At 44.6% G+C, this 288,358-nt stretch overlaps 3 protein-coding genes across 21 annotated transcripts in view; 2 read left to right on the top strand and 1 right to left on the bottom strand.

Moving 5' to 3' along the window:
* Positions 1 to 3,031, top strand: part of LOC127002512 (demethylmenaquinone methyltransferase-like) — a 75,316-nt gene extending 72,285 nt beyond the window's left edge. For 2 of the 4 annotated variants that reach the window (XM_050868568.1, XM_050868567.1), the window contains exon 6: positions 2,399 to 2,852. In XM_050868568.1, coding sequence (XP_050724525.1) covers positions 2,399 to 2,628 — 230 coding nt within the window. In that variant the 3' untranslated portion in view covers positions 2,629 to 2,852. The other 2 variants (XM_050868570.1, XM_050868569.1) reach the window with 2 other exon arrangements.
* Positions 3,032 to 45,147: 42,116 nt separating this feature from the next.
* LOC127002513 (uncharacterized) lies at positions 45,148 to 171,415 on the top strand. Of its 15 annotated transcripts, none has more exons than XM_050868575.1 (5): positions 45,148 to 45,351; positions 45,952 to 45,993; positions 134,521 to 134,571; positions 138,038 to 138,150; positions 170,325 to 171,415. In XM_050868575.1, exons 1-5 carry the CDS (start codon positions 45,270 to 45,272, stop codon positions 170,403 to 170,405), a joined length of 369 nt encoding a protein of 122 aa, XP_050724532.1. In that variant the 5' UTR covers positions 45,148 to 45,269; the 3' UTR covers positions 170,406 to 171,415. The 15 variants fall into 15 exon arrangements, 12 of the variants coding, with proteins under 12 accessions (XP_050724532.1, XP_050724535.1, XP_050724533.1 ...); XM_050868578.1 differs by lacking the exon at positions 134,521 to 134,571 and adding an exon at positions 111,461 to 111,511; XM_050868576.1 differs by lacking the exons at positions 134,521 to 134,571; positions 138,038 to 138,150 and adding exons at positions 111,461 to 111,511; positions 114,952 to 115,064.
* A 20,025-nt stretch (positions 171,416 to 191,440) lies between these two features.
* LOC127002511 (uncharacterized) overlaps positions 191,441 to 288,358 on the bottom strand; it is a 102,376-nt gene continuing 5,458 nt past the window's right edge. The window contains exons 1-7 of one of the 2 annotated variants that reach the window (XM_050868565.1): positions 230,747 to 230,900; positions 207,915 to 208,044; positions 207,547 to 207,698; positions 204,573 to 204,685; positions 203,851 to 203,943; positions 192,124 to 192,236; positions 191,441 to 191,911 (exon numbers count right to left, since the gene is read on the bottom strand). In XM_050868565.1, the coding sequence (XP_050724522.1) occupies positions 191,831 to 191,911; positions 192,124 to 192,236; positions 203,851 to 203,943; positions 204,573 to 204,685; positions 207,547 to 207,698; positions 207,915 to 208,040 (678 nt within the window). In that variant the 5' untranslated portion in view covers positions 208,041 to 208,044; positions 230,747 to 230,900 and the 3' untranslated portion in view covers positions 191,441 to 191,830. Of the gene's footprint in view, positions 191,912 to 192,123; positions 192,237 to 203,850; positions 203,944 to 204,572; positions 204,686 to 207,546; positions 207,699 to 207,914; positions 208,045 to 230,746; positions 230,901 to 288,358 lie in introns of those variants that run through there. The other variant, XM_050868566.1, reaches the window with a different exon arrangement.

Below are 288,358 nucleotides of genomic sequence, written 5' to 3'. Positions count from 1 at the left end.
GTGTTTGGAAGATTGTGTCGAGTTGATAGGTGGAGAAATTGAGATTTTGAGGCATTGAAGGACACAAGGTTTCTTTTACCACAATCGGAAATGATAGACTCCAGTCTGGAGTCGTGTACTTCCTGTTGGGATGGCCTTCTATTGAAAGAAGTTGAATAATGCAGAGTGGAGTCGTCGGCGTATGAGTGGACAGGAAAGTTTGTTATTGAAAGAAGATCATTGATGAATAACAAGAAGAGAGGGTGATAGGACAGAGCCCTGTGGAACGCCACTGTTGATAGGTTTAGGGGAAGAACAGTGACCGTCTACCACCGCAGAGATACAACTGCCGGAAAGGAAACTGAAAATAAAGGAACAGAGAGAGGGATATAATCCAAAAGAGGGTAGTTTAGTAAGCAAAGTCATGTGCCAGAGACTCTATCGTAGGCTTTCGATATGGCTAAGAGAGGATGACCAAGAGTTAGTTAAGAGAGCAAGAAGATCGCCTGTAGAACGCCCATTGTGGAACCCATACTGGCGATCAGATAGAAGGTTAGAAGTGGAAAGGTGCTTTTGAATCATCCGGTTAATGATTGATTCAAAAGCTTTAGATAGACAGGAAAGTAAAGCTATAGGGCGGTAGTTTTAGGGATTGGAACGGTCACCCTTCTTAGGCACAGGCTGTACAAAGGCATACTTCCAGCAGGAAGGGAAGGCAGATGTTGATAGGCAAAGACGAAAGAGTTTGACCAGGCAGGGTGTCAGCACGGAAGCATAGATTTTAAGGACAATAGGAGGCACTCCATCAGGTCCATAAGCCTTATGAGAGTTGATGCCAGAGAGGGCATAGAAAACATCATTTGGAAGAATCTTAATAACGGGCATAAAGGAGTCAGAGGGGGGATGAGTAGGAGGAATATGCCCAAAATCGTCCAGGGTTGAGTTTTTACAGAAAGTTTGAACGAAGAGTTCAGCCTTAGAGACAGATGAGACGGCAGTGCTGCCGTCAGGGTTAAGGAGAGAAGGGAAAGAGGAATAAGTGAAATTGAAGGAGATATTTTTGGCTAGATGCCAGAAGTCACGGGAAGAATTAGAAGAAGCAAGGTGTTGACATTTTCTATTGATAAAAGAAGTTTTGGTAAGTCGGATAATATATATGGCACGATTCCGGGCTGACATGTAAAGGTCATAGTTAGCGTTGTGAGATGCCTCTCTATCTTTAACAGCACGAGAACAAGCATGATTCAACCAAGGCTTTTTAGCATGAGGAGTAGAGAAAGAACGTGGAATGTGTGCCTCCATTCCAGAGACAATCACCTCTGAGATGCACTGGGCACACACAGAGGGGTCTCTCTCCTGGAAGCAGTAATCATTCCACGGGAATCGGAAAGTACATCCTCAGATCGTCCCACCGAGCTGAAGCAAATGGCAGAAGCATCGCCTCTTCGGTGGGTCCAGAGGATGTACAGGAACGATAGGACAGGAAACAGAAATAAGGTTATGATCGGAGGAGCCCAACGGAGAGAACAGTTTGACAGAGTAAGTAAAATGATTAGAGGTAAGGAAGAGGTCTAGAATGTTGGGCCTCTTTCCAAGACGGTCGGGAATACGTGTAGGGTGCTGAACCAACTGCTCTAGGTCGTTGAGGAGAGCAAAGTTGTAGGCTTGTTCACCAGGCTGGTGTGTGAAAGAGGATGAAAGCCAAAGCTGGTGGTGAACATTGAAATCTCCCATGATGGAGATTTCAGCGAAGGGAGAGTGAGTCAAGATGTGCTCCACTTTAGAATTCAAATATTCAAAGAATTTTACATATTTATAGAGGTAGGTGATAGATAAACAGCACATATATATTTAGTAATAGAATGAAAATGAAGTCTTAGCCAGATGGTGGAAAATTCAGAAGAGTCAAGGTCGTGGGCACGAGAGCAAGTGATGTCGTTGCGCACGTAGGCGCAGCATCCACCTTTGGATTGAAATTTAGGATAGAGATAGTAGGAGGGAACAAAGTAGAGGTTGCTGTCAGCAGCCTCAGAAACCTGTGTTTCGGTGAGGAAGAGAAGGTGAGGTTTAGAGGAGGAGAGATGGTGTTCCACAGAATGAAAATTAAAACGAAGACCGCGAATGTTGCAGACATTGATAAGGAGGAGGTTCGAAGAGTTATCAGGACACCTCTCAAGTCGGCAGCCAGAATGGGAGTCCTCCCTGGGGGAAATTATGGTACCCCCCCTCCCCCCAGGCGGGGACTCCGAGGCATTGTTATTTTTCGCCATTTATAATTTAGGATGGGAAAGAGCCTACATAGAGACTTCAGATTTGCATGGAATAAACCTTGAGGCGGTCTTCCTAAGGTGGGCAAGACGACGCGCCCCCTAGCGTATGCCCCAATGATTAACTTATTTCCTCCTCTCCGGTACTCCAGGAGGCTTCGTGATCATCGTGATGCGCCATGAGCACCTACAGACCGTGCCTTCCTACAAGGACAAGCTGGAGCCTTACATGGACCAGCTGGAGGCGGACGGGAAGTGGAAGAAGGTAGGGAGCACCGTTGCCAGATTATCGTACTCAGAGCATAGTATTTACCGTTTTTTGACACCTAACTATTGCCAAGAAACATCAGGAATTAACTATTTTAACGACAGATATAAATGAATTTAGTTATTGAGCCCCAGGAGACGGTTTTGGGGTCGGAAGTTGGTAAATATAAGAGACTGAGTACAACTATCTGGCAACGTTGGTACAAGAAAACATTTACTCTAATCAAGGTTTCTGTCTGGCGGGGCTGTTCACTGTATGGGCGCCTGTCACGACACTGGTATAAGGAGATGGTCAGGAGCTGGCCAGCGGGAGAAGGTCATGTATTTGAAATGATGGTCATAATTCCTTCAGGTGGAGCGGCGCACCGTCCCAAACTATTTCTGTGACAAGGAGGGTCTCGTCTTCGTCTTCCGCATCACTAAGCCTGAGTGAGGAGGAAGAGGAGGGAAGGGAAAGGAGAGAGATGAGGAGGAAGAGTTATAGTTGTGCTGTGCCAAGGCCGTCTCTGTGTTGCAGCCTTGGCTTCCGTCGCGGCACCCGAGACTGAGGTATGAATTATCGAGGTCTGGCAACCTGGTGTCATGGCGTCTACGATGTTATATGATAGTCTACGCATAGGACACATTTGTCAGTATTAATCATATTATTGAAATTGTCGTAAAAATCTCTTTTAGTTTATAAGACTGAGGCTGCAGAATGCTTAACCTCAGACCTTGCTATCATATCCAATTGGGATAAAAGGAATGTCTGGTCTGGGTCTTGGGGTCTTGATGATGTACAGACATGTATATATATAATAAACGGGTGTTTAATTCCCCTTAGGATCATGTTAATCTTTGTTTGTTTCTCAAGTTAATTTAAGTGATTACTCTTCCTAATTTTAAATGTGTCTGCTGTTCCTAATTTATAATGTGTCAGCTGTTCCTAATGTATAATGCGTCTGCTGTTCCTAATCTTAAAAGCGATTGCTGTTCCTAATTTTAAAAGCGTCTGCTGTTCCTAATTTTAAAAGCGTCTGCTGTAGCCCTACGTGGCGCAATGCAGAGGAAGTTAACTTATTTAATCTGAAAGTAAAGTGAAATGATCATAAAGTAAAGTTAAGTAACAGAGTAGTGAAGTATATGTGGCAGGTAGCATGTGGAAGGATGAGATGGAACGAGAGAATAAGATTAACGAAAAGAATAAAAACTCTCGCCCCCATCCCTCCCTCCTCCATACTTCCTTCCTCGAACAGAGTCGTCCGCCACTGGAACAGCCTCCCCGCAGAAGTAGTCAGTGCGGAAACGATCAACTCCATTTCCACTGACAGTAACTTTACTGCGTCGGGAGTGAACTGAACGTATCCAAGGTCACTTAATGTTCTTAGTTCTGTTATTTTCTTCTTCTATTATGATATATCATCATCATCAGCATAATTTCGTTTAACGTCCGTTTTCACTCTTCCTGAGCGGTTGGACGCTTTATTGGTCTCCTCTATTCTGCTCTGTCTTCTGCCTGATGCTCATCCAATCCCATCACTGCCAAGTCTTCCTGTATACACCTTCTCCACCTTTTCCTAGGTCTACCAACTGGTCTCCTTCCTTTTACTTTCAATCTCTTCAAAACTCCCAGCACTGTATCCTCCCCTGCTTTTCACATGTCCGAACTATAGGAGTCTCCCTTCTGAGCACTGTTTCCAGGTTCTCTACTCCACATCTTTTAGCCACATCTAGCTGCACTAGATACCCTGTCTTGCTAATCTCTCCACAACTCCCAGCACTGTATCCTCCCCTGCTCTCTTCAGATGTCCAAACCATCGGAGTCTTTCCCATCGGAAGGAGTTTCTTTTCAAACCGAGTCATCCGTCACTGGAACAATCTTCCTTCAGAAGTAGTAAATGCGAATACTATCAACTCCTTCAAATATAGAATCGACCTTCACTTCGCTGCGTCGGGAGTAAACTGAATATTGAGGTGCTTTCATCTGCTCCTCAATATCGAGGTGCTTTCATCTGCTCCTCAATATCGAGGTGCTTTCATCTGCTCCCCAGGCCCCAAGTGGCTGTCGAGCAGATTAAATCACCAAAGCCGGCAACCTCGTAATGAGCCAATAGGCTTTATGTTGCCTGCATTTCCATGTTTCCATGTTTCTGAGGTGGTGGCGGAGTGGCTAGTGCCGGCCCCTGCATTCGGAGGTTTGATGATGATGAGGGTTAGAATCCGCCGCTAACCACCTGGGATTCTTCAGTCACCGCCGAGGGGCCTAAGACTACTCACATGCTGTCCTGAAGACTACCCACCAACCCGGACTCTAGAAGATGCTATGCAAGTGAAGTCAAGAAAGATCTCCGGGGGACAGCATGAGCCAATAATAATTGCGCCACTATAAACAATTGTCTGCGCCATAACGGGCTCGGGCCCACCATTAGACCCCGAATAAAAAAAAGCCTGCCGGCGCTTTAGGTCATATATAAAAAAGGAAAAAAGAAACTGTTTCCAGGTCCTCTACGCCACATCTGTTAGCTACATCTGCACTGGATCGACACCCTTCTATTATGAGATTTTGAACAAAGAATAAAGAAGAGAATAAATTGCTTTCGCCCTCCTCCCTCCCTCCCTCCTTCCTTCCTTCCTCGAATTGAGTCGTCCGCCACTGTAACAGCCTTCCTGCAAGAGTGGTTAGCGCATACTGTGTGATTTTCAGTTAATACAATAAACATGTGTGCAATATTCATGCAGTGGAGAAAATGATAAGACTCGTAATATGATAATAGAAAACAGTAAAGGAAGGAATATTAATTAAGTGCATGAAACCAATTATAATCCTTTTCCACAGATAGAGGTCGTTTTTTTCTTGTTCTTGTTTTAATAGTTTTTTTCTTCTTCTTCTTCTCCTATAGTAATAATAATAATAATAATAATAATAATAATAATAATAATAATAATAATAATAATAATAACAATAATAATAATAACAATAATAATAATAATAATTAAAGTAACAGTAATATGAGAAGTGTGATAAAGGAGAATTACAGAAGAACAAAGAAGAGGAAAGAAGGAATGGAGGAAACAGAAGGAAGGGGAATATAAATAATGGAAATATATAACAATAGAACGGGTCAAAGTGGGACGGGGGGCGGTACTGGCTCACCTCTAAACAAAACAACGTGACTGAGAAAAGTAAGGGAGGAGAGGAGAGAATGTAAGGGATTAGGGAGGTGGGAACTGGGAAGGAGGAGATGAGGAAAAGGAAAGAGAGGTAGAGAAAGAGTAAGGGAGGAGAGAAGATGGAAGAGAAGAGAAGGGAGGAGAGGGAGAGAAAGGAGGGATGGAGTGAAAGGAGGAGAGAGAGAATAAAGGAGGAAAGGAGGGATGGAGGGGGTAAGGAGTAAGGGAGGTGATATGAGGGAGAGAGGTGTAAGTAAAGGAAGGTGAGGAGAGAAAAATAAGGGAGGAAAGGAGGGGATGGAGGAAAAGGAAGGAGGTGAGGGAAATGAGTAAGGCGAGGTTCCCACTATTCCGTTTTGACGGATCCGTCGACGTTAATAATGACCTCAAAATGACGTCAGCGAAATAGCGGCCGCTCGGCACGGATGATCCACTCCGTCAGTCCATCGTCCATCATTTGTTGACAAACATATGGACAGCATTAACCACAACGACCTCTTGTATATGTTATTTTGTAGCTAAGTACTTATATTTCATATTCATGATATGTAGGATACTAATTTTCATTCTGTGGAGCACCATCTCTCCTCCTCTAAACCTCACCTTCTCTTCCTCACCGAAACACAGGTTTCTGAGGCTGCTGACAGCAACCTCTACTTTGTTCCCTCCTACTATCTCTATCCTAAATTTCAATCCAAAGGTGGATGCTGCGCCTACGTGCGCAACGACATAACTTGCTCTCGTGCCTACGACCTTGACTCTTCTGAATTTTCCACCATCTGGCTAAGACTTCATTGTCATACTATTACTAACTACATCTGTGCTGTTTATCTCTCACCCAACTCTGCTATCTATGTAAAATTCTTTGACTACTTGAACTCTAAAGTGGAGCACATCTTGACCCACTCTCCCTTCACTGATTCAATGTTCACCACCAGCTTTGGCTTTCATCCTCTTTCACTGACCAGCCTGGTGAATAAGTCTACAACTTTGCCCTCCTCAACGACCTAGAGCAGTTGGTTCAGCACCCTACACGTATTTCTGACCGTCTTGGAGACACGCCCAACATACTAAACCTCTTCCTTACCTCTAACCCTTCTGCTTACTCTGTCAAACTGTTCTCTCCGTTGGGCTCCTCCGATCACGACCTTATTTATGTATCCTGTCCTGTCGCTCCTGTTCATCCTCTGGACCCACCAAAGAGGCGATGCTTCTGGCATTTTGCCTCAGCTCGGTGGGACGTCCTGAGGATGTACTTTTCCGATTTCCCGTGGAATTATTACTGCTTCCAGGAGAGAGACCCCTCTGTGTGTTCCCAGCGCATCACAGAGGTGATTGTCTCTGGAATTGAGGCATACATCCTACGTTCTTTCTCTACTCCTCATGCTAAAAAGTCTTGGTTTAACCATGCTTGTTCTCGTGCCATTAAAGATAGACAGGCAGCTCACAAAAGGTTCCAGAGCCTTCGCACTCCTACTAATCACAAACTTTACATTGCAGCCCGGAATCGTGCCAAATCTATTCTCCAACTTACCAAAACCTCTTTCATCAACAGAAAATGTCAACACCTTGATTTATCTATTTCTTCCCTTGCTTCTGGCACCTAGCCAAAAATATATCCACCAATTTCACTTCTTCCTCTTTCCCTCCTCTCCTTAACCCTTACACGAGCACTTCTGTCTCATCTATCTCTAAGGCTGAACTCTTCGCTCAAACATTCTGTAACAACTCCACCCTGGACGATTCTGGGCATATTCCTCCTACTCATACCCCCTCTGACTCCTTTATGCCTGTTATTAAGTTTCTTCATAATGATGTTTTATATGCCCTCTCTAGCCTCAACTCTCAGAAGACTTATGGACCTGATGGAGTGCCTCCTATTGTCCTTAAAAACTGTGCTTCCGTGCTGTCACCCTTCCTGGTCAAAGTCTTTCGTCTCTGCCTATCAACATCTACCTTCCCTTCCTGCTGGAAGTATACCTTTGTACAGCCTGTGCCTAAGAAGGCACACCGCTCCAATCCCTAAAACTACCGCCCTATAGCTTTACTTTCATGTCTATCTAAAGCTTTTGAATCAATCCTTAACCGGAATATTCAAAAGCACCTTTACACTTCCAACCTTCTATCTGATCGCCAGTATGGGTTCCGCAAGGGTATTCTACTGCCGATCTTCTTGCTCTCTTAACTGACTCTTGGTCATCCTCTCTTAGCCGTTTCGGTGAAACTTTCTCGGTTGCGCCAGACATATCGAAAGCCTTCGATAGAGTCTGGCACAGGTCTATGCTTTCTAAACTACCCTCTTTCGGATTCTATCATGCTCTCTGTTCCTTTATCTCCAGTTTCCTTTCCGCCCGTTCTATCTCTGCTGTGGTAGACGGTCACTGTTCTTCCCCTAAACCTATCAACAGTGGTGTTCCACAAGTCTCTGTCCTATCACTCACTCTCTTCCTGTTATTCATCAATGATCTTCTTTCCATAACAAACTGTCCTGCCCACTCATACGCCGACGACTCCACTTTGCATTATTCAACTTCTTTCATTAGAAGGCCATCCCAACAGGAAGTACACGACTCCAGACTGGAGGCTGCAGAACGCTTAACCTCAGACTTTGCTATCATTTTCGATTGGGATAGAAGGAACCTTGTGTCCTTCAATGCCTCAAAACTCAATTTTCCACCTATCAGCTCGACACAATCTTTCAGACACCAATCCCCTATTCATCAACAACACTCAGCCGTCACCTTCTTCAACACTAGATATTCTCGGTCTATCCTTAACTCTAAATCTCAACTGGAAACTTCGTATCTCCTCTCTCGCTAAATCAGCTTCCTCGAGGTTGGGCGTTCTGTTCTTCTCCCCCGCACAGTTGCCATCCATATACAGGGGCCTTGTCCGCCCTCGTATGGAGTGTGCATCTCACGTGTGTGTGTGTGTGTGGGCTCCACTCACACAGCTCTTCTGGACAGAGTGGAGTCTAAGGCTCTTCGTCTCATCAGCTCTCCTCCTCCTACTGATAGTTTTCTACTTCATAAATTCCGTCGTGATGTTGCCTCTCTTTCTATCTTCTATCGATATTTTCACGCTGAATGCTCTTCTGAACTTGCTAACTGCATGCCTCCCCCCCTTCCGCGGCCCCGCTGCACACGACTTTCTACTCATGCTTTCCCTATGCAAGAGTTAACCAACCTCTTCACTCTTTCATCCCTCACGCTGGTAAACTTTGGAACAGCCTTCCTTCACCTGTATTTTCTCCTGCCTACGACTTGAACTCTTTCAAGAGGAGGGTATCAGGACACCTCTTCTCCCGAAATTGACCACTCTTTCGGCCACCTCTTTTGATTCTTTTTTTAGGAGCAGCGAGTAGCGTTTTTTTTTATTATTGTTTCCTTTTTTTGTGTCATTGAGCTGTCTCCTTTGTTGTAAAAAAAAGTGTTTTACGTTGTTCTGAAGGATGTTGTGTACCAACTTACAGGCGGAGAATCCTATTGGCTGTTGTGAGCCATCTGGAGTGGTTTAAATTTCCTGGATTTCTCCTTGACAGTGTGTCAGGAACAGTCCCATTAGAGATTGCTTTTCCCAATTGGTCCTGCGAAGCCATGTGGCCCACTTGTTTTACCATCGAGTTTTTCAAAAAGGTGACGTAGTGACAGCTCATTGCCATGGACCTGACAGATGAACCAATGAACTGAGTGGGCAAGGCTTTTCTCGACTTGACAAATCACCCCAGATTTATTCCCAGTATTTACAGTAGTCCATCACATCCAATCGCCAGTACGTTTTCCGTGGAAATTCTTTTCTATTACTCTTTGCAGAACCAGTGGCAGGTTAATAATGGCCTAGATATTCTGAACCTGGTTCAGCCGCTATAGCAATATGCTCTTCAATTACCTTTCTCCTATAGTCTCTATTTCCAATCTTCTCCGTAGTAAGAGTTTCTTTCCTTCCATCAAAGTAGATGCCTGCAACTTATACTTTCCCATGTGCATCCTTTGTCAAATGTTGTCCGTTTGATTGCCTCGATCTCCGTACTTTGTTCCTATCTATGACTTTGGAAGGATCCTCTTTTGTAATAACCCCTAAATCTTCAAGGATTGCACTAGATAGTAATGCAGCACCACGGTCAGACAGTCCAACCCAGTCACAAACCTCATGGAAAGAAGAGAACATACGTTTTTGTTCTCTATTTTTTTTCTTTTTCATCTCTTCATTGTTGTCCCACAGCTCCACCTTCTTTTGGTTTTCTATGATGGAGCTGGTACTTGGAAGGGGTGTATTCATCTTCCGAGTCAGTCAAATTTGAGGACGAGGTATCACTTTGAACAAGACATCCTGATGCTTGCAACTGGCTGATGGTCTTGCAGCATATTGATTTCTTCTTTCTTCTCTTTTCCTAATGGCTTCAGTTGTTCGTTTGTTCACTCCTCCAATGAACATTTTACGTTCATTTATTTGGTCCTCTACAAATTCTTGTTCTATTTTGGGGACTTTCTTCTGTCGAGGACAGGCACAGTACTGGAATTCAGGGCACCTGCAAGCTGTTACTTCAAATAATCTAGCAGCATGACTACTGTAATAGTTGTGATGACTACCCTCATAGCTGTGATGACTACTGTAATAGCTGCGAGCACTACATCAAGTCCTAGCCATCCTAGCTCCCAAAAACGTGGAATTGGGCAATATAAAGTCGACTCACGTCCGTCTGTATGTCCTTTATAGACGACCAAACGGTGATAGCTACAGATATAGGCTTTATATGTTTTTGAAGCGTACTATGCTCCCGAGTAATCATGGCACATAATATGAGGACATTAATATACAATTTTTTGAAGTTATTTAATAAAACTATCAAAAATGGTCCAAACGTTGGGTCCATCGGCGTTTTCTGCTGATGCCGGAGCGGCGGAGGTTGCGGACAAAGAGGGACTCAGCCGAGTTATGTTCAGTGCAAAAGAAAAAACAATCCCCAAAACGACGTTTTCCAAAATTTCCGTTTCAAACGGCTTAACTCTTCCTTTTCACGTTGATTTCTTTGTTTTAAGAGTTATTTTCCGTTTCATTTTAACCCTTCATTTTCACATCGAATATTTAAATCCCTTTTCACAGTCATTTACGAATCCTCAGCTTCATCAAACCTCCAGCTACACCTAATGGTAAGGTCACATTTTATTTTGTTATTTTGGTTTAAATTACTACTTTAAGTATTTTATGTCAATTTAGTAATTTGCCAAAAGTTGTTGTTTTTTTGCCACACAATAGTATCAAATTTTGTTTAATTTCATTTTTTTTATATTTTCACCTATTTTATTATTAAAAATGGCAAAAGTAGTACCTATTATTTTTATTTTTTTTCCTTTTGCATGTAGATTCATCCTTACCTCCACAATGCCTCCAGAACGTCCCTCCATTGGCAAATTAACTTCTCAGGCTCGCAGTAAGCGGCAAAGACGGGATGGAGAAACTGAGGCAGACCGTGCTCATCGTTTGGAGGCTCTCAGACTCTACAATTCTGAAGCAAGGGCATCACTGTCTGACCAGCAGAGACAAAACCGCCAAGAAGCGGATAGGTTGCACCACCAAAGAACCAGAGCAAGGGCAACAGATGAACAACGTGCAGACACAAGGCTGGAGAATGCAGATGCACATCGTCAAAGGAGAGCAGAAGAAACCTTGGAACAGCAAAGGTTACGCCTGGAAGCTGAACGTCAAAAGAGAGCAAATACAAAGGGCATCACCTGATTCAAATGGGCCTTCTCCTATGCCATCAAGAAGGACTACAACAGCAGCCCAAAGGTCTGCATTGGCAAGATGGACACAGTTTGCTCCCAATGCAGAGCTAAGAAGTGGCCAAGAGAAGCTCCAGTCATGTGCTGCACTGGAGGAAAAGTCAAGTTGGAGGCCCTTGAGGCACCGCCAGTGATCCTGCAGAAGCTGCTGACAGAGAACAGCCCACAAGCCAAAAACTTTAGAAGAAAGATCTGGAAGTACAATGCTGCCTTAATGATGACTTCCTTTGGTGCCACCAAGAAGCTCACTGCATGGGTTCGTTACAACCAACAGACGCTGTACACTTAACCAGTCGGTCCAATACGTCATCATCGAGGCTTGAGTGTCAACATTGCCTCCAGAGGGAAAGCGTCCAGAATATGTGCCGCCGCACTACAGTGGAACAGACAGCGGAAGTGCCATGGGAAGACTTGGGAAAACTGCAGCAGGAGGACCGAGATCTGAGACCAATTATGGATTGGCTGAGTCAATCGTCAACGCGACCTGGGTGGGAAGTAATCTCGAGAGAAAGCCCTACCACCAAGAATTAATGGACTCAGTGTGACACTCTTCGGATGGGCAACGGGGTGTTGCAGCGACGCTGGGTCTCTCATGATGGTCTTGACCACTACTGGTCCACGGTGCTACCTATGAAGTCCCGGGAAGGAGTCTTGAAAGAAATGTACGACAGCATCACCAGCGGACACCTTGGGGTAAAGAAGACACTGAGTCGCCTGCGCCAAAGGTTCTACTGGGTTGGCATGAGGAAGGACGTGGAAGAATGGTGTCACGCGTGTAAGGTGTGCTGTGCAAAGAAGGGCCCCAGAAGCGTCACCGTGCCCCATTGCAACTATACCAGGTTGGAGCCCCAATGAACGGGTGGCAGTGGATATAGCAGGACCCTTGCCTCTGACGACGAACGGAAATAGGTACATCTGCGTCACAATGGATTACTTCACCAAGTGGCCGGAAGCCAACGCCATCCCTGACCAGGAAGGCACTACCATCGCTAAGATATTGGTGGAGGAGTTCTTCTGTCGCTTCGGTGTGCCTAACGAGCTCCATTCCGATCAGGGAAGGAATTTTGAGTCAACAGTCCTTGCTGAGTGTTGCAAGCTCCTGGGTATCAAGAAGACCCGGACCACCCTCTGCACTCCCAGTCAGATGGAATGGTGGAGAGGTTTAATTGGACGTTGGGCCAGGAGTTGGCCAAGCAGTGCAACAGTGATCAGTCTTCATGGGATCAGAAGCTGCCTGCGCTCCACATGGCCTACAGGTCTGCCGTCCACGAGACTACGGGGTATTCACCGGCAAAGCTGATGTTTGACGTGAGCTGCGATTGCCGGTGGACCTACTGACAGGAAGGCCTCCTGGGGAAAGTCTTCCAAGGGACGCCTCCAGTTTTGCCCGTCAACTAGAGGAACGGCTGGAAGAGGTGCACCATCAAGTCCGTGGTGCCTTGAAGTTCTCCGGGGAGGCCATGAAGTGCGGTTACAATATGAGGGCAAGCCACGTTGACTTCAAGGAAGGAGACCAAGTCTGGTTTTACAACCCGCAGAGGAAGAAAGGACAGTCTCCGAAGTTACAGAACCCCTGGGAAGGCCCTTATACTGTGCTAGAACGCCTCTCCGACGTGACTTACCGAATCCGGAGAACGGAAAGGACCAAGCCGAAAGTTGTCCACGTCAGCCGCCTATGGAGGTACCGCGGTCCGGGAAACTACACCTGGAACAACTACAGACACCCAGCAGCCGGCGAAAACGTAAGGGACGTCCAGGACCAAGAGGAGGTCGACGACGACATAAGCCTTCTGGACCTTTCAGCCGAGGGAGATAACCTCCCGGCTTCGGCAGATGTTCCAGGGACACCCCAAGAAGCGGACGACGACGAGGCGCACCAGGAGACAGACGCGCAGGAGGCAGCGAACAGAAGACAGAGACAACGCAGGCGTCCACAGCGATACGACGATTATTATGTTTTTGATTAATTATCTTATGTTTGTATATAGTTAAGTGCGTGATCGGGACGATCACAATTAAGAGGGGGGGATAGTGTTGTGCTGGAAGCTTCCCCCGGCGTCCATGGGCCTCTAGAAGGCTACGGGAGGAGCGAGCAGGGGGGCGGGGAGCAAGGCGAGCCGTCCGCGCCCCGCGGGGCGCGGCCAGACGCCAGGTGGGAAGTGTTGCCAACTCGCATATATTTTTGCTACATGTTCTTGTATGATCTAAAATATACTGTAACATTCTAGACTGTACTGTTCTGGATATATATATAGGAGAAGAGGGCGAGAGAGTCAAGTCCGAGTCATAGTAAGCTAGTGGCCAGTGAAGAGTCGAGTGAAGTGTACTACTAAGGAAGAATATTAAACTACAGAAGTTGTGCGAAGTGTTTACATATCTCCCTCCCACGGAGTCTTGTGACGGCGACACGGAACCCAAGTAATACGTCCGGCATAACATCATCATCATGTAGAAGACATTCATTATCGCATTTCTAAATTGATTTCATGTAATATGGTATATTTCTAACTACATTATATTATAATATAATATAATATTATACAATATTATAATTTCACGGTCACACACACACTGTACACACTGATGCGCGTCACTAACATCACCAGTGAATGCGCCACCGTGGTATAGTTGCCAGATACCGCCACCAGGCTAAACATTCTGAAAACCGTGACACTACTCTCTGTCGTCGACTGTACATGGATGTTGTTTGTGTACACGGTGTTCCTCAGACAGTTGTTACAGATCAAGGTTCAGAGTTCGTTAATTCCGTGATGCAGGAGATAAATTAGAAGATACCTATGCGACACGCGAAAATAACGGCTTACCATACAAGTGGAAATGGAATAATAAAGCGCGCAAATTATACCGTTGTTAACATTTTGAGGACAATGGTTCTAGGAAATGTGTCCGTTTGGGAGATAATGTTACTTACTTGCAGTCACCCTGGCCTATAATGCTGCGTATCATCGCACCATAAAGGAGTCCCCTTTTTATCGAGAGAGACAGAGAGAGGATTTTTAGAGATCCTCGTATGCCCTACACTATGTTAGAAAAAAATATAAACCTCAGCAGCCCTGGTATGATATTGACTCCTATAAAGAGGAAATGGCTGCAATTGCAAGGAGGGTTTATGATATTGACTCTATAAAGGAAATGGCTGCACTTGCAAGGAGAGTTTATGATATTTACTCCTATAAAGAGGAAATGGCTGTAATTGCAAGGAACGTTTATGATAATACTCCTATAAAGAAGAAATGGCTGTAATTGCAAGGAAAGTTTACGATATTGACTCCTATGAAAAGGAAATGGCTGCAATTGCAAAGAAAGTTTATGATAGATGCCAGGTTTACACTGAAGAAGGTAGAGAAGAAATGGAAAAGTACTACAAAGCTACAAAAATCAAAACTATCAGCGTTGGCGACAGAGTGTTCCTCAAACATACACCAAAAATAAAATAAAATAAAAAGTTGCAACCTATTTTGATGGACCCTACAGGCTAATAGAGAAGATCAGTGATATAGTGGTAAAATTAGGAACCTCAGGACTAGTAAGGTTTCAACGGTCCACACAGATAGAGTGAAAGTCCTTCATGAAGACTGCATCGATGTGCAGCAATGTCCAACGGTTAGGCGAGCATACCCTTAAATCCAGAGACAGACACTGATCTATTCTTTGCATTGCTCAACCCTGAAATCGCTGAAAAAAATTCTACCGAAAATGAAAACTCGTAGCGGAGAGGTGACTACTACTGATGACACATTAAATAATGTTCGTTCTACAACAGCAATAAACAGCTGATGCACAGGCCCTACCTTCTCAGGTTACTCCCAAACTTTCAGAGCCACCTCAGCATAGATAAAGCCTTTGCTCTTCCTCTACGGTACAAGAGTTGCCTAATGTAATGTCAAAACCAATACGATATAAAACAGGAATAATGTATAAAGATGAAAATGCAATGATTAAGCGGAAGAGTCCCCAACACGTGCTGGCCAAAGTTTCACACCAACATACTATCTATATTATAGTCCTCACAGACAGAGACTATAGTACCGCTTAGCCTCACAGAAGATGTTATAGCTGCATTATATAAAGCACGGAATTTAACTGCTTCTTTAGCTTGAAATGTTATTCAAATGTCACCTGAGTATCCAGCTGTAAAAGCAATAAAATACACACTCCTTAATTTTGAACATGAATTCAGTTCATTGTTGCATCATCTAAGAAACGTTTTAGGCTATGTGATGACTATTAATCCAAACAAGCTGCATGCTTCTATGAATTATACAAAAAAAAAAAAAAAAAACGTGAAATAATTATTTTTTTAAGGATCCTTGTCTAATATCTTATTTGGTACCGCGACCCAGGCTCAAGTTGATGCTATTCATGGAAAAATAGAGTACTAGAGTCATTAACTGAGAAAAATTTATATAGTTAAATGTTTATTATGGAAAACTCAACATCGTTAAGTAATATGCATGCCATGCAATCTGCCTTTAATAGGCTATATTCAGCTGTAGATGTATTGAACCAAGTCGTGCGCCAATTTTCTATAGACTTTGGCTTTAGGAAGAGAAAAAAGCTCCTACAAGCATTGTTGTATTTTGACTTAGCATTATGCTGACCAGGTATACAAGATTTAAAGTTGAGTCTGCAGGCTCCCCTGCAAACATACATAACTCCAACCATTATGTGAGACAAACAGTTGTTCAGTACATTAAAGGAAGCCTAGGTTCGGCCTCCAGGTCTTTTGTGCCTTGCAGTTCTTGATTTTTTAGCTTTATATAGGGATGTAATAACTGTCCTCCAGGACAACGGCTTTGCACGATTCTCGTAATTTCTGTCTCACCAAACCTTTACGAGGAGATCCACCTGACACCTTTGATGTCTTTCGAATCGACTCCCTTCCATTTTATGTGCAGAATAGGAAAATATATTTTCTGCTTTCTAGTATAGAACACAGTAACAAGAATAACCATATGTTAGTTTGTCCTCCCACACGCCCCGTCTATGAGGCTAGTGACGCAGCCTCTTGTGAATCGGCTGCTTTCTTCAATCATGAGTCAGTGATCAACCTCTGCCACACAATAGTCTTGAAAACATTTACCCCTATGTTTATAAAAGGTCCTGGCCACTGGACCTATTCACTTGCCTCCCCCATCACTCTGACACTCACATGCCCTACCAGTCCTGTAAACAAACATACTGTCAGCTTGGCGGGTAATGGAATATTGACGCTTAGGCAAGGTTCTCTTCGTAGTGCTGAGTCCATCTCCCTACAGGAGCTAACAGATGGCTTGCAGCCCCTTAATTCTGTGGTCGAGCCGGATCAGCCCTTTCAACCAGCAATCCCTTGGTGGATTGTCTTCGCCATTGTCGTGATCCGGGTTCTTCTGCTGGTGACGTCTGCCGTGGGGTATTCCTATGTCCTGCGCTACGCAGAACACCGCCTACTTCCAGAATAGAGCCAATTGCAGACATTGAAAGGCGTATCTTCTCTCTCAACCAACACCTGTGAGATATCAGGGGCGAGATCTTCCTGAAGGGGAAGTATGTCGGGACCCAGAAAACGAACAAACAACGAGGGTAATGGAAAACAGATACCCAGAGAGGAATGACAGATATACAACTGTGTAAACATCTGACAGGACAAACACTAACAAGAAGGGTGACATATATAATAGTGTAAACATCTCATAGTACAAACGATAACAAAAAGGGGAAACAACGACGGATACCCAGACTCAGATACAGAAAACAGATACCCAGTAGGCGTGGTCAGAAAATGTGAACAGCCATTGAAAAATACTCTGAACCTGTGACGTCATTCGTGGCGACATGTTATAAACCATTAGCTTAAAAGAAAAATCACTGTCTTAAGAGTGAATCACGAATAAGCAGGAGAAGTAAAACAATACAACATAATGAGCGAGCCAATGGGTGTGACAGGAAGTATTGGCCACTGGTTATGTGGAAAATTAAGGCGTGTCAAGGATGTAAGTCCGCCTCAAGCAAAGAAAAATGTGAACTAGAAATCAGTGGTATGGGCAGACCGAGCTTGGTTCTCGCCTCAAGCAGACCTGCTACTCACTCAGCTGAGAATGGCTGTTGTGATCTTAATCGTGAGAAGAAATTCGAGAATCTAAGGGAAACCGACTGTATTGTCCTGGAGATTATAATGTAGGAGATGTGTAGTAGGATTGTGAGTGGAACAGGATCGTGATTATTTTATCGCGATATAAAGCAAAGGTAAAACCACTGGGTGTGGTATAATTTGGTGTTTCCGTGACTTGTAGTAGATTATACTATAGGAATGTGTTATTAGGATTTTGTGAAGAGAGTACATAATGATTGTGATGTAAGCAGAGAAGCAGAGAGTTAAGTGGAACGACGAGTGTTATAATTATTGGCAACAATTGAGCACATATTGTAGTATTATGTTTAAGACATGTCGTTTGTCATATGTTGCATCCATTGCTGAATATGCCAGTGTTATGATCGTCTGAGCATAGAATATTGCGTAAGGGAATTACTTTCATTTAATTTTAAATAAATTTATATCTTCTTTTTCCCTTGTTTATCCCCGAACACCAGTCTCCAATAACAACTTAAGCCGGATCACGCTACCAGGGATACGAGACGGTCATATATGGAGTAATTAATGAGTGATAAAATAATTGTTTTAATACAAGTTAATACAAGTTAATACAAGTTAATACAAGTTAATACAAATGTCAGATACCTCTGTAATACAAGTAACTAGGAGCTCCGAGCCAACAAATATATTCAGTCCTCAGTCACACACACACACACACACACACACACACACACACACACACACACACACACACACACACACACACACACACACACGTACAGTGTAATTCAAGCAAACATATCAAAATTGAAAATGCTCGTATCTCGCTTATTTCCAGAAAAAAGTTTTTTGTTAACAATCAGCAGCGGACGGGAAAAAAAAATGGATAACCCGACGGGCCTGACGTGTGGGCTGGGCAGTGGAGAGAGAGAGAGAGAGAGAGAGAGAGAGAGAGAGAGAGAGAGAGAGAGAGAGAGATAGCAAATCATCCGTCTACTGACCTGTATGTCCTCACTAAACTGAGGGAAATCACGAACGGTAGGTATAATAATTTATGAAGAGTAACGAGCCTCCATTATGGGAGGTAAGGGTTGCATATGACACTGCTACACTGTCGTGTCATCCTGACAAGATGTTGCATCACTTCCACTGTACCCCTCCACTAGTGGTGGCCGCGCTCCACACGTAGGCACGAAGCAAGCACTTAACGAGCATAAGCAAATCTTGTGTTTACACTTGTAATATTTGCTTTGTTTTGTGTATGCAGCTCAGCGTTTTAAGGAAGTAATTGTTTTGAATCTTCGTAAACTTCAATTTCAAGAAAATAAAAATGTATAAGAAATGCATTGTAATTCTCAGACAACGACGTTGTTTGTTAACGCTCATCGGATCCGGGGACGAGTAGGTTTCATTGCTTGTTTCTCCAACAGAAGTTCAGTCATCTATAGGCGATGGAAAGTTTTCAGATTCCGCCATAATCAACTTTACTTTTTAACTCTTAGCGGGTGATATTTTCTCAAATAGTCTCCAGAGCAAATACCCTTCACTCATCGTTAATCAAGTCATACTGAGTATACTATTCTGAGGAGACCTCGGGTAACCTTGTCCCAGGGAATCTACCCCAACGGCCGGTGGCAACACTGCAGGGTGGCGCACGGCTGCCTGAGGTGACGGAGCTCACATATGAGGAGTCCGGTGGTAGTGGCGCGTGCCCTGCCATAAGTGTAACCATCACGTACCCTTTGAGGCTCCTAAATACTCTTCCGAACGCATGTGACCAGTTGTTGTGTCGCGTGTAACCCAGATTGACGCAGCGACGGAGGGGCAGCCTGAGGGACTGAACACCTATTCCGGGGAAGTACTTCCGTGGGTTGCCTCGTAGCAGCACAAGAGGTTTGTACTGATGTTTCAGGAATAAGAAAGTGAAAGGATTGCATCACCTACAAGAGTACTTCCTTCCGTGTATAGTTATGTGAGCTCGTAAATTCCACCGTCGGTTACAACAGAAACGGCAAATCGTGTATACTGCCCCTTTTCTCTCCCCACCCCCTTTTCGCTGCTTTTTTTACGTTGCTCAAATGGCAATTAGCACTACCCCAACTACCATCCCCTCCCTGTCTTTGGCTTCACAGTGCCTAAAGTCAGAGAACTCCATGACCAATAACCCAGGAAAACTACTGTTGTACAATCGTGGTACACAAGTGTTGACACACTGTCCACTCGGTTTCGTTCACCGGCCCCGACTTTAAAATATATACACCGCATGGAAAGAGGCTAATGTTCAGATATGTCACTACATATACACTCTCCATAAGTTATTAGATATGAATCTGTCAGTTGTGCACACTGATAACAAGTTTGTAATTTGTGGACGAAAATGTCTCTTTTACATTTCGTTCAAATTTAGTCAAGGACAGCTAAAGTTGTACTCATTTCTGCAACGTCGTCCCTAAGAAAATACGAAGAAAACATTGATAACGTGCACAAATATTATGATATAATATAAAAAATATATAATGATGTCACCATTTAACTCTCGCTAGACAATGTTATGCAATTACGTCGCCATCGACCATGCCAGCCGGCGCATTTAGGAAACTAGTAGGCTATTATGAATTGAATATAATTACAAAGCTATTATTTTGCATTTAAGAATACTAAGCGATTTGTTTGCATTTATGAAACTATACTATTACTTTGCATTTACGAATACTAAGCTATTATTATGCATTTAAGAAAACTAGGCTATTATTTTGCAGTAACTTTTTTTTCTTAACATAAATTAATCTCTCTCTCTCTCTCTCTCTCTCTCTCTCTCTCTCTCACACACACACACACACACACACACACACACACACCATAATGAACACTGACGACCAAAGCCAAGCAAGTATTTAGCTTATGGAATGCAGAAAATCTTATTACAGAGCGTGCACTGGTGGAAACAAGAGGATTCATAACATTTCTTTTAAAAAAAAAACATAATCGTCGTGCAGTTGACGCTCACAGTTTCGTAACAAAAATCCTTAAATAATATCTCTTTCACACCCACACACTCTTTGACCCTTACACACACACGCACACACACACACACACATACGTCACATATAACTCAAATGTAGCTCTGCTGGATAGTTGCCGTCTTTCGCTGGCGGCGTCCGAAACATTTTGAAAACTGTGTCAACACTTGCGTCCCACGACTGTACCTTCAAAGTATGTATAAAACACTTTGATGACGTGACGAAAGCTATCATAATTATTACCGTGGAGAAAATGTCTCTTTTCGGGTACGGCGGCTGCGCGGGGGTGGTGAAGGTGAGCTCCTAACAAGGCAGATCAATATTGTTTAATTTATTAGACACATAATTATATAACGCAGGGTTGTTTGATTTAAATCAAGTTGATTTAAATCACTGATTTAAATTTAAGGATTTTTTTTAATCATTGATGTAAATCGACTTTAATTATGATACTCTTTTCAAATGTCATTGATTTAAATCTTGACCGTATTACCAGGGCAACAATATACTACGGAAAAACTAAATAAGAAAACACTAACTTTGATATCAATATTTTCCCTATCAATAACTTCACTGATTTCCATGAGCTTGTTAGTTCATTTTATATATATATATATATATATATATATATATATATATATATATATATATATATATATATATATATATATATATATATATATATTCAATCAGCTACATATAAGAACATAAGAACACAATAACGTAGGAGTCTGCAAGAGGCCTGTAGGCCTGTACATTGTACAAGGCAGCTCTATTGAACCTAAGCTCCTGTGTATCTAACCCCACCTAATTTCGCTGTCCATGAATTTATTTAATCTATTTTTGAATGTGACAGTTGTATTGGCAGTCACCACATGACTGCTAAGCCTATTCCACTCATCCACCACTCTGTTAGTAAACCAATTTTTACCTATGTCCCTGTTGAATCTGAATGTATCCAGTTTAAGCCCATTACTTCGTGTCCTACCCGGTTCTCTTACCAACAACACCTTATGAATATCCCCCTTATTAAAGCCCTTCATCCATTTATAAACCTCGATCAAGTCTCCACGCACCCTTCGCCTTTCTAGAGAATGCAAGTTTAACTGTTTGAGTCTTTCCTCGTATGGCAAGTTTCTCAACCCCTGAATCATCTTAGTCATCCTCCTCTGCACCGATTCTAACATTTTGATATCCATTCTATAGTAAGGTGATCAGAACTGAACCGCATAGTCAAGATAAGGTCTAACTAATGATAAATATAGTTTGAGGAAGACTTCGGCGCTTCTGTTGCTTACGCTTCTTGAAATAAATCCCAGTACCCTATTTGCTCGATTTCTAGCTTGAATGCATTGTGTCCTTGGAAGGGGATCAGAGCTCACTAAGACCCCTAAATCCCTCTCGCACCCAGACCTGCTTGTGGGAGCGTCATTTAAGCAATAGTTATGTGAGGGGTTGTTGAACTCCATTTGCCATTTATCCGCCCTGTCATACAATGTTTAGTTCATCCTGGAGAATACTAGCGTCCTGATCCGACTCAATTACTCTACCGAACTTGGTATCATCATATGGCCGGAGTACGTAGGAAGACACCTACCGAACGGGCGCAAGCCACTCCCGATGAGGTATATATGGGAGGTGAGAAGGGAGCTGAAGCCCTACAAAGACCCTTCCATGTCCTCACTAACCGTTTCCCTATTGTCTAAACAACACCGGAGAGTAGTTCAGCTTGCTCTCTAAAGACAGATCCTCTCTCTATCCACACCACACTACATTGACACAACATATACACCTTTTCCCAAAATTCAAATTTCAAAATGGCGCACCTACATCAAGCCTCGGAGTCCCCGCCTTGGGGAGGGGGGGCACAAATGCCCCCAGGGAGGACTCCCCTTCTGGCTGCCGACCCGAGAGGTGTCTTGATGACTCCTCGAACCTCTTTCTTCTCAATTTCTGCAACATTCGCGGTCTCCGTTCTAATTTTTATTCTGTGGAACATCATCTTTCCTCCTCTAAACCTCACCTTCTCTTCCTTACCGAAACACAGGTTTCTGAGGCTACTGACAGCAATCTCTACTCTGTTCCCTCCTACTATCTCTATCCTAAATTTAAATCCAAAGCTGGATGTTGCGCCTACGTGCGCAACGACATCACTTGCTCTCGTGCCCACAACCTTGACTCTTCTGAATTTTCTACCATCTGGCTAAGACTTCATTGTCATTCTATTACTAAATACATATGTGCTGTTTATCTCTCACCTAACTCTACTAACAATGTAAAATTCTTTGACTATTTGAATTCAAAAGTGGAGCACATCTTGACCCACTCTCCCTTCGCTGAAATCTCCATCCTAGGATATTTCAATGTTCACCACCAGCTTTGGCTTTCATCCTCTTTCACTGACCAGCCTGGTGAACAAGCCTACAACTTTGCTATCCTCAACGACCTAGAGCAGCTGGTCCAGCACCCTACACGTATTCCCGACCGTCCTGGAGACCGGCCCAACATTCTAGACCTCTTCCTTACCTCAAACCCTTTTGGTTATTCTGACAAACTGTTCTCTCCGTTGGGCTCCTCCGATCCCAATCTTATTTCTGCATCCTGTCCTATCGCTCCTGTACACCTTCTGGACCCACCGAAGAGGCGATGCTTCTGGCATTTTGCTTCATCTCGGTGGGACGACCTGAGGATGTACTTTCCCGATTTCCCATGGAATGATTATTGCTTCCAGGATAGAGACCCCTCTGTGTGTGCTCTGCGCATCACAGAAGTGATTGTTTCTGGAATGGAGGCATACATTCCTCGTTCTTTCTCTACTCCTCACGCTAAAAAGCCTTGGTTTATTCACGCTTGTTCTCGTGCGGTCAATGATAGAGAGGCAGCTCACAAAAGGTACCAGAGCCTTCAAACTAATGCTAATTATGAACTACACATTTCTGGCCGGAATCGTGCCAAATCTATTCTCCGACTAACCAAAAACTCTTTCATTAATAGAAAATGCCAAAACCTTGCTTTCTCTAACTCTTCCCGTGACTTCTGGCATCTAGCCAAAAACATCTCCTCCAACTTCACTTCTTCATCTTTCCCTCCACTCCTCAGTCCTGACGGCAACACTGCCGTCTCATCTATCTCTAAGGCTGAACTCTTCTCTCAAACTTTTTCTAAAAACTCCACTCTGGACGATTCTGGGCATATTCCTCCTACTCATCCACCCTCTGACACCTTTGTGCCTGTTATAAAGATTCTTCAAAATGATGTTTTCTATGCCCTCTCTGGCCTCAATCCTCAGAAGGCTTATGGAGCTGATGGAGTGCCTCCTATTGTCCTTAAAAACTGTGCCTCTGCGCTGTCACCCTGCCTGGTCAAACTCTTTCGCCTTTGCCTGTCAACATCTACCTTTCCTTCCTGCTGGAAGTATGCCTTCATACAGCCTGTGCCTAAGAAGGGTGACGGTTCCAATCCTTCAAACTACCGTCCTATAGCTTTACTTTCTTGTTTATTTAAAGCTTTTGAATCAATCCTTAACCGGAAGATTCAAAAGCACCTTTCCACTTCTGACCTTCTATCTGATCTCCAGTATGGGTTCCGCAAGGGGCATTCTACTGCCGATCTTCTTGCTCTCTTAACTGACTCTTGGTCATCCTCTCTTAGCCGTTTCGGTGAAACTTTCTCGGTTGCGCTAGACATATCGAAACCCTTCGATAGAGTCTGGCACAGGTCTTTGCTTTCTAAACTACCCTCTTTCGGATTATATCCCTCTCTCTGTTCCTTTATCTCCAGTTTCCTTTCCGGCCGTTCTATCTCTGCTGTGGTAGACGGTCACTGTTCTTCCCCTAAATCTATTAACAGTGGTGTCCCACGGGGTTCTGTCCTATGTCCCACTCTCTTTCTGTTGTTCATTGATGATCTTCTTTCCAAAACGAACTGTCCTGTCCATTCCTACACCGATGATTCCACTCTGCATTACTCAACTTCTTTTAATAGAATACCCACCCTACAAGAACTTAACGACTCAAGGCTGGAGGCTGCAGAACGCTCAGCCTCAGACCTTACTATAATTTCCGATTGGGGCAAGAGGAACCTGTTGTCCTTCAACGCCTCAAAAACACATTTTCTCCACCTATCCACTCGATACAATCTTCCAAACAACTATCCCCTATTCTTTGACAACACCCAGCTATCACCTTCCTCAACACTAAACATCCTCGGTCTATCCTTAACTCAAAATCTCAACTGGAAACTTCATATCTCATCTCTTACTAAATCAGCTTCCTCGAGGCTGGGCGTTCTGTACCGTCTCCGCCAGTTCTTCTCCCCCGCACAGTTGCTGTCCATATACAGGGGCCTTGTCCGCCCTCGTATGGAATATGCATCTCATGTGTGGGGGGGCTCCACTCATACAGCTCTTCTGGACAGAGTGGAGGCTAAGACTCTTCGTCTCATCAGCTCTCCTCCTCATACTTATAGTCTTCTACCTCTTAAATTCCGCCGCGATGTTGCCTCTCTTTCTATCTGCTATCGATATTTCCACTCTGACTGCTCTTCTGAAATTGCTAACTGCATGCCTCCCTCCCTCCCGCGGCCTCGCTGCACACGACTTTCTACTCATGCTCATCCCTATACTGTCCAAACCCCTTATGCAAGAGTTAACCAGCATCTTCACTCTTTCATCCCTCAAGCTGGTAAACTCTGGAACAATCTTCCTTCATATGTATTTCCTCCTGCTTACGACTTGAACTCTTTCAAGAGGAGGGTATCAGGACATCTCTCCTCCCGAATTTGACCTTGGTTTTGGACACCTCTTTTATATATTTCTTAGGAGCAGCGAGTAGCGGACTTTTTTTATTATTGTTTTCTTTTTTTGTGTGCCCTTTGTTGTAAAAAAAAAAAAAAAAAAACTTACTGACATCACTACTAATTCCTGTATCTAAGTCACTGATATAAATAATAAACAAAAGTAGACCTAATACCGAACCTTGTGGGACCCCACCCGTAACACATCCCCAGTGAGATCTTTTACCATTGATTTGCACTCTTTGCTTCCTATTGCTAAGCCACGCCTTGACCCAGTTCAAACATGGTTCGTCTAGTGTCCTGGAGCAGAACAAGACATTGACCGTCTCTCTCCATATCTTGCTGAGGCATGGTGATGGTTTCAAACGTATTTTATAACATGAACCACATTTTCTTTTATGTTACCAATTGTTTGATCATGAGCCAGAACATCTAAAGTGTGTGCAGTGCAACCAAGCGTTAGCAACTTCAGTTTATTTCCTTTTAATTGTTTTCTCATCTTGTTGACAATGGCTGCATTAGATGCTTGAGTCTCTCCACATATAGCAAGTTTCTCACCCCTTGAATCTTTTTTTATGCCTCCATGGTCTAGTGGTTAGCTACGAATCCGCGGGCCCGGGTTCGAATCCCGGCTTGGGCAGTCAGTGTGCTCACCCAGCTATTCATCCTTCTTTCTTTTCGGGCTGGTCGATAAATGGGTAGCCTGCCTGAGGAAGCTCTCTCTCTCTCTCTCTCTCTCTCTCTCTCTCTCTCTCTCTCTCTCTCTCTCTCTCTCTCTCTCTCTCTCTCTCTCTCTCTCTCCATGACAAATAAGTAGTTAAGGAAAACCTTCATCTGTATTACCCGTACAGTGTTGCTTTATAGGAGTGAAACAGGTCATGTGGGGTTGGATTTTGGCCAAATAATATTATTGTCTTATAAAATTGAAAAAAAATAGCTGATTTGAACGATATAAATGCGATATATGTGTGTTCCCTGTAAGCTGTCGTTTTCTGTGAGTCCTTTCACGCGTGGCACCAATACTCCAGTGGTGGTGCGTAAGACGAAACATGTAGAACAGTACTATGTAACTTCCGCTTCTTATTTATTATTTCCGACACACTGTGAATGCTTCTTCCATGACTATATATTGTTTAGTTTGAGTTTCTTGTAAAATATATCTGAGGATTGTTTGTCTAGCCTTTCTATAGTCATATCATAGTACCAAATTTATCACGCTCGTACATACTATATTTTCTCTATGTGTATATAAGTAGCACAATATTATCCCTTCATTGCACAAGCATAACATGTTTTGTAACACCAACAACAAAAAAATTACACACAGCTGCCCAAATAACCCATTATACGAATTTTATGTTTTTTTATGTTGGTACTCCTGCATACCACAGCCCGCCCGCCCTCGCCCGCCAGCTGATCACATACCCCAAACATTTTCCCATTTACTACGTAGCTTCCGCGTTTTTGCATTTGCTGCCGACCAATTTGGTATTGCTCTGCTACTGTACAATTTACATAACATCCCAATTTTACAAGTATATCTAAGAGGTAATTGTGTATTACCTCTGGACTGTAGCATATCCCATGAAAATCTGTATGGCTGGGAAACTGATGACTCAGGTTCCGAGCCAGGAATGAATACAAAGGAGAAACAGACAGCAACAACCCTGTTGGGCCCAACGAGGCTGCCTGTATAGCTAACACTACACTAACTACAACTACAGTTCTATACTTCTATCTATCTACTGTGGGCCAAAGTAAGTAAGATGAGGAATGAATGATATGAAAGCACATGTGCATAACAGACAGCAGAAATAATGTGGCAATTGATGCTTACATAGGGAAAAGTGTATTGGCTAATGTACCTACAACTAACTGTTGACACGCAAATACGCATCTCATGGCCATAGGGAAAAAAAATCTTGTGCCTGTAAACTTCAGGTTTCCGTATTATAAACGGCCATAGGGAAAAAAAAACTTGTGCCTGTAAACTTTCAGGTTTCCGTATTATAAACGGCCATAGGGAAAAAAAAACTTGTGCCTGTAAACTTTCAGGTTTCCGTATTATAAACGGCCATGGGGAAAAAAAAAACTTGTGCCTGTAAACTTTCAGGTTTCCGTATTATAAACGGCCATAGGGAAAAAAAAAACTTGTGCCTGTAAACTTTCAGGTTTCCGTATTATAAACGGCCATGGGGAAAAAAATCCTGTACCTGTAAACTTTCAGGTTTCCGTATTATAAACTTCTGTCTTTCATTAGCAGCAAATGAAACATATTTTCCTATGCTCTATAGTATATACATTATTTACAATTATCTGTACCACTCTAGTATATCTTGAGAGTGTGATATACCTCAAAACACGGGTCCAGACAAAGAGCCGTGTCGCAGGGCACACACATGAACCTCGTATCTTTGCGTTGCTTTGGCCGGAGTGTGGTGGTGCGGCAGACGTGGCAAGGCTTTTGGGCGTTTTTCTTGGCAGCTGTAGGTGGGATATATTTGGGAAAATGACGACCTGTGAGACGTGTAGGATCGTCACCATGAGATGCTCGTCGTCGTCCTGCTGTAGGAAGAGGCTCCGAATACTGCTCAAGAAGCTGTCTTATTACCTCCCTTGTGAAGTCATGGAGTGTCGGCTTCTCGCCAGTTTTGACCTGGTATAGAATATGGGCGTTGAGGACAGCACAGTCAATCAGATGAAAAAACATCTTTTTGTACCATTTCATTGTTTTCCTTGAACATTCCACAGATGACATCATGCTGTCACTTTTATCTACAAGGCGCATGTTTTGGTTGTAGACAATAACACATTCAGGTTTGTCGATGAAGGTTTTTGTGGAATGGTCAATGTTCTCACTCCTTTGCAACTTTGGTTCGTGGACACTGGTGAGGAGATGAACGTCTCTCTTGTCCTTCCATTTCACTGCAAGAATGTTGTTTGCCTGCTTGTGAACAACATCGCCCTTCTGCAGTCCGATGGGGAATTTGGTCATAAACTTGCGATTTGGCTTTACCGTACCACAGGCCCCAGTCATTCTCTCATGCAGATAGTGGAACAGTGTAGGACTGGTGTACCAGTTGTCAACAAAAAGTATATGTCCTTGACCAAGGTAAGACTCAAGCATGGTACTGACAACGCTTCCTGATATGCCCAACTTCTTATTCTCTTTGATGTTTGTTCTTGCCCCAGTGTACAAAATCATGTCCAAAATGAAGCCAGTTTCACAGTCACAAAGAACAAATAGTTTTAGGCCAAATCGGTGGCGCTTGGATGGGATGTACTGGCGAAAGTGTAAATTACCACGCCACAGAACCAAACTTTCATCAATAACTGAATTTTGAAATGGTTTGAATGATGACTTGAAACTATGGCAAATGTAGTCAAAGATGGGCCTTATTTTTCTCATTTTGTCATCATCAGTTGGCTGAGTGTTATCTTGGAAGTGTAAGGCTTGTAGCAAAGCAATGAACCTGTTTACTGACATGATTTTACTGAAAATAGGCTGGCGAAGAAGTGGATCTGTCGACCAGTATTCCTTATAATTTTCCCTTGGAGTGAGCCCCATCAGCATAACTAAAGCCAAAAATGAGTACATTTCTTTTACATCTGTGTCCTGCCATTGCAAGAAACGAGAGTGTGGATGGAGTATTTTACCTGCTATCATAAAGCCATGAAACTTGTTGCTTTCTTTGACTATATGAGCCATTATGTCTTCCGTGAAAAACAACCTAAAATATTCACTCTCTGTGCTGCCATCATGAACGAGTCCATGTGGTATACCACGACCATGAAGATCAAACTGAAAATCAGTGGGCAAAAAGTCATGACCATCTCTCCATTCCCATTGTACATCAGCATCAGCATTTATTGTTTGGTGTTGAGCTTGGGATGTAGATGGTGTGTGCGCTTGACTAGCGAGGTCATGCAGTGGCTGAGAAGCTGATAGTGAGGAAGCACCTACTACAAGCCCAGACTCCCCACCATCCCTTTTCCGCTTCTTGCTGGAATGAGCAGGAGCAGATTCACTTTCATTTTCATCATCACTCCCCCTGTCTGATTGTATGTAATCAGAGTCATCTTCATCGTCCTCCTCAGAGAGATCACTGTCCCCCAACTCTGTGACATTATCGTCATAGAGAATATTCTCTATTTGCGCCGATGTCAAGCCCCGCGGCATGGTGCACAGGACAACACGTGCTAACAGCGAGGGTGTAGCAGCGTGTCTGGCTATCATGACTCATTGCTGGGCCAACCCGCCAACCCGGCGCCTTACGCCCCAGGGCTGCCAACACAACCGACGATGACTGTACGCATGAACACAAAATATATTGAAATTGCTATTCAAGTTGGAATGATATAAAAATAGCTGATCTACTGAACAGTATTTTGAGTATATTGATAAGTAATTATGACACCACTGACATATTTTTATAAATATACCTATTTTTTCAATAAATCATTCGTGGTCATGGATACATTCTATGTAATAGACCACAGCAATACAATAAAAATGAGAGTGAGCTTTCAAAATCATATTTAGGCATAGAAAAGACATCTTGAACCATTTCTACAGGTTTAGGTGCCATGAAGTAAAAGAAAACGATGATCGTTACGTACTAAACACTTTCCCTCCCGAACGTATATATACGTACTAAACACTTTACGGGTTAACACTGGTTATGTAGAAAATTAAGGCGTGTCAAGGATGTAAGTCCGCCTCAAGCAAAGAAAAATGTGAACTAGAAATCATTGGTATGGGCAGACCGAGCTTGGTTCTCGCCTCAAGCAGACCTGCTACTCACTCAGCTGAGAATGGCTGTTGTGATCTTAATCGTGAGAAGAAATTCGAGAATCTAAGGGAAACCGACTGTATTGTCCTGGAGATTATAATGTAGGAGATGTGTAGTAGGATTGTGAGTGGAACAGGATCGTGATTATTTTATCGCGATATAAAGCAAAGGTAAAACCACTGGGTGTGGTATAATTTGGTGTTTCCGTGACTTGTAGTAGATTATACTATAGGAATGTGTTATTAGGATTTTGTGAAGAGAGTACATAATGATTGTGATGTAAGCAGAGAAGCAGAGAGATAAGTGGAACGACGAGTGTTATAATTATTGGCAACAATTGAGCACATATTGTAGTATTATGTTTAAGACATGTCGTTTGTCATATGTTGCATCCATTGCTGAATATGCCAGTGTTATGATCGTCTGAGCATAGAATATTGCGTAAGGGAATTACTTTCATTTAATTTTAAATAAATTTATATTTTCTTTTTCCCTTGTTTATCCCCGAACACCAGTCTCCAATAACAACTTAAGCCAGATTACGCTACCAGGGATACGAGACGGTCATATATGGAGTAATTAATGAGTGATAAAATAATTGTTTTAATACAAGTTAATACAAATGAAATAAAATATAAAGATTAAATACAAGAAAAGAAGGGTCCAAAAGTGTGGCTGTGTCAGATACCTCTGTAATACAAGTAACTAGGAGCTCCGAGCCAACAAATATATTCAGTCCTCAGTCACACACACACACACACACACACACACACACACACACACACACACACACACACACACGTACAGTGTAATTCAAGCAAACATATCAAAATTGAAAATGCTCGTATCTCGCTTATTTCCAGAGTAAAGTTTTTTATTAACAATCAGCAGCGGACGGGAAAAAAAATGGATAACCCGACGGGCCTGACGTGTGGGCTGGGCAGTGGAGAGAGAGAGAGAGAGAGAGAGAGAGAGAGAGAGAGAGAGAGAGAGAGAAAGAGAGAGAGAGATAGCAAATCATCCGTCTACTGACCTGTATGTCCTCACTAAACTGAGGGAAATCACGAACGGTAGGTATAATAATTTATGAAGAGTAACGAGCCTCCATTATGGGAGGTAAGGGTTGCATATGACACTGCTACACTGTCGTGTCATCCTGACAAGATGTTGCATCACTTCCACTGTACCCCTCCACTAGTGGTGGCAGCGCTCCACACGTAGGCACGAAGCAAGCAATTAACGAGCATAAGCAAATCTTGTGTTTACACTTGTAATATTTGCTTTGTTTTGTGTATGCAGCTCAGCGTTTTAAGGAAGTAATTGTTTTGAATCTTCGTAAACTTCAATTTCAAGAAAATAAAAATGTATAAGAAATGCATTGTAATTATCAGACAACGACGTTGTTTGTTAACGCGCATCGGATCCGGGGACGAGTAGGTTTCATTGCTTGTTTCTCCAACAGAAGTTCAGTCATCTATAGGCGATGGAAAGTTTTCAGATTCCGCCATAATCAACTTTACTTTTTAACTCTTAGCGGGTGATATTTTCTCAAATAGTCTCCAGAGCAAATACCCTTCACTCATCGTTAATCAAGTCATACTGAGTATACTATTCTGAGGAGACCTCGGGTAACCTTGTCCCAGGGAATCTACCATAACGGCCGGTGGCAACACTGCAGGGTGGCGCACGGCTGCCTGAGGTGACGGAGCTCACATATGAGGAGTCCGGTGGTAGTGGCGCGTGCCCTGCCATAAGTGTAACCATCACGTACCCTTTGAGGCTCCTAAATACTCTTCCGAACGCATGTGACCAGTTGTTGTGTCGCGTGTAACCCAGATTGAAGCAGCGACGGAGGGGCAGCCTGAGGGACCGAACACCTATTCCTGGGAAGTACTTCCGTGGGTTGCCTCGTAGCAGCACAAGAGGTTTGTACTGATGTTTCAGGAATAAGAAAGTGAAAGGATTGCATCACCTACAAGAGTACTTCCTTCCGTGTATAGTTATGTGAGCTCGTAAATTCCACCGTCGGTTACAACAGAAACGGCAAATCGTGTATACTGCCCCTTTTCTCTCCCCACCCCCTTTTCGCTGCTTTTTTTACGTTGCTCAAATGGCAATTAGCACTACCCCAACTACCATCCCCTCCCTGTCTTTGGCTTTACAGTGCCTAAAGTCAGAGAACTCCACGACCAATAACCCAGGAAAACTACTGTTGTACAATCGTGGTACACAAGTGTTGACACACTGTCCACTCGGTTTCGTTCACCGGCCCTGACTTTAAAATATATACATCGCATGGAAAGAGGCTAATGTTCAGATATGTCACTACATATACACTCTCCATAAGTTATTAGATATGAATCTGTCAGTTGTGCACACTGATAACAAGTTTGTAATTTGTGGACGAAAATGTCTCTTTTACATTTCGTTCAAATTTAGTCAAGGACAGTTCAAGTTGTTTACATCGCTATTACGCATCTGAATGTATGTTGTACTCATTTCTGCAACGTCGTCCCTAAGAAAATACGAAGAAAACATTGATAACGTGCACAAATATTATGATATAATATAAAAAATATATAATGATGTCACCATTTAACTCTCGCTAGACAATGTTATGCAATTACGTCGCCATCGACCATGCCAGCCGGCGCATTTAGGAAACTAGTAGGCTATTATGAATTGAATAGAATTACAAAGCTATTATTTTGCATTTAAGAATACTAAGCGATTCGTTTGCATTTATGAAACTATACTATTACTTTGCATTTACGAATACTAAGCTATTATTATGCATTTAAGAAAACTAGGCTATTATTTTGCAGTAACTTTTTTTTCTTAACATAAATTAATCTCTCTCTCTCTCTCTCTCTCTCTCTCTCTCTCTCTCTCTCACACACACACACACACACACACACACACACACACACACACACCAGAATGAACACTGACGACCAAAGCCAAGCAAGTATTTAGCTTATGGAATGCAGAAAATCTTATTACAGAGCGTGCACTGGTGGAAACAAGAGGATTCATAACATTTCTTTTTAAAAAAAACATAATCGTCGTGCAGTTGACGCTCACAGTTTCGTAACAAAAATCCTTAAATAATATCTCTTTCACACCCACACACACTCTTTGACCCTTACACACACACACACACACACACACACACACACACACACACATACGCCACATATAACTCAAATGTAGCTCTGCTGGATAGTTGCCGTCTTTCGCTGGTGGCGTCCGAAACATTTTGGAAACTGTGTCAACACTTGCGTCCCACGACTTTACCTTCAAAGTATGTATAAAACACTTCGATGACGTGACGAAAGCTATCATAATTATTACCGTGGAGAAAATGTCTCTTTTCGGGCACGGCGGCTGCGCGGGGGTGGTGAAGGTGAGCTCCTAACAAGGCAGATCAATATTGTTTAATTTATTAGACACATAATTATATAACGCAGGGTTGTTTGATTTAAATCAAGTTGATTTAAATCACTGATTTAAATTTAAGGATTTTTTTTAATCATTGATGTAAATCGACTTTAATTATGATACTCTTTTCAAATGTCATTGATTTAAATCTTGACTGTATTACCAGGGCAACAATATACTACGGAAAAACTAAATAAGAAAACACTAACTTTGATATCAATATTTTCCCTATCATTAACTTCACTGATTTCCATGAGCTTGTTAGTTCATTATATATATATATATATATATATATATATATATATATATATATATATATATATATATATATATATATATATATATATATATATATATATATATATATATATATATTCAATCAGCTACATATAAGAACATAAGAACACAAGAACGTAGGAGTCTGCAAGAGGCCTGTAGGCCTGTACAAGGCAGCTCTATTGAACCTAAGCTCCTGTGTATCTAACCCCACCTAATTTCGCTGTCCATGAATTTATTTAATCTATTTTGAATGTGACAGTTGTATTGGCAGTCACCACATGACTGCTAAGCCTATTCCACTCATCCACCACTCTGTTAGTAAACCAATTTTTGCCTATGTCCCTGTTGAATCTGAATGTATCCAGTTTAAGCCCATTACTTCGTGTCCTACCCGGTTCTCTTACCAACAACACCTTATGAATATCCCCTTATTAAAGTCCTTCATCCATTTATAAACCTCGATCAAGTCTCCACGCACCCTTCGCCTTTCTAGAGAATGCAAGTTTAACTGTTTGAGTCTTTCCTCGTATGGCAAGTTTCTCAACCCCTGAATCATCTTAGTCATCCTCCTCTGCACCGATTCTAACATTTTGATATCCATTCTATAGTAAGGTGACCAGAACTGAACCGCATAGTCAAGATGAGGTCTAACTAATGCTAAATATAGTTTGAGGAAGACTTCGGCGCCTCTTTTGCTTACGCTTCTTGAAATAAATCCCAGTACCCTATTTGCTCGATTTCTAGCTTGAATGCATTGTGTCCTTGGACGGGATCAGAGCTCACTAAGACCCCTAAATCCCTCTCGCACCCAGACCTGCTTGTGGGAGCGTCATTTAAGCAATAGTTATGTGAGGGGTTGTTGAACTCCATTTGCCATTTATCCGCCCTGTCATACAATGTTTAGTTCATCCTGGAGAATACTAGCGTCCTGATCCGACTCAATTACTCTACCGAACTTGGTATCATCATATGGCCGGAGTACGGAAGACACCTACCGAACGGGCGCAAGCCACTCCCTGATGAGGTATATATGGGAGGTGAGAAGGGAGCTGAAGCCCTACAAAGACCCTTCCATGTCCTCACTAACCGTTTCCCTATTGTCTAAACAACATCGGAGAGTAGTTCAGCTTGCTCTCTAAAGACAGATCCTCTCTATCCACACCACACTACATTGACACAACATATACACCTTTTCCCAAAATTCAAATTTCAAAATGGCGCACCTACATCAAGCCTCGGAGTCCCCGCCTTGGGGGGCACAATGCCCCAGGAGGACTCCCTTCTGGCTGCTGACCCGAGAGGTGTCTTGATGACTCCTCGAACCTCTTTCTTCTCAATTTCTGCAACATTCGCGGTCTCCGTTCTAATTTTTATTCTGTGGAACATCATCTTTCCTCCTCTAAACCTCACCTTCTCTTCCTTACCGAAACACAGGTTTCTGAGGCTACTGACAGCAATCTCTACTCTGTTCCCTCCTACTATCTCTATCCTAAATTTCAATCCAAAGCTGGATGTTGCGCCTACGTGCGCAACGACATCACTTGCTCTCGTGCCCACAACCTTGACTCTTCTGAATTTTCTACCATCTGGCTAAGACTTCATTGTCATTCTATTACTAAATACATATGTGCTGTTTATCTCTCACCTAACTCTACTAACTATGTAAAATTATTTGACTATTTGAATTCTAAAGTGGAGCACATCTTGACCCACTCTCCCTTCGCTGAAATCTCCATCCTAGGAGATTTCAATGTTCACCACCAGCTTTGGCTTTCATCCTCTTTCACTGACCAGCCTGGTGAACAAGCCTACAACTTTGCTATCCTCAACGACCTAGAGCAGCTGGTCCAGCACCCTACACGTATTCCCGACCGTCCTGGAGACCGGCCCAACATTCTAGACCTCTTCCTTACCTCAAACCCTTTTGGTTATTCTGACAAACTGTTCTCTCCGTTGGGCTCCTCCGATCACAATCTTATTTCTGCATCCTGTCCTATCGCTCCTGTACACCCTCTGGACCCACCGAAGAGGCGATGCTTCTGGCATTTTGCTTCATCTCGGTGGGACGACCTGAGGATGTACTTTTCCGATTTCCCATGGAATGATTATTGCTTCCAGGATAGAGACCCCTCTGTGTGTGCTCTGCGCATCACAGAAGTGATTGTCTCTGGAATGGAGGCATACATTCCTCGTTCTTTCTCTACTCCTCACGCTAAAAAGCCTTGGTTTATTCACGCTTGTTCTCGTGCGGTCAATGATAGAGAGGCAGCTCACAAAAGGTACCAGAGCCTTCAAACTAATGCTAATTATGAACTTCACATTTCTGGCCTGAATCGTGCCAAATCTATTCTCCGACTAACCAAAAACTCTTTCATTAATAGAAAATGCCAAAACCTTGCTTTCTCTAACTCTTCCCGTGACTTCTGGCATCTAGCCAAAAACATTTCCTCCAACTTCACTTCTTCATCTTTCCCTCCACTCCTCAGTCCTGACGGCAACACTGCCGTCTCATCTATCTCTAAGGCTGAACTCTTCTCTCAAACTTTTTCTAAAAACTCCACTCTGGACGATTCTGGGCATATTCCTCCTACTCATCCACCCTCTGACACCTTTGTGCCTGTTATAAAGATTCTTCAAAATGATGTTTTCTATGCCCTCTCTGGCCTCAATCCTCAGAAGGCTTATGGAGCTAATGGAGTGCCTCCTATTGTCCTTAAAAACTGTGCCTCTGCGCTGTCACCCTGCCTGGTCAAACTCTTTCGCCTTTGCCTGTCAACATCTACCTTTCCTTCCTGCTGGAAGTATGCCTTCATACAGCCTGTGCCTAAGAAGGGTGACGGTTCCAATCCTTCAAACTACCGTCCTATAGCTTTACTTTCTTGTTTATTTAAAGCTTTTGAATCAATCCTTAACCGGAAGATTCAAAAGCACCTTTCCACTTCTGACCTTCTATCTGATCTCCAGTATGGGTTCCGCAAGGGGCATTCTACTGCCGATCTTCTTGCTCTCTTAACTGACTCTTGGTCATCCTCTCTTAGCCGTTTCGGTGAAACTTTCTCGGTTGCGCTAGACATATCGAAACCCTTCGATAGAGTCTGGCACAGGTCTTTGCTTTCCCTTTTTCGGATTCTATCCCTCTCTCTGTTCCTTTATCTCCAGTTTCCTTTCCGGCCGTTCTATCTCTGCTGTGGTAGACGGTCACTGTTCTTCCCCTAAATCTATTAACAGTGGTGTCCCACGGGGTTCTGTCCTATGTCCCACTCTCTTTCTGTTGTTCATTGATGATCTTCTTTCCAAAACGAACTGTCCTGTCCATTCCTATACCGATGATTCCACTCTGCATTACTCAACTTCTTTTAATAGAATACCCACCCTACAAGAACTTAACGACTCAAGGCTGGAGGCTGCAGAACGCTCAGCCTCAGACCTTACTATAATTTCCGATTGGGGCAAGAGGAACCTGTTGTCCTTCAACGTCTCAAAAACACATTTTCTCCACCTATCCACTCGATACAATCTTCCAAACAACTATCCCCTATTCTTTGACAACACCCAGCTATCACCTTCCTCAACACTAAACATCCTCGGTCTATCCTTAACTCAAAATCTCAACTGGAAACTTCATATCTCATCTCTTACTAAATCAGCTTCCTCGAGGCTGGGCGTTCTGTACCGTCTCCGCCAGTTCTTCTCCCCCGCACAGTTGCTGTCCATATACAGGGGCCTTGTCCGCCCTCGTATGGAATATGCATCTCATGTGTGGGGGGGGCTCCACTCATACAGCTCTTCTGGACAGAGTGGAGGCTAAGGCTCTTCGTCTCATCAGCTCTCCTCCTCATACTTATAGTCTTCTACCTCTTAGATTCCGCCGCGATGTTGCCTCTCTTTCTATCTGCTATCGATATTTCCACTCTGACTGCTCTTCTGAAATTGCTAACTGCATGCCTCCCTCCCTCCCACGGCCTCGCTGCACACGACTTTCTACTCATGCTCATCCCTATACTGTCCAAACCCCTCATGCAAGAGTTAACCAGCATCTTCACTCTTTCATCCCTCAAGCTGGTAAACTCTGGAACAATCTTCCTTCATATGTATTTCCTCCTGCTTACGACTTGAACTCTTTCAAGAGGAGGGTATCAGGACATCTCTCCTCCCGAATTTGACCTTGGTTTTGGACACCTCTTTTATATATTTCTTAGGAGCAGCGAGTAGCGGACTTTTTTTTATTATTGTTTTCTTTTTTTGTGTGCCCTTGAGCTGCCTCCTTTGTTGTAAAAAAAAAACAAAAAAAACTTACTGACATCACTACTAATTCCTGTATCTAAGTCACTGATATAAATAATAAACAAAAGTAGACCTAATACCGAACCTTGTGGGACCCCACCCGTAACACATCCCCAGTGAGATCTTTTACCATTGATTTGCACTCTTTGCTTCCTATTGCTAAGCCACGCCTTGACCCAGTTCAAACATGGTTCGTCTAGTGTCCTGGAGCAGAACAAGACATTGACCGTGTCTCTCCATATCTTGCTGAGGCAGGGTGATGGTTTCAAACGTATTTTATAACATGAACCACATTTTCTTTTATGTTACCAATTGTCCGATCATGAGCCAGAACATCTAAAGTGTGTGCAGTGCAACCAAGCGTTAGCAACTTCAGTTTATTTCCTTTTAATTGTTTTCTCATCTTGTTGACAATGGCTGCATTAGATGCTTGAGTCTCTCCACATATAGCAAGTTTCTCACCCCTTGAATCTTTTTTTATGCCTCCATGGTCTAGTGGTTAGCTACGAATCCGCGGGCCCGGGTTCGAATCCCGGCTTGGGCAGTCAGTGGCCTCACCCAGCTATTCATCCTTCTTTCTTTTCGGGCTGGTCGATAAATGGGTAGCCTGCCTGAGGAAGCTCTCTCTCTCTCTCTCTCTCTCTCTCTCTATGACAAATAAGTATATAAGGAAAACCTTCATCTGTATTAAGCAACACTAAGATGTGATAGTGGCTGTGAGTGAAAATAGTTATACATCATTCATTATACAAATATCTCCAAGTCCGGCCTTCAAGAAAAAGACGAAAACAAGTAATCCGGCAACCTGGCTCTTCCTCGCACGCTCTCCCGCTCGGAAACGAACTTCCATTAAGGCTGCCGGTAATGTGTCTTGGAGGCTGAGCCTCTTTCACACTGGATGACTTATTTGTAATGATTTGGCGGCGCCCAAGGCGGTTTGCGAGGCTATTTTGAGTCCGTCGTGATTAATGCGGTAACGTGTGTGTTCCCGGGTTAGTGTTAGGTCCCGTATTTTACCTGTCCGCGAAGAAAGTCAAGTGTCCGCCATTATTTGCGATATCCCGAGCCTAATGACGTACGTACATTATTCAGAAGTCTCGACACACCTGAATGACGATTACAGATGTTATCGAGTGCTTGATTAATTACATAGGTATTAGTAATTTTAACGGATAGTATTTATAGAAGAGAAGTAAGATTGGTACAAAATGTCATTGAAAGATTACTAGGTAACTACAGATGACTGAATGAATCAGCAAGTTTGGAGGGTCGTATTTATTATATCATAATTTCAAGACCCTCCTTTTTAAGGGTAACGAACGCGGGCGGCAAAGTTTGTGGATCCTTCTTTTCTTGTATTTAATTCTTACATTTTATTTTATTTGCATCAGCTTGTATTAAAACAACTCTTTCATCACTCATTAATTACTCCATAAATGATATCACCGTCTCGTATCCCTGGGAGAGTGATCTGGCTGAAGTTGTTATTAGAGACTGGTGTTCCGAGATAATCAAGGGCAAAAGAAAATATACATTTATTTAAAATTAAATGAAAGTAATTGCCTTACGCAATATTATATGCTCAGACGATCATAACACTGGCATATTCAGCAATGGATACAACATATGACAAACGACATGTCTAAAACATAATACTACAATATGTGCTCAGGTGTTGCCAATAATAATAACACTCGTCATTCCACAAGCAGTGGTTTGTTTCTCTCTGGTTACATCACAATAATTATGTACTCTCCTCAAATCCTAATAACACATTCTTATAGTATTATCTACTACAATTTCACGGAAGCACCAAGTTATACCACACCCAGCGGTTTCTACCTTTGCTTTACATCGCAATAAAATAATCACAATCCTGTCCCACTCACAATCCTACTACACATCTCCTACATTATAATCTCCAGGACAATACAGTCGGTTTTCCTTAGATTCTCGAATTTCTACTCACGATTAAGATCACAACAGCCATTCTCAGCTGAGTGAGTAGCAGGTCTGCTTGAGGCGAGAACCAAGCTCGGTCTGGTCTTACTACTGATTTCTAGGTCACATTTTTTCTTTGCTTGAGGCGGAACTACATTCTTGACACGCTTTAATTTTCTACATAACCAGTCGCCAATACTTCCTGTCAACAAACATTGGCTCGCTCATTATATTGTAATGTTTACTTATCCTGCTATTCGTGATTCACTCTTATGACGCTCCCACAGTGACTTATCTGTTTAGTTATTCGCTTATAGCATGTCGTCACGACTGAGGTCACGTGTTTAAAGTCTTTTGAATGGTTTTCCACACTTTCTGACCACGCCTACTGGGTACCGTATCTGTTTTATTTATGTGGGTCTTGGTATTTTCCGTAACCTCCCTTGTTAGTGTTAGTGCTTATCAGATGTTTACGACTTTGCATATCTGACTAATTGCTTTCCTTCCTGTCTCGGTTTAGATTCGCGACAAGTTATTTTTATAGTATTTGCTATAGGGAAGCTGTTGACGCGTTTTCCTAGTTCGTCACGTGACCTAGGCGCGGGGCGGGTCACGATGACTCAGCCTGTTCGTTGCCTAGGCGACGAGCGTAGTGATGCCAAGGCGTGCATTTTCGTGCGGGTCGCCCGCTGTGTTTTACCTGCGTTTACGCACTTTCAGGAGTCACCACTCCACTCTCTGCAGGTGCATAGTAGTGTGTGCATTACTGCAGCTTGTACGCCTCTGCTGTGAGGATGTTGGGCTATTGTCTTTGTGCTTCCCGCCATGGGGGCTGTTGCCGCCCGCGGCCTGGCTGGGCGGCCTGTGTTGCTAGCTCACGATTGTTGCTTTCCTCTTCGTGTCTGTACGTAGCTTGCTCCGCTGTTTATATTGCGGTGCCATGCACTTGCAAGTTATAGCTGCGCGTCAGAGAAGTGTAACGATATCTGCCTATGGCAGTATTGCTCAGAGTGCTGTCAGCACCCTCTGTTGTATTTTTCCTCGCCAGCAGCGTTTTGCATCTCGGCCGGGCGAGTTGGGGCCCGTCAGGTCACTCGCCGCGGCTCGGGGCTGACTTCTCCCCCTGACCGCCGTCTGGTGAGGTCACGGGGCGACGTTCCTCTACTCTCGCCTACCTCTTGGCACCACGCGGTTTTCCTCCTGCTGGAGTGTGGGGATCCTGGGCTTCGCCACTTCGGGATACAGCCCACACCGGGTCTCAGTTTGGGTGTGTCGAGTCCGCGGCGGCCTCTTTCTGAAAGCCGCATCTACCGCCGACATCACGCGCCTGATGAGAGGACCCACGGCAGGAAGGACAAGCTGCAGCCACCTCGAGCAAGGCTGTGCAACGAGCCTCTACTCTTCTCCCTCCGCACTAAGTTAAGTAGCTAGTTGTTAGTGTAGCCAGGGCACGTTAGTCTTGTGCGAGCACGAGAAACGCTAGGCTCAGCTGGGTTTGTATGTGAGATTTGTCCGTGTCTTGTTCCTTTATGTAATAAAGTCTGTGCATAGTTGTACACGAGCTTTATCAGTAACCCTTTTGCCTGTGCGTATGTGCCTTCCAGCCCCATAAGGAGAGTAAATAAGAACCCCACGGGATATTTGAGCAGGTAAGTCGTGTTAGTACTCCCTAGTCAGGGTGTGTACACCGTCGTGTCTCCTGGCGTGCCGCGGGAATCAACCCTTGTCGGCTAGCTACCTCCTTGTGAGCACACCCTGTTATTAATCTTATTTTACCCCGTGACACTTCCTCTCCTATCATATTTACAATACTTGTCTCCATATCTCCCTCCGGTATTTGCCTCTGATTGGGGTCACTATTAATTAATTGTGCTGTTATGGTCTTCTGGGTCCCGACAAGTGACTTGAATGGTACGTGTCGGGCCTAATAGGTTGAAGGATTTTAACATATTTCTTTTAAATGGAATTTTCATAAAAGTAAGACATTTTAGAGCTTACAACTATTTTTATGTCGGATTAAAAGAAAAATGGTTAACATGGCGACTATTTTTTTTTTTACGTCGCGGGCTATTGCGCCGGTAGGCTTCTTCCCGGTGGGGCCTGATGGTCTGCCCAAGGCTTCTTCCCGGTGGGGCCTGATGGTCGGCCCAGCCCGTTCTCGCGCAGGCGAGTGTTTATAGTGGCGCCATCTTGCATTGGCTCATGCTGCCCTCCCGAAGCTCATAATCGCCAGCAGCAGGTACCCTCCCGACATGAGCAAGTGCTCTTTATCGTCGATCTCTGGGTACTGCCAGGACTTCACACACCACACACCCCATCCCCTTTGCTCAAGGGGGGATAGTAACCACTCCTAGTCAACGGAAAGAATTCGCCCTGAGCGGGCTCGAACTGCCGCCCTGTCAGACCGTGAAGCCTGGCAGAGTGTGTGTGTGTGTGTGTGTGTGTGTGTGTGTGTGTGTGTGTGTGTGTGTGTGTGTAATTCATTCATCACAGCCTGATCACGAGTCTCTCTCTCTCTCTCTCTCTCTCTCTCTCTCTCTCTCTCACACACACACACACACACACACACAGAGAGAGAGAGAGAGAGAGAGAGAGAGAGAGAGAGAGAGAGAGAGAGAGAGAGAGAGAGCAACTTCAGCTGGCCGTGCAATAAGCTGGGGAGCCTTACTGCACCCACACCTCACTATCACCTGTCATCCTCGTCCATGTAGCTATCCAGTCTACTCTTAAACCAAGCTATCGTCCCTGCACTAACTATGTAATTGCTTCGTCTATTTCATTCCAGAAAGAGAGAGAGAGAGAGAGAGAGAGAGAGAGAGAGAGAGAGAGAGAGAGAGAGAGAGAGAGAGAGAGGCGGGCCACACTTGCCATGGAGGTGGGCGGAGCTTGAGAGCCAGCCGGCGAGTCAGCGAGGAGTGCGGCGCGGGCTAGAAAACCGTACCTACCTTTGTAAATATATAAAGGCTGTATAAAGGAATTGTACTGTACTGTAGTCATGCCCTGCCTGTAATTCTCCCGTCTCTTCCCTGCTGCAGGATAATGTCTGAGGGCGGCAGTCAGGGCGACGTGGCAATGAGGGTGGACGCGAACGTCCACAGGCCGGGGATCACGCCGGAGGAGATGGCGGCCGGCTACGACGAGTGGTCCGAGAACTACGAGGAGAGAGAGAGAGAGAGAGAGAGAGAGAGAGAGAGAGAGAGAGAGAGAGAGAGAGAGAGAGAGAGAGAGAGAGAGAGATGCCTTCGGTACCAAGTGCCTATGCAGAATCATGGGGTATCGCTGGAATGATTTTGCGTTAAACCGGCGACTACTCCGTGAGGTCCGGGAGTGAAGTGATGCGGCCCCTGGGGTACGCACCTGTAATCATCTGCTTCCCCGTCTCCTTAGATGATCTGGAAAGGCGGGTACCGTGGCCCCGCCATCACGTTGGAGGAGGCGCTGCGTTGGGTACCCCTGGAGCGGCGAGCCAAGGCCAGGGTGCTGGACGTGGCCGCCGGGACGGGGTGTGTGGGCCGTGAACTCCACCGGGAAGGCTTCAGGTGGGTGCCGCAGGGCCGCAGACAGGGGGATGTCCGGTCACCATACTTAAATATCCTCCAGTCCACTGCCTCCTGCCCGCCAGTGCCTCAGCCTCAACACGACTCCAACCCCAAGAGATGAAGATGATGTGTTGGAAATTACAGCAGCTTGTGTAGAGGCAGGGCCGCTGGGTGGGAACTGGGAGCGGGCAGGAGCGGCATTACTATACTCCATCAACTCTAACTTAAAATTGAGCCCTGTGGCTTAGCCCGGGGAAACCCCATTTGTTTACAGATCTAGCGATGACCTGCGCATGGCATTATGTCTCACTGTTAGTCTGTACGTTATCTATTTTTGGAATATATATACATTTATATATATAATTATATATATATATATATATATATATTTATATATATATATTTATATATATATATTTTTTTTTTTTTTTTTTTTTTCATAATACGACTGCGTGGTGTTATGAATGGCTTGGGATTAGAGGGAAAGACAACGACTCAGTAAACCTTCCATATCACTTGGCAACGTGGCTCATGCAACGTTGCCGCCTGACGGACCTTGGCAACAGGCGCCAGGCCGCACCATTCAGCGTTACGCCACAATGGACAAATCAAGTAGATCTCACTCTCGCGCCCTGCGCAGCCATGCAAAGAGAGAGAGAGAGAGAGAGAGAGAGAGAGAGAGAGAGAGAGAGAGAGAGAGAGAGAGAGAGAGAGAGAGGTAGCCACCCTCTCTGAGGAGAGTAATGGAGTGATGTGGCACCAGCGCGGTCTCGTGGGGAATCCTTGTGTCACGCCCAAGGGCTCAAGTTAAAATCGATAGACTATACTATGTTAGGAATTAGGCCAGTTAACCGTGGGACTAGACAAATTAACTATTTCCCTTATGGAACTAGTCTCGGGCCGAGAGCTCAAGCCAACTATGAGTATCGCCTGAGCTCAACTAAGCCTTGGATGGTACTTAAATACTTCGGTCATCGGCTCCCAAACCGAGACAGAATCAACTTATTCACTGCCTGAAGACTAACCACATTTACCATGAAAGGAAAAACAAATTGTCCTTGCTGAATTATAATTAAAGAGCAAGGATAATTTAACCGATGGAAACAGAGAGAAAAGCCACGCCATCTGGCGAGAGAAATTCAAAACATCGCTTCAGACCCACGTGGTTGGTTTTCGCTCACTCCACCACCGGCCTTCACAAAGTAAAGACCAAGGCACTGCAGCCCACCCATTAAATCGGACGCAGTGTGCCTTCTATTACCTGACTGAGGGATACTACACCCGGCAACGAGACTTCAGAGACAACAATATCTTTTGAAACCCGCTTCTCAGCTAAGTGCCCCCAGTAGTTATTTGAGACAGATAGATTTTACTACACGGATCCGGTAGGATTATTATTTGTTCGGCTGTCTGGAGTTGCTTGTTGGATACCTTAACCACCTAAAAGCTGGTAAGCACTTGTTTCTTTGGGATTGTCTGACGGGTGTGTTATTCACTTTGCGAGTGACCTAACTGTTGGGTAGGGTAAATTTACTGATTCCCAACAACTACTACTACTGCTATAACTTCTACTACTACTACTGCTACTACTACAGCCACTCCCACAGGCACATAGACGCTGTGGATCCGTCGGAGGGCATGATGAAGCAGCGGGAGACTGGCATCTATACCAACGACTTCCTAGAGTTTATCGGCAGCGGACACTCCACCGTGCCCAAAGGTATTTGTAATTTTTTTTTTACATCAAAGGACACGGCTCAAGGGCAACAAAAAGAGTACAAAAAAAAAGCCCGCTACCCACCGCTCCCATGAAAGATAAAAGTAAAGAGTAGCCAAAATAGAGGTCAATTTCGAGTGGAGAGGTGTCTTGATACACTCTTCTTGAAATAAATCAAGTCATAGGCAGGAGGAAATACAGACGAAGGAAGGTTGTTCCAGAGTTTACCTCTTGCATAAGGGATTTGGATAGTATAGGGATGAGCATGAGTAGAAAGTCGTGTGCAGCGGGGCCGCGGGGGGGAGGGAGGAATGCAGTTAGGAAGTTCAGAACAGCAATCATTATGAAGATATCGATAGAAGATAGAAAAAGAGGCAACATAGCGGCGGACTTTAAGAGGTAGAAGGTTGTCAGTAAGAGGAGGAGAACTGATGAGACGAGGAGACTTAGACTCCACTCTGTCCAGGAGAGGTGTGTGAGTGGAATTATTGTTATTGTTGTTGTTTCATATGTAAAGATTAATATACGTATTTTTCTTCTACATCTCTCTCTCTCTCTCTCTCTCTCTCTCTCTCTCTCTCTCTCTCTCTCTCTCTCTCTCAGACACATACGACCTGGTGGTCATCTCGGGCGGTATGGGCGAAGGTCACATCCCAGTCAGTGGCCTCGACGACCTGGTGCGCGTCGCAAAGAATGGTGAGTGAGTGAGTGAGTGTTTTTACAACAAAGGAGACAGCTCAAGGGCACAAAGAAAGAAAACTAATATAAAAAAAAGACCGCTACTTGCTGCTCCTACAAAAAAAAATCAAAAGAGGTGGCCGAAAGAGGGGTCAATTTCGGGAGGAGAGGTGTCTTGATGCTCTCCTCTCCTGATACTCTCCTCTTGAAAGAGTTCAAGTCGTAGGCAGGAGGAAATACAGATGAAGGAAGATTTTTGCAGAGTTTACCAGCGTGAGGGATGAAAGAGTGACGATGTTGGTTAACTCTTGCTTACGGGGTTTGGACAGTATAGGGATGAGCATGCGTAGAAAGTCGTGTGCAGCGGGGTCGCGGGAAGGGGGGAGGCATGCAGTTAACAAGTTCAGAAGAGCAGTCAGCGTGAAAATAGCGATATAAAATTGAAAGAGGCAACATCGCGACGGAATTTAAGAGGTAGAAGACTATCAGTTGGAGGAGGAGAGCTGATGTGACGAAGAGCCTTAGACTCCACTCTGTCCAGAAGAGCTGTGTGAGTGGAGCCCCCCCACACGTGAGATGCATATTCCATACGAGGGCGGACAAGGCCCCAGTACATGGATAGCAACAGTGCGGGGGAGAAGAATTGGAGGAGACGATACAGAACGCCAAACCTCGATGAAGCTGATTTAGCGAGAGAGGAGATATGAAGTTTCCAGTTGAGATTTTGAGTTAAGAATAGACCGAGAATATTTAGTGTTGAAGAAGGTGACAGCTGATTGTTGTCGAAGAATAGGGGATAAGCGTTTGGAAGATTGTGTCGAGTTGATAGGTGGATAAATTGAGTTTTTAGGCATTGAAGGACACAAGGTTCCTTCTACCCCAATCGGAAATGATAGCAAGGTCTGAGGTTAAGCGTTCTGCAGACTCCAGTCTGGAGTCGTGTACCTCCTGTTGGGATGGCCTTCTATTGGAAAAAGTTGAATAATGCAGAGTGGAGACGTCGGCGTATGAGTGGACAGGACAGTTTGGTATGGAAAGATCATTGATGAATAGAAAGAAGAGAGTGGGTGATAGGACAGACCCATGTGGAACACCACTGTTGTTAGGTTTAGGGGAAGAGTAGTGACCGTCTACCACCGCAGAGAGAGAACGGCCGGAAAGGAAACTGGAGATAAGGGAACAGAGAGAGGGATATAATCCAAAAGAGGGCAGTTTAGAAAGCAAAGACTTGTACCAGACTCTATCGAAGGCTTTCGATATGTCTAGCGCAACTGAGAAAGTTTCACCGAAACGGCTAACAGAGGATGACCAAGAGTCAGTTACGAGAGCAAGAAGATCGCCAGAGGAACGCCCCTTGCGGAATCCATACTGGCGATCAGATAGTAGGTTATAAGTGGAAAGGTGCTTTTCAATATTTCGGTTAAGGATTGATTCAAAAGCTTTAGATAGACAGGAAAGTAAAACTACAGGGCTATAGTTTGAGGGATTGGAACGAGCATACTGCCAGTAGATGTAGATGATGATAGGTAGAGACGAAAGAGTTTTACCAGGCAGGGTGTCAGCATGGAAGCACAGTTTTTAAGGACAATAGGAGGCACTCCATCAGGTCCATATGCCTTCTGAGAGTTGAGGCCAGAGAGGGCATAGAAGACATAATTATGTATAATCTTAATAACAGACAAAAAGGAGTCAGAGGGGGTATGAGTAGGAGGAATATGCCCAGAATCGTCCAGGGTGGAGTTCTTACAGAAAGTCTGAGCGAAGAGTTCAGCCTTAGAGATAGATGAGACGGCAGTGCTCCCGTAAGGGTTAAGGAGAGAAGGGAAAGAGGAAGAAGTGAAAGTGGTGGAGATCTTATTGGCTAAGTGCCAGAAGACACGGGAAGAATTAGAAAAAAAGCAAGGTGTTTACATTTTCTATTGATGAAAAGAGGTTTTGGTAAGTCGGAGAATAGATTTGGCACGATTCCGGGCTGAAATGTAAAGTTCATGGTTAGTAGGAGTGCGAAGGCTCTGGTGAGTGTGTGTGTGTGTGTGTGTGTGTGTGTGTGTGTGTGTGTGTGTGTGTGTGTGTGTGTGTGTGTGTGTGTGTGTGTGTGTGTGTTTTGCAAGGTCCGCTGAGTGGGTGAAGGCGCTGGAAGCTGGACCCTCAGTTTAGATACTCGTGCGAGGACCCGTAGGTTAGCATTGTTACTGGGCATGCCGATCTTCCGCCACGACTATTTCCCAAGGCCACTGAGAAGATTCACTGGGTTTTCATGGGTGGTTTTCCCGTTGAAGATCGTGACAGACGTGTATAATCATCACTATAGGATCACAAAACAGTTCATGGTAATCCCAGCAACTTTTACGAGAGGCTTTTCAAACAGGCGAACTTAGGCGCCGTTTAGGATGGGAAAGAGCCTACATAGAGACTTCAGATTTGCCTGGAGTAAACCTTGAGGTGGTCTTCCTAGGGTGGGCTAGATGACGCGCCCCCTAGTGTATGCCCCAATGATTAAATGTTTTCGTCCTCTCCGGCACTCCAGGAGGCTTCGTGATCATCGTGATGCGCCATGAGTACCTACAGACCGTGCCTTCCTACAAGGACAAGCTGGAGCCTTACACGGACCAGCTGGAGGCGGACGGGAAGTGGAAGAAGGTAGGGAGCACCGTTGCTAGATTATCGTACTCAGAGCATAGTATTTACCGTTTTTTGACACCTAACTATTGCCAAGAAACATCAGGAATTCACTATTTAAACGATAGATATAAATTAATCTAATTATTGAGCCCCAGGAGAACTATCTGGCAACGTTGGTACAAGAAAACATTTACTCTAATCAAGGTTTCTGTCTGGCGGGGCTGTTCACTGTATGGGCGCCTGTCACGACACTCTGGTATAAGGAGATGGTCAGGATCTGGCCAGGAGGAGAAGGTCACGTATTTGAAATGATGGTCATAATTCCTTCAGGTGGAGCGGCCCACCGTCCCAAACTATTTATGTGACAAGGAGGGTCTCGTCATCGTCTTCCGCATCACTAAGCCTGAGTGAGGAGGAAGAGGAGGGAAGGGAAAGGAGAGAGATGAGGAGGAGGAGTTATAGTTGTGCTGTGCCAAGGCCGTCTCTGTGTAACAGCCTTGGCTTTCATCGCGGCACCCGAGACTGAGGTGTGAATTATCGTGCGTCTACGATGTTATATGATAGTCTACGCATAGGACACATTTGTCAGTATTAATCATATTATTGAAATTGTTGCAAAAATCTGTTTTGGTTTATAAGGCTGAGGCTGCAGAATGCTTAACCTCAGACCTTGCTATCATCTCCGATTGGGATAAAAGGAACCTTGTGTCCTTCAATGCCTCAAAAACCCAATTTCTCCACCTATCAACTCGACACAATCTTCCAAACACCTATCCCCTATTCTTCAACTACACTCAGATGTCACCTTATAATTCTTCAAAACTAAATATCCTCGGTCTGTCCTTAACTCAAAATCTTAACTGGAAACTTCTCATCTCTTCTCTCACTAAATCAGCTTCCTCGAGGTTGGGCGTTCTGTATCGTATCCTCCAGTTCTTCTCCCCCGCACAGCTGTTATCCATATACAGAGGCCTTGTCCGCCCTCGTATGGAGTATGCATCGCACGTGTGGGGGGCTCCACCCACACAGCTCTTCTCTATCTTTCGGCCACTCCTCTGTTGTAAAAAAAAAAAATAAGATCGCTGATTATGTAGCTGTATGTGTGTGTGCATGTGTAATGGCAAGTTGCCAGAGCACGATAACGAAGACCTCAGACTCGTGTGCTGCGACTATAGTATACGTTTAGGAATGCTTGGTCTGGGTCTGGGGTCTTGATGATGTACAGACATGTATATATATAATAAACGGGTGCCTACTTCCCCTCAGAATCATGTTAATCTTTGTTTGTTTCTCAAGTTAATTTAAGTGATTACTCTTCCTAATTTTAAATGTGTCAGCTGTTCCTAATTTATAATGTGTCTACTGTTCCTAATTTATAATGTGTCTGCTGTTCCTAATTTATAATGTGTCTGCTGTTCCTAATTTATAATGCGTCTGCTGTTCCTAATTTATAATGTGTCTGCTGTTCCTAATTTATAATGTGTCTGCTGTTCCTAATTTATAATGCGTCTGCTGTTCCTAATTTATAATGTGTCTGCTGTTCCTAATTTATAATGTGTCTGCTGTTCCTAATTTATAATGTGTCTGCTGTTCCTAATTTTAAAAGCTTCTGCTGTTCCTAATTTTAAAGCGTCTGCTGTTCCTAATTTATAATGTGTCTGCTGTTCCTAATTTATAATGTGTCTGCTGTTCCTAATTTTAAAAGCGTCTGCTGTTCCTAATTTTAAAAGCGTCTGCTGTAGCCCTACGTGGCGCAATGCAGAGGAAGTTAACTTATTTAATCTGAAAGTAAAGTGAAATTATCAGAAAGTAAAGTTAAGTAACAGAGCAGTGAAGTATATGTGGCAGTGAGCATGTGGAAGGATGAGATGGAACGAGAGAACAAAGATTAAGGAAAAGATTAAAAACTCTCGCTCCCATCTCTCCCTCCTCCATACTTCCTTCCTCGAACAGAGTCGTCCGCCACTGGAACAGCCTCCCCGCAGAAGTAGTCAGTGCGGAAACGATCAACTCCATTTCCACTGACAGTAACTTTACTGCGTCGGGAGTGAACTGAACGTATCCGAGAGTAGCAGAAGTGCTTTAATCCTTTCCACAGGTCACTTAATGTTCTTAGTTCTTTTCTTTTCTTCTTCTATTATTAGATATCATCATCATCATCATAATTTCGTTTAACGTCCGTTTTCACTCTTCCTGAGAGGTTGGACGCTTTATGGGTCTCCTCTATTCTGCTCTGTCTTCTGCCTGATGCTCATCCAATCCCATCACTGCCAAGTCTTCCTGTATACACCTTCTCCACGTTTTCCTAGGTCTACCAACTGGTCTCCTTCCTTTTACTTTCAATCTCTCCAAAACTCCCAGCACTGTATCCTCCCCTGCTTTTCACTTGTCCAAACTATAGGATTCTCCCTTCTGAGCACTGTTTCCAGGTTCTCTAATCCACATCTGTTAGCCACATCTTGCTGCACTGGACACCCTGTCTTGCCAATCTCTTCACAACTCCCAGCACTGTATCCTCCCCTGCTCCCTTCACATGTCCAAACCATCGGAGTATTTCCCTTCTGAGCACTGTTTCCAGGTCCTCTACTCCACACCTGTTAGTTACATCTGCACTGGGCATCCTGTCTTGCCAATCTCTCCAAACCTCCCAGCACTATATCCTCCCCTGCTCTCATCACATGTCCAAACCATCGGAGTCTTTCCCATCGGAAGGAGTTTCTTTTCAAACCGAGTCATCCGTCACTGGAACAATCTTCCTTCAGAAGTAGTAAATGCGAAAACTATCAACTCCTTCAAATAAAGAACCGACCGTTACTTCGCTGCGTCGGGAGTAAACTGAATATTGAGGTGCTTTCATCTTCTCCTCAATGTCGAGGGGCTTTCATCTGCTCCCCAGGCCCCAAGTGGCTGTCGAGCAGATTAAATCACCAAAGCGGGCAACCTCGTAATGACCCAATAGGCTTTCTGTTTCCTGCATTTCCATGTAACCATGTTTCTGAGGTGGTGGCGGAGTGGTTAGCGTGCCGGCCCCGCATTCGCAGCTTTGATGATGATGAGGGTTCGAATCCGTCGCTAAGCACCTGGGAGTTTTCAGTCACCGCCGAGGGGCCCAAGACTACCTACATGCTGTCCTGAAGACTACCCACCAACCCGGACTCAAGAAGATGCTATGCAAGTGAAATCAAGAATGATCTCCGGGGGTCAGCATGAACCAATAATAATTGCGCCACTATAAACAATTGTCTGCGCCATAACGGGCTCGGGCCCACCATCAGGCCCCTAATAAAATAAAAGCCTACCGGCGCTTTAGGTCACATGTAAAAAAAGAAATAAAAACTGTTTCCAGGTCCTCTACTCCACATCTGTAAGCTACATCTGCACCGGACACCCTATCTTACCATTCTCTCCACAACTCCCAGCACTGTATCCTCCCCTGCTCTCTTTACATGTCCAAACCATCGGAGTCTGTCCCTTCTGAGCACTGTTTCCATGCAGGTCCTCTACTCCACATCTGTTAGCTACATCTGCACTGGATCGACACCCTTCTATTATGAGATTTGGAACAAAGAATAAAGAAGAAAATAATTTGCTCTCCCGCCCCCTCTTTCCCTCCCTCCTTCCTTCCTTCCTCGAATTGAGTCGTCCACCACTGTAACAGCCTTCCTGCAAGAGTGGTTAGCGCATGTTGTGTGATTTTCAGTTAATACAAGAAACATGTATGCAATATTCATGAAGTGGAGGAAATGATAAGACTCGTAATATGATAAAAGAAAATAGTAAAGGAAGGAACATTAATTAAGTGCATGAAACCAATTATAATCATTTTCCACAGATAGAGGTCGTTGTTTTCTTGTTCTTGTTTTATAAGTTTTTTCTTCTTCTTCTTCTATATAAGAGTGAGATAATAATGACGATGATACTACTACTACTACTACTACTACTACTACTACTACTACTACTACTACTACTAATAATAATAATAATAATAACTATAATAACAGTAATATAAGAAGTGTGATAAAGGAGAAGAGAGGAAGAAGAGAAAAGAAACAGACGGAGAAAGTAGAGAATTACAGATGAATAAAGAAGAGGAAAGAAGGAATGGAGGAAACAGAAGGAAGGGAGATAGAAATAATGGAGATAATATATAACAATGGAGCGGGTCAAAGTGGGACGGGGGGAGGGGGGGGGCGGTACTCGGCTCACCTCAAAACAAAACAACGTGACTGAGAAAGAGTAAGGGAGGAGAGGGAGAGAATGTAAGGGAGGAGGGAGGTGGGAACTGGGAAGGGAGGAGATGAGGAAAAGAAAGGAGAGGGAGAGAAAGAGTAAGGGAGGAGAGAAGATGGAAGAGAAGAGAAGGGAGGGGAGAGGGAGAGAAAGAAGGGGATGGAGTGAAAGGGAGGAGAGAGAGAATAAGGGAGGAAAGGAGGGGAGGGAGGGAGGTAAGGAGTAAGGATGGGTATAAGAGGGAGAGAGGGGTGTAAGTAAAGGAAGTTGAGGGAGAGAAAAAATAAGGGAGGAAAGGAGGGGATGGAGGAAAAGGAAGGAGGTGAGGGAAATGACTAAGGCGAGGTTCCCACTATTCTGTTTTGACGGATCCGTCGACGTTAATAATGACCTCAAAATGACGTCAGCGAAATAGCGGCCGCTCGGCACGGATGATCCACTCCGTCAGTCCATCGTCCATCATTTGTTGACAAACATATGGACAGCATTAACCACAATGACATCTTGTATATGTTATTTTGTAGCTAAGTACTTATATTTCATATTCATGATATGTAGGATACTAATTTTCATTCTGTGGAGCACCATCTCTCCTCCTCTAAACCTCACCTTCTCTTCCTCACCGAAACACAGGTCTCTCAGGATACTGAGAGCAATCTCTACTCTGTTCCCTCCTACTATCTCTATCCTAAATTTCAATCCAAAGCTGGATGTTGCGTCTACGTGCGCAACGACATCACTCGCTCTCGTGCCAACGACCTTAACTCTTCTGAATTTTTCATCATCTGGCTAAGACTTCATTGTCATACTATTATTAAATACATCTGTGCTGTTTATCTCTCACCCAAATCTACTATCTATGTAAAATTATTTGACTACTTGAACTCTAAAGTGGAGCACATCTTGACCCACTCTCCCTTCTCTGAAATCTCCATCTTGGGAGATTTCAATGTTCACCACCAGCTTTGTCTTTCATCCACTTTCACTGACCAGCCTGGTGTACAAGCCTACAAATTTGCCCTCCTCAACGACCTAGAGCAGTTGGTTCAGCACCCTACACGTGTAGGCGGTAGCGAGTGTTCTAAGTGCTAATTGGTTCATGGATAGAGCAAGTCAATATCCGTCAGGCTTTTTTATTGACAAAAATCGTACAGGTGATAAGAACAAACAAAATAAATAGAAAAGGTGTTTGTGTGTGTATGCGTGTGTATGGTGTAGATGACATATAAATGTTAGTGTGTGTAGTAAACAATATGTATGAGTTAACAATAGGAGGACGAGGACAGACAGTGGAAGATAAACGAGGAACAAGAAAGACAAACTGAGACAGGCTGGATTAGGTAGGAGGCCACCTGCCGAACGGGCGCAAGTCACTCCCGGTGAGATATATATGGGAGGTGAGAAGGGAGTTGAAGCCCTCCAAAAACCCTTCCCATGTCCTCACTAACCGCTTCCCTATTGTCTCACCAACACCAGCGAGTAGTTCAGCATGCTCTCTAAAGACATCTCCTCTCTCTATCCACACCACATTACATTCACACAACATATCCACCTTTTCCCAAAATTCAAATTTCAAAATGGCGCACCTCCACCTTGCCTCCGAGTCCCCGCCTGTGGGGGGGACCACAAATTCCCCCAGGGAGGACTCCCCTTCTGGCTGCCTACCCGAGAGGTGTCTTGATAACTCCTCAAACCTCTTTCTTCTCAATTTCTGCAACATTCGCGGTCTTCCTTCTAATTTTCATTCAGTGGAACACCATCTCTCTTCCTCTAAACCTCACCTTCTCTTCCTCACCGAAACACAGGTTTCTGAGGCTACTGACAGCAATCGCTACTCTGTTCCCTCCTAATATCTCTATCCTTAATTTGAATCCAAAGTTGGATGTTGCGCCTACGTGAGCAACGACATCACTTGCTGTCGTGCCCACAACATTGATTCTTCAGAATTTTCCACCATCTGGCTATGACTTCATTGTTATTCTATTATAAAATACTTCTGTGCTGTTTATCTCTCACCTAACTCTACTGACTATGTAAAATTATTTGACTACTTGAACCCTAAAGCGGACCACATTTTGACCCACTCTCCCTTCACTGAAATGTCCATCCTAGAATATTTCAATGTTCACCACCAGCTTTGGCTTTCATCCTCTTTCACTGACCAGCCTGGTGAACAAGCCTTCAACTTTGCTATCCTCAACGATCTAGAGCAGTTGGTCCAGCACCCTACACGTATTCCCGACCGTCTTGTAGACAGGCCCAACATTATAGACCTCTTCCTTACCTCTAACCCTTCTGCTTATTCTGTCAAACTGTTCTCTCCGTTGGGCTCCTCCGATCACAATCTTAGTTCTATATCCTGTGTTATCGCTCCTGTACACCCTCTGGACCCACCGAAGAGGCGATGCTTCTGGCATTTTGCTTCAGCTCGGTGGGACGACCTGAGGATGTACTTTTCCGATTTCCCGTGGAATGATTATTGCTTCCAGGATAGAGACCCGTCTGTGTGTGCTCAGCGCATCACAGAGGTGATTGTCTCTGGAATGGAGGCATACATTCCACGTACTTTCTCTACTCCTCACGCTAAAAAGCCTTGGTTTAATCACGCTTGTTCTCGTGCTGTCAATGATAGAGAGGCAGCTCACAAAAGGTACCAGAGCCTTCGAACTAATGCTAACCATGAACTTTACACTTCTGCCCGGAATCGTGCCAAATCTATTCTCCGACTAACCAAAAACTCTTTCAATAATAGAAAATGCCAAAACCTTGCTTTCTCTAACTCTTCCCGTGACTTCTGGCATCTAGCCAGAAACATTTTCAACTTCACTTCTTCATCTTTCCCTCCACTCCTCAGTCCTGACGGCAACACTACAGTCTCATCTATCTCTAAGGCTGAACTCTTCTTTCAAACTTTTTCTAAAAACGCCACTCTGGACGATTCTGGGCATATTCCTCCTACTCATCTCCCCTCTGACTCTTTTATGCCTGTTATAAAGATTCTTCAAAATTATGTTTTCTATGCCCTCTCTGGCCTCAATCCTCAGAAGGCTTATGGACCTGATGGAGTGCCTCCTATTGTCCTTAAAAATTGTGCCTCCGAGCTGTCACCCTGCCTGGTCAAACTCTTTCGCCTCTGCCTGTCAACATCTACCTTTCCTTCCTGCTGGAAGTATGCCTTCATACAGCCTGTGCCTAAGAAGGGTGACCGTTCCAATCGATCAAACTACCGTCCTATAGCTTTGCTTTCTTATCTATCTAAAGCTTTTGAATCAATCCTTAACCGGAAGATTCAAAAGCACCTTTCCATTTCTGACCTTCTATCTGATCGCCAGTATGGGTTTCGCAAGGGGAGTTCTACTGGTGATCTCCTAGCCTTCTTAACTGACTCTTGGTCATCCTCTCTTAGCCGTTTCGGTGAAACTTTTGCTATTGCGCTGGACATATCAAAAGCTTTTGATAGGGTCTGGCACAAATCTTTGCTTTCCAAACTACCCTCCTACGGTTTATATCCTTCTCTCTGTACCTTTATCTCCAGTTTCCTTTCTGACCGTTCTATTTCTGCCGTGGTAGACGGTCACTGTTCTTCCCCTAAATCTATTAACAGTGGTGTCCCACAGGGTTCTGTCCTATCTCCCACTCTTTTTCTGTTGTTCATTGATGATCTTCTTTCCAAAACGAATTGTCCTATCCATTCCTACGCCGATGATTCCACTCTGCATTACTCAACTTCTTTCAATAGAAGACCCACCCTACAGGAACTTAACGACTCAAGGCTGGAGGCTGCAGAACGCTTAGCCTCAGACCTTACTATTATTCCCGATTGGGGCAAGAAGAACCTGGTGTCCTTCAACGCCTCAAAAACACAGTTTCTCCACCTATCCACTCGACACAATCTTCCAAACAACTATCCCCTATTCTTTGACAACACCCAGCTATCACCTTCCTCAACACTAAACAGCCTCGGTCTATCCTTAACTCAAAATCTCAACTGGAAACTTCATATCTCATCTCTTACTAAATCAGCTTCCTCGAGGCTGGGCGTTCTGTACCGTCTCCGCCAGTTCTTCTCTCCCGCACAGTTGTTATCCATTTACAGGGGCCTTGTCCGCCCTAGAATGGAATATGCATCTCATGCGTGTGGGGGGGGGGGGTCCGCTCACACAGCTCTCCTTGACAGAGTGGAGTCAAAGGCTCTTCGTCTCATCAGCTCTCCTCCTCATACTGATAGTCTTCTACCTCTCAAATTCCGCCGCAGTGTTGCCTCTCTTTCTATCTTCTATCGATATTTTCACGCTGACTGCTCTTCTGAACTTGCTAACTGCATGCCTCCTCCCCCTCCCACGGCCCCGCTGTACACGACTTTCCACTCATGCTCATCCCTATACTGTCCAAACCCCTTATGCAAGAGTCAACCAGCGTTGGTGGTCTAGGGATGACAAAAAAGGTTCTATTAAACATACACATCCGTCCAAATTTAATATATCGTAGGTACTTACAAACCCAGCCAGATATTTGTTGTCTGACTATGGTGATCACTTTGTTGGTAATTGGTCATACTTTAGGAGTGTTTGGATAAATCAGGCTTGTCTTTTCAAAGTAATTTATATGGCGAACTGTCGAGAAATGTGAAAGGGACATACTCATTCATATGTTTTGTAACCCAAAGTATGTAGTGCAGGTTTGTCTTATGAATTTTAATCTTGTTTTTTTCTGCAATTTAATTTCGAGACATGTATCCAGAAATTTCTAAGGATTTCACATGAAGTTAATCAACAACTGATGACTCTACAAAAAATACGTAAAGTGACCAGACATGGATTCGGATACTCTGAAATGCTTTTGAACACGCAGAAAGGAGCCTTTTTAGCTGCTTTGGATATCGTAACCTATCAGGTGAAGTTTGAAATCCTTTCACGGAAATCAACGGTAAGCGACTTAACAGAAAGCCTGGAATTTACCCAAGCTGAAGTTCTGGACCTAAAAGTAGAAATTAAAACAACAAAAAAATGAAAAAGACAACATAAGCTAAATTGATGCTTACAGATCTCGAGTTGCCAATATGAAACGAGTCAACTATCAAGAAGACTACAGTGGGCGCCATAATTAAAGCTTTTTTTGACTTCAGAAAACCCCTACATAGAAGCAAACGGCAAATTATAACAAACTTCAGCCTTCCTCTGCCAAACCTTAACTTGCCCATCCTGTTGGACCAATTGAAGCTTCTCGAGCAATCGTGGCAATGTTCGAGAAGTTCAGTGATCGTGAAGCAGTCGTCAGTACCTCCAGAAAGTTAAAAGGATGTGGAATATTCATCAGTGAAGACCTGTGTCCAGCATCGCTAGTAATGAACTGGTCAACTACCTCAGCTCAACAAGCAAGATTGGAAGGAAAAATCGCATTTTTGAAGTACACAAAATTCACCATAAGAGTGGTGCTCAAGAACCCAACAACCGTAGCTCAGCGACTCCCTGTGGTGGCACTTGTGGTGCTGGTTCACTTGGGGCTGCTAGACATGTGACTTCCTGTGATGTGCAGGCCGGCAGTGTTGGTGCTCGCTCCTTCTCCGTAGTCAAAACAATCGAAAGCAAGGGTGCTGTGGACCAGTGTTAAAATAAATGGGAGGTCACCTCAGGCGCAGATTAGGTGACGTCAGGTGGTCAGTGGGAGGAGCCTCCTCTCGCTCTCTCTCTCCCCCTCCACAAGTATAAAGGACCTAAGCTAGCTGGCAACCCCCTTAGTCCCTCTCTCTCTCGCTCGCTCTGGTAAATTCATTCTCTCTCTCTCTCTCTCTCTCTCTCTCTCTCTCTCTCTCTCTCTCTCTCTGTGTAATAATATAGATAAAAGGAAGAGGAATCCTTAACAATATTTTGCATATGTGTTGTGCTACTTTGTAGTTTCATATATTATGCATGTAGCATATAAAAGGCATAAATATGCTTTGGAAGTATTTTATTTGTTCTTGTACTTTTCTTCAGTATGTACAAGCATTACACAAGCTATTACATAATATATAGGCTACCTAAATTTCTATCTCTCTATCCATCTATATGTATTTATTCATTTATCCATCTATCTATCTGTCTATATGGAGCAAGGCCCTACCACACTTACCCCATCCACCTGAGGGATGATCTTTAGCCAAGGTCAGCATCCACCCACCTGGACAGATAACCACTCCTAGCTAATTAAGTCACAACCCAGTGCAAATGTGGACTAAGTTACTCACTAATAGGCTCCTAAAGTGAGGTAGGAGACCTGCCCACCCGCCCACCAGACCACCCTCTCCGCCGCACACACATACACAGGTATACACACACATACATACATACAAGTATACACACAAAGTATACCAATACACACACACACACACACACACACACACACACACAGAAACACACACACACACACACACACACACACACACACACACACACACACACACACACAAGTATGCCGGGGCACAGAGAGAGAGAGAGAGAGAGAGAGAGAGAGAGAGAGAGAGAGAGAGAGAGAGAGAGAGAGAGAGAGAGAGAGAGAGAGAGAGGTATACACACACATGTAGCAAGGCAATACACCATTATTAGGTGCGAGCGAAGAGCAAGGTCAGGCCAGGTCCCTTCACTTGTTGCGGTGTGAATGTGACTGGAGGGGTTGCCTGCTCGGTCAACTTTTTTTTATACCCTGTGCTACGTCACTTGGTCAGAGGGAGGAGCCTCGGGAGGATGCGCGGAATGGGACGAGTTTTGAGCCGACCGTGAGTTGACCTCCCTTTCTTTAGATCTTGACCCCAGGTACCTATTTATCGACTATCCGGAAAGGAAGGATGAGCAGCTGGGTGGGCTGCACGCCGACTGCCCAGGCCAGAATTCGAACCCAGGCCCGCAGATTCGTAATCAGGGACGCTAACCACTGAATCGTGGAGGCGAATAAAAGGAATGCAAAACAAATAAAAAATGATAGCGGAATAAAGTCCCTTCAGTGGTTTCTGTTAACTGAGGATTGTGAGGGTAGGTAGTTAGCGTACTTTACAGTTATTAAACACATCAGTAGCGAATACTATTGTCTTGAAACAGTGGAATGGAGCTGAGGGTGCTTGTATCGTCTGCGGGGATCAGCTGTTATGCAAAGGCACTTAAGTCAACGTCCTGCCTCCTTTCCGCTGGCTGCCTGTCCCGAGACCCCTTTGTCACCGTTCTGAACCTACCTGTGCCCAAATATACACCTGCCAACATGTAGCTACCTAAAAGTAGCTATCAGTTTACACTGTATAACGAATCCTGTTCTTATTATCACTCATTACGAATTGCTACTAAGCGTTTCAGAGGTCGCGATGCATCGTTTTTCGCAAATATCTTCTGAACAAATTATTGGAACAATATGGTATTTTGGCACAGCATTTTTGACACCCTGCCCTAATGTTAATTAAGGCGCTGACTCTTGACTCTAATGGCGAAGCCAGGCATGGCCATCTGGACATACGAGCAAGGGAAGCATGACGTTGCAGTGACGGGTATACGCACCCGCTACCTCCTCCAGGCACCCCTCCCTCATCCGTCTTCCCTGATCTCCCCTTCACCTCTCTCTCTCTCTCTCTCTCTCTCTCTCTCTCTCCCAAACTGTGCTCAGACACACTTGCTCTAAGCAGTGTCGCCCTTCAGGCTAGGTACTCAAAGTTAGGTTCCCTGTGTCCCTTGGTTCTTTAGCTCGCCTGTTGTCACTTCCTGTCCCCGATAGGGTCACGGTAGTTATCCGTGACCATGTTATAGTAGGATATCAATGTATTATTTTTATTTAATATCACCACGAATTAGGCATACAATTGTCAATGGAAAAAACCCACGACAGATAGATCACGCCACCTTATAGGAATGTCGTCCGTCAGTGTTTACCGTCTCAGTTTTGTATACTTCGCACTCCGATGGTGCGTGGAGGTCACCTTGACGTACAGTCATCAAAACATTTTTCGTTACCTTTTTGGTGTGATACAATTTGACACAGCGCACGATGATTTCTGGTATAAGCACTGGGGTATGGTGCAAAGTTGGTTGCCTTGCTGTGCTGCGTTGCCAGTTACTGGGGGCCCCCACTTAGCCTATGCGTATGTCGCAATACCAATTTATGTATTCCCCTCCTGATTCTGTGTTATACACTAGGCTATACGTAACTGCAGGGGAAAAAAAAAAGTTTACCTACGCAATAACCTGCAAAGAGAGGAATGGGGAGGAAGAGAGAGAGGAGGCAGGAGGCGTACCAACTTCCACACGCTTTCACGGCTGCCGTGCAAGTATTCGTTGCGGCCTATATCGGAGCCTTGGGTAACGAAACTTTTTTTTTGGTACCCATCAAAACATTGTTCGTTACCTTTAGGACGTGATACAATATTACACAGCACACAACGATTTCTGACATCACACCTGTGGTATGTTGCGGGGTTGGTTACCTTGCAGTGCGGTTGCCAGCTACCGCGGGCGTAGAGAATGCGCTCCATGAACCAGAATATGCTCTACAGAAGGAACTCAAACAACTACCCGTGTTAACACTAACACGATTATTTAGACTCCCAACAGACGACATTAGTTAGGTAAACAACCTGCAGGCAAGATCAGTATAGCTCTCTATCTCTCTCTCTCTCTCTCTCTCTCTCTCTCTCTCTCTCTCTCTCAACCTAACGTCTTAAATATAATTTATTGTGCCAGGAGCTAGTAGTAGTATTCTGAAGTAAAAGTAGTAGTAGTAGTAGTAGTGGTGGTGGTAGTACGATCATATGTCTTTCTTACGGTTAATTTGTATGGCAGGAAAAGAAAACATTGTTCTCCAAGATGTTAAACATTACTTTTATTCAGTAGGGAGTGTAGCTACCCCCTGCTGCTAGGACACAGTTCAACCTTCGTGGCATGGATTCACACACTGTTTGAATCAATGCCTGACCAAAAGGACCTCTCATATCTTCCCATGCTGTCCTGGTATGAGCAATTACCCCTGCTCTGCTCCGGTCAGGGATGTCATGGAGGTGACGTCTCTTGCCAAGCTCTGCCCACACGTTTTCGATTGGGTTTAGGTCTGGTGATTTCGGAGGGTGTGGGACGAGGGTAATGAATGGATGGTCATGAAACCACTCCTTTACCACATTGCTGGTGTGAATGGGAGAGTTGTCCTGGAGCAGGTGGAATGGCATGTTGTCAGGGTAGAGTAAGGCTTGCACAGATGGAAGCAGGACCTCCTCTAGTATTTCCACATATCTACGCCCAGTGAAGCGGCCTGGACCAACATCTGCCAGCTCACCGACACCACCTGAGTGTATCCATCCAAATACCCCGGCAGTAACTCGGCCACTTCTTCGGGTTCCAACAACATGCCTGCTGTCGTACCTGGAAAAGCACAGTGAGCATTGAGAGTCAACATGACTTAACTTAATAGTAACGTGATTTTTGTTTCTATTTTTGTTGGAATAGAGAGAGAGAGAGAGAGAGAGAGAGAGAGAGAGAGAGAGAGAGAGAGAGAGAGAGAGAGAGAGAGAGAGAAAGCTACACCATAGGTGCTGTGTCAGTAAAGGGCATTGTTATATGGCAACCACCCTACAAACCATTTCTCCCTGTAATTACACACACACACACACACACACACACACACACACACACACACACACACACACACACACACATAAACTTACCGTTCGTTCTTGTGGCGCCATACTCTTGTCGTCGTTCTCTCATCAGTGGAAAAGGTCTTCTCGTCACAGAAGACAACGTTGTCCCAAAACGGGGCAGGCTTCTCTGCATATTCCAGTGCATACTCCATCCGGCGTTCTATGTCCAGGTCGGTCAGCTTCGGCTTCTTTGCTGGCACACGAGCGTGGAGATCCCGTTCGTGGTGGCGGTTTCTAATTGTCTCCGATGAGCAGGGCAATCCAGTTTGGTGACGGATAGCTGGGGCCGTAGTAAAAGGGGCATTATCTATGATGTTTGCGATCGCTGCGTCTTGAGCAGGCGTTGTGCAACGAGGCCTGCCTGCTCCAAGCTTATGCTTGGTATCTCCTGTTTCTATGTAGCGCTGTATCCAACGAACTACAGTTGGCTTGGACACGCCTAGTTCCCTGGCAATGTAGCCATTGCTGAAGCCCACTTCGTGGAGCGCGATGATCGATGAACGTGTCTTCTGTGAGGTCGCCATCTTCTGATGCAGATGTGTTTCGACAAAAAAACATAACGGTTCCCATTGTTAGTTTCGAAGCTTCATTCCATGCAGGCTTCATCTGTTTCGCTCCCAAGTATCATACTCATTTTTTGTGCCAGCGAAACTTCCGGTGTATGTCTGTGGTGGCACTGATGTGTTATTTCAATACCAATCACCCCCCCTTCCCCCGTGGATTTACGGACCTTATGCATTGCATTTACTAACCTTTTGTTATATCTCATGTTGAAACGCATTCCGTGTTTGCTATTCACCTCATGCGTCCTGTTGCATCACTCTTACAATAAAGCGTTCGCATCAGTGCATGTGATCTTATATTACATATTGCCAATCATTGATATTTTGTTGCGAGTTACGTCTGCTGTTTCATATCCTAATGTAAAACATCCCGACATGGCACCCCCATTTCTTGGTTGGTTGCCTGGTCAAAGTTATATAGTCTTGCGTTGGATTACGAGTATTATCGGTATATTACACGGGTAGTCATAAGCTTTTTAAGTATATCGTACTATCAATTTATGTATCCCCAGTGCTGTGTTACATACTACGCTACACGTGACTGCAGAACACACACACACACACACACACACACACACACACACCTGTAAAGAGGGGGGAGGGAGAGGAGGGGTGGGTAGAGAAGGAGACGGGAAGGAGTACCAACCTCCACGCGTCATCCCGGCGGATGTGATAGTGTTCGATGCGAATATTTTCGGAGCCTAGGGTAACGATAAATTTTTTGATGGCTGTACGTGACCAATTGTAACAATTATTTTCCAACCTGTAACTCGCCACTCCTTCACGAGAGTCCGACTGACACACAACGACAGTCGCTCTCGCTCCATCGCTTCTTGTACATAAAGGCTACGAATATAATTCGCCTTAAGGAAGCTGAAGTCTTAATCAACACCCGTTAAACGCCCCCCGACAAGCCCGTTCCATTTGGTGGCAGCGGTGGGATATCAATGTATTATTATTATTTAATATCCTACTATAACAACCACTAGTCGGTCCGCCCTCTCTCGTCACCCTCGGGGAGCCCGCACGGGGATCTCGAACACCAACCGGTCCCCCTGGAGTGGCGTTAAAGGGTAGACCGAATCTTAGCTCACCCTCCATAATTCATCCCACTTGTGTCCCGCTCCCCTCCTAGGAGGAGTGTGTACCCCCATGGCAGAGTCCCCCCCCCCCGCCAGAGTGGGGGGGAACCCCACCTGACCGAACTAATGGACGACCGACGACGCGACGCCCCCTGGACCCTACTTATGCCTCATTTGTGACGCTGCACTCCCTCGACCCTGACCGGAGACTAGCACGCGTCATCATTATTAAAAAAAGGTCATTGATTACAATGTAGATGGAGAAGTCAAAGATGTCAAGAGGCTTGCCAGCGGAGATTTAAGAGTAGAGAAATTCACCTGCATTTAAGTCAAATCACTGTTGAAACTTAAAACTTTCCACGACATCCCAATCGAGGCTTCGATACCTGTATCGTTGAACTCGTGCAAGGGTGTGCTGTACGATCCTTGTGTCCTCTTCGACCCTGGTGAGGAAATCCTGGATGGTTTAGCCAGGTTCCATGTTGTCGACATTAGTCATTTCACTAAAGTGGTCAATGGCGAGAAAACGAAAACTGGAGCTTTAGTTGCAACATTCGGCGTTTCAGTTTTTCCAGCTGATGTCAAATATGGATATGAACATATCAAGGTCAGACCCTACGTTCCGAACCCTCTGCGCTGTTTCAAATGCCAACATTTTGGGCACCATGGCAACACTTGTCGGGCTTTTAGCAGGTACTGCAGTAAGTGTGCGGCGGAGGGCCACGATACTGAGTCATGCATGTCACTGGTTCAGAAGTGCCGAAACTGTGAGGATGCTCACCCCTCCCTCTCACGGGACTGCCCCGTGTGGAAACAGGAAAAAAAGAGGTCTGCACCGTCACGGCAAATAAGGGAATCACTTACTTTTAGGCGAAGAAGCTGGTGAAGGAGCAATAGGCTGAACTTGTTACTCCCGCCCTAAGCACTTCCTGCGCCGCAATGGTGAACCCGAAGCTGAAGACAGCTACGATTGCAGTACAGACTGACCCCTTGCCTGTCACGCCTAGTGCTCAACTTGCCTCACCTGTTCCTCAAAGCTCTGCTTCTACCACTACATCCTCTACATCTACTACTGCTACTACTTATGTTGCTACTGCTGCTGCTGCTAATAACACTACTCTCGCTACTCCTACTCCACCCAACTTTTCTACTGCTGTTATTAACCCGCCTCGTGAAGAAACCTGACAAGGATGCATTGAACCTAACGGAGGCAGCCTCTAAACCTTCCTCTTCCTCTTCCCTTAAACAGTGCCCCCTTTCTGCCGGACACTATAACGTGATATCGGCCCCTCCCTTCGCTAGAGCTTCTTCCGAGTTGGGTTGGTAGTTTCTGTAAGCATCTCTACACGGAAATATTGATATTTGAAGCATTTTACATATATTAGTGTAATCATATATGTTTTTCAATGTATAATTACGAACAAAATGGTTGAATGAAAGGCAAATATAGGTATAATTGGGAAAATAGCGTGAGTGATAGGGTTGGCATCCCTGCCCGGCCCGTGTTTCCACCTCTCCACGCACTCGGCCAGGGAGTCCACACGTGCCTGCTGCTATCACTCCTCTGCCCCTCGCTACCATCCCGTCAAGCAAGGAGCCGTTAGAAAAGTGATCGAGCCCCATCGGAGCTGTAGCAAAAGACTACCTGCTTGAGTTAATCAAGGAGGCGTGTTGACCCGGCAAGGGTTAAATATCATGATACAACCCTAAAGTCTTAATCAACATTTTAAATAATTTATTTAAAAAAGTTTTGCCGACTCATATTAGATCAAATACGTTTTATTATAATTCCTGGATCCTTAACTACTATATTAATGAACGAAATGCAGAATTGACGCATAAAATATGCGAAGGGGCTGACGAAGATGTGCCTGTCTCGAAATAATTTCGCCCTTCAACACCTTCCATTCCGCTCCGGAGGAAACCCTTTCAGTTTTATGGAAGGAGAAAATGGCCGAAAAGGTTCTACAGTCGAAGAGGTTGCCTTATGGTACGGCCGTAACCTCCCTCCCTAAGTGCTCTCTCGGCAACGCCACCCTCGCCTCGTCGCGGGAGGGCGGCCGTGCACCCTCTCCCTCGACGGATTCGAGGGAGTCATTGGAGATCTCCTCTGCCAAGCACCGGGAGAGGTCCCCCGGTAACTCTTCTGACGATGACTCGTCGGCCAAGAAGAAAAATAAATATAAGAACAACGGCCGCCCCCGTAACTCTTAAACCATCATGTTCAATACTATTCAGTGGAATTGTATAAGTCTTGGTAATAAAGAACACTTTTTATCGTTGTTGATAAACTCACACAGGCCGTTAGTCGTTTGTCTATAGGAGACGAGGCTTGAGGATCAGCCAGATTATCGTGCCCTAAAACTCTACCACTCGTACAGAAAATACGCAGGTCACGGCGTAGCCGTCTACACACACAAAACACTTGCACATACGAAAGTGACTCTGAATACAACTCTTGAAGCTGTCGCGTGCAGAGTTAAATTCAACGGCACTTACCTGTAAATTTCCTCCCTCTACTTTCCGCCCCGCGTTCCCCTTGGTGATGACACAATGCTATCACCTTATTCTCAGCTCCCTGGGAATAAAGTGGTGCTGGGTGATGACTTCAACGCCCATCATCATCAGTGGGGTAGCATGAGGTGCGATGCTCGTGGAGAGCAAATAACAAACCTTTTGATGCAGACAAACCTCTGTCTTCTGAACGACGGTAGTGCGACTCGCGTAGACGATCGAACCGGTAGCGCATCAGCTATTGTCCTGTCTATCTCATCCGCAAATATCTCACCAGACTTCTCTTAGGAAGCCATCGATGATTCGTATGGCAGCGACCATTTACCTATCTCCATTTCTTATGCACGCGACCTCATGCACACGGGCCCCTGCTTGCCCTAGATTTAGTTTCAAAAAAGCAGACTGGAGTTCCTTCAGAAGGATCATCGACTTGGACATATCTGGGAAAGATATAGACACTAAGGTTGATAACATGCAACGCTCCATATTACACGCCGCCGAGGTCTCCATTCCCAAGACTTCTTCAATTGCCACAAAGCATAGAGTTCCATGGTGGACAACAGATTGCCGACAGGCAAAATAGACGATACAGGCATTTTAGCAAGCAGCCCAGTCCGATAAAGTACATCGCATATAAAAAGGCAAGGGTTCAGGCAAGGAAAGTCATCAAAACCGCCAAGCGCAATAATTGCCGAGAATTTACCTCTCTAGTCAACCGCACCACACCCCTCATTCAGGTGTGGAACACAATAAACATATTAAACAATAAGGGGACCTACAACCCAATCACAATACTTAACGTAGGCAATACCACAATATATGTCATCAGTAAATTTCGATATCGTGGATTTCAGTCCTGATTCTAGGTCAATAATATATATGATAAGGATAATGGGTTCAAGCACTGACCCTTAAGGCACTCCACTAATGACTGGAAGCCAATCGGAAGGCTGTCCGTTGATTAGCACTCGTTGTTTTCTGTCGGTGAGCCAATCTCTTATCCACGTGATCGGATTGGCTCCAATGCCCGCCGTGTGCAGTCTCTTAAGGAGTCGCGCGTGCGGTACCATTTCGAAGGCTTTCTAAAAGTCCAGGTATAAAACATCACTGGGGGTGTGGGCATCCCAGTTCTTATATATACCTTGGAAGAACTCTAATAAATTCGTTATGCAGGAGCGCTTGTTTCTGAAGCCATGCTGGGTGTCGGAGATTATATTATTGTCTTATATAAACTTGACAAGTTTGTCTCTAATAATCTTTTCGAGTATTTTCCTCCCATTGATGTCAAACTGTAGTTTAATGCAACGCTTCTATCTCCAATTGGTCCTGCGAAGCCATGTGGCCCACTTGTTTTACCATCGAGTTTTTCAAAAAGGTGACGTAGTGACAGCTGATTGCCATGGACCTGACAGATGAACCAATGACCTGGGTGGGCAAGGCTTTTCTCGATTTGACAAATCACCCCAGATTTATTCCCGGTATTTACAGTAGTCCATCACATCCAATCGCCAGTACGTTTTCCATGGAAATTCCTTTCTTCCAATGAACATTTTACGTTCATTTATTTGGTCCTCTACAAATTCTTGTTCTATTTTGGGGACTTTTTTTCTGTCGAGGACAGGCACAGTACTGGAATTCAGGGCACCTGCAAGCTGTTGCTTCAAATAATCTAGCAGCATCTCTGATGAACTCTTTAACTTTGTTATCATAAGTTGGGCATTTTTTTTTTTTTACGGTCTTTAAAAGGTTTCAGCGAGTTCCTGTATTTGTTGTGATAGGCTACTAATTTGTCAACAATGCATTTCTGACTGATTATGGGGATGTTTTCCTGGCTGTAAATGTGAACTATCTTTTCTGCAACACACTTAGATATCATGTGAACTGAAGGACTCTTTTTTTGATGATTCAAGCAGTTTATATTTATGCCACAGAAGTTGGTTTTCCGGGAGATCATCCACTTGCTTAAAGATAGGACACATGTCTGCCTTGTCTAAACGAACACAGTGTCGTTTTTGTGTTTGACCTTGGCTGTTATGGGACATCATGATTTGTGGTACGTCAGTAGAGGCCGAGGAGCAATACATCCATCCTATACGTCTGCCAAAGAGAAGATGAGCTATCACCATACTTCAGGTGCCCCAGCAGCTTCTAAAAAGTGTTATATGCTCTTTTGAACTTGCTAACTGCATAGCTCTCCCCCTCCCGCGGCCCCGCTGCACACGAGTTTTTAATCAAGCTTATCCCTATACTGTCCAAATCCCTTATGCACGAGTTAACCAGCATCTCTACTCCTCCGTTCCTTACACTGGCAAACTCTGCAACAATCTTTCTTCATCTGTATTTCCTCCTGCTAACGAGTTGAGCTCTTTCAGGAGGAGAGTATCGGGATGCCTCTCCTTCCGAAATTGACTTCTTTTTTGGCCACTCTTCTAACTCTTTTTTTAGTTTTTAACTCATTGAATGCGGCGCCATATGACCCTGGCTGTTGCGGCGCCTAATTTAAATCAATCAATCAATCGATCCACTGCATGAATATTGCACACATGTGTCTTGTATTAACTGAAAATCACACAGTATGCGCTAACCACTCTTGCAGGAAGGCTGTTACAGTTGCGGATGACTCATTTCGAGGAATGAAGGAAGGAGGGAGGGAGGGAGGGGGCGGGAAAGCAATTAATTATCTTCTTTATTCTTTGTTCCATATCACATAATAGAAGGGTGTCGATCCAGTGCAGATGTAGCTAACAGATGTGGAGTAGAGGACCTGCATGGAAACAGTGCTCAGAAGGGACAGACTCCGATGGTTTGGACATGTAAAGAGAGCAGGGGAGGACACAGTGCTGGGAGTTGTGGAGAGAATGGTAAGATAGGGTGTCCGGTGCAGATGTAGCTTACAGATGTGGAGAAGAGGACCTGGAAACAGTTTTTTTTTCTTTTTTTACATGTGACCTAAAGCGCCGGTAGGCTTTTTTTAATAGGGTCCTGATGGTGGGCCCGAGCCCGTTATGACGCAGACTAATGTTTATTGTGGGGCAATTATTATTGGCTCATGCTGCCCCCCGGAGATCACTCTTGATTTCACTTGCATAGCTTCTTCTAGAGTCCGGGTTGGTGGATAGTCTTCAGGACAGCATGTGGGTAGTCTTAGGCCCCTCGGCGGTGTATGAAAAATCCCAGGTGGTTAGCGGCGGATTCGAACCCTCATCATCATCAACGCTGCGAAGGCGGGGCCGGCACGCTAACCACTCCACCACCACCTCAGAAGGGAAAGACTCCGATGATTTGGACATGTGAAGAGAGCAGGGGAGGATACAGTGCTGGGAAGTTTGGAGAGATTGGCAAGACAGGGTACCCAGTTCAGATGTAACTAACAGATGTGGAGTAGAGGACCTGGAAACAGTGATCAAAAGGGAAATACTCCGATGGTTTGGACATGTGAAGGGAGCAGGGGAGGATACAGTGCTGGGAGTTGTGGAGAGATTGGCAAGACAGGGTGTCCAGTGCAGCTAGATGTGGCTAACAGATGTGGAGTAGAGAAACTGGAAACAGTGCTCAGAAGGGAGACTCCTAAAGTTTGGACATGTGAAGAGCAGGGTAAAAGGAAGGAGACCAGTTGGTAGACCTAGGAAAACGTGGAGAAGGTGTATACAGGAAGACCTGGCAGTGATGGGATTGGATGAGCATCAGGCAGAAGACAGAGCAGAATAGAGGAGACCCATAAAGCGTCCTACCGCTCAGGAAGAGTGAAAACGGACGTTAAACGAAATTATGATGATGATGATGATATCTAATAATAGAAGAAGAGAAGAAAAGAACTAAGAACATTAAGTGACCTGTGGAAAGGAATAAAGCACTTCTGCTACTCTCGGATACGTTCAGTTCACTCCCGACGCAGTAAAGTGACTGTCAGTGGAAATGGAGTTGTTCGTTTCCGCACTGACTACTTCTGCGGGGAGGCTGTTCCAGTGGCGGACGACTCTGTTCGAGGAAGGAAGTATGGAGGAGGGAGGGATGGGAGCGAGAGGTTTTATTCTTTTCGTTAATCTTTGTTCTCTCGTTCCATCTCATCCTTCCACATGCTCACTGCCACATATACTTCACTGCTCTGTTACTTAACTATACTTTCAGATCATTTCACTTTACTTTCAGATTAAATACGTTAACTTCCTCTGCATTACGCCACGTAGGGCTACAGCAGACGCTTTTAAAATTAGGAACAGCAGACACATTTAAAATTAGGAAGAGTAATCACTTAAATTAACCTGAGAAACAAACAAAGATTAACATGATTCTGAGGAGAAGTAGGCACCCGTTTATTATATATATACATGTCTGTACATCATCAAGACCCCAAGACCCAGACCAAGCATTCCTAAACGTATACTATAGTCGCAGCACATGAGTCTGAGGTCTTCGTTATCGTGCTCTGGCAACTTGCTATTACACATGCACACACACATACAGTTACATAATCAGCGATCTTATTTATTTTTTACAACAGAGGAGTGGCCGAAAGGTAGAGAAGAGCTGTGTGGGTGGAGCCCCCCACACGTGCGATGCATACTCCATACGAGGGCGGACAAGGCCCTTGTATATGGATAGCAGCGGTGCGGGGGTGAAGAACTGGAGGAGACGATACAGAACGCCCAACCTCGAGGAAGCTGATTTAGTGAGAGAAGAGATGAGAAGTTTCCAGTTAAGATTTTGAGTTAAGGACAGACCGAGGATATTTAGTTTTGAAGAATTATAAGGTGACGTCTGAGTGTAGTTGAAGAATAGGGGATAGGTGTTTGGAAGATTGTGTCGAGATGATAGGTGGATAAATTAGGGTTTTGAGGTATTGAAAGACAGAAGGTTCCTTTTATCCCAATCGGAGATGATAACAAGGTCTGAGGTTAAGGATTCTGCAGCCTCAGCCTTATAACCTAAAGCAGATTTTTGCGACAATTTCAATAATATGATTAATACTGACAAATGTGCCCTATGCGTAGACTATCATATAACATCGTAGACGTCATGATACCACGATAATTCACACCTCAGTCTCGGGTGCCGCGACGAAAGCCAAGGCTGTTACATAGAGACGGCCTTGGCACAGCACAACTATAACTCCTCCTCCTCATCTCTCTCCTTTCCCTTCCCTCCTCTTCCTCCTCACTCAGGCTTAGTGATGCGGAAGACGAAGACGAGACCCTCCTTGTCACAGAAATAGTTTGGGACGGTGCGCCGCTCCACCTGAAGGAATTATGACCATCATTTCAAATACGTGACCTTCTCCCCCTGGCCAGCTCCTGACCATCTCCTTATACCAGTGTGTCGTGACAGGCGCCCATACAGTGAACAGCCCCGCCAGACAGAAAACTTGATTAGAGTAAATGTTTTATTGTACCAACGTTGCCAGATAGTTGTACTCAGCCTCTTATATTTACCAACTTTCGACTTCAAATATGTCTCCTGGGGCTCAATAACTAGATTCATTTATATCTATCGTTGAAATAGTTAATTCCTGATGTTTCTTGGCAATAGTTAGGTGTCAAAAAACGGTAAATACTATGCTCTGAGTATGATAATCTGGCAACGGTGCTCCCTACCTTCTTCCACTTCCCGTCCGCCTCCAGCTGGTCCATGTAAGGCTCCAGCTTGTCCTTGTAGGAAGGCACGGTCTGTAGGTGCTCATGGCGCATCACGATGATCACGACGCCTCCTGGAGTGCCGGAGAGGAGGAAATCAGTTAATCATTGGGACATACGCTAGGGGGCGCGTCGTCTAGCCCACCCTAGGAAGACCACCTCAAGGTTTACTCCAGGCAAATCTGAAGTCTCTATGTAGGCTCTTTCCCATCCTAAACGGCGCCTAAGTTCGCCTGTTTGAAAAGCCTCTCGTAAAAGTTGCTGGGATTACCATGAACTGTTTTGCGATCCTATAGTGATGGTTCTACACGTCTGTCACGATCTTCAACGGGAAAACCCGGTGAATCTTCTCAGTGGCCTTGGGAAATAGTCGTGGCGGAAGATCGGCACGCCCAGGAACAATGCTAACCTACGGGTCCTCGCACGAGTATCTAAACTGAGGGTCCAGCTTCCAGCGCCTTCACCCACTCAGCGGACCTTGCAAAACACACACACACACACTCTCTCTCTCTCTCTCTCTCACACACACGCACTCACACACGCACTCACCAGAGCCTTCGCACTCCTATTAACCATGAACTTTACATTTCAGCCCGGAATCGTGCCAAATGTATTCTCCGAATTACCAAAACCTCTTTCATCAATAGAAACTGTCAATAACTTGCTTTTTTTCTAATTCTTCCCGTGACTTCTGGCACTTAGCCAATAAGATCTCCACCACTTTCACTTCTTCCTCTTTCCCTCCTCTCCATAACACTTACGGGAGCACTGCCGTCTCATCTATCTCTAAGGCTGAAGTCTTTGCTCAAACTTTCTGTAAGAACTCCACCCTGGACGATTCTGGGCATATTCCTCCTACTCATACCCCCTCTGACTCCTTTATGCCTGTTATTAAGATTCTACATAATGATGTCTTCTATGCCCTCAACTCTCAGAAGGTTTATGTACCTGATGGAGTGCCTCCTATTGTCCTTAAAAACTATGCTTCCATGCTGACACCCTGCCTGGTCAAACTCTTTCGTCTCTACCTATCAACATCTACTTTTTCTTCCTACTGGAAGTATGCTCGTTCCAATCCCTCAAACTATAGCCCTGTAGTTTTACTTCCCTGTCTATCTAAAGCTTTTGAATTAATCCTTAACCAGAAGATTCAAAAGCACCTTTCCACTTATAACCTTCTATCTGATCGCCAGTATGGGTTCCGCAAGGGGCGTTCCACTGGCGATCTTCTTGCTCTCTTAACTGACTCTTGGTCATCCTCTCTTAGCCGATTCGGTGAAACTTTCTCAGTTGCGCTAGACATATCGAAAGCCTTCCATAGAGTCTGGTACAATTCTTTGCTTTCTAAACTGCCCTCTTTTGGATTATATTCCTCTCTCTGTTCCCTTATCTCCAGTTTCCTTTCCGGCCGTTCTATCTCTGCGGTGGTAGACGGTCACTGATCTTCCCCTAAACCTATCAACAGAGGTGTTCCACATGGCTCTCTTCTTGTTATTCATCAATGATCTTTCCATAACAAACTGTCCTGTCCACTCATACGCCGACGTCTTCACTCCGCATGATGCAACTTCTTTTATTAGAAGGCCATCCCAACAGGAAGTACACGACTCCAGACTGGAGGCTGCAGAACGCTAAATCTCAGACCTTGCTATCATTTCCGATTGGGGTAGAAGGAACCTTGTGTCCTACAATGCCTCAAAAACTCAATTTCTCCACCTATCAACTCGACACAATCTTCCAAACACCAATTCCCTATTCTTCGACAACATTTAGCTGTCACCTTCTTCAACACTAAATACTCTCGGTCTATTTATAACTCAAAATCTCGAACTGGAAACTTCATATCTCCTCTCTCGCTAAATCAGCTTCATCGAGGTTGGGCGTTCTGTATCGTCTCCTCCAGTTCTTCTCCCCCGCACTGTTGCTATCCATGCACTGGGGCCTTGTCCGCCCTCGTATGGAGTATGCATCTCACGTGTAGGGGGGCTCCACTCACAGTTTTTCTGGACAGAGTGGAGTTTAAGGCTCTTCGTCTCATCAGCTCTCCTCCTCCAACTGATAGTCTTCTACCTCTTAAATTCCGTCGCGATGTTGCCTCTCATTAAATTTTCTATCGCTATTTTCACGCTGACTGCTCTTCTGAACTTGCTAACTGCATGCCTCCCCCTCTCCCGAGGCCCTGTTGCAGACGACTTTCTACTCATGCTCATCCCTATACTGTCCAAACCCTTTATGCAAGAGTTAACCAGCATCTTCACTCTTTCATCCCTCACGCTGGTAAACTCTGGAACAATCTTCCTTCATCTGTATTTCCTCCTGCCTACGACTTGAACTCTTTCAAGAGGAGAGTATCGGGAGAGGAGAGTATCAGGACACCTCTCCTCCCGAAACTGACCCCTCTTTCGGCCACCTCTTTTTATTTTTATTATTTTTTTATAGGAGCAGCAAGTAGCGGGGTTTTTTTTGTGTGTTTATTAATTTCCTTTCTTTTTGCCCTTGAGCTGTCTCCTGTGTTGTAAAAACACTCACTCACTCACTCACTCAATCACTCACTCACCGTTCTTTGCGACGCGCACCAGGTCGTCGAGGCCACTGAGTGGGATGTGACCTTCGCCCATACCGCCCGAAATGACCACCAGGTCGTATGTGTCTGAGAGAGAGAGAGAGAGAGAGAGAGAGAGAGAGAGAGAGAGAGAGAGAGAGAGAGAGAGAGAGAGATGTAGAAGAAAAATACGTATATTAATCTTTACATATGTAACAACAACAATAACAATAATTCCACTCACACAGCTCTCCTGGACAGAGTGGAGTCTTAGGCTCTTCCTCTCATAAGCTCTCCTCCTCTTACTGACAACCTTCTACCTCTTAAATTCCGCCGCTATGTTGCCTCTTTTTCTACCTTCTATCGATAACTTCATGATGACTGGTTTTCTGAACTTGCTAACTGCATTCCTCCTTCCCTCCCGCGGCCCCGCTGCACACGACTTTCTACTCATGCTCATCCCTATACTATCCAAAACCCTTATGCAAGAGGTAAACTCTGCAACAACCTTCCTTCGTCTGTATTTCCTCCTGTCTATGACTTGACTTATTTCAAGAAGAGTGTATCAAGACACCTCTCCTCTCGAAATTGACCTCCCTTTTGGCTACTCTTTACTTTTATCTTTTATGGGAGCGGCGAGTAGCGGGCTTTTTTTTTGTACTCTTGTTGCTCTTGAGCCGTGTCCTTTGATGTAAAAAACAAATTACTATAACCTTTGGGTACGGTGGAGTGTCCGCTGCCGATAAACTCCAGGAAGTCATTGGTATAGATGCCAGTCTCCCGCTGCTTCATCATGCCCTCCGACGGGTCCACAGCGTCTATGTGCCTGTGGGAGTGGCTGTAGTAATAGCAGTAGTAGTAGTAGAAGTTATAGCAGTAGAAGTTGTTGGGAATCAGTAAATTTACCCTACCCAACAGTTAGGTCACTCGCAAAGTGAATAACACACCCGTCAGACAATCCCAAAGAAACAAGTGCTTACCAGCTATTAGGTGGTGAAGGTATCCAACAAGCACCTCCAGACAGCCGAACAAATAATAATCCTACCGGATCCGTGTAGTAAAATCTATCTGTCTCAAATAACTGCTGGGGGCACTTAGCTGAGAAGCGGGTTTCAAAAGATATTGTTGTCACTGAAGTCTCGTTGCCGGGTGTAGTATCCCTCAGTCAGGTAATAGAAGGCACACTGTGTCCGAGTTAATGGGTGGGCTGCAGTGCCTTGGTCTTTCCGTTGTGAAGGCCAGTGGTGGAGTGAGAGAAAACCAAACACGTGGGTCTGAAGCGATATTTGGATTTCTCTCGCCAGATGGCGTGGCTTTCCGCTCTTTTTCCATCGGTTAAATTATCCCTGCTCTTTAATTATAATTCAGCAAGGACAATTAGTTATTATTTCGTGAAAGGAAACAATTCACTATTGTTATTCCTTTCATGGTAAATATGGTTAGTCTCCAGCCAGTGAATAAGTTGATTCTGTCTCGGTTTGGGAGCCGATGACCGAAGAATTTAAGTACCATCCAAGGCTTATTTGAGCTCAGACGATACTCATAGTTGGTTTGAACTCTCGGCCCGAGACTAGTTCCATAAGGAAATAGTTAATTTGTCTAGTCCCCCGGTTAACTGGCCTAATTCCTAACATAGTATAGTCTATCGATTTTAACTTGACCCCTTGGGCGCGACACAAGGATTCCCCACGAGGCCGCGCTGGTGCCACATCACTCCATTACTCTCCTCAGAGAGGGTGGCTATCTCTCTCTCTCTCTCTGCATGGCTGCGCAGGGCGCGAGTGTGATAACTATTTCATTTGTCCATTGTGGCGTAACGCTGAATGGTGCGGCCTGGCGCCTGTTGCCAAGGTCCGTCAGGCGGCAACGTTGCATGAGCCACGTTGCCAAGTGATATGGAAGGTTTACTGAGTCGTTGTCTTTCCCTCTAATCCCAAGCCATTCATAACACCACGCAGTCGTATTATGAATGTATATATATTCCATAAATAGATAACGTACAGACTAACAGTGAGACAGAACGCCATGCGCAGGTCATCGCTAGATCTGTAAACAATGGGGGTTTCCCCGGGCCAAGCCACAGGGCTCCATTTTAAGTTAGAGTCGATGGACTATAGTAATGCCGCTCCTGCCCGCTCTCAGTTCCCACCCAGCGGCCCTGCCTCTACACAAGCTGCTGTAATTTCCAACACATCATCTTCATTTCTTGGCGTTGGACTCGTGTTGAGGCTGAGGCACTGGCAGGCAGGAGGCAGTGGACTGGAGGATATTTAAGTATGGAGACTGGACATCCCCCTGTCTGCGGCCCTGCGGCACCCACCTGAAGCCTTCCCGGTGGAGTTCGCGGCCCACGCAGCCCGTCCCGGCGGCCACGTCCAGCACCCTGGCCTTGGCTCGCCGCTCCAGGGGTACCCAACGCAGCGCCTCCTCCAGCGTGATGGTGTGGCCACGGTACCCGCCTTTCCAGATCATCTAAGGGGACGGGGAAGAGGGTGATTACAGGTGCGTACCCCAGGGGCCGCATCACTTCACTCCCGTACCTCACGGAATAATCGCTTTAACGCAATATCATTCCAGCGATACGCCATGATTCTGCGTAGGCACTTGGTACTGAAGGCATCTCTCTCTCTCTCTCTCTCTCTCTCCCCAACTCCGCGTAGGTCTCGGACCCATCGTCGTAGCCTGCCTCCCTCTCCTCCGGCGTGATCCCCGGCCTGTGGACGTTCTCGTTCGCCCTCATTGCCACGTCGCCCCGACTGCCGCCCAAAGACAAGACGGGAGAATCACAGGCAGGGCATGACTACAGTACAGTACAATTCCTTTATACATCCTTTATATATTTACGAAGGTAGGTACGGTTTTCTAGCCCCGCGCCGCACTCCTCGCTGATTTGCCGGCTGGCTCTCAAGTTCCGCCCACCTCCATGACAGGTGTGGCCCGCCTCTCTCTCTCTCTCTCTGGAATGAAGTAGACGAAGCAATCACATAGTTAGTGCAGCGACGATAGCTTGGCTTAAGAATAGACTGGATAGCTACATGGACGAGGATGACAAGTGATAGTGAGGTGTGGGTGCAGTAAGGCTCCCAGCTTATTGCACGGCCAGCTGAAGTTGCTCTCTCTCTCTCTCTCTCTCTCTCTCTCTGGGTGTGTGTGTGTGTGTGTGTGAGAGAGAGAGAGAGAGAGAGAGAGAGAGAGAGAGAGAGAGAGAGAGAGAGAGAGAGAGAGAGAGAGACTCGTGATCAGGCTGTGATGAATGAACTACACACACACACACACACACACACACACACACACACACTGCCAGGCTTCACGGTCTGACAGGGCGGCAGCTCGAGCCCGCTCAGGCCGGATTCTTTCCGTTGACTAGGAGTGGTTACTATCCCCCCTTGAGCAAAGAGGATGGGGTGTGTGGTGTGTGAGGTCCTGGCAGTACCCATAGATCGACGATAAAGAGCACTTGCTCATGTGGGGAGGGTACCTGTTGCTGGCGAATACGAGTCCAACACGTGATCATGTCATTTTTGGTCATTTTCCCCCTCTGAGGGTGGGATTACAGGTGACAGAGGCGATGGATTTACCATCCCCTGTATGCGTCGGCCTTGATACACGATCGCGTTGCTTTCAGGGTTTATGGTTATGTGCAGGTCTTTCATGGCGTTTAATCCTAAGATCCCATCCACAGGTAAGGCAAACCTGCTAGAGACATAAAAGAAATCTCGAAAGGGACATACTTTTTCATGTAAGCTGACTGTTAGTGGTACTCGCCCAAGGATTCCCAAAGTTCTCTTGGAGCGGCCAATTTTCCCCACTCGCCTGTCGTGTCAGTGACCTGTAAGCGGAGTCGGAGATGACATTGACTGTGGCACCTGTGTCTACCGCTAAGGTGAGTGAAATTTTGCCCACCTTGCAAGGGAGGGCAATTATGCTTGTCCGTCCCAGGGCGGCAATGACGGAGTCAAGTTGCTCCCAATTAGTATTTTCCTTAAGGGACACTTGGATGTACGCCTCGGGGCTGTCACGAAGTCATGTCTTTTTATTCTGAGAAGAGGAGTGTGGTTTACTGTCCGCTGAGGACTTGTACTTCTGTTCCTCCCTTTTCTTTTTTTTTTTTTCTTTTTTTTTTTTTACGTTGTTGCCTATTGCGCCGGTAGGCATCTTCCCGGAGGGGCCTGATGGTCGGCCCAAGGCTTCTTCCAGGTGGGGCCTGATGGTCGGCCCAGCCCGTTCTGGCGCAGGCGAGTGTTTATAGTGGCGCCATCTTGCACTGGCTCATGCTGCCCCCCGGAACTCGTACTTGATTCGCTTGGACGGCTTCCTCTAGAGTAAGGGTTGATGGGTGGTCTTCAGGACAGCATGTGGGTAGTTTTAAGCCACTCGGCGGTGACCGAAAAATCCGAGTGGTAGCGTGAGGATTCGAACCCGCGTCGTCCATCACGCGGCGAATGTGGATCCAGTACGCTATCACTTCGGCCACCGCCACCTGGCCTTTTGTATTGCATAACAACTGTCTGAATCATGAAAACAATTCCCGTGGATATGGCAAAAGGCAGCCTTCCGCTGATGGTTTGGCCTAGGATTCCTGTGTGATGAATGATGCCCGCCCCTGTAACCTCCTGACCTCCTATCTGAGCCCTGTCTTGAATGTGTTGATTCCCTACGTTTCGCGAAACAAGAATGTTCAGAATGTCCTGATTGTTTGCAAAAACCACAGGTGAGAGATGCCTTACTTGTGCTTGCAGTGCTGCGGCCGTTGCGAGGGGTTGATGGTGAGGGTGTTCCTGAACCTTGACTTCTAACTCTGAGACGAGGTCAACCAACTTCCCGCTCGGTTTGAAGGCCAAAGGAAGGGCAGAACGGCGGTTCTTCTCTGAAATATGAAATAAGTAAAAAAACAACTCGAAAGCTGTCTTCACCTGGTGCTTTTGCATACAGCCCCCTGGAAGCCAGAGCGCGTCTTCTAGGCTCTTGACACAGTCAACCGCCAGCTGATTTGCCTCAATCATGGCGTCCCAAATCGGCTTTGTTGAGGAATTTTTGAGGACTCAACCGTGTGCCATCTTTCTAACGATGCTTTGTTTACTCCAGCCCCCGAAGATTTTTATTAAATTCCCTTTAAAAACCTCATAGTTTATACCAATGTCCCCCGAAGCGAACGCTGAGGACTGCATCAAATTCAGTGCCCGAGAGCCTGGAAGTAACCGTGACCGAATGAAAGCGATTTTATCATGATCTTCCGTAATGGAGGAATTTACAATGGCATGTTCACACAAATCTAAAAACTGTCGCGCCGAAAAGTCGGTCTCGCCTCCCGAGAATCGTCGAATATTGGCGTGAGTTGGAATGAGCCGAATCGGGGGCGGGGGGACGTGGTGTGGGGCCCCGGGAGGAGGGGGGGAGGTGGATCGACAGGCATTGTGATCGGCTGAGTGGGGGTTAAGTATTCAGACGAACCCGAAGGTGAAGGGGCGCTATCCCTTGGGAGGGAAGAGTACGTAGCCCCCGATCGCAAATTCACCACATATAAATCACCGGTGTTTGCACCTTGCTCCAATTCCTCCTCACTTGAAGGACGAGCCAACTGTTTAAAGGTGTCGCCGAGTTTAGCGAGAGTGTCTTTGTTCATACTATGGTGTAAATCATTTACAAAATAGGAGCATATGTTGATAGCTGTAAATATGAACCAATAAACGGAACGTGTATGAATGAATAGTTTGCGTTGAAACCCTAAAAAGGCAAGCAAGAATGGCTAGCAAGGTGCCTGTTTAGACGTAATAGAAGTTAAGGTTATAATGGAATGCCCTAATGATATGGGTATATTGAAAGAATAACTATATAAACAAAGTGGTATGTTAAGTGAGTATACCATTGAAGCTCACGTTTTCTCTCGAGCGGTGAAAAGAAAACGGAGGCAGGGCACATTGAAGAAGATTAACTTTGATCAGGAAACTCACACTATACTCAATATACTCGCTAGCAAACAATAAGAAAGAATCAATATCGTATGCGAATGAACGTTACTCTCACAATTATGACTGATTAACAGCGTTAGGAACACAGAAATAAAAAAATCGTGCCTCTGCACGGATAATAATGAAAATAAGTCGAGTCGGCATATTTGGACAAGAAAGGAATATCCACAAATACCAAGATTAATCAGCTGATGTAGTGGAGAGGGCGACGGCTTGTGACGCCCTGGGGTACGTGCAGTCGTAGGCGCGTCAGGGAACCTCGGCCGCGGCCACAGCGGCGGTGAGAGGTGAGGGATGGGCTGACATCGGAGGACTCGCAATGGAGGTTGAAAAACTGCTGACCCAGCAATTTGAGCGGCCGCGATGGGAGCCGGTACACTGCCGCCAGACGTATGATGGCCGCGTCGTCCTTGTTATAGTAAGAGATGGGCGGCGGTGGCAGATATGACGACTTGGGTGTGTAACCTCTTGAGAAGACCCCTTGCAAGAAACGGTTGTGGGAACAGCTTGCAGTCACCGGAAGATGGCCGCGGGTACCCTTGCTGACTGTTTGCCGGAAGAGGTTTGGGCCGATGCTCCCGGCAGCGGCGGTGTTGCCGCCAGCTGTGGAGCGAGGGGCATGTGGGGTGTCCCAAGGTCAGCGGAGCGTGCCTCCTTGTTGCTGGTGTGAATACTTCTGCCGTATCGCGGAGTGGCTTGCAGCGTTCGTAGCAGTGCTGGCTTGAAGCGGGGGAGCGGCTTGTAGATTGTGGCCCTCGCTTTCGGCTGCCTAGGCCTGTGGGTGTGCTCGGGGCTTGTAGGCTTGACGCCTGTAGAGTTGCTTGAAGCTGGCGTGCTCGAGGCTTGTAGGCTGGACGCCTGTAGAGTTGCTTGTAGCTGATGTGCTCGAGGCTTGTAGGCTGGACGCCTGTAGAGTTGCTTGAAGCCGGCGCCTGGTGACTTGCTTGTAGCCGACGCCTTGTGAGGTGCTTGTAGCTGGTGTGCTCGAGGCTTGTAGGCTGGACGCCTGTAGAGTTGCTTGTACCTGGTGTGCTCGAGGCTTGTAGGCTGGACGCCTGTAGAGTTGCTTGTAGCTGATGTGCTCGAGGCTTGTAGGCTGGACGCCTGTGAGATGCCGCGGACGGCTGGTGCGTTGCCGCGGACGGCAGGTGCGTTGCCGCGGACGGCAGGTGCGTTGACTCCTTCTTCCCTTGTACGCCTGTCCCCGGAGTTTGTTGGTGAGTTCTCGTGGCTTGGAGGAGAACGAAGTAGCGAAGGCACAGGCGCGGGCTGACCGCTGCCAACCAAATGTAACGGGCTTGTCGGGGGGCGTTTAAAGGGTGTTGATTAAGACTTCAGCTTCCTTAAGGCGAATTATATTCGTAGCCTTTATGTACAAGAAGCGTCGGAGCGAGAGCGACTGTCGTTGTCGGTCAGTAGGACTCTCGTGAAGGAGTCGCGGGTTACCGGTAGGAAAATAATTGTTACCATTGGTCACGTACGTCAAGGACCTCCGCGCACCATCGGAGTGCGAAGTATACAAAACTGAGACGGTAAACACTGACGGACGACATTCCTATAAGGTGGCGTGATCTATCTGTCGTGGGTTTTTCCATTGACAATTGTATGCCTAATTCGTGGTGATATTAAAAAATAATAATACATTGATATCCTACTATAACAATCAGGTCGTGGTGAATTACACACACACACACACACACACACACACACACACACACACACACACACTTTACACGTGGTAATTCCTGGCCGGCAATACAGCCGCGACGACCTAGCGGCTAGACCGGCTGGGTGCTCTCGGGAGAAAGTAACTTCACACGTGGGAGGAGCCGCCGGGAGCATCAAGACGTAAACTGCTAGTAAACGCAAGGGCATGAATTCACCCCAGACACCCCAAAAGGCTACTACCATATCTTAAAACCTCAATGAGTTTGGTCCATCAGCCTAATATTGTAGAAATACTTTAAGTAAACGAGTTTTATCATAAGTAGTATTGATTGATTGATTGATTGTTTATTGTTGCATTTAACAACAAAGGAGAAGGGAGGAACATGCCATCCCAACCCCCAGGCATTACATAGTGTGATTATATAATACACGAAAATAACCGTTCCTTATACCTCCTTCGATATCTCGCAAAGAGATAAACATTTCCCGCAATGTTGCTGCCACTCTCTCAAAAGTTGTTTTGCGCAGGCTCTGCTTCTTGTAGAGCTTATCTTGTGGGTCCCACAAGTGTCGATGCTGTCTCACTTCCTCTAGCAATGCCACCTCGGCCTCCCGGCTCCAAATCTTGTTATCTGCATCTGTCATTTCTTGTTTTATTGGCAACGACATCTTGTTTACCCAGACGCCAGTTGGCAATACAAGACGGACACGCTCAGCTGCAGAGAACTTGCCGCGAGAAGAGCTCCCAGACCCAGACCCAGACCAAAAATGCTGCCGCGCCTGTATTGCCAGCCGCGAATTGCCAGGTGTAAAGCCGCCTTTAGAGGTGAGGTTCGTGATTTAAATGAGAAGAGATCGCAAGAAGAGAAGAGGGAGTTTTTTTTGGAGAGTAATGGATATGAAAGTGAGAAAATACTTCATAGGGTCGAGAGGAAGAAGGGAATAAAACTAACAGAAAAGGAGAAAGGGTGGAAAGTGACATATACGAATATTAATGGAATAGTTTCATCGTAGATAGAATTAACGACTATTTGAGAGACAAAGAACCTGATATTGTGGGGCTGACGGAAACTAAGTTGTGACTCAATTGAGGTGGTGGGGATTGGAGAAGGTGCAAACAACATATGGAGGAGAGACAGAAAGATAAAACAGGGAGGAGGTGTGATGTTAATGGTTAAAAAAGGCATTAGGGTGGAGGAGGTAATTGAGGGTGAAGGCTTGACAGAGGTGTTGAAAGTGAAAATTGTGGGTGCTGAAGGAAGAAGGAGGCATTATGTAGTAGGGTATGTGCCCCAATGAACAAGCGTATGGGGTTGCGGGAATATAAATAAATGATGCAAGAGACGGTGAGTTGCAAGGATGAAATGTTGAGGGCGTGTGAGAGAATACTTATAATGGGTGATTTCAACTGCATGGAGGTGGAATGGGAGGATTGGGAGACGCAGGGAGCAGACGAGTCGTGGGGAGGAAGACAACTGCAACTGGCAGTGGAACATGTGCTGACTCAGTGGATCAAGGAACATACCAGATTCGGGAAAGAAGGCGAGGCATCAAGACTAGACCTGGTATATATTTAGTAAGGCGTTGGAAATAATATAAAATCTTAACGTAGATTGTCCAATAGCGAAGAGTGACCATGAGGTTGTGGAATTTGAAGTATCAGAAAATAAAACGATTGACCGGAAAAAAAAATCACAAAATTGGGAGAAGCAACTACTGTGACTTTTTTAGCATGATAACCTTTTTTGAAAATGCAAATTGGAGTGGGCTGTTCAAAGCCAAGAGTACACAGGATAAGTGGGAGGCGTTTTTAAAGCTATACAAGGACACCGAAAATAGATATGTCCCCTAGGTAACCAAAAAGGATGTTGGTAAAAAGGAGTGGTTTAACAAGAGATCCGAGATAATTAGAAAGAGAAAAGAGGAAGCTTGGAAGGGATGGAGGAGACGAAGAAGAATTAACTCGTGGAACGATTTCAAACAAGCAAGGAATGAATATACAAAGATTAGAAGAGAAGAAAAAAGGAAATATGAAAAAGATATAATCGACAAGTGAAAAGACCTACCCAAACTATTTTATAGACGTGTGAACGGCAAATTAAAGAATAGAGAAAAAATCGATAAACTTAAAATGGATGAAACCACATATGAGGACCCAGCAAAGATGGCAGAGGTGATGAATAACAGCTTCCATAGAATTTTACAAAAGAAGAATTTGTACAACCCCCGGGCCAAGAAAAAGAAAGGTTATGCAAGAGATTCAGTTAACGGTGCAGGAGGTCAAAGAAAGTTTGAACAAATTGGATGTAAGAAAGGCGACGGGGCCGGATGGAGTATCAGGGTGGATCTTGAAAGAATGTAGTGATCAACTTGCAGAGAAACTGCACTCCATGATGAGTGCCTCTCTGAGTGAAGAAAAGGTACCACAAGATTGGAAGAGAGCAAACATAGTACGGTACCGATTTTTAAGGGAGGCAAGAGAGCGGACCCATTAAATTACAGACCGGTATCACTCACTAGTGTGGTTGCGAAGGTATGTGAGAGACTGGTTAAAAACAGGTGGCCGGATTTCTTAGAAAGTGAGAAAATTATATCGGATTTCCATCGAGAGAGAGAGAGAGAGAGAGAGAGAGAGAGAGAGAGAGAGAGAGAGAGAGAGAGAGAGAGAGAGAGAGAGTGTGCACACGTTCACACGTGAATGCTGATGAAGGAGCGGAACATCAAAGTCTCGACTCTAGATAATACGCCTCGTCTTCTCTCTGGTGTTATTATTTTGTAGTGATATCTTGGTTTAACATGTGTTACATACACATGCTACATTTATTTTCACCTCTTAATTATGGATAAAGCCTCCCTTACACTTCCTGAATAGCAGTGAACCTCTCCGCCACTCACAGCCGAACACGACGAACATCGTTTATTCACAACAACACTTGAGTAGCACTACTGCGACGTTGCCGGTTGGAGGGAAGGCTTACCACAGTGGGTACAGGAACTCATTTCCGCAAATGTACCAGGAACATCAACAGCTCTCTCCTCCTGAATTTTGCAAAATCCAGAAAGTTGAGAATTGCGGGTTCCTGGTACCAGAGACCAGAGCTGCACCGCTGGACTTGATATAGCGATGCCGGAGGTGTAGCTAAGGAGATCGACCACATGCTCGTAAATACTCGTTGGAGGATCCTTCAGAACTGCAGGGTTTACCGGAGTGCTGCGTTCTTTGCAACTGACCATAGGCTTGTTGTTGCAACACTCAAGCTTGATGTTAGGTCAAAAAGAATCTCGAGATGCAACACTACTGTGTTCCATCTCGAGAGGCTGAAGGACCTGGCATGTGCTCAGGAGTATGCAGTGACGGTCTCAAATCGGTTCGATGTGCTCAGCACCCTGGAAGACCCTGTAGAACTGTGGAATACCTTCAAACGTAAGACTCTGCAAGATGCCGAGGAGTGCACTGAGAGCGCCTGAGATCTAGGAGTGCCTTTGCCTCGGTGGAGACGTTGGATAATATTGAGGAGAGTCCCGCTGCCAGACTTGCTGGGAAGGGACCAATACAGGGCTCTGTCGCGTAGGGACTAGAGCTCTCCTGAGGAGAGACAAGGAGAGGTGTCAGGAGTCTCGCTGAGGAAGTCGAGGGCCATTTAAATGCGAATGACCCCCGACCTGCTTATCGAGCCGTGAAGATGCTCCGCTCCAAGTCTCCCTCTTATTAGGTGAGCACTATCCGAACAGCTGACGGCTGCCTCGTGTCTTACATGAATGGGCAGAGGGCACGTTGGGCTGAGAACTTGAGCAGCTGTACATGGTGGACTCTCCACGTCGGCAGCTTCCAGTTGCTGGGTTACAAGTGGTGGATGCTGACCCACCCATTGACGAAAGTTCATCCTCTCTGGTTGAGGTCAAAGAGGCTGTGGCTAAGTTGAGGGGTGGGAAGGCACTTGGCATGCTGTCCGGATCTTCAATCAACCTTAACTTCAGCAACTTCGGTCAAGAGGAGCACCGGGAGGCAGCATGGGCCAAGCAAGTCATACATCACGCCAGCCACCATAAATAAAATTAGCTTGCGCCACTAACAGGCTGGGGCCGTCTATAACGCCCCTCAAAAAACCCTACCGGCGCTACAGACAGCACAAACAAGTGTAGCAAATCTGAGGCATTCCAGTGGAAAACAAGTTCGCGGTCCTCGGCCTGTGTTTCTGGAATGACGGGAGGAAATGTTGTGGGCAGCCCGGCGTGGCGATAAATCTCATCAATGTATTTTAGTCTATCCGATCCTGATCTGCGCATGCGCAGAACCCAATGTTTACTATCACAGAGTGTTGATATTAGTTTGTCCAGGCAAGATGGCGGCAATACAGCATGCTAGTTTTTTATGAGAGAATGGCCAAATTCCAGGATGACATTCAAGGGTTATCACATTTATCACATTTACCGACATACAAGGGGTATAGGTTATTACATTTATTACATTTACCGACATACAAGGGGTATAGGTTATCACATTTATCACATTTACCGACGTACAGGGGGTGCAGGTTATCTCACCAATCACATGTACCGACGTACAAGGGGTGCAGGTTATCTCACTTATCACATTTACCGACACAGGGGAAGGTGGGGCAAAACGGCACCCTTAAGGTTTCACTCCAGATTTTGCATCAATTTTGTAGTATATTCAGAGATAGCTGGTGTTTTTGCAATCTTTATTCATCATTAAACAAAAACAACTCTCTTTGGAAGAACTACTTTGGATCCTTTACTCATGAATTAAAAAAATATAATAGCCACAAGTGGACCATTTTGTACAACGGTCGGGGCAAAACGGACCTCACGTATGGGGCAAAATGGCCCTCATATGGAAATGCTTGGTAACATGCCAAACATACGTTTTGACAGATAATCACATTAGAAAGATTACTTAACAAAACTAAAATAATCTAGTTCTTATTCCATTAGAAAACAATTGCTCTTAGGCTCAGTTGCATGAACATCAATGAATTCCAAATGAAAAGTGATATTACCTTCCTGAACATCAAGTTCTTATTCCATTACAAAAATAAATGATCTGTGTCTCAATAGCATGAACACCAATGAACTCTCATGAAACTACTCACAAGTGAAAGTGAAATTACCTTTCTGAACATAAAAGTTCTTAATGCATTACAAAAATAATTGTTATTTTGCTCAATAGCATGAACAACATGAACTCACAAACGAAAAGTGACATTACCTTCCTGAACATAAAATTAATATTCATATAAAAGAAACAGAGAACACTTTGTCCTTATCTTTGTTCAGTGAAGTTGTGAGTTAGTTAGCAGCAAAAAATAATTATTATTGTTAAGTGGGCCGTTTTGCCCCAAGGGCAATGAAAATGTTAACAACAATCTCAGCTGAACAATGGCGGTGCAGAAAAATGTTTCAGTAGTCAGACTCATGCACAGAGTAATACCAAAGAATCATGCAATAACACATGAAATTATGAGTCACAGTACTCCTATAAACACGATTTTATCAGACTCTTACCAATAGATCAGCTGGTGATAAAATATTCTGGGATTTTTCACACACAAACAAACGACGGCGTCCAAACTTGCCCCGATGTTGCAGCTGACTAATGAGCCGAGGAGTAAGTCCATATCATTATCAATAGCTGGTAGAAGCTAAAAACACAGAAAACGGGGTGGTCCATATTACCCACCTATGCCATTTTGCCCCACCTCCCCCTACAAGTGGTGCAGGTTATCTTATTTATCACATTTACCGACATAAAAGGGGTGCAGCTTATCTCATTTATCACATTTGCTGACATACAAGAGGTGCAGGAATCAACTTTCATATTTCACGCATTTTCCAAATTCAAAACATACGTCATCATTTACTTTCATAAAAACACAAATATAAACTCGGGTGGGACAGATCACAATAAGTAAGCGAGAAAAGACATGGTACCGTGCCGAAAATAATCCGCCCTGTGTATGTAAACAATGTCCGCGCATGCGCAGATCAGGATGGGATGTTCACCCATAGCGGATCGTTGGCAACACTGCTTACATCACAATGGCCGCTTCCCCGCTCCAACCAAAACAAATGTAAGCTATGCCTTTTCACTGGTGTTCTAATGCGATTCTGTTGATTTATCGACCTCATTTGAAATGCATATTAGTCGATTTCATGCTCCCCCACCCAAAAACCTGTGTTCCCACAGGTCCCCAAGATCGTTTAGGAAGGGATAGGCATAACTTGAAAAGAGGCATAACTCGAAAAGTAGACATTTGCGACGGAAATGAGGAACAAAATCACGGAATTCTCTACATCTATCAGCAGAAAAACATGAACCACGTGAGAAAATCGTTGGTTGGGTGAAACCGTAAATTGACCAAAAAAAGTTACTGCAAAATAATAGCAGTTTTCTTAAATGCATAATAATTACTTAGTATTCGTAAATGCAAAGTAATGGCTTAGTTTCATAAATGCAAACGAATCGCTTAGTATTCTTAAATGCAAAATAATAGCTTTGTAATTCAATTCAATTCACAATAGCCTACTAGTTTCCTAAATGCGCCGGCTGGCATGGTCGATGACGTCATTACATAACATTGTCAAGCGAGAGTTAAATGGTTTCATCATTATATATTTTTTGATCATATCAGAATATTTGTGCAAGTTATCAATGTTTTCTTCGTATTTTCTTAGGGAGGACGTTGCAGGAATGAATACAACATTTATTCAAATGCATAATAGCCTTGTAAACAACTTTAGCTGTCCTTGACTAAATTTGAACGAAATGTAAAAAGATATATTTTCCTCCACAAATTACAAACTTGTTATCAATGTGCACAACTGACAAATTCATATATAATAAATTATGGAGAGTGTATATGTAGTGACATATCTGAACATTAGCCTCTTTCCATGCGGTGTATATATTTTAAAGTCAGGGCCGGTGAACGAAACTCGTGGACAGTGTGTCATCACTTGTGTCCCACGATTGTACAACAGTAGTTTTCCTGGGTTATTGGTCATGGAGATCCCTGACTTTAGGCACTGTAAAGGCAAAGGCAGGGAGGGGATGGTAGGTGGGGTAGTGCTAATTGCCATTTGAGCTATGTAAAAAAGCAACGAAAAGGGGGGGGGGGGGTGTGAAAAGGGGCAGTATACACGATTTGCCGTTTCTGTTGTAACCGACGGTGGAATTTACGAGCTCACATAACTATACACGGAAGGAAGTACTCTTGTAGATGATACAATCCTTTCACTTTCTTATTCCAGAAACATCAGTACAAACCTCTTGTGCTGCTACGAGGCAACCCACGGAAGTACTTACCAGGAATCGGTGTTCGGTCCCTCAGGCTGCCCCTCCGTCGCTGCGTCAATCTGGGTTACACGCGACACAACAACTGGTCACATGCGTTCGGAAGAGTATTTAGGAGCCTCAAAGGGTACGTGATGGTTACACTTATAACAGGGCATGCGCCACTACCGCCGGACTCCTCATATGTAATAATGTGAGCTCCGTCACCTCAGGCAGCCGTGCGCCACCCTGCAGTGTTGCCACCGGCCGTTGGGGTAGATTCCCTGGGACAAGGTTACCCGAGGTCTACTCAGAATAGTATACTCAGTATGACTTGATTAACGATGAGTGAAGGGTATTTGCTTTGGAGACTATTTGAGAAAATATCACCCGCTAAGAGTTAAAAGTAAAGTTGATTATGGCGGAATTTGAAAACTTTCTATCGCCTATAGATGACTGAACTTCTGTTGGAGAAACAAGCAATGAAACCTACTCGTCCCCGGATCCGATGCGCGTTAACAAACAACGTCGTTGTCTGAGAATTACAATGCATTTCTTATACATTTTTATTTTCTTGAAAATGAAGATTACGAGGATTCAAAACAATTACTTCCTTAAACGCTGAGCTGCATACACAAAACAAAGCAAATATTACAAGTGTAAACACAAGATTTACTCATGCCCGTTAAGTGCTTGCTTCGTGCCTACGTGTGGAGCGCTGCCACCACTAGTGGAGGGGTACAGTGGAAGTGATGCAACATCTTGTCAGGATGACACGACAGTGTAGCGCAAGTCATATGCAACCCTTACCTCCCATAATGGAGGCTCGTTACTCTTCATAAATTATTATACCTACCCTTCGTGATTTCCCTCAGTTTAGTGAGGACATACAGGTCAGTAGACGGATGATTTTCTCTCTCTCTCTCTCTCTCTCTCTCTCTCTCTCTCTCTCTCTCTCCACTGCCCACCCCACACGTCAGGCCCGTCGGGTTATCAATTTTTTTTTTCTGTCCGCTGCCGATTGTTAATAAAAAAACTTGACTTTGGAAATAAGCGAGATACGGTCATTTTCAATTTAGATATGTTTGCTTGAATTACCCTGTACGTGTGTGTGTGTGTGTGTGTGTGTGTGTGTGTGTGTGTGTGTGACTGAGGACTGAATATATTTTTTGGCTCGGAGCTCTAGTTAGGGTAAAGTGGGGTAAGATGAACCACTTTTTAGATTTTTCGACCTGGGGTCTTCCCTGGTAACGTGACCCTGTCTCTGTCAGTGTTCATTTGAGCAGCTGTCATTTACCTTTAACCATAAACAAAATTGATATTCTCCTGATAAGGCTTTCACCTTTTTAAAGCCTTTAAAAAAGAGGATATTACACATTTTTTTATGTATCAATAGTACATATACATCCTTTTGAAAATTTAGCAAAATGCACTTATGTCCATCAACAGGCCTACGAGAGATTGAATCTTCCCAAGTCACATGGGAACACAAACTGGTTCGACTTTCGCAGACTACCAGACAAGTTTTTCGGAGCTGGTAGTGTCACCGAAATATCTTTTTTATCGAATGATGCTTCATCATTGTGGTCGATTATGAAGGCCTATTTGCTTTCAATGGGCCTGTGTCCCGGGATTCTCTTCATGAAAACTCCCTCGATTTCATCACCGTCGATTACGTCGACTCTTGCGACATATCTTTGTGTGGTTCCCTTCATGCTATGAATGTTCACTACCACGAAACCGCCTTCCATTAACTCGTCATCCGATATATCGTCATCAGAGTCTTGTGTAAGTGAATCCATGGTCTCGCATGCATCGTCCTCACTATCATCATCCGAAGTGGCATTATAGATGCTGACTTCTGTCTCTTACCAAACAAATTCTTCACAATTTCTTTATTCGCCTTGGCGGCCTATTTTTCTTCTCTCTCTGCTGCTACTTCATCCCGGGCTGGCGTATCAATCAGTATTTTTGTGGCCCTTTTCTTTTCTTTCTTTTTTTTTCCATCGTCGAATGCAGCGGAGGCCCTTTTCATCACATCGAGGGGTACAGGGGCCCGGCCCGTTTTTCTGATGTACTTTCGCGGCATCTGATATCAAATAGATTACAATGAGGATTAAAAATAATCATTCACACATGATGGGTAAGATGAACTGATGGTTCATCTGTCCCCAAACTTAAAGGTTCATCTTACCCCTCCGCGGCCATTTTGAATGAATCGTTTGTAAATATGTTAATACAAACCGTTACCATCGAAAACATGAACAGAAGAATTATCAAATACTAAACTAATCACCAGCAATTTGTAACAAAAGTAAGACTAATACATACCAGAGTAATTGACGATATTCTCGGCTTCCAATATTTGACTTTTCAATGGAAGAAACATTTTTTGCTGTAAAAACTGACAGACTCTCCACAGGAACGTCTCGCTGCTACCAGAGACACGTGGTGACTACTGGTTTGGTTGTGCAGCATTAGAGCTTGATGCAATCTGTGATCACGTGATCGCAAGGGGTGGTTCATCTTACCCTACGGTTCATCTTACCCCACTTTCCCATACTCGTATTACAGAGGTATCTGACACATGCAGCAGATTGCTGTAAAAATCGTTCAGATGGTGAAACAAGCATGAAATTTGGCACAAACATTCCTAAGACTACGCTCTCTTAGAAAAGGGCGCTGGCCACCTGAAAATCCAAGATGGCGGCTATTTTTCAAAATGGCCGCCATCTATGTTGAGATTCACCGGTTTGGGAGCATCTATTGGATGGAATATGACATTTTTTTTTTTAAACCTCGACTTTTAGGTTATAAAAATGTTCCATACCACACATTTTATTGAAAACCCTTACTAAATGAATTGTAACCAAGATGGCGTACAAAATGGTTGCCATGAAAGAGTTTGTTTTTCTACTGCTCAATATTGGATTGGCATCAAATTCTGCCATGATTTCACTTTTGATTAAGGCCGAGGGGTTATCCTTTTACCACCTTAAACAAAGCACACATTCCTGTATGGGATTCAACTAGGTTCGGTCTCCCTACACCTAGCCCGATCATTCATCTCGTAGGCCTGTTGAAGGACATAAGTGCATTTTGCTAAATTTTCAAAAGGATGTATATGTACTATTGATACATAAAAAAAATGTGTAATATCCTCTTTTTTAAAGGCTTTAAAAAGGTGAAAGCCTTATCAGGAGAATATCAATTTTGTTTATGGTTAAAGGTAAATGACAGCTGCTCAAATGAACACTGACAGAGACAGGGTCACGTTACCAGGGAAGACCCCAGGTCGAAAAATCTAAAAAGTGGTTCATCTTACCCCACTTCCCCCTAACTAGGAGCTCCGAGCCAAAAAATATATTCAGTCCTCAGTCACACACACACACACACACACACACACACACACACACACACACACACACACACACACACGTACAGGGTAATTCAAGCAAACATATCTAAATTGAAAATGACCGTATCTCGCTTATTTCCAAAGTCAAGTTTTTTATTAACAATCGGCAGCGGACGGGAAAAAAAATTGATAACCCGACGGGCCTGACGTGTGGGGTGGGCAGTGGAGAGAGAGAGAGAGAGAGAGAGAGAGAGAGAGAGAGAGAGAGAGAGAGAGAGAGAGAGAGAGAGAGCAAATCATCCGTCTACTGACCTGTATGTCCTCACTAAACTGAGGGAAATCACGAACGGTAGGTATAATAATTTATGAAGAGTAACGAGCCTCCATAATGGGAGGTAAGGGTTGCATATGACTTGCGCTACACTGTCGTGCCATCCTGACAATATGTTGCATCACTTCCACTGTACCCCTCCAATAGTGGTGGCAGCGCTCCACACGTAGGCACGAAGCAAGCACTTAACGGGCATGAGTAAATCTTGTGTTTACACTTGTAATATTTGCTTTGTTTTGTGTATGCAGCTCAGCGTTTAAGGAAGTAATTGTTTTGAATCCTCGTAATCTTCATTTTCAAGAAAATAAAAATGTATAAGAAATGCATTGTAATTCTCAGACAACGACGTTGTTTGTTAACGCGCATCGGATCCGGGAACGAGTAGGTTTCATTGCTTGTTTCTCCAACAGAAGTTCAGTCATCTATAGGCGATGGAAAGTTTTCAGATTCCGCCATAATCAACTTTACTTTTTAACTCTTAGCGGGTGATATTTTCTCAAATAGTCTCCAAAGCAAATACCCTTCACTCATCGTTAATCAAGTCATACTGAGTATACTATTCTGAGTAGACCTCGGGTAACCTTGTCCCAGGGAATCTACCCCAACGGCCGGTGGCAACACTGCAGGGTGGCGCACGGCTGCCTGAGGTGACGGAGCTCACATATGAGGAGTCCGGCGGTAGTGGCGCATGCCCTGTTATAAGTGTAACCATCACGTACCCTTTGAGGCTCCTAAATACTCTTCCGAACGCATGTGACCAGTTGTTGTGTCGCGTGTAACCTAGACTGACGCAGCGACGGAGGGGCATCCTGAGGACCGAACACCGATTCCTGGTAAGTACTTCCGTGGTTGCCTCAGCAGCACAAGAGGTTTGTACTGATGTTTCTGGAATAAGAAAGTGAAAGGATTGTATCACCTACAAGAGTACTTCCTTCCGTGTATAGTTATGTGAGCTCGTAAATTCCACCGTCGGTTACGACAGAAACGGCAAATCGTGTATACTGCCCTTTCCCCCCTTTTCGTTGCTTTTTTACATAGCTCAAATGGCAATTAGCACTACCCCAACTACCATCCCCTCCCTGTCTTTGGCTTTACAGTGCCTAAAGTCAGGGACCTCCATGACCAATAACCCAGGAAAACTACTGTTGTACAATCGTGGTACACAAGTGTTGACACACTGTCCACTGAGTTTCGTTCACCGGCCCCGACTTTAAAATATATACACCGCATGGAAAGAGGCTAATGTTCAGATATGTCACCACATATACACTCTCCATAATGTATTATATATGAATTTGTCAGTTGTGCACACTGATAACAAGTTTGTAATTTGTGGAGGAAAATGTCTCTTTTTACATTTCGTTCAAATTTAGTCAAGGACAGCTAAAGTTGTTTACAAGGCTATTATGCATTTGAATAAATGTTGTATTCATTCCTGCAACGTCCTCCTAAGAAAATACGAAGAAAACATTGATAACTTGCACAAATATTCTGATATGATCTAAAAATATATAATGATGAAACCATTTAACTCTCGCTTGACAATGTTATGTAATGACGTCATCGACCATGCCAGCCGGCGCATTTAGGAAACTAATAGGCTATTGTGAGTTGAATTACAAAGCTATTATTTTGCATTTAAGAATACTAAGCGATTCGTTTGCATTTATGAAACTAAGCCATTACTTTGCATTTACGAATACTAAGTTATTATTATGCATTTAAGAAAACTGCTATTATTTTGCAGTAACTTTTTTTGGTCAATTTACGGTTTCACCTAACCAACGATTTTCTCACGTGGTTCATGTTTTCTAGTGATAGATTTAGAGAATTCCGTGATTTTGTTCCTCATTTCCGTCGCAAATGTCTACTTTTCGAGTTATGCCTCTTTTCAAGTTATGCCTATCCCCTTCCCTAAACGATCTTGGGGGACCTGTGGGAACACGGGGTTTTTGGGTGGGGGAGCATGAAATCGACTAATATGCATTTTAAATGAGGTCGATAAATCAACAGAATCGCATTAGAACACCAGTGAAAAGGCATAGCCTACATTTGTTTTAGTTGGAGCGGGGAAGCGGCCATTGTGATGTAAGCAGTGTTGCCAACGATCCGCTATGGGTGAACATCCCATCCTGATCTGCGCATGCGCGGACTTTGTTTACATACACAGGGCGGATTATTTTCGGCACGGTACCGTGTCTTTTCTCGCTTACTTATTGTGATCTGTCCCACCCGAGTTTATATTTGTTTTTTATGAAAGTAAATGATGACGTATGTTTTGAATTTGGAAAATGCGTGAAATATGAAAGTTGATTCCTGCACCTCTTGTATGTCAGCAAATGTGATAAATGAGATAACCTGCACCCCTTGTATGTCGGTAAATGTGATACATAAGATAACCTGCACCACTTGTAGGGGGAGGTGGGGCAAAATGGCATGGGTGTGTAATATGGACCACCCCGTTTTCTGTGTTTTTAGCTTCTGCCAGCTATTGATAATGATATGGACTTACTCCTCGGCTCATTAGTCAGCTGTGACATCGGGGCAAGTTTGGACGCCGTCGTTTGTTTGTGTGTGAAAAATCCCAGAATATTTTATCACCAGCTGATCTATTGGTAAGGGTCTGATAAAATCGTGTTTATAGGAGTACTGTGACTCATAATTTCATGTGTTATTGCATGATTCTTTGGTATTACTCTGTGCATGAGTCTGACTACTGAAACATTTTTCTGCACCGCCATTGTTCCGCTGAGATTGTTGTTAACATTTTCATTACCCTTGGGGCAAAACGGACCACTTAACAATACCTAATAATTACTTTTTGCTGCTAACTAACTCACAACTTCAGTGAACAAAGATAAGGACAAAGTGTTCTCTGTTTCTTTTATATGAATATTAATTTTATGTTCAGGAAGGTAATGTCACTTTTCGTTTGTGAGTTCATGTTGTTCATGCTATTGAGCAAAATAACAATTATTTTTGTAATGCATTAAGAACTTTTATGTTCAGAAAGGTAATTTCACTTTAACTTGTGAGTAGTTTCATGAGAGTTCATTGGTGTTCATGCTATTGAGCCACAGATCATTTATTTTTGTAATGGAATAAGAACTTGATGTTCAGGAAGGTAATATCACTTTTCATTTGGAATTCATTGTTGTTCATGCTACTGAGCCTAAGAGCAATTGTTTTCTAATGGAATAAGAACTACTATGCATTTCAGACCCGATGTGACATCGTTTTTCGGGAATATCTTGAAGGCTATTCGTCGGACAGCAATGACATTCTAACACAATGTTATCAACAGCCCGCCGTAATTTATGGTGTTATAGGAGAGAGTCAAATTTATATACTTTATGAGTTTACTCTTACGATTTTAAGCTGCAGTGAGGACACAAAATCCTGAGCAAAGGTTCGGATAAGTCGCCTTACCCCCCTCCCTCTCCTTCATCACTTCCCTCCTTCTCCCACTAACAAGCGTCCCCCCTCCCCCTCCCACACTCATCCTTCTATCACCCCTCCCAATCCCTCCCTCCTCTTTCCCCTCCGATGTCCCCCCTCCTCTCTCTCTCTCTCTCTCTCTCTCTCTCTCTCTCGAGGTTGATACATCTTGGTATGATAAAATGCTTCAAGTGTTTCAAATGTTTCAACTGTTTCCCCCCGCCCCTCTCTCTCTCTCTCTCCTCTCTCTCTCTCTCTCTCTCTCTCTCTCTCTGACTTCCCTAACACCGTGGTTTGTCGCTGTGTACTGAAGACGCTACAATCTTGCTGGCCATGACGAGTATACTGAGATGCCCCAACAGGTGCAAAAAGTGATTGCACTCAGGCTTTTTACTATGTTCGACCAAGAGAGGAAAGCCGCCGGCACACTGAAAATAAGTCTTAACAGGTAATTATTACACATAACTTTATATGTGTAGTCTTATTATTGTTTTTTTTGGGGATATTTATATCATGACTGTCATAAAACCCAGTTGAGTAATCGTAAGTAATCGGTCTTTTCCCGTACTTTATTTTACACTTCTGTCTTCCCCATAGGCCGTATGAGCGTGTGGCTAAAGTGCTGGGTGAGACCACACATGCAGTTCGAGTGATGGTGCAACGCTACAGGCACTCCACGCAACACTCACCACCTGAGACATCTGGCACTCATGCCATTCCACCATTGGACTCCACGACATCCTCCACTACACAACCTGTTTTTGACAGCTTCACGATTGGAGCTGTTCGGCGTTTTTTGCATGCAAAGTTTGCTGCAAAAGGAAACTTCACTATTGCCACCCTCACGGAAGAATTAAGGAAGGCTGATATTATACCCAGTGAGACCTCCGAGACGACGGTATGGCGTAAGTTGTACAGCATGTGGAAAAGCAATAGAGTATAACAGAGAAAAAAGTATGTAAGAAAAGAGTACCTTGACATTGTATGCCGCCGCATTGAACTTCGTTCGCTGAAGCATTACCGACAGAAAGGAAGACAGGTGGTGTACGTGGATGAAACGTGGTTCACCACAAGGATGTCACACAACAGGGAGTGGGTGGACACAACACAACCTGTAACCAGTGCGACCTATAGTCGTCAGGTGCCACCTGGTGAAGGGGAGCGGTTTGTGGTGGTAGCAGGTGGCACTGTCAAAGGTTTTGTGGACGATTCTTTCCTATGTTTCCCTGCAAAGACAAAAACTGGTGACTATCACGGGGAAATGAATGGCAGCCTTTTTATCAAGTGGCTCACATCTCATCTTTTACCAGTACTGGATGAGCCATCAGTTATAGTGTTAGACAATGCTCCCTATCACAGCCAGCTGACGGAGGAGTCTCGCTGCCCCACCACCGCCACCAACAAAGCTGGTCTTGTACAATGGTTGGAGGAAAGAAAAATTCCCTTCTCACCTCACGCTACTCGCCCCGAACTGCTGCGAATATGCCATGAAAACAGACCAAAGCCACAGTATTCAGTAGATAATCTCATCAGAGAATGGGGTCACGAAGATTTCCGACTTCCACCAGCCCACCCTGAACTTAATGCTATTGAACAGGTGTGGGGGTGTATGAAGAAGTATGTCCGCTCGTCAATGCAACGCTTTACTCGTGCCAGCTTAAGGACCAAGATAGAAGAAGCAAGGCTGTGCGCAAACACGAACATTTGGGAAGGTGCTGTTCGACGAGCCATGAGGTTTGAGGAGGATTATTGGTCCTCTGATAATATCCATGACTGTGTGGAACCCGTCATTGTTACTTTTGACGGTGATGATGAGGATGATATGCTCCTTGACACTGACACTGATGACGATTAAAATGACATCCATGTATTCCTGTGTGTATAATTACCCATTCATTTTATGACTGATATAAATTATTTTACAATTTTAGTGACACTTTCGTTGTACAATGATTTTGCTCATTGTCCATTCTATCTCATCACAGCATATGACCAATCGAATAACAGATGCAGGAAAACAACCAAACACATAGTAATGTGCAATGTATTTATATATTTTAATGTGTTGTGCAATTCAGAGAGAGAGAGAGAGAGAGAGAGAGAGAGAGAGAGAGAGAGAGAGAGAGAGAGAGAGAGAGAGGGAGAGTGAGGGAGAGGGAGAGGGAGGAGGGGGGACATCGGAGGGGAAAGAGGAGGGAGGGATTGGGAAGGGTGATAGAAGGATGAGTGTGGGAGGGGGAGGGGGGACGCTAGTTAGTGGGAGGAGGAGGGAAGTGATGAAGGAGGGCGGGGGGTAAGGCGACTTATCCGAACCTTTGCTCAGGATTTTGTGTCCTCACTGACTACAGCTTAAAATCGTAAGAGTAAACTCATAAAGTATATAAATTTGACTCTCTCCTATAACACCATAAATTACGGCGGGCTGTTGATAACATTGTGTTAGAATGTCATTGCTGTCCGACGAATAGCCTTCAAGATATTCCCGAAAAACGATGTCACATCGGGTCTGAAATGCATTACTATACATTTTCAGCGGCGGACAAACGCTGTTTTCGCAAATATCTCCTAAACGATTCGTTGGATCAGTATGATATTTCAGTACACTACCTTTAACACCCGGACCTAATTTATGGCTGATATACCATATTGCAATGTGTGTTATGTGAGGAGTTTACTGACTGATATTAAGCCTCCTCCAGTCATCATATCTAAGGTGTTATACAGAATCGGACGAGTGTGTTGTACTCGTCTAATCCCTCCACCAACGCCCCGAACAACCCCCAGACCACTCCTTCCCTACCCCAATATCGCAGTATCCCACTCCTCGTTTCCTCTTCACCCCCTACACACCATCCCCTTCCCCAGCCTGAGGCTATGACTCAAGCAGAGGCAGGGTATAACTCATTGACTGCCGAGGCGCATCCAGGTGTTGTACAGTAATTATCAACGTGAAATACGTCTTGCCTCCATGGAATTGTACCATGCTCTTAGTTAATAATCATATCTATACATATACACCTACATAACATTCTAATATATAATACAGTGATGGGAGAAATAGGGAGGGACATAAGAATGATGAGGGAGTCGAGGATCTAGGTGGAGTAGAGGAAGGACAATGAGAGCGAGAAGGGGGAGAAGGAGTGGTGGGTAGGAATAGGTTGGGATGGTGTTGGGGGGTACACTTTCCTTCGAATGCGTCAACATGACTCGTCGGGTTTGTGTTATTTTCCACGAGTAAACTCCTCACATAACACATATAGTATCGTGGTATGTCAGCCATAAACTAGGTCCGGATGTTAACTGTAGTGTGCTGAAATGTCATACTGATCCAACGATTCGTTTAGGAGATATTTATGAAAAACAGCGTTTGTCCGCCGCTGAAATGTATAGTAGTAGATTATTTTAGTTTTGTTAAGTAATCTTTCTAATGTGATTATCTGTCAAAACGTATGTTTGGCATGTTACCAAGCATGTCCATATGAGGTCCATTTTGCCCCATAAGTGAGGTCCGTTTTGCCCCGACCGTTGTACAAAATGGTCCACTTGTATTATTTATTTTTTTAATTCATGAGTAAAGGATCCAAAGTAGTTCTTCCAAAGAGAGTTTATTTTGTTTAATGATGAATAAAGATTGCAAAACACCAGCTATCTCTGAATATACTACAAAATTGATGCAAAATCTGGAGTGAAACCTTAAGGGTGCCGTTTTGCCCCACCTTCCCCTGTGTCGGTAAATGTGATAGTGAGATAACCTGCACCCCTTGTACGTCGGTAAATGTGATTGGTGAGATAACCTGCACCCCCTGTACGTCGGTAAATGTGATAAATGTGATAACCTATACCCCTTGTATGTCGGTAAATGTAATAAATGTAATAACCTATACCCCTTGTATGTCGGTAAATGTAATAAATGTGATAACCAAAACCCTTGTATGTCGGTAAATGTGATAAATGTGATAACCCTTGAATGTCATCCTGAATTTGGCCATTCTCTCATAAAAACTAGCATGCTGTATTGCCGCCATCTTGCCTGGACAAACTAATATCAACACTCTGTGATAGTAAACATTGGGTTCTGCGCATGCGCAGATCAGGATCGGATAGACTAAAATACATTGATGAGATTTATCGCCACGCCGGGCTGCCCACAACATTTCCTCCCGTCACTCCAGAAACACAGGTGAGGACCGCGAACTTGTTTTGCACTGGAATACCTCAGATTTGCTACACTTTTTTGTGCTGTCTGTAGCGCCGGTAGGGTTTTGAGGGCGTTATAGACGGCCCCAGCCTGTTAGTGGCGCAAGCTAATTTTATTTATGGTGGCTGGCGTGATGTATGACTTGCTTGGCCCATGATGCCTCCCGGTGCTCCTCTTGACCGAAGTTGCTGAAGTTAAGGTTGATTGAAGATCCGGACAGCATGCCAAGTGCCTTCCCACCCCTCAACTTAACCACAGCCTCTTTGACCTCAACCAGAGAGGATGAACTTTCGTCAATGGGTGGGTCAGCATCCACCACTTGTAACCCAGCAACTGGAAGCTGCCGACGTGGAGAGTCCACCATGTACAGCTGCTCAAAGTTCTCAGCCCAACGTGCCCTCTGTCCATTCACGTAAGACACGAGGCAGCCGTCAGCTGTTCGGATAGTGCTCACCTAATAAGAGGGAGACTTGGAGCGAGCATCTTCACGGCTCGATAAGCAGGTCGGGGTCATTCGTATTGAGATGGCCCTCTACTTCCTCAGCGAGACTCCTGACATACTTCTCCTTGTCTCTCCTCGGGAGAGCTCTAGTCCTACGCGACAGAGCCCTGTATTGGCCCTGATTTCCAGCAAGTCTGGCAGCGCCACTCTCCTCGACATTCTCCAGCGTCTCCACCGAGGCAAAGCCACTCCTAGATCTCGGGCGTTCTCCAATGCACTCCTTCGCAGCTTGAAGAGTCTCATGTTTGTTGGTATCCCACAGTTCTACAGGATCCTTCAAGGTGCTGAGCACATCGAACCGATTTGATACTGTCATTGCATACTCCTGCGCACATGCCAGGTCTTTCAGCCTGTCGAGATGGAACACAGTAGTGTTGCATCTCGAGATTCTTTTTGACCTAACATGAAGCTTGAGTGTTGCAACAACAAGCCTATGGTCAGTTGCAAAGAACGCAGCACTCCGGTAAACCCTGCAGTTCTGGAGGATCCTCCAACGAGTATTTACGAGAATGTGGTCGATCTCCTTAGCTACACCTCCGGCATCGCTATATCAAGTCCAGCGGTGCAGCTCTGGTCTCTGGTGCCAGGAATCCGCAATTCCCAACCTTCTGGATATTGCAAAATTCAGGAGGAGAGAGCTGTTGATGTTCCTGGTACATTTGCGGAAACGAGTTCTTCCTGTTCCTGTGGTAAGCCTTCCTCCAACCGGAAACGTCGCAGTAGTGCTACTCAAGTGTTGTTGTGAATAAACGATTTTCGTCGTGTTCGGCTGTGAGTAGAGGACAGGTTCACTGCAATTCAGGAAGTGTAAGGGAGGCTTTATCCATAATTAAGAGGTGGAAATAAATGTAGCATGTGTATGTAACACATGTTAAACCACTACAAAATAATAACACCAGAGAGAAGACGAGGCGTATTATCAAGAGTCGATACTTTGATGTTCCGCTCCTTCCTCAGCATGCACGTGTAAACGTGTGCCCACACTCTCTCTCGCTCTCGATGGAAATCCGATATAATTTTCTCACTTTCTAAGAAATCCGGCCACCTGTTATTAACCAGTCTCTCACATACCTTCGCAACCACACTAGTGAGTGATCCCGGTCTGTTATTTTTTTGGGCCGCTCTCGTGCCTCCCTGTTAAATCGGTACCGTACTATGTTTGCTCTCTTCCTCTCTTGTGGTACCTTTTCTTCACTCAGTGAGGCACTCATTATGGAGTGCAGTTTCTCTGCAAGTTGATCACTACATTCTTTCAAGATCCACCCTGATAATCCATCCGGCCCGTCGCCTTTCTTACATCCAATTTGTTCAAACTTTCTTTGACCTCCTGCACCGTTAACTGAATCTCTTACATAACCTTCCTTTTTCTTGGCCCGGGGGTTGTACAAATTCTTCTTTTGTGAACATTCTATGGAAGCTGTTATTCATCACCTCTGCCATCTTTGCTGGGTCCTCATATGGTTTCATCCATTTTCAGTTTATCGATTTTTTTCTCTATTCTTTAATTGGCGTTCACACGTCTATAAAATAGTTTGGGTAGGTCTTTTCACTTGTCGATTATATCTTTTTCATATTTCCTTTTTTCTTCTCTTCTAATCTTTGTATATTCATTCCTTGCTTGTTTGAAATCGTTCCACGAGTTAATTCTTCTTCGTCTCCTCCATCCTTTCCAAGCTTCCTCTTTCTCTTTCTAATTATCTCGCATCTCTTGTTAAACCACTCCTTTTTACCAACATCCTTTTGGTTACCCTGGGGACATATCTATTTTCGGCTTCCTTGTATAGCTTTAAAAACGCCTCTTACTTATCCTGTGTACTCTTGGCTTTGAACAGCCCACTCCAATTTGCATTTTCAAAAAAGGTTCTCATGCTAACAAAGTCACAGTTGTTGCTTCTCCCAATTTTGTGATTTTCTTTTCGGTCAATCGTTTTCTTTTCTGATACTTCAAATTCCACAACCTCGTGGTCACTCTTCGCTATTGGACAATCTACGTTAAGATTTTCTATTATTTCCGGCGCCTTATTAAATATATACCAGGTCTAGTCTTGATGCCTCGCCTTCTTTCCCGAATCTGGTATGTTCCTTGATCCACTGAGTCAGCACATGTTCCACTGCCAGTCGCAGGAGTCTTCCTCCCCACGACTCGTCTGCTCCCTGCGTCTCCCAATCCTCCCAATCCACCTCCATGCAGTTGAAATCACCCATTATAAGTATTCTCTCACACGCCCTCAACATTTCATCCTTGCAACTCACCGTCTCTTTTATCATTTTTTTATATTCTGCAACCCCATACGCTTGTTCATGGGGGCACATACCCTACTACATAATGCCTCCTTCTTCCTTCAGCACCCACAATTTTCACTTTCAACACCTCTGTCAAGCCTTCACCCTCAATTACCTCCTCCACCCTAATGCCTTTTTTAACCATTAACATCACACCTCCTCCCTGTTCTATCTTTCTGTCTCTCCTCCATATGTTGTTTGCACCTTCTCCAATCCCCACCACCTCAATTGAGTCACAACTTAGTTTCCGTCAGCCCCACAATATCAGGTTCTTCGTCTCTCAAATAGTCGTTAATTATATCTACGATGAAACTATTCCATTAATATTCGTATATGTCACTTTCCACCCTTTCTCCTTTTCTGTTAGTTTTATTCCCTTCTTCCTCTCGACCCTATGAACTACTTTCTCACTTTCATATCCATTACTCTCCAAAAAACTCCTCTTCTTCTTGCGATCTCTTCTCATTTAAATCACGAACCTCACCTCTAAAGGCGGCTTTACACCTGGCAATTCGCGGCTGGCAATACAGGCGCGGCAGCATTTTTGGTCTGGGTCTGGGTCTGGGAGCTCTTCTCGCGGCAAGTTCTCTGCAGCTGAGCGTGTCCGTCTTGTATTGCCGACTGGCGGCCAGGTAAACAACATGTCGGCGCCAATAAAACAAGAAATGACAGATGCAGATAACAATATTTGGAGCCGGGAGGCCGAGGTGGCATTGCCAGAGGAAGTGAGACAGCATCGACACTTGTGGGACCCACAAGATAAGCTCTACAAGAAGCAGAGTCTGCGCAAAACAACTTTTGATGGAGTGGCAGCAACATTGCGGGAAATGTTTATCTCTTTGCGAGATATCGAAGGAGGTATATGAACGGTAATTTTCGTGGATTATATAATCACACTATGTAATGCCTGGGAGTTGGGATGGCATGTTCCTCCCTTCTCCTTTGTTGTTAAATGCAACAATAAACAATCAATCAATCAATCAATACTACTTATGATAAAACTCGTTTACTAAAGTATTTCTACAATATTAGGCTGATGGACCAAACTCATTGTGGTTTTAAGATATGGTAGTAGCCTTTGGGGTGTCTGGGGTGAATTCATGCCCTTGCATTTACTAGCAGTTTACGTCTTGATGCTCCTGGCGGCTCCTCCCACGTGTGAAGGTACTTTCTCCTGAGAGCACCCAGACGGTCTAGCTGCTAGATCGTCGCGGCTGTATTGCCGGCCAGGAATTGCCACGTGTAAAGTGTGTGTGTGTGTGTGTGTGTGTGTGTGTGTGTGTAATTCACCACGACCTGATCACGAGTTGGACTCTGTAATCGCCAGCAGCAGGTACCTCCCAACATGAGCAAGTGCTCTTATCGTCGATCTATGGGTACTGTTAGGACCTCACACACCACACACCCCATCCCCTTTGCTCAAGGGGGATAGTAACCACCCTAGTCAACGGAAGAATCTGGCCTGAGCGGGCTCGAACCGTCGCCCTGTCAGACCGTGAAGCCTGGCAGTGTGTGTGTGTGTGTGCGTGAGAGAGAGAGAGAGAGAGAGAGAGAGAGAGAGAGAGAGAGAGAGAGAGAGAGAGAGAGAGAGAGAGAGCAACTTCAGCTGGCCGTGCAATAAGCCGGAGAGCCTTACTGCACCCACACCTCACTATCACCTGCCATCCTCGTCCATGTAGCTATCCAGTCTACTCTTAAACCAAGCTATCGTCGATGCACTAACTATGTGATTGCTTAGTCTATTCCATTCCAGAGAGAGAGAGAGAGAGAGAGAGAGAGAGAGAGAGAGAGAGAGAGAGAGAGAGAGAGAGAGAGAGAGAGGCGGGCCACACCTGTCATGGAGGTGGGCGGAGCTTGAGAGCCAGCCGTCAAATCAGCGAGGAGTGCGGCGCGGGTTAGAAACCGTACCTACCTTCGTAAATATATAAAGGATGTATAAAGGAATTGTAATGTACTGTAGTCATGCCCTGCCTGTGATTCTCCCGTCTCTTCCCTGCTGCAGGATAATGTCTGAGGGCGGCAGTCGGGGCGACGTGGCAATGAGGGCGAACGAGAACGTCCACAGGTCGGGGGTCACGCCGGAGGAGATGGCGGCCGGCTACGACGAGTGGTCCGAGAACTACGAGGAGATGGTGAGAGAGAGAGAGAGAGAGAGAGAGAGAGAGAGAGAGAGAGAGAGAGAGAGAGAGAGAGAGAGAGAGAGAGATATACAAAAATGTATAGAAAATCAGACCACAGACCCCATGGTCCAGACTAGGTGGTCTGTCCTTAAACCTAAGTGATTTTACATTAATCAGATGGCTCCAAAACGTTGCTTTTCTTCTCTAGTTAATATTAAGTTCAAGGAAGTGACGGTCGAGCTTGTTTTTAAAGGAGTCAATCGTGTTACACTGGACCACTGATGGTGGGAGCTTATTCCATTCTCGCACTACAACGTTGGTGAAGAAAAATTTGGTGCAGTCTGAATTTACTTGTCTACATTTGAGTTTTGTGCCATTGTTCCTCGTTCGCAAAGTGTCATCGATCATAAACAATTTTGTTCTGTCTACATTCGTGAAACCATTAAGTATTTTAAAACATTCGATCAGTTTTCCTCGGAGGCGACGTTTCTCAAGAGAGAACATGTTAAGGGTGGAAAGCCTTTCTTCGTAAGATTTGTTGCGCAAGGAAGGGATCATTTTTGTTGCTCGACGCTGAACACCTTCTAGTTTAGCAATGTCCTTTGCATGGTGGGGAGACCAAACTGTACCGCATATTCCAAGTGGGGTCTGACTAGACTATTGTAGAGCGGAAGTATTACATCTTTATTCTTGAATACAAAGTTTCTTTTAATGAAGCCCAACATTCTGTTCGCTTTATTTGCTGCATCGATGCATTGATGTGAGAATTTGAGGTTTGACGCGATTTTAATCCCCAGGTCCTTAACGCACTGAACGCTTGTGAGTTTAACGCCGTGTATTTCGTAATCGAACTTCTCATTTTTTGTTCCAACTTGAAGGACCTGGCACTTGTCTACGTTAAAGGGCATCTCCCATTTATCAGACCAAGCTGAAATTTTGTGCAAATCCTCTTGGAGGCTTTGCCTGTCTTCGTCAGTAAGAACCGAGTTACCAATCTTTGTGTCGTCTGCAAATTTACCAATGCGATTATTGAGTCCAACATCCACGTCGTTGATGTAAATAATGAAGAGCACTGGGCCAAGAACCGAGCCCTGAGGGACGCCACTAGTGACCGGCGCCCACTCTGAGTTAAATCCGTCAATCACAACTCTTTGTTGTCTGTTGCTCAACCAATTCGCGATCCATTTTTTTACTTGACCGTCAATGCCTATTTGCTTTAATTTATAAAGTAATTTATGATGTGGGACTTTATCAAACGCTTTCTTGAAATCAAGATAGACTACGTCCACTGATTTGGTTACGTCATAAATTGAGAAGAGACCGTTATAAAAGGTCAGTAGGTTTGACAGGCAGGATCTTTTGTTACGGAAGCCATGTTGTGAATCCCCAATTAATGAGTGGCTTTCGAGGTAACTCACAAAATATGTCTCTAATTATGCTCGAGTAGCTTACCTACAATTGAAGTTAGACTAATGGGTCGGTTGTTACCTGGTATTTTTGTGTCTGCTTTCTTAATATTCGGTGTCACGTTAGCCTTTATCCAATCCGAAGGACGATGCCTTGTCGCAAGGACATATTGAATACGGTAGTGAGGGAGGAGAGTATTTCGCTCTTTGTTTCTTTAAGCAGTATAGGATATACTTTGTCGGGTCCTGGACTTTTATTTGTTTTAAGTGAATGGAGAGCTTTAAGGACTTTATTGGTTGTTATTTCAAAATTAGGCAATGCATGCTCGAGATTTACAATAGTACTGGTGTTGGTGGGAGCGAGAGGAAGACTGTTAGTATTAAACACCGAGGGTCGTTATAACAAGGTCGAGTATATTATTTTGTCGAGTTGGCTCAGAAACCATTTGGCTTAGATAATTTTCTTCTAGAAATTCGATCATTCTATGTGACTCGCCTTCTGTACCTGACAGTGTCGCCCAGTCGATATGGGGGAGGTTAAAGTCTCCTAATATCAGTGAGTCGTTGTTATTAAGTGACTGCCTTAAGACGCTGTACATTTCAAGGTCGTCATCGAGTGATTGCCCGGGAGGTCTGTAGGTGACAGATATATTTAAACTGACTTTTGCAATGTTTACTCGCACGCACAAATGTTCAACGTTACTGTTCCCGGTGTTTTGTTAGTGGGTTGCAAATAGCTTTTGACATAAAGGGCGACGCCACCGCCTCTACGGTTTACACGATCTTTGTTGAAGAGTCTGTAGCCATCTATGTTGTATTCGGAACTTAAATCAATATTTGTGGTGTCGATAAATGTTTTGGTTATAGCAATTATGTCAAAATTTTCTGTTAGAGCAAGACATCTCAGTTCATCAAATTTGTTCCTTAGGCTACGCGCATTGAAACTAAGGATTTTTAAGTTATCTAGAGGCTTGGTAATAGAGGTGGTGGTACTTGCGGGATCACGGTTACGGGTTTGTTGCGATGCACGGCGTCTATTTACACGGGTGGGGTGGGGGGACGTGGCTGTGACTCGTTTTTTGCTCGGATGACACGTACTGCGTCGTTGAGGAGCCTTCCGAATCTGGCTGCCCCGATGGGAGAAAGGTGAAATCCGTCCCTGTGGAAGAGCTCACTTTGTCCATAGAAATTGTCCCATGCGTTTAAGAACTCCACGTCAAGCTCCCTACAAAGAGTCTGTAAGCGGTTGTTTAGGCTGAAGGCCTTACTGAAAAAGTCGCCCTCCGCCCAAGTCCGTGGTAGAACTCCTGAAATCAAAATGTTAGGGGATTTAGACTTATACTGCTGGATGAGCCTACGGTACTTCTCCAGGAGTTCTTCAGACCGGGTCGTGGTGCTAGAGAGAGAGAGAGAGAGAGAGAGAGAGAGAGAGAGAGAGAGAGAGAGAGAGAGAGAGAGATGCCTTCAGTACCAAGTGCCTACCCAGAATCATGGGGTATCGCTGGAATGATTTTGCGTTATACCGGCGACTACTCCGTGAGGTCCGGGAGTGAAGTGATGCGGCCCCTGGGGTACGCACCTGTAATCACCCGCTTCCCCGTCCCCTTAGATGATCTGGAAAGGCGGGTACCGTTGCCCCGCCATCACGCTGGAGGAGGCGCTGCGTTGGGTACCCCCGGAGCGGCGAGCCAAGGCCAGGGTGCTGGACGTGGCCGCCGGGACGGGCTGCGTGGGCAGCGAACTCCACCGGGAAGGCTTCAGGTGGGTGCCGCAGGGCCGCAGACAGGGGGATGTCCGGTCACCATACTTAAATATCCTCCAGTCCACTGCCTTCTGCCTGCCAGTGCCTCAGCCTCAACACGAGTCCAACGCCAAGAGATGATGTGTTGGAAATTACAGCAGCTTGTGTAGAGGCAGGGCCGCTGGGTGGGAACTGGGAGCGGGCAGGAGCGGCATTACTATAGTCCATCGACTCTAACTTAAAATGGAGCCCTGTGGCTTGGCCCGGGGAAACCCCCATTGTTTACAGATCTAGCGATGACCTGCGCATGACGTTTTGTCTCACTGTTAGTCTGTACGTTATCTATTTATGGAATTTACATACATTCATAAAACGACTGTGTGGTGTTATGAATGGCTTGGGATTAGAGGGATTGATTGATTGATTGATTTAGAGTTTCTTTAATGGCGCCGCAACATCTTGGTCATATGGCACCGGAGTAATAAAATGGAAGGCAAATAATTAAAATAATCTAAGGGTGATAAAAGTTATTAGGAAGATAGTTTTGACATGGTCCATTCAGATATAGCACTAGTTTAAAATATATTAAAATGTTTATTAAAAATGCATTAGTGAAATACAAAGAACTTTCTCTGAAGAGACCCTACAAGAGATGGAGGATGCCCATCTCCTGCAGATACCCCATGACGTCATGTCCAGGGGTGAGCGCCTTTTCTCCCAGCATTAGGGAAAGGGAAACATTCTCATGTACATAACAACACCGGGAGAGGTACTGCTCTCGCAGATCGGGCCGACAGTTCAAGCCAACTATGAGTATCGTCTGAGCTCAAATAAGCCTCAGAGGGTACTTAAATACTTCGATCATCGGTTCCCAAACCGAAACAGAATCAACTTATTCACTGCCTGAAGACTAACCATATTTACCATGAAAGGAATAACAATAGTGAAGTGTTTCCTTTCATGAAATAATAACTAATTGTTCTTGCGGAATTACAATTAAAGAGCAAGGATTATTTAATTTAACCGATGGAAACAGAGAGGAAAGCCACGCCATCTGGCGAGATAAATTCAAAATATCGCTTCAGACCCACGTGGTTGGTTTTCTCTCACTCCACCACCGGCCTTCACAAAGTAAAGACCAAGGCACCGCAGCCCACCCATTAACTCGGACGCAGTGTGCCTTCTGTTACCTGACTCGAGGGATACTACACCCGGCAACGAGACTTCAGAGACAACAATATCTTTTGAAACCCGCTTCTCAGCTAAGTGCCCCCAGCAGTTATTTGAGACAGATAGATTTTTACTACACGGATCCGGTAGGATTATTATTTGTTCGGTTGTCTGGAGTTGCTTGTTGGATACCTACACCACCTAATAGCTGGTAAGCACTTGTTTCTTTGGGATTGTCTGACGGGTGTGTTATCCACTTTGCGAGTGACCTAACTGTTGGGTAGGGTAAATTTACTGATTCCCAACAACTATTACTAATGCTATAACTTCTACTTCTAATACTGCTACTACTACAACTACTACAGCCACTCCCACAGGCACATAGACGCTGTGGACCCGTCGGAGGGCATGATGAAGCAACGGGAGACTGGCATCTATACCAACGACTTCCTGGAGTTTATCGGCAGCGGACACTCTACCGTGCCCAAAGGTATTAGTGATTTGTTTTTTTACATCAAAGGACACGGCTCAAGTTCAACAAGAGTACACACAAAAAAAAGTCCGCTACTCGCCGCTCCCATAAAAGATTAAAGTAAAGAGTAGCCAAAAGAGAGGTCAATTTCGAGTGGAGAGGTGTCTTGATACACTCTTCTTGAAATAAGTCAAGTCATAGGCAGGAGGAAATACAGACGAAGGAAGGTTGTTCCAGAGTTTACCTCTTGCATAAGGGTTTTGGATAGTATAGGGATGAGCATGAGTAGAAAGTCGTGTGCAGCGGGGCCGCGGGAGGGAGGGAGGCTGCAGTAAGCATGTTCAGAAGAGCAGTCATCATGAATATATCGATAGAAGATAGAAAAAGAGGCAACATAGCGGCGGAATTTAAGAGGTAGAAGGTTGTCAGTAAGAGGAGGAGAGCTGATGAGACGAAGACTTTAGACTCCACTCTGTCCAGGAGAGCTGTGTGAGTGGAATTATTGTTATTGTTGTTTAATATTTATATATTAATATACGTTTTTTTTATACATCTCTCTCTCTCTCTCTCTCTCTCTCTCTCTCTCTCTCTCTCTCTCTCTCTCTCTCAGACACATACGACCTGGTGGTCACCTCGGGTGGTATGGGCGAAGGTCATATCCCACTCAGTGGCCTCGACGACCTGGTGCGCGTCGCAAAGAACGGTGAGCGAGCGTGCGTGCGTGCGTGCGTGCGTGCGTGCGTGAGCGTGAGAATGTTTTTACAACAAAGGAGACAGCTCAATGGCGCCAAAAAAGGAAACAATAATATAAAAAAAAGCCCGCTACTTGCTGCTCCTGATAAAAAAAAATCAAAAGAGGTGGCCGAAAGAGGGGTCAATTTCGGGAGGAGAGGTGTCCTGATACTCTCCTCTTGAAAGAGTTCAAGTCGTAGGCCGGAGGAAATACCGATGAAGGAAGATTGTTCCAGAGTTTACCAGCGTGAGGGATGAAAGAGTGAAGATGCTGGTTAAATATTGCATAAGGGGTTTGGACAGTATGGGATGAGCATGAGTAGAAAGTCGTGTGCAGGGGACCGCGGGAGGGAGGGAGGCAAGTTAGAAGAGCAGTCAGCGTGAAAATAGCGATAGAAGATAAAAAGAGTCAACATCGCGACGGAATTTAAGAGGTAGAAAACTATAAGTTGGAAGAGGAGAGGTGATGAGACACGTGAGATGCATACTCCATACGAGGGCGGACAAGGCCCCTGTATATATATATAGCAACTGTGCGGGGGAGAAGAACTGGAGGAGACGATACAGAACGCCCAACCTCGAGGAAGCTGAATTAGCGTGAGTGGAGATATGAAGTTTCCAGTTGAGATTTTGAGTTAAGAATAGACCGAGGATATTTAGTGTTGAAGAAGGTGACAGCTGAGTGTTGTTGAAGAATAGGGGATAGGTGTTTGGAAGATTGTGTCGAGTTGATAGGTGGAGAAATTGAGTTTTTGAGGCATTGAAGGACACAAGGTTTCTTTTACCACAATCGGAAATGATAGACTCCAGTCTGGAGTCGTGTACTTCCTGTTGGGATGGCCTTCTATTGAAAGAAGTTGAATAATGCAGAGTTGAGTCGTCGGCGTATGAGTGGACAGGAAAGTTTGTTATTGAAAGAAGATCAATGATGAATAACAAGAAGAGAGTGGGTGATAGGACAGAGCCCTGTGGAACGCCACTGTTGATAGGTTTAGGGGAAGAACAGTGACCGTCTACCACCGCAGAGATACAACTGCCGGAAAGGAAACTGAAAATAAAGGAACAGAGAGAGGATATAATCCAAAGAGGGTAGTTTAGTAAGCAAAGTCTTGTGCCAGAGACTCTATCGTAGGCTTTCGATATGGCTAAGAGAGGATGACCAAGAGTTAGTTAAGAGAGCAAGAAGATCGCCTGTAGAACGCCCATTGTGGAACCCATACTGGCGATGAGATAGAAGGTTAGAAGTGGCAAGGTGCTTTTGAATCATCCGGTTAAGGATTGACTCAAAAGCTTTAGATAGACAGGAAAGTAAAGCTATAGGGCGGTAGTTTTAGGGATTGGAACGGTCACCCTTCTTAGGCACAGGCTGTACAAAGGCATACTTCCAGAAGGAAGGGAAGGCAGATGTTGATAGGCAAAGACGAAAGAGTTTGACCAGGCAGGGTGTCAGCACGGAAGAATAGTTTTTAAGGACAATAGGAGGCACTCCATCAGGTCCATAAGCCTTCTGAGAGTTGATGCCAGAGAGGGCATAAAAAACATCATTTGGAAGAATCTTAATAACGGGCATAAAAGAGTCAGAGGGGGGATGAGTAGGAGGAATATGCCCAGAATCCTCCAGGGTGGAGTTCTTACAGAAAGTATGAGCGAAGAGTTAAGCCTTAGAGACAGATGAGACGGCAATGCTGCCGTCAGGGTTAAGGAGAGAAGGGAAAGAGGAAGAAGTGAAATTGGAGGATATATTTTTGGCTAGATGCCAGAAGTCACGGAAAGAATTAGAAGCAAGGTGTTGACATTTTCTATTGATAAAAAGAAGTTTTGGTAAGTCGGAGAATAGATATGGCACGATTCCGGGCTGAATTGTATAGGTCATAGTTAGCGTTGTGAGATGCCTCTATCTTTAACAGCACGAGAACAAGCATGATTCAACCAAGGCTTTTTAGCATGAGGAGTAGAGAAAGAACGTGGAATGTGCTCCATTCCAGAGACAATCACCTCTGAGATGCACTGGGCACACACAGAGGGTCTCTCCTGGAAGCAGTAATCATTCCACGGAAATCGGAAGTACATCCTCAGATCGTCCCACCGAGCTGAAGCAAAATGGCAGAAGCATCGCCTCTTCGGTGGGTCCAGAGGATGTACAGGAACGATAGGACAGGAAACAGAAATAAGGTTATGATCGGAGGAGCCCAACGGAGAGAACAGTTTGACCGAGTAAGTAAAATGATGAGAGGGAAGGAAGAGGTCTAGAATGGTGGGCCTCTATCCAAGACGGTCGGGCATACGTGGAGGGTGCTGAACCAACTGCTCTAGGTCGTTGAGGAGAGCAAAGTTGTAGGCTTGTTCACCAGGCTGGTGTGTGAAAGAGGATGAAAGCCAAAGCTTGTGGTGAACATTGAAATCTCCCATGATGGAGATTTCAGCCAAGGGAGAGTGAGTCAAGATGTGCTCCACTTTAGAATTCAAATATTCAAAGAATTTTACATATTTATAGAGTTAGGTGATAGATAAACAGCACAGATATATTTAGTAATAGAATGAAAATGAAGTCTTAGCCAGATGGTGGAAAATTCAGAAGAGTCAAGGTCGTGGGCACGAGAGCAAGTGATGTCGTTGCGCACGTAGGCGCAGTATCCAGCTTTGGATTGAAATTTAGGATAGAGATAGTAGGAGGGAACAAAGTAGAGGTTGCTGTCAGCAGCCTCAGAAACCTGTGTTTCGGTGAGGAAGAGAAGGTGAGGTTTAGAGGAGGAGAGATGGTGTTCCACAGAATGAAAATTAAAACGAAGACCGCGAATGTTGCAAAAAATTGATAAGGAGGAGGTTCGAAGAGTTATCAGGACACCTCTCAAGTCGGCAGCCAGAATGGGAGTCCTCCCTGGGGGAAATTATGGTCCCCCCCCCCTCCCCCCAGGCGGGGACTTCGAGGCATTGTTATTTTTCGCCATTTATAATTTTGAATTTTGGGAAAAGGTGTGTGGTGTATGAATAGAGTGTGGTGTAGAAAGAGAGGAACTGTCTTTAGAGAGCATGCTGAACTGCTCTCTGGTGTTGATGAGACATAAGGGAAACGGTTAGTAAGGACATGGGATGGGTCTTTGAAGGGCTTCAGCACCCTCCTCGCTTCCCATATATCCTCACCGGGAGTAGCTCACGCCCGTTCGGTAGGTGTCTTCCTACCTACTCCTACTATAGGATCGCAAAACAGTTCATGGTAATCCCAGCAACTTTTACTAGAGGCTTTTCAAACAGGCGAACTTAGGCGCCGTTTAGGATGGGAAAGAGCCTACATAGAGACTTCAGATTTGCATGGAATAAACCTTGAGGCGGTCTTCCTAAGGTGGGCAAGACGACGCGCCCCCTAGCGTATGCCCCAATGATTAACTTATTTCCTCCTCTCCGGTACTCCAGGAGGCTTCGTGATCATCGTGATGCGCCATGAGCACCTACAGACCGTGCCTTCCTACAAGGACAAGCTGGAGCCTTACATGGACCAGCTGGAGGCGGACGGGAAGTGGAAGAAGGTAGGGAGCACCGTTGCCAGATTATCGTACTCAGAGCATAGTATTTACCGTTTTTTGACACCTAACTATTGCCAAGAAACATCAGGAATTAACTATTTTAACGACAGATATAAATGAATTTAGTTACTGAGCCCCAGGAGACGGTTTTGGGTCGGAAGTTGGTAAATATATAAGAGGCTGAGTACAACTATCTGGCAACGTTGGTACAAGAAAACATTTACTCTAATCAAGGTTTCTGTCTGGCGGGGCTGTTCACTGTATGGGCGCCTGTCACGACACTGGTATAAGGAGATGGTCAGGAGCTGGCCAGCGGGAGAAGGTCATGTATTTGAAATGATGGTCATAATTCCTTCAGGTGGAGCGGCGCACCGTCCCAAACTATTTATGTGACAAGGAGGGTCTCGTCTTCGTCTTCCGCATCACTAAGCCTGAGTGAGGAGGAAGAGGAGGGAAGGGAAAGGAGAGAGATGAGGAGGAAGAGTTATAGTTGTGCTGTGCCAAGGCCGTCTCTGTGTTGCAGCCTTGGCTTTCGTCGCGGCACCCGAGACTGAGGTGTGAATTATCGAGGTCTGGCAACCTGGTGTCATGGCGTCTACGATGTTATATGATAGTCTACGCATAGGACACATTTGTCAGTATTAATCATATTATTGGAATTGTAAAAATCTCTTTTAGTTTATAAGACTGAGGCTGCAGAATGCTTAACCTCAGACCTTGCTATCATCTCCAATTGGGATAAAAGGAATGTCTGGTCTGGGTCTTGGGGTCTTGATGATGTACAGACATGTATGTATATATATATATATATATATATATATATATAGATATATATATATATATATATATATATATATATTTTATATATATATATATATATATATATATATTTTTTACAGCACAGGAGACAGATCAAGGGCACAAAAAAAGTAAAAAAAAATAAAAAAGGCCCGCTACACTCTGCTCCGAAAAGAATCCAAAGAGGTGGCCGAAAGATAGGTCAGTTTCGGGAGGAGAGGTGTCCTGATACCCTCCTCTTGAAAGAGTTCAAGTCGTAGGCAGGAGGAAATACAGATGAAGGAAGATTGTTCCAGAGTTTACCAGCGTGAGGGATGAAAGAGTGAAGATGCTGGTTAACTCTTGCATAAGGGGTTTGGGCAGTATAGGGATGAGCATGAGTAGAAAGTCGAGTGCAGCGGGGCCGCGGGAGGGGGGGAGGCATGCAGTTAGCAAGTTCAGAAGAGCAGTCAGCGTGGAAATATCGATAGAAGATAGAAAGAGAGGCAACATTGCGGCGGAATTTAAGAGGTAGAAGACTATCAGTATGAGGAGGTGAGCTGATGAGACGAAGAGCCTTTGCCTCCACTCTGTCCAGAAGAGCTGTGTGAGTGGAGCCCCCCCACACATGAGATGCATACTCCATACGAGGGCGGACAAGCCCCCTGTATATGGACAGCAACTGTGCAGGGGAGAAGAACTGGCGGAGACGGTACAGAACGCCCAGCCTCGAGGAAGCTGATTTAGTAAGAGATGAGATATGAAGTTTCCAGTTGAGATTTTGAGTTAAGGATAGACCGAGGATGTTTAGTGTTGAGGAAGGTGATAGCTGGGTGTTGTCAAAGAATAGGGGATAGTTGTTTGGAAGATTGTGTCGAGTGGATAGGTGGAGAAACTGTGTTTTTGAGGCGTTGAAGGACACCAGGTTCTTCTTGCCCCAATCGGAAATAATAGTAAGGTTTAATTCCCCTCAGGATCATGTTAATCTTTGTTTGTTTCTCAAGTTAATTTAAGTGATTACTCTTCCTAATTTTAAATGTGTCTGCTGTTCCTAATTTATAATGTGTCAGCTGTTCCTAATGTATAATGCGTCTGCTGTTCCTAATCTTAAAAGCGATTGCTGTTCCTAATTTTAAAAGCGTCTGCTGTTCCTAATTTTAAAAGCGTCTGCTGTAGCCCTACGTGGCGCAATGCAGATGAAGTTAACTTATTTAATCTGAAAGTAAAGTGAAATGATCATAAAGTAAAGTTAAGTAACAGAGTAGTGAAGTATATGTGGCAGGTAGCATGTGGAAGGATGAGATGGAACGAGAGAATAAGATTAACGAAAAGAATAAAAACTCTCGCCCCCATCCCTCCCTCCTCCATACTTCCTTCCTCGAACAGAGTCGTCCGCCACTGGAACAGCCTCCCCGCAGAAGTAGTCAGTGCGGAAACGATCAACTCCATTTCCACTGACAGTAACTTTACTGCGTCGGGAGTGAACTGAACGTATCCAAGGTCACTTAATGTTCTTAGTTCTGTTATTTTCTTCTTCTATTATGAGATATCATCATCATCATCATAATTTCGTTTAACGTCCGTTTTCACTCTTCCTGAGCGGTTGGACGCTTTATTGGTCTCCTCTATTCTGCTCTGTCTTCTGCCTGATGCTCATCCAATCCCATCACTGCCAAGTCTTCCTGTATACACCTTCTCCACCTTTTCCTAGGTCTACCAACTGGTCTCCTTCCTTTTACTTTCAATCTCTTCAAAACTCCCAGCACTGTATCCTCCTGCTTTTCACATGTCCGAACTATAGGAGTTTCCCTTCTGAGCACTGTTTCCAGGTTCTCTACTCCACATCTTTTAGCCACATCTAGCTGCACTAGATACCCTGTCTTGCTAATCTCTCCACAACTCCCAGCACTGTATCCTCCCCTGCTCTCCTCAGATGTCCAAACCATCGGAGTCTTTCCCATCGGAAGGAGTTTCTTTTCAAACCGAGTCATCCGTCACTGGAACCATCTTCCTTCAGAAGTAGTAAATGCGAATACTATCAACTCCTTCAAATATAGAATCGACCTTCACTTCGCTGCGTCGGGAGTAAACTGAATATTGAGGTGCTTTCATCTGCTCCTCAATATCGAGGTGCTTTCATCTGCTCCTCAATATCGAGGTGCTTTCATCTGCTCCTCAATATCGAGGTGCTTTCATCTGCTCCTCAATATCGAGGTGCTTTCATCTGCTCCCCAGGCCCCAAGTGGCTGTCGAGCAGATTAAATCACCAAAGCCGGCAACCTCGTAATGAGCCAATAGGCTTTATGTTGCCTGCATTTCCATGTTTCCATGTTTCTGAGGTGGTGGCGGAGTGGCTAGCGTGCCGGCCCCGCATTCGCAGGTTTGATGATGATGAGGGTTGGAATCCGCCGCTAACCACCTGGGATTCTTCAGTCACCGCCGAGGGGCCTAAGACTACTCACATGCTGTCCTGAAGACTACCCACCAACCCGGACTCTAGAAGATGCTATGCAAGTGAAGTCAAGAAAGATCTCCGGGGGACAGCATGAGCCAATAATAATTGCGCCACTATAAACAATTGTCTGCGCCATAACGGGCTCGGGCCCACCATTAGACCCCGAATAAAAAAAAGCCTGCCGGCGCTTTAGGTCATATATAAAAAAGGAAAAAAGAAACTGTTTCCAGGTCCTCTACGCCACATCTGTTAGCTACATCTGCACTGGATCGACACCCTTCTATTATGAGATTTTGAACAAAGAATAAATAAGAGAATAAATTGCTTTCCCCCCCCTCCCTCCTCCTCCGTCCTTCCTTCCTTCCTCGAATTGAGTCGTCCGCCACTGTAACAGCCTTCCTGCAAGAGTGGTTAGCGCATACTGTGTGATTTTCAGTTAATACAATAAACATGTGTGCAATATTCATGCAGTGGAGAAAATGATAAGACTCGTAATATGATAATAGAAAACAGTAAAGGAAGGAATATTAATTAAGTTCATGAAACCAATTATAATAATTTTCCACAGCTAGAGGTCGTTTTTTCTTTTCCTTGTTTTAATAGTTTTCTTTTTCTTCTTCTCCTATATGAGAGAGAGATAATAATGATAATATAATAATAATAATAATAATAATAATAATAATAATAATAATAATAATAATAATAATAATAACAATAATAATAATAATAACAATAATAATAATTATAATAACAGTAATATGAGAAGTGTGATAAAGGAGAATTACAGAAGAACAAAGAAGAGGAAAGAAGGAATGGAGGAAACAGAAGGAAGGGGAATATAAATAATGGAAATATATAACAATAGAACGGGTCAAAGTGGGACGGGGGGGGGGGCGGTACTCGGCTCACCTCTAAACAAAACAACGTGACTGAGAAAGAGTAAGGGAGGAGAGGGAGAGAATGTAAGGGATTAGGGAGGTGGGAACTGGGAAGGGAGGAGATGAGGAAAAGGAAAGAGAGGGAGAGAAAGAGTAAGGGAGGAGAGAAGATGGAAGAGAAGAGAAGGGAGGGGAGAGGGAGAGAAAGGAGGGGATGGAGTGAAAGGGAGGAGAGAGAGAATAAAGGAGTAAAGGAGGGGATGGAGGGGGTAAGGAGTAAGGAGGTGATAAGAGGAGAGAGGGGTGGAAGTAAAGGAAGGTGAGGGCGATAAAAAATAAGGGCGGAAAGGAGGGGATGGAGGAAAAGGAAGGAGGTGAGGGAAATGAGCAAGTCGAGGTTCCCACTATTCCGTTTTGACGGATCCGTCGACGTTAATAATGACCTCAAAATGACGTCAGCGAAATAGCGGCTCGGCACGGATGATCCACCGTCAGTCCATCGTCCATCACTTGTTGACAAACATATGGACAGCATTAACCACAACGACCTCTTGTATATGTTATTTTGTAGCTAAGTACTTATATTTCATATTCATGATATGTAGGATACTAATTTTCATTCTGTGGAGCACCATCTCTCCTCCTCTAAACCTCACCTTCTCTTCCTCACTGAAACACAGGTCTCGGCAGCTACTGACAACAATCTCTACTCTGTCCCTCCAACTACCTCTATCCTAAATTTCAATCCAAAGCTGGATGTTGCGTCTACGTGCGCAACGACATCACTTGTTCTCATGCCAACAACCTTGACTCTTCAGAATTTTCCACCATCTGGCTAAGACTTCATTGTCATTCTACTACTAAATACATTTGTGCTGTTTATCTCTCACCTAACTCTACTAACTATATAAAATTCTTTGACTACTTGAACTCTAAAGTGGAGCACATCTTGACCCACTCTCCTTCACTGATTCAATGTTCACCACCAGCTTTGGCTTTCATCCTCTTTCACTGACCAGCCTGGTGAATAAGTCTACAACTTGCCCTCCTCAACGACCTAGAGCAGTTGGTTCAGCACCCTACACGTATTTCTGACCGTCTTGGAGACACGCCCAACATACTAAACCTCTTCCTTACCTCTAACCCTTCTGCTTACTCTGTCAAACTGTTCTCTCCGTTGGGCTCCTCCGATCACGACCTTATTTATGTATCCTGTCCTGTCGCTCCTGTTCATCCTCTGGACCCACCAAAGAGGCGATGCTTCTGGCATTTTGCCTCAGCTCGGTGGGACGTCCTGAGGATGTACTTTTCCGATTTCCCGTGGAATTATTACTGCTTCCAGGAGAGAGACCCCTCTGTGTGTTCCCAGCGCATCACAGAGGTGATTGTCTCTGGAATTGAGGCATACATCCAACGTTCTTTCTCTACTCCTCATGCTAAAAAGTCTTGGTTTAACCATGCTTGTTCTCGTGCCATTAAAGATAGACAGGCAGCTCACAAAAGGTTCCAGAGCCTTCGCACTCCTACTAATCACAAACTTTACATTGCAGCCCGGAATCGTGCCAAATCTATTCTCCAACTTACCAAAACCTCTTTCATCAACAGAAAATGTCAACACCTTGATTTATCTATTTCTTCCCTTGCTTCTGGCAACTAGCCAAAATATATCCACCAATTTCACTTCTTCCTCTTTCCCTCCTCTCCTTAACCCTTACACGAGCACTTCTGTCTCATCTATCTCTAAGGCTGAACTCTTCGCTCAAACATTCTGTAACAACTCCACCCTGGACGATTCTGGGCATATTCCTCCTACTCATACCCCCTCTGACTCCTTTATGCCTGTTATTAAGTTTCTTCATAATGATGTTTTATATGCCCTCTCTAGCCTCAACTCTCAGAAGACTTATGGACCTGATGGAGTGCCTCCTATTGTCCTTAAAAACTGTGCTTCCGTGCTGTCACCCTTCCTGGTCAAAGTCTTTCGTCTCTGCCTATCAACATCTACCTTCCCTTCCTGCTGGAAGTATACCTTTGTACAGCCTGTGCCTAAGAAGGCACACCGCTCCAATCCCTAAAACTACCGCCCTATAGCTTTACTTTCATGTCTATCTAAAGCTTTTGAATCAATCCTTAACCGGAATATTCAAAAGCACCTTTACACTTCCAACCTTCTATCTGATCGCCAGTATGGGTTCCGCAAGGGTATTCTACTGCCGATCTTCTTGCTCTCTTAACTGACTCTTGGTCATCCTCTCTTAGCCGTTTCGGTGAAACTTTCTCGGTTGCGCTAGACATATCGAAAGCCTTCGATAGAGTCTGGCACAGGTCTTTGCTTTCTAAACTACCCTCTTTCGGATTCGATCATGCTCTCTGTTCCTTTATCTCCAGTTTCCTTTCCGCCCGTTCTATCTCTGCTGTGGTAGACGGTCACTGTTCTTCCCCTAAACCTATCAACAGTGGTGTTCCACAAGTCTCTGTCCTATCACTCACTCTCTTCCTGTTATTCATCAATGATCTTCTTTCCATAACAAACTGTCCTGTCCACTCATATGCCGACGACTCCACTTTGCATTATTCAACTTCTTTCATTAGAAGGCCATCCCAACAGGAAGTACACGACTCCAGACTGGAGGCTGCAGAACGCTTAACCTCAGACTTTGCTATCATTTTCGATTGGGGTAGAAGGAACCTTGTGTCCTTCAATGCCTCAAAAACTCAATTTTTCCACCTATCAGCTCGACACAATCTTTCAGACACCAATCCCCTATTCATCAACAACACTCAGCCGTCACCTTCTTCAACACTAGATATTCTCGGTCTATCCTTAACTCTAAATCTCAACTGGAAACTTCGTATCTCCTCCAAACACATAGTAATGTGCAATGTATTTATATATTTTAATGTGTTGTGCAATTCAGAGAGAGAGAGAGAGAGAGAGAGAGAGAGAGAGAGAGAGAGAGAGAGAGAGAGAGAGAGGGAGGAGGAGAGGGATTGGGAAGGGTGATAGAAGGATGAGTGTGGGAGGGGGAGGGGGGACGCTTGTTAGTGGGAGGAGGAGGGAAGTGATGAAGGAGAGGGAGGGGGGTAAGGCGACTTATCCGAACCTTTGCTCAGGATTTTGTGTCCTCACTGACTACAGCTTAAAATCGTAAGAGTAAACTCATAAAGTATATAAATTTGACTCTCTCCTATAACACCATAAATTACGGCGGGCTGTTGATAACATTGTGTTAGAATGTCATTGCTGTCCGACGAATAGCCTTCAAGATATTCCCGAAAAACGATGTCACATCGGGTCTGAAATGCATTACTATACATTTCAGCGGCGGACAAACGCTGTTTTTCGCAAATATCTCCTAAACGATTCGTTGGATCAGTATGATATTTCAGTACACTACCTTTAACACCCGGACCTAATTTATGGCTGATATACCATATTGCAATGTGTGTTATGTGAGGAGTTTACTGACTGATATTAAGCCTAATCCAGTCATCATATCTAAGGTGTTATACAGAATCGGACGAGTGTGGGGTACTCGTCTAACCCCTCCACCAACGCCCCGAACAACCCCCAGACCACTCCTTCCCTACCCCAATATCGCAGCATCCCCCTCCTCGTTTCCCTCTTCACCCCCCTACTCACACCATCCCCCTTCCCCAGCCCGAGGCTATGACTCAAGCAGAGGCAGGGTATAACTCATTGACTGCCGAGGCGCATCCAGGTGTTGTACAGTAATTATCAACGTGAAATACGTCTTGCCTCCATGGAATTGTACCATGCTCTTAGTTAATAATCATATCTATACATATACACCTACATAACATTCTAATATATAATACAGTGATGGGAGAAATAGGGAGGGACATAAGAATGATGAGGGAGGCGAGGAGCTAGGGGGAGAAGAGGAAGGACAATGAGAGCGAGAAGGGGGAGAAGTAGTTGTGGTTAGGAATAGTTTGGGATGGTGTTGGGGGGGGGGCACACTTTCCTTCGAATGCGTCAACATGACTCGTCGGGTTTGTGTTATTTTCCACGAGTAAACTCCTCACATAACACATATAGTATCGTGGTATGTCAGCCATAAACTAGGTCCGGATGTTAACTGTAGTGTGCTGAAATGTCATACTGATCCAACGATTCGTTTAGGAGATATTTGCGAAAAACAGCGTTTGTCCGCCGCTGAAATGTATAGTAGTAGATTATTTTAGTTTTGTTAAGTAATCTTTCTAATGTGATTATCTGTCAAAACGTATGTTTGGCATGTTACCAAGCATGTCCATATGAGGTCCATTTTGCCCCATAAGTGAGGTCCGTTTTGCCCCGACCGTTGTACAAAATGGTCCACTTGTGGCTATTTTATTTTTTTAATTCATGAGTAAAGGATCCAAAGTAGTTCTTCCAAAGAGAGTTTATTTTGTTTAATGATGAATAAAGATTGCAAAAACACCAGCTATCTCTGAATATACTACAAAATTGATGCAAAATCTGGAGTGAAACCTTAAGGGTGCCGTTTTGCCCCACCTTCCCCTGTGTCGGTAAATGTGATAGTGAGATAACCTGCACCCCTTGTACGTCGGTAAATGTGATTGGTGAGATAACCTGCACCCCCTGTACGTCGGTAAATGTGATAAATGTGATAACCTATACCCCTTGTATGTCGGTAAATGTAATAAATGTAATAACCTATACCCCTTGTATGTCGGTAAATGTAATAAATGTGATAACCAAAACCCCTTGTATGTCGGTAAATGTGATAAATGTGATAACCCTTGAATGTCATCCTGGAATTTGGCCATTCTCTCATAAAAACTAGCATGCTGTATTGCCGCCATCTTGCCTGGACAAACTAATATCAACACTCTGTGATAGTAAACATTGGGTTCTGCGCATGCGCAGATCAGGATCGGATAGACTAAAATACATTGATGAGATTTATCGCCACGCCGGGCTGCCCACAACATTTCCTCCCGTCACTCCAGAAACACAGGTGAGGACCGCGAACTTGTTTTGCACTGGAATACCTCAGATTTGCTACACTTTTTTGTGCTGTCTGTAGCGCCGGTAGGGTTTTTTGAGGGGCGTTATAGACGGCCCCAGCCTGTTAGTGGCGCAAGCTAATTTTATTTATGGTGGCTGGCGTGATGTATGACTTGCTTGGCCCATGATGCCTCCCGGTGCTCCTCTTGACCGAAGTTGCTGAAGTTAAGGTTGATTGAAGATCCGGACAGCATGCCAAGTGCCTTCCCACCCCTCAACTTAACCACAGCCTCTTTGACCTCAACCAGAGAGGATGAACTTTCGTCAATGGGTGGGTCAGCATCCACCACTTGTAACCCAGCAACTGGAAGCTGCCGACGTGGAGAGTCCACCATGTACAGCTGCTCAAAGTTCTCAGCCCAACGTGCCCTCTGTCCATTCACGTAAGACACGAGGCAGCCGTCAGCTGTTCGGATAGTGCTCACCTAATAAGAGGGAGACTTGGAGCGGAGCATCTTCACGGCTCGATAAGCAGGTCGGGGGTCATTCGCATTTAAATGGCCCTCGACTTCCTCAGCGAGACTCCTGACATACCTCTCCTTGTCTCTCCTCAGGAGAGCTCTAGTCCTACGCGACAGAGCCCTGTATTGGTCCCGCTTCCCAGCAAGTCTGGCAGCGCGACTCTCCTCAATATTATCCAACGTCTCCACCGAGGCAAAGGCACTCCTAGATCTCGGGCGCTCTCCAGTGCACTCCTCGGCATCTTGCAGAGTCTTACGTTTGAAGGTATTCCACAGTTCTACAGGGTCTTCCAGGGTGGTGAGCACATCGAACCGATTTGAGACCGTCACTGCATACTCCTGAGCACATGCCAGGTCCTTCAGCCTCTCGAGATGGAACACAGTAGTGTTGCATCTCGAGATTCTTTTTGACCTAACATGAAGCTTGAGTGTTGCAACAACAAGCCTATGGTCAGTTGCAAAGAACGCAGCACTCCGGTAAACCCTGCAGTTCTGGAGGATCCTCCAACGAGTATTTACGAGAATGTGGTCGATCTCCTTAGCTACACCTCCGGCATCGCTATATCAAGTCCAGCGGTGCAGCTCTGGTCTCTGGTACCAGGAACCCGCAATTCTCAACTTTCTGGATTTTGCAAAATTCAGGAGGAGAGAGCTGTTGATGTTCCTGGTACATTTGCGGAAACGAGTTCCTCTTCCTGTTCCTGTGGTAAGCCTTCCCTCCAACCGGCAACGTCGCAGTAGTGCTACTCAAGTGTTGTTGTGAATAAACGATTTTCGTCGTGTTCGGCTGTGAGTAGCGGAGAGGTTCACTGCTATTCAGGAAGTGTAAGGGAGGCTTTATCCATAATTAAGAGGTGGAAATAAATGTAGCATGTGTATGTAACACATGTTAAACCACTACAAAATAATAACACCAGAGAGAAGACGAGGCGTATTATCAAGAGTCGATACTTTGATGTTCCGCTCCTTCATCAGCATTCACGTGTAAACGTGTGCACACACTCTCTCTCTCTCTCTCTCTCTCTCTCTCTCTCTCTCTCTCTCTCTCTCTCTCTCTCTCTCTCTCTCGATGGAAATCCGATATAATTTTCTCACTTTCTAAGAAATCCGGCCACCTGTTATTAACCAGTCTCTCACATACCTTCGCAACCACACTAGTGAGTGATACCGGTCTGTAATTTAATTGGTCCGCTCTCTTGCCTCCCTTAAAAATCGGTACCGTACTATGTTTGCTCTCTTCCAATCTTGTGGTACCTTTTCTTCACTCAGAGAGGCACTCATTATGGAGTGCAGTTTCTCTGCAAGTTGATCACTACATTCTTTCAAGATCCACCCTGATAATCCATCCGGCCCGTCGCCTTTCTTACATCCAATTTGTTCAAACTTTCTTTGACCTCCTGCACCGTTAACTGAATCTCTTACATAACCTTCCTTTTTCTTGGCCCGGGGGTTGTACAAATTCTTCTTTTGTGAACATTCTATGGAAGCTGTTATTCATCACCTCTGCCATCTTTGCTGGGTCCTCATATGTGGTTTCATCCATTTTCAGTTTATCGATTTTTTTCTCTATTCTTTAATTGGCGTTCACACGTCTATAAAATAGTTTGGGTAGGTCTTTTCACTTGTCGATTATATCTTTTTCATATTTCCTTTTTTCTTCTCTTCTAATCTTTGTATATTCATTCCTTGCTTGTTTGAAATCGTTCCACGAGTTAATTCTTCTTCGTCTCCTCCATCCTTTCCAAGCTTCCTCTTTTCTCTTTCTAATTATCTCGCATCTCTTGTTAAACCACTCCTTTTTACCAACATCCTTTTTGGTTACCCTGGGGACATATCTATTTTCGGCTTCCTTGTATAGCTTTAAAAACGCCTCTTACTTATCCTGTGTACTCTTGGCTTTGAACAGCCCACTCCAATTTGCATTTTCAAAAAAGGTTCTCATGCTAACAAAGTCACAGTTGTTGCTTCTCCCAATTTTGTGATTTTCTTTTCGGTCAATCGTTTTCTTTTCTGATACTTCAAATTCCACAACCTCGTGGTCACTCTTCGCTATTGGACAATCTACGTTAAGATTTTCTATTATTTCCGGCGCCTTATTAAATATATACCAGGTCTAGTCTTGATGCCTCGCCTTCTTTCCCGAATCTGGTATGTTCCTTGATCCACTGAGTCAGCACATGTTCCACTGCCAGTCGCAGGAGTCTTCCTCCCCACGACTCGTCTGCTCCCTGCGTCTCCCAATCCTCCCAATCCACCTCCATGCAGTTGAAATCACCCATTATAAGTATTCTCTCACACGCCCTCAACATTTCATCCTTGCAACTCACCGTCTCTTGTATCATTTGTTTATATTCCCGCAACCCCATACGCTTGTTCATGGGGGCACATACCCTACTACATAATGCCTCCTTCTTCCTTCAGCACCCACAATTTTCACTTTCAACACCTCTGTCAAGCCTTCACCCTCAATTACCTCCTCCACCCTAATGCCTTTTTAACCATTAACATCACACCTCCTCCCTGTTCTATCTTTCTGTCTCTCCTCCATATGTTGTTTGCACCTTCTCCAATCCCCACCACCTCAATTGAGTCACAACTTAGTTTCCGTCAGCCCCACAATATCAGGTTCTTCGTCTCTCAAATAGTCGTTAATTATATCTACGATGAAACTATTCCATTAATATTCGTATATGTCACTTTCCACCCTTTCTCCTTTTCTGTTAGTTTTATTCCCTTCTTCCTCTCGACCCTATGAACTACTTTCTCACTTTCATATCCATTACTCTCCAAAAAAACTCCCTCTTCTCTTCTTGCGATCTCTTCTCATTTAAATCACGAACCTCACCTCTAAAGGCGGCTTTACACCTGGCAATTCGCGGCTGGCAATACAGGCGCGGCAGCATTTTTGGTCTGGGTCTGGGTCTGGGAGCTCTTCTCGCGGCAAGTTCTCTGCAGCTGAGCGTGTCCGTCTTGTATTGCCGACTGGCGGCCAGGTAAACAACATGTCGGCGCCAATAAAACAAGAAATGACAGATGCAGATAACAATATTTGGAGCCGGGAGGCCGAGGTGGCATTGCCAGAGGAAGTGAGACAGCATCGACACTTGTGGGACCCACAAGATAAGCTCTACAAGAAGCAGAGTCTGCGCAAAACAACTTTTGATGGAGTGGCAGCAACATTGCGGGAAATGTTTATCTCTTTGCGAGATATCGAAGGAGGTATAAGGAACGGTTATTTTCGTGTATTATATAATCACACTATGTAATGCCTGGGAGTTGGGATGGCATGTTCCTCCCTTCTCCTTTGTTGTTAAATGCAACAATAAACAATCAATCAATCAATTAATACTACTTATGATAAAACTCGTTTACTAAAGTATTTCTACAATATTAGGCTGATGGACCAAACTCATTGTGGTTTTAAGATATGGTAGTAGCCTTTTGGGGTGTCTGGGGTGAATTCATGCCCTTGCATTTACTAGCAGTTTACGTCTTGATGCTCCCGGCGGCTCCTCCCACGTGTGAAGGTACTTTCTCCCGAGAGCACCCAGACGGTCTAGCCGCTAGATCGTCGCGGCTGTATTGCCGGCCAGGAATTGCCACGTGTAAAGTGTGTGTGTGTGTGTGTGTGTGTGTGTGTGTGTGTGTGTAATTCACCACGACCTGATCACGAGTTGGACTCGTAATCGCCAGCAGCAGGTACCCTCCCAACATGAGCAAGTGCTCTTTATCGTCGATCTATGGGTACTGCCAGGACCTCACACACCACACACCCCATCCCCTTTGCTCAAGGGGGGATAGTAACCACTCCTAGTCAACGGAAAGAATCCGGCCTGAGCGGGCTCGAACCGTCGCCCTGTCAGACCGTGAAGCCTGGCAGTGTGTGTGTGTGTGTGCGTGAGAGAGAGAGAGAGAGAGAGAGAGAGAGAGAGAGAGAGAGAGAGAGAGAGAGAGAGAGAGCAACTTCAGCTGGCCGTGCAATAAGCCGGAGAGCCTTACTGCACCCACACCTCACTATCACCTGCCATCCTCGTCCATGTAGCTATCCAGTCTACTCTTAAACCAAGCTATCGTCGATGCACTAACTATGTGATTGCTTAGTCTATTCCATTCCAGAGAGAGAGAGAGAGAGAGAGAGAGAGAGAGAGAGAGAGAGAGAGAGAGAGGCGGGCCACACCTGTCATGGAGGTGGGCGGAGCTTGAGAGCCAGCCGTCAAATCAGCGAGGAGTGCGGCGCGGGGTTAGAAAACCGTACCTACCTTCGTAAATATATAAAGGATGTATAAAGGAATTGTAATGTACTGTAGTCATGCCCTGCCTGTGATTCTCCCGTCTCTTCCCTGCTGCAGGATAATGTCTGAGGGCGGCAGTCGGGGCGACGTGGCAATGAGGGCGAACGAGAACGTCCACAGGTCGGGGGTCACGCCGGAGGAGATGGCGGCCGGCTACGACGAGTGGTCCGAGAACTACGAGGAGATGGTGAGAGAGAGAGAGAGAGAGAGAGAGAGAGAGAGAGAGAGAGAGAGAGATTTACATAAATTTACATAGAAAATCAGACCACACAGACCCCATGGTCCAGACTAGGTGGTCTGTCCTTAAACCTAAGTGATTTTACATTAATCAGATGGCTCCAAAACGTTGCTTTTCTTCTCTAGTTAATATTAAGTTCAAGGAAGTGACGGTCGAGCTTGTTTTTAAAGGAGTCAATCGTGTTACACTGGACCACTGATGGTGGGAGCTTATTCCATTCTCGCACTACAACGTTGGTGAAGAAAAATTTGGTGCAGTCTGAATTTACTTGTCTACATTTGAGTTTTGTGCCATTGTTCCTCGTTCGCAAAGTGTCATCGATCATAAACAATTTTGTTCTGTCTACATTCGTGAAACCATTAAGTATTTTAAAACATTCGATCAGTTTTCCTCGGAGGCGACGTTTCTCAAGAGAACATGTTAAGGGTGGAAAGCCTTTCTTCGTAAGATTTGTTGCGCAAGGAAGGGATCATTTTTGTTGCTCGACGCTGAACACCTTCTAGTTTAGCAATGTCCTTTGCATGGTGGGGAGACCAAAACTGTACCGCATATTCCAAGTGGGGTCTGACTAAACTATTGTAGAGCGGAAGTATTACATCTTTATTCTTGAATAAAAAGTTTCTTTTAATGAAGCCCAACATTCTGTTCGCTTTATTTGCTGCATCGATGCATTGATGTGAGAATTTGAGGTTTGACGCGATTTTAATCCCCAGGTCCTTAACGCACTGAACGCTTGTGAGTTTAACGCCGTGTATTTCGTAATCGAACTTCTTATTTTTTGTTCCAACTTGAAGGACCTGGCACTTGTCTACGTTAAAGGGCATCTCCCATTTATCAGACCAAGCTGAAATTTTGTGCAAATCCTCTTGGAGGCTTTGCCTGTCTTCGTCAGTAAGAACCGAGTTACCAATCTTTGTGTCGTCTGCAAATTTACCAATGCGATTATTGAGTCCAACATCCACGTCGTTGATGTAAATAATGAAGAGCACTGGGCCAGAACCGAGCCCTGAGGACGCCACTAGTGACCGGCGCCCATTCTGAGTTAAATCCGTCAATCACAACTCTTTGTTGTCTGTTGCTCAACCAATTCGCGATCCATTTTTTTACTTGACCGTCAATGCCTATTTGCTTTAATTTATAAAGTAATTTATGATGTGGGACTTTATCAAACGCTTTCTTGAAATCAAGATAGACTACGTCCACTGATTTGGTTACGTCATAAATTGAGAAGAGACCGTTATAAAAGGTCAGTAGGTTTGACAGGCAGGATCTTTTGTTACGGAAGCCATGTTGTGAATCCCCAATTATTGAGTGGCTTTCGAGGTAACTCACAAAATATGTCTCTAATTATGCTCTCGAGTAGCTTACCTACAATTGAAGTTAGACTAATGGGTCGGTAGTTACCTGGTATTTTTGTCTCCTTTCTTAAAATCGGTGTCACGTTAGCCTTTTTCCAATCCGAAGGGACGATGCCTTGTCGCACGGACATTTTGCATACGGTAGTGAGGGAGAGTATTTCGCTCTGTGTGTCTTTAAGCAGAATAGGATATACTTTGTCGGGTCCTGGACTTTTATTTGTTTTAAGTGAATGGAGCTTTAAGGACTTCATTGGTTGTTATTTCAAAATTAGGCAATGCATGCTCGAGATTTACAATAGTACTGGTGTTGGTGGGAGCGAGAGGAAGACTGTTAGTATTAAACACCGAGGGTCGTTATAACAAGGTCGAGTATATTATTTTGTCGAGTTGGCTCAGAAACCATTTGGCTTAGATAATTTTCTTCTAGAAATTCGATCATTCTATGTGACTCGCCTTCTGTACCTGACAGTGTCGCCCAGTCGATATGGGGGAGGTTAAAGTCTCCTAATATCAGTGAGTCGTTGTTATTAAGTGACTGCCTTAAGACGCTGTACATTTCAAGGTCGTCATCGAGTGATTGCCCGGGAGGTCTGTAGGTGACAGATATATTTAAACTGACTTTTGCAATGTTTACTCGCACGCACAAATGTTCAACGTTACTGTTCCCCGGTGTTTTGTTAGTGGGTTGCAAATAGCTTTTGACATAAAGGGCGACGCCACCGCCTCTACGGTTTACACGATCTTTGTTGAAGAGTCTGTAGCCATCTATGTTGTATTCGGAACTTAAATCAATATTTGTGGTGTCGATAAATGTTTTGGTTATAGCAATTATGTCAAAATTTTCTGTTAGAGCAAGACATCTCAGTTCATCAAATTTGTTCCTTAGGCTACGCGCATTGAAACTAAGGATTTTTAAGTTATCTAGAGGCTTGGTAATAGAGGTGGTGGTACTTGCGGGATCACGGTTACGGGTTTGTTGCGATGCACGGCGTCTATTTACACGGGTGGGGTGGGGGGACGTGGCTGTGACTCGTTTTTTGCTCGGATGACACGTACTGCGTCGTTGAGGAGCCTTCCGAATCTGGCTGCCCCGATGGGAGAAAGGTGAAATCCGTCCCTGTGGAAGAGCTCACTTTGTCCATAGAAATTGTCCCATGCGTTTAAGAACTCCACGTCAAGCTCCATACAAAGAGTCTGTAAGCGGTTGTTTAGGATGAAGGCCTTACTGAAAAGTCGCCCTCCGCCCAAGTCCGTGGTAGAACTCCTGAAATCAAAATGTTAGGGGATTTAGACTTATACTGTTGGATGAGCCTACGGTACTTCTCCAGGAGTTCTTCAGACCGGCTCGTGGTGCTAGAGAGAGAGAGAGAGAGAGAGAGAGATGCCTTCAGTACCAAGTGCCTACCCAGAATCATGGGGTATCGCTGGAATGATTTTGCGTTATACCGGCGACTACTCCGTGAGGTCCGGAGTGAAGTGATGCGGCCCCTGGGGTACGCACCTGTAATCACCCGCTTCCCCGTCCCTTAGTTGATCTGGTAAGGCGGGTACCGTTGCGCCGCCATCACGCTGGAGGAGGCGCGGCGTTGGGTACCCCCGGTGCGGCGAGCCAAGGCCAGGGTGCTGGACGTGGCCGCCGGGACGGGCTGCGTGGGCAGCGAACTCCACCGGGAAGGCTTCAGGTGGGTGCCGCAGGGCCGCAGACAGGGGGATGTCCGGTCACCATACTTAAATATCCTCCAGTCCACTGCCTTCTGCCTGCCAGTGCCTCAGCCTCAACACGAGTCCAACGCCAAGAGATGATGTGTTGGAAATTACAGCAGCTTGTGTAGAGGCAGGGCCGCTGGGTGGGAACTGGGAGCGGGCAGGAGCGGCATTACTATAGTCCATCGACTCTAACTTAAAATGGAGCCCTGTGGCTTGGCGGGGAAACCCCCATTGTTTACAGATCTAGCGATGACCTGCGCATGACGTTTTGTCTCACTGTTAGTCTGTACTTTATCTATTTATGGAATTTACATACATTCATAAAACGACTGTGTGGTGTTATGAATGGCTTGGGATTAGAGGGATTGATTGATTGATTGATTTAGAGTTTCTTTAATGGCGCCGCAACATCTTGGTCATATGGCACCGGAGTAATAAAATGGAAGGCAAATAATTAAAATAATCTAAGGGTGATAAAAGTTATTAGGAAGATAGTTTTGACATGGTCCATTCAGATATAGCACTAGTTTAAAATATATTAAAATGTTTATTAAAAATGCATTAGTGAAATACAAAGAACTTTCTCTGAAGAGACCCTACAAGAGATGGAGGATGCCCATCTCCTGCAGATACCATGACGTCATGTCCAGGGGTGAGCGCCTTTTCTCCCAGCATTAGGGAAGGAAACATTCTCATGTACATAACAACACCGGGAGGTACTGCTCTCGCAGATCGGGCCGACAGTTCAAGCCAACTATGAGTATCGTCTGAGCTCAAATAAGCCTCAGAGGGTACTTAAATACTTCGATCATCGGTTCCCAAACCGAAACAGAATCAACTTATTCACTGCCTGAAGACTAACCATATTTACCATGAAAGGAATAACAATAGTGAAGTGTTTCCTTTCATGAAATAATAACTAATTGTTCTTGCGGAATTACAATTAAAGAGCAAGGATTATTTAATTTAACCGATGGAAACAGAGAGGAAAGCCACGCCATCTGGCGAGATAAATTCAAAATATCGCTTCAGACCCACGTGGTTGGTTTTCTCTCACTCCACCACCGGCCTTCACAAAGTAAAGACCAAGGCACCGCAGCCCACCCATTAACTCGGACGCAGTGTGCCTTCTGTTACCTGACTCGAGGGATACTACACCCGGCAACGAGACTTCAGAGACAACAATATCTTTTGAAACCCGCTTCTCAGCTAAGTGCCCCCAGCAGTTATTTGAGACAGATAGATTTTTACTACACGGATCCGGTAGGATTATTATTTGTTCGGTTGTCTGGAGTTGCTTGTTGGATACCTACACCACCTAATAGCTGGTAAGCACTTGTTTCTTTGGGATTGTCTGACGGGTGTGTTATCCACTTTGCGAGTGACCTAACTGTTGGGTAGGGTAAATTTACTGATTCCCAACAACTATTACTAATGCTATAACTTCTACTTCTAATACTGCTACTACTACAACTACTACAGCCACTCCCACAGGCACATAGACGCTGTGGACCCGTCGGAGGGCATGATGAAGCAACGGGAGACTGGCATCTATACCAACGACTTCCTGGAGTTTATCGGCAGCGGACACTCTACCGTGCCCAAAGGTATTAGTGATTTGTTTTTTTACATCAAAGGACACGGCTCAAGTTCAACAAGAGTACACACAAAAAAAAGTCCGCTACTCGCCGCTCCCATAAAAGATTAAAGTAAAGAGTAGCCAAAAGAGAGGTCAATTTCGAGTGGAGAGGTGTCTTGATACACTCTTCTTGAAATAAGTCAAGTCATAGGCAGGAGGAAATACAGACGAAGGAAGGTTGTTCCAGAGTTTACCTCTTGCATAAGGGTTTTGGATAGTATAGGGATGAGCATGAGTAGAAAGTCGTGTGCAGCGGGGCCGCGGACGGGCGGGAGGCTGCAGTAAGCATGTTCAGAAGAGCAGTCATCATGAATATATCGATAGAAGATAGAAAAAGAGGCAACATAGCGGCGGAATTTAAGAGGTAGAAGGTTGTCAGTAAGAGGAGGAGAGCTGATGAGACGAAGACCCTTAGACTCCACTCTGTCCAGGAGAGCTGTGTGAGTGGAATTATTGTTATTGTTGTTGTTTAATATTTAAAGATTAATATACGTATTTTTCTTATACATCTCTCTCTCTCTCTCTCTCTCTCTCTCTCTCTCTCTCTCTCTCTCTCTCTCTCTCTCTCTCTCAGACACATACGACCTGGTGGTCACCTCGGGTGGTATGGGCGAAGGTCATATCCCACTCAGTGGCCTCGACGACCTGGTGCGCGTCGCAAAGAACGGTGAGCGAGCGTGCGTGCGTGCGTGCGTGCGTGCGTGCGTGCGTGAGCGTGAGAATGTTTTTACAACAAAGGAGACAGCTCAATGGCGCCAAAAAAGGAAACAATAATATAAAAAAAAGCCCGCTACTTGCTGCTCCTGATAAAAAAAAAATCAAAAGAGGTGGCCGAAAGAGGGGTCAATTTCGGGAGGAGAGGTGTCCTGATACTCTCCTCTTGAAAGAGTTCAAGTCGTAGGCCGGAGGAAATACCGATGAAGGAAGATTGTTCCAGAGTTTACCAGCGTGAGGGATGAAAGAGTGAAGATGCTGGTTAAATATTGCATAAGGGGTTTGGACAGTATGGGATGAGCATGAGTAGAAAGTCGTGTGCAGGGGGCCGCGGGAGGGAGGGAGGCAAGTTAGAAGAGCAGTCAGCGTGAAAATAGCGATAGAAGATAAAAAAAGAGTCAACATCGCGACGGAATTTAAGAGGTAGAAAACTATAAGTTGGAAGAGGAGAGGTGATGAGACACGTGAGATGCATACTCCATACGAGGGCGGACAAGGCCCCTGTATATAGATAGCAACTGTGCGGGGGAGAAGAACTGGAGGAGACGATACAGAACGCCCAACCTCGAGGAAGCTGAATTAGCGTGAGTGGAGATATGAAGTTTACAGTAGAGATTTTGAGTTAAGAATAGACCGAGGATATTTAGTGTTGAAGAAGGTGACAGCTGAGTGTTGTTGAAGAATAGGGGATAGGTGTTTGGAAGATTGTGTCGAGTTGATAGGTGGAGAAATTGAGTTTTTGAGGCATTGAAGGACACAAGGTTTCTTTTACCACAATCGGAAATGATAGACTCCAGTCTGGAGTCGTGTACTTCCTGTTGGGATGGCCTTCTATTGAAAGAAGTTGAATAATGCAGAGTTGAGTCGTCGGCGTATGAGTGGACAGGAAAGTTTGTTATTGAAAGAAGATCAATGATGAATAACAAGAAGAGAGTGGGTGATAGGACAGAGCCCTGTGGAACGCCACTGTTGATAGGTTTAGGGGAAGAACAGTGACCGTCTACCACCGCAGAGATACAACTGCCGGAAAGGAAACTGAAAATAAAGGAACAGAGAGAGAGGGATATAATCCAAAAGAGGGTAGTTTAGTAAGCAAAGTCTTGTGCCAGAGACTCTATCGTAGGCTTTCGATATGGCTAAGAGAGGATGACCAAGAGTTAGTTAAGAGAGCAAGAAGATCGCCTGTAGAACGCCCATTGTGGAACCCATACTGGCGATGAGATAGAAGGTTAGAAGTGGAAAGGTGCTTTTGAATCATCCGGTTAAGGATTGATTCAAAAGCTTTAGATAGACAGGAAAGTAAAGCTATAGGGCGGTAGTTTTAGGGATTGGAACGGTCACCCTTCTTAGGCACAGGCTGTACAAAGGCATACTTCCAGAAGGAAGGGAAGGCAGATGTTGATAGGCAAAGACGAAAGAGTTTGACCAGGCAGGGTGTCAGCACGGAAGCATAGATTTTAAGGACAATAGGAGGCACTCCATCAGGTCCATAAGCCTTCTGAGAGTTGATGCCAGAGAGGGCATAGAAAACATCATTTGGAAGAATCTTAATAACGGGCATAAAGGAGTCAGAGGGGGGATGAGTAGGAGGAATATGCCCAAAATCGTCCAGGGTTGAGTTTTTACAGAAAGTTTAAACGAAGAGTTCAGCCTTAGAGACAGATGAGACGGCAGTGCTGCCGTCAGGGTTAAGGAGAGAAGGGAAAGAGAAAGAAGTGAAATTGAAGGAGATATTTTTGGCTAGATGCCAGAAGTCACGGGAAGAATTAGAAGAAGCAAGGTGTTGACATTTTCTATTGATAAAATAAGTTTTGGTAAGTCGGATAATATATATGGCACGATTCCGGGCTGACATGTAAAGGTCATAGTTAGCGTTGTGAGATGCCTCTCTATCTTTAACAGCACGAGAACAAGCATGATTCAACCAAGGCTTTTTAGCATGAGGAGTAGAGAAAGAACGTGGAATGTGTGCCTCCATTCCAGAGACAATCACCTCTGAGATGCACTGGGCACACACAGAGGGGTCTCTCTCCTGGAAGCAGTAATCATTCCACGGGAAATCGGAAAAGTACATCCTCAGATCGTCCCACCGAGCTGAAGCAAAATGGCAGAAGCATCGCCTCTTCGGTGGGTCCAGAGGATGTACAGGAACGATAGGACAGGAAACAGAAATAAGGTTATGATCGGAGGAGCCCAACGGAGAGAACAGTTTGACAGAGTAAGTAAAATGATTAGAGGTAAGGAAGAGGTCTAGAATGTTGGGCCTCTCTCCAAGACGGTCGGGAATACGTGTAGGGTGCTGAACCAACTGCTCTAGGTCGTTGAGGAGAGCAAAGTTGTAGGCTTGTTCACCAGGCTGGTGTGTGAAAGAGGATGAAAGCCAAAGCTTGTGGTGAACATTGAAATCTCCCATGATGGAGATTTCAGCCAAGGGAGAGTGAGTCAAGATGTGCTCCACTTTAGAATTCAAATATTCAAAGAATTTTACATATTTATAGAGTTAGGTGATAGATAAACAGCACAGATATATTTAGTAATAGAATGAAAATGAAGTCTTAGCCAGATGGTGGAAAATTCAGAAGAGTCAAGGTCGTGGGCACGAGAGCAAGTGATGTCGTTGCGCACGTAGGCGCAGTATCCAGCTTTGGATTGAAATTTAGGATAGAGATAGTAGGAGGGAACAAAGTAGAGGTTGCTGTCAGCAGCCTCAGAAACCTGTGTTTCGGTGAGGAAGAGAAGGTGAGGTTTAGAGGAGGAGAGATGGTGTTCCACAGAATGAAAATTAAAACGAAGACCGCGAATGTTGCAAAAAATTGATAAGGAGGAGGTTCGAAGAGTTATCAGGACACCTCTCAAGTCGGCAGCCAGAATGGGAGTCCTCCCTGGGGGAAATTATGGTCCCCCCCCCCTCCCCCCAGGCGGGGACTTCGAGGCATTGTTATTTTTCGCCATTTATAATTTTGAATTTTGGGAAAAGGTGTGTGTGTTGTATGAATATAGTGTGGTGTAGAAAGAGAGAGGAACTGTCTTTAGAGAGCATGCTGAACTGCTCTCTGGTGTTGATGAGACATAAGGGAAACGGTTAGTAAGGACATGGGATGGGTCTTTGAAGGGCTTCAGCACCCTCCTCGCTTCCCATATATCCTCACCGGGAGTAGCTCACGCCCGTTCGGTAGGTGTCTTCCTACCTACTCCTACTATAGGATCGCAAAACAGTTCATGGTAATCCCAGCAACTTTTACTAGAGGCTTTTCAAACAGGCGAACTTAGGCGCCGTTTAGGATGGGAAAGAGCCTACATAGAGACTTCAGATTTGCATGGAATAAACCTTGAGGCGGTCTTCCTAAGGTGGGCAAGACGACGCGCCCCCTAGCGTATGCCCCAATGATTAACTTATTTCCTCCTCTCCGGTACTCCAGGAGGCTTCGTGATCATCGTGATGCGCCATGAGCACCTACAGACCGTGCCTTCCTACAAGGACAAGCTGGAGCCTTACATGGACCAGCTGGAGGCGGACGGGAAGTGGAAGAAGGTAGGGAGCACCGTTGCCAGATTATCGTACTCAGAGCATAGTATTTACCGTTTTTTGACACCTAACTATTGCCAAGAAACATCAGGAATTAATTATTTTAACGACAGATATAAATGAATTTAGTTACTGAGCCCCAGGAGACGGTTTTGGGTCGGAAGTTGGTAAATATATAAGAGGCTGAGTACAACTATCTGGCAACGTTGGTACAAGAAAACATTTACTCTAATCAAGGTTTCTGTCTGGCGGGGCTGTTCACTGTATGGGCGCCTGTCACGACACTGGTATAAGGAGATGGTCAGGAGCTGGCCAGCGGAGAAGGTCATGTATTTGAAATGATGGTCATAATTCCTTCAGGTGGAGCGGCGCACCGTCCCAAACTATTTATGTGACAAGGAGGGTCTCGTCTTCGTCTTCCGCATCACTAAGCCTGAGTGAGGAGGAAGAGGAGGGAAGGGAAAGGAGAGAGATGAGGAGGAAGAGTTATAGTTGTGCTGTGCCAAGGCCGTCTCTGTGTTGCAGCCTTGGCTTTCGTCGCGGCACCCGAGACTGAGGTGTGAATTATCGAGGTCTGGCAACCTGGTGTCATGGCGTCTACGATGTTATATGATAGTCTACGCATAGGACACATTTGTCAGTATTAATCATATTATTGGAATTGTAAAAATCTCTTTTAGTTTATAAGACTGAGGCTGCAGAATGCTTAACCTCAGACCTTGCTATCATCTCCAATTGGGATAAAAGGAATGTCTGGTCTGGGTCTTGGGGTCTTGATGATGTACAGACATGTATGTATATATATATATATATATATATATATATATATATATATATATATATATATATATATATATATTTTTTTTACAGCAAAGGAGACAGCTCAAGGGCACAAAAAAGTAAACATTAATAAAAAAAAGCCCGCTACTCGCTGCTCCTAAAAAGAATCCAAAGAGGTGGCCGAAAGATAGGTCAGTTTCGGGAGGAGAGGTCCTGATACCCTCCTCTTGAAAGAGTTCAAGTCGTAGGCAGGAGGAAATACAGATGAAGGAAGATTGTTCCAGAGTTTACCATGTGAGGGATGAAAGAGTGAAGATGCTGGTTAACTCTTGCATAAGGGGTTTGGGCAGTATAGGGATGAGCATGAGTAGAAAGTCGAGTGCAGCAGGGGCCGTGGAGGGGGGGGAGGCATGCAGTTAGCAAGTTCAGAAGAGCAGTCAGCGTGGAAATATCGATAGAAGATAGAAAGAGGCAACATTGCGGCGGAATTTAAGTGGTAGAAGACTATCAGTATGAGGAGGTGAGCTGTTGGGACGAAGAGCCTTTGCCTCCACTCTGTCCAGAAGAGCTGTGTGAGTGGAGCCCCCACATGAGATGCATACTCCATACGAGAGGGCGGACAAGCCCCCTGTATATGGACAGCAACTGTGCAGGGGAGAAGAACTGGCGGAGACGGTACAGAACGCCCAGCCTCGAGGAAGCTGATTTAGTAAGAGATGAGATATGAAGTTTCCAGTTGAGATTTTGAGTTAAGGATAGACCGAGGATGTTTAGTGTTGAGGAAGGTGATAGCTGGGTGTTGTCAAAGAATAGGGGATAGTTGTTTGGAAGATTGTGTCGAGTGGATAGGTGGAGAAACTGTGTTTTTGAGGCGTTGAAGGACACCAGGTTCTTCTTGCCCCAATCGGAAATAATAGTAAGGTTTAATTCCCCTCAGGATCATGTTAATCTTTGTTTGTTTCTCAAGTTAATTTAAGTGATTACTCTTCCTAATTTTAAATGTGTCTGCTGTTCCTAATTTATAATGTGTCAGCTGTTCCTAATGTATAATGCGTCTGCTGTTCCTAATCTTAAAAGCGATTGCTGTTCCTAATTTTAAAAGCGTCTGCTGTTCCTAATTTTAAAAGCGTCTGCTGTAGCCCTACGTGGCGCAATGCAGATGAAGTTAACTTATTTAATCTGAAAGTAAAGTGAAATGATCATAAAGTAAAGTTAAGTAACAGAGTAGTGAAGTATATGTGGCAGGTAGCATGTGGAAGGATGAGATGGAACGAGAGAATAAGATTAACGAAAAGAATAAAAACTCTCGCCCCATCCCTCCCTCCTCCATACTTCCTTCCTCGAACAGAGTCGTCCGCCACTGGAACAGCCTCCCCGCAGAAGTAGTCAGTGCGGAAACGATCAACTCCATTTCCACTGACAGTAACTTTACTGCGTCGGGAGTGAACTGAACGTATCCAAGGTCACTTAATGTTCTTAGTTCTGTTATTTTCTTCTTCTATTATGATATATCATCATCATCATCATAATTTCGTTTAACGTCCGTTTTCACTCTTCCTGAGCGGTTGGACGCTTTATTGGTCTCCTCTATTCTGCTCTGTCTTCTGCCTGATGCTCATCCAATCCCATCACTGCCAAGTCTTCCTGTATACACCTTCTCCACCTTTTCCTAGGTCTACCAACTGGTCTCCTTCCTTTTACTTTCAATCTCTTCAAAACTCCCAGCACTGTATCCTCCCCTGCTTTTCACATGTCCGAACTATAGGAGTTTCCCTTCTGAGCACTGTTTCCAGGTTCTCTACTCCACATCTTTTAGCCACATCTAGCTGCACTAGATACCCTGTCTTGCTAATCTCTCCACAACTCCCAGCACTGTATCCTCCCCTGCTCTCCTCAGATGTCCAAACCATCGGAGTCTTTCCCATCGGAAGGAGTTTCTTTTCAAACCGAGTCATCCGTCACTGGAACCATCTTCCTTCAGAAGTAGTAAATGCGAATACTATCAACTCCTTCAAATATAGAATCGACCTTCACTTCGCTGCGTCGGGAGTAAACTGAATATTGAGGTGCTTTCATCTGCTCCTCAATATCGAGGTGCTTTCATCTGCTCCTCAATATCGAGGTGCTTTCATCTGCTCCTCAATATCGAGGTGCTTTCATCTGCTCCTCAATATCGAGGTGCTTTCATCTGCTCCCCAGGCCCCAAGTGGCTGTCGAGCAGATTAAATCACCAAAGCCGGCAACCTCGTAATGAGCCAATAGGCTTTATGTTGCCTGCATTTCCATGTTTCCATGTTTCTGAGGTGGTGGCGGAGTGGCTAGCGTGCCGGCCCCGCATTCGCAGGTTTGATGATGATGAGGGTTGGAATCCGCCGCTAACCACCTGGGATTCTTCAGTCACCGCCGAGGGGCCTAAGACTACTCACATGCTGTCCTGAAGACTACCCACCAACCCGGACTCTAGAAGATGCTATGCAAGTGAAGTCAAGAAAGATCTCCGGGGGACAGCATGAGCCAATAATAATTGCGCCACTATAAACAATTGTCTGCGCCTTAACGGGCTCAGGCCCACCATTAGACCCCGATAAAAAAAAGCCTGCCGGCGCTTTAGGTCATATATAAAAAAGGAAAAAAGAAACTGTTTCCAGGTCCTCTACGCCACATCTGTTAGCTACATCTGCACTGGATCGACACCCTTCTATTATGAGATTTTGAACAAAGAATAAATAAGAGAATAAATTGCTTTCCCGCCCCCTCCCTCCCTCCCTCCTTCCTTCCTTCCTCGAATTGAGTCGTCCGCCACTGTAACAGCCTTCCTGCAAGAGTGGTTAGCGCATACTGTGTGATTTTCAGTTAATACAATAAACATGTGTGCAATATTCATGCAGTGGAGAAAATGATAAGACTCGTAATATGATAATAGAAAACAGTAAAGGAAGGAACATTAATTAAGTGCATGAAACCAATTATAATCATTTTCCACAGATAGAGGTCATTTTTTTCTTGTTCTTGTTTTAATAGTTTTTTTCTTCTTCTTCTTCTCCTATATGAGAGAGAGATAATAAAGATAATATAATAATAATAATAATAATAATAATAATAATAATAATAATAATAATAATAATAATAACAATAATAACAATAATAATAATAACAATAATAATAATTATAATAACAGTAATATGAGAAGTGTGATAAAGGAGAATTACAGAAGAACAAAGAAGAGGAAAGAAGGAATGGAGGAAACAGAAGGAAGGGGAATATAAATAATGGAAATATATAACAATAGAACGGGTCAAAGTGGGACGGTGGGGGGGGGGGGGGGCGGTACTCGGCTCACCTCTAAACAAAACAACGTGACTGAGAAAGAGTAAGGGAGGAGAGGGAGAGAATGTAAGGGATTAGGGAGGTGGGAACTGGGAAGGGAGGAGATGAGGAAAAGGAAAGAGAGGGAGAGAAAGAGTAAGGGAGGAGAGAAGATGGAAGAGAGAAGGGAGGAGAGGGAGAGAAAGGAGGGATGGAGTGAAAGGAGAGAGAGATAATAAAGGAGGAAAGGAGGGGATGGAGGGGGGTAAGGAGTAAGGGAGGTGATAAGAGGGAGAGAGGGGTGTAAGTAAAGGAAGGTGAGGGAGATAAAAAATAAGGGAGGAAAGGAGGGGATGGAGGAAAAGGAAGGAGGTGAGGGAAATGAGTAAGGCGAGGTTCCCACTATTCCGTTTTGACGGATCCGTCGACGTTAATAATGACCTCAAAATGACGTCAGCGAAATAGCGGCCGCTCGGCACGGATGATCCACTCCGTCAGTCCATCGTCCATCACTTGTTGACAAACATATGGACAGCATTAACCACAACGACCTCTTGTATATGTTATTTTGTAGCTAAGTACTTATATTTCATATTCATGATATTTAGGATACTAATTTTCATTCTGTGGAGCACCATCTCTCCTCCTCTAAACCTCACCTTCTCTTCCTCACCGAAACACAGGTCTCTGAGGCTACTGACAGCAATCTCTACTCTGTTCCCTCCTACTATCTCTATCCTAAATTTCAATCCAAAGCTGGATGTTGCGTCTACGTGCGCAACGACATAACTTGCTCTCGTGCCTACGACCTTGACTCTTCTGAATTTTCCACCATCTGGCTAAGATTTCATTGTCATACTATTACTAACTACATCTGTGCTGTTTATCTCTCACCCAACTCTGCTAACTATGTAAAATTCTTTGACTACTTGAACTCTAAAGTGGAGCACATCTTGACCCACTCTCCCTTCACTGATTCAATGTTCACCACCAGCTTTGGCTTTCATCCTCTTTCACTGACCAGCCTGGTGAATAAGTCTACAACTTTGCCCTCCTCAACGACCTAGAGCAGTTGGTTCAGCACCCTACACGTATTTCTGACCGTCTTGGAGACACGCCCAACATACTAAACCTCTTCCTTACCTCTAACCCTTCTGCTTACTCTGTCAAACTGTTCTCTCCGTTGGGCTCCTCCGATCACGACCTTATTTATGTATCCTGTCCTGTCGCTCCTGTTCATCCTCTGGACCCACCAAAGAGGCGATGCTTCTGGCATTTTGCCTCAGCTCGGTGGGACGTCCTGAGGATGTACTTTTCCGATTTCCCGTGGAATTATTACTGCTTCCAGGAGAGAGACCCCTCTGTGTGTTCCCAGCGCATCACAGAGGTGATTGTCTCTGGAATTGAGGCATACATCCAACGTTCTTTCTCTACTCCTCATGCTAAAAAGTCTTGGTTTAACCATGCTTGTTCTCGTGCCATTAAAGATAGACAGTCAGCTCAAAAAGGTTCCAGAGCCTTCGCACTCCTACTAATCACAAACTTTACATTGCAGCCCGGAATCGTGCCAAATCTATTCTCCAACTTACCAAAACCTCTTTCATCAACAGAAAATGTCAACACCTTGATTTATCTATTTCTTCCCTTGCTTCTGGCACCTAGCCAAAAATATATCCACCAATTTCACTTCTTCCTCTTTCCCTCCTCTCCTTAACCCTTACACGAGCACTTCTGTCTCATCTATCTCTAAGGCTGAACTCTTCGCTCAAACATTCTGTAACAACTCCACCCTGGACGATTCTGGGCATATTCCTCCTACTCATACCCCCTCTGACTCCTTTATGCCTGTTATTAAGTTTCTTCATAATGATGTTTTATATGCCCTCTCTAGCCTCAACTCTCAGAAGACTTATGGACCTGATGGAGTGCCTCCTATTGTCCTTAAAAACTGTGCTTCCGTGCTGTCACCCTTCCTGGTCAAAGTCTTTCGTCTCTGCCTATCAACATCTACCTTCCCTTCCTGCTGGAAGTATACCTTTGTACAGCCTGTGCCTAAGAAGGCACACCGCTCCAATCCCTAAAACTACCGCCCTATAGCTTTACTTTCATGTCTATCTAAAGCTTTTGAATCAATCCTTAACCGGAATATTCAAAAGCACCTTTACACTTCCAACCTTCTATCTGATCGCCAGTATGGGTTCCGCAAGGGTATTCTACTGCCGATCTTCTTGCTCTCTTAACTGACTCTTGGTCATCCTCTCTTAGCCGTTTCGGTGAAACTTTCTCGGTTGCGCTAGACATATCGAAAGCCTTCGATAGAGTCTGGCACAGGTCTTTGCTTTCTAAACTACCCTCTTTCGGATTCGATCATGCTCTCTGTTCCTTTATCTCCAGTTTCCTTTCCGCCCGTTCTATCTCTGCTGTGGTAGACGGTCACTGTTCTTCCCCTAAACCTATCAACAGTGGTGTTCCACAAGTCTCTGTCCTATCACTCACTCTCTTCCTGTTATTCATCAATGATCTTCTTTCCATAACAAACTGTCCTGTCCACTCATATGCCGACGACTCCACTTTGCATTATTCAACTTCTTTCATTAGAAGGCCATCCCAACAGGAAGTACACGACTCCAGACTGGAGGCTGCAGAACGCTTAACCTCAGACTTTGCTATCATTTTCGATTGGGGTAGAAGGAACCTTGTGTCCTTCAATGCCTCAAAAACTCAATTTTTCCACCTATCAGCTCGACACAATCTTTCAGACACCAATCCCCTATTCATCAACAACACTCAGCCGTCACCTTCTTCAACACTAGATATTCTCGGTCTATCCTTAACTCTAAATCTCAACTGGAAACTTCGTATCTCCTCTCTCGCTAAATCAGCTTCCTCGAGGTTGGGCGTTCTGTTCTTCTCCCCCGCACAGTTGCCATCCATATACAGGGGCCTTGTCCGCCCTCGTATGGAGTGTGCATCTCACGTGTGTGTGTGTGGGGGGGGGCTCCACTCACACAGCTCTTCTGGACAGAGTGGAGTCTAAGGCTCTTCGTCTCATCAGCTCTCCTCCTCCTACTGATAGTTTTCTCATAAATTCCGTCGTGATGTTGCCTCTCTTTCTATCTTCTATCGATATTTTCACGCTGAATGCTCTTCTGAACTTGCTAACTGCATGCCTCCCCCCCTTCCGCGGCCCCGCTGCACACGACTTTCTACTCATGCTTTCCCTATGCAAGAGTTAACCAACCTCTTCACTCTTTCATCCCTCACGCTGGTAAACTTTGGAACAGCCTTCCTTCACCTGTATTTTCTCCTGCCTACGACTTGAACTCTTTCAAGAGGAGGGTATCAGGACACCTCTTCTCCCGAAATTGACCACTCTTTCGGCCACCTCTTTTGATTCTTTTTTTAGGAGCAGCGAGTAGCGTTTTTTTTTATTATTGTTTCCTTTTTTTGTGTCATTGAGCTGTCTCCTTTGTTGTAAAAAAAAGTGTTTTACGTTGTTCTGAAGGATGTTGTGTACCAACTTACAGGCGGAGAATCCTATTGGCTGTTGTGAGCCATCTGGAGTGGTTTAAATTTCCTGGATTTCTCCTTGACAGTGTGTCAGGAACAGTCCCATTAGAGATTGCTTTTCCCAATTGGTCCTGCGAAGCCATGTGGCCCACTTGTTTTACCATCGAGTTTTTCAAAAAGGTGACGTAGTGACAGCTCATTGCCATGGACCTGACAGATGAACCAATGAACTGGGTGGGCAAGGCTTTTCTCGACTTGACAAATCACCCCAGATTTATTCCCAGTAGTATTTACAGTAGTCCATCGCATCCAATCGCCAGTACGTTTTCCGTGGAAATTCTTTTCTATTACTCTTTGCAGAACCAGTGGCAGGTTAATAATGGCCTAGATATTCTGAACCTAGTTCAGCCGCTATAGCAATATGCTCTTCAATTACCTTTCTCCTATAGTCTCTATTTCCAATCTTCTCCGTAGTAAGAGTTTCTTTCCTTCCATCAAAGTAGATGCCTGCAACTTATACTTTCCCATGTGCATCCTTTGTCAAATGTTGTCCGTTTGATTGCCTCGATCTCCGTACTTTGTTCCTATCTATGACTTTGGAAGGATCCTCTTTTGTAATAACCCCTAAATCTTCAAGGATTGCACTAGATAGTAATGCAGCACCACGGTCAGACAGTCCAACCCAGTCACAAACCTCATGGAAAGAAGAGAACAGACGTTTTTGTTCTCTATTTTTTTTCTTTTTCATCTCTTCATTGTTGTCCCACAGCTCCACCTTCTTTTGGTTTTCTATGATGGAGCTGATACTTGGAAGGGGTGTATTCATCTTCCGAGTCAGTCAAATTTGAGGACGAGGTATCACTTTGAACAAGACATCCTGATGCTTGTAACTGGCTGATGGTCTTGCAGCATATTGATTTCTTCTTTCTTCTCTTTTCCTAATGGCTTCAGTTGTTCGTTTGTTCACTCCTCCAATGAACATTTTACGTTCATTTATTTGGTCCTCTACAAATTCTTGTTCTATTTTGGGGACTTTCTTCTGTCGAGGACAGGCACAGTACTGGAATTCAGGGCACCTGCAAGCTGTTACTTCAAATAATCTAGCAGCATGACTACTGTGATAGTTGTGATGACTACCCTCAAAGCTGTGATGACTACTGTAATAGCTGCGAGCACTACATCAAGTCCTAGCCATCCTAGCTCCCAAAAACGTGGAATTGGGCAATATAAAGTCGACTCACGTCCGTCTGTATGTCCTTTATAGACGACCAAACGGTGATAGCTACAGACATAGGGTTTATATGTTTTTGAAGCGTACTATGCTCCCGAGTAATCATGGCACATAATATGAGGACATTAATATACAATTTTTTGAAGTTATTTAATAAAACTATCAAAAATGGTCCAAACGTTGGGTCCATCGGCGTTTTCTGCTGATGCCGGAGCGGCGGAGGTTGCGGACAAGGAGGGACTCAGCCGAGTTATGTTCAGTGCAAAAGAAAAACAATCCCCAAAACGACGTTTTCCAAAATTTCCGTTTCAAACGGCTTAACTCTTCCTTTTCACGTTGATTTCTTTGTTTTAAGAGTTATTTTCCGTTTCATTTTAACCCTTCATTTTCACATCGAATATTTAAATCCCTTTTCACAGTCATTTACGAATCCTCAGCTTCATCAAACCTCCAGCTACACCTAATGGTAAGGTCACATTTTATTTTGTTATTTTGGTTTAAATTACTACTTTAAGTATTTTCTCAATTTAGTAATTTCCCAAAAGCTTTTTTTTTTTTTTTGCCACACAATATTATCAAATTTTGTTTAATTTCATTTTTTTTTTATATTTTCACCTATTTTATTATTAAAAATGGCAAAAGTAGTACCTATTATTTTTTTTTAGTAAAATCATCAAAAGTACTTTTTTTTTTTTTCCCTTTTGCATGTAGATTCATCCTTACCTCCACAATGCCTCCAGAACGTCCCTCCATTGGCAAATTAACTTCTCAGGCTCGCAGTAAGCGGCAAAGACGGGATGGAGAAACTGAGGCAGACCGTGCTCATCGTTTGGAGGCTCTCAGACTCTACAATTCTGAAGCAAGGGCATCACTGTCTGACCAGCAGAGACAAAACCGCCAAGAAGCGGATAGGTTGCACCACCAAAGAACCAGAGCAAGGGCAACAGATGAACAACGTGCAGACACAAGGCTGGAGAATGCAGATGCACATCGTCAAAGGAGAGCAGAAGAAACCTTGGAACAGCAAAGGTTACGCCTGGAAGCTGAACGTCAAAAGAGAGCAAATACAAAGGGCATCACCTGGTTCAAATGGGCCTTCTCCTATGCCATCAAGAAGGACTACAACAGCAGCCCAAAGGTCTGCATTGGCAAGGTGGACACAGTTTGCTCCCAATGCAGAGCTAAGAAGTGGCCAAGAGAAGCTCCAGTCATGTGCTGCACTGGAGGAAAAGTCAAGTTGGAGGCCCTTCAGGCACCGCCAGTGATCCTGCAGAAGCTGCTGACAGAGAACAGCCCACAAGCCAAAAACTTTAGAAGAAAGATCTGGAAGTACAATGCTGCCTTAATAATGACTTCCTTTGGTGCCACCAAGAAGCTCACTGCATGGGTTCGTTACTACCTACAAGATCCAAGGCCAGTGCTACCACCGCATGGGCAGTCTACTCCCCCTAGAATATGAAGAGCCCAAGTTTGTCCATGTCTTCTTCATGGATGGTGATGACGAAACCAACAGACGCTGTACACTTAACCAGTCGGTCCAACACGACATCATCAATTGCAAGGAGGGTTTATGATATTGACTCCTGTAAAGAGGAAATGGCTGCACTTGCAAGGAGAGTTTATGATATTTACTCCTATAAAGAGGAAATGGCTGTAATTGCAAGGAACGTTTATGATAATACTCCTATAAAGAAGAAATGGCTGTAATTGCAAGGAAAGTTTACGATATTGACTCCTATGAAAAGGAAATGGCTGCAATTGCAAGGAAAGTTTATGATAGATGCCAGGTTTACACTCAAGAAGGTAGAGAAGAAATGGAAAAGTACTACAAAGCTACAAAAATCAAAACTGTCAGCGTTGGCGACAGAGTGTTCCTCAAACATACACCAAAAATAAAATAAAATAAAAAGTTGCAACCTATTTTTGATGGACCCTACAGGGTAATAGAGAAGATCAGTGATATAGTGGTAAAAATTAGGAACCTCAGGACTAGTAAGGTTTCAACGGTCCACACAGATAGAGTGAAAGTCCTTCATGAAGACTGCATCGATGTGCAGCAATGTCCAACGGTTAGGCGAGCATACCCTTAAATCCACAGACAGACACTGATCTATTCTTTGCATTGCTCAACCCTGAAATCGCTGAAAAAAATTCTACCGAAAATGAAAACTCGTAGCGGAGAGGTGACTACTACTGATGACACATTAAATAATGTTCGTTCTACAACAGCAATAAACAGCTGATGCACAGGCCCTACCTTCTCAGGTTACTCCCAAACTTTCAGAGCCACCTCAGCATAGATAAAGCCTTTGCTCTTCCTCTACGGTACAAGAGTTGCCTAATGTAATGTCAAAACCAATACGATATAAAACAGGAATAATGTATAAAGATGAAAATGCAATGATTAAGCGGAAATATGACGAAATAAACCACAGATTGATTCGACTCTTAATTGTACGACTCAATAACACAACAGGAGTCCCCAACACGTGCTGGCCAAAGTTTCACACCAACATACTATCTATATTATAGTCCTCACAGACAGAGACTATAGTACCGTTTAGCCTCACAGAAGATGTTTTAGCTGCATTATATAAAGCACGGAATTTAACTGCTTCTTTAGCTTGAAATGTTATTCAAATGTCACCTGAGTATCCAGCTGTAAAAGCAATAAAACACACACTCTTTAATTTTGAAAATGATTTCAGTTCATTGTTGCATCATCTAAGAAAAGTTTTAGGCTATGTGATGACTACTAATCAAAACAAGCTGCATGCTTCTATGATTTATAAAAAAAAAGTGAAATAATTATTTTTTTTAAGGATCCTTGTCTAATATCTTATTTGGTACCACGACCCAGGCTCAAGTTGATGCTATACAATATACATGGAAAAAATAGAGAACTAGAGTCATTAACTGAGAAAATTTTATTTAGTTAAATGTTTATTATGGAAAACTCAACATCGCTAAGTAATATGCATGCCATGCAATCTGCCTTTAATAGGCTATATTCAGCTGTAGATGTATTGAACCAAGTTGTGCGCCAATTTTCTATAGACTTTGGCTTTAGGAAGAGAAAAAAGCTCCTACAAGCATTGTTGTATTTTGACTTAGCATTATGCTGACCAGGTATACAAGATTTAAAGTTGAGTCTGCAGGCTCCCCTGCAAACATACATAACTCCAACCATTATGTGAGACAAACAGTTGTTCAGTACATTAAAGGAAGCCTAGGTTCGGCCTCCAGGTCTTTTATGGTTTGCAGTTCTGGATTCTTTAGCTTTATATAGGGATGTAATAACTGTCCTCCAGGACAACGGCTTTGCACGATTCTCGTAATTTCTGTCTCACCAAACCTTTACGAGGAGATCCGCCTGACACCTTTGATGTCTTTCGAATCGACTCCCTTCCATTTTCTGTGCAGAATAGCACTTACTTTCTTATGTATAGTGTTGATTCACGATATATTGCCTTCAGTGAGAATAGGAAAATATATTTTCTGCTTTCTAGTATAGAACACAGTAACAAGAATAACCATATGTTAGTTTGTCCTCCCACAGGCCCCGTATATGAGGCTAGTGACGCAGCCTCTTGTGAATCGGCTGCTTTCTTCAATCATGAGTCAGTGATCAACCTCTGCCACACAATAGTCTTGAAAACATTTACCCCTATGTTTATAAAAGGTCCTGGCTACTGGACCTATTCACTTGCCTCCCCCATCACTCTGACACTCACATGCCCTACCAGTCCTGTAAACAAACATACTGTCAGCTTGGCGGGTAATGGAATATTGACGCTTAGGCAAGGTTCTCTTCGTAGTGCTGAGTCCATCTCCTTACAGGAGCTAACAGATGGCTTGCAGCCCCTTAATTCTGTGGTCGAGCCGGATCAGCCCTTTCAACCAGCAATCCCTTGGTGGATTGTCTTCGCCATTGTCGTGATCCGGGTTCTTCTGCTGGTGACGTCTGCCGTGGGGTATTCCTATGTCCTGCGCTACGCAGAACACCGCCTACTTCCAGAATAGAGCCAATTGCAGACATTGAAAGGCGTATCTTCTCTCTCAACCAACACCTGTGAGATATCAGGGGCGAGATCTTCCTGAAGGGGAAGTATGTCGGGACCCAGAAAACGAACAAACAACGAGGGTAATGGAAAACAGATACCCAGAGAGGAATGACAGATATACAACTGTGTAAACATCTGACAGGACAAACACTAACAAGAAGGGTGACATATATAATAGTGTAAACATCTCATAGTACAAACGATAACAAAAAGGGGAAACAACGACGGTCAAGGAAAACAGATACCCAGACTCAGATACAGAAAACAGATACCCAGTAGGCGTGGTCAGAAAGTGTGAACAGCCATTGAAAAATACTCTGAACCTGTGACGTCATTCGTGGCGACATGTTATAAACCATTAGCTTAAAAGAAAAATCACTGTCTTAAGAGTGAATCACGAATAAGCAGGAGAAGTAAAACAATACAACATAATGAGCGAGCCAATGGGTGTGACAGGAAGTATTGGCCACTGGTTATGTAGAAAATTAAGGCGTGTCAAGGATGTAAGTCCGCCTCAAGCAAATAAAAATGTGAACTTAAAATCAGTGGTATGGGCAGACCGAGCTTGGTTCTCGCCTCAAGCAGACCTGCTACTCACTCAGCTGAGAATGGCTGTTGTGATCTTAATCGTGAGAAGAAATTCGAGAATCTAAGGGAAACCGACTGTATTGTCCTGGAGATTATAATGTAGGAGATGTGTAGTAGGATTGTGAGTGGAACAGGATCGTGATTATTTTATCGCGATATAAAGCAAAGGTAAAACCACTGGGTGTGGTATAATTTGGTGTTTCCGTGACTTGTAGTAGATTATACTATAGGGATGTGTTATTAGGATTTTGTGAAGAGAGTACATAATGATTGTGATGTAAGCAGAGAAGCAGAGAGATAAGTGGAACGACGAGTGTTATAATTATTGGCAACAATTGAGCACATATTGTAGTATTATGTTTAAGACATGTCGTTTGTCATATGTTGCATCCATTGCTGAATATGCCAGTGTTATGATCGTCTGAGCATAGAATATTGCGTAAGGGAATTACTTTCATTTAATTTTAAATAAATTTATATTTTCTTTTTCCCTTGTTTATCCCCGAACACCAGTCTCCAATAACAACTTAAGCCGGATCACGCTACCAGGGATACGAGACGGTCATATATGGAGTAATTAATGAGTGATAAAATAATTGTTTTAATACAAGTTAATACAAATGAAATAAAATATAAAGATTAAATACAAGAAAAGAAGGGTCCAAAAGTGTGGCTGTGTGAGATAACTCTGTAATACAATTAAATAGGAGCTCAGAGACAAAAAATATATTCAGTCCTCAGTCACACACACACACACACACACACACACACACACACACACACACACACACACACACACGTACAGTGTAATTCAAGCAAACATATCAAAATTGAAAATGCTCGTATCTCGCTTATTTCCAGAGTAAAGTTTTTTATTAACAATCAGCAGCGGACGGGAAAAAAAAATGGATAACCCGACGGGCCTGACGTGTGGGCTGGGCAGTGGGGAGAGAGAGAGAGAGAGAGAGAGAGAGAGAGAGAGAGATAGCAAATCATCCGTCTACTGACCTGTATGTCCTCACTAAACTGAGGGAAATCACGAACGGTAGGTATAATAATTTATGAAGAGTAACGAGCCTCCATTATGGGAGGTAAGGGTTGCATATGACACTGCTACACTGTCGTGTCATCCTGACAAGATGTTGCATCACTTCCACTGTACCCCTCCACTAGTGGTGGCAGCGCTCCACACGTAGGCACGAAGCAAGCACTTAACGAGCATAAGCAAATCTTGTGTTTACACTTGTAATATTTGCTTTGTTTTGTGTATGCAGCTCAGCGTTTTAAGGAAGTAATTGTTTTGAATCTTCGTAAACTTCAATTTCAAGAAAATAAAAATGTATAAGAAATGCATTGTAATTCTCAGACAACGACGTTGTTTGTTAACGCTCATCGGATCCGGGGACGAGTAGGTTTCATTGCTTGTTTCTCCAACAGAAGTTCAGTCATCTATAGGCGATGGAAAGTTTTCAGATTCCGCCATAATCAACTTTACTTTTTAACTCTTAGCGGGTGATATTTTCTCAAATAGTCTCCAGAGCAAATACCCTTCACTCATCGTTAATCAAGTCATACTGAGTATACTATTCTGAGGAGACCTCGGGTAACCTTGTCCCAGGGAATCTACCCCAACGGCCGGTGGCAACACTGCAGGGTGGCGCACGGCTGCCTGAGGTGACGGAGCTCACATATGAGGAGTCCGGCGGTAGTGGCGCGTGCCCTGCCATAAGTGTAACCATCACGTACCCTTTGAGGCTCCTAAATACTCTTCCGAACGCATGTGACCAGTTGTTGTGTCGCGTGTAACCCAGATTGACGCAGCGACGGAGGGGCAGCCTGAGCGACCGAACACCTATTCCTGGGAAGTACTTCCGTGGGTTGCCTCGTAGCAGCACAAGAGGTTTGTACTGATGTTTCAGGAATAAGAAAGTGAAAGGATTGCATCACCTACAAGAGTACTTCCTTCCGTGTATAGTTATGTGAGCTCGTAAATTCCACCGTCGGTTACAACAGAAACGGCAAATCGTGTATACTGCCCCTTTTCACCCCCCCCCCCCCCCCACTCCCTTTTCGTTGCTTTTTTACATAGCTCAAATGGCAATTAGCACTACCCCAACTACCATCCCCTCCCTGTCTTTGGCTTTACAGTGCCTAAAGTCAGAGAACTCCATGACCAATAACCCAGGAAAACTACTGTTGTACAATCGTGGTACGCAAGTGTTGACACACTGTCCACTCGGTTTCGTTCACCGGCCCTGACTTTAAAATATATATATCGCATGGAAAGAGGCTAATGTTCAGATATGTCACTACATATACACTCTCCATAAGTTATTAGATATGAATCTGTCAGTTGTGCACACTGATAACAAGTTTGTAATTTGTGGACGAAAATGTCTCCTTTACATTTCGTTCAAATTTAGTCAAGGACAGCTAAAGTTGTTTACAACGCTATTACGCATCTGAATGTATGTTGTACTCATTTCTGCAACGTCGTCCCTAAGAAAATACGAAGAAAACATTGATAACGTGCACAAATATTATGATATAATATAAAAAATATATAATGATGTCACCATTTAACTCTCGCTAGACAATGTTATGCAATTACGTCGCCATCGACCATGCCAGCCGGCGCATTTAGGAAACTAGTAGGCTATTATGAATTGAATTGAATTACAAAGCTATTATTTTGCATTTAAGAATACTAAGCGATTTGTTTGCATTTATGAAACTATACTATTACTTTGCATTTACGAATACTAAGCTATTATTATGCATTTAAGAAAACTAGGCTATTATTTTGCAGTAACTTTTTTTTCTTAACATAAATTAATCTCTCTCTCTCTCTCTCTCTCTCTCTCTCTCTCTCTCTCTCTCTCTCTCTCTCTCTCTCTCTCACACACACACACACACACACACACACACACACCAGAATGAACACTGACGACCAAAGCCAAGCAAGTATTTAGCTTATGGAATGCAGAAAATCTTATTACAGAGCGTGCACTGGTGGAAACAAAAGGATTCATAACATTTCTTTTTAAAAAAACATAATCGTCGTGCAGTTGACGCTCACAGTTTCGTAACAAAAATCCTTAAATAATATCTCTTTCACACCCACACACACTCTTTGACCCTTACACACACACACGCACACACACACACATACGTCACATATAACTCAAATGTAGCTCTGCTGGATAGTTGCCGTCTTTCGCTGGCGGCGTCCGAAACATTTTGGAAACTGTGTCAACACTTGCGTCCCACGACTGTACCTTCAAAGTATGTATAAAACACTTCGATGACGTGACGAAAGCTATCATAATTATTACCGTGGAGAAAATGTCTCTTTTCGGGTACGGCGGCTGCGCGGGGGTGGTGAAGGTGAGCTCCTAACAAGGCAGATCAATATTGTTTAATTTATTAGACACATAATTATATAACGCAGGGTTGTTTGATTTAAATCAAGTTGATTTAAATCACTGATTTAAATTTAAGGATTTTTTTTAATCATTGATGTAAATCGACTTTAATTATGATACTCTTTTCAAATGTCATTGATTTAAATCTTGACCGTATTACCAGGGCAACAATATACTACGGAAAAACTAATTAAGAAAACACTAATTTTGATATCAATATTTTCCCTATCATTAACTTCACTGATTTCCATGAGCTTGTTAGTTCATTATATATATATATATATATATATATATATATATATATATATATATATATATATCTATATATATATATATATATATATATATATATATATTCAATCAGCTACATATAAGAACATAAGAACACAAGAACGTAGGAGTCTGCAAGAGGCCTGTAGGCCTGTACAAGGCAGCTCTATTGAACCTAAGCTCCTGTGTATCTAACCCCACCTAATTTCGCTGTCCATGAATTTATTTAATCTATTTTTGAATGTGACAGTTGTATTGGCAGTCACCACATGACTGCTAAGCCTATTCCACTCATCCACCACTCTGTTAGTAAACCAATTTTTGCCTATGTCCCTGTTGAATCTGAATGTATCCAGTTTAAGCCCATTACTTCGTGTCCTACCCGGTTCTCTTACCAACAACACCTTATGAATATCCCCCTTATTAAAGCCCTTCATCCATTTATAAACCTCGATCAAGTCTCCACGCACCCTTCGCCTTTCTAGAGAATGCAAGTTTAACTGTTTGAGTCTTTCCTCGTATGGCAAGTTTCTCAACCCCTGAATCATCTTAGTCATCCTCCTCTGCACCGATTCTAACATTTTGATATCCATTCTATAGAGGTGACCAGAACTGAACCGCATAGTCAAGATGAGGTCTAACTAATGCTAAATATAGTTTGAGGAAGACTTCGGCGCTTCTGTTGCTTACGCTTCTTGAAATAAATCCCAGTACCCTATTTGCTCGATTTCTAGCTTGAATGCATTGTGTCCTTGGACGGGGATCAGAGCTCACTAAGACCCCTAAATCCCTCTCGCACCCAGACCTGCTTGTGGGAGCGTCATTTAAGCAATAGTTATGTGAGGGGTTGTTGAACTCCATTTGCCATTTATCCGCCCTGTCATACAATGTTTAGTTCATCCTGGAGAATACTAGCGTCCTGATCCGACTCAATTACTCTACCGAACTTGGTATCAACATATGGCCGGAGTACGTAGGAAGACACCTACCGAACGGGCGCAAGCCACTCCCGATGAGGTATATATGGGAGGTGAGAAGGGAGCTGAAGCCCTACAAAGACCCTTCCATGTCCTCACTAACCGTTTCCCTATTGTCTAAACAACACCGGAGAGTAGTTCAGCTTGCTCTCTAAAGACAGATCCTCTCTCTATCCACACCACACTACATTGACACAACATATACACCTTTTCCCAAAATTCAAATTTCAAAATGGCGCACCTACATCAAGCCTCGGAGTCCCCGCCTTGGGGGGGGGGGCACAAATGCCCCCAGGGAGGACTCCCCTTCTGGCTGCCGACCCGAGAGGTGTCTTGATGACTCCTCGAACCTCTTTCTTCTCAATTTCTGCAACATTCGCGGTCTCCGTTCTAATTTTTATTCTGTGGAACATCATCTTTCCTCCTCTAAACCTCACCTTCTCTTCCTTACCGAAACACAGGTTTCTGAGGCTACTGACAGCAATCTCTACTCTGTTCCCTCCTACTATCTCTTTCCTAAATTTCAATCCAAAGCTGGATGTTGCGCCTACTTGCGCAACGACATCACTTGCTCTCGTGCCCACAACCTTGACTCTTCTGAATTTTCTACCATCTGGCTAAGACTTCATTGTCATTCTATTACTAAATACATATGTGCTGTTTATCTCTCATCTAACTCTACTAACTATGTAAAATTCTTTGACTATTTAAATTCTAAAGTGGAGCACATCTTGACCCACTCTCCCTTCGCTGAAATCTCCATCCTAGGAGATTTCAATGTTCACCACCAGCTTTGGCTTTCATCCTCTTTCACTGACCAGCCTGGTGAACAAGCCTACAACTTTGCTATCCTCAACGACCTAGAGCAGCTGGTCCAGCACCCTACACGTATTCCCGACCGTCCTGGAGACCGGCCCAACATTCTAGACCTCTTTCTTACCTCAAACCCTTTTGGTTATTCTGACAAACTGTTCCCTCCGTTGGGCTCCTCCGATCACAATCTTATTTCTGCATCCTGTCCTATCGCTCCTGTACACCCTCTGGACCCACCAAAGAGGCGATGCTTCTGGCATTTTGCTTCATCTCGGTGGGACGACCTGAGGATGTACTTTTCCATTCCATGGAATGATTATTGCTTCCAGGATAGAGCCCCTCTGTGTGTGCTCTGCGCATCACAGAAGTGATTGTCTCTGGAATGGAGGCATACATTCCTCGTTCTTTCTCTACTCCTCACGCTAAAAAGCCTTGGTTTATTCACGCTTGTTCTCGTGCGGTCAATGATAGAGAGGCAGCTCACAAAAGGTACCAGAGCCTTCAAACTAATGCTAATTATGAACTTCACATTTCTGGCCGGAATCGTGCCAAATCTATTCTCCGACTAACCAAAAACTCTTTCATTAATAGAAAATGCCAAAACCTTGCTTTCTCTAACTCTTCCCGTGACTTCTGGCATCTAGCCAAAAACATCTCCTCCAACTTCACTTCTTCATCTTTCCCTCCACTCCTCAGTCCTGACGGCAACACTGCCGTCTCATCTATCTCTAAGGCTGAACTCTTCTCTCAAACTTTTTCTAAAAACTCCACTCTGGACGATTCTGGGCATATTCCTCCTACTCATCCACCCTCTGACACCTTTGTGCCTGTTATAAAGATTCTTCAAAATGATGTTTTCTATGCCCTCTCTGGCCTCAATCCTCAGAAGGCTTATGGAGCTGATGGAGTGCCTCCTATTGTCCTTAAAAACTGTGCCTCTGCGCTGTCACCCTGCCTGGTCAAACTCTTTCGCCTTTGCCTGTCAACATCTACCTTTCCTTCCTGCTGGAAGTATGCCTTCATACAGCCTGTGCCTAAGAAGGGTGACGGTTCCAATCCTTCAAACTACCGTCCTATAGCTTTACTTTCTTGTTTATTTAAAGCTTTTGAATCAATCCTTAACCGGAAGATTCAAAAGCACCTTTCCACTTCTGACCTTCTATCTGATCTCCAGTATGGGTTCCGCAAGGGGCATTCTACTGCCGATCTTCTTGCTCTCTTAACTGACTCTTGGTCATCCTCTCTTAGCCGTTTCGGTGAAACTTTCTCGGTTGCGCTAGACATATCGAAACCCTTCGATAGAGTCTGGCACAGGTCTTTGCTTTCTAAACTACCCTCTTTCGGATTCTATCCCTCTCTCTGTTCCTTTATCTCCAGTTTCCTTTCCGGCCGTTCTATCTCTGCTGTGGTAGACGGTCACTGTTCTTCCCCTAAATCTATTAACAGTGGTGTCCCACGGAGTTCTGTCCTATGTCCCCTCTCTTTCTGTTGTTCATTGATGATCTTCTTTCCAAAACGAACTGTCCTGTCCATTCCTACACCGATGATTCCACTCTGCATTACTCAACTTCTTTTAATAGAATACCCACCCTACAAGAACTTAACGACTCAAGGCTGGAGGCTGCAGAACGCTCAGCCTCAGACCTTACTATAATTTCCGATTGGGGCAAGAGGAACCTGTTGTCCTTCAACGCCTCAAAAACACATTTTCTCCACCTATCCACTCGATACAATCTTCCAAACAAATATCCACTTTTCTTTGACAACACCCAGCTATCACCTTCCTCAACACTAAACATCCTCGGTCTATCCTTAACTCAAAATCTCAACTGGAAACTTCATATCTCATCTCTTACTAAATCAGCTTCCTCGAGGCTGGGCGTTCTGTACCGTCTCCGCCAGTTCTTCTCCCCCGCACAGTTGCTGTCCATATACAGGGGCCTTGTCCGCCCTCGTATGGAATATGCATCTCATGTGTGGGGGGGCTCCACTCATACAGCTCTTCTGGACAGAGTGGAGGCTAAGGCTCTTCGTCTCATCAGCTCTCCTCCTCATACTTATAGTCTTCTACCTCTTAAATTCCGCCGCGATGTTGCCTCTCTTTCTATCTGCTATCGATATTTCCACTCTGACTGCTCTTCTGAAATTGCTAACTGCATGCCTCCCTCCCTCCCGCGGCCTCGCTGCACACGACTTTCTACTCATGCTCATCCCTATACTGTCCAAACCCCTTATGCAAGAGTTAACCAGCATCTTCACTCTTTCATCCCTCAAGCTGGTAAACTCTGGAACAATCTTCCTTCATATGTATTTCCTCCTGCTTACGACTTGAACTCTTTCAAGAGGAGGGTATCAGGACATCTCTCCTCCCGAATTTGACCTTGGTTTTGGACACCTCTTTTATATATTTCTTAGGAGCAGCGAGTAGCGGACTTTTTTTTATTATTGTTTTCTTTTTTTGTGTGCCCTTGAGCTGCCTCCTTTGTTGTAAAAAAAAACAAAAAAACTTACTGACATCACTACTAATTCCTGTATCTAAGTCACTGATATAAATAATAAACAAAAGTAGACCTAATACCGAACCTTGTGGGACCCCACCCGTAACACATCCCCAGTGAGATCTTTTACCATTGATTTGCACTCTTTGCTTCCTATTGCTAAGCCACGCCTTGACCCAGTTCAAACATGGTTCGTCTAGTGTCCTGGAGCAGAACAAGACATTGACCGTCTCTCTCCATATCTTGCTGAGGCATGGTGATGGTTTCAAACGTATTTTATAACATGAACCACATTTTCTTTTATGTTACCAATTGTTTGATCATGAGCCAGAACATCTAAAGTGTGTGCAGTGCAACCAAGCGTTAGCAACTTCAGTTTATTTCCTTTTAATTGTTTTCTCATCTTGTTGACAATGGCTGCATTAGATGCTTGAGTCTCTCCACATATAGCAAGTTTCTCACCCCTTGAATCTTTTTTTATGCCTCCATGGTCTAGTGGTTAGCTACGAATCCGCGGGCACGGGTTCGAATCCCGGCTTGGGCAGTCAGTGGGCTCACCCAGCTATTCATCCTTCTTTCTTTTCGGGCTGGTCGATAAATGGGTAGCCTGCCTGAGGAAGCTCTCTCTCTCTCTCTCTCTCTCTCTCTCTCTCTCTCTCTCTCTCTCTCTCTCTCTCTCTCTCTCTCTCTCTCTCTCTCTCTCTGACAAATAAGTATATAAGGAAAACCTTCATCTGTATTAAGCAACACTAAGATGTGATAGTGGCTGTGAGTGAAAATAGTTATACATCATTCATTATACAAATATCTCCAAGTCCGGCCTTCAAGAAAAAGACGAAAACAAGTAATCCGGCAAACTGGCTCTTCCTCGCACGCTCTCCCGCTCGGAAACGAACTTCTCCATTAAGGCTGCCGGTAATGTGTCTTGGAGGCTGAGCCTCTTTCACACTGGATGACTTATTTGTAATGACTTGGCGGCCGCCCAAGGCGGTTTGCGAGGCTATTTTGAGTCCGTCGTGTGATTAATGCGGTAACGTGTGTGTGTTCCCGGGTTAGTGTTAGGTCCCGTATTTTACCTGTCCGCGAAGAAAGTCAAGTGTCCGCCATTATCTGCGATATCCCGAGCCTAATGACGTACGTACATTATTCAGAAGTCTCGACACACCTGAATGACGATTACAGATGTTATCGAGTGCTTGATTAATTACATAGGTATTAGTAATTTTAACGGATAGTATTTATAGAAGAGAAGTAAGATTGGTACAAAATGTCATTGAAAGATTACTAGGTAACTACAGATGACTGAATGAATCAGCAAGTTTGGAGGGTCGTATTTATTATATCATAATTTCAAGACCCTCCTTTTTAAGGGTAACGAACGCGGGCGGCAAAGTTTGTGGATCCTTCTTTTCTTGTATTTAATTCTTACATTTTATTTTATTTGCATCAGCTTGTATTAAAACAACTCTTTCATCACTCATTAATTACTCCATAAATGATATCACCGTCTCGTATCCCTGGGAGAGTGATCTGGCTGAAGTTGTTATTAGAGACTGGTGTTCCGAGATAATCAAGGGAAAAAGAAAATATACATTTATTTAAAATTAAATGAAAGTAATTGCCTTACGCAATATTATATGCTCAGACGATCATAACACTGGCATATTCAGCAATGGATACAACATATGACAAACGACATGTCTAAAACATAATACTACAATATGTGCTCAGGTGTTGCCAATAATAATAACACTCGTCATTCCACAAGCAGTGGTTTGTTTCTCTCTGGTTACATCACAATAATTATGTACTCTCCTCAAATCCTAATAACACATTCTTATAGTATTATCTACTACAATTTCACGGAAGCACCAAATTATACCACACCCAGCGGTTTCTACCTTTGCTTTACATCGCAATAAAATAATCACAATCCTGTCCCACTCACAATCCTACTACACATCTCCTACATTATAATCTCCAGGACAATACAGTCGGTTTCCCTTAGATTCTCAATTTCTACTCACGATTAAGATCACAACAGCCATTCTCAGCTGAGTGAGTAGCAGGTCTGCTTGAGGCGAGAACCAAGCTCGGTCTGGTCTTACTACTGATTTCTAGGTCACATTTTTTCTTTGCATGAGGCGGAACTACATTCTTGACACGCTTTAATTTTCTACATAACCAGTAGCCAATACTTCCTGTCAACAAACATTGGCTCGCTCATTATATTGTATTGTTTACTTATCCTGCTATTCGTGATTCACTCTTATGACGCTCCCACAGTGACTTATCTGTTTAGTTATTCGCTTATAGCATGTCGTCACGACTGAGGTCACGTGTTTAAAGTCTTTTGAATGGTTTTCCACACTTTCTGACCACGCCTACTGGGTACCGTATCTGTTTTATGTATGTGGGTCTTGGTATTTTCCGTAACCTCCCTTGTTAGTGTTAGTGCTTATCAGATGTTTACGACTTTGTATATCTGACTAATTGCTTTCCTTCCTGTCTCGGTTTAGATTCGCGACAAGTTATTTTTATAGTATTTGCTATAGGGAAGCTGTTGACGCGTTTTCCTAGTTCGTCACGTGACCTAGGCGCGGGGCGGGTCACGATGACTCAGCCTGTTCGTTGCCTAGGCGACGAGCGTAGTGATGCCAAGGCGTGCATTTTCGTGCGGGTCGCCCGCTGTGTTTTACCTGCGTTTACGCACTTTCAGGAGTCACCACTCCACTCTCTGCAGGTGCATAGTAGTGTGTGCATTACTGCAGCTTGTACGCCTCTGCTGTGAGGATGTTGGGCTAATGTCTTTGTGCTTCCCGCCATGGGGGCTGTTGCCGCCCGCGGCCTGGCTGGGCGGCCTGTGTTGCTAGCTCGCGATTGTTGCTTTCCTCTTCGTGTCTGTACGTAGCTTGCTCCGCTGTTTATATTGCGGTGCCATGCACTTGCAAGTTATAGCTGCGCGTCAGAGAAGTGTAACGATATCTGCCTATGGCAGTATTGCTCAGAGTGCTGTCAGCACCCTCTGTTGTATTTTTCCTCGCCAGCAGCGTTTTGCATCTCGGCCGGGCGAGTTGGGGCCCGTCAGGTCACTCGCCGCGGCTCGGGGCTGACTTCTCCCCCTGACCGCCGTCTGGTGAGGTCACGGGGCGACGTTCCTCTACTCTCGCCTACCTCTTGGCACCACGCGGTTTTCCTCCTGCTGGAGTGCGGGGATCCTGGGCTTCGCCACTTCGGGATACAGCCCACACCGGGTCTCAGTTTGGGTGTGTCGAGTCCGCGGCGGCCTCTTTCTGAAAGCCGCATCTACCGCCGACATCACGCGCCTGATGAGAGGACCCACGGCAGGAAGGACAAGCTGCAGCCACCTCGAGCAAGGCTGTGCAACGAGCCTCTACTCTTCTCCCTCCGCACTAAGTTAAGTAGCTAGTTGTTAGTGTAGCCAGGGCACGTTAGTCTTGTGCGAGCACGAGAAACGCTAGGCTCAGCTGGGTGTGTATGTGAGATTTGTCCGTGTCTTGTTCCTTTATGTAATAAAGTCTGTGCATAGTTGTACACGAGCTTTATCAGTAACCCTTTTGCCTGTGCGTATGTGCCTTCCAGCCCCATAAGGAGAGTAAATAAGAACCCCACGGGAGATTTGAGCAGGTAAGTCGTGTTAGTACTCCCTAGTCAGGGTGTGTACACCGTCGTGTCTCCTGGCGTGCCGCGGGAATCAACCCTTGTCGGCTAGCTACCTCCTTGTGAGCACACTCCTGTTATTAATCTTATTTTACCCCGTGACACTTCCCTCTCCTATCATATTTACAATACTTGTCTCCATATCTCCCTCCGGTATTTGCCTCTGATTGGGGTCACTATTAATTAATTGTGCTGTTATGGTCTTCTGGGTCCCGACAAGTGACTTGAATGGTACGTGTCGGGCCTAATAGGTTGAAGGATTTTAACATATTTCTTTTAAATGGAATTTTCATAAAAGTAAGACATTTTAGAGCTTACAACTATTTTTATGTCGGATTAAAAGAAAAATGGTTAACATGGCGACTATTTTTTTTTTTTACGTCGCGGGCTATTGCGCCGGTAGGCTTCTTCCCGGTGGGGCCTGATGGTCTGCCCAAGGCTTCTTCCCGGTGGGGCCTGATGGTCGGCCCAGCCCGTTCTCGCGCAGGCGAGTGTTTATAGTGGCGCCATCTTGCATTGGCTCATGCTGCCCTCCCGAAGCTCATAATCGCCAGCAGCAGGTACCCTCCCGACATGAGCAAGTGCTCTTTATCGTCGATCTCTGGGTACTGCCAGGACTTCACACACCACACACCCCATCCCCTTTGCTCAAGGGGGGATAGTAACCACTCCTAGTCAACGGAAAGAATTCGCCCTGAGCGGGCTCGAACTGCCGCCCTGTCAGACCGTGAAGCCTGGCAGAGTGTGTGTGTGTGTGTGTGTGTGTGTGTGTGTGTGTGTGTGTGTGTGTAATTCATTCATCACAGCCTGATCACGAGTCTCTCTCTCTCTCTCTCTCTCTCTCTCTCTCTCTCTCTCTCTCTCTCTCTCTCTCTCTCTCACACACACACACACACACACACAGAGAGAGAGAGAGAGAGAGAGAGAGAGAGCAACTTCAGCTGGCCGTGCAATAAGCTGGGGAGCCTTACTGCACCCACACCTCACTATCACCTGTCATCCTCGTCCATGTAGCTATCCAGTCTACTCTTAAACCAAGCTATCGTCCCTGCACTAACTATGTAATTGCTTCGTCTATTTCATTCCAGAAAGAGAGAGAGAGAGAGAGAGAGAGGCGGGCCATGCCTGTCATGGAGGTGGGCGGAGCTTGAGAGCCAGCCGGCGAGTCAGCGAGGAGTGCGGCGCGGGCTAGAAAACCGTACCTACCTTTGTAAATATATAAAGGCTGTATAAAGGAATTGTACTGTACTGTAGTCATGCCCTGCCTGTAATTCTCCCGTCTCTTCCTGGCTGCAGGATAATGTCTGAGGGCGGCAGTCGGGGCGACGTGGCAATGAGGGTGGACGCGAACGTCCACAGGCCGGGGATCACGCCGGAGGAGATGGCGGCCGGCTACGTCGAGTGGTCCGAGAACTACGAGGAGATGGTGAGAGAGAGAGATGCCTTCGGTACCAAGTGCCTATGCAGAATCATGGGGTATCGCCGGAATGATTTTGCGTTAAACCGGCGACTTCTCCGTGAGGTCCGGGAGTGAAGTGATGCGGCCTGGGGTACGCACCTGTAATCATCTGCTTCCCCGTCCTTAGATGATCTGGAAAGGCGGGTACCGTGGCCCCGCCATCACGTTGGAGGAGGCGCTGCGTTGGGTACCCCTGGGCGGCGAGCCAAGGCCAGGGTGCTGGACGTGGCCGCCGGGACGGTGTGTGGGCCGCGAACTCCACCGGGAAGGCTTCAGGTGGGTGCCGCAGGGCCGCAAACAGGGGATGTCCGGTCACCATACTTAAATATCCTCCAGTCCACTGCCTCCTGCCTGCCAGTGCCTCAGCCTCAACACGACTCCAACCCCAAGAGATGAAGATGATGTGTTGGAAATTACAGCAGCTTGTGTAGAGGCAGGGCCGCTGGGTGGGAACTGGGAGCAGGCAGGAGCAGCATTACTATACTCCATCAACTCTAACTTAAAATTGAGCCCTGTGGCTTGGCCAGAAACCCCATTTGTTTACAGATCTAGCGATGACCTGCGCATGGCATTATGTCTCACTGTTAGTCTGTACGTTATCTATTTTTGGAATATATATATATATATATATATATTCATAATACGACTGCGTGGTGTTATGAATGGCTTGGGATTAGAGGGAAAGACAACGACTCAGTAAACCTTCCATATCACTTGGCAACGTGGCTCATGCAACGTTGCCGCCTGACGGACCTTGGCAACAGGCGCCAGGCCGCACCATTCAGCGTTACGCCACAATGGACAAATGAAGTAGATCTCACTCTCGCGCCCTGCGCAGCCATGCAAAGAGAGAGAGAGAGAGAGAGAGAGAGAGAGAGAGAGAGAGAGGTAGCCACCCTCTCTGAGGAGAGTAATGGAGTGATGTGGCACCAGCGCGGTCTCGTGGGGAATCCTTGTGTCACGCCCAAGGGCTCAAGTTAAAATCGATAGACTATACTATGTTAGGAATTAGGCCAGTTAACCGTGGGACTAGACAAATTAACTATTTCCCTTATGGAACTAGTCTCGGGCCGAGAGCTCAAGCCAACTATGAGTATCGCCTGAGCTCAACTAAGCCTTGGATGGTACTTAAATACTTCGGTCATCGGCTCCCAAACCGAGACAGAATCAACTTATTCACTGCCTGAAGACTAACCACATTTACCATGAAAGGAAAAACAATAGTGAAGTGTTTCCTTTCATGAAATAATAACTAATTGTCCTTGCTGAATTATAATTAAAGAGCAAGGATAATTTAACCGATGGAAACAGAGAGGAAAGCCACGCCATCTGGCGAGAGAAATTCAAAACATCGCTTCAGACCCACGTGGTTGGTTTTCGCTCACTCCACCACCGGCCTTCACAAAGTAAAGACCAAGGCACTGCAGCCCACCCATTAAATCGGACGCAGTGTGCCTTCTATTACCTGACTGAGGGATACTACACCCGGCAACGAGACTTCAGAGACAACAATATCTTTTGAAACCCGCTTCTCAGCTAAGTGCCCCCAGCAGTTATTTGAGACAGATAGATTTTACTACACGGATCCGGTAGGATTATTATTTGTTCGGCTGTCTGGAGTTGCTTGTTGGATACCTTCACCACCTAAAAGCTGGTAAGCACTTGTTTCTTTGGGATTGTCTGACGGGTGTGTTATTCACTTTGCGAGTGACCTAACTGTTGGGTAGGGTAAATTTACTGATTCCCAACAACTACTACTACTGCTATAACTTCTACTACTACTACTGCTACTACTACAGCCACTCCCACAGGCACATAGACGCTGTGGACCCGTCGGAGGGCATGATGAAGCAGCGGGAGACTGGCATCTATACCAACGACTTCCTGGAGTTTATCGGCAGCGGACACTCCACCGTGCCCAAAGGTATTTGTAATTTTTTTTTACATCAAAGGACACGGCTCAAGGGCAACAAAAAGAGTACAAAAAAAAGCCCGCTACCCGCCGCTCCCATGAAAGATAAAAGTAAAGAGTAGCCAAAATAGAGGTCAATTTCAGTGGAGGTGTCTTCATACACTCTTCTTGAAATAAATCAAGTCATAGGCAGGAGGAAATACAGACGAAGGAAGGTTGTTCCAGAGTTTACCTCTTGCATAAGGGATTTGGATAGTATAGGGATGAGCTTGAGTAGAAAGTCGTGTGCAGCGGGGCCGCGGGAGGGAGGGAGGAATGCAGTTAGGAAGTTCAGAACAGCAATCATTATGAAGATATCGATAGAAGATAGAAAAAGAGGCAACATAGCGGCGGACTTTAAGAGGTAGAAGGTTGTCAGTAAGAGGAGGAGAACTGATGAGACGAGGAGACTTAGACTCCACTCTGTCCAGGAGAGCTGTGTGAGTGGAATTATTGTTATTGTTGTTGTTTCATATGTAAAGATTAATATACGTATTTTTCTTCTACATCTCTCTCTCTCTCTCTCTCTCTCTCTCTCTCTCTCTCTCTCTCTCTCTCTCTCTCTCTCTCTCTCTCTCTCTCTCTCTCTCTCTCTCTCTCAGACACATACGACCTGGTGGTCATCTCGGGCGGTATGGGCGAAGGTCACATCCCAGTCAGTGGCCTCGACGACCTGGTGCGCTTCGCAAAGAATGGTGAGTGAGTGAGTGAGTGTTTTTACAACAAAGGAGACAGCTCAAGGGCACAAAGAAAGAAAACTAATATAAAAAAAAGCCCGCTACTTGCTGCTCCTAAAAAAAAATCAAAAGAGGTGGCCGAAAGAGGGGTCAATTTCGGGAGGAGAGGTGTCTTGATACTCTCCTCTCCTGATACTCTGCTCTTGAAAGAGTTCAAGTCGTAGGCAGGAGGAAATACAGATGAAGGAAGATTGTTCCAGAGTTTACCAGCGTGAGGGATGAAAGAGTGATGTTGGTTAACTCTTGCATACGGGGTTTGGACAGTATAGGGATGCGCATGCGTAGAAAGTCGTGTGCAGCGGGGTCGCGGGAAGGGGGAAGGCATGCAGTTAACAAGTTCAGAAGAGCAGTCAACGTGAAAATAGCGATAGAAAATTGAAAGAGAGGCAACATCGCGACGGAATTTAAGAGGTAGAAGACTATCAGTTGGAGGAGGAGAGCTGATGTGACGAAGAGCCTTAGACTCCACTCTGTCCAGAAGAGCTGTGTGAGTGGAGCCGCCCCACACGTGAGATGCATATTCCATACGAGGGCGGACAAAGCCCCAGTACATGGATAGCAACAGTGCGGGGGAGAAGAATTGGAGGAGACGATACAGAACGCCAAACCTCGATGAAGCTGATTTAGCGAGAGAGGAGATATGAAGTTTCCAGTTGAGATTTTGAGTTAAGAATAAACCGAGGATATCTGGTATTGAAGAAGGTGACAGCTGTGTGTTGTCAAAGAAAAGGGATAAGCGTTTGGAAGATTGTGTCGAGTTGATAAGTGGAGAAATTGAGTTTTTGAGGCATTGAAGGACACAAGGTTCCTTCTACCCCAATCGGAAATGATAGCAAGGTCTGAGCGTTCTGCAGACTCCAGTCTGGAGTCGTGTACCTCCTGTTGAGATGGCCTTCTATTGGAAGAAGTTGAATAATGCAGAGTGGAGACGTCGGCGTATGAGTGGACAGGACAGTTTGTTATGGAAAGATCATTGATGAATAGAAAGAAGAGAGTGGGTGATAGAACAGACCCATGTGGAACACCACTGTTGTTAGGTTTAGGGGAAGATCAGTGACCGTCTACCACCGCAGAGAGAACGGCCGGAAAGGAAACTGGAGATAAGGGAACAGAGAGGGATATAATCCAAAAGAGGGCACTTTACAAAGCAAAGACTTGTACCAGATTCTATCGAAGGCTTTCGATATGTCTTGCGCAACTGAGAAAGTTTCACCGGAACGGCTAAGAGAGGATGACCAAGAGTCAGTTACGAGAGCAAGAAGATCGCCAGTGGAACGCCCCTTGCGGAATCCATACTGGCGATCAGATAGAAGGTTATAAGTGGAAAGGTGCTTTTGAATCTTTCGGTTAAGGATTGATTCAAAAGCTTTAGATAGACAGGAAAGTAAAATTACGGGCTATAGTTTGAGGGATTGGAACGAGCATACTGCCAGTAGATGTAGATGATGATAGGTAGAGACGAAAGAGTTTGACCAGGCAGGGTGTCAGCATGGAAGCACAGTTTTTACGGTCAATAGGAGGCACTCCATCAGGTCCATAAGCCTTCTGAGAGTTGAGGCCAGAGAGGGCATAGAAGACATAATTATATATAATCTTAATAACAAACAAAAAGGAGTCAGAGGGGGTATAAGTAGGAGGAATATGCCCAGAATCGTCCAGGGTGGAGTTCTTACAGAAAGTCTGAGCGAAGAGTTCAGCCTTAGAGATAGATGAGACGGCAGTGCTCCCGTAAGGGTTAAGGAGAGAAGGGAAAGTGGAAGAAGTGAAAGTGGTGGAGATCTTATTGGGTAAGTGCCAGAAGTCACGGGAAGAATTAGAAAAAAAAGCAAGGTGTTGACATTTTCTATTGATGAAAGAGGTTTTGGTAAGTCGGAGAATAAATTTGGCACGATTCCGGGCTGAAATGTAAAGTTCATGGTTAGTAGGAGTGCGAAGGCTCTGGTGAGTGCGTGTGTGTGTGTGTGTGTGTGTGTGTGTGTGTGTGTCTGTTTTGCAAGGTCCGCTGAGTGGGTGAAGGCGCTGGAAGTTGGACCCTCAGTTTAGATACTCGTGCGAGGACCCGTAGGTTAGCATTGCTCCTGGGCATGCCGATCTTCCGCCACGACTATTTCCCAAGGCCACTGAGAAGATTCACCGGGTTTTCATGGGTGGTTTTCCCGTTGAAGATCGTGACAGACGTGTAGAATCATCACTATAGGATCTCAAAACTGTTCATGGTACTCCCAGCAACTTTTACGAGAGGCTTTTCAAACAAGCGAACTTAGGCGCCGTTTAGGATGGGAAAGAGCCTACATAGAGCCTTCAGATTTGCCTCGAGTAAACCTTGAGGTGGTCTTCCTAGGGTGGGCTAGATGACGCGCCCCCTAGTGTATGCCCCAATGATTAAATAATTTCCTCCTCTCCGGCACTCCAGGAGGCTTCGTAATCATCGTGATGCGCCATGAGTACCTACAGACCGTGCCTTCCTACAAGGACAAGCTGGAGCCTTACATGGACCAGCTGGAGGCGGGCGGGAAGTGGAAGAAGGTAGGGAGCACTGTCGCCAGATTATCGTACTCAGAGCATAGTATTTACCGTTTTTTGACACCTAACTATTGCCAAGAAACATCAGGAATTAACTATTTTAACGATAGATATAAATGAATCTAGTTATTGAGCCCCAGGATACATATTTGAAGTCGGAAGTTGGTAAATATAAATATATAAGAGGCTGAGTACAACTATCTGGCAACTTTGGTACAAGAAAACATTTACTCTAATCGAGGTTTCTGTCTGGCGGGGCTGTTCACTGTATGGGCGCCTGTCACGACACACTGGTATAAGGCGATGGTCAGGAGCTGGCCAGGGGGAGAAGGTCACGTATTTGAAATGATGGTCATAAGTCCTTCAGGTGGAGCGGCGCATCGTCCCAAACTATTTCTGTGACAAGGAGGGTCTCGTCTTCGTCTTCCGCATCACTAAGCCTGAGTGAGGAGGAAGAGGAGGGAAAGGAAAGGGGAGAGATGAGGAGGAGGAGTTATAGTGGTGCTGTGCCAAGGCCGTCTCTGTGTAACAGCCTTGGCTTTCGTCGCGGAACCCGAGACTGAGGTGTGAAATTATCGTGCTTTGGCAACCTGGTGTCATGGCGTCTACGATGTTATTTGATAGTTTATGCAAAGGACACATTTGTCAGTATTAATCATATTATTGAAATTGTCGCAAAAATCTGTTTTAGTTGATAAGGCTGAGGCTGCAGAATGCTTAACCTCAGACCTTGCTATCATCTCCGATTGGGATAAAAGGAACCTTGTGTCCTTCAATGCCTCAAAACCCTAATTTATCCACCTATCAACTCGACACAATCTTCCAAACACCTATCCCCTATTCTTCAACTACACTCAGACGTCACCTTATAATTCTTCAAAACTAAATATCCTCGGTCTGTCCTTAACTCGAAATCTTAACTGGAAACTTTCATCTCTTCTCTCACTAAATCAGCTTCCTCGAGGTTGGGCGTTCTGTATTGTCTCCTCCAGTTCTTCTCCCCCGCACAGCTGTTATCCATATACAGAGGCCTTGTCCGCCCTCGTATGGAGTATGCATCGCACGTGTGGGGGGCTCCACCCACACAGCTCTTCTCAACCTTTCGGCCACTCCTCTGTTGTAAAAAAAAAATAAGGTCGCTGATTATGTAGCTGTATGTGTGTGTGCATGTGTAATGGCAAGTTGCCAAAACACGATAACGAAGACCTCAGACTCATGTGCTGCGAGTATAGTATACGTTTAGGAATGCTTGGTCTGGGGCTTGGGGTCTTGATGATGTACAGACATGTATATATATAATAAACGGGTGCCTACTTCCCCTCAGAATCATGTTAATCTTTGTTTGTTTCTCAAGATAATTTAAGTGATTACTCTTCCTAATTTATAATGTGTCAGCTGTTCCTAATTTATAAGGTGTCTGCTGTTCCTAATTTTAAAAGCGTCTGCTGTTCCTAATTTTAAAAGAGTCTGCTCTAGCCCTACGTGGCGTAATGCAGAGGAAGTTAACTTATTTAATCTGAAAGTAAAGTGAAATGATCTGAAAGCAAAGTTAAGTAACAGAGCAGTGAAGTATATGTGGCAGTGAGCATGTGGAAGGATGAGATGGAACGAGAGAACAAAGATTAACGAAAAGAATAAAAACTCTCGCTCCCATCCCTCCCTCCTCCATACTTCCTTCATCGAACAGAATCGTCCGCCACTGGAACAGCCTCCCCGCAGAAGTAGTCAGTGCGGAAACGATCAACTCCATTTCCACTGACAGTCACTTTACTGCGTCGGGAGTGAACTGAACGTATCCGAGAGTAGCAGAAGTGCTTGAATCCTTTCCACAGGTCACTTAATGTTCTCAGTTCTTTTCTTTTCTTCTTCTATTATTAGATATCATCATCATAATTTCGTTTAACGTCCGTTTTCACTCTTCCTGAGAGGTTGGACGCTTTATGGGTCTCCTCTATTCTGCTCTGTCTTCTGCCTGATGCTCATCCAATCCCATCACTACCAGGTCTTCCTGTATACACCTTCTCCACGTTTTCCTAGGTCTACCAACTGGTCTCCTTCCTTTTGCTTTCAATCTTACCAAAACTCCCAGCACTGTATCCTCCCCTGCTCTTCACATGTCCAAACTATAGGAGTCTCCCTTCTGAGCACTGTTTCCAGGTTCTCTACTCCACATCTGTTAGCCACATCTAGCTGCACTGGACACCCTGTCTTGCCAATCTCTCCACAACTCCCAGCACTGTATCCTCCCCTGCTCCCTTCACATGTCCAAACCATCGGAGTATTTCCCTTCTGATCACTGTTTCCAGGTCCTCTACTCCACATCTGTTACTTACATCTGAACTGGGTACCCTGTCTTGCCAATCTCTCCAAACCTCCCAGCACTGTATCCTCCCCTGCTCTCTTAACATGTCCAAACCATCGGAGTCTTTCCCTTCAGAGGTGGTGGTGGAGTGGTTAGCGTGCCGGCCCCGCCTTCGCAGCGTTCATGATGATGAGGGTTCGAATCCGCCGCTAACCACCTGGGATTTTTCAGTCACCGCCGAGGGGCCTAAGACTACCCACATGCTGTCCTGAAGACTATCCTCCAACCCGGACTCTAGAAGAAGCTATGCAAGTGAAATCAAAAATGATCTCCGGGATGCAGCATGAGCCAATAATAATTGCCCCACAATAAACATTAGTCTGCGTCATAACGGGCTCGGGCCCACCATCAGGCCCCTAATAAAAAAAATCCTACCGGCGCTTTAGGTCACATGTAAAAAAGGAAAAAGGAAACTGTTTCCAGGTCCTCTTCTCCACATCTGTAAGCTACATCTGCACCGAACACCCTATCTTACCATTCTCTCCACAACTCCCAGCACTGTGTCCTCCCCTGCTCTCTTTACATGTCCAAATCCATCGGAGTCTTTCCCTTCTGAGCACTGTTTCCATGCAGGTCCTCTACTCCACATCTGTTAGCTACATCTGCACTGGATCGACACCCTTCTATTATGTGATATGGAACAAAGAATAAAGGAGATAATTAATTGCTCTCCCGCCCCCTCCCTCCCTCCCTCCTTCCTTCATTCCTCGAAATGAGTCATCCGCCACTGTAACAGCCTTCCTGCAAGAGTGGTTAGCGCATACTGTGTGATTTTCAGTTAATACAAGACACATGTGTGCAATATTCATGCAGTGGATTGATTGATTGATTGATTTAAATTAGGCGCCGCAACAGCCAGGGTCATATGGCGCCGCATTCAATGAGTTAAAAACTAAAAAAAGGCAAATAGCGTAACACTGAGAATACTTCCCTGTGGTACACCATCCTCAAGTGGACTAACCTCGGAAAGAGTACTCCCCACTCTAACCCGTAAAAGACGATGAGATAAAAACTCCTTAATAAAAACAGGGAGACGGCCACGAAGACCAAACTCAAACAGGTTAAGTAAAATTCCATGACACCAAGCGGTGTCATAGGCCTTCTCCAGATAAAAAAACACGGTCACCTGGTGGTGCTTATTGGCAAACGCCTCACAAACTGAGGACTCCAAGGATAAAAGAGCATCCGAAGTGGAGCGCATCTTTCGGAAACCATATTGCACCGGGGTCAATAAATTCCGGCTCTCCAAGTACCACATAAGCCTGACATTCACCATCTTCTCCATCACTTTACAAGTGCAGGATGTTAAAGAAATAGGACGATAGTTAGTTGCTTGGAGATGATCTTTCCCAGGCTTCAGAATGGGGAGAATTACAGCCACACTCCACAGAGATGGAAAATCAACGGTACGCCAAATGAAATTGTAAAGATCCAATAAAAATGTAAAACCACAGTCAGACATGTGGCGTAAGAAAGCATAAGGGATGTCGTCTGGACCTGGCGAGGAATCATGACACTGGGATAAAGCCGTCTTCAACTCGGAGAGAGAAAATGGGATATTATAAGATTCCCCTCCGGTGAAAGCGAAGTTAACGCCGAGTGATTCCAAATCCCGGCGATGACGAGGTGCAGTAGGATCCTTCCTAGAGACACTGGCAAAGTGCTTGGCGAATAGGTCAGCAACAGTCTTAGGGTCCGCCACCGTTTCCCCTGCATGCGATAACACTGGAGGGGGAGGGGGGGAAAACTTCCCAGAGATCTTACGAACTCTGTTAAAGACTTCTGTGAGTGTAGTTCTGGTAGTGATGGAAGAGAGATAAGCCTTCCAAGAAATTCGTTGAGCCTCCTTGAAAGTGCGTCGTGCTCGAGCACGCGCTCGCCGAAAAGCATCCAAACACTGGGGGTCCCCACGGTGACGACGAAGTCGAGTCCGCACACAGCCGCACCCGAGTGCAAATCCCCGCCCCGGCCCGCAACTCCACACAGCCCATATTCTACACCGGGGGTCTCGTTACCTCTTACCGTTCGAGACACCCCATCGTGTACCTAAGCCCCAGCCTGTCGTAGGTGCGCACTTTTCTTCACCAGACAACTCGAACCTTTGGGGCTGACTGTTGTGGGCGTATATACTCTGCCCGCCGCCCATCCTACCACCGCTACCAGACGACGGACGACAGATCCTGCCACCCCGGCGATCCTGCCCGGCCACCGGCGAGGCGAAGGACGCGAGCGCGCTGAGTAGCGGGGTATGGAGTTGCTGTCTTCGAAGTATTTTTAACACATTTTAGCTGACACTACATTGATACGGTTTCAGTAATTACACCACTTGTACCAATATTTAAGGTGAATTACTATTATTATATACGTGTTTATACGTGTGGGGCCGTATCTATTTTATTTTTTCAACTGTTGATTTTTCTGGCGTGTGGATGTTTTATATTCTTCCTGAATAACAGTGTTGCTTATTTTAATGTATAGTCATTCATTTTGTTTTCTCCTTTCTTTTGTGTATTTTATTGCACAGTGGAGAAGTTTTGTCTTGCTAAGCCTCAGTCATATTCTTTTTCCTCTTTTTATGCATTTTAGAAGCATTGGGGAGGAGTGAGCACATACTTAGTGGCGAATGATTATTACTTTAATTATTTTTGCAGCGATATATTTTTTTTCTTTTACCATTTTACTCCTCATTTTACTAGTAACTCTTTTTAATGCCAGATAAACCTGCCCCGAAGTTACAAGCTCTCACCGAGAACCATGAGGAGTGGACAAAGGGAAAGGGTCAGTGACGTCAAGGATAACGGTAACTGTCGTGTAAGGAGTGGTAGCAGCCTTCAAAGGGTGCTTTCTCCTTCCTCTGAGCTGCATGAGCAACCAAGAGGTATTTACTTACCTTACTAATCCCACAGTGGCTTCTGCCCCTAATCACCCGCTAACAGCAACAGCAGTTAGGCCTTTCGCAGATAGCAAGGGAGGCAGATTATTCGGCCAGGGACTTCTTGTTTCAAAGTAAGGTTGTCATGAACATTTCATTCGTGTCAGATCCGGGAGATAAAATATCTCTCAGCTGCTCGAGGGTCAATCCCGGGAACGGGAACGGCGGCCCTCATAAACAGGAGCGCGTTCACGGAACGGGTGGATTATGATGCGTTTCGGTCACTTTTTCTTGACACATTTGGGGAAGATGGGCAACACAGCCTCGTAAAGGGTGTAAATTTTGCTGTGGACACTGTGCAAACGAGTGGCTTTTTTAACAGGCCAGTGGACGGCTATAGGCTGTCTATTGATTTGATCTCGTGTTTAAAACAAGGAAATTGGACAGATGGAGAAACCTGTAGCTAATGCGCTTAAATACCTAGAGTTCCTTGTGTACATGATTGTCCTTAAAGTTCCTCTTCGAAGGAGTGCAGTATCCCTTGACTACAGCCCCACTGACAACCTGCACGATTTTGTCAGCCAACTTTTATGGCACTTAAAGTAAATTTGGGTCCTTTTTGAAGCTTTTTTGGCCGTCGACACGTTCATCGGGGAGGGGGGCCTTCGAGCCTCTGACTTAAACCTTTCTGGGTGTCACCATCGGTAATCAACAAAAAATTCCTTGGTGTGTTCTTTTACCCGTAGTTTAGGAAGAAATAGTCAAATGAATAGGTGGACGGAAATTTGAGCTTTACGATCTACTTTTTAATACACAGATTGGTGCATGGTGATCGTCTCCAAAGACTAGCGCCGGCTTGAGGTTCAGCCTGACGCTGCTTTGTCTATCTTTCCACCACACGACTATAACCTGCATCCTCGCTTTAACTAATTTTTGTTTGGTACCTGAGCTTTTGCCTGCATCTTTTTCATGCGAAAGGGGAGTGCTTGAGTAATACTTTTCACTCTAACCCACTATTTTCTTTTATTGCTGAGTTGCTGTAAGGCACTAGTCTTGTTTGTTCGGAGCCGTAATAATCAAGGGTGTAGAATAACATAGGGGTAGGTACTTTTTAACCTTGAACCTCATGTGCTTCTGCTTGAAACAGACAATTTTCTCTGCAATAACAGACTTAACTAAACTTGAGCAGATGCTGTCCCTAACTTTTATTGTAACCAGCATGTGAATATCTGTAAGCTTTGGAAATAAGCAGACAAGTCTTACTTACCCTTTGCTTGACATACCACTGTTACCCGTGACTGGAATTATGTTTTAGGCGTCAGAGATGTGTCATCCACGTTCGCTACGATCGATGGATAGGTGGAAATTTGTCTTTTTAATTTGATGTTTATTAATGCTGGAATTACTTTAATCAATTATGTTGGCGTTATATATTTCAGTGAGATTTGTTACAACAGTGATTTCACAACTTGGTGACAGGATTTTCTCTTATAGTACTGTAGACCTGAAAAACGGAGTATCAGGAGTCAGTGGTGCTGACAGCCGATGCTTCTTAGGCTCTCCAGACTTGTCCTTGTTATCACATTGTAACTATCAGGATACTCTACGGATAACATTACCTTTTTTCACACAACCTTATCTCTTGTTGTAGACCCCGCCCGTCTCAAAGGCGTGCCGAGGGTAACGACACTGGCAATTAATTGTCACGCAACGGATGAGTGTTTCTCTGCGACAGTTTTGTGTCAAGGTGTGACTCGAAGGTTCAGTGTGTAGCAGATCTTCTTCAAAGGTTTTTTCTTTTTACTATTCCAAATAGCTCCATTATCATGTATCCTTATGACAGTTTAGTCAATTTATTTTTTCTAGGATGTATCATGTAAATCATTTTTCGAGCTATTATTTTGTTTTCTCGGAATATAACTCAGCTTCCACGTCCATGACTCTAGCCCTGTTTACCTCAACCTGTATGTACATTACCCATTTCTTGTTACTTTCATGATTATTATCATTGGCATTTCCCTATGTTGTATCGTTAGGCGGGCTCTGACTTGTGTGATAATCTTTAAAGCAACTGTAACAAGACCACGTTTAGCTAGTACACATTGGGCGACTGTAACATGAGAAGGTGAGGTGAGTCGCGGGGTCGAGACTTTTTAGGGGATCGAGCGATGTAAATAAAAATATGTATATATATATATATATATATATATATATATATATATATATATATATATATATATATATATAACGTCATGTGTATATGAATGTATGACTGTATTGTAGCGACACCGGGTCGGTGTCGCACAACAGCATGTTTAACAACACGTCGTGCTTTTGGCCGTGGGAACTGTGATGAACTGACGCTAGATCAGCAAGGATCAGCAAATGATGACTTTAATCAGCAGTCATCAACCGGAAGCCACACCTTTCCGGACGAATCAAGATGCAATAAAAAGGGCGAGCAACGCAGAGAAGAGGAGTTACTTCCCCCCCTCCTTCCCCTGAGAAGGTTCCTCCAGTCTCCGTCGAAGCGCATTGAAAGAATGAGGTGTGGGACTGGCGGCATCTTCCTCTACCTGTACCCAGGTGGCGCTGCTGACGCCGTTCTCGACCTCTTCATTAGACTGTTCCACGTGTTATTACTTCATTTTGCTGGTGCAGCCTAGACACTTTGTAGACTAGAAGTTGGGGTATCTGCCGTTTTTCTCTAGGCTTTATCGCGAGAGCGAGGATCCCTCTCTTATAATAGCTATCGTCATTCCGGGTTCCCCAAAATAGGTTTTTCGGAGATCAGAAAAGTCACTCTGGTTTTAGGCTTAATACCTTCCTACCCGTGTTTATGTTGTTTCTGTATATATGTGTGTGCTTGTGTGTGTGTGTGTGGAGGGGGGGGGGGGGGGAGGTTCAAGGGCAAAAAAAAATAATCATGATGGAAGAAAATATAGCCCGCTGATCACTGCCCCCATAAAAAGAGTTAGAAGAGTGGCCAAAAAAGAGGTCAATTTCGGAAGGAGAGGCATCCCGATACTCTCCTCCTGAAAGAGTTCAACTCGTTAGCAGAAGGAAATACAGATGAAGAAAGATTGTTGCAGAGTTTGCCAGTGTAAGGAACGGAGGAGTAGAGATGCTGGTTAACTCGTGCATAAGGGATTTGGACAGTATAGGGATAAGCTTGATTAAAAACTCGTGTGCAGCGGGGCCGCGGGAGGGGGAGAGCTATGCAGTTAGCAAGTTCAAAAGAGCATATAACACTTTTTAGAAGCTGCTGGGGCACCTGAAGTATGGTGATAGCTCATTTTCTCTTTGGCAGACGTAGAGGATGGATGTATTGCTCCTCGGCCTCTACTGACGTACCACAAATCACGATGTCCCATAACAGCCAAGATCAAACACAAAAACGACACTGTGTTCGTTTAGACAAGGCAGACATGTGTCCTATATTTATGCAAGTGGATGATCTCCCAGAAAACCAACTTCCTACATACAAAGATGTTCTATCATGTGTTCTGTGGCATAAATATAAGCTGCTTGAATCATCAAAGAGTCCTTCAGTTCACATGATATCTAAGTGTGTTGCAGAAAAGATAGTTCGCATTTACAGCCAGGAAAACATCCCCAGAATCAGTCAGAAATGCATTGTTGAGAAATTAGAAGCCTATCACAACAAATACAGGAACTTGCTGAAACCTTTCAAAGACCGAAAAAAAATAAATGCCCAAGTTATGATAACAAAGTTAAAGAGTTCATCAGAGATGCTGCTAGATTATTTGAAGCAACAGCTTGCAGGTGCCCTGAATTCCAGTACTGTGCCTGTCCTCGACAGAAGAAAGTCCCCAAAATAGAACAAGAATTTGTAGAGGACCAAATAAATGAACGTAAAATGTTCATTGGAGGAGTGGACAAACGAACAACTGAAGCCATTAGGAAAAGAGAAGAAAGAAGAAATCAATATGCTGCAAGACCATCAGCCAGTTACAAGCATCAGGATGTCTTCTTCAAAGTGATACCTCGTCCTCAAATTTGACTAACTCAGAAGATGAATACACACCTTCCAAGTACCAGCTCCATCATAGAAAACCAAAAGAAGGTGGAGCTGTGGGACAACAATGTAGAAATTAAAAAAAGAAAAAAGTAGAGAACAAAAACGTCTCTTCTTTCCCGGAGGCCTGTAACCGGGTTGGACTGTCTGATCGTGGTGGTGCATTACTATCTAGTGCAACCCTTGAAGTTTTAGGGGTTATTACAAAAGAGGATCCTTCCAAAGTCATAGATAGGAACAAAGTACGGAGATCGAGGCAATCAAACGGACAAAATCTGACAAAGGAAGCACATGGGAAAGTATAAGTTGCAGGCATCTACTTTGATGGAAGGAAAGAAACTCTTACTACGGAGAAGATTGGAAATAGAGACTATAGGAGAAAGGTAATTGAAGAGCATATTGCTATAGTGGCTGAACCAGGTTCAGAATATCTAGGCCAGTATTCACCTGCCACTGGTTCTGCAAAGAGTACTGCCACAGGGCTAAAACAGTTTGCTAATAGAGAAAGGAATTTCCATGGAAAACGTACTGGCGATTGGATGTGATGGACTACTGTAAATACCGGGAATAAATCTGGGGTGATTTGTTAAATCGAGAAAAGCCTTGCCCACCCAGTTCATTGGTTCATCTGTCAGCTCCATGGCAATGAGCTGTCACTACGTCACCTTTTTGAAAAACTCGATGGTAAAACAAGTGGGCCACATGGCTTCGCAGGACCAATTGGAGATAGAAGCGTTGCATTAAACTACAATTTGACATCAGTGGGAGGAGAAATACTCGAAAAGATTATTAGAGACAAACTTGTCAAGTTTCTATAAGACAATAATATAATCTCCGACACCCAGCATAGCTTCAGAAACAAGCGCTCCTGCCTAACGAATTTATTAGAGTTCTTCCAAGGTATATATAAGAACTGGGATGCCCACATCCCAAGTGATGTTTTATACCTGGACTTTCAGAAAGCCTTCGACATGGTACCGCACGCGCGACTCCTTAAGAGACTGTACACGGCGGGCATTGGAGCCAATCCGATCGCGTGGATAAGAGATTGGCTCACCGACAGAAAACAACGAGTGGTAATTAACGGACAGCCTTCCAATTGGCTTCCAGTCACTCGTGGAGTGCCTCAAGGGTCAGTGCGTTAACCCATTATCCTTATCATATATATTAACGACCTAGAATCAGGACTGAAATCTACGATATCGAAATTTACTGATGACATATATTGTGGTATTGCCTACGTTAAGTATTGTCATTGGGTTGTAGGTCCCCTTATTGTTTAATATGTTTATTGTGTTCCACACCTGAATGAGGGGTGTGGTGCGGTTGACTAGAGAGGTAAATTCTCGGCAATTATTGCGCTTGGCGGTTTTGATGACTTTCCTTGCCTGAACCCTTGCCTTTTTATATGCGATGTACTTTATCGGACTGGGCTGCTTGCTGAAATGCCTGTATCGTCTATTTTGCCTGTCGGCAATCTGTTGTCCACCATGGAACTCTATGCTTTGTGGCAACTGAAGAAGTCTTGGGAATGGTGGCCTCGGCGGCGTGTAATATGGAGCGTTGCATGTTATCAACCTTAGTGTCTATATCTTTCCCAGATATGTCCAAGTCGATGATCCTTCTGAAGGAATTCCAGTCTGCTTTTTTAAAACTAAATCTAGGGCAAACAGGGGCCCGTGTGCATGAGGTCGCGTGCATAAGAAATGCAGATAGGTAAATGGTCGCTGCCATACGAATCATCGATGGCTTCCTAAGAGAAGTCTGGTGAGATATTTGCGGATGAGATAGACAGGACAATAGCTGATGCGCTACCGGTTCGATCGTCTACGCGAGTCGCACTACCGCCGTTCAGAAGACAGAGGTTTGTCTGCATCTAAAGGTTTGTTATTTGCTCCCCACGAGCATCGCACCTCATGCTACCCCCAGTGATGATGATAGGTACTGAAGTCACCCAGCACCACTTTATTCCCAGGGAGCTGAGAATAAAGTGATAGCATTGTGTCATCACCAAAGGGAACGCGGGATGGAATATAGAGGGAGGGAATTTACATGTAAGTGCCGTTGAATTTAACTCTGCACGCGACAGCTTCAAGAGTTGTATTCAGAGTCACTTTCGTATGTGCAAGTGTTTTGTGAGTGTAGACGGCTACGCCGTGACCTGCGTATTTTCTGTACGAGTGGTAGAGTTTTAGGGCAGGATAATCTGGCTGATCCTCAAGCCTCGTCTCCTATAGACAAACGACTAACGGCCGGTGTGAGTTTATCAACAACGATAAAAAGTGTTCTTTATTACCAAGACTTATACAATTCCACTGAATAATATTGAACATGATGGTTTAAGAGTTACGGGGGCGGCCGTTGTTCTTATATTTATTTTTCTTCTTGGCCGACGAGTCATCGGCAGAAGAGTTACCGGGGGACCTCTCCCGGTGCTTGGCAGAGGAGATCTCCAATGACTCCCTCGAATCCGTCGAGGGAGTGTGCACGGCCGCCCTCCCGCGACGAGGGTGGCGTTGCCGAGAGAACACTTAGGGAGGGAGGTTACGGCCGTACCATAAGGCAACCTCTTCGACTGTAGAACCTTTTCGGCCATTTTCTCATTCCATAAAACTCAAAGGGTTTCCTCCGGAGCGGAATGGAAGGTGTTGAAGGGCGAAATTATTTCGAGATAGGCACATCTTCGTCAGCCCCTTCGCATATTTTATGCGTCAATTCTGCATTTCGTTCATTAATATAGTAGTTAAGGATCCAGGAATTATAATAAAATGTATTTGATCTAATATGAGTCAGCAAAAGTTTTTTAAATAAATTATTTAAAATGTTGTTTAAGACTTTAGGGTTGTATCATGATATTTAACCCTTGCCGGGTCAACAGCCTCCTTGATTAACTTAAGCAGGTAGTCTTTTGCTACAGCTCCGATGGGGCTCGATCACTTTTCTAACGGCTCCTGGCTTGACGGGATGGTAGCGAGGGGCAGAGGAGTGATAGCGGCAGGCACGTGTGGACTCCCTGGCCGAGTGCGTGGAGAGGTGGAAACACGGGCCGGGCAGGGATGCCAACCCTATCACTCACGCTATTTACCCAATTATACCTATATTTGCCTTTCATTCAACCATTTTATTCGTAATTATACATTGAACAACATATATGATTACACTAATATATGTAAAATGCTTCAAATATCAATATTTCCGTGTAGAGATGCTTACAGAAACTACCAACCCAACTCGGAAGAAGCTCTAGCGAAGGGAGGGGCCGATATCACGTGATAGTATCCGGCAGAAAGGGGGCATTGTTTAAGGGAAGAGGAAGAGGAAGGTTTAGAGGCTGCCTAATGGTACGGCCGTTAGGTTCAATGCATCCTTGTCAGGTTTCTTCACGGGGCGGGTTAATAACAGCAGTAGAAAAGCTGGGTGGAGTAGGAGTAGCGAGAGTAGTGTTATTACCAGCAATAGCAACATAAGTAGTAGAAGTAGTAGATGTAGAGGATGTAGTGGTAGAAGCAGAGCTTTGAGAAACAGGTGAGGCAAGTTGAGCACTAGGCGTGACAGGCAAGGGGTCAGTCTGTACTGCAATCGTAGCTGTCCCCGGTTTCGGGTTCACCATTGCGGCGCAGGAAGTGCTTAGGGCGGGAGTAACAAGTTCAGCCTGTTTCTCCTTCACCAGCTTCCTCGCCTCAAAGTAAGTGATTCCCTTATTTGGCGTGACGGTGCAGACCTCTTTCTCCTGTTTCCACACGGGGCAGTCCCGTGAGAGGGAGGGGTGAGCATCCTCACAGTTTCGGCACTTCTGAACCAGTGACATGCATGACTCAGTATCGTGGCCCTCCGCCGCACACTTACTGCAGTACCTGCTAAAAGCCCGACAAGTGTTGCCATGGTGCCCAAAATGTTGGCATTTGAAACAGCGCAGAGGGTTCGGAACGTAGGGTCTGACCTTGACATGTTCATATCCATATTTGACATCAGCTGGAAAAACTGAAACGCCGGGCACAGGTAGGTTCATAACGGTGACAAAGGGGTCTCGGGGCAGGCAGCCAGCGGAAAGGAGGCAGGACGTTGACTTAAGTGCCTTTGCATAACAGCTGATCCCCGCAGACGATACAAGCACCCTCAGCTCCATTCCACTGTTTCAAGACAATAGTATTCGCTACTGATGTGTTTAATAACTGTAAAGTACGCTAACTACCTACCCTCACAATCCTCAGTTAACAGAAACCACTGAAGGGACTTTATTCCGCTATCATTTTATTTTTGTTTTGTTTTGCATTCTTTTTATTCGCCTCCACGATTCAGTGGTTAGCGTCCCTGATTACGAATCTGCGGGCCTGGGTTCGAATTCTGGCCTGGGCAGTCGGCGTGCAGCCCACCCAGCTGTTCATCCTTCCTTTCCGGATAGTCGATAAATAGGTACCTGGGGTCAAGATCTATAGAAAGGGAGGTCAACTCACGGTCGGCTCAAAACTCGTCCCATTCCGCGCATCCTCCCGAGGCTCCTCCCTCTGACCAAGTGACGTAGCACAGGGTATAAAAAAAAGTTGACCGAGCAGGCAACCCCTCCAGTCACATTCACACCGCAACAAGTGAAGGGACCTGACCTGACCTTGCTCTTCGCTCGCACCTAATAATGGTGTATTGCCTTGCTACATGTGTGTGTGTGTGTATTGGTATACTTGTGTGTGTATACTTTTTTTTTTTTTTACAACAAAGGAGGCAGCTCAAGGGCACACAAAAAAAGAAAACAATAATAAAAAAAAAGCCCGCTACTCGCTGCTCCTAAAAAAGAAACAAAAGAGGTGGCCGAAAGGAAGATCAAATACGGGAGGAGAGGTGTCCTGATACCCTCCTCTTGAAAGAGTTCAAGTCGTAGGCAGGAGGAAATACAGATGAAGGAAGATTGTTCCAGAGTTTACCAGCGTGAGGGGTGAAAGAGTGAAGATGCTGGTTAACTCTTACATAAGGGGTTTGGACAGTATAGGGATGAGCATGAGTAGAAAGTCGAGTGCAGCGAGGCCGCGGGAGGGGGGGAGGCATGCAGTTAGCAAATTCAGAAGAGCAGTCGGCGTGGAAATATCGATAGAAGATAGAAAGAGAGGCAACATTGCGGCGGAATTTAAGAGGTAGTAGACTATCAGTATGAGGAGGAGAGCTGATGAGACGAAGAGCCTTAGCCTCCACTCTGTCCAGAAGAGCTGTGTGACTGAAGCCCACCCACACATGAGATGCATACTCCATACGAGGGCGGACAAGGCGGAGACGTTACAGAACGCCCAGCCTCGAGGAAGCTGATTTAGTAAGAGATGAGATATGAAGTTTTCAGTTGAGATTTTGAGTTAAGGATAGACCGAGGATGTTTAGTGTTGAGGAATGTGATAGCTGGGTGTTGTCAAAGAATAGGGGATAGTTGTTTGAAAGATTGTGTCGAGTGGAAAGGTGCATAAAGTGTGTTTTTGAGGCGTTGAAGGACACCAGGTTCTTCTTGCCCCAATCGGAAATAATAGTAAGGTCTGAGGCCAAGCGTTCTGCAGCCTCCAGCCTTGAGTCGTTAAGTTCCTGAAGGGTGGGTCTTCTATTAAAAGAAGTTGAGTAATGCAGAGTGGAATCATCGGCGTAGGAATGGATAGGACAGTTCGTCTTGGAAAGAAGATCATCAATGAACAACAGAAAAAGAGTGGGAGATATGACAGAACCCTGTGGGACACCACTGTTAATAGATCGGTCAGAAAGGAAACTGGAGATAAAGGTACAGAGAGAAGGATAGAAACCGTAGGAGGGTAGTTTAGAAAGCAAAGTTTTTGATATGTTCAGCGCAATAGCAAAAGTTTCACCGAAACGGCTAAGAGAGGATGACCAAGAGTCAGTTAAGAAGGCTAGGAGATCACCAGTAGAACGCCCCTTGCGGAACCCATACTGGCGATCAGATAGAAGGTCAGAAGTGGAAAGGTGCTTTTGAATCTTCCGGTTAAGGATTGATTCAAAAGCTTTAGATAGACAAAAAAGCAAAGGTATAGGACAGTAGTTTGAGGGATTGGAACGGTCACCCTTCTTAGGCACAGGCTGTATGAAGGCATACTTCCAGCAAGAAAGAAAGGTAGATGTTGACAGGCAGAGGCGAAAGAGTTTGACCAGGCAGGGTGACAGCACGGAGGCAGAGTTTTTAAGGACAATAGGAGGCACTCCATCAGGTCCATAAGCCTTCTGAGGATTGAGGCCAGAGAGGGCATATAAAACATAATTTTGAAGAATCTTTATAACAGGCATAAAGGAGTCAGAGGGGGGATGAGTAGGAGGAATATGCCCAGAATCGTCCAGAGTGGAGTTTTTAGAAAAAGTTTGAGAGAAGACTTCAGCCTTAGAGATAGATGAGACGGCAGTGTTGCCGGCAGGACTGAGGAGTGGAGGGAAAGATGAAGAAGTGAAGTTGGAGGAGATGTTTTTGGCTAGATGCCAGAAGTCACGGGAAGAGTTAGAGAAAGCAAGGTTTTGACATTTTCTATTAATGAAAGAATTTTTGGTTAGTCGGAGAATAGATTTGGCACGATTTCGGGCAGAAATGTAAAATTCATAATTAGCATTAGTTTGAAGGCTCTGGTACCTTTTGTGAGCTACCTCTCTATCATTGACAGCACGAGAACAAGCGTGATTAAACCAAGGCTTTTTAGCGTGAGGAGTAGAGAAAGAACGAGGAATGTATGCCTCCATTCCGGAGACAATCACCTCTGTGATGCGCTGAGCACACACAGAGGGGTCTCTATCCTGGAAGCAATAATCATTCCACGGGAAATCGGAAAAGTACATCCTCAGGTCGTCCTACCGAGCTGAAGCAAAATGCCAGAAGCATCGCCTCTTCGGTGGGTCCAGAGGGTGTACAGGAGCGATAGGACAGGATGCAGAAATAAGATTGTGATCGGAGGAGCCCAACGGAGAGAACAGTTTGACAGAATAAGCAGAAGGGTTTGAGGTAAGGAAGAGGTCTATAATGTTGGGCCGATCTCCAAGACGGTCGGCAATACGTGTAGGGTGCTGATCCAACTGCTCTAGGTCGTTGAGGATAGCAAAGTTGTAGGCTTGTTCACCAGGATGGTCAGTGAAAGAATATGAAAGCCAAAGCTGGAGGTGAACATTGAAATATCCTAGGATGGAGATTTCAGCGAAGGGAGAGTGGGTCAAGATGTGCTCCACTTTAGAATTCAAATAGTCAAAAAATTTTACATAGTTGGTAGAGTTAGGTGAGAGATAAACAGCACAGATGTATTTTATAATAGAATGACAATGAAGTCTTAGCCAGATGGTGGAAAATTCTGAAGAATCAAGGTTGTGGGCACGACAGCAAGTGATGTCGTTGCTCACGTAGGCGCAACATCCAACTTTGGATTTAAATTAAGGATAGAGATAGCAGGAGGGAACATAGTAGAGATTGCTGTCAGTAGCCTCAGAAACCTGTGTTTCGGTGAGGAAGAGAAGGTGAGGTTTAGAGGAAGAGAGATGGTGTTCCTCTGTATGAAAATTAGAAGGAAGACCGCGAATGTTGCAGAAAATGAGAAGAAAGAGGTTTGAGGAGTTATCAAGACACCTCTCGGGTCGGCAGCCAGAAGGGGAGTCCTGCCTGGGGGAATTTGTGGTCCCCCCCACAGGCGGGGACTCGGAGGCAAGGTGGAGGTGCGCCATTTTGAAATTTGAATTTTGGGAAAAGGTGGATATGTTGTGTGAATGTAATGTGGTGTGGATAGAGAGAGGAGATGTATTTAGAGAGCATGCTGAACTACTCGCTGGTGTTGGTGAGACAATAGGGAAACGGTTAGTGAGGACATGGGAAGGGTTTTTGGAGGGCTTCAGCTCCCTTCTCACCTCCCATATATAACTCACCGGGAGTGGCTTGCGCCCGTTCGGCAGGTGTCCTCCTACCAAATCCAGCCTGTCTCAGTTTGTCTCTCTTGTTACTCGTTTATCTTCCACTGTCTGTCCTCGTCCTCCTATTGTTAACTCATACATATTGTTTACTACACACACAAACATTTATATGTCATCCACACCATACACACGCATACACACACAAACACCTTTTCTATTTATTTTGTTTGTTCTTATCACCTGTACGATTTTTATGTCAATAAAAAAGCCTGACGGATATTGACTTTCTCTATCCATGAACCAATTAGCACGTATAACACTCGCTACCGGCTACACGTGTAGGGTGCTGAACCAACTGCTTTAGGTCGTTGAGGAGGGCAAATTTGTAGGCTTGTTCACCAGGCTGGTCAGTGAAAGAGGATGAAAGACAAAGCTGGTGGTGAACATTGAAATCTCCCAAGATGGAGATTTCAGAGAAGGGAGAGTGGGTCAAGATGTGCTCCACTTTAGAGGAGGAGAGATGGTGCTCCACAGAATGAAAACTATTATCCTACATATCATGAATATGAAATATAAGTACTTAGCTACTATACAAGAGGTCGTTGTGGTTAATGCTGTCCATATGTTTGTCAACAAATGATGGACGATGGACTGACGGAGTGGATCATCCGTGCCGAGCGTCCGCTATTTCGCTGACGTCATTTTGAGGTCATTATTAACTTCGACGGATCCGTCAAAACGGAATAGTGGGAACCTCGCCTTACTCATTTCCCTCACCTCCTTCCTTTTCCTCCATCCCCTCCTTTCCTCTCTTATTTATTCTCTCTCTCACCTTCCTTTACTTACACCCCTCTCTCCCTCTTATCACCTCCCTTACTCCTTACCTCCCTCCATCCCCTCCTTTCCTCCCTTATTTTTTCTCTCCCTCACCTTCCTTTACTTACAGCCCTCTCTCCCTCTTATCACCTCTCTTACTCCTTACCTCCCTTCATCCCCTCCTTTCCTTCCTTATTCTCTCTCTCCTCCCTTTCACTCCATCCCCTTCTTTCTCCCTCTCTCCCCTCCCTTCTCTTCTCTTCCATTTTCTCTCCTCCCTTACTCTTTCTCTCCCTCTCCTTTCTTTTCCTCCTCTCCTCCCTTCCCAGTTCCCACCTCCCTCCTCCCTTACATTCTCTCCCTCTCCTCCCTTACACTTTCTCAGTCACGTTGTTTTGTTTTGAGGTGAGCCGAGTACCGCCCCCCCCCCCCCACCGTCCCACTTTGACCCGCTCTATTGTTATATATCTCCATTATTTCTATCTCCCTTCCTTCTGTTTCCTCTATTCCTTCTTTCCTCTTCTTTATTCTTCTGCAGTTCTCTCCTTTCTCCTTTTTTCTTTTCTCTTCTTCCTCTCTTCTCCTTTATCACACTTCTCATGTTACTGTTACTGTAATTATTATTATTATATTTATTATTATTATTATTATTATTATTATTATTATTATTATTATTATTATTATTATTGTTATCATCATCATTATTATCTCTCTCTCTCATATAGAAGAAGAAGAAAACTATTAAAACAAGAAGAAGAAAAAAACAACCTATAGCTGTGGAAAATGATTATAATTGGTTTCATGCACTAAATTAATGTTCCTTCCTTTACTGTTTTCTATTATCATATTACGAGTCTTATCATTTCCTCCACTGCATGAATATTGCACACATGTTTCTTGTATTAATTGAAAATCACACAGTATGCGCTAACCACTCTTGCAGGAAGGCTGTTACAGTTGCGGACGACTCAATTCGAGGAAGGAGGGAGGGAGGGAGGGAGGGGGCGGGAGAGCAATTTATTATCTTCTTTATTCTTTGTTCCATATCTCATAATAGAAGGGTGTCGATCCAGTGCAGATGTAGCTAACAGATGTGGAGTAAAGGACCTGCATGGAAACAGTGCTCAGAAGGGAAAAGACTCCGATGGTTTGGACATGTAAAGAGAGCAGGGGAGGACACAGTGCTGGGAGTTGTGGAGAGAATGGTAAGATAGGGTGTCCGGTGCAGATGTAGCTTTCAGATGTGGAGTAGAGGACCTGGAAACAGTTTATTTTTTCCTTTTTTACATGTGACCTAAAGCGCCGGTAGGCTTTTGTTTATTAGGGGCCTGATGGTGGGGCCGAGCCCGTTATGGCGCAAACAATTGTTTATAGTGGCACAATTATTATTGGCTCATGCTGCCCCCCGGAGATCATTCTTGATTTCACTTGCATAGCTTCTTCTAGAGTCCGGGTTGGTGGATAGTCTTCAGGACATCATGTGGGTAGTCTTAGGCCCCTCGGCGGTGACTGAAGAATCCCAGGTGGTTAGGGGCGGATTCGAACCCTCATCATCTTCAACCCTGCGAATGCGGGGCCGGCACGCTAACCACTCCGCCACCACCTCAGAAACATGGAAACATGGAAATGCAGGCAACATAAAGCCTATTGGCTCATTACGAGCTTGCCGGCTTTGGTGATTTAATCTGCTCGACAGCCACTTGGGGCCTGGGGAGCAGATGAAAGCACCTCGACATTGAGGAGCAGATGAAAGCACCTCGATATTGAGGAGCAGATGAAAGCACCTCAATATTCAGTTTACTCCCGACGCAGCGAATGAACGGTCGATTTTATATTTGAAGGAGTTGATAGTATTCGCATTTACTAATTCTGAAGGAAGATTGTTCCAGTGACGGATGACTCGGTTTGAAAAGAAACTCCTTCCGATCGGAAAGACTCCGATGGTTTGGACATGTGAAGAGCGCAGGGGAGGATACAGTGCTGGGAGGTTTGGAGAGATTGGCAAGACAGGGTGCCCAGTGCAGATGTAACTAACAGATGTGGAGTAGAGGACCTGGAAACAGTGCTCAGAAGGAAAATACTCCGATGGTTTGGACATGTGAAGGGAGCAGGGGAGGATACAGTGCTGGGAGTTGTGGAGAGATTAGCAAGACAGGGTATCTAGTGCAGCTAGATGTGGCTAACAGATGTGGAGTAGAGAACCTGGAAACAGTGCTCAGAAGGGAGACTCCTATAGTTCGGACATGTGAAAAGCAGGGGAGGATACAGTGCTGGGAGTTTTGGAGAGATTGGAGATTGAAAGTAAAAGGAAGGAGACCAGTTGGTAGACCTAGGAAAACGTGGAGAAGGTGTATACAGGAAGACTTGGCAGTGATGGGATTGGATGAGCATCAGGCAGAAGACAAAGCAGAATAGAGGAGACCCATAAAGCGTCCAACCGCTCAGGAAGAGTGAAAACGGACGTTAAACGAAATGATGATGATGATAATGATGATATCTCATAATATAAGAAGAAAATAACAGAACTAAGAACATTAAGTGACCTTGGATACGTTCAGTTCACTCCCGACGCAGTAAAGTTACTGTCAGTGGAAATGGAGTTGATCGTTTCCGCACTGACTATTTCTGCGGGGAGGCTGTTCCAGTGACGGACGACTCGGTTCGAGGAAGGAAGTATGGAGGAGGGAGGGATGGGAGCGAGAGTTTTTATTCTTTTCGTTAATCTTTGTTCTCTCGTTCCATCTCATCCTTCCACATGCTCACTGCCACATATACTTCACTACTCTGTTACTTTACTTAAATTGCTGATCATTTCACTTGAATTTCAGATTAAATAAGTTAACTTCCTCTGCATTCCGCCACGTAGGGCTACAGCAGACGCTTTTAAAATTAGAAACAGCAGACGCTTTTAAAATTAGGAACAGCAGATGCATTATAAATTAGGAACAGCAGACGCATTATACATTAGGAACAGCAAACACATTTAAAATTAGGATGAGTAATCACTTAAATTAACTTGAGAAACAAACAAAGATTAACATGATTCTGAGGGGAAGTAGGCACCCATTTATTATATATATACACATGTCTGTACATCATCAAGACCCCAAGACCCAGACCAAGCATTCCTAAACGTATACTATAGTCGCAGCACACGAGTCTGAGGTCTTCGTTATCGTGTTCTGGCAACTTGCCATTACACATGCACACACACATACAGCTACATAATCAGCGACCTAATTTTTTTTTTCCAACAGAGGAGTGGCCGAAAGATAGAGAAGAGCTGTGTGGGTGGAGCCCCCCACACGTGCGATGCATACTCCATACGAGGGCGGACAAGGCCCTTGTATATGGATAGCAGCGGTGCGGGGCAGAAGAACTGGAGGAGACGATACAGAACGCACAACCTCGAGGAAGCTGATTTAGTGAGAGAAGATATGAGAAGTTTCCAGTTAAGATTTCGAGTTAAGGATAGACCGAGGATATTTAGTTCTGAAGAATTATAAGGTGACAGCTAAGTGTAGTTGAAGAACAGGGGATAGGTGTTTGGAAGATTGTGTCGAGTTGAAAGGTGGATAAATTGGGTTTTTGAGGCATTGAAGGACACAAAAACCCAAAGGTTCCTTTTATCCCAATCGGAGATGATAGCAAGGTCTGAGGTTAAGGATTCTGCAGCCTCAGTCTTATAAACTAAAACAGATTTTTACGACAATTTCAATAATATGATTAATACAGACAAATGTGCCCTATGCGTAGACTATCATATAACATCGTAGACGCCATGACGCCAGGTTGCCAGAGCACGATAATTCACCTCAGTCTCGGGTGCCGCGACGAAAGCCAAGGCTGTTACACAGAGACAGCCTTGGCACAGCACCACTATAACTCCTCCTCTTCATCTCTCTCCTTTCCCTTCCCTCCTCTTCCTCCTCACTCAGGCTTAGTGATGCGGAAGACGAAGACGAGACCCTCCTTGTCACAGAAATAGTTTGGGACGATGCGCCGCTCCACCTGAAGGAATTATGACCATCATCATCAGCAGCAGCCTCTTATATATTTACCAACTTCCGACTTCAAATATGTCTCCTGGGGCTCAATAACTAGATTCATTTATATCTATCGTTAAAATAGTGAATTCCTGATGTTTCTTGGCAATAGTTAGGTGTCAAAAAACGGTAAATACGATGCTCTGAGTACGATAATCTGGCAACGGTGCTCCCTACCTTCTTCCACTTCCCGTCCGCCTCCAGCTGGTCCATGTAAGGCTCCAGCTTGTCCTTGTAGGAAGGCACGGTCTGTAGGAACTCATGGCGCATCACGATGATCACGAAGCCTCCTGGAGTGCCGGAGAGGAGGAACTCAGTTAATCATTGGGGCATACGCTAGGGGGCGCGTCGTCTAGCCCACCCTAGGGAGACCGCCTCAAGGTTTACTCCAGGCAAATATGAAGTCTCTATGTAGGCTCTTTCCCATCCTAAACGGCGCCTAAGTCCGCCCGTTTGAAAGGCCTCTCGTAAAAGTTGCTGGGATTACCATGAACTGTTTTGCGATCCTATAGTAGGAGTAGGTAGGAAGAAACCTACCGAACGGGCGTGACCTATTCTCGGTGAGGATATATGGGAAGCGAGGAGGGTGCTGAAGCCCTCCAAAGACCATGTCCTCACTAACCGTTTCCCTTTTGTCTCATCAATACCAGAGAGCAGTTCAGCATGTTCTCTAAAGACAGTTCCTCTCTCTTTCTACACCACACTACATTCACACAACACACACACCTTGAAACCTTGAACCTCCTCCTTATCAATTTCTGCAACATTCGTGGTCTTCGTTCTAATTTTCATACTGTGGAAACCATCTTTCCTCCTCTAAACCTTATTTTCTCTTCCTCACCGAAACACAGGTTACTGAGGCTACTGACAGCAACTTCTACTCTGTTCCCTCCTACTATCTCTATCCTAAATTTTAATCCTAAGCTGGATGTTGCGCCTACGTGTGCAACATCACTTGCTCTCGTGCCCACGACCTTGACTCTTCTGAATTTTCCACCATCTGGCTAAGACTTTATTGTCATTCTATTACTAAATACATATGTGCTGTTTATCTCTCACCTAACTCTACTAACTATGTAAAATTCTTTGACTATTTGAATTCTAAAGTGGAGCACATTCAGTGATATTAATGCGGAAGATTACTTTACAATTGATCGATCAAATAGAACAAGAAGAAATCACAATTTGAAGATAAGTGGTAAAAGATTTTCGTCGCACGAAGCTAAACACTTCTTCTTCAATCGAGTTGTTAATGTTTGGAACTCTCTACCTTGTGATGTCGTTGATAGTACAACAGTTACGGCCTTCAAGAATAGATTAGACAAGTGTTTTGAATCCAACCAGCAACTAAGATATTACTCATTGTCGTAATAACGTTAAGTTCTTTCGAATACTGGTGTCCTTGTCCGCTTTTATCGCCCGGTTAGTGGTAGCAGTAATGGTAGTTCTTTCCTCTTTCCTACATAAATTCCATGCAGTTTTCCCATGCTGCATGGTTCTTTTTCCTTTCCTGCCAGCTTTGGCTGGAGGGATGGGGGGGTGGGGAGGAGCCTTCACCTTTGCTGTCCTTCATCTTCCACCTTTGATTAGATAGTTAGTGTAGCTTGTCACAAACAACCTCGTAAGGACCAGCAGGTCTGCTGTTGTTTGTTCTTCCTTTGTGTTCCTTTGTGTTGTCACCAGCTCTACGTCAGCTGAATATTCTCGGTATTGTACCTGTTCCAAATATTTTCACAAGTGTAAACTCAGCAAAATTGCATCAGAGGCACGACTCTTTTATTTATGTGTATCTAACACTGTTAATCAGCCGTAATTGTGAGAGTAACGATCATTTGCATACGGTATTGATCCTTCTTGTTGTCTGTTAGCGGTAAAACTGTGATTTCCCTGCTCTAATTCAAACTTTCTAAGTGTGCCCTTGCTCCGTTTTCTCTTCGCCGTTTGGGAGAACCCCGCACTTTAAGGGCATGCTCACTTATTTCTCCTAACCAAATAACGGCTGCGTTATTGGGTCATTATTTCATATAACCATAACATTATAACATTACATTATAACCTGACATTATAACCTTAACTTTCTATTACGTCTAACGGCCACCTTGCTTACCATCCCTTCTTGTTTTTAGGGGTACGGCGCAAACTTTTAACTCAGACGCGTTAAGTTAATATTTACAGCAATTAAAATATGCTCATATATTGTAACTGATTTAAGCCATAATATGAACAAAGACACTCTCGCTAAACTCGGTGACACTTTTAAACAGTTAACGAGTCCCTCAGGTAAGGAGGAAGTGGAACACGGTTCAGGCACCAATGATCTTAATGTTGTAAATTTACGTTCAGGTACTCAGTATTCCTCAATTCCAAACAGGGACCCTTCACCTCCGGGTTCTTCGGGATACTTAACCCCCACTCAACCGGTCACAATGCCTACCAATCCACCCCCCCCTCCCCTCCACCGATTCGGGTCATTCCAACTCACGCCAGTTTTCGACAGTTCTCCGGCAGCGAGTCAGATTATTCGGCGAGACAGTTCCTAGATCTATGTGAGTCTGCCATCGTAAATTCCTCCATTACGGAAGATCATGATAAAATTGCATTCATTCGGTCCCGGTTACTACCAGGCTCTCGGGCACTAAATTTGATGCAGTCCTCAGCGTTTGCTTCGGTGGACATTGGAGTAAATTATGAGATTTTTAAAAGGAATTTTATAAAAATCTTCGGAGGCGGGAGTAAACCAAGCTTCGTTAGACAGATCGCACACACGGTTGAGCCCCTCCAAAAAAAAATCCTCAACAAAGCCGATTTGGGACGCCATGACTGAGGCAAATCAGCTGGCGGTTGACTGTGTCAAAAGTCTAGAAGACGCGCAATGGCTTGCAGGGGGCAGTATGCAAAAACACCAGGTGAAGACAGTCTTCGAGTTGCTTTTTTACTTATTTCATATTTCAGAGAAGAACCGCCGTTCTGCCCTTCCCTTGACCTTCAAACCGGGCGGGAAGTTGGTTGACTTCGTCTCAGAGTTAGAAGTCAAGGTTCAAGAACACACTCACCATCAACCCCTCGCAACTGCCGCAGCATGGCAGGCACAAAGTAAGGCATCTCTCACCTGTAGTTTTTGCAAACAATCAGAACATTCCGAGAATTCTTGCTTCGCGAAACGTAGGGACTCAACACACTCAAGACAGGGATCTGATAGGAGATCAGGAGGTTACAGGGGTGGCCATCACTCATCACACCGGAACCCTAGGCCAAACCATCAGCGGAAGGCTGCCTTTTGCCATGTCCACGGGAATTGTTTTCATGATTCAGACAGTTGTTATACAATACAAAAGGCCAAGGAGGAACAGAAGAACAAGTCCTCGGCGGACAGTAAACCACACTCCTCCTCTTCTCAGAATAAAAAGGCATGACTTTGTGACAGCCCCAAGGCGTACATCCAAGTATCCCATAAGGACGATACTAATTGGGAGCAACTTGACTCAGTCACTGCTGCCTTGGGACGGACAAGCATAATTGCCCTCCCTTGCAAGGTGGGCAAAATTTCACTCACCTTAGCGGTAGACACAGGTGCAACAGTCAATGTAATCTCAGACTCCGCTTACAGGTCACTGACACGACAGGCGAGAGGGGAAAATTGGCCGCTCCAAGAGAACGACCTGAATGTGGTAGGCGTGACAGGCACCACTTTGGGAATCCTTGGGCGAGTACCACTAACAGTCAGCTTACATGAAAAGGTATGTTCCTTTCGAGATTTCTTTTATGTATCTAGCAGGTTTGCCTTACCTGTGGATGGAATCTTAGGATTAAACGCCATGAAAGACCTGCACATAACCATAAACCCTGAAAGCAACGCGATCGTGTATCAAGGACGACGCATACAGGGGATGGTAAATCCATCGCCTATATCACCTGTAATCCCGCCCTCAGAGGGGGAAAATGACCAACCCACCACAGACTCAGGGTCTCCCACCGCCCAAGTGTCACCTCTTACGGTCAAACCACATTAAAACATTACAGACTTGTGGTGGACAGTAACGGCAGTCGTAGAAGGTCCTCAAGTAGTTCCGGATCGTGCTGCAAAACTTGTAAAAATCCGGTTACCTAACGCTCCTCCAACGGGCAGTGATGTGTGTATCGACGGAGCACCACACATACACCGGGTGACGGTGGAGGTAACTCTCGCGATAGTCAAAGAGGGAGGTATTGCAGAGGCATTGGCAATAAACACGTCAGGATCCCCTGTATCCTTAAAACACGGGGTTAGATTATGCCAGTGTCTAGTGTATGGGAAAAATGTAGCCCTGGAACCAGCTGCATACCCTTAAGCCCAAGTCTCAGGCATAACCTCGGCGTGTCAGGCTTCTCCCGAACAAGACACAGCTAATTTAGAGGCATTCCTAAAAGTTGCACACAATTCCGAAATTAAGCCAACCTTAGTCCGGCTGCTGGAACATTATAGGGGGGCGCTTGCTCTACCAGGCGAGCCGCTTGGAGTTACGCAGTGTGCTGAACACAGTCACATTAAGTTAAAACCCAATACCAATCCTGTATATATCAATGCATACAAGCTCCCCCCACAGTTAGAGGGAAGTAGTGCAGCAACTTATATCTGATATGTTAGAACAGGGTGTCATCAAAGAATCGAACTCCCCGTGGAATTCACCCTTGTTTCTGGTTCCAAAGAAAGACGGGTCTTATCGTCCTGTGATTGATTTCCGGCGTGTGAACAACGCGACCGTGGATGATCATTTTCCGTTTCCCGTTCTTAGAGATCTTCTGATGTGTCTCGGTAGAGGAAATAAAGTCTTTACGAGTCTAGATCTGGTCAGTGGCTGCTGGCAACTGCCCATGGCCCCCGAGTCCCGTGAAATAACGACTTTCAGCACGCCTCATGGACACTATGAGTGGACGAGGATGCCGTTCGGGCTCAAAGGAGCTCCCTTGACCTTCCAAAGGACAATGAACAGTATTTTTGGTGACTTGCTGGGCAACTGTTTATGTGTATTTAGACGACATCATTATAGCAAGTAAAGACGTGCATGCACACATGGCAACACTAAAAGCAGTCCTACACAGACTTCAAGAGGTCGGATTAAAGCTCAAACTCACCAAATGTGAATTCTTAAAGCCTCGGATCAAGTTCTTGGGGCATGTCGTGGACGAATTCGGCATCCACACAGTGGACGACAAAATAAAAGCTATTTCCGAGTTCCCTCAACCAACGTCGGCGGACAAGGTACGGTCTTTCTTGGGAGACGGACGTTATTACAGGCCTTTCATAAAGGACTTCGCAGCACGCGCAAGTCCCCTAACCCATCTATTAAAGAAAGACGTACCATTTCAGTGGCTCCCAGTTCAACAAACGAGCTTTGAGGATTTAAAGAAAGCGCTTACACAGGCTCCGGTCCTTGTCTTTCCGGATTTCAAGGACCCCTTTCAGCTTTGTACCGACGCTTCGGCTAGTGGACTAGGAGCCGCGCTGATGCAAACAGATAAGTCCGGCAAAAAGCATGTAATAGCGTTCGCCAGTCGAGTACTAACAGCTCCGGAAAATAACTATTCTGTTACCCACCTAGAGGCTCTTGCCATTGTGTGGGCTCTGAAGCATTTTCGAGACATAGTGATGGGGTACATAATTGTGGTGTATACGGACCACGCGGCCATAACTGATCTTTTCAAGGGAATAAACCTACACGGTCGTCTGGCAAGATGGTTCTTAACGATCCAAGCATACAATCCGGAGATAAAATATATCACCGGGAAAACAAATGTGGTCGCAGATGCCTTATCTCGGAATATTCCGATAGGCGCGATTACCACCCCAGAGGTCATCCACAACTTCACTTCACCTGAGCTACACACTGCTCAGCGAGACCACCCTGTGTGGAAGAGGTTAATTTAAGCCCTCGAGTCGGGAGACGAAACAAACCTTCCTGAATTGCCAGTTCTTTTCACAATTCTTCCTATCAGAGGACAACCTCCTTTGTAGGTCATGGCCAACCAAACCGGTACCTATAGAACAACTGGTCATCCCAGACAAATACGTCCCCGTGACGCTTAAGCTGGTCCATATCACACCCATTGCGGTCACCCAGGAAGAGACAAGACGCTATCTGTCACCAGACGAAAATTCTACTGGCCCACATTACGGGTTGATGTAGAAACACATGTCGCACATTGCGTCGTTTGTGCTAAGCACAAGGGGTCCGTAAAAGGGCCAGCACCTATGTTGCAATACCCAGTACCAGAGGTGCCATGGGATGTTGTTAATATAGACTTATTACAGCTCCCCCAGAGCCAACATGGTTCGCGCTACTTATTGTTGTGCGTCGACCAGTTCTCTAGGTTTCTAGTTCTAGCGCCTCTCAAGGACAAGACAGCCACACGCGTGCCCCATGCCCTCGTGACTCACGTGTTGTGTCCACATTCGTCTCCTCGAATTCTTTTGAGTGACAATGGCACCGAGTTTAGGAACACAGTATTGAGCGAAATATGCGCTCAGGTAAAATCACGCAATCCTTCATCACAGCTTACCACCCAGCTGCTAATGGGTTGGCAGAGAGAGCTAATAGGAAAATCTTACAGGTCCTCAGGCCTATCGTGAACGATCTCCACGATAACTGGGAGGATTGGCTATCGCACCTAGCCGCTTCCATAAATACGTCGGTAAACGACTCTACAGGGAAGTCTCCCTACCACATCTTACATGGGGTGGAGAAACGTCTTTCGTACGACTTCCTAACAAAACCACACCAACCTTTCTACAACATTGATAGGTACGCGCAACAGCAGATGCATATGTTTTCCAAGATACACTCCGAGGTTAGGTGTACGTTAAACGCTACAAAGATTGAAATGATGTCAAAACAAAACAAACAGGCCGTCCCGGTGGAATTAAAAGAGGGTGACACAGTCATGATTAAGCAAGCGGAAAGGAGTTCAAAACTGGGGGTAAAATTTGTGGGTCCTTACCGTGTTGTTCGGAATGTCAGGGGAAATAGGTTCGAGGTTCTTGAGTCAAGTAGTGGAGTTAGTCTAGAAGTTCACAGTGATCGTCTGAAAGTAATTCCCTCACCCTTGGACCTTGATATTGGTAATTCCCCCTCAGAGTCAAATGTTCAACAAGATAATCCCAACACCCATAGCTATAACTTGAGACCACGAGTTTAAATACTTCATTCCCACCACTTTCAGATCATGATGTTGCGTTTTGTGATAATCTTGTTGTACCTCGGCTCCCTGCTTGCAACGACACCCATCCACCTGAAGCCTGGCGCCCTCACGGCACACATAGGAGAGGTCTTCCTCATAGAAGATGTGCTCCTCGTAAAATATCCATATACTTCCTTGACCAACACCACAGACACAATCAGGATAGTCTCAGAAAAACTACTCGGTATGGCAGACGCCATACGGGCAACGAAGACTAGGGAATCAAAGGCACCTTCTAGTACCAATTCTGAATATTTTTCAACTACTGGAGGATAGGATTCTGTTCTTACGGGGAAAAGTTGATGAGGTAGACATGGATTATTGTTTTCACTCAGTTCACTCTCGGGTAAAGAGGGGGTTGCTCAACATCGTTGGGTCCGCCTCAAGTTCCTCTTCGGTACGGCAACCGACGAGGTCGTGCACGATTTGCGGGACCACTACGCTCATGTACTTTCCTTTGCTGCCCGATATCGCAGGGTGATCAACGCCAATTGTAGAAAACTTCCGCGATTGCATACTCACATTGAGGAACTGCTAGAGCAAACAAATAAGATGGCAGAGGTTATCAACATAGTTGTCAAGCAGATCGACCAGGTGAATCAGTTTCTCCTCCTAGATCAGGCCTTGCATGTACTGGAAAACGTCATTAACTCTGTCGCAACGGCAAATCAGCAGGTTATTAGCAACATGGTAGATGCAGCGCACGGTAGAGTCACACCTGCCTTGTTCCCTCTACACGATTTGAGAACGACTATCCATATCGGGTATCAAAATTATAGTCTCAAGCCTTTATTCACCCCAGACATGAGTCAATATTTTTACCCCTTGATCGAGTCCAGCCTCACGCCCGATGCCATAATCATTCATGTTCCGTTTCAGACGGCGGACGTGTTTGAGGCCCATGAAATTGTTACATTTCCCTTTTCCGCCAAGGACAGTGTGTTAGCCCTGGACACGTACCCGTCTCTTGTCTTAATCGCGGAGGATTTCGCTCTGTATCCAACGGGTAGCTACTCACTCTTGCAATATTGCAAGGAAACGGTCTTCAGGCGATTCTATTGCTCTGCGTCTCTTTTTGCCTTCCTACCGGTCGGGGAGGAGTGTGCGAGATCGCCCTCACCCGAGGGAACGCGTCTGACGCTCTTTCCCTGTGCCCTTACAAGCAACTACCACCAACACCTGTTTTCCATAAGAACTTTCAGGGTCTGCAATATTTCTATTTTCCTCAGTCCTTCTATGTATCGGTAATCTGCCCGGAGGGTACCACTTATCAACGGGTTACTGGTCACTATGCCATAGCGGAAGCATGCTATATCCGCTCCACTAACATAACAACGTACCCGTCCCGGATCCGTCTGGTGTTCACGGCCAATATTTCCCATCGAGTGTTTCCTCTGCGGTCTCTCGATAACATTCACTTCTCCAGCATCTCTTATGTGACTAATTCCCTTAATTCATTGTCTTTCGCAAACAAAACAGAGTTTGCAGAAACCCTGGAGGAAACGCTGCCTGAATACTTGCACCTCACCTACTTGTACCCTGGAATTTTTGTGCCAATGTTTCTGATGTTCGTCAGTCTCGTCGTCATGTGCTACCTTATTAGGAGGAACTCTGTCCTGCATGATTATTTGGTTGTTCAGACGAGGCGACAGGATGCAGGGAAACCCCTGGCTAAGTAGTTTTTTTTTTTTTCTCACGCAAGACAAAAGGCAAGAAATGTGTCATTTCTCCTGCTCCTGTACCTTAACATTGTACTATGTTCCCACCTTTTGTTGTTCTTATTATTATTTTTTGGAAGCTGGATGAGCATTTCATGTTCTGTCACTATGCCACTTATTAACTACAGATACTTGTGTCTTTATGTTTCTCCATTTAGAGGTTATTTCTCTGATTTATGTCGCACCCGCTGGTGTTACCTCTCATTATTTATGTCATTATTACACGAGTATTCCTGCTTAGCCATTGTTTTCATATACTTGTGCCATAAGCAGTCTGCTCAACATGTTTACACTATATCGGGTCCACTACTAATTAGATTTTTTGGGGGGTGTCGCGAGGTCGCGATCAGCGGTAGGTGACCGAGCAGTGTTATAGTAATTGTAGTATATCAATGTATTATTATTATTATTACTTATTATCACCACGGATTAGGCATGCAATATCAATGGAAAAAATCCACGACAGATAGATCACGCCACCTTGTAGGAATGTCAGCTCTCAGTGTTTACCATCTCAGTTTGTATACAAAACATTTCATCAAGCTTAGAGGTCACCTTGACATACGTGACGAATTGTAACTTCATTATTTTCCACTCTGTAACTCGTCACTCCTTCGAGAGAGCTCGCACGACACACACCTAGCGTCTCGTCTCTCTCACCCACGCTACGCTGTATCTTAGGGTAAGAATATATTTCTTCTAAGACAGCAAGAGTTTCCCTTCACGCCCGCAAGTCCCCGCAACCAAGCGTTACACCGTTACAACCTGAGGATGTACTTTTCCGATTTCCCGTGGAATGATTACTGCCTCCAGGAGAGAGACCCCTCTTGTGTGTGCCCAGCGCATCTCAGAGGTGATTGTCTCTGGAATGGAGGCATACATTCCACGTTCTATTTTTTACTCCTCATACTAAAAATCCTTGGTTTAATCGTGCTTGTTCTCGTGCTATTAAAGATAGAGAGGCAGCTCACAAAAAGTTCCAGAGCCTTCGAACTCCCGCTAACTATGGCTTTTAAATTTATTCTATTCTCTGACTTACCAAAACTGCTTTAATCAATAGAAAATGTCAACACCTTGCTTCTTCTAATTCTTCTCGTGACTTCTGGCACTTAGCCAAAAATGTCTCCTCCAATTTCACATCTTACTCTTTCCCTCCTTTCCTTAACCCTGACGGCAGCACTGCCGTCTCATCTGTCTCTAAGGCTCAAACTTTCTGTAAGAACTCCACCCTGGACGATTCTGGGCATATTCCTCCTACTCACCCCCCCTCTGACTCCTTTATGCCCGTTATTAAGATTCTTCCAAATGATGTTTTCTATGCCCTCTCTGGCCTCAACTCTCAGAAGGCTTATGGACCTGATGGAGTCTCTTATTGTCCTTAAAGCTTCCGTGCTGACACCCTGCCTGGTCAAACTCTTTCGTCTCTGCCTATCAATATCTACCTATCCTTCCTGCTGGAAGTATGCCTTTGTACAGCCTGTGCCTAAGAAGGGTGACCGTTCCAATGCCTCAAACTACCGCCCTATAGCTTTACTTTCATGTATATCTAAAGGTTTTGAATCAATCCTTAACCGGAAGGTTCAAAAGCACCTTTCCACTTCCAACCTTCTATCTGATCGCCAGTATGGGTTCCGCAATGGACGTTCTACTGGCGATCTTCTTGCTCTCTTAACTGACTCTTGGTCATCCTCTTTTAGCCATTTCGGTGAAACTTTCTCAGTTGTGCTAGACATATCGAAAGCCTTCGACAGAGTCTGGCACAAGTTTTTGCTTTCTAAACTGCCCTCTTTCAGATTCTATCCCTCTCTCTGTTCCTTTATCTCCAGTTTCCTTTCCGGCCGTTGTATCTCTGCGGTGGTAGACGGTCATTGTTCTTCCCCTAAACCTATCAACAGTTGTGTTCCACAGGGCTCTGTCCTATCAGCCACTCTCTTCTTGTTATTCATCAATGATCTTCTTTCAATAACAAACTGTCCTGTCCACTCATACGCCGACGACTCCACTCTGCATTATTCAACCTCTTTCAATAGAAGCCCATCCCAACAGGAAGTACACGACTCCAGACTGGAGGCTGCAGAACGCTTAACCTCACACCTTGCAATCATTTCCGATTGGGGTAGAAGAAACCTTGTGTCCTTCAATGCCTCAAAAACTCAATTTCCCCACCTATCAACTCGACACAATCTTCCAAACACCTATCCGCTATTCTTCAACAACACTCAGCTGATTCCACTCTCGCTAAATCAGCTTCCTCGAGGTTGGGCGTTCTGTATCGTCTCCTCCAGTTCTTCTCCCCAGCACAGTTGCTATCCATATACAGGGGCCTTGTCCGCCCTCGTATGGAGTATGCATCTCACGTGTGGGGGGGAGGGTGCTCCACTCACACAGCTTTTCTGGACAGCGTGAAGTCTAAGGCTCTTCGTCTCATCAGCTCTCCTCTTCCAACTGATAGTTTTCTACCTCTTAAATTCCGTCGCGATGTTGCCTCTCTTTTTATCTTCTATCGCTATTTTCACGCTGACTGCTCTTCTGAACTTGCTAACTGAATGCCTCCTTCCTTCCCGCGGCCCTGCTGCACACGACTTTCTACTTATGCTCATCCCTATACTGTCCAAACCCCTTGTGCAAGATTTAACCAGCATCTTCACTCTTTCATCCCTCACGCTGGTAAACTCTGGAACAATCTTCCTTCATCTGTATTTCCTCCTGCCTACGACTTGAACTCATTCAAGAGGAAAATATCAGGACACCTCTCCTCCCGAAATTGACCTCTCTTTCGGCCACCTCTTTTGATTTTCTTTTTCTCAGGAGCAGCGAGTAGCGGGCTTTTTTTTTATATTATTGTTTCTTTTTTTTGTGCCATTGAGCTGTCTCCTTTTTTGTAAAAACACTTTCACACTCACACTCACTCACTCACGCATGCACGCACGCACGCACGCACGCAGGCACGCAGGCTCACTTACTTACTCACCGTCCTTTGCGACGCGCACAACGTCGTCGAGGCCACTGTGTGAGATGTGACCTTCGCCCATACCGCCCGAGGTGACCACCAGGTCGTATGTGTCTGAGAGAGAGAGAGAGAGAGAGAGAGAGAGAGAGAGAGAGAGAGAGAGAGAGAGAGAGAGAGAGAGAGAGAGAGAGAGAGATGTAAAAGAAAAATACGTATATTAATCTTTACATATTAAACAACAACAATAACAATAATTCCACTCACACAACTCTCCTGGACAGAGTGGAGTCTAAGGCTCTTCGTCTCATCAGTTCTCCTCCTCTTACTGACAACCTTTTACCTCTTAATTAAATTCCGCCGTTATGTTGCCTCTTTTTCTATCTTCTATCGATATCTTCATGATGACTGCTCTTCTGAACTTGCTAACTGCATGCCTCCCTCCCTCCCTCGGCCCCGCTGCACACGACTTTCTACTCATGCTCATCCCTATACTATCCAAAACCCTTATGCAAGAGGTAAACTCTGGAACAACCTTCCTTCGTCTGTGTTTCCCCCTGTCTATGACTTGACTTATTTCAAGAAGAGTGTATCAAGACACCTCTCCTCTCGAAATTGACCTCTATTTTGGCTACTCTTTACTTTTATCTTTTGTGGGAGCGGCGAGTAGCGGGCTTTTTTTTTGTACTCTTTTTGTTGCCCTTGAGCCGTGTCCTTTGATGTAAAAAAAAAAAAACTACTAATACCTTTGGGCACGGTGGAGTGTCCGCTGCCGAAAAACTCCAGGAAGTCGTTGGTATAGATGCCAGTCTCCCGTTGCTTCATCATGCCCTCCGACGGGTCCACAGCGTCTATGTGCCTGTGGGATTGGCTGTAGTAGTTGTAGTAGTAGCAGTAGTAGTAGTAGAAGTTATAGTAGTAGTAGTAGTTGTTGGGAATCAGTAAATTTACCCTACCCAACAGTTAGGTCACTCGCAAAGTGAATAACACACCCGTCAGACAATCCCAAACAAACAAGTGCTTACCAGCTATTAGGTGGTGAAGGTATCCAACAAGCAACTCCAGACAGTCGAACAAATAATAATCCTACCGGATCCGTGTAGTAAAATCTATCCGTCTCAAATAACTGCTGGGGGCACTTAGCTGAGAAGCGGGTTTCAAAAGACATTGTTGTCTCTGAAGTCTCGTTGCCGGGTGTAGTATCCCTCAGTCAGGTAATAGAAGGCACACTGCGTCCGAGTTAATGAGTGGGCTGCAGTGCCTTGGTCTTTACTTTGTGAAGGCCGGTGGTGGAGTGAGAGAAAACCAACCACGTGGGTCTGAAGCGATATTTTTTAATTTCTCTCGCTAGATGGCGTGGCTTTCCTCTCTGTTTCCATAGATTAAATTATCCTTGCTCTTTAATTTTAATTCAGCAAGAACAATTAGTTATTATTTCATGAAAGGAAACACTTCACTATTGTTATTCCTTTCATGGTAAATGTGGTTAGTCTTCAGGCAGTGAATAAGTTAATTCTGTCTCGGTTTGGGAGCCGATGACCGAAGTATTCAAGTTCCATCGAAGGCTTATTCGAGCTCAGACGATACTCATAGTTGGCTTGAACTCTCGGCCCGAGACTAGTTCCATAAGGGAAATAGTTCATGTGTCTAGTCCCCCGGTTAACTGGCCTAATTCCTAACATAGTATAGCCTATCGATTTTAACTTGAGCCCTTGGGCGCGACACAAGGATTCCCCACGAGACCGCGCTGGTGCCACATCACTCCATTACTCTCCTCAGAGAGGGTGGCTACCTCTCTCTCTCTCTCTCTCTCTCTCTCTCTCTCTCTCTCTCTCTCTCTCTCTCTGCATGGCTGCGCAGGGGGCGAGAGTGAGATCTACTTCATTTGTCCATTGTGGCGTAACGTTGAATGGTGCGGCCTGGCGCCTGTTGCCAAGGTCCGTCAGGCAGCAAAGTTGCATGAGCCACGTTGCCAAGTGATATGGAAGGTTTACTGAGTCGTTGTCTTTCCCTCTAATCCCAGGTCGAGTGCCCCAGTCTGCGGGATCTGCGAGAGCAGTACCTCTCCCGGTGTCGTGATGTACATGGGAATTTTTCCCTTTCCCTAATGCTGGGTGAAAAGGCGTTCACCCCTGGACATGACGTCATGGGGTATCTACAGGAGATAGGCATCCTCCATCTCTTGTAGGGTCTCTTATAGAAAGTTCTTTGTATTTCACTAATGCATTTTTAATAAACATTTTATTATATTTTAAACTAGTGCTATATCTGAATGGACCATTTCAAAACTATCTTCCTAATAACTTTTATCATCCTTAGATTATTTTAATTATTTGCCTTCCATTTTATTACTCCGGTGCCATATGACCAAGATGTTGCAGCGCCATGAAAGAAACTCTAAATCAATCAATCAATCCCTCTAATCCCAAGCCATTCATAACACCACGCAGTCGTATTATGAATGTATGTAAATTCCATAAATAGATAACGTACATGTGGTGCCCCGCGGGCTGCGACACCACTCGCTCCAGTGTCATCATCTTCTCCGGCAATATTTTCCGATGACAACAGCGGTATCGACCGCTAAAAGCACAACACGGACTCCAACACATGATTGTCCCCAAACGCACTGTTCATTTACCAACCTATACACAATTGCAATTGCCCATTAACGCACCCGCTTATCTCTCTAAGCCAAAACACAATCAACCGCGGCCAAAACACAATCAACCGCGGCCAAAACACGATCAACCGCGGAACCGTAAGGATTAAAATCGAGTGTAAGCCACATGTCGGTTAGGTAGATTATTGTATGAGCTCGGTGTGAGTTTGATGTATGACTCACACGCCTGACGTATTACCCTCGTGATGTCTGTATGTATGTCATGCCTATATAAGAAGCATTTATTCAGGCTAGGGATCAGATCAGCCAGCACTCTGTTCGTGTGCTATACACCCAGTTGTCCTTCCCTAGACAACATGGGCAGAACAATCATCTTTGCTACTGTGAGTATGGAGTGATGTGGTACCATAGAGGAAAGCGTATCTAACATATCTATTGTGTTCTATTATCTTAGTTTTACTTAGGATTATATTTCTATGATACTTTATTGTGTGAGTTTTTACTCAATATTATACCATTGCTAACGTCAGTAACCAATAGTGAAAGAAAACCTGAAGACTCATTGAGTCTCGTAAGCCAGTCGCTGGTTTAAACAATATTTTTACCCTTTGTAATATTAAGTAGTATTAAGGTAGAATAAAATACATATAAGAAAGGCGACACCGTTTCATCACCCCATTTACGAACTCCTTTAAATACTCCTAAAGTACCAGAATTTTAAGTCAAGTGTCACTAATACAAACAGTGTGTCGTCTACCCTGTGTGCCCGGATTACGGGTTACAACATACAGACTAACAGTGAGACAAAACGTCATGCGCAGGTCATCGCTAGATCTGTAAACAATGGGGGTTTCTCCGGGCCAAGCCACAGGACTTCATTTTAAGTTAGAGTCGATGGACTATAGTAATACCGCTCATGCCCGCTCCCAGTTCCCACCCAGCGGCCCTGCCTCTACACAAGCAGCTGTAATTTCCAACACATCATCTTCATCTCTTGGCGTTGGGGCTGAGGCACTGGCAGGCAGGAGGCAGTGGACTGGAGGATATTTAAGTATGGTGACCGGACATCCCCCTGTCTGCGGCCCTGCGGCACCCACCTGAAGCCTTCCCGGTGGAGTTCGCGGCCCACGCAGCCCGTCCCGGCGGCCACGTCCAGCACCCTGGCCTTGGCTCGCCGCTCCGGGGGTACCCAACGCAGCGCCTCCTCCACCGTGATGGCGGGGCCACGGTACCCGCCTTTCCAGATCATCTAAGGGGACGGGGAAGCGGGTGATTACAGGTGCGTACCCCAGGGGCCGCATCACTTCACTCCCGGACCTCAAGGAGTAGTCGCCGGTTTAACGCAAAATCATTCCAGCGATACCCCATGATTCTGCGTAGGCACTTGGTACCGAAGGCATCTCTCTCTCTCTCTCTCTCTCTCTCTCTCTCTCTCTCTCTCTCTCTCTCTCTCTCTCTCTCTCACCATCTCCTCGTAGTTCTCGGACCACTCGTTGTAGCCGGCCACCATCTCCTCCGGCGTGACCCCCGGCCTGTGGACTTTCGCGATCACCCTCATTGCCACGTCGCCACGACTGCCGCCCTCAGACATTATCCTGCAGAAGGGAAGAGACGGGAGAATCACAGGCAGGGCATGACTACAGTACAGTACAATTCCTTTATATATTATTTATATATTTGCGAAGGTAGGTACAGTTTTCTAGCCCCGCGCCGCACTCCTCGCTGATTTGCCGGCTGGCTCTCAAGCTCCGCCCACCTCCATGGCAAGTGTGCCCCGCCTCTCTCTCTCTCTCTCTCTCTCTCTCTCTCTCTCTCTCTCTGGAATAGACTAAGCAATCACATAGTTAGTGCAGCGACGATAGCTTGGTTTAAGAGTAGACTGGATAGCTACATGGACGAGGATGACAGGTGATGGTGAGGTGTGGGTGCAGTAAGGCTCTCCGGCTTATTGCACGGCCAGCTGAAGTTGCTCACTCTCTCTCTCTCTCTCTCTCTCTCTCTCTCTCTCTCTCTCTCTCTCTCTCTCTGTGTGTGTGTGTGTGTGTGTGAGAGAGAGAGAGAGAGAGAGAGAGAGAGAGAGAGAGAGAGAGAGACTGTGATCAGGGTGTGATGAATGAACACACACACACCCACACACACACACACACACACACACACACACACACACTCCCAGGCTTCACGGTCTGACAGGGCGGCAGTTCGAGCCCGCTCAGGCCGGATTCATTCCGTTGACTAGGAGTGGTTACTATCCCCTTGAGAAAGGGGATGGGGTGTGGTGTGAGGTCCTGGCAGTACCCATAGATCGACGATAAAGAGCACTTGCTCATGTCGGGAGGGTACCTGCTGCTGGCGATTACGAGACCAACACGTGATCAGGTCGTGGTGAATTACACACACACACACACACACACACACACACACACACACACACACACACACACACACACACACACACACTTTACACGTGGCAATTCCTGGCCGGCAATACAGCCGCGACGATCTAGCGGCTAGACCGGCTGGGTGCTCTCGGGAGAAAGTACCTTCACACGTGGGAGGACCCGCCGGGAGCATCAAGACGTAAACTGCTAGTAAATGCAAGGGCATGAATTCACCCCAGACACCCCAAAAGGCTACTACCATATCTTAAAACCACAATGAGTTTGGTCCATCAGCCTAATATTGTAGAAATACTTTAAGTAAACGAGTTTTATCATAAGTAGTATTAATTGATTGCCTGATTGTTTATTGTTGTATTTAACAAGAAAGGAGAAGGGAGGAACATGCCAAATTACGAGGGGCTTCGAAGACATGTTGAAGGGGTAAACTGGGATAATTTAGGGATTCATGAGAGCCAGAACTGTGGGTTGGAGAGCCAGGAGAACCAGGTAGAAATGTCTTACAATAATTTAGTTAGAGTAATAGTAGAGGGGCAAGGACAGCATATACCACAGCGAACACTTAGAAAAGAAAACAATGACCCTAAGTGGATGGCTCGTGGACTAAAACACGAGATAGGGTTAAAGAAGGGAATTTATCAGAAAATAAAGAATGGTGAAACACTTCTCAGGGGCCGGTATGTCGAACTATCTAGATTAGTGAAGAAAAACACCAGGATAGCAAAAAGGAATTATGAGATCAAAGTAGTAAATGAGGCGAAAAGTAATCCTAAGGGCTTCTTTCAGATGTATAGAATAAAAACAAGGGAGAAAATTGAAACGCTGAAAACAAACACAGGGGAGCTAGTAGAAAATTACGAAAATATGAGCACATTGCTGAACGACTACTTACTTTCAGTATTCACACAAGAGGATCGAACGACTATTCCGGAAAGGGTTCAGGTGTACGAGGGCGGGGATGGCGATAAATTGAGGGATATAATCATTACCAGGCAAGTAGTTCAGGATGAAATAGATAAGCTTAAGAAGAATAAGTCGTCAGGTCCTGACGGGATATTTCCGAGGGTATTAAAGGAATTAGGTGATGTACTCAGTGACCCGCTAACCGATATCTTTAAGATGTCGGTAAATACTGGTTATACGCCCAGCCTATGGAAAGTAGCTAATGTGACGCCGATTTTCCAAAAGGGGGACAGGTCAGCTGCTTCAAACTATTGACCAATTAGCTTAACATCGGTTATAGGCAAGATGCTGGAGTCCATAATAGCCAGGAACATTCGGGAGCATCTAGAGAAACATAGCTTAATTCACGACTCGCAGCATGGGTTCACTGAAGGTAGGTCCTGCCTCACCAATCTTTTGTCCTTTTACAATAAAATATTTGAGGCAGTAGACAGAGATGAAAATTATGATGTAATCTATCTTGATATTAGTAAAGCGTTTGACAAAGTTCCTCACCAACGACTGTTGCCTAAATTACAGGCTCACGGAGTGGAGGATAAAGTTTTGAACTGGGTCAAGGCGTGGCTTAGCAATAGGAAGCAAGGAGTGCAAATCAATGGTAAAAGATCTGACTGGGGATGTGTTACGAGTGGGGTCCCACAAGGTTCGGTATTAGGTCCACTTTTGTTTAATATTTATATCAATGACTTAGATAAAGGAATTAGTAGTGATGTCAGTAAGTTTGCAGATGATACCAAGATCGATAGAGTAATTGAGTCGGATCAGGACGCTAGTATTCTCAAGGATGAACTAAACAGATTGTACGACTGGGCGGATAAATGGCATATGGAGTTCAATGTAGGGAAGTGCAGTATTCTGAGTGTAGGTAGGAACAACCCATCTCATAACTATTGCTTAAATGACATTCTCATAAGCAGGTCTGGGTGCGAGAGAGATTTAGGGGTCTTAGTGAGCTCTAATCTCCGTCCAAGGGCACAATGCATTCAAGCTAGAAATCGAGCAAATAGGGTACTGGGATTTATTTCAAGAAGCGTAAGCAACAGAAGCGCCGAAGTCTTCCTCAAACTATGTTTAGCATTAGTTAGACATCATCTTGACTATGCGGTTCAGTTCTGGTCACCCTACTATAGAATGGATATAAAAATGTTAGAATCGGTGCAGAGGAGGATGACTAAGATGATTCAGGGGTTGAGAAACTTGCCATACTAGGAAAGACTCAAACAGTTAAACTTGCATTCTCTAGAAAGGCGAAGGGTGCGTGGATACATGATCGAGGTTTATAAATGGATGAAGGGCTTTAATAAGGGGGATGTTCATAAGGTTTTGTTGGTAAGAGAACCGGGTAGGACACGAAGTAATGGGTTTAAACTGGATAAATTCAGATTCAACAGGGACGTAGGCAAAAATTGGTTTACTAACAGGGTGGTGGATGAGTGGAATAGGCTTAGCAGTCATGTGGTGAGTGCCAATACAATTGTAACATTCAAAAATAGATTAGATGAATTCATGGACAGCGATATTAAGTGGGGTTAGATACACGGGAACTTAGGTTCAAAGGAGCTGCCTTGTACAGGCCTACCGGCATCTTGCACAGTCCTACGTTCTTATGTTCTTAAAGATGGCAGAGGTGAAGAATAACAGCTTCCATATAATTTTCACAAAAGAAGAATTTGTACAACCCCCGGGCCAGGAAAAAGGAAGGGTTATGCAAGATATTCAGTTAACGGTGCAGAAGGTTAAAGAAGGTTTGAACATACTGGATGTAAGAAAGGCGACGGGGCCGGATGGAGTATCAGGGTGGATCTTGAAAGAGTGTAGTGATCAACTTGCAGAGAAACTGCACTTCATAATGAGTGCCTCTCTGAGTGAAGAAAAGGTACCACAAGATTGGAAGAGAGCAAACATGGTACGGTACCGATTTTTAAGGGAGGACCTATTAAATTTCAGACCGGTATCAGTCACTAGTGTGGTTGCGACGAAGATATGTAAGAGACTGGTTAAAAACAGGTGGTCGGATTTATTAGAAAGTGAGAAAATTTTATCGGATTTCCAGTTTGGATTCAGGAAAGGAAATTCTTGCGTCACCAACTTGTTGTGTTACTACTTAAGGGTGACAGATTTAATACAGGAGAGAGAAGGCTGGGCGGATGGAGTGTACCTGGATTTGAAAAAAAAAAAAAAATACATAGTACCGCACGTGGGCAACCATGGACTTCCATCTTCTTCTGTTCCTCGTTGCCCTGATGAACTGTCCACCCGTCATATTCCCCCGTGCCAGCTTTACCAATCCGTCCATGTATTTCACTCTCGTTCTTCCTCTCCCTCTGGTTCCCTCCACCATTCCTGTCATTATCAGATTCTCCAGCCCCTCTCTCCTCATTACGTGCCCAAAAAATTTCAGTTGTCTCAATCTCACCGCCCCCATCAGCTCCCTCCTCTCTCCCACCATCTCCAATACTTCTTCGTTCGACCTTCTTGCCGTCCACGTGATCTTCATCCTCCTCCACAGCCACATCTCCATCGCCTCCAGCCTATTCACCATCGTCTTTGATATAGTCCAACTTTCCACACCATATAACATTGCTGACCACACACGAGTTTTTATTAATCTTTTCCGTGTTTTTTCTTTTTTTTTAATTAAAAAAACTTTTTGTCAATAGGTTCCTCATATTGCAAAATGCGGTCTTTGCTATACCTATTCTCCTTTTCATTTCTGTATCACACCTTATATCTTCGGTCACAACACTTCCCAAATAATTGAAGTTCTCTACCCTCTCCACCGTTCATCGCAGCTCCATTCGTGGTATCTGTGCATTCTTTGACATTACCAACCACTTCGTTCTCTATACCTTAATTGTCAAACCTTTGGATTCCCTTTCTTCTTTTACTCGGTTGAGCATTAATTGTATTTTTTCTTTATTGTCTGCTATCAGCACAGTGTCATCGGCATACCTTTTGTCATTTACATTACGTCCTCCAATACTTATCCCCTCACATTCTCTGATATTCCGCATTATTATTTCTCCATACAATGAAAACAGATCCGGTGACATTACACAACCCTGCATGACACCTCTTCTGATGTTCCGCCATTCTGTCTCTTCGCCATCTACTCTTACACACGCCTTTTGTGCCAGTATAGATTCTTTATCACTCTGAGTTATCTTCCGTTCACCCCAATGCTTTTCAATATTTCCATTAAGTCTTCATGTCTAACTCTATCAAAGGCTTTTTCATAGTCAATAAAGCAGACATACAGGTATCTTTGTTTCTCTATCACCCTCTCAGCCATTGTTCTCAACATAAATATTGCATTACTCGTGCCTTTTCCTTCCACAAATCCACATTGCTCGTCCGAGACCTCATTTCTTATTCTTCCACGTAATCGTTTGAGTATAACTTTCAGTACGATTTTTGTTATTTAGCTCATGATACTGATGGTTCTGTGCTTATCGCAGTCAAGTGTTCCGCTTACTTTTGGTATTGCGATAAACACGTATTTACACATTTGTTCAGTTATCTGTCCAGATAGCATATCAAAAGCCTTTGATAGGGTCTGGCACAAATCTTTGCTTTCCAAACTACCATCCTACGGTTTATATCCTTCTCTCTGTACCTTTATCTCAAGTTTCCTCTCTGACCGTTCTATTTCTGCTGTGATAGACGGTTAACTGTTCTTCCCCTAAACCTATTAATAGTGGTGTTCCTCAGGGTTCTGTGCTCTCTCCCACTCTCTTTCTGTTGTTCATTGATGATCTTCGTTCCAAAACGAACTGTCCTATCCATTCTTACGCCGATGACTCTACTCTGCATTACTCAACATCTTTTAATAGAAGACCCACCCAACAAGAACTGAATGATTCCAGGATGGAGGCGACAGAACGCTTAGCCTCAGACCTTACTATTATTTCCGACTGGGACAAGAAGAACTTGGTGTCCTTCAACGCCTCAAAAACACAGTTTCTCCACCTATCCACTCGACACAATCTTCCAAACAGCTATCCCCTATTCTTTGACAACACTCAGCTATCACCTTCTTCAACACTAAACATCCTCGGTTTATCCTTAGCTCAAAATCTCAACTGGAAACTTCATATCTCATCTCTTACTAAATCAGGTTCCACGAGGCTGGGGGTTCTGTGCCGCTTCCGCCAGTTCTTCTCCCCCGCACAGTTGCTATCCATTTACAGGGGCCTTGTCCGCCCTCGTATGGAGTATGCATCTCACGTGTGGTGGCGCTCCACTCACACAGTTCTCTTGGACAGAGTGGAGTATAAGCCTATTCGTGTCATCAGCTCTCCTCCTCTTACTGTACTGATAGTCTTCGACCGCTTAAATTTCGCCGCCATGTTGCCTCTCTCTCTATCTTCTATCGATATTTTCATGCTGACTGCTCTTCTGAACTTGCTAACCGCGTGCCTCCCCCCCTCCCGCGGCCTCGCCACACACGACTTTCTACTCAAGCTCATCCCTTTACTGTCCAAATCCCTTACGCAAGAGTTAACCAGCATCTTCACTCTTTCATCCCTCACGCTGGTAAACTCTGGAACAATCTTCCTTCATCTGTATTTCCTCCTGCCTATGACTTGAACTCCTTAAAGAGGAGGGTATGAGGACACCTCTCCTCCCGAAATTAACCGATCTTTCGGCCACTCCTCCAACTCTTTTTAGGAGCAGGGTTTTTTTTTTTTTTAACATTTGTTACCTTTTTTATGCCTTTGAACTGACTCCTCTGCTGTAAATATATATATATATATATATATATATATATATATATATATATATATATATATATATATATATATATATATATATATATATATATGTATATATATATATATATATATATATATATATATATATATATATATATATATATATATATATATATATAAAATGTGTGTGTGTGTGTGTGTGTGTGTGTTATTCACGTACGGGCTTGCAGATTATTGTGGATCCCTGTGAGCCACCATCCTCTGGGTGCGACCTTTGAGCTCATTATTTGACCGGTCTATGGATGGGAATGAAGCCAATACACACACTCACTCTCCGGGCTACGATATCACAAATTCTCGATTTACATCCGGTATTAAATTATTGCCATGTGAAGTGGGGTTACACGTGAAAGGAAACATGCCCAAGGTTTTCCGTCCAGCCAGGGAATCGAACCTGGGTTCTTTTTACGTGTGTGTGTGTAATTCTCTCTCTCTCTCTCTCTCTCTCTCTCTCTCTCTCTCTCTCTCATTCACTTAAAGGCTACTATCCATCCTTTTTTTAAATTTCACCATTATAATGATTTCAGCAGGGTAGGGGCAGGTCTATCTGAATGAGGAATGCAGCGCCCTCAACCTCCCCCGAGCTGCCTTTCCCCGCTTTCTCTCTCTCTTCTGTTCATGCTTCTTTCTTTTGGGTAACCGGGGGATTAATACCCTCAGGGGTCCTGCGTCCCTGTCCTATGGCAAGCAGTCAGGCCAGCACCTGATCTAGGCTGGTTGGGGGGAGGGGTTTGCACCCCCTCCCCCCACAAAAAATTACCTCAGCCAAAAACAAATTAAAAAGTATAGGTCGGGGTCGGGGCGCGGGCCTTGACCCCGATCCGGTCTTGCTTCCACGATGCATCCGCATCCGGGGAGCCTGCCGTCAGTGACGGGTGCAGGGCAAAGCCTACGGGACCCCTGCACCTCGAAGGAGGAAGGGCCCCCTAGCCCCTCTTTTTGTTTTGGGGGTGGCCTGGGTGGTGCAGAGGCTGCGCTCGCCCGCAGAACCAGGCCCGGAGCCTCTAGGACGATGATCGACTGCCCTACCTATCAAATGAGCTCAGAAGGCTGAGGGTGGACATAGTAGCAATCTCTGAGACAAGGAGGCCTGGCAGTGAAGGGGGGCACATATTTTACTGGTCCGGCATGAGCAATGGCTTCCATGTCAGGGGGGTAGCTATGGGCATCTCCAGCCAACTGCTGCCATATGTGGTTGAGGTTGCTCCGGTTGATGAGCGTATAATGCGAGTGAGGCTGAAGCACACACTGGGCTTCATGTCTCTTGTTGCTGTGTACGCTCCTACTGAGATGCGTGAAACTGAAGAGATGTTCTACGCCAAACTCGACTCCGTATTAGACCAGTGCCCCCCCCCGAACGCACTCATTGTCCTGGGCGACTAAAATGCTATTACTGGCACTGACAAGGTTGGCTACGAGATAGGTGTCGGTCTCCATGGTTCTGGTTCCAGGAACATCAACAGCTCTCTCCTCCTGAATTTTGCCTTCCTCTTGCAGACTCCTATGTTCTTATGTTTTTATGTTCTTAATACAAGGCTCTGTCGCGTAGGACTAGAGCTCCCCTGAGGAGAGACAAGGAGAGGTATGTCAGGAGTCTCGCTGAGGAAATCGAGGGCCATTTAAATGCGAATGACCCCAGACCTGCTTATCGAGCCGTGAAGAAGCTCCGCTCCAAGTCTCCCTCTAAGGTGAGCGCTATCCGAACAGCTGACGGCTGCCTCGTGTCTAACATGAATGGGCAGAGGGCACGTTGGGCTGAGAACTTTGAGCAGCTGTACATGGTGGACTCTCCATGTCGGCAGCTTCCAGTTGCTGGATTGCAAGTGGTGGATGCTGACCCACCCATTGACGAAAGCTCATCCTCTCTGGTTGAGGTCAGAGAGGCTGTGGCTAAGTTGAGGGGTGGGATGGCACTTGGCGCCTGTAACATCAGTGCGGAGCTGCTCAAAGCTGGAGGTGAGGCCATGATCCGCGGGTTGCATGCGGTCTTGACTGCCGTATAGCAGTCCGGTACCATTCCTCCTGACTGGAAGAGGGGGTTGGTCGTTCCTATCTGGAAGGGGAAAAGGGACCGCCATGACTGCAATAACTTTTTTTTTTTTTTTTTTACAGCAAAGGAGACAGTTCAAGGGCACACAAAAAACAAACATTAATAAAAAAAAGCCCGCTACTCACTGCTCCTAAAAAGAATCCAAAGAGGTGGCCGAAAGATAGGTCAGTTTCGGGAGGAGAGGTGTCCTGATACCCTCCTCTTGAAAGACTTTAAGTTGTAGGCAGGAGGAAATACATATGAAGGAAGAGTGTTCCAGAGTTTATAAGCGTGAGGGATGAAATAGTGAAGATGCTGGTTAACTCTTGCATAAGGGGTTTGGACAGTATAGGGATGAGTAGAAAGTCGAGTGCAGCGGGGCCGCGGGAGGGGGGGAGGCATGCAGTTAGCAAGTTCAGAAGAGCAGTCAGCGTGGAAATATCGATAGAAGATAGAAAGAGAGGCAACATTGCGGCGGAATTTAAGAGGTAGAAGACTATCAGTATGAGGAGGAGAGCTGATGAGACGAAGAGCCTTAGCCTCCACTCTGTCCAGAAGAGCTGTGTGAGTGGAGCCCCCCCACACATGAGATGCATACTCCATACGAGGGCGGACAAGGACCCTGTATATGGACAGCAACTGTGCAGGGGAGAAGAACTGGCGGAGACGGTACAGAACGCCCAGCCTCGAGGAAGCTGATTTAGTAAGAGATGAGATATGAAGTTTCCAGTTGAGATAGTTGTTTGGAAGATTGTGTCGAGTGGATAGGTGGAGAAACTGTGTTTTTGAGGCGTTGAAGGACACCAGGTTCTTCTTGCCCCAATCGGAAATAATAGTAAGGTCTGAGGCTAAGCGTTCTGCAGTCTCCAGCCTTGAGTCGTTAAGTTCCTGAAGGGTGGGTCTTCTATTAAAAGAAGTTGAATAATGCAGAGTGGAATCATCGGCGTAGGAATGGATAGGACAGTTCGTTTTGGAAAGAAGATCATCAATGAACAACAGAAAAAGAGTGGGAGATAGGACAGAACCCTGTGGGACACCACTGTTAATAGATTTAGGGGAAGAACAGTGACCGTCTACCACGGCAGAAATAGAACGGTCAGAGAGGAAACTGGAGATAAAGGTACAGAGAGAAGGATAGAAACCGTAGGAGGGTAGTTTAGAAAGCAAATATTTGTGCCAGACCCTATCAAAAGCTTTTGATATGTCCAGCGCAATAGCAAAAGTTTCACCGAAACGGCTAAGAGAGGATGACCAAGAGTCAGTTAAGAAGGCTAGGAGATCACCAGTAGAACGCCCCTTGCGGAACCCATACTGGCGATCAGATAGAAGGTCAGAAGTGGAAAGGTGCTTTTGAATCTTCCGGTTAAGGATTGATTCAAAAGCTTTAGATAGACAAGAAAGTAAAGCAATAGGACGGTAGTTTGAAGGATTGGAGCGGTCACCCTTCTTAGGTACAGGCTGTATGAAGGCATACTTCCAGCAAGAAGGAAAGGTAGATGTTGACAGGCAGAGGCGAAAGAGTTTGACCAGGCAGGGTGACAGCACGGAGGCACAGTTTTTAAGGACAATAGGAGGCACTCCATCAGCTCCATAAGCCTTCTGAGGATTGAGGCCAGAGAGGGCATAGAAAACATCATTTTGAAGAATCTTTATAACAGGCATAAAGGAGTCAGAGGGGGGATGAGTAGGAGGAATATGCCCAGAATCGTCCAGAGTGGAGTTTTTAGAAAAAGTTTGAGAGAAGAGTTCAGCCTTAGAGATAGATGAGACGGCAGTGTTGCCGTCAGGACTGAGGAGTGGAGGGAAAGATGAACAAGTGAAGTTGGAGGAGATGTTTTTGGCTAGATGCCAGAATTCACGGGAAGAGTTAGAGAAAGCAAGGTTTTGACATTTTCTATTAATGAAAGAATTTTTGGTTAGTCGGAGAATAGATTTGGCACGATTTCGGGCAGAAATGTAAAGTTCATAATTAGCATTAGTTTGAAGGCTCTGGTACCTTTTGTGAGCTACCTCTCTATCATTGACAGCACGAGAACAAGCGTGATTAAACCAAGGCTTTTTTGCGTGAGGAGTAGAGAAAGAACGAGGAATGTATGCCTCCATTCCAGAGACAATCACCTCTGTGATGCGCTGAGCACACACAGAGGGGTCTCTATCCTGGAAGCAATAATCATTCCACGGGAAATCGGAAAAGTACATCCTCAGGTCGTCCCACCGAGCTGAAGCAAAATGCCAGAAGCATCGCCTCTTCGGTGGGTCCAGAGGGTGTACAGGAGCTATAGGACAGGATGCAGAAATAAGATTGTGATCGGAGGAGACCAACGGAGAGAGCAGTTTGACAGAATAAGCAGAAGGGCTTGAGGTAAGGAAGAGGTCTAGAATGTTGGGCCGATCTCCAAGACGGTCGGGAATACGTGTAGGGTGCTGGACCAACTCATCTAGGTCGTTGAGGATAGCAAAGTTGTAGGCTTGTTCACCAGGATGGTCAGTGAAACAGGATGAAAGCCAAAGCTGGTGGTGAACATTGAAATCTCCTAAGATGGAGATTTCAGCGAAGGGAGAGTGGGTCAAGATGTGCTCCACTTTAGAATTCAAATAGTCAAAGAATTTTACATAGTTGGTAGAGTTAGGTGAGAGATAAACAGCACAGATGTATTTAGTAATAGAATGACAGTGAAGTCTTAACCAGATGGTGGAAAATTCAGAAGAGTCAAGGTCGTGGGCACGAGAGCAAGTGATGTCGTTGCGCACGTAGGCGCAACATCCAGCTTTGGATTGACATGTAGGATAGAGATAGTAGGAGGGAACAGAGTAGAGATTGCTGTCAGTAGCCTCAGAAACCTGTGTTTCGGTAAGGAAGAGAAGGTGAGGTTTAGAGGAGGAGAGATGATGTTCCACAGAATGAAAATTAGAGCGAAGACCGCGAATGTTGCAGAAATTGAGAAGAAAGAGGTTCGAGGAGTTATCAAGACACCTCTCGGGTCGGCAGCCAGAAGGGGAGTCCTCCCTGGGGGAATTTGTGGCCCCCCCCCCAGTCGGGGACTCCGAGGCTTGGTGAATGTGCGCCATTTTGAAATTTTAATTTTGGGAAAAGGTGTATATGTTGTGAATGTAGTGTGGTGTGGATAAAGAGAGGATCTGTCTTTAGAGAGCATGCTGAACTACTCTCCGGTGTTGGTGAGACAATAGGGAAACGGTTAGTGAGGACATTGGAAGGGTCTTTGGAGGGCTTCAACTCCCTTCTCACCTCCCATATATACCTCACCGGGAGTGGCTTGCGCCCGTTCGGTAGGTGTCTTCCTACCTACTCCAGCCGTAGGTATTACACTGCTCAGTGTGCCAGGCAAGGTGCTTGCCCACCTATTGCTGATGCGAATTTGCAGCCAGCTGCTGAAGCTGCAGAGACCTGAACAATCTGGGTTCACGCCTGGTAAGTCAACAACTGACCGTTTCCTAGCGCTTCGCGTACTGGTGGAGCGCCGACGTGAGTTTCGACAGGGGATGCTTGCCGCCTATGTCGATCTCAAGAAGGCGTTCGATTCAGTGCATCGTGAGGCACTCTGGTATCTTCTGCGACTCCGCGGGATTCCTGAAAGGACTATTGGTTTGCTGACTGGCCTGTAATCTGGGACAGAGTGTTGTGAAGTGTGTGTGTTAGTGTGTGTGTGTGTGTAGGGGGGGGGGGTTGTCCAGCTTATTTCCCGTGAATGCGGGAGTGAGGCAGGGGTGTGGCCTTGCCCCATTGCTTTTCAACACTTGTATGGAGTCATTGTGGAGCATCCAATGGCAATGCCAGGGTCACTGACCTTGTTTTAGCTGATGATGCAGTGATCCGGGCGGAGTGGCTGGAGGTTTTGGTGATGGCTCTCGAGGCACTGCACGAGGAGGGGAAGCCCTTGGAACTCCAGGTCTTCTGGACCAAGACCAAGGTGCAGGTGTTTGGAGGCTTGCTGCATGACACAGTACAGTCTGTTCATGCGTGTGGCGAGGACATTGAGATCTCATAAAGTTTCTCATACCTTGGTAGCGTAGGTCAAAACAACGGTGAGTCTGGCCAGGCAGTCTTACGGGGGATTGGTCTAGCCCACGGTGTTATGGACTCGCTCAGCGCAATAATATGGTGTTGTCGACGCCTGTGCTGAAGGACAAAACTCCGGATCTTCAAGTCCCATGTGCTCCCTGTCTTACTCTATGGCTGTGAGACATGGACACTAGATGGGGACTTGGAGAGGCGGATCGATGCCTTTGGTGATAAATGTCTACGCAGAGTCATGGGATATCGCTGGAATGATTTTGTGTTAAACCGGCGACTACCCCGTGAGACTGATTCGACATGTATTACCTGCATAGTCCGTCAACGCCAACTCCGGCTATACGGGCACGTGACACGTTATCCGGAGGCTCATCGGGTTGTCTCTGTAAGAGACAATCCTGAGTGGAGGAGGCCAAGGGGACGCCCACGGAGTTCGTGGCTTGAGCAAGTCATTAGATCCTGCCGGAAGGTATTCGGGTTGGGAAGGGGGCCTGCATGGAGACTCCCCCGGAGTGAACCCCAGGGCTTGGCGTCGTAGGTGGGCGAGGCAACGCGCCCCCCGGCGTATGCCCCCATTGATTGATTGATTGATCTATCTGCCTCTCCCTTCAATGTCCTCTTGGAACAAAACCATCTGTCATTAACCTACACTCCCATTGCAGTCTTTCCTCACCTTCGTCATTCCTCCTATTCAATTTCTTCTTCCTAACAACCCTCACCTCATCTCACAATATTACTATACCCCAACTTTCTCTCTCATTCTAGTCCTCCTTTTCCTCTTCTGTTCGACGCAGCCTTGACCTAATTTCACAAGCAGGTTAAGGTTACGAACAAGCACTCCTCATGTTAATGTGTCTCTTCCCCCCTTGGACGCGGCCCCGCACTCACCCCGCGGCCTCCCTTCCCTTGGTGCGCAGGGCGCGGTGGTGGCGCACAACCAGACCTAGGGCGTGATCGTGAGCAGACAGAGCCTCGTTCTGCAGCACCTGAGGCGGGAACACGCGGGGAACTACACGTGCGGGGCCACCAACCACGAGGGTCACAACACAAGCAATGCCGTCATAGTACCCATCAAACGTTCTGCTCTCTCTCTCTCTCTCTCTCTCTCTCTCTCTCTCTCTCTCTCTCTCTCTCTCTCTCTCTCTCTCTCTCTAAGTTCACGTAGCTCTCATAAAGAACATAAGTGCACAATTTTTCTTCTCCGTCTTCCATCTCGACAGTATCGGCGTCACTGGGGGCCGCTTTCACAGTCATTTTGTTTGTTTTGATCGTTACCAATGGCTGTTATCGCCGCTATAGTATTCCCACGTAAAACTGTCCGATGGCGTAGTGGCGGCTGCGGGGTAAGCCTAGCACCGCACCTTACTACACATTCTCAACAGCTCTCCCTTCCTCTGCAGCCGCCACTACCCCATAGGCCAGTTTCACGTGGAAAATTATAGCGTCGATCGCCGCCATTGGTAACGATCAAAACAAACAGTGACTGTGAAAGCGGCCCTGAGTGTCGGGGCTTATTTCCTATCATGGTATTGCAGGGCAGAAGACAGACGGACAGACAGACGGACACGGCGCCTGTTGAGTAGCTCTCGTGTCAGTGGCTGCAGTGCTGTAATGTACATCACTTCATTTTTCATTTAAACGTCAAAAACGAGACCATTTGAATTTACATCTAACGTAACAAACCTTTTCGTCAAATTTGTCTATAGTGAGACTTTCAATCCTCAATCTCCTCAAAAGAAAATGGAAGAAATGTTTAACTCAAACACGGCGACATATTACGGTGCTTCTATTACTATTCCTAAAACTTTTGATTTTCTTATTATCACCAAGATGATGATTACTGTACTTGTAATTTATTACTATACTCGGTCATCAATACCTATTTCTGTTAACTTCGTATATGATTCCAGTAATCGCTGTTAATTTTTTTATAAAGAATATGCATCTTTTACAATCGTATTGTGATTACAAAACACTATAATTGAATTTAACTAATTATTGTTAAAAGTAAACAACGATTAAATAAATGTTAAACAAGATAATGAAAAAATATGTCGTCTGCAACACATAAGAACATACACAAGAACATAAGAACGTAGCAGTCTTCAAGAGGCCGGTAGGCCGGTACAAGGCAGGCCATGTGAACCTGTGAATCTAACCCCACCTAATATCACTGTCTTTGAATTTATCTAATCTATTTATGAATATGACAATTGTATTGGCACTCACCACATGACTGCTCAGCCTGTTCCACTCATCTACCACTCTGTTAGTAAACCAATGTTTGCCTACGTCCCTGTTGAATCAGAATTAATCCAGTTTAAACCCATTACTACGTGTCCTACCCGGTTCTCTTACCATCAAAACCTTATTAATATCTCCCTTATTAAAGCCCTTCATTCATTTATAAACCTCTATCAAGCCACCTCACACCCTTCGCCTTTCTAAACAATGCAAGTTTAATTGTTTGAGTCTTTCCTCGTTTTGCAACATGATGTGTCCTAATCTAGTACATCTAATACAGTAGAAAAATTGCATTCCGTTAAGATCACAAGAAAATATAAACCTTGTACTTGTAATAGTCATTAATATTACTATATCATTAATAATAACCCATGTTTGATGCAACTATTTTTTTTCATGTCTAATGTCAAAAGACAACTCGAACCAACTGCTTCTTCTCCTTGTCTTTGATTCAATAATGTGGCCTTGCGAGCACACGTGTGGGCCAAAGAATCCTGCAAGCAACTGGTGGATAAGTCAAGACAAACTTTCCCATAGACGAAAAAGTAAAACTACAAGACAAACTTCCCCATAGACGAACATAAAGTAAAACTACAACAGACGGAAGGAAAGACTGTTGGTATAATGTACAGTCGCGATATGAAGTGATGTCGCCGTGTACGTTTATTTTCGATCACCCAAGTATCGTTATATATTTTCAAGAGTACCATTATTTTCCTGCATCTTCATCATAACTTAACTAAATATATTTTAGAAGCTAGAAAAAAAATAGAAAATAAATATTCAATGATGTCTTACGAAGACTTGTCGAAATATTTTGACACAAAGTGTTTTCGTTCACCAAGGAAAGAGTCAAATGAAGTCCAATTATCGACATATTACTCAAACAGAAAGTAAAATTATCTTTTCATGATCATTGTTGACAACACTAAATCTAACATATGCGCAATATATAGGACATGCATAATTAGTCGATATCCGAAACTAGGATGACGTAATTGATTTAATTTATACTCTCGTATGATGATGACGTCATCGCCCGCGCACCATACCTATTATTCAGCCCTGACTCATTCTTTGCCTTTCGTGGTCAACATAACGATAACAAAAGCTGTCCGTGGACTTCTAATGCATGATAGTGATAAAGGGAAGATGCCCACAGCAGTGTTGCAAGTAGGAAAAATCAAAATGTATCCACGTGATCTTCAAAATGTACCAATTGGAACCAAAATGTATCAAATTTATCATCTATCTATTAAATAAAATTACTTATTGCGTTACGTCACTGTATGAATTATTTTCTTTAATTGCGGCTGAAAGCGACGTATGGAATCATCAAGAGAGAAGAGAGAGTCTCTCTCTCTCTCTCTCTCTCTCTCTCTCTCTCTCTCTCTCTCTCTCTCTCACACACACACTATGACTCTCATATAGGTTGATGGACACTGCTATTATCTTCGTTACTATCTATTCATCTATCATTCATCTATCTATCTATCTATCTATCTATCTATCTATATATATATATATATATATATATATATATATATATATATATACACATTATATATATATATATATATATATATATATATATATATATATTGTATTAATAATTGTGTATTAATAACTGCAGAAGACAATTCATGGAATGACCCAGAATATATATATATATATATATATATATATATATATATATATATATATATATATATATATTTTTTTACGTCGCGGCCTATTGCGCTGGTAGGCTTGTTCCCAGTGGATCCTGATGGTCGGTCCAAGGCTTCTTGGTCCGGTGGGTCCTGATGGTCGGCCCAGCCTGTTCTGGCGCAGGCGAGTGTTTATAGTGGCGCCATCTTGCATTGGCTCATGCTGCCTCCCGGAGCTCATCTTTAATCCTAGAATCTAGAGTCCGGTTGATAGGTGGTCTTATGGACAGCATGTGGGTAGTTTAAGCCACTCGGCGGCGGCTGAAAAATACCAGCTTGGTGGCATCGGTCGGGGATTGAACTCGCCTCCTCCTGGACGCGGGGCCGTCTTGCTATCCTTCCAGCCACCGTATATATATATATATATATATATATATATATATATATATATATATATATATATATATATATATATATATATATATATATTCTGGGTCATTCCATGAATTGTCTTCTGCAGTTATTAATACACATAATTAATATATATATATATATATATATATATATATATATATATATATATATATATATATATATATATATAGATATATATATATATATATATATATATATATCGCCTAAATCTGAACAACGTATAACAACTGTTTTGCAAAGATAAGCACACGACGAGAGCTAAATCATTTCAAGGTTGTCTTCAGTACTTCAGCACTGAAGACAACACATGACATTCGCAGTTGCATTTTTTAAAGCAAATGAATGTATAATTGTAATTCAGGTACTACTATGTTATTTTACCGTGTTTTACATCACAACGTATTATAGATTATCATTAAAAGGGAACATTATAACATAAACAATAAATACACATCGCTTCCGTTACCTTCAAGTGCTCCCGTACGAAACATTTTGAGAGCGGCGACATCACTTCATATCGCGACTGTATATCGTTCACTCTCTCCCCGCGGATTACGTGTGCCAATTTGGGCATCACTAACCCCTAAGTGTAAATACACGAAGTCAAGTCATACGCAGGTTTATGGGAGGAGACACGGCCGAGGCGTGGTTTATGCGCGACACTGCTTGGAGCCAAACTAGAGAACGTAGAAACAGGGATTTAGAGAAACGAGAAAGGGGGACTAATTTAAATCAATCACTTCATCATGCCCTCCTTCACATCCAACACCGCCGTTTGTAGTCATTGAAATTACAGTCACGCAATAGCACAATAAAAAGACATTTTTTCGTCAGTGGCTTGCCTGAACGCGCTGTGAAAGAAGACAAGAATGCACATCCAAAGTGAACATACGGCCCCAACTTTAGTCACCCCTGAACTGGCGGGTATTTTTTTTTTAGCTCCAAGTGACGTCATCTCGCTGCTCCGCCCCAAAACCGCCTCCTGCGCGTACCGGTCCCAGTTTTGAAGCAAGGTGACTTGACTTGGTATATATAGACTTAGACTAACCCCAATACTAATGAAGCGTGCTCGATAAACGGGAATAAATGGCGGCGTAACTCTGGCTGGCCGCTCATATTTATCCTCGCGGCCGTAAATATGGACTTGAACACAACCCGCTGAACGGAATTAATGAATGATGACGTATCGTTCAACCCCAAACCTAAAGCCACACACCCCTTTTTTTTTATTTATCACGAAACATTAGAAAAAAACCCGACTACCCCTTTCCTCTGATAACCACGGGTAAGGCTGCACATGGGAATAAGTAAAAATGGAATACAACACAACACAACTTATGGGTGATGACTTAATAATACAGCTCTTTACTGCATTGGCGAGAGAGTGGCAGTGGGAGACGGTGGCTGAATGGATAGCATGACGGCGCCGCGGCCGAGTGGCTTAAAACTACCCACATGCTGTCCAGAAGACCACCTATCAACCCAGACTCTAGATTCTAGGATTAAAGATGAGCTCAGGGAGGGCAGCATGAGCCAATGCAAGATGGCGCCACTATAAACATTCGCCTGCGCCAGAACGGGCTGGGGCGACCATCAGGCCCCACCGAGAAGAAGCCTACCGGCGCAATAGGCCGCGACGTAAAAAAAAAAAAAATAATAAAATAAAAAATAAATCCCCCCCCCCCCCTCCCGCGGCCTCGCCACACACGACTTTCTACTCAAGCTCATCCCTTTACTGTCCAAATCCCTTATGCAAGAGTTAACCAGCATCTTCACTCTTTCATCCCTCACGCTGGTAAACTCTGGAACAATCTTCCTTCATCTGTATTTCATTTCCTCCTGCCTACGACTTGAACTCTTTCAAGAGGGGGTTATCAGGACACCTCTCCTCCCTAAATTGACCTATCTTTCGGCCACTCCTTTAACGCTTTTTAGGAGCAGTGAGTTTCGGGCTTTTTTTTTTTTACATTTCTTATCTTTTTTGTATGCCCTTGAACTGACTCCTCTGCTGTAAAAAAAAAAAAAAAAAAAAAAAAAATGCTGTCTGGATCTTCAATCAACCTTAACTTCAGCAACTTCGGTCAAGAGCACCGGGAGGCAGCATGGGCCAAACAAGTCATACATCACGCCAGCCACCATAAATAAAATTAGCTTGCGCTACTAACAGGCTGGGGCCGTCTATAACGCCCCTCAAAAAACCCTACCGGCGCTACAGACAACACAAAAAAGTGTAGTCCATCCGATCCTGATCTGCGCATGCGCAGAACCCAATGTTTACTATCACACAGTGTTGATATTCTAGTTTGTCCAGGCAAGATGGCGGCAATACAGCATGCTAGTTTTTATGAGAGAATGGCCAAATTCCAGGATGACATTCAAGGGTTATCACATTTATCACATTTACCGACATACAAGGGGTATAGGTTATCACATTTATCACATTTACCGACATACAAGGGGTATAGGTTATCACATTTATCACATTTACCGACATACAAGGGGTATAGGTTATCACATTTTTCACATATACCGACATACAAGGGGTATAGGTTATCACATTTATCACATCTACCGACATACAAGGGGTATAGGTTATCACATTTATCACATTTACCGACATACAAGGGGTATAGGTTATCACATTTATCACATTTACCGACTTACAAGGGATGCAAGTCATCTCACCAATCACATTTATCGACGTACAAGGGGTGCAGGTTATCTCACCAATCACATTTACCGACGTACAAGGGGTGCAGGTTATCTCACCAATCACATTTACCGACGTACAAGGGGTGCAGGTTATCTCACCAATCACATTTACCGACGTACAGGGGGTGCAGGTTATCTCATCAATCACATTTACCGACGTACAAGGGGTGCAGGTCATCTCACTTATCACATTTACCGACATACGGGAAGGTGGGGCAAAACAGCACCCTTAAGGTTTCACTCCAGATTTTGCATCAATTTTGTAGTATATTCAGAGATAGCTGGTGTTTTTGCAATCTTTATTCATCATTAAACAAAATAAACTCTCTTAGGAAGAACTACTTTGGATCCTTTACTCATGAATTAAAAAAATAAAATAGCCACAAGTGGACCATTTTGTACAACGGGTGGGGCAAAACGGACCTCACGTATGGGGCAAAATGTCCCTCATATGGAAATGCTTGGTAACATGCCAAACATACGTTTTGACGGAGAATCACATTAGAAAGATTACTTAACAAAACTAAAATAATCTAGTTCTTATTCCATTAGAAAATAATTGCTCTTAGGCTCAGTAGCATGAACAACAATTAGTTCCTATAAACTACTCACAAATGAAAAGTGATATTACCTTCCCGAACATCAAGTTCTTATTCCATTACAAAAATAAATGATCTGTGGCTCAATAGCATGAACACCAATGAACTCTCATGAAACTACTCACAAGTGAAAGTGAAATTACCTTTCTGAACATAAAAGTTCTTAATGCATTACAAAAATAATTGTTATTTTGCTCAATAGCATGAACAACATGAACTCACAAACGAAAAGTGACATTACCTTCCTGAACATAAAATTAATATTCATATAAAAGAAACAGAGAACACTTTGTCCTTATCTTTGTTCAGTGAAGTTGTGAGTTAGTTAGCAGCAAAAAATAATTATTATTGTTAAGTGGGCCGTTTTGCCCCAAGGGCAATGAAAATGTTAACAACAATCTCAGCGGAACAATGGTGGTGCAGAAAAATGTTTCAGTAGTCAGACTCATGCACAGAGTAACACCAAAGAATCATGCAATAACACATGAAATTATGAGTCACAGTATTCCTACAAACACGATTTTATCAGACCCTTACCAATAGATCAGCTGGTGATAAAATATTCTGGGATTTTTCACACACAAACAAACGACGGCGTCCAAACTTGCCCCGATGTTACAGCTGACTAATGAGCCGAGGAGTAAGTCCATATCATTATCAATAGCTGGCAGAAGCTAAAAACACAGAAAACGGGGTGGTCCATATTACCCACCTATGCCATTTTGCCCCACCTTCCCCTACAAGTTGTGCAGGTTATCTTATTTATCACATTTACCGACATACGAGGAGTGCAGGTTATCTCATTTATCACATTTGCTGACATACAATAGGTGCAGGTTATCTCATTTATCACATTTGCTGACATACAATAGGTGCAGGTTATCTTATTTATCACATTTACCGACATACAAGGAGTGCAGGTTATCTCATTTATCACATTTGCTGACATACAAGAGGTGCAGGAATCAACTTTCATATTTCATGCATTTTCCAAATTCAAAACATACGTCATCATTTACTTTCATAAAAACAAATATAAACTCGGGTGGGACAGATCACAATAAGTAAGCGAGAAAAGACATGGTACCGTGCCGAAAATAATCCGCCCTGTGTATGTAAACAAAGTCCGCGCATGCGCAGATCAGGATGGGATGTTCACCCATAGCGGATCGTTGGCAACACTGCTTACATCACAATGGCCGCTTCCCCGCTCCAACCAAAACAAATGTAGGCTATGCCTCTTCACTGGTGTTCTAATGCGATTCTGTTGATTTCTCGACCTCATTTGAAATGCATATTAGTCGATTTCATGCTCCCCCACCCAAAAACCCCGTGTTCCCACAGGTCCCCCAAGATCTTTTAGGGAAGGGGATAGGCATAACTTGAAAAGAGGCATAACTCGAAAAGTAGACATTTGCGACGGAAATGAGGAACAAAATCACGGAATTCTCTACATCTATCAGCAGAAAAACATGAACCACGTGAGAAAATCGTTGGTTGGGTGAAACCGTAAATTGACCAAAAAAAGTTACTGCAAAATAATAGCAGTTTTCTTAAATGCATAATAATAACTTAGTATTCGTAAATGCAAAGTAATGGCTTAGTTTCATAAATGCAAACGAATCGCTTAGTATTCTTAAATGCAAAATAATAGCTTTGTAATTCAATTCAATTCACAATAGCCAACTAGTTTCCTACATGCGCCGGCTGGCATGGTCGATGACGTCATTACATAACATTGTCAAGCGAGAGTTAAATGGTTTCATCATTATATATTTTTAGATCATATCAGAATATTTGTGGAAGTTATCAATGTTTTCTTCGTATTTTCTTAGGGAGGATGTTGCAGGAATGAATACAACATTTATTCAAATGCATAATAGCGTTGTAAACAACTTTAGCTGTCCTTGACTAAATTTGAACGAAATGTAAAAGAGACATTTTCGTCCACAAATTACAAACTTGTTATCAATGTGCACAACTGACAAATTCATATATAATAAATTATGGAGAGTGTATATGTAGTGACATATCTGAACATTAGCCTCTTTCCATGCGGTGTATATATTTTAAAGTCAGGGCCGGTGAACGAAACTCAGTGGACAGTGTGTCAACACTTGTGTCCCACGATTGTACAACAGTAGTTTTCCTGGGTTATTGGTCATGGAGATCCCTGACTTTAGGCACTGTAAAGCCAAAGACAGGGAGGGGATGGTAGTTGGGGTAGTGCACTGCCATTTGAGCTATGTAAAAAAGCAACGAAAAGGGGGTGGGGGGGTGAAAAGGGGCAGTATACACTATTTGCCGTTTCTGTTGTAACCGACGGTAAATTTTACGAGCTCACATAACTATACACGGAAGGAAGTACTCTTGTAGATGATACAATCCTTTCACTTTCTTATTCCAGAAACATCAGTACAAACCTCTTGTGCTGCTACGAGGCAACCCACGGAAGTACTTACCAGGAATCGGTGTTCGGTCCCTCAGGCTGCCCCTCCGTCGCTGCGTCAATCTGGGTTACACGCGACACAGCAACTGGTCACATGCGTTCGGAAGAGTATTTAGGAGCGTCAAAGGGTACGAGATGGTTACACTTATGACAGGGCACGCGCCACTACCGCCGGACTCCTCATATGTGAGCTCCGTGACCTCAGGCAGCCGTGCGCCACCCTGCAGTGTTGCCACCGGCCGTTGGGGTAGATTCCTGGGACAAGGTTAGAGGTCTCCTCAGAATATTATACTCAGTATGACTTGATTAACGATGAGTGAAGGGTATTTGCTTTGGAGACTATTTGAGAAATTATAACCCGCTAAGAGTTAAAAAGTAAAGTTGATTATGGCGGAATCTGAAAACTTTCCATCGCCTATAGATGACTGAACTTCTGTTGGAGAAACAAGCAATGAAACCTACTCGTCCCCGGATCCGATGCGCGTTAACAAACAACGTCGTTGTCTGAGAGTTACAATGCATTTCTTATACATTTTTATTTTCTTGAAACTGAAGTTTACGAGGATTCAAAACAATTACTTCCTTAAAACGCTGAGCTGCATACACAAAACAAAGCAAATATTACAAGTGTAAACACAAGATTTACTTATGCTCGTTAAGTGCTTGCTTTGTGCCTACGTGTGGAGCGCGGCCACCACTAGTGGAGGGGTACAGTGGAAGTGATGCAACATCTTGTAAGGATGACACGACAGTGTAGCGCAAGTCATATGCAACCCTTACCTCCCATGATGGAGGCTCGTTACTCTTCATAAATTATTATACCTACCCTTCGTGATTCCCCTCAGTTTAGTGAGGACATAAAGGTCAGTAGACGTATTTTTTTCTCTCTCTCTCTCTCTCTCTCTCTCTCTCTCTCTCTCTCTCTCTCTCTCTCTCCACCCCCCACCCCACACCTCCGGTCCCTCGGGGTATCAATTTTTTTCCCGTCCGCTGCTGATTGTTAATAAAAAAACTTGACTTTGGAAATAAGCGAGATACGAGCATTTTCAATTTAGATCTGTTTGCTTGAATTACACTGTACGTGTAATAATAATAACAATAATAATAATAAACGGTTTATTTCATGAAGTACCAGGCAGCCCTAGAGCTGAAAATATACATCAATGGAAGATTAAATGAAATGAATGAGACAAATGAACAAAGTAGTATGATCGAAAATAAAAAGGAAAATAGAAATAACAATATCAATAATCCTAGTAAAGATAATAATAATAATCATAATAATAATAATGATAATAATAATAGTAATCATAATAATAATAATAATAATCATAATAATAATCATAATAACAACAACAATAAGTCCTAATGAAAAATATTTACAAAACATACAAATTGTCAGAGCTGGGCACTTCCGTACCTCTGTCCGCACCTCCGCTCCTCCGGACCTGCGGACCTTTAAACGAGGTGCGGAGGTCCGAAGTGCGGAAAGTTTTTCAAAAGTGCGGAAGTAACAGGTGCGGAACGGCAGTATTTTAAGTCCGTACCTCCGCACCTGAGGTTTTCAAGGATAAAAAAATGAAAACGACAAACAGTCCGCGCTCTGCAGTAATACTTCCGGTCGTTTACGCGGTCTGTGCTGCAGGGCATGTTTTCCCGCCACTTGAGTGACGTCACTCATTCAGATTTACGGCCCGGTGTTGCATGTGTACTGAGGTATGATAATTATGATGAGTGTAAAAGTAGTTACTTTACTTCAGGTGGTTTAGATTCTATGCGTTAAAATGACAATAATGATAACAAAAATAATGGTAATAATAATAATAATAATAATGATAATAATAATGTTGCTGCAGTATTGCCTTGTATTTCTTTTTTTTAAGGTACGGACTAGATTTTTCAGGCGCGCTTTAATAGTTTTCGGTACGGTACCGGAGGTGCGGAGGTGCGGTACCGGAACGAGTGAAAAAATTTTAGGCGCGGAAGTACAGGTACGGACTATATGTGTTTCGAGGTGCGGAGGAGCGGTACCGGACTACCCGATATCCAGTAACGCGCCCAGCTCTGCAAATTGTGCTGCTCTTAATTTGCATTGTTGATATATTTGACCATCACGGGCACTGCGCTGTTCTTATAGCGGTCAGTCCGTGCCCGTATCGGGGCAATAATGTTGTGGTGTCGCACTGAGTGCTGAGGGCGGTTCACTGCGGGTGGGAGGATGTGTCTGTGTCTGGGCTGGTTGAGAAGCTTGGTTGCGAACCGGTGTAGTAGGGTCTCGTGACGGTGTTGTAGGCTGGTGAGATGGAGGGAGTCGAGGGCGTCCTGATAGCTGGTGTAGTGAGGGCCCAGGATGATTTTGCAGGCTCGCTTCTGGACGCGTTCAAGTTGGCGGCGCTGCGTGATGTTGATGGAGGAAGACCACGCTGGGGACGCGTATGTCAGTTTGGGGAGGATGAACGAGGAGTACACGCTCGCCAGCGCACACTCAGGGGCCCACAGCGTTTTGAGTCTCCTCAGCAGGTACAGGTTATAGGTGGCAGATCTGGTGCTCTGGGAGACGTGCTCCATGTGAGCTTGTTGTCCAGGGTGACTCCAAGTAGTTTTGCTGATGTAACTACCCGGAGGGGAGTGTCGTTGATGGACACCACAGGGGGGGCAACAGGGGCAGAGGAGGTGTTGATGTGTAGGAGTGTAGTTTTGGTGTCGTTGATGGTGACCATGTTTTGTGTTGTCCATGTGTAGGTTGTGTAGTGTTTCCTGGAGGTGGGAATAATCTGGGTTGCTGTTGTCAACTGTTACTCCCACTGTGGTGTCGTCCACGTACTTCCAGCAGTGGGGTGTGTGGGTCAGGGCGTCATTAATTAGGATAAGGAAGCACAAAGGGCCCATTTTGGACCCCTGAGGTACCCCGCAAGTAAGGTGTAGAGGAGGGGAGGCCACTCCCTGAAATCTCACCACCTGTTTACGCTGGTGCAGGAAATCAGCCAGCCAGGAGACCAGGTTAGGGTGAAGCCCTAGGTTTATTGCTTTGTTGATGACTGTGGTATGGTGAACTAGGTCAAAGCCTTTCGGAAATCAATAAAGCGAGAGAAACTGATGTTTTGCGTTTTTCAAGATTTCTGTAGGCAAAGTCCAGGAGATTAATTAGTCAGTGTGTGGTGGAGGTTGACTTGATATTGCTGTACTGTTGTGGGTCTATGAGGGAGCAAGATGAGTGTAAGTCCACTTGAAAATGAAGGCTTCACACAGGAGGCTGGGAATGGGGTGATAGAAATAGGCCTCAAGTCACTCAGTGATTGAGGGTGGTGGTCTTGGGAATCGGAGTGACATATGCTGTTTTCCAGTCAGCAGGACACTGGCTTTGACGGAAGGAAGCGTTAAAAATAGAGGCGAGGGGTGGCCAGCCTGGGGCAAACTCCTGGTACAGTTTGATGGGGAGATCAGTGGGCGTGGTGAACCGCTTTGTTTAAGTTGGCTTAGTGACCTGGCGACCTCATAGGCCTCAACCGTGGGGAGTGGTGATGGGGCAGCCAGGTAGGCTGGGAGTGAGGTAAGGTCCAGTCTGGGGAGGGACTGATAGATGACCGAGAAGTGTAGATTGATGGCCTCGGCTGCTTCGGGTGGCGGGAGGTGAGATACGCCCGGGATGGAGGGGGCTTTGTTGTTCAGTCCACACCAGGCCTTAATTTTTGAGAACCATTTCCCAATGTTAGCTTGGTTGAGGCTGTGGATCTTTTGGGGGTAGTATGTGGCCTTGGCTCGTTTGATTTCCCGGATAACTTTGTTGCGGAGGGGCTTGTAGAGTGTAGGGTTGGTGTGGAAGGCGTCATTTCTCTGTTCAATGAGACGTTTTATTCTGGGTGTAATCCACGGGGTGTCTGAAGGGTGCACTCGTCTTGATTTTAGCGGGAAGAAGTGGTGGTAAGCTGCGGTAATTGTGCTGGTGTAGTTGCTCCATTTTTGGTGTGTGTGTGTGTGTGTGTGTGTGTGTGTGTGTGTGTGTGTGTGTGTGTGTGTGTGTGTGTGTGTGTGTGTGTGTGTGACTGAGGACTGAATACATTTTTTGGCTCGGAGCTCCTAGTTAGGGGGAAGTGGGGTAAGATGATTGTGCTGGTGCGGTAATTGTGCTGGTGTAGTTGCTCCATTTTTGGTGTGTGTGTGTGTGTGTGTGTGTGTGTGTGTGTGTGTGTGTGTGTGTGTGTGTGTGTGTGTGTGTGTGTGACTGAGGACTGAATACATTTTTTGGCTCGGAGCTCCTAGTTAGGGGGAAGTGGGGTAAGATGATCCACTTTTTAGATTTTTCGACCTGGGGTCTTCCCTGGTAACGTGACCCTGTCTCTGTCAGTGTTCGTTTGAGCAGCTGTCATTTACCTTTAACCATAAACAAAATTGATATTCTTCTGATAAGGCTTTCACCTTTTTAAAGCCTTTAAAAAAGAGGATAGTACACATTTTTTTTATGTATCAATAGTACATATACATCCTTTTAAAAGAATAAAAAATCCTTTTGAAAATTTAGCAAAATGCACTTATGTCCATCAACAGGCCTACGAGAGATTGAATCTTCCCAAGTCACATGGGAACACAAACTGGTTCGACTTTCGCAGACTACCAGACAAGTTTTTCGGAGCTGGTAGTGTCACCGAAATATCTTTTTTATCGAATGATGCTTCATCATTGTGGTCGATTATGAAGGCCTGTTTGCTTTCAATGGGCCTGTGTCCCGGGATTCTCTTCATGAAAACTCCCTCGATTTCATCACCGTCGATTACGTCGACTCTTGCGACATATCTTTGTGTGGTTCCCTTCATGCTATGAATGTTCACTACCACGAAACCGCCTTCCATTAACTCGTCATCCGATATATCGTCATCAGAATCTTGTGTAAGTGAATCCATGGTCTCGCATACATCGTCCTCACTATCATCATCCGAAGTGGCATTATAGATGCTGTCTGTCTTGACTTTTGTCTCTTACCAAACAAATTCTTCACAATTTCTTTATTCGCCTTGGCGGCCTATTTTCTTCTCTCTCTCTGCTGCTACTTCATCCCGGACTGGCGTATCAGTCAGTATTTTTTGGCCCTTTTCTTTTCTTTCTTTCTTCTTTTTCCATCGTCGAATGCAGCGGAGGCCCTTTTCATCACATCGAGGGTACAGGGCCTGGCCCGTTTTTCTGATGTACTTTCGCGGCATCTGATATCAAATAGATTACAATGAGGATTAAAAATAATAATTCACACATGATGGGTAAGATGAACTGATGGTTCATCTGTCCCCAAACTTAAAGGTTCATTTTACCCCTCCGCGGCCATTTTGAATAAATCGTTTGTAAATACGTTAATACAAACCGTTACCATCGAAAACATGGACAGAAGAATTATCAAATACTAAACTAATCACCAGCAATTTGCAACAAAAGTAAGACTAATACATACCAGAGTAATTGACGATATTCTCGGCTTCCAATATTTTACTTTTCAATGGAAGAAACATTTTTTGCTGTAAAAACTGACAGACTCTCCACAGGAACGTCTCGCTGCTACCAGAGACACGTGGTGACTACTGGTTTGGTTGTGCAGCATTAGAGCTTGATGCAATATGTGATCACGTGATCGCAAGGGGTGGTTCATCTTACCCTACGGTTCATCTTACCCCACTTTCCCATTCTCGTATTACAGAGGTATCTGACACAGTTGCACGACGCACGGGGGAGATAACCTACCCCCCTTTTCAAGGCCACAGCACTCTAGCTTCCTCACCCGCAGGCAGAGCTGTTGTTGGTAGCGAGTGTTCTTAGTACTAATCGGTTCACGGATAGAGAAACTCAATATCCGTCAGGGTTACTTTATTCGACAAAAATACATCAAGTTTATTGAGGCAAACACAACACAAGGAAAAGGTGTTTGTGTGGGTATGCGTTTCAGTGAATGTTGTTTGTGTAGGTTGACATTTATGTTGGTGTATGTATAACAATGTGTAACGGTGGACAACAAAAGGACATAGACGGACAGTCAAAGGTAAACGAGTACAAGAAAGATAAACATTGAAGACACGACGCGGACAGAGACAAGGACTGACGATGAACATGAAAACACAGAATTTTAAAGTCTCTATGCAGTGCACCATTTTCTTGTATCACTGAGGGGAAGGAACACGCGATTCGAGCGGTGATCACTATAGATATTCCCCCAGTGACTTGCTAGAAGGAACGATATCTTCCTGGTGCGGACTGGTGCAGACGGTGTTGTTTCGGCGACGGAGAGATGGGCGCCTGGTCTGGGGCCAGCAGGTACGGCGGCTTGACCCTGTCTATGGAGACCGCGTCCTGAGAACCATGTTTGTCCATCGTGACAGTCTTTTCTGGTCCGTCTCAGGACGCGGTAGGGTCTCGGTAGGGCTGCTGCAAGAGCCGCCGAACGGCATCCACGCGCACGAAGACGTGGGGTGCAGGTGTCGAGGTCCTGGTTGACGAAGGTCTTCTGGGGAAGAGCGAGGCTGCACCGGCTGAGGCCTCATGGCACCTTTTGAGGCGGGCGGCGAAGTCCTGACGCCGCAGGGGCGGTGTCAGGTGTGGGCGCCAGAAGTTCGCCTGGGAGCCGGAGGTTGGTGCCGTACACCAGCTCAGCCGAGGAGTGGTGCAGGTCTTCCTTCAGGAGGACCTGATGCCGAGGAGGACCAAGGGAAGAGCCAGGACCAGTTGTCGCGTTGGGTGGAGGCCGGAGGAGGATTTCAGCTGCCGATGGAAGCGCTCGACCATGCCGTTAGCCTGCGGGTGATAGCTTGACGTTCTGTAGCGGCCGATGCCGAGGAGGATCATAACTTTGTTCCACACGTTAGCCTCAAACTGGCCGCCGCGGTCTGAGGTGAGGCTGAGGGGGACGCCGAACCTGGAGACCCAAGTAGCGATGAAAGCGTGGGCGACGGCGTCCGTAGTGATGTCGCGATGGGGCGGCCTCGGGCCAGCGTGTGAAACGATCCACGCAGGTGAGGATGTAGCGGTGGCCTGCGAAGGGTGACAGGGGACCAACAAGGTCTATGTGGACATGGTCGAACCTCTCCGTGACGGCGTGAAGGTGCCGGGTGGAGAGGTGTGTCGCGTCACCTGGAGGCTTGGCAGTCAGTGCAGGTTTTGGTCCATAGTCTGACGTCTTTGTTAATTCCTCCCAAATGAAGCGGGACGTCATCAGGCGCTGCGAGGCTCGGAATGCCAGGATGAGAGAGGACGAAGCTGACGGAAGGCCTGGTAGCGGTGTCGCTGTGGCAGGTAGGGACGGATGGTGGCCGTGGGAGACGTCAGCGTAGAGAGTGACCTTGGTGCCTGGAGGTGATTTTCTTCACATAAGCGCCGGGTTGTCCAGAAGCTTCCAGCTCTTGCGTCGCCGAACTGATCGGCGGCTATGGCGGCGTAATCAAGCGAAGAGGACGTCACAGCGGTAATGTTGCGGAGAGGGCGTCATTGGAGTGTTGTCCGCACCTTTGATGTACCGATGTCAGTGGTGAACTGCGAGATGTAGTCCATGTGGCGGAGTTGACGTGGGTAAGAGTCTTTGTTCCTCAGGAAGGTTGTAGTGAGGGGCTTGTGGTCGGTGTACGTGGAAACGCCGGCCTTCAATGAAGTAGCGAAACGTTTGACAGCCTTGAAGATGGCGAGAAGTTCCTGGTCGTAAGCGCTGTACTTGGCTTCAGACTTGAGAGTTTACGGGAGAAGAAGGCGATCGGCTTCCAGGTTGTTGTTGTAGGACAGCACCAGTCCCAGTGTCGGAGGCGTCTGTTGCTATGGAGATCTCCGCGTCATGGGTGGAAGGAGACAAAGATGACTGTGTCGCTGAGAGCCTTCTTAGCAGCGAGAAAGGCGGCGTCAGCGTCCGGAGTCCAGGCGAGAGTGACAGACTGGTCACGCGCAGGGCTTCACCATGGCGTAGAGGGGCTGGAAGCATGAGAGAGCAGTGGGACGAAGCGGTTGTAGAAGTTAACCATACCCAGGAATTCCTTGAGTTGGCGCTGGTGGACGGCTTCGAACTGCTGGATGGCTTCAGTCCTCGAGTTGAGTGGAGCGATGCCCTCTGAGTAACAGTGTGGCCAAGGAAGGTGAGGGAAGTAACACCGAGCCCAGACTTGTCCACGTTGATCTGTACTCCGTAGTCTTGCAAGCGGGTAAGGACTCTGGTGAAGGTGCTGTTTGTGAGAGGCTTCATCCGGGCTAGCGATGAGTAGATCGTCTATGTAGGCGAAGCAGAAGGGTAAGCCGCGGAGAACTTCGTCGATGAAGCGTTGAAAGGTCTGGGCTGCATTCATGAGTTCAAACGGCATCCTGACGTATTCTAAAGAGACCGAAGGGCGTGATGACGGCAGTCTTCGGTATGTCGTCAGGATGGACTGGAATCTGGTGAAAGGCCTGACGAGGTCCACACGTGAAAAAGATGGTGGAACCAGCAAGTTGAGACTATAATTCCTGGATGATTGGCACCGGGTATCTGTCCATCTTAGTGCGCGAGTTACGGACTCGGTAGTTCCACAGGGACGTATGTCGCCGTTCTTCTTGGGGACGACGTGGAGGGCTGATGACCAGTTGCTGCTACTGGGCCGTACAATACCTTGGTAGGCGGTGGCCGAAGTGATAGCGCGTACTGGACCCACATTCGCCGCGTGATGGACGACGCGGGTTCGAATCACTCACGCTACCACTCGGAGTTTTCAGTCACCGCCGAGTGGCTTAAAACTACCCACATGCTGTCCTGAAGACCACCCATCAACCCGGACTCTAGAGGAAGCCGTCCAAGCGAATCAAGAACGAGTTCCGGGGGCAGCATGAGCCAATGCAAGATGGCGCCACTATAAACACTCGCCTGCGCCAGAACGGGCTGGGCTGACCATCAGGCCCCACCTGGAAGAAGCCTGGCCGACCATCAGGCCCCACCGGAAGATGCCACCGGCGCAATAGGCAACAACGTAAAAAAAAAAAACAGAGACTCGAACTCGGCCTTGGCTTGACGGTAGCGTTCAGGAGCTAAGCGACGGGCCTTGGCGTGTACTGGAGGTCCTGTAGTCTCTATGTGATGCGTAACGTGGTGCTTGACGGCAGGCTGGCTGAATAGGGCTGTGTCAGCGTGGGAAAGGACTTGAGCAGGGCGGCGAACTGGTGGTCCTTGTCAACGACGGCAAGTTGCGAGCTGTCACCTGGTGCTGGTTGAGCATTGGAGAAGATGGAAGTGAGCGGGTCAATCAACTCCGTCCTTGACGTCGACTAAGAGGTTGAAGTGCCTTAGGAAGTCAGCCCGAGGATTGCCTTGCGAGACGTTCCCGACGTAGAAGGTCCATTCGAAGCAACGTCGTAGGTAAAGGTCCACCTGCATGGTGTGTCGCGAGTAGACAGGTATTTTGGTACCGTTGGCGGCGTACAGGTGCAAGAGTGGAGGTAGAGTTCGCTGACTGGCGGTTGCTGGGATAATACTGACATCAGCGCCGTTGTCATTCAGGAACTTTGTGTTGGAACGGCAATCATGAAGGTGGAGCAGCGCTGAGGGTTGATGACGAGCGCTATGCTGCACTAGTGCTCGTCCTTGAGTTGACGCCTTGTAAGTGCACGGGTGGTACACCGTAGCTTTCTCGCCAAAGTTGTTGTGGTACCAGCAGAGTCCTGGGCTTTTGAACGGGACGGAGCAGCGCCGACGTCGGTGGAGTGGTGGCTCGCTCAAGAGAGGTGACTTTCGTCGCGAGCAGGGACTTGTGACGGTTTGACGAGTTTGTCAAATTGAGTGGTCCTTTCGGAGGCGACGGAAGACACTGAGGAAGTTAGGGTCCAGGTAGAGTTGCTGAATTCGTCTGCTAACTTGTCAATGGCGTCGGGCTTCAGGTCGTCCTTAGCGCTGAAGAGGCTGCGCTGGACAGCAGGGGGCAGCCGTTGGTAACACAGCTGTTTGAACAAGTCTGGGTCGCAAGACTGGTACTTTTCGCCGAGCAGCTGCTTTGCTGCGGCGTAGGAGGTCCGTCGGTTTCTCAGTACCCAACTCTTCTTTGGAGAGAAGTTCACGGAGGCGGGTGGCGACAGAAGACCGAAGGCGTTGGAGTAGGGCAGTCTTCAGGTCTTCGTAGGCATGATCAGAGTTGTAGGCTGAGGCGATGACGTCAGAGACTTGTGGAAGGACGTCGGTGGGCAGGAGGCTAACAGCGTGAGTGTACTGAGTAAGGCTGTTAGTAATTTTGGCAGTCTTGAATCCGCACTCCAAAATCGAGAACCATATGGACGGGTCCTGTGAGCAGAAGGGCGTCGCTTTGAAGGACACCGCCGCCGCAGCGGAAGAGTTGTCGCCGTCAGACATGGTGAAGTTGAACGGTGTTGGCAAGGGCGCTGGCGTACAACGGGCCAGGAGCCACGACAGTCCGTGAGAGTAGAACGAACTGCGTGTAGTATAGGCACTGGCGCGTGCTAGGGACCTCAGTGGCCCGGGGAGTGAACCAGTGTCCAAGAAAGCACTGTAAAACAACACTGTACACTTAGTGGGAACACTGTGACACTAACTGTTGCTGGGGACTTGCTGCACTGAACTGTTGATGGACACACTGCACTGTACACATAGATCCGCAAGTGTAGGGATAATCCAAGAGGGCGGTGGTAGATCCAGGAGGCGGTGGTTAATCCAGGGGGCAGCTAGTAATCCCAGTGGGGTGTCACACTGTGTCTGCGTGTACACTGAGTCTGTGTGGTGTGTGGTGGCGTATACACTGAGTCTGTATGGCGTGTGCACTGAGTCTGTGCGTGGCGTGTACACTGAGTGTGTGGCACTGTGTCTCAGTAATGTGTCGCACTGTGTTTGAGTGTTCACTGAGTCTAGTGTGCGTGTCACGGTGTGCGTGTTTCAGTCGCCGGACCAGCGGAAAGGCAGGAAGGAGGTGAGTGGGTGGGTGGGTGGGTGAGGGCTGGGAGGAGCACCAGGGGGCACTAAGGAAGCCTGGAGGAGGCGTACAGAGGGTGCCTGGAGGGGGCACAGAGGGTGCCTGGAGGGGGCACAGAGGGTGCCTGGAGGGGCACAGAGGGTGCCTGAGGGAGGCTGGGGAGAGAAACCCTGTAGGTGGCAACTACGCCCACGGCGTAATTTCTCCTGACCCGTGGCTCAATCCCACGAACCCCAAGCGGAGGTGAGATTTATTGCCCTAGGAGAGGGTAGGACGAGATGAAGCAGATACTTCTGACTCAGTTTCACACTCTGGGAGAAAGTGCCCTTGAACGGCACTGGTTTTAAGCCACCTAGAACCTTAGCAACACTGCAGGGTCACCAATTGTTGGTGGTAGCGAGTGTTCTTAGTGCTAATCGGTTCACGGATAGAGAAACTCAATATCCGTCAGGGTTAATTTATTCGACAAAAATACATCAAGTCATTGAGACAAACACAACACAAGGAAAAGGTGTTTGTGTGGGTGTGCGTTTGTGTGAATGTTGTTTGTAGGTTAACATTTAAGTGTTGGTGTATGTGTATAACAATGTGTAACGGTGGACAACAAAGGACATAGACGGACAGTCAAAAGGTAAACGAGTACAAGAAAGATAAACATTGAAGACACGACGCGGACAGAGACAAGTGCTAACGATGAACATGAAAACACATAATTTTAAAGTCTTCTATGCAGTGCACCATTGTCTTGTGTCACTGAGGGAAGGAACACGCGATTCGAGCGGTGACTGCTACAGAGCTCGGTCAAAAATTAGGGCCGACATGTGCTGTTAAACCACCATTTACTTCTATAATCTTGGCTTTACCCTCGAAACAAGCAGTTTCAAGATTGCAAAGGGAAGGGTTTTCAAATAAGTTTGTCTTCAGTAATGTAAGTGAAGCCATGCCATTCCCGAGGTGTTCCTTCAATTGTAGGTTCTTCCCGTTTTCATTTTATTCAGAATGTTTCATTAAAGTGCATATAACGAACAACACATATTTGATTTAGTTCCTCATGGGTGCAGTTGCACAGGACGGGGATGGATGGACGAGATTTACTGGGAAGATGGGTAAGGCAAGGAAGGGATGAATGAAGAGAAGGGAAGGAGTGGGTGGAAGAGATAGTAGATAATGTTATGATAAGGCGAGGAAGGAAGGCCAGGGAGGAAGGAAGGAATGGAGTGATGAGGCAAGGGGAAAGAGGAAATTGAAGGAAGGAAAGGAAGGGAATGGCGGGAGTAAGGCAAAAGGGAAGGGTGTGGAAGGAAGAACGAGGTGCCTACCATCTTGTTGTGTGGTACATTGTGCAAATATAATCCCGGTTAATCTAGCTAAACACTGCTTCTAATATACCGAAAAAATAGCATGGGTACTGCATAGGATACTTATTTTGCTTCACATTTGTGAAGGTTTTAGTTACTGGTCGTACCAATTTACTGCGTAAATGGCTTGATTATGTGGGGGTGCCTTGAAAATGTATAAGTCCAGTGTTAATGTTTGATATGATGGCTTCCTCCTGGGTAGACTGAGCCTCTTAGCTGCCTCATACTACACCACAGAAACTAGTTCCTAAATCAGTAATATCCAAAACGCGCATTGAGCATAATTATTTCGGACAAAAAAACGGTCTTTTAAGAGTTTTACGCTATTTTTTCCTATATATTAAAGCAAATAATGCCGCAGCTATTTGTATTTTCTAATTTTAAAGGAATACATTCGTGAAATTTTACTACGCGAGGGTGTTTCAGTGGCGGCACCTAACGGGGGGTTCCTTAAGTCAGTTGTTTTCAAGCCGCCATAATGAATGGCAGGCCCGACACTCTCATTCCCTCAAAATATCAGTCTACGTCACCTCTCGGTAAGTGTTAACTGAGTATTTAACCTCTTTATTGGTATGCCTCCTTTGTTGTAAAAAAAAAAAATGCATGTAGGTTGACAAAATGACCGATTACTATCCCAATACCGGGTCCAACAGTGACACGTGCGTGTCACGTGCGCTTTTTGATTCGCGGTCACATGAAGCTGTGCCAAGCACGTGTCAGAAAACAAACGGATATTGTACAACGCGCGATACTTATAGTGGAGTTTGAGTAAAATGGAGGCCAGGGTCATACGTAGCAGTCGGTAGGTCACTACCGGGTCAGTTAACAGCAGGAGCGTCAGTTCTGGATGACAGCTGTCACAAATCTGTTTTATTTTGTGGTAATACTTTCTAAGAAGTCCGCCACTCCAGCCCCCCCTACCCCCCTAAGATAAGCCTGGGGAACTGTGGGGAACCGGGTTTTTTTTTTTGGGGGGGGGGAGGAGCGATGGGGAAGGATACTTCCCAAAGCAGCTTGGCAATAAGTTAAAGGAGTATTTTTGGCAAAGACATGATCATAACAAATGAGCTTGGGAACGAAACCATATACACATTCATGGATACTGACAACATAATTATTAGTGAGAACTATGAGCATGGTGACTTAACAAAGGAGTACATCATTGACATGGCTGCAACCATTATTCAGGATGAAATAAAGGCAAAGGCCTATGACAAATATGTATATCCTGACATGTATGAGATGAACAAAAATGATTTAGTTCCACCATCTCTAAAGCCCCAAATACACTGCCGAATTTTGGCGCACGAATGTGCGCGAATATGCAAGTCATCCTGTGTCGCGAACAAGTTCGGCATCTTTCTTGCCTATTCTTGGCCGTTCGGGGACATGTCTGCGTCCACCACGCGACTTTTGACAGTTGGTCACGACCGCCACGAAAGCCCCAAATACACTGCCGAATTTCGGCCACGAACTTGACGCCGAATCAATTCGTGAAAAAATTCGGCGACCGGTTCGCCGACATGACCAAGATTCTTACAGTTCGTGACCATTCGGCGACGTGTCGGCGACATGTCGGCGAATGCTCAAGACAATTTTGGGACAGTTCGGAGACATGTCGCCGAGCTCAAATCTGAAATTTTAACGTTTTTTTTTGTCGCGGAATAACTGGCGATAAGTCTCCGGATTGTCTTCGCATGTCCTTGAAGTGTCGGCGACATGTCCGGGACAATTCTCCAACAGTGCCAAGATTTCTGACAGCTGATCATCTGATGCCCATGTGGCATATAAAAGCACGGGAATCCGCGCCTACCTCATGGACTACTACAACACCCGGGGAGCAGTGGCCTGGCAGGACAGAACTGTGGGCGAGTAAATACCATGTGTAGTAATATGTGTGGTAATATGTATGATAGTATGTGTAATAAAATGTATAAATGTGACTTGTTTTTGTTTAGCTCTCCTACAAATATTTTAGAATGAATGTTTACGTAATATCAGTAAACAAACCAGTAACTGAAAGAAGAAATAAATCTAAATAACTGAAAATGAAACAAAAGTTAAATAATGGCAGAATAATGATATTAAGAAATAAATAAAATAATAAATAGTAAATTAGTTATGAAATAAATGAAAATGTTAGTTCCATACCTATTTTATATATTCATGATTCTTCTTGTTTTTCATATTTTCTTGTTTACTAATTATTATTATAGTATTATTTTATTTCGTATATATATATATATATATATATATATATATATATATATATAGATAGATATAGATAGATAGATAGATATAGATATAGATATAGATATAGATATGGAGTAGATAGGAAGACACCTACCGAACGGGCGCAAGCCACTCCCGGTGAGGTATATATGGGAGGTGAGAAGGGAGCTGAAGCCCTCCAAAGACCCTTCCCATGTCCTCACTAACCGTTTCCCTATTGTCTCACCAACACCGGAGAGTAGTTCAGCATGCTCTCTAAAGACAGATCCTCTCTTTATCCACACCACACTACATTCACACAACATATACACCTTTTCCCAAAATAAAAATTTCAAAATGGCGCACATACACCAAGCCTCGGAGTCCCCGCCTGGGGGGGGGACCACAAATTCCCCCAGGGAGGACTCCCCTTCTGGCTGCCGACCCGAGAGGTGTCTTGATAACTCCTCGAACCTCTTTCTTCTCAATTTCTGCAACATTCGCGGTCTTCGCTCTAATTTTCATTCTGTGGAACAACATCTCTCCTCCTCTAAACCTCACCTTCTCTTCCTTACCGAAACACAGGTTTCTGGGGCTACTGACAGCAATCTCTACTCTGTTACCTCCTCCTATCTCTATCCTAAATTTTAATCCAAAGCTGGATGTTGCGCATACGTGCGCAACGACATCACTTGCTCTCGTGCCCACGACCTTGACTCTTCTGAATTTTCCACCATCTGGCTAAGACTTCATTGTCATTCTATTACTAAATACATCTGTGCTGTTTATCTCTCACCTAACTCTACCAGCTATGAAAAATTCTTTTGACTATTTGAATTCTAAGGTGGAGCACATCTTGACCCTCTCCTTCGCTGAAATCTCCATCCTAGGAGATTTCAATGTTCACCACCAGCTTTGGCTTTCATCCTCTTTCACTGACCATCCTGGTGAACAAGCCTACAACTTTGCTATCCTCAACGACCTAGAGCAGTTGGTCCAGCACCCTACACGTATTCCCGACCGTCTTGGAGATCGGCCCAACATTCTAGACCTCTTCCTTACCTCAAACCCTTCTGCTTATTCTGTCAAACTGTTCTCTCCGTTGGGCTCCTCCGATCACAATCTTATTTCTGCATCCTGTCCTATCGCTGCTGTACACCCTCTGGACCCACCGAAGAGGCGATGCTTCTGGCATTTTGCTTCAGCTCGGTGGGACGACCTGAGGATGTACTTTTCCGATTTCCCGTGGAATGATTATTGCTTCAGGATAGAGACCCTCTGTGTGCTCAGCGCATCACAGAGGTGATTGTCTCTGGAATGGAGGCATACATTCCTCGTTCTTTCTCTACTCCTCACGGTAAAAAGCCTTGGTTTAATCACACTTGTTCTAGTGCTGTCAATGATAGAGAGGTAGCTCACAAAAGGTACCAGAGCCTTCAAACTAATGCTAATTATGAACTTTACATTTCTGCCCGAAATCGTGCCAAATCTATTCTCTGACTAACCAAAAATTATTTCATTAATAGAAAATGTCAAAACCTTGCTTTCTCTAACTCTTCCCGTGACTTCTGGCATCTAGCCAAAAACATCTCCTCCAACTTCACTTCTTCATTTTTCCCTCCACTCCTCCGTCCTGACGGCAACACTGCCGTCTCATCTATATCTAAGGCTGAACTCTTCTCTCAAACTTTTTCTAAAAACTCCACTCTGGACGATTCTGGGCATATTCCTCCTACTCATCCCCCCTCTGACTCCTTTATGCCTGTTATAAAGATTCTTCAAAATGATGTTTTCTATGCCCTCTCTGGCCTCAATCCTCAGATGGCTTATGGACCTGATGGAGTGCCTACTATTGTCGTTCAAAACTGTGCCTCAGTGCTGTCACCCTGCCTGGTAAAACTCTTTCGCCTCTGCCTCTCAACATCTAGCTTTCCTTCTTGCTTGAAGTATGTATTCATACAAACTGTAAATAAGAAGAGTGACCTCTCCAATCCCTCAAACTACCGTCCTATCTCTTTACTTTCTTGTTCATCAAAAGCTTTTGAATCAATCTCAACCGGAAGATTCAAAGCACCTTTCCACTTCTGACCTTCTATCTGATCGCCAGTATGGGTTCCGCAAGGGAGCGTTCTGCTGGTGATCTCCTAGCCTTCTTAACTGACTCTTGGTCATCCTCTTAGCTGTTTCGGTGAAACTTTTTGCTATTGCGCTGGACATATCAAAAGCTTTTGATAGGGTCTGGCACAAATCTTTCATTTCTAAACTACCCTCCTACGGTTTCTATCCTTCTCTCTGTACCTTTATTTCCAGTTTCCTTTCTGACCGTTCTGTTTCTGCCGTGGTAGACGGTCACTGTTCTTCCCCTAAATCTATTAACAGTGGTGTCCCACAGGGTTCTGTCCTATCTCCCACTCTTTTTCTGTTGTTCATTGATGATCTTCTTTCCAAAACGAACTGTCCTATCCATTCCTACGCCGATGATTCCACTCTGCATTACTCAACTTCTTTTAATAGAAGACCCACCCTTCAGGAACTTAACGACTCAAGGCTGGAGACTGCATAACGCTTAGCCTCAGACCTTACTATTATTTCCGATTGGGGCAAGAAGAACCTGGTGTCCTTCAACGCCTCAAAAACACAGTTTCTCCACCTATCCACTCGACACAATCTTCCAAACAACTATCCCCTATTCTTTGACAACACCCAGCTATCACCTTCCTCAACACTAAACATCCTCGGTTTATCCTTAACTCAAAATCTCAACTGGAAACTTCATATCTCATCTCTTACTAAATCAGCTTCCTCGAGGCTGGGCGTTCTGTACCCTCTCCGCCAGTTCTTCTCCCCTGCACAGTTGCTGTCCATATACAAGGGCCTTGTCCGCCCTCGTATGGAGTATGCATCTCATGTGTGGGGGGGCTCCACTCACACAGCTTTTCTGGACACAGTGGAGGCTAAGGCTCTTCGTCTCATCAGCTCTCCTCCTCATACTGATAGTCTTCTACCTCTTAAATTCCGCCGCAATGTTGCCTCTTTCTATCTTCTATCGATATTTCCACGCTAACTGCTGTTCTGAACTTGCTAACTGCAAGTTCAGAACTATATGATGCACTTTTACCAAAAGGAGAGCAGTTTTTTTACCTTTCTGGAGATCTAGTCAATTTTATTTTTGACAATGTAGATATAAATGTTCGCACTCTAACATGTCATGCCACGTGGCATACCATGGGTGGCATTGCATGTGTAACCCCAGCAGCAACAGATCAGGTTTCATCTCTGCTACAAAGGTCCACCAGTATCAGATCTGTAGTGCAGATGGGACAGTTCAGTCATGTGCCCATAATGCCATACAAAAAACCTAAATCTGCAGGACTGAAGTCAGTCATAATTGACCCACCTGAACCCCCTCAACCACTCCCGGCCCTGTTGAACCTGGCTAAATCTCTGGATAGTATATAGTTTGCTAGTTTTTCCCAAGCTATTCCTGCAGCAGAGTGTCCTTCCTGGAGTGGATTCATGCAGGTGGCAGTCACAGGGGACAATAATCATAAAAGCAAGATAGAAATTCTTCCATTCATCAACCAAGCTCCATCTCAGCCATCAACCATTTTTGGGAAAGTGTCTTGTGACATTTGACCAGCCACTGTATATCAAAGCTGTTAAGGCCTCCCCTGAGCTCAAGAACACAATAGTCAGGCTTGGTGGGTTTCACCTTCTGATGTCATTCATGGGATCTATTGGCTACATAATGGGCGGTAGTGGTTTGGAGAGTCTGTGGCAGACAGTCTATGCGCCAAACACAGTGAATCATATGGTGACAGGGCATGCATATGCAAGAGCTCTTCGTGCCCATTTACTCACAGCAGCTGCTCTTGTGAGGATCTTACTACAGACACCAGGTTGTCTGATTGGGATGGATATCAGTCAGTTTTGCTCTGTTCAAATAATGCTCCTTGCCAGAAGTGTGACATGAGTAGCATTATGAATGAAGAGGTAGTTCAGCAGCTGACTCACATTTTACATGATCTCATGGCAGATGCTGCAAGACAAAGTCGTACAGGCAAGTTATGGATCCAGTATTTAAAGCAGGTGCAAGTAATTATGCTCTTTATCAGAGCAGAGCGCACAGAAGACTGGCATTTGCATCTTCATGCTGTGAGTAAATGATCCCGATATTCCATGCAGCAGGCCATACTGCTTATGCTAAATCATCACGTTTGTATCTTGACTCAATGAAGAAGCTACCTGAAATCATGAGTGAAACTGAATTTCTAAATTTCCCCAAGCATGGTTACTTCATAATACGGAGAAGTGATACATTTTGGAGTGGGAATTTTACAGACCAAATAATTGAGCAAGAACTCATGAGATTATTGAAGACATCTGGTGAACTGGCTCGTGGTAGGGGAATAGCTGATAGCACTGTGACCAAATGGGTCTTTGTAACTCCAAAATATGTTCCTATCTGCAATGCACTGGAAAACGTCTGTGGTGTTCATAACAGCACATCAGACCAGCATGCTGATTTACGTTCATCCGGAACAGCACGTGACAGTCAGATTGTGAAACTTTCATTAATTGGCTTTCTACACATTCCCGTTCTCATATCAAGGGTATGAATCTCTTGTCTGTATTTCTACTGGTGAAGTTGCTAATACTGCAGCAAATGCTGATGAATCCTACACAGTGGGGACAGCTGGAGCAGAAGCAATGACAGGACACAACTATGCTGATCAGAAAATGAAGCGAAAGACAGGGTTTTGTCAATCAGCAGCGCTAGGTCTCAAGTTTCTATAAGAGGACAGAGTGTGGAAGTCAACGCAGCCGTTCTTTTCATGCGTGTGACATGTCTTATGAAGCATCATAATGAAATGCGGGATTTCCTTTGTTATGAATTTGGGACCCACCCTCCCTCCCTATTTCATCATGGGATGATGCGCAAAAACACCAAAAGTGTCCTTGCCATTATGCTGAAGTCAAAGGTGACTGGCCAGTTACAGATTCCCGAGAACTTACAATTCATTATTGATGGTGGCCACCTCTTACACAGTGTAACTTGGTCATGTGACGCTACATATGGAAAGGTGTGTGACACCTATGTGACACATGTTCTTAATTATTATGGAAGGGGCTCAGCAATCATATTTGATGGATACGATTGCACCATATCAACAAAAGCACTAGAACAACACAGGAGAGCAGTCCAGAATGCATCTGCAGGTATTATATTTGAGGTGGACATGGTGCCTACCACCTCCCAAACGTCATTCCTGGCAAACAGTAAGAACAAGCAGCGGTTGATTGGTATACTCATGAAAAAATTAAGTATAATGGTGTGAACTGTTAGCAGAGCACTGCAGATGCAGATCATCTCGTTGTAGACACATCACTGACTGCAGCAGCTGGTGACCATGAACGACCAGTTGTAGTTGTTGGGAAGGATACTGATTTGCTGGTGATGCTCACTGCCCAGGCAACTAGAGATATGAACATTTTCATGATGTTTGGACGTGATCCATCAGTTTACAGCATACATGCTATTCAACAGGCCATCAGTCCCAACCTTAAAACCAATCTCTTGTTCCTACATGCTATAACAGGCTGTGATACTGTTTCAGCCTTATACGATGTAGATAAGATGAAGGCAGTGTCCATTATTGAAGGCAGGAACGAATGGGGAATGCTGGATGTGTTTCATCAGCCTTCATCAAGTCATGAAGAGGTGGCAAGAGTTGGAGAACAATTTTTGCTAAAACTGTATGGGGCAGTTCAGTCCACCTCTCTGGATATGCTTCGGTATGTACTGTACATGAGGCAGGTTGGTAGAAAATCTGTGTACTCAAGTGGAGTCAACTTAGAGAGCCTGCCACCAACATCAGCTGCCACCAAATATCATTCATATCGGGCCTACTTAGCAGTGCAGCAGTGGTCCGGAAATGAGCTGGCACCTACTGAATGGGGATGGAAAGTACAAGATGGAAGGTTGCTTCCAGTTGCAACAGACCAACCTGTGCCACCTGATCGGGTGTTGCGAATGATCTCATGTGGGTGCATAATAGGATGTGGAAAAAAATGCAGTTGTTACAGAGCTGGGCTATTTTACACTGAGATGTGTTCCTCGTGTATTGGGAGGACATGTAACAACAGCCAATCCATAGATTCAGATGAGGGTTGAAACTAGAATTGTGTTGTAATAATTATGACATAAATGTACTCACATTTGGTACCTGCCAGACTGGATCAATGGTTTCTTTGTTGTATTATTTGCTTCTTGATATATATGCTGTATGGATATGCCTTTCTATGTATTGTATGTTTCACAGTTTGTAGCGGTTAGCATCCTACTGAAATTGATTTCGTTAATTTAATCTTGTGCCCTTTTGTGACAGATTACTTATGGTAGTTCTGCAATTTGGCAGAATAATTTCTTGAGACAGCACATGGTTATTTTGAAAGTAATGCTTGGATTGAATTTCGAACGGTATATTTACACTCCTTGCCCACAAAAACATGGGGTTAGACCCCAAAATAATCTCTCTCTGATGAATAGTAACAAAGTTATTACATTTTTAGTGTCTTTCTGGTGTCTGGTCGACTCATCAGCGGTCATCTTGGATTGTGAATTTTCCACAGCCTGGATTTTAGGGGACTTTGTACCATGTTACTAGATAGATTTCCTGAAAAAATCAGCTTTCTACATTTTTTTTCCCGGTTCAACACTAATGCTCCTGGGCTATTAGAAATGTAGGCTATTTTGCATTTAGGAATACTAAGCTATTATTTTGCATTTAGGAATCAAGGCTATTATTTTGCATTTAGGAATACTAAATTATTATTTTCCATTTAGGAAAACTAGGCTATTTTTTTTGCATTTAAGAATACTAAGCGATTATTTTGCATTTATAAAACTAGGTTATTATGTTGCCTTTACGAATACTAAGTTATTATTTTGTATTTAAGAACACTAGGCTTATTTTGCAGTAACTTTTTTCTTAAGCGAAGTAATTCTCTCTCTCTCTCTCTCTCTCTCTCTCTCTCTCTCTCTCTCTCTCTCTCTCTCTCTCTCTCAAGCAACAGTGGCTTTAAAAAGCAGAGACTGAGTGGGCAGAAGGGATGTTAGTGTCATGTTTTAGCGGTGCTTAAAGGTTTTATATTTGTTATTGTTACTAAAACGAACTGAAATGAAAATGTGACTTCATGGGTCCATGCGCATTACCAGTGGGGGGCTACATGCCAAATTTGGTTAGGCTAGGTAAAAAAAATAAAGTCAGGACGCCTTAATTTTGTTTTGAGAGTTTTCCCGCCTAATATTTAGGCGGTTCCGCCGACATCCGTCAAGGATACAGAGTCTATGTCATGACCCAATATGAGTTAGTGTAATTTTCCCTTCATAAAATTACCTACCACTCCCGTGTTTGCCAGCATTGCTATTGTGCATCTTATATTTGCAACCAGCTCTGCCACAAGGTTGCAATCATTTTTGTCATTCAGCTTTATGCTCGTGCTGACAGTACTTAACCTGTTTGAGTTTGGTCTTCGTGGCCGTCTCCCTGTTTTTATTCAGGAGTTTTTATCTCATCGTCCTTTACGGGTTAGAGTGGGGAGTACTCTTTCCGAGGTTTGTCCACTTGAGGATGGTGTACCACAGGGAAGTATTCTCAGTGTTGCGCTATTTGCTGTGGCTATTAATGGAGTCGTTGGTGTCCTGCCTGATGGAGTTCATAGCTCCTTATATGTAGACGATTTATCCATTTCGTTTTCTGCGGCAAGGATGTCGTTGATTGAACGAAAACTGCAATTGACTATAAATAGAGTCGCCAATTGGGCAAATACGCGGCTTTCGATTTTTGTCCTCAAAGACAGTAGCTATGCATTTCTGTCGTCTTCGAGGCGTTCATCCGGACCCTGACTTATATCTTGGTAATAGGCGACTGTCCTGTGTAGAGACGACTCGTTACCTCGGTCTTTTATTTGATAGCCGCCTAACCTGGGTGCCTCATTTACGTTACGTTAAGGCGGCTTGTCAGAAAGCCCTGTCCCTCCTTCGTGTTTTAGCTCATACCTCTTGGGGTGCAGACAGGGACACGCCTCTCCTCCTCCACAGAACACTCATCCTTTCCAAGTTGGAATATGGCTGCGGTATACCTCCGCCAAGGAGGCTCACCTATGCGTGTTGGACTCAGTACATCACGCCGGGGTCCGCTTGGCTACTGGTGCATTCCGGTCTTCACCGATACCTAGCCTCCTCGTGGATGCTGGCGTCCTGCCTCTGGATTTGAGACGCCAGTCCTCTCTATTCCGTTGCTGGTTCCGCGTCCAACGCCTTCCAGAATCAGTTCCTTGTGTGTCAATTTTGCGGGATTCCCGTTCGCCTGCATATGATGAGCGACCTAGTCTTCCTAAACCTTTTGGGTTTCGGGTAGCGTCTGCCATGACACCGTTGTCTTTCCCTCCCATTCCTATCTGCCCTTATCGAGTACCTAGGGTTGGATACTGGCAGTTGCCCGGTGTATCCGTGTGTTCTCCCACTATAGATAGTAAGAGGGATTTACCGCCATATGCGTCCCGAGCCTTATTTTTAGAGCATTTCACTGAACACTCGGACTCCATCCTGTCTTTACTGATGGCTCTAAATTGGATGCTGGAGTTGGCTTTGGTGTTGTGTTCCCCTCCTTCTGTCGGGGAGGTAGTCTTTCTTCTGTTGCTTCTGTATTTACTGCAGAGCTGTCTGCAATAGTCCTCTTTATAGATTATTTTTACCTTCCTGTGAACTCTTTTATGATTTTTAGTTATTCTCGTAGCGCTCTTTCTGCGCTGGGCTCCTTCTCCCTCTGTTAATCCCCTAGTTTTATCTGCTCTCAGTGGTTGTATTTGCTCAGCAACAGGGGATATCGCGTTGGGTTTGTTGGGTTCCAGGACACGTTGGCGTACACGGGAACGAACGAGCTGATGGACTTGCAAGGGAGGCAGCAGCTAGAGCTGCCCTCCTAGTGCTGTCCCATGTACAGATATGTTTCCAGAGATTTGCAAGGCAATTCTTGCCAGTTGGCAGGAGAGGTGGAATGCTCGGGGTGCGACATCCAAAATGGGAGAGATTACCAGGACTGTGTCTCGTCCTTGGTCATACGAAGTTGTCCGTGACCGTCGCTCGCAGACAGCCTTGACCCGTCTTCGGACGGGTCATACGCGTCTAACACATGGTTACCTCATGTCCCGGGGAGTGCAGCCTTATTGTGATGACTGCTTGGTTCCCCTGACCGTGCGGCACTTGCTGGTCGAGTGCCCCAGTTTGGGGGACCTGAAAGTGCGATACCTGTCGCAGTGTCGGGGAGAAGACGGATCATTCCGTCTCTCGCTGATGCTGGGAGGGAGATGCCTTTCCCCGGGACATGAGGTACTTCTCTGTATGGAGAAGGCTGGCCTTCTCCATGAGTTATGACCGTTTTCTGTGTGATTTGTTTCGTCTCGTTTTGTTTGGCTTTGCTCTTAGTTTACTTTTTTAGGTTCCTTTTTTAGCCCTTTTAGTTTAGTTTTTTTTATTTATTTTTTTATAGTTTTTAACACATTGAATGCGGCGCCATATGACCCTGGCTGTTGCGGCGCCTAATTTAAATCAATCAATCAATCAATCAATCGTGCTGACAGCTCCTCTGATCTTACTAACGACATACGTCATGGGCACTTTGCATTGCTGCAGTGTTATGCTCAGTGAGCTACAAAGTTATGTGAAATTTTCCAAGATATCAATGTTCTTTACACATGCATAAACACACATAACTTTTTCATCCAGTGAGCTTCCAAACATTTGTATCTTAGTAGTGGCAAAGGTAACCTGCATTTCCAAAGGCTTTGCCTTCTCGTTTAGGGCCTGTAGACCCATTACCAGAGCCTCCAGCAACTTGATGAAGGTTACTGCATCATCGGCAAAGCCAGATCAGTGACCTTGGCATTGCCAACAGATGCTCCACAATGACTTTGCTCCACAACTCTGCCTAATACTCAGTCCATATAAGTGTTGAAAGCAACAGGGGAAAGAGACACCCCAGGCTCGCTTGTGTTTTCAGGAAAGAAAAGTTGGATACGCCCCTCCCCAGCACACATTTCACAGCACACTCTGACTCAGAGTAAAGACCAGTTAATAGAGCAATGATCCTTGAAGGAATCCCACAACGTTGCCGGAGAGTGTTTCGCGGTGCACTGAATCAAATGCCTTCTTGAGATCGACTTAGGCTGCAAGCGTCCCTTGTCGAAACTCACGTTGACAGTCCACCAGTTCACGACGGTCAGTTATTGACTTACAAGGCGTAAACCCAGACTGCTCAAGCCTCGTCAACTTCACCAATGCTTGACACTGACCAGTGAAATACCACTGTAGTTGTTACAATCAGGAGGTACTATTGTACCAGATTACAATATTGTAGTTCAAGACCTCATGCAACTCGCGGATCATGCATGGGCTCACCTCCAGATTTGATGAGTTCCATACTGATGTTACAAACACCAGTTACCTTTCCAGACCCAAATCTTGCCTCAGCCCCTCTGATTTTCTTCAGAGAGGCTTTTGCCAATGGGTGGATCAACAGTTACTACTACTACTGTTGTTACTATTGGTTAGGGGCTGCTCAATTTGAGTATCTGCCGTGAACAACTGCTCAAAGTACTCACTCCAAAGCGCTCTCTACTCATCCATGTCATTGACGAAGCAACCAGTTCTCTTCGGATATCGCTTGCTTGAGAGAGAGACCGAGAGCAGAGGTTCTTCAGGGCTCAGTAGGCAGGTCAGAGGTCATTTGCACTGAAATGGCCCTTGACGTTCTCAACAAGACTGCTGCCATACCTCTCCTTGTCTCTTCTCAGATTTACAAAGATTTACATAGATACCCTTACCACATACCCTATCGTCCAGACGATAGTCTGTTTCATTTCATCTGTTAATCAACAGAGCGGGATTTTCCATGGACGTGGTACCTGCGCATTTCTAGTTCGGGAATACGTGAAAATCAACTGTTGTGATAGAATGATATTCAAGCTATTTTTTTCAATAACATATTTGAATGTTTATGTATACAAAAAACACCAGTCATATGCATCGATAAAATAATATAGTGTAACATACAAACCCCCATACATTCCCCCAGGGAGGACTCCCCTTCTGGATGCCGACTTAAGAGGTGTCCTGATAACTCCTCGAACCTCCTTTTCAGTTTCTGCAAGATTCGTGGTCTTAGTTCTAACTTCCATACTGTGGAACACAATCTCTCATCCTCTAAACCTCACCTTCTCTTCCTCACCGAAACACAGGTTTCTGAGGCTACTGACACCAATCTCTACTCTGTTCCCTCCTACTATCTCTATCCTAAATTTCAATGCAAAGCTGGATGTTGCGCCTACGTGCGTATCGACATTACTTGCTCTCGTGACCTTGACTCTTCTGAATTTTCCACCATCTGGCTAAGACTTCATTGTCATTCTATTACTAAATACATATGTGCTGTTTATCTCTCACCTAACTCTACTAACTTTGTAAAATTCTTTGACTACTTGAACTCTAAAGTGGAGCACATTTTGGCTCACTGTCCCATCACTGAAATCTCCAGTTTGGAAGATTTCAATGTTCTCCACCAGCTTTGGCTTTCATCCTCTTTCACTGAGCAGCCTGGTGAACAAGCCTACAATTTGCTATCCTCAACAATCTAGAGCAGCTGGTTCAGCACCTACATGTATTGCCGACCGTCTTGGAGACAGGGCAACATTCTAGACCTCTTCCTTACCTCTAATCCTTCTGCTTATTCTCTCAAACTGTTTTCTCTGTTGGGCTCCTCCGATCACAACCTTATTTATGTATCCTGTCCTATCGCTCCTGTACATCCTTTGGACCCACCGAAGAGACGATGCTTCTGGCATTTTGCTTCAGCTCGGTGGGACGACCAGAAAGATGTACATTTCCATTCCCGTGGAATGATTACTGTTTCAGGAGTGTGTGCCCAGCGCATCACAGAGTGATTGTTTCTGGAATGGAGGCCTACATTCCACGTACTTTCTCTACTCTTCATGCTAAAACCCTTGGTTTAATCACGATTGTTTTCGGGCTATTAAAGACAGAGGCAGCTCACAAAAGGTACCAGAGCTTTCGCACTCCTGCTAACCATGATCTTTACATCTCTGTCCGGAATCGTGCCAAATCTATTCTTCGACTTACCAAAACCTCTTTCATCAATAGAAAATGTCAAAACCTTGCTTTTTCCAATTCTTTCCGTGACTTCTCCTCCAATTTCACTTCTTCCTCTTTCCCTCCTTTCCTTAACCCTGACGGCAGCACTACCGTCTAATCTATCTCTGAGGCTGAACTCTTCGCTCAAACTTTCTGTAATAGCTCCACCTTTCCTTCGCACAGCCTGTGCCTAAGAAGGGTGACCGTTCCAATCCCTCAAACTACCGCTATATAGCATTACTTCCCTGTCTATCTAAAGCTTTTGAATCAATCCTTAACCGGAAGATTCAAAAACACCTTTCTACTTCTAACCTTCTATCTGATCGCCAGTATGGGTTCCGCAGGGGGCGTTCTACTGGCGATCTTCTTGCTCTCTTAACTAATTTTTGGTCATCCTCTCATAGCCGTTTCGGTGAAACTTTCTCTGTTGCGCTAGACATATCGAAAACCTTCGATAGAGTCTGGCACAAGTCTTTGCTTTCTAAACTGCCCTCTTTCAGTTCTATTCCCTCTCTGTTCCTTTATCTCCAGTTTCCTTTCCGGCCGTTCTATCTCTGCTGTGGTAGACGGTCACTGTTCTTCCTAAACTTATCAACAGTGGTGTTCCACAGGTCTGTCCTATCACCCTCTCTTCCTGTTATTCATCAATGATCTTCTTTCCATAACCAACTGTACAGTCCACTTAGACGCCGACGACTCCATTCTTCATTATTCAACTTCTTTCAATAGAAGGCCATACCACCAGGAAGTACATGACTCCAGACTGAAGGCTGCAGAACGCTTAACCTCAGACCTTGCTATCATTTCCGATTGGGGTAGAAGGAACCTTGTGTTTTTCAGTGCCTCAGAACAACAATTTCTCCACCTATCTACTCGACACAATCTTCCAAATTCTTCAATAACACTCAGCTGTCACCTTCTTCAACACTAAATATCCTCGGTCTATCCTTAGCTCAAAATCTCAACTGGAAACTTCATCTCATCTCTCACTAAAGCAGTTTTCTATTGGTTGGGCTTTCTGTATCGTCTCCGCCAGTTTTTCTTCCTTCTGTACAGGGCCTTGTCCGCCCTCGTATGGAGTATGCATCTCACTCATGGGGGGCTCCACTCACAGCTCTTCTGGACAGAGTGGAGTCTAAGGCTCTTCGTCTCGTCAGCTCTCCTCCTCCTACTGATAGTCTTCTTCCTCTTAAATTCGTCGCGATGCTGCCTCCTTTTCTATCTTCTATCGATATTTTCACGCTGACTGCTCTTCCAATCTTGATAACTGCATGCCTCCCCACCTCCCGCTGCACACGACTTTCTACTCATGCTCATCCCTATACTGTCCAAATCCCTTTTGCAAGAATTAACCAGCATCTTCACTCTTTCATCCCTCACGCTGGTAAACTCAGAACACTCTTCCTTCATCTGTATTTCCTTCTGGCTATGACTTGAACTCTTTCAAGAGGAGGGTTTCAGGGCACATCTCCCGAAATTGACCTCTCTTTTTGGCCACTCACCTGTACTCTATTCAGGAGCAGTAAGTAGCGGATTTTTCTTTAATATTTTTGTATATGCCCTTGAACTGTTTCCTTTGCTGTAAAAAAAAAAAAAAAAAACGGATGACAAGCTTGTATCGAACAACATAGTCACATCATTCTCGAACGATCTATATGTTTTTTCAAGTTCATATAATTATCTCATTTCAGGTAGATTAGAAGACAGCTGGCTCTGCAAGTGGAAATAAAGGATAATTTAATAATGCACTGCATGTAAATAACGATTGATATTCAAAGTAACATGAAACTTCCGCACATATCCAAATCCTTCGATAGAGTCTGGCATAAATCTTTGCTTTCTAAACTGCCCTCTTACGGTTTCTATCCTTGTCTCTGTTCCTTTATATCCTGTTTCCTTCCTGGCCGTTCTATCTCCGCTGTGGTAGACGGTCACTGTTCTTCCCCTATACTTATCAACATTAGTGTTCCACAGGGCTCTGTCCTATCACCCACTCTCCTTCTGTTATTTAGCATTGATCTTCTTTCTTTAACAAACAGTCCTATCCATTCATACGCTGATGACTCCACTCTGCACTATTCAACTTCTTTCAACAGAAGACTTTCTCAACAGGAATTACAAGACTCCAGACTGGAAGCTGCAGAACGTTTAACCTCAGACCTTGCTATCATTTCCGATTGGGGTAAAAAGAACCTTGTGTCCTTCAATGCCTCAAAAAAAATATCCACTTATCTACTCGACACAATCTTCAAAACACCTATGCCCTATTTTTTAATAACACTCACCAGTCACCTTCTTCAACACTAAGTATCATCGGTCTATCATTAGCTCAAAATCTCAACTGGAAACTTCACATCTCATCTCTCACTAAATTAGTTTTCTCGAGGTTGGGCTTTCTGTATCGTCTCCGCCAATTCTTCTCCCCCGCACATATGCTTTCCATTTATAGGGACCCTGTCCGCCCTCGTGTGTAGTTTCCATTTTACGAGTGGGGGGGCTCCACTCAAGCGCCTCTTACTCCTCTCCTCTTACTGATAGTAGTCTACCTCTTAAATTCTGCCGCCATGTTGCCTCTCTTTCTATCTTTTATCGATATTTTCATGTTGACTGCTCCTCTGAACTTGCTAACTGCCTGACTTCCCCCCCTCCCGTGGCCCTTTGCACTCGACTGTCCACTCTTGCTCATTCCTATACTGTCCAAACCCCTTATGCAAGAGTTAACCAACATCTTCACTTTTTATCCCTGACACTGGTAAACTCTGGAACAGCCTTCCTTCTCCTTTATTTCCTCCTGCCAATGACTTGACCTCTTTCAAGAAGAATGTATCAGAACTCCTTTCACTTGAAATTTCTCTCCTTGTTTGCTACTCTATACTGATTTATTTTGTGGGAGCGGCAAGTTGCGGCCTTTTTTTCTACACTCTTTTTGTTGATCTTGCGCCGACTCTTTTGGTTGTAAAAAAATATTGTTGAATGTGATGCTAGGCTATTTCGAGTATCATGCATGTTATTTACATGCAACACATCAAATTTCATTATGCAAAGACACTTGCGAGACATATATCACTTTATGTACCCCGAATTGTCGGCGACATGTCGGCGACAAATTTGCCAATAAAATTTAAAATTCAACGGTCAAAATTCGGCGACAATTCGCCGAACACCGCGAATCGGACGCCGAATTGTCTGCAACATGTCGGCGACAATTCGGCGTCCATTTTGCATTCGTGCACATTCGGCGAACGGCCGCGAAATTTTCATGCAACATGAAACTTTAGCCCCAAATACATTGCCGAATTTTGGCTCACGAATGTGCGCGAATATGCAAGTCATCCAGTGTCGCGAACAAGTTCGGCATCTTTCTTGCCTGTTCTTGGCCGTTCGGGGACATGTCTGCGTCCACCACGCGACTTTTGACAGTTGGTCACGACTGCCACGAAAGTTTCATGTTACATGAAAATTTTTTACAGCAAAAAATGTTTCTTCCATTGAAAAGTAAAATATTGGAAGCCGAGAATATCGTCAATTACTCTGGTATGTATTAGTCTTACTTTTGTTGCAAATTGTTGGTGATTAGTTTAGTATTTGATAATTTTTCTGTCCATGTTTTCGATGGTAACGGTTTGTATTAACATATTTACAAACGATTCATTCAAAATGGCCGCTGAGGTGTAAGATGAACAGTTACTTATGGGGACAGATTAAAAATCAGTTCATCTTACACATAATGTGTTAATGATTATTTTGAATCCTCATTGTAATCTGTTTGATATCAGATGCCGCGAAAGTACATCAGAAAAACGGGCCGGGCCCCTGTACCCCTCGATGTGATGAAAAGGGCCTCCGCTGCATTCGACGATGGAAAAAAGAAGAAAGAAAGAAAAGAAAAGGGCCACAAAAATACTGACTGATACGCCAGTCCGGGATGAAGTAGCAGCAGAGAGAGAAGAAAAATAGGCCGCAAAGGCGAATAAAAGAAATTATGAAGAATTTGTTTGGTAAGACAGAAGTCAAGACAGACAGCATCTATAATGCCACTTCGGATGATGATAGTGAGGACGATGTATGCGAGACCATGGATTCACTTACACAAGACTCTGATGACGATATATCGGATGACGAGTTAATGGAAGGCGGTTTCGTGGTAGTGAACATTCATAGCATGAAGGGAACCACACAATGATATGTCGCAGTAGGCGACGTAATCGACGGTGATGAAATCGAGGGATTTTTCATTTTTTTTTTTTTACACCAAAGAAGGCAGCGCAAGGGCACACAAAAAACAATAATAAAAAAGCCCACTAATCGCTGCTCCCATAAAAGAGTCAGAAGAGGTGGCCAAAAACAAGGTCAAATTCGGGAGGAGAGGTGTCCTGGATACCCTCCTCTTGAAAGAGTTCAAGTCATAGGCAGAAGGAAATACAGATGAAGGAAGATTGTTCCAGGGTTTACCAACGTGAGGATGAAAGAGTGGAGATGCTGGTTAACTCTTGCATAAGGGGTTTGGACGGTATAGGGATGAGCATGAGTAGAAAGTCGTGTGCAGCGTGGCCGCGGGAGGGGGGGGAGGCATGCAGTTAGCAAGTTCAGAAGAGCAGTCAGCGTGAAATTATCGATAGAAGATAGAAAGAGGCAATATAGCGGCTGAATTTAAGAGGTGAAGACTATCAGTAGGAGGAGAGCTGATGAGACGAGCCTTAGCCTCCACTCTGTCCAGAGGAGCTGTGGGTGGAGCCCCCCACATGAGATGCATACTCCATACGAGGGCGGACAAGGCCCATGTATATGGAAAGCATCTGTGTGAGGGGGAAGAAATGGCGGAGACGATTCAGAACGCCCAACCTCGAGGAAGGTGATTTGGTAAGAGATGTGAAGTTTCCAGTTGAGATTTTGAGTTAAGGATAGACCGAGGATGTTTAGTGTAGAAGGTGACACCTAAGTGTTGTCGAAGAAAAGGGGATAGGTGTTTGGAAGATTGTGTCAAGTGGATAGGTGAAGAAATTGAGTTTTTGAGGCGTTGAAGGACACCAAGGTCTTTTTGCCCCAATCGGAAATGATAGCAAGGTCTGAGGTTACCCGTTCTGCTGCCTCAAGCCTGGAGTTGTGTACTTCCTGTTGGGATGGCCTTCTATTGAAAGAAGTTGAATAATGCAAAGTGGAGTCGTCGGCGTATGAGTGGACAGGACAGTTTGTTATGGAAAGAAGATAATTGATGAATAACAGGAAAAGAGTGGGTGATAGGACAGAGCTCTGTGGAACGCCACTGTTGATAGGTTTAAGGGAAGAACAGTGACCGTCTACCACCGCAGAGATAGAGGGGCCGGAAAGGAAACTGGAGATAAAGGAACAGAGAGAGGGATAGAATCCGAAAGAGTGCAGTTTAGAAAGCAAAGACTTGTGCCAGACTCTATCAAAGGCTTTCGATATGTCTAGCGCAACAGAGAAAGTTTCACCGAAACGGCTAAGAGAGGATGACCAAGAGTCAGTTAAGAGAGCAAGAAGATCGCCAGTAGAACGCTCCTTGCGGAACCCACACTGGCGATCGGATAGAAGGTTAGAAGTGGATAGGTGCTTTTGAATCTTCCGGTTAAGGATTGATTCAAAAGCTTTAGATAGACAGGAAAGTAAAGCTATAGGGCGGTAGTTTGAAGGATTGGAACAGTCACCCTTTTCAGGCACAGGCTGTACAAAGGGATACTTCCAGCAGGAAGGAAAGGTAGATGGTAATAGGCAGAGACGAAAGAGTTTGACCAGGCAGGGTGTCAGCACGAAAGCACAGTTTTGAAGGACAATAGGAGGCACTCCATCAGGTCCATAAGCCTTCTGAGAGTTGAGGCCATAGAGGGCATAGAAAACATCATTAGGAAGAAACTTAATAACAGGCATAAAGGAATCAGAGGCGGGATGAGTAGGAGGAATATGCCCAGAATTGTCCAAGGTGGTGTTCTTACAGAAATTTTGAGCGAAGAGTTCAGCCTTAGAGACAGATGAGACGCCAGTGGTGCCGTCAGGGTTAAGGAGAGGAGGGAAAGAGGAAGAAGTGAAATTGGAAGAGATATTTTTGGCTAGATGCCAGAAGCACGGGAAGAATTAGAAGAAGCAAAGTGTTGACATTTTCTATTTACAAAAGAAGTTTTGGTAAGTCGGAGAATAGATTTGGCACGATTCCGGGCTGAAATGTATAGATCAAAGTTATTGGGAGTTCGAAGACTCTGGAATCTTTTGTGAGCTGCCTCTCTATCTTTAATAGCACGAGAACAAGCGTGATTAAACCAAGGCATGAGGAGTAGAGAAAGTACGTGGGATGTATGCCTCCTTTCCATAGACAATCACCTCTGTGATGCGCAGAGCACACACAGAGGGGTCTCTCTCCTGGAAGCAGTAATCAATCCACGGGAAATCGGAAAAGTACATCCTCAGGTCGTCCCACCGAGCTGAAGCAAAATGCCAGAAGCATCGCCTCCTCGGTGGGTCCAGAGGATGTACAGGAGCGATAGGACAGGATACAGAAATAAGGTTATGATCGGAGGACCCCAATGGAGAGAAGAGTTTGACAGAGTAAGCAGAATGACTAGAGGTAAGGAAGAGGTCTAGAATGTTGGGCCTGTCTCCAAGACGGTCGGGAATACGAGTAGGGTGCTAAACCAACTGCTCTAAGTCGTTGAGGAGAGCAAAGTTGTAGGCTTGTTCACCAGGCTGGTCAGTGAAAGAGGATGAAAGCCAAAGCTGGTGGTGAACATTGAAATCTCCCAAGATGGAGATTTCAGCGAAGGGAGAGTGGGTCATAATGCGCTCCACTTTAGAGTTCAAATAGTCGAAGAGTTTTACATAGTTAGTAGAGTTAGGTGAGAGATAAACAGCACAGATGTATTTAGTAATAGAATGACAATGAAGTCTTAGCCAGATGGTGGAAAATTCAGAAGAGTCAAGGTCGTGGGACGAGAGCAAGTGATGTCGTTGTGTACGTAGGCGCAACATCCAGCTTTGGCTTGAAATTTAGGATAGAGATAGTAGGAAGGAACAGAGTAGAGGTTGCTGTCAGTAGCCTCAGAAACCTGTGTTTCGGTGAGGAAGAGAAGGTGAGGTTTAGAGGAGGAGAGATGGTGTTTCACAGAATGAAAATTAGAACGGAGACCGCGAATGTTGCAGAAATTGATAAGGAGGAGGTTCAAGGAGTTATCAGGACACCTCTCAAATCGGCAGCCAGAAGGGGAGTCCTCCCTAGGGGAATTTATGGCCCCCCCTCCAGGCGGGGACTTCGAGGCAGTTATTATTTTCGCCATGTTGAATTTTGAATTTTGGGAAAACTTGTGTGTGTTTTGTGAATGTAGTGTGGTGTAGAAAGAGAGAGGAACTGTCTTTAGAGAGCATGCTGAACTGCTCTCTGGTGTTGATGAGACAAAAGGGAAACGATTAGTGAGGACATGGGAAGGGTCTTTGAAGGGCTTCAGCACCCTCCTCGCTTCCCATATGTCCTCACCGGGAGTAGCTCACGCCCGTTCGGTAGGTGTCTTCCTACCTACTCCTCTTTTTAAAGGCTTTAAAAAGGTGAAAGCCTTATCAGGAGAATCCCGGGACACAGGCCCATTGAAAGCAAACAGGCCTTCATAATCGACCACAATGATGAAGCATCATTCGATAAAAAAGATATTTCGGTGACACTACCAGCTCCGAAAAACTTGTTTGGTAGTCTGCGAAATTCGAACCAGTTTGTGTTCCCATGTGACTTGGGAAGATTCAATTTCTCGTAGGCCTGTTGATGGACATAAGTGCATTTTGCTAAATTTTCAAAAGGAATTTTGATTCTTTTAAAAGGATGTATATGTACTATTGATACATAAAAAAATGTGTCCTATCCTCTTTTTCAAAGGCTTTAAAAAGGTGAAAGCCTTATCAGGAGAATATCAATTTTGTTTATGGTTAAAGGTAAATGACAGCTGCTCAAATGAACACTGACAGAGACAGGGTCACGTTACCAGGGAAGACCCCAGGTCGAAAAATCTAAAAAGTGGTTCATCTTACCCCACTTCCCCCTAACTAGGAGCTCCGAGCCCAAAAATATATTCAGTCCTCAGTCACACACACACACACACACACACACACACACACACACACACACACGTACAGTGTAATTCAAGCAAACATATCTAAATTGAAAATGACCGTATCTCGCTTATTTCCAAAGTCAAGTTTTTTATTAACAATCAGCAGCGGACGGGAAAAAAAATTGATAACCCGACGGGCCTGACGTGTGGGGTGGGCAGTGGAGAGAGAGAGAGAGCAACTCATCCGTCTACTGATCTGTATGTCCTCACTAAACTGAGGGAAATCACGAACGGTAGGTATAATAATTTATGAAGAGTAACGAGCCTCCATTATGGGAGGTAAGGGTTGCATATGACTTGCGCTACACTGTCGTGTCATCCTGACAAGATGTTGCATCACTTCCACTGTACCCCTCCACTAGTGGTGGCAGCGCTCCACACGTAGGCACGAAGCAAGCACTTAACGAGCATGAGTAAATCTTGTGTTTACACTTGTAATATTTGCTTTGTTTTGTGTATGCCGCGCAGCGTTTTAAGGCAGGAAGGGTGTTGAATCTGCGTAATATTCATTTTCAAGAAAATAAAATGTATAAGAAATGCATTGTAATTCTCAGACAACGACGTTGTTTGTTAACGCATCGGATCCGGGGACGAGTAGGTTTCATTGCTTGTTTCTTCCAACAGAAGTTCAGTCATCTATAGGCGATGGAAAGTTTTCAGATTCCGCCATAATCAACTTTACTTTTAACTCTTAGTGGGTGATATTTTCTCAAATAGTCTCCAAAGCAAATACCTTCACTCATCGTTAATCAAGTCATACTGAGTATACTATTCTGAGGGGACCGCGGTAACCTTGTCCCAAAGGAATCTACCCCAACGGCCGGTGGCAACACTGCAGGGTGGCGCACGGCTGCCTGGTGACGGAGCTCACATATGAGGAGTAGGGATGGGCAAGTACCGTTAATTTGAGTACCGGTAGTACCGGTACCGAAAACTCAAGTACCGTTAGTACCGGTACCGGTACCGGTACCCAAAGGAGTTTTTTTCTTAATGACTTCTGATGAAATTCCAAAACAAATATCCTGTTAAGAAAACCCTCTCTCTTCCTTCAACTTAATATCAACTACTATACATTTCCGCGGCGGACAAACGCTGTTTTTCGCAAATATCTCCTAAACGAATCGTTGGATCAGTATGATATTTCAGCACACTACCTTTAACACCCGGACCTAATTTGTGGCTGACATACCATATTGCAATATGTGTTGTGTTAGGAGTTTAATGACTGATATTAAGCCTAATCCAGTCATCATATCTAAGGTGTTATACAGAATCGGACGAGTGTGGGTACTCGTCTAACCCCTCCACCAACGCCCGGAACAACCCCAGACCACTCCTTCCCTACCCCAATATTGCAGTATCCCCTCCTCGTTTCCCTCTTCACCCCCTACTCACCATCCCCTTCCCAGCCCGCGGCTATGACTAGCCGAGGCAGGGTATACCTCATTGCCTGCCGAGGCCCACCCAGGTGTTGGTGCAGTAATTATCAATGTGAAATACGTCTTGCCTCCATGGAATTGTACCATGCTCTTAGTTAATAATCATACATATACATATACACCTACATAACATTCTAATATATAATACAGTGATGGGGAAATAGGAGGGACACAAGAGTGATGAGGGAGGCGAGGGCTAGAAGGAGAAGAGGAGGATAATGAGAGCGAGAAGGGGAGAAGTAGTTGTGGTCAGGAATAGTTTGGGAGGGTGTTCAGGGGGCACTTTCCTTCGAATGCGTCAACATGACTCGTCAGGTTGTGTTATTTTTCACGAGTAAACTCCTCCCATAACACATATAGTAATGTGGTATGTTAGCCATAAATTAGGTCCGGATGATAAGTGTAGTGTGCTGAAATATCATACTGATCCAACGATTCGTTTAGGAGATATTTACGAAAAACAGCGTTTGTACGCCGCTGAAATGTATAGTAGAGTAGAAATGCAACGTTTAGGAGCCTTCTGATTAATGTAAAATCACTTAGGTTTAAGGACAGACCACCTAGTCTGTACCATGGGGTCTGTGTGGTCTAATTTTCTATGTAAATCTATGTAAATCTCTCTCTCTCTCTCTCTCTCTCTCTCTCTCTGAATGAAGTGAATATTTATTTTTTCGAAAAAAAAAATAGCATGTATAGTTATTATGGATGTACTCGATCATAGTCTAATAACAATAAAAATATTTATTAGCAACCTAAAAAAGAAAAAGAATCGGACATGAAGAATTATCCAGTAACTCCAATAAATAAATAAAATAATAAAATAATGGAAACGGGAGCTGTGATGGAAACGGAAAGCAGGACAAAATGGTGGGAACTTGGGGAGACGGTCAGCGGGGCAGTGACTCAGCGTCTACACACAGGGCTCATACCACATGGAGGCGGGCGAGCACCGAGCGTCACTAAGATCCTAACGGCAATGCGCAGTGCCGAGTGATCATTCCCTTTACCTCCTGAAAAAAATATTTTTTCAAATTTAGTTTTAACCTTCATAGTATTATTCTATTGAATGTAAAAATGATCAGAATGGCCCCTAAAGTGAAAATAATATACCGAATGCTGAGATATATATGGTGACCATATGGTTACCTAAGGAGAAAATGGATACAAAAAACTCCATATTCCGTAAACACTGCTTTATTGGCAACAAAAAACAAACCATTTTCTGACGTATACTTAAAGATAACATAAACGAAAATTGTCTCTTCTACGAAAATGACATTCCAAATTGTTGGAACTACTGAAACTAACATACATTCACATGTGTATCTTATTTACGCTTGTGGTAAGAAGCAAAACATGGAATACATAATCCGACATCACATTTGCAACACTCTGTACGCACTACAGATTTACAGTTCTCACCCATGCACTTCCTTCTTGCATGACCCTGAAGTGGTTGTACAAAGTGTCCCAAGTTGTCATATCTCATTTCTTCAACACCAGGTACAAAAGCTTCCTTCTCCGGGGCTTTTGGCTCTACTTTCATACACATGAATAAGTAGGCCATGGCTACCTCTCGCCTAAACATCAACTGGTCAATGTTTGTTCCTCTGCTTCGAGCTATTTGCTGAAGCATTGTGAATAGCAGCATCTACCATCCATGTGAAAAGACACCACCACCACTTTTTCCTCGAATACCAATGCGATACGCATTGATATTCTGATCCATCCTATCCGGGCTAGTCCCACCCATGTTGCTGTTGTAAACCCTGAACAGCTTTAGGAATATCTATTTGTACATGCTTATTGTCTTTCTTGACCACCTTTCGCTGTTCCTGTAGGATTTTCACCATGGAGTGTAGAACATACAGTTACGACTGCATTATCTTTCCATCTTGTTACTTTTATTTCCTTTGAATGTACTTTTCCTGACACCGATGAAACAGCTCCTTTCTTTCTTATCTATTTGAGCAACACTGGGTAGAGGCAGGTTTTATCTAACCTATTACTTTTAATGGTTCCTGTTCCATCATAGCCTCTCTTGGCTAACTCTACTAACAGTGGAACAGTAGTGAAAAAGTTGTCAAAAAAGAAATGGTATGGCAGAACTTTTGCACTATCACTGTACCCCCCAATGAGATGCATAACAGTAGAGGCAGCTTTTCCAAGGTCACTTTCCATGTTTTCATCCCTTTGTAAGTCTTGCCTTGGTATGGATCAAAGGCATGCAGGTAACCAGAGGTAGTGTTTGGCACCATATTTTATTGCCAAAACGAATAGGTTTGTTGGTGAATGGACTGTTTACACCTATGTTTCAAAATATTTCACCATTGCCTCATCATGTGATATACACTGTGAAGGGATGAAGTGTTCCATAAATTTCTCTTGGAGATGAGTGATCAGAGGGCGTAGTTTGGTGTATTTATCATTTTGTCTTGATCGGTACTGGCGTTGAAATGAAGGTATTTCTTGATGGAATCAAATATGTCCCAGGGATGCATTGCATCACATATAGCTTTGTTGTGTAGATCAGGGTCATATGACCAATAAGCATAGATTGGCTAGGCAACCTTGAGTTGGGGCCCAGAAACTATCAAAATGGCCAGAAAAACCTGCAGTTCATTTATGGGATACACATATATCAGGCCAATTTTTCATCAAACAGTATTTTGTCACTTGTTCTTTTCATATGTGCAAGGATTTCTTCGTCAAAGAAGAGCTCAAAAGTTCTACAAAGTTAAAGTCTCTACGTATACTTACATCGCAATTTAGCTTCAGGGAAAAAAAAACCCATGCTTGAGCCAGCTGTTCCTTATTCTTCCCCCCACTTTATCTTTGCAGAAGTCTCTGACACTTTACGCTTCTTCCCTTGTAGGTTTCTTTCTTGTTTCATTCTGTTCTTACAAGAGATTCTTCATCTTTCCTCTTCTTCTTCATCTTCTTCGACGAGAAGCTCGGAATTCAGCAGGGCTAATAATTGGTTTCGGATAGAGCTTTCCTGGGTGAAAGACGGTGCCTTCATCCTCGGACCAGAATCTTCATCAGTCAGGTTGCTTACATCTAAATGCTCGATGTACAAGTCTTGACATCATCCAACTCTTCTAAAAAGATCTAAGGCTTCATTGATAGTCGTGAATTTTTTTTCTGAAACATAAAAAAAAAAATATCAATAATAGATGTAACTGAAATCCACACAGACTCATGAACAACAATAATTGTGCACACGTACTCCTAAAAGGTAACCATATGGTATCCAAAAGCCTGACAAGTTCAATATCTACAACAATAATGAAAAATTTCAAGTGGCACTTTGGTACTAAATCACTCATATATATCCTTATAATATGCCAGAAAAGAATTGCATTGAAAAAGGGCAATCACTATTTCAAGGGGTACCTTTTTTTGCAGCAGACATTGTAACCCAAACCAAAATGAATATAGTTGTCTTCAAAAGCGTCCACACCCTATGACTGCAGAGGATCTGAAACTGAGTTCACCGCATTATATGTAAGAGGGGTGTCTCTACACTCACGTTGAAACCTGTTTGAGCCTGTTTCTGTAAAGGTGTTGTTGTGCAGCGGAGAGAAAAATGGGCTTATTTTTTAGTAACCATTTGGTCATCTTAGAGATAAAGGTTATTAAGCTCCCCGGAACCCAAGTGATCATGATGCTTCGCTTGGTACCATGGCACCGATATCGTTATCGATACCGAGTACCGGCGAAAAAAGTGATCATTAACCTTATCGGTACCAGGTACCGTACCTGGTACCGATAACTTCTGAGTATCGGTACTGGTACCGCGAAGACATCATGATCACTTGGGTTCCGGGAAGCGACGATCACTGCCGGTAACTGGTATCGATAACTGATATCGGTACTGGTACCGCGAAGCATCATGATCACTTGGGTTCCGGGAAGCTTAATGATCACTCCGGCACTGCTTGCATTGCCGTTAGGATCTTAGTGACGCTCGGTATCGCCCGCCTCCATGTGGTATGAGCCCTGTGTGCAGACGCTGAGTCACTGCCTCTGCTGACCGTCTCCCCAAGTTCCCACCATTTTCGTCCCTCTTGCTTTCCGTTTCCATCACAGCTCCTGTTTCCATTATTTTATTATTTTATTGGAGTTACTGGATAATTTTTCATGTCCGAATTCTTTTCTTCTTTAGAGTTGTTAATAAATATTGTTATTGTTATTAGACTATGATCGAGTACCATCACCTATATCACTGAGATATCCACTCACTAAGTGGTGATCTCTCTCTCTCTCTCTCTCTCTCTCTCTCTGCCTGCTACACCTCCAATATTTAATCATCTTTATATAATTCATCATGCAATGCCTCCTTATAGCCAGAAAGTCCCTCGCCAAGGATTCAAACTTTTTTCGTTAATACTTTATTGATAAATATGATCTCTCTCTCTCTCTAAAAGTTAACGAGTCATAATGAACTTAACAGTGGCAAGTAAAAAGAAACGAAGTCTTGGTTGTGTTAAAGTTAGTGAAGTCCCGACGAGTCTTATAGAAAACGCTAATATATTGTAGCATTGTTATTAGACTATGATCGCAAGTACCCACTACCATATCACCGAGATATCCAGTTACCAAGTGGTGATCTCTCTCTCTCTCTGAATGGAAGTGAATATTTATTTTTTCAGATAAAAAAAATAGCATGTATAAGATTATTATGGATGTACTCGATCATAGTCTAATAACAATAACAATATTTATTAGCAACCTCAAAAAAAAAAATCGGACATGAAGAATTATCAAAATGGAACCCAATAAATGAAATCCGAGGCTAAACTGGTACCGGTACCGGGAGCAATCTGGTACTCGGTACTGCAATTGTTTGTTGGTACCATTGCACCGGCATTATACCATTAGTACAGTACCAATTACCTAATGAGAGTCCAAGTGTGAGTGCGTATTGTTTGGTGTGGTGCACCATCGCAAATTCCTTTGAGGCCCGTAACACTTCTTCCGAACGCATGTGACCAGTTGTTGTGTCGCGTGTAACCTAGATTGACGTGCAGCGACGGAGGGGCAGCCCTGAGGACCGAACACCGATTCCTGGAAGTACTTCCGTGGTTGTTCTCGATGCAGCACAAGAGGTTTGTACTGATGTTTCTGGAATAAGAAAGTGAAAGTTATGTATCACCTACAGAGTACTTCCTTCAAGTATATAGTTATGTGTAGAGGCCTCATAAATTCACTGTCGGTTACAACAGAAACGGCAAATCGTGTACACATCAGCTTGCCTTTTTCACCCCTCATCTCTCCCCAATTCCCTTTTTTTCGTTGCTTTTTACACTTAGCTCAAATGGCAATTAGCACCACATTCTGTTGGCTTTCATCCTCTCCTGTCTTTGGCCTTACAGTGCCTAAAGTCAGGGATCTCAATAAACCAATAACCCAGGGAAAACTACTGTTGTACAATAACGTGGGATTACCACAAGTGTTAACACTTCCTCCACTGAGTTTCGTTCAATCGGCCCTGACTTTAAAATATATACCCGCATGGCGTAAGCAGGCTAATTGTTCCAGATATGTCTTTCGTTTTCACTATATACACTCTCCGTAATTTATTATATATGAATTTGTTGAAGTTGCACACTATTAACAAGTTTGTCAATTCCTGTGTGAGGAAAATGTCTCTTTTTACATTTCGTTTAATTTAGTCAAGGACAGCTAAAGGATTCCCAACTTGGCTATTTGAATAAATCGTATTCATTCCTCAACGTCACTCCTAAGGAAAATACAGAAGAAAATATTGATAACTTGCACAAATATTCTGGTATGATCTAAAATATAATGATGAAACCATTGCTCGCTTGACAATATTATCTTAATGACGTCATCGACCATGCCAGCCAGCGCATTTCGAGAAACTAGTAATGAAGCTGTGTGAATTGAATTGAATTACAAAGCTATTATTTGCATTTAAGAACACTAATGATTCGTTGCATTTATGAAACTAAACTCTTCACTTTGCATTTACGAATACTAAGTTATTATGCATTTAAAAACTAGGCTATTATTTTGCAGTAACTTTTTTGGTCAATTCTGACACCAATAACTTGATTTTCTCACGTAGTTCATGTTTTCTGCTGATAGATGTAGAGAATTCCGTGATTTTGTTCCTCATTTCCGTCATAAATGTCTGCTTTTCGAGTTGCACTTTCTTTTCAAGTTATGCCTATCCCCTTCCTAAACGATCTTGGGGACCTGTGGGAACACAGGTTTTTGGTGGGGCGAAATCATTAATAACCATTTCCAAATGAGGTCGAGAAATCCTTAGAATCGCATTAGAACACCAGTGAAAAGGCATAGCCTACATTTGTTTTTGGTTGGGCAGGGGAAGCGTGACTGTGATGTAAGCAGTGTTTGCAACATTCCGCTATGGGTGAACATCCGCCTGATCTGCGCATGCGCCGGACTTTGTTTACATACACAGGAAGGATTATTTTCGGCACTGATACCATGTCTTTCTCGCTTGCTTGTGTGATCTGCCACGAGTTTATATTTGTTTTTTTATAAGTAAATGATGACGTATGTTGAATTTGGAAATGCGTGAAATATGAAGTTGATTCTGCCTCTTGTATGTCCAAATGCTGTCAATGGATAACCTGCACCTCTTGTATGTCAGCAAATGTGATAAATAGAGATAACCTGCACCTCTTGTGTATCAGCAAATGGTAAATGAGATAACCTACCTTATGTCGGTAAATGTGATAAATAAGATAACCACCACCACTTGTGCAGGGAAGGTGGAGCAAAATGGCACGGGTAGGTAATATGGACTACTCCGTTTTCTGTGTTTTTAAGCTACCCAGCTATTGATAATGATATATTTTATCACCAAAGCTGATCTATTGGTAAGGTCTGATAAAATCGTGTTTGTGAATACTGTGACTCCCTGCATTTCATATGTTAATGCACTTGATTCTTTGGTATTACTCTGTAGGTCTGACTACTGAAACATTTTCTGCACCGCCATTATTCCGCTGAGATTGACTGTTAACATTTTCATTGCCCGCTTGAGACAAACAGCATAACAATAATAATTATTTTTGCTGCTAACTAACTCACAACTTCGATGAACAAAAGATAAGGACAAGTGTTCTCTGTTTTCTTTTATATGAATATTAATTTTATGTTGAGAAGATGTGTCACTTCGTTTGTGAGTTCATGTTGTTCATGCTATTGAGCAAGAACAATTATTTTTTGTAATGCATTAAGAACTTTATCAGAAAATTTCCTTTTCATAGGTAGTTTCATGAAGTTCATTAATTGTTCATGCTATTGAGCCACAGATCATTTATTTTTGTAATGGAATAAGAACTTTATGTTGAGGTAATATCTACTTTTCATTTTGGAATTCATTGTTGTTCATGCTACTGAGCCTAAAACGAAATTGTTTTTAAGCTGGAATAAGAACTGGAATTCTTTTAGTTTTGTTAAGTAATCTTTCTAATGTGATTATCTGTCAAAACGTATGTTTGGCATGTTACCAAGCATTTCCATATGAGGGCCATTTTGCCCCATACGTGAGGTCCGTTTAGCCCCGACCGTTGTACAAAATGGTCCACTTGTGGCTATTTTATTTTTTAATTCATGAGTAAAGGATCCAAAGTAGTTCTTCCAAAGAGAGTTTATTTTGTTTAATGATGAATAAAGATTGCAAAAACACCAGCTATCTCTGAATTTACTACAAAATTGATGCAAAATCTGGAGTGAAACCTTAAGGGTGCCGTTTTGCTCCACTTTCCCGTATGTCGGTAAATGTGATAAGTGAGATGACCTGCACCCCTTGTACGTCGGTAAATGTGATTGGTGAGATAACCTGCACCCCTTGTACGTCGGTAAATGTGATTGGTGATAACCTGCACCCCTGTACGTCGGTAAATGTGATTGGTGAGATAATTGATGAGATAACCTGCACCCTTGTACGTCGGTAAATGTGATAAGTGAGATAACCTGCACCCTTGTACGTCGGTAAATGTGATTGATGAGATAACCTGCACCCTTGTACGTCGGTAAATGTGATTGATGAGATAACCTGCACCTTGTACGTCGGTAAATGTGATAAGTGAGATTACCTGCACCCCTTGTACGTCGGTAAATGTGATTGATGAGATAACCTGCACCCCTTGTACGTCGGTAAATGTGATAAGTGAGATAACCTGCACTTGTACGTCGGTAAATGTGATTGATGAGATAACCTGCACGTCGGTAAATGTGATTGGTGAGATAACCTGCACCCCTTGTACGTCGGTAAATTGATTGGTGAGATAACCTATACCCCTTGTATGTCGGTAAATGTGATTGGTGAGATAACCTATACCTTGTACGTCGGTAAATGTGATTGGTGATATAACCTGCACCCTTGTACGTCAGTAAATGTGATTGATGAGATAAATGTGATAAATGTGATAACCTGTAATGTCATCGGTAAATGTGATTGATGAGATAACCTGCACCCCTTGTACGTCGGTAAATGTGATTGATGAGATAACCTGCACCCTTGAATGTCATCGGTAACTAGCATTGATGAGATAAACATTGTTGTAAACTGCGTGCATGCGCAGATCAGGATCGGATGGACTAAATACATTGATGAGATGTTACCTGCACCTTGTAAGTCGGTAAATGTGATAAATGTGATAACCTATACCCTTGTATGTCGGTAAATGTGAGCCTGGACAAACTAGAATATCAACACTGTGTGATAGTAAACATTGGGTTCTGCGCATGCGCAGATCAGGATCGGATGGACTACACTTTTTTGTGCTATCTGTAGCGCCGGTAGGTTTTTGAGGGCGTTATAGACGGCCCCAGCCTGTTAGTAGCGCAAGCTAATTTTATTTATGGTGGCTGGCGTGATGTATGACTTGTTTGGCCCATGCTGCCTCCGGTGCTCTTGACCGAAGTTGCTGAAGTTAAGGTTGATTGAAGATCCAGACAGCATTTTTTTTTTTTTTAGAGTCAGTTCAAGGGAAATGTAAACTCCTGCTCCTAAAAGCGTTAAAGGTGGCCGAAAGATAGGTACGTCGCGGCCTATTGCGTCGGTAGGCTTCTTCTCGGTGGGGCCTGATGGTCGCTCCAGCCCGTTCTGGCGCAGGCGAGTATTTATAGTGGCGCCATCTTGCATTGGCTCATGCTGCCATCTTTAATCCTAGAATCTAGAGTCTGGGTTGATAGGTGGTCTTCTGGACAGCATGTGGGTAGTTTTAAGCCACTCGGCGGCGGCTGAAAATCCCAGCTTGGTGGCACCGGGCGAGGATTGAACCCGCGTCGTCCCGAACGCGGCGCCTCATGCTATCCATTCAGCCACCGTCTTCTCGCCAATGCAGTAAAGAGCTGTATTATCACCCATAAGTTGTGTTGTGTTGTATTCCATTTACCCGTGGTTATCAGAGGAAAGGGTAGTCGGTTTTTCTAATGTTTCGTGATAAATAAAAAAGGGTGTGTGGCTTTAGGTTTGCTGTTGAACAATACGTGATCATTCATTAATTCCTTTCAGCGGGTTGTGTTCAAGTCCATATTTACGGCCGCGAGGATAAATATGAGCGGCCAGCCAGAGTTACGCCGCCATTTATTCCGTTTATCGAGCACGCTTCATTAGTATTGGGGTTAGTCTAAGTCTATATATACCAAGTCAAGTCACCTTGCTTCAAAACTGGGACCGGTACGCGCAGGAGGCGGTTTTGGGGCGGAGCAGCGAGATGACGTCACTTGAGCTAAAAAAAATACCCGCCAGTTCAGGGTGACTAAAGTTGGGGCCTTTGGATGTGCATTCTTGTCTTCTTTCACAGCGCGTTCAGGCAAGCCACTGACGAAAAAATGTCTTTTTATTGAGCTATTGCGTGACGGTAATATCAATGACTACAAACGGCGGTGTTGGATGTGAAGGAGGGCATGATGAAGTGATTGATGTAAATTAGTCCCCCTTTCCTCGTTTTCTCTAAATCCCTGTTTCTACATTCTCTAGTTTGGCTCCAAGCAGTGTCGCGCATAAACCACGCCTCGGCCGTGTCTCCTCCCATAAACCTGCGTATGACTTGACTTCGTGTATATAGGCTTAGGGGTTAGTGATGCCCAAATTGGCACACGTAATCCGCGGGGAGAGTGAACGATATACAGTCGCGATATGAAGTGATGTCGCCGCTCTCAAAATGTTTCGTACGGGAGCATTTGAAGGTAACGGAAGCGATGTGTATTTATTGTTTATGTTATAATTATATTATGTTTATGTTAATAATAATCTATAATACGTTGTGAGGTAAAACACGGTAAAATAACATAGTAGTACCTGAATTACAATTATACATTCATTTGCTTTAAAAAATCCAACTGCGAATGTCATGTGTTGTCGTCAGTGCTTAAGTACTGAAGACAACCTTGAAATGATTTCGCTCACGTCGTGTGTTTATCTTTGCAAAACAGTTGTTATACGTTGTTCAGATTTAGGAGATATATATATATATATATATATATATATATATATATATATATATATATATATATATATATATATATATATTATATATATTCTGGTCATTCCATGAATTGTCTTCTGCAGTTATTAATACACACGCACAGTATGACACGAAGCGAATTGACAGTTACTGGCATTACTTTGCGTTTTATTGATTAAGAAACGATCAAATAATAAGGTTTCATTAAACACCTTTTATTCACTATTGTGGCTTCTTATCATAAGCATTGCTCAGTGACGATGATGAATGAAGAATGCCTTCATAGGTAGGATTGCCATATCTGAACTATTAAAATTCCGGACGCCTCTACGAACACTCGACCATAGCCTAATGTTTGGCAGCGCTGCGATTACCCGCCCGACCACCACCTCCATTTCAAAGCCTTCTTATTTCCACCTTCCTCGATTATTCTATGGCACTTATAAGCTGTGGACATGTTCACTGATCACCTCAAGCATTAGAAGTCTACATGAAGCTTTTGTCATCGTTATATTGACCAAGAAAGTCAATGATGTTTGCGATCGGCGGCAAAGAGTGAGGAGCTTGGAGTTACAAAACACGACTATTCTGAGGCTATTTATTCTTATTTTTCCATCTCCCACTATCCCTCGGTAGTTATAGGCTGTGGGCATCTTCGCTTTATCACTATCATGCATTAGAAGTCTACGGACAGCTTTTGTTATCGTTATGTTGACCACGAAAGGCAAAGAATGAGTCAGGGCTGAATAATAGTTATGGTGCGCGGGCGATGACGTCATCATCATACGAGTATAAATTAAATGTTACGTCATCCTAGTTTAGGATATCGACTAATTATGCATGTCCTATATTGCGCATATGTTAGATTTAGTGTTGTCAACAATGATCATGAAAGATCATTTTACTTTCTGTTTGAGTAATATGCCGATAATTGGACTTCATTTGACTCTTTCCTTGGTGAACGAAAACACTTTGTGTCAAAATATTTCGACAAGTCTTCGTAAGACATCATTGAATATTTATTTTCTATTTTTTTTCTAGCTTCTAAAATATATTTAGTTAAGTTATGATGAAGATGCAGGAAAATAATGGTACTCTTGAAAATATATAACGATACTTGGGTGATCGAAAATAAACGTACACGGCGACCTCACTTCATATCGCGACTGTACATTATACCAGCAGTCTTTCCTTCCGTCTGTTAGTTTTACTTTATGTTCGTCTATGGGAAGTTTGTCTTGTAGTTTTACTTTCGTCTATGGGAAAGTTTGTCTTGACTTATCCACCAGTTGCTTGCAGGATTCCTTGGCCCACACGTGTGCTCGCAAGACCACATTATTGAATCAAAGACAGAAGAAGAAGCAGTTGGTTCGAGTTGTCTTTGACATTAGACATGAAAAAAATAGTTGCATCAGACATGGGTTATTAGTAATGATATAGTAATATTAATGACTATTACAGGTACAAGGTTTATATTTTCTTGTGATCTTAACGGAATGCAATTTTTCTACTGTATTAGATGTACTAGATTAGGACACATCATGTTGCAAAACGAGGAAAGACTCAAACAATTAAACTTGCATTGTTTAGAAAGGCGAAGGGTGTGAGGTGGCTTGATAGAGGTTTATAAATGGATGAAGGGCTTTAATAAGGGAGATATTAATAAGGTTTTGATGGTAAGAGAACCGGGTAGGACACGTAGTAATGGGTTTAAACTGGATTAATTCTGATTCAACAGGGACGTAGGCAAAAATTGGTTTACTTACAGAGTGGTAGATGAGTGGAACAGGCTGAGCAGTCATGTGGTGAAGTGCCAATACAATTGTCATATTCATAAATAGATTAGATAAATTCAAAGACAGTGATATTAGGTGGGGTTAGATCCACAGGTTCACATGGGCTGCCTTGTACCGGCCTCTTAAAGACTGCTACGTTCTTATGTTCTTGTGTATGTTCTTATGTGTTGCAGACGAGATATTTTTTCATTATCTTGTTTAACATTTATTTAATCGTTGTTTACTTTTAACAATAATTAGTTAAATTCAATTATAGTGTTTTGTAATAACAATACGATTGTAAAAGATACATATTCTTTAAAAAAAAATTAACAGCGATTACTGGAATCATATACGAAGTTAACAGAAATAGGTATTGGTGACCGAGTATAGTAATAAATTACAAGTACAGTAATCATCATCTTGGTGATAATAAGAAAATCAAAAGTTTTAGGAATAGTAATAGAAGCACCGTAATATGTCGCCGTGTTTGAGTTAAACATTTCTTCCATTTTCTTTTGAGGAGATTGAGGATTGAAGAGTCTCACTATAGACAAATTTGACGAAAAGGTTTGTTACGTTAGATGTAAATTCAAATGGTCTCGTTTTGACGTTTAAATGAAAATGAAGTGATGTACATTACAGCACTGCAGCCACTGACACGAGAGCTAATCAACAGGCGCCGTGTCCGTCTGTCTGTCCGTCTGTCTTCTGCCCTGGAATACCATGATAGGAAATAAACCCCGACACTCAGGGCCGCTTTCACAGTCACTGTTTGTTTTGATCGTTACCAATGGCTGCGATCGACGCTATAATTTTCCACGTGAAACTGGCCTATGGGGTAGTGGCGGCTGCAGAGAAGGGAGAGCTGTTGATAATGTGTGGTAATGTGCGGTGCTAGTAACCCGCAGCCGCCACTACGCCATCGGACAGTTTACGTGGGAATACTATAGCGGCGATAACAGCCATTGGTAACGATCAAAACAAAACAACATGACTGTGAAAGCGGCCCCAGTGACGCCGATACTGTCGAGATGGAAGACGGAGAAAAAATTGTGCACTTATGTTCTTTATGAGAGCTACGTGAACTTAGAGAGAGAGAGAGAGAGAGAGAGAGAGACCAGTACGTTTGATGGGTACTGTGACGGCATTGCTTGTGTTGTGCCCTCGTGGTTGGTGGCCCCGCACGTGTAGTTCCCCGCGTGTTCCCGCCTCAGGTGCTGCAGAACGAGGCTCTGTCTGCTCACGATCACGCCCTAGGTCTGGTTGTGCGCCACCACCGCGCCCTGCGCACCAAGGGAAGGAGGCCGCGGGGTGAGTGCCAAGGGGAAGAGACACGTTAACATGAGGTGCTTGTTAGTAACCTTAACCTGCTTGTGAAATTAGGTCAAGGCTGCGTCGAACAGAAGAGGAAAAGGAGGACTAGAGAGAGAAAGTTGGGGTATAGTAATATTGTGAGATGAGGTGAGGTTGTTAGGAAGAAGAAATTGAATAGGAGGAATGACGAAGGTGAGGAAAGACTGCAAGTAGGTTAATGACAGATGGTTTTTGCTCAAGAGTGCATTGAAGGGAGAGGCAGATAGATCAATCAATCAGTCAATGGGGGCATACGCCGGGGGGCGCGTTGCCTCGCCCACCTACGACGCCAAGCCCTGGGGTTCACTCCGGGGGAGTCTCCATGCAGGCCCCCTTCCCAACCCGAATACCTTCCGGCAGGATCTAATGACTTGCTCAAGCCACAACTCCGTGGGCGTCCCCTTGGCCTCCTCCACTTAGGATTGTCTCTTACAGAGACAACCCGATGAGCAGGATCAGCCTCCGGATAACGTGTCACGTGCCCGAATAGCCGGAGTTGGCGTTGACGGACTATGCAGGTAATATATGTCGAATCAGTCTCACGGGGTAGTCGCCAGTTTGACACAAAATCATTCCAGCGATAACCCATGTAGTGTAGCAGATAAGCTCACATATGGGAGGTATTGTGCACTTCATGACTAAAGCATGAAATTTTCAGGAGTGTTTCTGTATACCATAAAGTTCATTCTCAGTTGTGGAGGCATTTTTGATCTGGCCTCTGAGGCCAATGAAAATCGTTACACTTGTGCGATGATAAAGCTCCATTTTTGCACTTTTCGATTGAATGATTACCACACACACCATTTTTAAACATAAGTTTTAATGTATTGTTGCATATAGTTATGCAGACTTACAATTCAGCAGGAGATCACTGCATAACACAACAAAACCAAAAACAACCACAAATCAAAAAGGAAAAAAGTTCGATAAAGGACTCCAAACAGTGCTTATTGAATATGCAGACAATAGTCTGAAGAACATACATAGGCCTAGTCTCAGTAAAGTACAATATCCATGACTTGTGGTAATCTGTAACAGAACCAAAAAGAACCAAGAGACAAAAAAAAAAAAAAAAAGACAAGGTAAAATGATAGATTAATGACTTCAGGCATTGTATATTAATGCTACGCTTAATGCGGAGACAATATTCTGAATAACACAGAAGATATGTTTTCTAGATCCTAGCAGTCTCCTGAACAGGTACACAGGGCAGTACACTTGAGGGCCGCTTTACTGCACTTGCAGCGCCCGCCACACCCTTTCTTACAGCCACAGTTGATAAATTCGTAGCAGCTTTTTGAGGCTTCTGGAAGGGTGGTCCACAGTGGCTGCCATCCCACTGCTTCCTTTACCCAGCCCCAGTAAGAAGGGTTTGGGAGTTCAGTGTCATGCACTAAAGCATTGTTCCACGTTGGCCTGATAGGTGGCCTGCTTTTTATGTTGCATCAAAGCAGCATTCGTGGGTGGAATGTTCTCCGAGGTACTGAATTTCTGAGTGAAGAGCTGTTTTCTTGCTTCATTCACCCCCATGGTATCGCTGGTCCGATCATACATCAGAACCACAAAGCGCTCGACTCGTGATAGGGACAGTTCACTGACATCACCTGACATTTGCTGGATTTCGTGAAAGGCCTCTGTCACTTCAGGCAGAGTCTTCCAAGTGTCCCAGGAAGTTTTCTTGCCTCTCCCGGCAAATGAGGACACTGTGTCACACCCTGTGAATGCATGGAAAAATGGGAGAGTGGCACAGGTTCTTGGATCTAGATTTGAAGCCAATTGTGAACAGCAATGTACCGGAAACTGGCACCAGTACCAAGAGCTATCCACATCTCATCTGGGTTGATCTTCATGAATCCAGCCACTGCAATTACCAAAACATCAGTGTCGACTGTGCGTATCATCACTTTCTTGGCTCCCTTCTGAACGGCATCTGACACATGCAGAAGCAGTCGCGTGTCTGCTTCCTCGTGAGAGCATGGGGTGAGGTTGGACAAATCACACTGGGCAGGAGAGAGCACATTGCGTCCACAGGTTGCATAGATCTCCTTCCCATCCTTTGGTGACAAAATTGCTACTTGTTGAGAGAGGAAACTGAACAGCTCAGTTTTGTTCTCATCAGCACGTAGGAAATCTTTCCAGTTCTTTGGTATGGTAGTGTTCGGGGACACTCGTCTTCTGACACCCCTGCCTCTCTTCTGACAAAAGGGAAACGGTTAGTGAGGACATGGGAAGGGTCTTTGAAGGGCTTCAGCACCCTCCTCGCTTCCCATATATCCTCACCGAGAGTAGGTCACACCCGTTCGGTAGGTGTCTTCCTACCTACTCCTACTATAGGATCGCAAAACAGTTCATAGTAATCCCAGCAACTTTTACGAGAGGCTTTTCAAACAGGCGAACTTAGGCGCCGTTTAGGATGGGAAAGAGCCTACATAGAGACTTCAGATTTGCCTGGAGTAAACCTTGAGGCGGTCTCCCTAGGGTGGGCTAGACGACGCGCCCCCTAGCGTATGCCCCAATGATTAACTGATTTCCTCCTCTCCGGCACTCCAGGAGGCTTCGTGATCATCGTGATGCGCCATGAGTTCCTACAGACCGTGCCTTCCTACAAGGACAAGCTGGAGCCTTACATGGACCAGCTGGAGGCGGACGGGAAGTGGAAGAAGGTAGGGAGAATCGTTGCCAGATTATCGTACTCAGAGCATAGTATTTACCGTTTTTTGACACCTAACTATTGCCAAGAAACATCAGGAATTCACTATTTTAATGATAGATATAAATGAATCTAGTTATTGAGCCCCAGGAGACAGTTTTGGGGTCGGAAGTTGGTAAATATAAAAGGCTGAGTACAACTATCTGGCAACATTGGTACAAGAAAACATTTACTCTAATCAAGGTTTCTGTCTGGCGGGGCTGTTCACTGTATGGGCGCCTGTCACGACACACTGGTATAAGGAGATGGTCAGGAGCTGGCCAGGGGGAGAAGGTCACGTATTTGAAATGATGGTCATAATTCCTTCAGGTGGAGCGGCGCATCGTCCCAAACTATTTATGTGACAAGGAGGGTCTCGTCTTCGTCTTCCGCATCACTAAGCCTGAGTGAGGAGGAAGAGGAGGAAGGAAAGGAGAGAGATGAAGAGGAGGAGTTATAGTGCTGTGCCAAGGCCGTCTCTGTGTAACAGCCTTGGCTCGTCGCGGCACCCGAGACTGAGGTGTGAATTATCGTGGTATCATGGCGTCTACGATGTTATATGATAGTCTACGCATAGGGCACATTTGTCAGTATTAATCATATTATTGAAATTGTCGTAAAATCTGTTTTAGTTTATAAGACTGAGGCTGCAGAATCCTTAACCTCAGACCTTGCTATCATCTCCGATTGGGATAAAGGAAACTTTGGGTTTTGTGTCCTTCAATGCCTCAAAACCCAATTTATCCACCTTTCAAATCGACACAATCTTCCAAACACCTATCCCCTATTCTTCAACTACACTCAGCTGTCACCTTATAATTCTTCAGAACTAAATATCCTCGGTCTATCCTTAACTCAAAATCTTAACTGGAAACTTTTCATCTCTTCTCTCACTAAATCAGCTTCCTCGAGGTTGGGCGTTCTGAATCGTCTACTCCAGTGCTTCTGCCCCCGCACCGCTGCTATCCATATACAAGGGCCTTGTCCGCCCGTATGGAGTATGCATCGCACGTGTGGGGGCTCCACCCACAGCTCTTCTCTATCTTTCGGCCACTCCTCTGTTGTAAAAAAAATAAGGTCGCTGATTATGTAGCTGTGTGTGCATGTGTAATGGCAAGTTGCCAGAACACGATAACGAAGACCTCATACTCGTCTGCTGCGACTATAGTATACGTTTAGGAATGCTTGGTCTGGGTCTTGGGGTCTTGATGATGTACAGACATGTATATATATATAATAAACGGGTGCCTACTTCCCCTCAGAATCATGTTAATCTTTGTTTGTTTCTCAAGTTAATTTAAGTGATTACTCATCCTAATTTTAAATGCGTCTGCTGTTCCTAATGTATAATGCGTCTGCTGTTCCTAATTTATAATGCGTCTGCTGTTCCTAATTTTAAAAGCGTCTGCTGTTCCTAATTTTAAAAGCGTCTGCTGTAGCCCTACGTGGCGCAATGCAGAGGCAGTTAGCTTATTTAATCTGAAAGTCAAGTGAAATGATCAGCAATTTAAGTTAAGTAACAGTAGTGAAGTATATGTGGCAGTGAGCATGTGGAAGGATGAGATGGAACGAGAGAACAAAGATTAACGAAAATAATAAAAAAAAACTCACTCCCATCCCTCCCTTCTCCATACTTCCTTCCTCGAACAGAGTCGTCCACCACTGGAACAGCCTCCCCGCAGAAGTAGTCAGTGCGGAAACGATCAACTCCAATTCCACTGACAGTCACTTTACTGCGTCGGGAGTGAACTGAACGTATCCAAGGTCACTTAATGTTCTTAGTTCTGTTATTTTCTTCTTCTATTATGAGATATCATCATCATCATCATCATAATTTCGTTTTACGTCCGTTTTCACTCTTCCTGAGCGGTTGGACGCTTTATGGGTCTCCTCTATTCTGCTCTGTCTTCTGCCTGATGCTCATCCAATCCCATCACTGCCAAGTCTTCCTGTATACACCTTCTCCACGTTTTCCTAGGTCTACCAACTGGTCTCCTTCCTTTTACTTTCAATCTCTCCAAAACTCCCAGCACTGTATCCTCCCCTGCTCCCTTCACATGTCCAAACCATCGGAGTCTTTCCCATCGGAAGGAGTTTCTTTTCAAACCGAGTCATCCGTCACTGGAACAATCTTCCTTCAGAAGTAGTAAATGCGAATACTATCAACTCCTTCAAATATAGAATCGACCGTCACTTCGCTGCGTCGGGAGTAAACTGAATATTGAGGTGCTTTCATCTGCTCCTCAATATCGAGGTGCTTTCATCTGCTCGTCAATGTCGAGGTGCTTTCATCTGCTCCCCAGGCCCCAAGTGGCTGTCGAGCAGATTAAATCACCAAAGCCGGCAACCTCGTAATGAGCCAATAGGCTTTATGTTGCCTGCATTTCCATGTTTCCATGTTTCTGAGGTGGTGGCGGAGTGGTTAGCGTGCCGGCCCCGCATTCGCAGGGTTGATGATGATGAGGGTTCGAATCCGCCGCTAACCACCTGGGATTCTTCAGTCACCGCCGAGGGGCCTAAGACTACCCACATGCTGTCCTGAAGACTATCCACCAACCCGGACTCTAGAAGAAGCTATGCAAGTGAAATCAAGAATGATCTCCGGGGGGCAGCATGAGCCAATAATAATTGCGCCACTATAAACATTTGTCTGCGCCATAACGGGCTCGGGCCCACCATCAGGCCCCTAATAAAAAAAAGCCTACTGGCGCTTTAGGTCACGTGTAAAAAAGGAAAAAAGAAACTGTTTCCAGGTCCTCTACTCCACATCTGTAAGCTACATCTGCACCGGACACTCTATCTTACCATTCTCTCCACAACTCCCAGCACTGTGTCCTCCCCTGCTCTCTTTACATGTCCAAACCATCGGAGTCTTTCCCTTCTGAGCACTGTTTCCATGCAGGTCCTCTACTCCACATCTGTTAGCTACATCTGCACTGGATCGACACCCCTCTATTATGAGATATGGAACAAAGAATAAAGAAGATAATAAATTGCTCTCCCTCCCCCTCCCTCCCTCCCTCCTTCCTCGAATTGAGTCGTCCGCCACTGTAACAGCCTTCCTGCAAGAGTGGTTAGCGCATACTGTGTGATTTTCAATTAAAACAAGAAACATGTGTGCAATATTCATGCAGTGGAGGAAATGATAAGACTCGTAATATGATAATAGAAACCAGTAAAGGAAGGAACATTAATTTAGTGCATGAAACCAATTATAATCATTTTCCACAGCTATAGGTTGTTTTTTTCTTCTTCTTGTTTTAATAGTTTTCTTCTTCTTCTATATGAGAGAGAGATAATAATGATAATAATAATAATAATAATAATAATAATAATAATAATAATAATAATAATAATTACAATAACAAACATGAGAAGTGTGATAAAGGAGAAGAGAGGAAGAAGAGAAAAGAAAAAGAAGGAGAAAGGAGAGAATTGCAGAAGAATAAAGAAGAGGAAAGAAGGAATAGAGGAAACAGAAGGAAGGGAGATAGCAATAATGGAGATATATAACAATAGAGCGGGTAAAAGTGGGTCGGTTGGGGGGGGGCGGTACTCGGCTCACCTCAAAACAAAACAACGTGACTGAGAAAGAGTAAGGGAGGAGAGGGAGAGAATGTAAGGGAGGAGCGAGGTGGGAACTGGGAAGGAGGAGATGAGGAAAAGAAAGGAGGGAGAGAAAGAGTAAGGGAGGAGAGAGAAGATGGAAGAGAAGGAGAGGGAGGAGAGAAATAAGTGGATGGAGTGAAAGGGAGGATAGAGGGAATAAGGGAGGAAAGGAGGGGATGGAGGGAGGTAAGGAGTAAGGGAGGTGATAAGAATGAGAGAGGGCTGTAAATAAAGGAAGGTGAGGGAGAGAAAAAATAAGGGAGGAAAGGAGGGGATGGAGGAAAAGGAAGGAGGTGAGGGAAATGAGTAAGGCGAGGTTCCCACTATTCCGTTTTGACCGATCCGTCGACGTTAATAATGACCTCAAAATGACGTCAGCTAAATAGCGGCCGCTCGGCACGGATGATCCACTCCGTCAGTCCATCGCTCATCATTAATTTTGTTGACAAACATATGGACAGCATTAATCACAATGACATTTTGTATATGTTATTTTGTAGCTAAGTACTTATATTTCATATTCATGATATGTAGGATACTAGTTTTCATTCTGTTGAGCACCATCTCTACTCCTATAAACATCACCTTCTATTCCTCACCGAAACACAGATTTCTCAGGATACTGAGAACAATCTCTACTCTGTTCCTTCTACTATCTCTATCCTAAATTTTAATCCAAAGCTGGATGTTGCGTCTACGTGCGCAACGACATCACTTGCTTTCGTGCCCACAACCTTGACTCTTCTGAATTTTCCACCATCTGGCTAAGACTTCATTGTCATACTATTATTAAATACATCTGTGCTGTTTATATCTCACCCAACTCTACTATCTATGTAAAATTCTTTGACTACTTGAACTCTAAAGTGGAGCACATCTTGACCCACTCTCCCTTCACTGAAATGTCCATCCTAGGATATTTCAATGTTCACCACCAGCTTTGGCTTTCATCCTCTTTCACTGACCAGCCTGGTGAACAAGCCTACAACTTTGCTATCCTCAACGACCTAGAGCAGTTGGTCCAGCACCCTACACGTATTCCCGACCGTCTTGGAGACCGGCCCAACATTCTAGACCTCTTCCTTACCTCAAACCCTTCTGCATATTCTGTCAAACTGTTCTCTCCGTTGGGCTCCTCCGATCACAATCTTATTTCTGCATCCTGTCCTATCGCTCCTGTACACCCTCTGGACCCACCGAAGAGGCGATGCTTCTGGCATTTTGCTTCAGCTCGGTGGGACGACCTGAGGATGTACTTTTCCGATTTCCCGTGGAATGATTATTGCTTCCAGGATAGAGACCCCTCTGTGTGTGCTCAGCGCATCACAGAGGTGATTGTCTCTGGAATGGAGGCATACATTCCTCGTTCTTTCTCTACTCCACACGCTAAAAAGCCTTGGTTTAATCACGCTTGTTCTCGTGCTGTCAATGATAGAGAGGTAGCTCACAAAAGGAGAGCCTTCAAACTAATGCTAATTATGAACTTCACATTTCTGGCC

This window comes from Eriocheir sinensis, chromosome 23 (genome assembly GCF_024679095.1).
Source record: "Eriocheir sinensis breed Jianghai 21 chromosome 23, ASM2467909v1, whole genome shotgun sequence".
NCBI lineage: Eukaryota > Metazoa > Arthropoda > Malacostraca > Decapoda > Varunidae > Eriocheir > Eriocheir sinensis.
Note: the sequence above shows the minus strand (reverse complement) of the source record. Positions and strands in the feature narration are given on the sequence as shown.

Coding starts and splice junctions, on each gene's coding strand:
- LOC127002513 (XM_050868575.1), top strand. CDS start 45,270: ATGATGAAGCAGCGGGAGACTGGCATCTATACCAACGACTTCCTAGAG. Junction 134,572..138,037: donor GGTGCGCGTCGCAAAGAACG/GTGAGCGAGCGT, acceptor CCGGTACTCCAG/GAGGCTTCGTGATCATCGTG. Junction 138,151..170,324: donor CGGACGGGAAGTGGAAGAAG/GTAGGGAGCACC, acceptor TAAGTCCTTCAG/GTGGAGCGGCGCATCGTCCC.